This window comes from Talpa europaea, assembly GCF_964194135.1.
Source record: "Talpa europaea genome assembly, chromosome: 7".
Lineage (NCBI taxonomy): Eukaryota > Metazoa > Chordata > Mammalia > Eulipotyphla > Talpidae > Talpa > Talpa europaea.
In genome coordinates this window covers 2,793,012-3,073,401 of record NC_140074.1, presented here as the reverse complement: position 1 = coordinate 3,073,401, position 280,390 = coordinate 2,793,012, and the positions used below count along the sequence as shown (strand labels likewise).

Sequence of the window (280,390 nt, the reverse complement as noted above, 5' to 3'; positions counted from 1 at the left end):
CCGCGTGGTCCTGACGGAGACGGGGAATATGACAAGTTCAGGGGAGAAAGAAGCGGTAACCCTGTTAGCTGATCCAATCAGCGGGAGGGCTTCAGGCTGCCGTGAGCAGAGGGGACGATGAAGGGCTGGGGCACCATCCCCCACCCCCCGGCAGCTGCCCCCAATTCATCACACACAAGCTGCTGCCTCTCGAGGATGTGGGCGCCCCAGCCGGGCAGGCTATGCCGAGGGTAACCCTCAGATCCGGGGGTGGCAAAACCGTTTGGCCCCAGAACGCTTACAATGAAGAGCAGACACATTAAGGGAACTGAAACGATTATAGTCTGGGCTTCACCTCAACTGGCACAGGTTTGGGGGTACAGGTCCGCTGGTTTGGGCATTTCTGAGTTTTGGGAGTGTTTTGCTGATCGAGGACTAGCCTGACCTGTGATTCGAATTGAAGATACAAAGCTGAGCCTTTGCTTTACATGTGGGGTTCTGAGGCGCACCCGTGGGAGGTTTGTAAACAGAGCTGGGAGTCACCACATCTAGAATCCAGCGTGTTCAAGCCTCCAAAGATGGGCTTCGGTCTCTGGACGTGGGGCCTCGGGGGTGCTTAGGGGGCTGAGTGTGCAAAATTCATGCAGTTTTGGATGTTTAAAGGAGTTTCATGAACTTGTTCTGGAGCTGGGACCAAGCAGTCATCAAACGGTCCCTGAGAGATTGTGCACATGAGCTAAGTAGATCAATACACAAATAGAAATAGCCGCACAAGATGTGTAGACCGAACCCAGAAGCTCAGGAAAGGGGCGTAGTTGAACGTGTAACACCACGAACCCAACGTTGGCGTTTGAAATTGATTGATCTCTCCTTGGCACAGAAGCCACCCCGGGGCACCTTAATCTGTGTCCCCATCCAAACCATCCTCTTCTGCACCCCCAGCCCCACCCGCGTGTCACTGTGCCTTCCCAGGAGGTGAGCCCTGGAGGGGACCGGCTGGTCATGGCGAATGGCTAAGGTCTGGCCTTGGCAGGAAACACTTGGGTCTTCAGTGCAGGCTTTGGCCCACAGGTGTGTAGTGGGGAACTGACCCCCCCATTCCAGGGGGAAAATGCTCATTGAGCTCTGGCTTCATCAAGAAGCATCCACAGCAGGATGCAGAGATCAGCTCCGACAGTCGCCGTGGCAACCCATTTCACAGCCGCAGGAGCGGAGACGCTAGCTGGCAAGTGGCGGAGCTGGGAATTGATCCTGAGGAATCTGGCTGTAGAAACATTCCCCAGCACCCTGCTCCTCTTCCCCTGCACCCCCTGGCCCACCCACCACCTCCGATGTAGGCATCACGGTGCAGGACAGTCATCTGGGGTTCGGGCAGAGACCCCAACGCCTGGCTGTCCTGTCAACCGGGCAGCCCATGGCCAGTGTGGAAGCGGACATTCCCCGGACAGTCCTCGGACCAGGAGCGCGTGCGGCAGGGAGATCTGGCTGCCCTGGGGATGGGGAGACCGGGTGGGTGTGAGGGGGGACGGTGGGCCAGGTGGAGCAGGTGCGGTGGGAGTGTCTGGCTTTGGGCTTATCCTAGGAGCTGGGTGTGACCGTGGGTTTCGAGCCCGCCGTGGCCAGACTCCTCCTTGGAAGCCGTCTGTCCAGGGAGGACGGCGGGATGAGACAGGGAGAGTGATGGGGTGGGGGCCCCCTGGGGCCGGCCTCGTGGCCCCATCACAGAGCCAGGCGGGTGCGTGAGAGTCTCTTGGGAGGCGTGGATGGTGCGGAGGGGCCGGGGGAGGGACTGCACCTTGAGGAGGACATGGACGAGGGTCAGGCCGCCCTCCCTACTGGGGCCCCCACCCGAGGTGCTGCCACCAGCCGGGCGCGCGGGCGGCCCAGGGGACAGAGAAGCGCGGCCGCAGGGGTGGCTGCAGCAGACCTCAGCTGAGTCCCCAGCGCGGCCCGAGGTGCCCTCCCGGCGACCCGGGTGCTTAACTCCCCCCAGAGGAGCTGGGTAATTCGGTCTCTGTGTTTACTCCGCAGCGAGCGCCTCTGAATCTTTCATCTTGACTGCTGACAGTATCAAAATTCCCGTGGTAATTGGATCAGGTGCAGTATTTTCCACGAGGATATTAAATCAGGCCTTCTGCCCGCGTCCAGAACGATCCGTTTCGGAATATAAAGACGCAGGAGACGGCATTACCCAAGGTACTTTTCCTCCTTTAAACCCTCTCCTCCCATCTTAATCATGGCAGCTCTTTATTTGTTGTGAAATAAATTGGGTCGTCCTCCCCTCCCCCAGTTATTTGCCAAAGGAAAGGTTTTGAAGGTTGAAGTGAAGAGCAGGATGTGGGGGAGACAGGCAGGGTGTGGGGGAGACTTGCAGTGTGTGGGCCCGCAGAGCCAAGGCCTGCCCAGGGCGGCCCCACCTCCATGGCCCCAGGGCCCCAGCACAGTGGCCCAGCAGGCCACCCCACCTCTCCATCAGCCCCTGGGGGATGCCATGGGGAGGGGCGTTGGCACGCAGCCTGGATCGAAGCCCCCACTCAGCCAACCTTCCAGGTGGAACTTTTCAACCATTGATTAAACTGCAGGACAGAAGCTCATGGGCTCAGCAAGATGCGGGGCGCGCAGTGCCCGAGCTCCAAGATCCTCGCTGTAAAAGAAAAAGAGGGGAGAGTGTTAGGGTCCCTCAGAGGTCGGGATGGCTGTTGTTTGGAACAAGATGGGGCTGTGGTCGCCTGACCACGAGGGTGCACAGAGCCTCTGAAGCACAGCCTTGAAAATGCTTAAGTTTAGGTTTTATGGATTTCACATCCATTAAAAAAATGTGGCTCTGTCAAAAGTTGTGGTTCCTGCCACAGACTCAGCTCATGTGCCCCACTGATATCGACTGGGCCCCTGGCCTGTGCCAGGCACGGTTTAGGCCCCAGGGATGTGGCAGTGAATAGAGCAAAGGTACTGCCCTGTGAGCGCTGACATGGGCAGGGGAGGGGGTGGTGGTAAAAGGTATGGAGCAGTGAGGTCAGGGCCAGCGGCCTGAGAAGATGACTGGAGGAAGGGAGACCACCCAGGAAGAGACATCTCATGGTTTGAGAGGCAGCGTGGAGGAGGCAAGTATGAGGGAAGCCATAAGTAAGGAAGTGGTGGGGGACTGACCCTGCACAGTAGAGCCCATCAAGACCTCAACTTTCATGCTCAGCAAGCTGGGAGCTGTGGGAGTGTTTAAGTTAAAAGAGGGTCTTGAGCTGACAATAGGGCCTCTCTTACTGCTAGGTGTTGGGTGGTCTGCCAGCTATGGACTCCAGTGCAGTCAACTAGGTAAGAGTCAGTGGTAGAAATGCAAATCTGAACCACAAAGAGATCTCAGGCCACAACCACCAGAATGACTAAAATTAAAAACAGACAAAGCCAAGTGCTGACATACATCTGGAGCAACTGGAACTCTCCTACATTGCTGGGGGCATGCTTGGCAGTTTCTGGTAAAATGAAATATAGATCTACCCTATGACCTAACCATTGCACTTCCAGCTATATACCCAAGAGAAATGAGTGTTTATTTTCACAGAAGCACTGTCTTAAGAATATTTATAGCAGCTCTATCACAATAGACCAACATTACAAACAGCCCAATTGTCCATCCACAGGAGAACAGACGCACACACAGTAATACTAGACAGCAATGAAAAAAGAAGGAAATGACACAAACGATATGGATGCATTGCCTATACAATAATATCAAACAAGGAAACAGACACAAGGGAGTACCTATCCTATGACTGCATTGTTCTGAAGTTCTAGAACCTGCTGAGTGATCTATATAGTAAGAGAAGAGCAGGTCCCTTTGGAGAGGTGTAATGACGAGTAGGGAATATAATGGAAATTCCTGGTGGTGTTTTCACACGTGCAAGCACATAAAATTTATCAAGATATATATTTATTTGGGGCATTTTACTGAATATAAATTATACCTTGAGAAAAAAGACTGGGGGAGAGGGATGGGGTGGGGTGGCTCCTACCCCATGCTACTGTGATAGATGGGCAGCTGGGGGGTCAGAGGCCCTGGAGATGCTTTCTTCTCTCCCTGAACTCACTGCATCAGGGGGCCTGAGTACCCAGTAACACCTGCCACTCTTGCCCCTTCCTGTGCCCCCTGCCCCTTACATTGGGGTGGGGGTAGCTATGGAGTGAGCAGATGCTTGCCTCCACGGAGCCAGGTGGTTTGAGGAAGTGGTTATTTGTTTTCGGACCCAGCCTATTTGTCTGGTGGGGGAGGGGCTGGCAGCATGTATCTTGGGACCAGATTCCTGATTATAACTTCATAACTGGCGCTGGCTATTCAGGAGGCGCTGATATTTATGGAATAAATACGGTGCGATTTATGGCCGTATCTCCCTCTGATGTCCCATCTGATATGCAATTCAATTTCTTTTATTGTTTTTGGGCCCTTGCCATGGAGGAAAATGCATAAATAAATAAATATATGGGCAAATGGCAGCCGGCTGGCCGGGCCGGGGCTGTCAGCCCGCCGTCTCCAGTCCCATATTAGGCCCATCGATCATGCTTATGAAGCCAGAGCCTGTCCCCCAACTGGGATGGGGCGCAGGCGTGCCGGTCACTCCCGGTTACTTAGGGGCCTCTGTTGGCAGGCTGCCCTGCCTGCCCTCTACCTGCTACCGGGCTGGTGGGGTTCCCACTCAGGATCCCGGCCTATGCTGCTCTGCTGCGTGCTTGCAGGGACCGCAGAGGCCCAGCTCTTCTGTGGGTGGAGAACCCCGCAGCACGTGACATGCACCCCTTCCCGCGCTCCAGTGGGAGGTGTGGGCCCAGCACTGAGCCTCCTCTGGCTCTGGAGTCAGCCCACATCCTCAAGCTCCAGCATCAGCACCTCTGAACCCCACAGTCCTGGTAGGTCACCGTCCCGGAGCCTGAGAATGGGTGTGGGCAGCCTTTACCCCAGGGTTGCTTTGACAATGGGGGAGGCCTTGCACACAGTCAGGGTATAGGGCTGTGCCCCACATCTCATGTGGACACCCAGCACCCCATCATTTGGGAACCCTGCAGCACCCCCTCCCCGTGTCCCTAGGGTTTCTGGTTTGAAATCCTCCCACCCTTGGGTGCCCGCAGCCCAGTCTCCCAGTGCTGAGTGGTGCTGAGTCGTACCTGCCCCCGAGGACAACTGTTTGGGGCTCTTGCCACCCCCCCCCCACTTCCAGCTGCCCTTCTTCTGCCTGTTTCCATGGGGCTGCCCTCTGTACCCATCTGTTAGGGCTCCACAGGCCAGGGAGTCTACCCACCCAGCCCCAGCTCTTCTCACACTCACACCCCACACGGTACAACCACATACCACCCGTGGTACACACACCACACATCACATCATACACATTACACATGCCACACACACATATGACACACCACACATGGTACACATGCCACACACACCATACATACCTCCCCCCCACACACAAACACACACACACATCTGAATGGAAGGCTTCCAGCTCCCGGCAGCCTGAGACACAGCGGTTCAGGAAAGGTGACCTGGGAAGAACAGCTCCATTGTGGAGACAACTTCCCTGCTGGAGGGCAGGGCCTTAAGCTGACAAGCCAGGGGCTCGGGAAGGGGTGCAGTGGGGAGGGGTGCTCCAGCAGGGACCTGCTGGCTCAGGGCCCCCAGACACTGGCAGAGGGCATGCTAACAGGCGCGGCCGCTGTGTTCTCCCAAACGTGGTTTGTCCTGAAGCCTGGGGAGGTGAGGGAGGGCAGGGCAGGGGGGCTGCTGAGAGAATGGGGTTCAAATCCCCCTGCCCCCCCAGCATCATAACTTTTGGCTGAGTTGCTTTGCTTCCCCAGCCTCAGTTTCCCCATCTGTAGCCTGGGGCTACTGCCCCTCCCTAATAGCATGGCCCCCAGGTAGAATCTGGATGATTTCGTGGATCAGGTGGTCTGGGCTAGACCTGTCCCAAGGGGTGAGGATGAGGGGTCCGTCTTCCCAGGGTGCGGCCCAGGGGCCCTGTAATCCCCCAGCAGCCCCCTTGCTAGGCCACCTGTGGGGCTACACACGCGCGTGCACGCGCGCACACACACACACACACACACACCCCACCCTTCTTCCCCGTGCCCCGCGCAGCCCCGTGCCCTCCTGGGGGAGGCATGGAGCTGGCAGCCTCTCCATTTATTTTCTAGACTCTCCTGCCTTGGCCTTCAGCATCAGCCCCAGCAGGCGGCATAAATTTCCCGCAGCCAAGCAGAGCCCCATTAGCGCCGGCACCGGGAATGCTAATCGGCTCCCGAGGTCCCAGGCCAAGAATCCCTCCTTTCCCTGACATTTGTAAAGTTCACATTTTCAAAACAAAGCCACATGAAGGGCGAGGGGCACTCGTAGATCACTTCCCTACTTTGGGCTTTCCAGCTCCCGCCTGCCCTCGGCCACCTAGTTTAGACCCCATGGGGCATGTTGGGGCACAGCAGGGACTCTCAGGACTCTTGCCCTCAGGACTGATGATCTGACGGGAGTGAGGTGCCATGAAGTCAGGGGTGGGCATCAGGAGGACTTCTTGAGGTTGCATTGCCCTGAGTCCTGAGGTCTAGAGGAGGAGCTAAGGTAAGAAGAGGTAGAAGAGCATTTCAGGCAGAGGGACTGGCAGGTGCAAAGGTCCTGGGGTAGGAGACCTGGCATGTGTGGAGTCTGGGAGAGGCTGGCAATGAGGCCGGAGTCTTGGGGTCCTTGGAGTTGAAGCTGGAGGGGTCATCTGTCCCAAGGGCAAAGGTAGTCCCTGCTGGGTTGTGCCAGGACCATCAGGGGTCCAACTCAGGTTTGGGGTTTCCGGGCATGGTCTGTGCCGGGTGCTCACAGCACTGACTGAGAACCCCTGCGGTCCCTGGAGTGCAGCCTCCCCCGCCCTGGCTGGATTCCGCTGCTGGCTTGTAATTGCTGTGTCCTTGTCCTCTGCAGAAAGAGCTCGGAAACGAGATTCCTGCTCCAGGACAGCTTCCTGCAGTGGGGACCACTGGCGAGGACCAGTGTCGGCGTCAGGCTGGTCACTCTGCAGGGGACTCTGTGCCCACTTTTACTGCTTTGTGCCCCAAGATACTGCGTACCTAGCCCGTGCCCTTCTCTCTCCCCTCCCACCCCCAGCCAAGCCAGAGCCTATCGGGCCCACCTCACCCTCCCTGGTTCCCACAGAAGCTTCTAGAGCATTTCTGCTTCCAGGCCCACCCCGACATCCCATTCGCCCTGCAGCCACCAGGGAGGACTTTCCCAACCAAACACGCTCAGGTCTCACCTCTGCTGAAGCCTCCTAGCCCCCCTTGGCAGGCTGGGGGTGTCCCCGGCTTCTCAACAGGACATGCTTCCTTGCCTGGCCCTGTCTTGTCCCCTCGGGTTGCCCACCTCTGCCACCCGCCCTGCCTCCCCCCGCCCTGGCACTTCTGCCATGCTTCACACTTTAGTCTGTGAGCCTGTCATGCGCTGCCCCCATTCCTGGGGTGCCCCAGAGGGCAGGGCCCTTAAAGGAACGAAGGCCTGAGTGAGCGCGTGAATACAAGGAGAGCAGAGTGGAGAAGAGCTCAGGCTCGGGCCCAGGTGCGCTGGGGTTTGACCCTAGTCCTGCTGACTAGGGTGGTCTTGGGCAAGGGGCTGCCTGTGGCTGAGCCTCAGTTTCCCTGTCTGTTCTGCGGGGATAATTATAACAACACACACCCGTGCAGGGCACTCAGCCTGGCCCTGCCCCCAGGAAGCCTCTGTGACGGCCGCCTGGTCCTGGGCGAGAGGAGCAGGACGACCCCGGAGCACAGAGGGCTTGCAGCTGGCAGCAGGGTTCTGGGGCTTGGGGTCGCTGCTCCCTAAATTCCCTCTTCCTCGATTTCCCACATGGCACGGGCAGCCCTTCCCATCCTAGGGTGACATCCACCCCGACTGCCCGTCCTGCGATCCAGGTGGAGAAACTGAGGCACCCCAGGGGCTCAGGCCCACGCCAAGCATCAGGGGCAGGGCCCTGCAGCCCAGGCTTGGGGCTGCCCCTCCCTGGCGCTGGTGCCCCCGTGCTCCAACAGCTGTCAGGCCGGATCAGCAGGGCCCTGGCCTCATCTCCCCAGATTTAATTAACAGGCCTTTCATCTCTGTCCTGAAGGAATCTGCTCTCTTCTGTCTTCTTAATTAACGTTCATTACGCAAATCAGAGCAGCTTTCCGCCTCCTTTCTTTGCCTGGAAGGTTTAACCCTTGGTAGGTGGGCTGTGGGGAGAGTCTGCCACTTTCACTGGCAACCCCAAGCTGAAGGCCAGGCTTCTGCAGGGACCCCCTAGGACCCCAGTATAGGCGCAGGCCCCATCAGCCACAGCCCTTCCTCCCACACCGTCTCCAGGCAGCCCCCTAGGATTCCACCCCATCCATCTTCCTAAAGGAAACTGACATGGGCTCTGCTGCTCTGCCAGACCAGGCCCCCTAGGCAGCGGGTCCTCGGGCAATCCCCAAGGAGGCAAGGTCTGTGTGCCAGGTGTGGCCCCTCACCCCCTTGGGTGCCAGCTCCGCTGTGGCCAGGTGTCAGGCAGCAGTTAGGGGTTGGGTCTCACAGCTCTGAGGCCCTTTGCCCCCGGCTTCTGCCTTGCAAAGGCCTGGGTTTCTGGTCGTTTGTGCAGAGGGGCCCCGGCTGCAGGGCACACCCTCCTTCGCTGGGGTCCTGGAGGCTGCTCTGGGAGGTGACTCAGGGCCTGTCTGGGTGAGGGTTGGCAGCGTGCAGGCGCCTTGGCACCCAGGGTCACGGTGACGCAGCTCCCTGCGCTTGTTCGGTGCCTCTCGAGTCTTACAGAAATGTTTGTTGGCCCTCGTCACACAGATTTGGGGGGTTACCCTGAAACTCTGCCGGTGCATAGACACCCCCATGCCTAGGGGTCCACACTTTGGTTCCTGGGGTCTGGGGGCCCCAGCATCCCCCTGCCCCTATCCTGGGAGGACTTGATGGCAGGGATGGGAGAGACCTGATCACCTCCTGCTGTGACGGTGTCCTCCACAGACTGTCGCCTCTCTGGGCCTCAGTTTCCCCATTTATACTCCGTTTCCCCATTTATACAGCCAGTGCTAGCAACTTTATTCTGGTCCCAGCCTCCACGCAACCCCCCCAGACCCCTTCCACACACAAGGGCCACCGAGGTGTCCTCGGCCGCTAGAGGGCAAGATGGGCCAGTCCAGTAATGTGGCCAATGTCGCCACCTCGTGGTGGATCGTGGCTGGACTTGAACAGCTGGATTTGCAGGGTTTGGGGGAACTGGAAATGCAGGGGTGGGCGGGGAGGTAGGGGGGACTCCCCACCGAGGTTGCCAGCCCCAGGACAGTGCCAGCTCTTGCGGGCAGCAGCGGCCCGGTGGTCCCTATTTTCCATCATCATATCATCGCGCAGCCTCTCCAAGGGCCTGGAGGCGCGCCAGCTGCGGCCTTTTTTTTTTTAAGTTATGTAATTATTACTTTTAAAAATTGTGGTGAGACACTGTCCTTTCCTTAGGAGGCTGTGATGGTTAATTTTATGTGCCAACTTGGCTGGGCCAAGGTATCCAGATTGGTCAAACATTCGAGATGTATTCTGTAAAGGTTTTTTTTTTTTTAAGATGAGATTAGTATTCGTGGGGGTGGCCACATCCTCGCAGATGAAGACCTGTGTTTTTAAAAAGACTGCTCTCCCCAGGATAGGGAGGAATTCTCCAGCAGACGGCCTGTGCCCTGGGGCCACACTCTCCCCGCCCTCCAGCCTTCTGGGCCGCGCTGGGGCTCGCAGCCTGCACAGTGGCAGCCCCCCATTCCTTAAAATAAATCCCTGGCTTCTCTATATTTTCATGCATGTGCATCGATGCGGCCACGCATCCCTTAATACAGGGGCGCAGTCCGAAAAATGTGTCCCTGGCTGGTTTTGCGCGGGTGGAGCGGGCGGCCGCCGGCTGTGTGGCGCCCCCTGGCCACCGCCATCGGGCTTCTGCATGGGGCTGGGGTGTCTGAGGCCCATTGATCCCTCGCCCTCTCTGCAGGCGTAAATCCCTGTATGCATTATTAGCACCGCCAGCCAACCTGGAAACTTCTTTGGAGTATAATCCTCTCCTTCCTCAGCAGCCCGCCTCCTCCATCACGTCAGGCAGGACTTGGCTTTAGCTACTGGCATCTGGTCAAGAGGGGAGGGGCCGGCAGAGCCTGGGACCATCTTATGGGGCACCTGGTTCTGCCCTGGGGGGGTGGGGGTGAGCCCCCTTCTAGAGGAAGGGGGCGGGGCTCCTGCTGCATCCCTGGGGTGTAGGCCCCAGGGCAAAGGAGAGTCCAAGTTCTGGAGTGCGTCCGTGTGGACACTCACCCCAGACTCGGTCCCACGCCCCCTCTGGTGGCTGGCCCCCGACTTTGGTTGAGGACACTTTCCAAGGATGAGAAAGCAGTCTTCCGCGGAGTTCTGCTAATCTGGAGATTAGGTCTGGAGCTCATTTTCCGCTCAGTCTGCAGCCACAGGAACCAAGGCTGCTTTACCTGCTGCTAACGAGACTTTGGGGATTTCCAACTTCGCTTTGGAGGTTCCCTTCTCTCTTCAAAGCAGCTGTGGTGCTAACAAGAGCCACTGATTCCACCACCCCTGTCCGCACTATTCCCTGCCCTTGCACCCTGCGTGGAGGACCCCAGCCAGCCACACCCTTCAGCCTGCACCCCGCCAGGTCTGCCAAGGGCCTCAGCAGCCCGCTGTCACTGCAGAAGTCACCGGTGCTCCCCCTGGCTCCCCAGGGACCAGCCACCGGTGTCAGGGACAGTGGCGGTCAGAATCAGAGGCTCCCCAGGACTTCCCCAGACCCTCTGCTTCTGCCTTAGAGGTCTGAGTGCCTAATTGGGCTTAGTGGGTCCCTTACTTTCCCAAAAATATTAAATATTCCATTTTATTGGGGGAAGGGCAGACTGCAGAATTATTCTTTTTTTAGAAAAATTTATTTATTTATGCATACAAGAACTGGGGTGTAGGCCAGAGGGGTGGGGGGTGGTGAGAAGATTCACCAGAGACAGAGTGGGGAGCAGAGCAGGTAGATCTACTGAAATACACTGCTGAGGGGAGCAGCGGGGAGACAGGAGAGGTCTGCTGCGGTCTGTGGGTAGCTCCCTGGCCAGGGATGGGCCTCAGGCTGCAGTGGCTGGTGACAGCTTGATAGTGCTGAGACTTTAACCCCTGCGCCACCAGGGAGGCCCTGCAGAATTATTCTTAAAAGGGACAGCATTTCAGCTCTGCAAGATGAAAAGCGATGTGGATGTGGACAGTGGTGGCCACTAGCCCTGCAGGCCACTGAGCTCCGCTGACCTGTACACTTAAAGATCCTCAGATGGTGAATTGATGCTTTGCCTATCTTACCAGGTGAGAAAAAAAATATGTCTTTATAATATTGAAGATAAAATATATTGATTAAAAAAATGCCATATGAAAAAGTTTTCTTTGACCAAAAAGTGCATTTTCTCCTGATTTTAAAAAGAAATTAAACAATTTTCATGGGCGCCTAGAAGAACTAGGAACCTCAGTGGACCCTCTGCTCTGTTCCTTCTGTATCTTCTTTTTTTCTTTCTTTCTTTTATAGAGGCATGTTTTTTTTTTAAATTTTATTTGTTTGTTTGTTTGTTTTGTTTATACATGCACTGGGTAGAGTCAGAAGCGCGGGAGGGTGAGAGAATTCACCAGAGCCAGAGCGGGGAGCAGAGCAGGCAGAAGGACCGAAGGACACTGCTGAGGGGAGCAGCGGGCGGCAGGAGAGGTCTGCGCGCCATGTGGGACCCTCCTCCGGTGGCCGGGGAGCAGCCGGGGATCGAACCGGCGCCGCAGAGGCTGCGGGCAGCTTCGCAACCCAGCGCTCAACCGCTGCGCCACCAGGGGAGGCCCTGACCCTTCTGTATCTTGTGGACGATTTGGCCCTGGTGGGGTGCAGGGCCCCAAAAAGGAGATCTGGGTGGGGCACCAAGAGCCACCCACCTAGCCAGACAGCCAAGAAAACATGCATGAAGTCCCGGGGACACTCCAGAACCACTGGGCATGGCTTAACATTGGAGTATTAACGAGGGAAAAACCTATATATTTAAATATCTGGAATTCCAGAAATAGAGGTGTTGGTCTCTGCAGGGTTTGCAGCTGTCCATGAGCTCTGCGGCTTCCTTCATCGAGGTATCACGCGTGTTGGTTCAGCTCACGCTAGGTGTGCTGTCGTGACCTCGCTGGGACGAAGGGGGCCCCTCGGAAGCACCACCACTGTCACTGATTGTGCTCTGTCCCCTCCTCAGCCGTCTCATCAAAGCGCCTATGGATCCTAAGAGCCATTCAGTGGACTCTTCGGTTTTCTAGATGCACCTTCGGGTCAGGGTAAAGTATTCCTCGTTATACTCTGCATTTTTCTTGTCTTATCACACTCGCTAGAACTTCCAAGGTGCAGCACCGGGGTGATCCCCCGCGGACTCACGCCACCTGGATCTGTGCTGGGACGTGCTGTGCTAGCCCGGGGTCAGCTCAGCAGTCCTCTCCTGGACCACACTGTAACTACCTTCAGCTCGCCTGGCCAGTAACCGCGATCAATCCAGTTCCTCAAAGTGACTCCTCTCCCCTCATTTTGCGCTTTATCTTAATGGAAGTGCCAAAGCAGCTGAGCGAGTTGGCTCCTGCATTCCCTCGGGATTTCTGGAAGGGCCGCTGGATTCTGTCAAGCATCCCCTCGCGTCTGGCCCCAGAACCCGGCTTCCTGCTCTGGGTGCTGGTGTTCGTGGACGGCGCGTGGAGGGGCGCAGCTGCCGGGAGCGGGCCGGGAAGACGCTGCGGGGTGAGTCTGCGAGAACCGGGTATCCGGGGTCACCGAGAGCGGGTGGGGGGTCTTTGCTTCGAGAGCAGGAGCTCTTGACGCGTTAACAGAGGGGTGTGAGCGCGATTCTGCGCCCGCCCGGGCCTGCCTGGGGACCCTGATCCGGACCGGAACAGCAGGTGAAGACCCAGGTGTCCTTTGTCTCTCCGGACTGTGTCACTATCCATTTTACAGACGAACTGGGGTCCCTGCCCCGCCCCCCGCCCCCCCCGGGCCCCGCCTCCCGCCCCATCCGCAGACCCGCATTCCGCGCGCAGGGACGAGGCAGCGGGCGCCTCCGGAGCGGGCACTCCCGGGCACTCCCGGGCACGTCCAGCAGGTGGGGGCCCGCGCGCAGGGACGGAGCGGTCAGGGCGCTGCGGACCTTCCGTCCCTCCCCGCTCCGCCCTGCCCACCCCCGGTGGACCCGCCCGCCCGCCCGTGGCGAGAGGCGGGCCCTGGAGCCCGCGCGGAGCGCGCCCGGAGCCGCGGGCAGAAGCGGGGCGCACGCCGGGCGCGCAGCCGTCGGGGCCCGGGACATGGCGGGCGCGGCGCTCCGGCGGGGCCTGGAGCTGCGAGCGCTGCCCGCGCTGCTGCTGCTGCTCCCCGCGCTGCGGGCGCCGCGGGCGGCGGGCACCGGCATGGGCGCCTGCTACGACGGCGCGGGGCGCGCGCAGCGCTGCCTGCCCGAGTTCGAGAACGCGGCGTTCGGCCGGCGCGTGCAGGCCTCGCACACGTGCGGCGCCCCGCCCGAGGACTTCTGCCCGCACGTGGGCGCGCCGGGCGCGGGGGCGCAGTGCCAGCGCTGCGACGCCCAAGACCCCCGGCGCCACCACAACGCCTCCTACCTCACCGACTTCCACAGCCAGGACGAGAGCACCTGGTGGCAGAGCCCGTCCATGGCCTTCGGCGTGCAGTACCCCACCTCGGTCAACCTCACCCTCCGCCTGGGTAAGCGCCCGGCCTGGCCAGAGGCGGGAGCCCGCAGGCGCCCTGATGGCTGGGGGACCCGGAATGCAGGGGTGGGGCTCGGGGACGGGAAGGGGCCCCGCATAGCTGGAGGGTGCTCGGCTGCGGGCCACTGGGCAGGAGCACCGGGCAGCAGGGAGGTGCCCTGTAATGCTGGGCCACGGCGTGAGCTTTCTCCCCCCTAGGCAGGGGTTCCTGAGGGTGGGTCATCTGGTGGACTCCAGGGGCTCAGGGAACCCCTGAGGCCGTGGGCAGGCAAGGGTGTGCCCCAGGGTGGGAGCCAAGGCTGCATTCCCGGAGGGCTTAGCCTCTGAGAGGGCGGGCTGCTGGGCGGGTGGCTGGACCGGATGGCGGAGGCCCTGGGCGTGCCCAACCCCCCTGCACCTAAACCCATCCAAGGGCAGGGCCGGGCACCCTTAGGTCCCTGAGAATCAGGACCCAGCCCTTTACTCTCTGCCCCTCTGAGTCCTGCCATGCCTGCCTCTTTGCACCCCAGATGTGCCAGGCACAGGGCTCAGCATTTCTCTGTGACTCCACAGTCCTTACAGGGAGGGGTGTCCCCCCCAACATCCTTCCTTGTCAGTGGCTTCCCAATCTCCCCCAGCTTTGAAAACTCAAGAGAATTTTTATAACTCATTTTGGCTGCTGAGCCTGACCTGAGGCTATTTACAGACACTGTTTATCCTGCTCAGAGTGAATGTTCGTGCATTGTGCTGCTAAAATCTCATCTGAGCGATAAGCCTGCAGCCCCAGCCCAGCTGGGGTGTTATCGTCAGACCAGGTAGGACTTTCTAAACGGAGAAGCACAGGATGCCAGCACATCTGGAGCCCAACAACGTAGATAAGGGGTTATAGGACCATGTCCCCATTTTTCAGATGGAACATGGCAGCTCAGAGAACTTAAGCGTTTGGCCGGAAGCACATGCTGCGGGTGCCAGCCTGGGTGTGAGCCTCTGTGTCATCCAGGACCAGAGCCTGCAGTCCTTGCCGTGGCCCGCCCACCAGCGGGGTGGGCTGTCCCTCCCCCTGGGTGACAGCGCCTTGGAGAAGGCTGGCAAATGGTGATGCAGTGGGGGGGGGCGCACTGGGCCCTCAGCAGAGCAGACCCGCCCACTACGCCCCAGGAAGCTCAGTTCCTGGGCCTCGTCACCTTCACTCCGGGACCTTCTGTCAGGCAGGGTCTCTACCCAGGCGGGGACAGGAAACCAGGGGGAGGGAGGCTGGGGAAGCTGGCTGGCTGGGGCTGGCAGGACCCCAAGGCCACAGGAGAAGGAATCTGGGGTTGGGTGGGAGTTGTGGGGAGACTTGCTGCTTCATGACAGGGGGTGCCGGTCTGGCTGATGGGTTACATGTGTCGGTGGAACGCAGGCCAGGAGTTCAGCCCAGGCACAGGCTAGGTGGGAGGTGGTGGGGGAAGCACCCCAGGTTTGGTTTTGGGGGCAGTGCCCATTCACCCAGCGCTTGTTGTGGGGCCCTTGCTTCTGCTGGGTGGCCTCATTGGACCCTCGGTCAGCCTCACTCTCCATCTAGAACCTTCTGAAGCAGGGCAGTTTTCATCCCTCCAAAGCCAGGGAACGGGGGGCTCTGAGCTCCCCAGCCATGAGTGTGGCCTGAGACCACACACACACCCCCTGATGTGGCTCCCCCTGGCTCGGCGCCTTTCCACTAGGTGGTGGCACCACAAACACTGGAAGTGATTGTGCAGTGATTGAAGAGTGAATGAATGAATGAATGGATGGATGGATGGGTGGGTGGGTGGGTGGGTGAGTGGGTGGGTGGGTGGCGATGCCACTGCCGCCTCCATCATGTGCTTCCGGCCCAGCTCAGGGGTCTCTGGCCTGCTCTGGGGCAGACGTCGTGGGCCTTGGCCCCCGGTCAGGCACAGACCCCCCAGACAGTGTCGTCACCCCGCCGCAGCGCCCCACCCTGTGAGTGGGATAGGGGTTGCCCCCACCCAGGGTGTGCAGGTTCCTTGCTGGCACCGTCTCCCGTGTGACCCGAATCGCTCTGCAGCGGCCCAGGGCTGAGGCTCCCCTCGGGTGGACTCTGCCGCGGGGATTGTGAAATGCGGCTGCGGCTTCCGGACACCCTGACCCTGCTTACGCACCAGGGGCGCAGGGAACCGCACACCCTTGACCTGGCGCATTCTGGGATCCATGCAACTTTGGTTGGCTCCACGCTGAGCCTCGCATTGCACAAGAGCGGGGGCAGGAGAGGCCTCGGGGTGTTACGGTGTCCAGTGGTGCCAGACCTGCAGACGCAGTGGGCCAGGGAGCTTCTTGGTCCTCAGGCCACCTCTGCTGGCCCAGCCCCCTCTCCTGGACCCGGCTCCGCTTCTGTGGCAGGGATGACGGCTGGCGGTTCTGGCCTGGGATCTCCTGAGGGATGGGGTGAGGGGCAGGGCAAGGCAAGGCAGCGGTCAGCCTGGGAGGGAGGGCGCTGCTTTCCCAGCCCCCCGCAAGCTCGCAGACATCTGTTCCAAATCCCCGAGTCGCTAGGCCGAGCCTTCCTGTCTGGGATGAAAGGCAGTGGCAATCCAGCAGCTCCCAGCCCCCCTGAGGCCCAGGGGAGAGGTGGCCTGGTGGCGGGGGGGCTGGGGGAGCAGGTGGAGGGTCATCAGGGACGAGAGGCAATGACAGGGGTGTCCATGGGTTGAGTCCCACTGGGGGCACCCAACCTCGCAGTTTGTTCTTTTTTGGAGCAGGAGACAGGAGACCCTGAGGATGAAACCTCTTGCTCAGGGTCACCCGGCCAATAAAGGGGACCCTGGGGCCCTCCCCAAACTGCCCTTCGTGTGGGATGCCCAGTGTCCGGGTCAGGTCTGCTCACGCCTTGGCTCCTCGCCCAGGGAGGGGACCGTCCCTGCCTGCCTGGACAGTTTGGGGATTTTGAAATACTTCTAGAAGCACAGAAGGACCCCGAGTCCCTGAGAGGACAGTCTGAGCCTGCTGACCGGGGGGAGTTGCAGGCCCCAGCCTCACCCCTCCACTGCGCGTGCGCGCACACAAACACACACACACACACACACACGCGCGCGCGCGCGCGCACACGCGCACGCGGCCCGTCACACCACCACGGGTGTCGCACCAGATCCTGTCCCTCCCTCTTAAAACCCTCCGTGTCTTCCCTTCATTCCTCGAACTAAATGACGCCCCCTCCCACCACCCCACGTAGCGTGGCTCCTAGGGCACCCACCTCTGCCCCGTCACCCCGCTCCTGCCCCCCGGGCCTGCTCCTCGCCACGGCATCGCGGTGGCGCTGCTGTCCCTTTGGCTGAAGGGCGGTGGGCAGTGGCAGGAAACCCAGGGTCCTCCCACCAGGGACAGCACGCGGGGGACGTCCAGCCTGCCCTGGGACCCCGCGGGCTGGGCGGTAGAGTGGGGGCACGAGAAGACAGGAGGGCCTGGCCAGCCCGGGGAGGGGGCTGGATGTTGGGGGGCTCCTGCAGCCCCCGGGAGCCCCACGCCAGCTGGGACCCCGAGCTCCGGCTCCGCTGTGTCTTCCTGCTGAGTGGGCGGCTGTGTTTGCGTTGGCCGGGCGGGCGCTGGGGGCCAAGTCCTCCTTCCTTCTCCCTGGGGTTTCTGGTGGGAACGCCAGGCCCCCTGAGGGTCAGGGGTCAAGGCAGCAGCCCGGTGAGCCCCCACCCCAGCAGCCGCCCCGCACCACCCTGGGGCCCTGGACGCCTCACCCTTCTAGGGTTCCCAGGACCCACCCAGCAGAGGCAGGAGCAGGAAGTTGCAAATGCCATGAAGGATGCGGACAGTCCCCGGTCTCGGGGTCACCCCGCCTCCCCCACAGCAGCCCTCCACCAGCCTCCAGATGGCCCCACCCACCCCCACAGCAACCCCCAGTCTTCTGATGGCCCCACCCACCTCCACAGCAGCCTCCAGTCTCCCAATGGCCCTGTCCACCCCCACAGCAGCACTGCCCTCACAGGGCTAGGACAGACTGGCATCCAGTCTCTGCTCGTGCTGTGGCTGGTGCCATCACCACTGCCCACATGCTCTCATAAACCCAGCAACTGCGTGCCCACTGTGGGCTCCCGCTCAACTTAGAGGTGGCCCCCTCCCAGAGGCCACCCCTCCCGTCTCCCAGGATCTGGAGGGGGCCTGTCTGTGTTCTTTCGCCCCCTCCCCCGCCCCATGGTAGCCGCTGCAGCCCTGTGCCTACCGCTGCAGAGTTGCCTGGGAGAGAGCCTGTTTTGACAGCTGTACCCCGGCGCCCGCCGGCCCCCTCAGGTGCCTGGTGGAGGATGGTCGGGAGAGTGCGTGGGGAAGTAGCTAAGGTTTGCTTGTGTGTGTGCTGCGGGCCTGGGGCGCCCCTAAGGGCTTTGCAGGCGTATACTCACTAGGCCCGGCTAGTGTTATGTGCATTTGCAGATGGGGAAACTGAGGCACCACATCCCAGTCATTTGTCCAGTCGACCTGAGGGAGGTTCCATAGCTGCCCGAGGTCACAGAGCTAAGTGGTGGGGCTGGGCTGGGAGGCCCCGCACCTCCCGACTGCACGAGGGAGGAAGGGACGAGCCCGCGGAACACCCTGCAGCCTTCCGGAAACACCAGGCCCTACGCCGTGGCTTTCTCCTGGAACGGCGCTGGGATTCGAGGTGTGCTGCTCCCCTCACCAGTCCGCCGCCTGGGCCCAGACCTGGTGGCTCAGGCAGAGCAGCTTCACCCCGGGAGGCCCCGCATTGCTGGTGGTGTTGTTTGCGGCAGCCAAAGGCGGGAGCTGCCCTCTGATGAGCCAATAAGCAAAACATGATGGAAACACACAGCGGAAAACGATTCAGCCTTAGAGAGGAAGGCGCGTGGCCCCCGCATGGGGAGCCATGATGCTGGGCATAGGCAGTCCCGGGGGCCAGATGCCCGATGCTGTGTGTCTGAGCGACCTGGGGAGCCCCGTCTTGTGGAGCCCTAGAGGAGAATGGTGGTGTTGGGATGGGGAGCTGTCGTTAATGGGGAAGACAGAAAGTTCTGGAGAAAGTGGCGCTGCACAGCCATGAGAATGCGCTTCCTACAGTGAAGTGGACACGTCAAAATGGTCACGACGGCCACTTGACTGTCTACCTAAACACCAAAGCCGTGTCCTTCCCCTGCCCACCCCACCCGCCTCTCCACGCACCGAAGAAACCACAGTCTCCCCGCCTGCAGCATTCACCGGGCCACTAGCTCAATCTCCGGGTTACCTTCCAGTCCGGCCTCCCCCGCAGCCCTCAGCCGGCCCCTGATATCTTGCGGTGGTCCTGGGCGCCCCGCCACCTCCCTTTGCCAACTTAGTTTGTGTGCTTGAGGCACATCAGTCCAAACCGGGCCTCAGAACTGTTCCTAACACAAAGTCCTGGGCTGCACCCAACCAGACAAACCTGCTTGCTCCCCCGGGCTGGACAAGGAGCTCGACACTCTTGAGCCCTGTTTGGGGGTTAGATTCTTGGTCCAAAGACGAGGAAACAGCAATGGGCCAAGGCCTGACTCGCCGGGATCTCCTGGTGCCTGGCACTGTGGCCTTGAGGGGTGCCCAGCTCATCGCGAGGGCTTCCGGAGCCCCAACTGGCCTAGAGCTGGGTGGGAAAGGAAGGCAGGAACAGTCGGTGGGCCCGAACAGGGGCCTCTCTGTGACACCCCACCCTGCGGGCTGAGAGCAGCTCCCCCACCTGCTTGTAGTGCCCATGGCGGGCAGGGCAGCCTCCCCTGTGTGTTCCCAGCTCAAACCCCCCCACCTCCACCCCCTCCGGGCCTGCCCCTCCCCTGCCACTGTTCCCAGATGGCTCCAATTAAAGGGCTTTGTTTTGTTTCCATTTTCCCAAAATAAGCCTCTTAGTTCTGAACTCATTCTGCTTGGTCAGTCGGTGCCGGATGTGGGCCGGCTCGGTTGTGACACTCCTAGTGTCATTCCTGACGGCCTTTATGTCCCAGCTGGTCGGAGAGGACACAGCTTGGTATTCCTGGTGCCAACTTGGCGGCCTCTGCCATCTCCGTGGGACCAGCACCCGCTTCCTGGGCAGCCCCTTCTCTCCAGGCTCCACAGAGCCCTGAACGAGTGTAGCCAGGTTCAGGACAGGGGCTTTGGGGGCTCAGGAGCCGGCGGTTCTGTGGACACTGCTGTTTGCTGTGTGATGCTGGGCGCGTCCCCTTCTCGAGCCTGAGTCTCAGGTTCTTTGTAACACGAACAACCAGTGTGTAAAGTGCTTAGCAAGATGCCAGCACGTAGTAGGTGCTCAGTAAATGCTGACTGTTGTCAAACAGCCTCATTCATGGCTCCTGACTTGTATAGACACTTGTGACAGTGTCCACTGTGTTGTCAGACTTGGGTGTCTCAGGTCACTCACTGGATTATAAACTCCTGGAGGGTACAAATCATCTTTACTCGTCTTTACTTGCGCATTCAGCAGGCATTTATTGAGCAACTACTGTGTGCCGGAGTCTGTGCTCGTTTTAAGGATTTGCAACCCTGTTCCAAGGGGGTCACACACTAGTGGGAGAGGTGGTCAGGTCTTTACAGAACAGGACACGGGAGGCTCAGGAGGCTTGGGGACACCGAGACCCGGGCCCTCAGGATGAGTAGTCATCAGGCAGGAAGGTGGAGGGAGGGATGTTCCATTCCTGAACCTCATTGGCCCCTGGAACTTGCAAGGGTCTGGGCTGAGGCTGCAAATTTAATCCTTGCCGCTGTTTAGGAGATCTGGGGGCCGTTCCTTCCTTAGCTTCCAGGTTGCCTTCGGCAGAAACCTTTTCATCACAGAGCGGGGATTAAGTTGCTTTCTTAGCCCTTCTAATTAACTCTTATAACAAAAAGTCCCTGCCGCGTCTCTCTGATGTTCCTGTGTCTCCTCTCACCTCCCGCCTTGGCAAGGAAGAGGAAAAGCTGCCATGTCTCCTAGCGCGTGATGTTGCTCGTTTGCATGAAGTCCCAGTGACAGCCTTTTTCCGATCATGCTTCTAGCTGCCAGCTACCTTTTAAGTGGCTCCAAGCTCCCCTCCCGCGAGGTGTCTGGCTGCTAGATGTTTACGGAGTCTGGACGGGCGGACCCGCTGCGGCCTCCGCACAGCAGCCTTCCGTGAATGTGCATCTGGAGATGGTCCCTGCCCGCTTCCGAGGCCTGGAGCCTGCGCGGCACCGAGGCCGCCCCCGGGCCGCCCCCAGCCCCGATTCCATTTGCCACACATGCTTTCTTTTAAGAGACTTGGCATTACAGTGCCAAGCTGTGCTGCAGCGTAACTTTGAAAAACATCTTAAAACAGAACATGGCAAGGCGGTTGCTTTTCAATTTTTTTAAAAGAAAAATCTGTTTTCTCCAGTTTTTAAATTAGAACAAGCTTTGTGAGAGAACATTGGGGGAATATAGGCCCATCGAAAGGGGAAGGGAAGCCGCTGCCAGTCCTCGCCCTGGGGACAACCTGGCTCGTCCCCCCGCTGGATGCTTCTCTGTGTCTTCTTCGGGATTTTTCAGTCTAATCCGATCCTGCCTGTATCATCTCGCGTCTTTTGTTTTCACTCAGCTCTCGCACTGGAGCCTCCCTGGGTGCTACAGATGGATTGTCAGCTATTTGAATGGCTTTGATCATCGTGTGAATTTATGTCCTGAGTTTGTTGAACTTTTCCAGTTTTTTCCTTATTGTAAAAAAATGCCTGATGAATGTTTTCGTGCATCGGTTCCTTTTCTTGTTTGAATTCCCAGAAGGGGGGAGCTTTTACCAAGGGCCTGGGATATTTTTACGACTCTCCATCCATGTCGCCAAACTGCCCTCCCGAAGGGCTTATGTATTTCTTTCCCCAGACTTTCTTTTATTGTGGTATAAACCACATGCAACGTAAAATTGACCACCCTAACCACTGTTGAGTACACAGTGGGCCGTTATTAAGTATATTCGTGTCGTTGGGCGATCACCCCCGCTGCCCGTGCACAGAGCTTTCACATCTCCCCAAATGAAACTGTCCCCATTAAACACTAACTCCCCCTCCCCCCGTCCGGGTCCCCACCCTTCCACCGTCTCCATGAATGTGGCTGTTCTAGATGCCTCACGTAAGTGGAATCACACAGTACTTGTCTTTTTGTGACTGACTTACTCATTTTACACCATGTCTTCCAGGCGCGTCCACGTGGTGGTGTGTGTCAGAATTTCTTTCCTTTTTTAAGGCCGAGTACTATTGCACTGTGTCTATTCCACTGTGATGTTTCTTCATCCTCTGTTGATGGGCACTTGGGTTGCTTCCATCTCTTGGCTATTATAAACAAACCTGCTGTGAACACGAGCGTGCAAATCTCTCTTCCACACCCCGTTTTCAGTGCTTCAGGTTTGTGCCAGAAGTGGAACGGTTGGCTCATGTGGTCATTCTATTTCTTCATTTTCTCAGGAGTGGCCAACTTAGTTTCCATAGTGCATGCTCCATTTTGCATTCCCACAACCAGGGCCACAAGGGTTCCAATTTCTCTACATCCTCACCAACACTGGTTATTGTCTGCGTATAAAAATAGCCATCCCAACGAGCGTGGAGTCCAGCGTTTGATATATTTGTAAGAGCATTATGGAAATGTAATTTGCCATAGACTTTAGCCACTGGAAGTGTGCAGTTGAGTGTCTTTTTGTATATCCATGGAGTTGTACACCCATCACCACAGTCCATTTTTGAAGATTGTTCTCATCCCCATAAGAAATCCTGTACCCATTAGCAGCGATCCCCCAGTCTCCACTCCCACCCACTTCCCCGACAACACTAATCTACTTTGTCTCTATAGATTTGACTATTCAGAACTTCATAGAAATCGAATCATAAATATGTGATCTTTTGTGATTAGCTTCTTTCCTTTATCATAATGTCTTCAAGCTTCATCCACATGGCAGCTTGTATCAGTACTTCATTCCCTTTTTAACCATCACATAATATTCCATCATACAATCTGCCACATTTTATTTATTCATCAGTTGACAAACATGGGAGTCATTTCCACTCATGTCTCTTGGATTTCCTCCAAGGAGTACAATTATGGGGTCCTGTGGTAACTCTGCGTTCAGCCTTTTGAGGACCTGCCAGCCCGTTTTCCAGAGCAGCTGCACATTGTAATCCCCCACCCCCAGCCGAGGAGGAGGGTTCCGACTTCTCTACATCCTTGCCAGCGCTTGCTGTTTCCTGTCTTTTTTATTATATCCATCTTAGGGAGGGAAGCTGTATCGCCTGTGGTTTTGGCTCACATTCCCCTGGTGGCCATGATGCTGCTCCTCTTTCAAGCGCTCAGTGACCAGTCACCTCTCTTCTTTGGAATAATGTCTATTCAGATCTTTTGCCCATTTTTAAACTGGATTATTTGTCTTTTTTTATTGTTGACTTGTGAGATTCTCTGTGTAGTCTAGACACAAGTCCCTTATCAGATATATGGCTTGCAGATATTTTCTCTGATTTGATGGATTGAGGTTTCATTTTCTCAGTGGTGTCTTTGGAAGCACAGAAGCAGGTGGGGGCCCAAAGCTGGAAGACCCCCGTCACCTCAGCAGCATGTGAGAGGGGAGAGGGGCTTCCAAAGTAACAGGAATGACCAGTGACCCCAGAAATATGGCAGAGCAGGGTCCCCTGGCCCTGGTCACTGGGGGCTGTTAGTGAGGTGGCTTTGAAGGGTTCTCTTGAGTGGCGCGGGGTTAAGTTGGGAGATGAAGCTGTGGGTCCAGCAGATAAAGCTACTCTTAAGCAATCCAGATCGGAAAAAATGTTAGAAGTGGGAGGAATAGAAAGGCCCAGGGAAGTTGTGTTAGGAGTAGGGGTGCTTAGAGTAGGATGGCTGCAGACCCCAGGGGTATGGAGTCACTGGGAGGGCATGAGGCACTGGTGGGAGTGTCAGTTTCGTTGGGGTATAGCAAAAGAAATAACTTTCTAAGAGCAGAGTGTAGAGCAATAAGCGACATCCCACTGCTGGAGACACTGGAGCGCAGAGCAAGTGCTGCCGGCCAGTGCTGCCACTCAGGGTGGCAAGTGAGTGCTGCTGGTCAGTGCTACCGGTCAGGGTGCTAAGCTCAGGTTCCTGTGCAGGGAGGCACCTGGCCGGGCAAGGGCTGGCACATCCCGCAAGCCCCTGGCACCGTCACCTCCGTGCCGGGCAGGCATCACAGATGGGTGCTGCACCCCCGCCACTGCACACCAGACAGCCTCATCGATGCATCCCAGATGGTGGACGAGCCTCTGGGGCCGGGATCGCAGCCCCCCCACACCCCCCCCCGTCCCTTCTGTAACAAGGGTGCGTGTCTTCCCGCTGCAGGGAAAGCCTACGAGATCACCTACGTGAGGCTGAAGTTCCACACCAGCCGCCCCGAGAGCTTCGCCATCTACAAGCGCAGCCGCGAGGGCGGCCCGTGGGAGCCCTACCAGTACTACAGCGCCTCCTGCTGGAAGACCTACGGCAGGCCCGAGGGCCAGCACCTGCGGCCGGGGGATGACGAGCGCGTGGCCTTGTGCACCTCGGAGTTCAGTGACATCTCCCCGCTGAGCGGGGGCAACGTGGCCTTCTCCACCCTGGAGGGCCGGCCCAGCGCCTACAACTTCGAGGGGAGCCCTGTGCTTCAGGTCACAGGGGAGCGGGACTAGGGCGGGGTGGCTGGCTGTGGGCGGGACCCCAGGCAGGGGGACCACAAGGAACTAGTGTCAGGCTGCAGGGCTGCTACCCTGGCCACACGTGGGCCGCAGATCAGAGATCCAGGGTGGCCAGTGCGGCACTGGGCACGTGAAGGGGCTCGTTCCCGCTCCGCAGAGAGGGGTCCTGGGAGCTGGCCACCCTCATCCTTGCAGCAGGGAGAGCAGCGGGCCCGTGGCCAGCTCCACCCCCACACCCCTGCCCCGTGTGTCCCAGGGGGTCCCCTCAGGTTTGTGACCGTCATGGTCTCACATCCATGCATATCCACGCTCCGGAGTGGCAGTCACCACTGGCCCGTAGGCTGGGTACCCCGCCTACCGCTCCTGGGCACTGGACAGCCCCCTTGTCCACTTCACTGGGCACAACAGGCCTCTGCGGAGTAGAACCAGTGTCTCCCTCCCACGGCTTTCCAAGCGTCTCCCGAGCCTGTCTAGGGTAGGGAGGGGCCAGGCTTGGAAACCTGTTTGTTCCTGGGGGGCACTGTTGTCCAAAAAGCAATGTGCCCAGCACGGTGAGACGTGTCGTGTGCTGCCTGGGGGTCCCGGAGACCACCCGCAGGTTCAGCCATTCCCTAGGAGGACTCACCGAAGTCAGAAAAGCAGCTGTGCCCCCGGTGACGATCTAAGATGGTGAGAGGAGACGGGCGGGACCGGCAGGGGGGAGCGCATGGGGCAGGGTCCAGGGAGACCAGGCGCAGGCCCCAGCCGTTCTGTCCCAGGAGCCGTGCAGACGGCGCTGGGTGTCCCAGCAACCATGTGTAACCACACACACCACGCGTGCCAGCCAGCGAAGGTCCCTGCACTCGGAGTCCGGGGTTTGGATGGGAGGCCGGCCATGTAGACACAGCTGATGGCCCACATGGCTGGCTGTGGCCTCCAGTTCCTCCGTGCGGCCCAGGGTACCCCCCGCATTGTTACCGTAGACTCTCGGGTGGCTTGAGACCCCAGGTAGACAAAGATACTCTTGTCAAGCGGGACGTCTCCAGGCCTCAGACGTGGCGGGGGGAGGTGGGTGGCCAGACCCCTGTCTGGGCGAGGTTGACCCTTCACCCCCAGAATCACCTCTCCAGACACCCTGGCCCTGCTCAGCCCTTAAAAAATGTTCATGATTCTGCTGCTTCTCCACGGGCTCCAGGAGACCAGGCGGAGGCAACCAGGGTCACATGGAGACGGACAGGTGTCTGCACCTCGCCCTGGGGAGGCCTGAGCCGAGCCCTTAGGCAGTGGGGTGTCCTGACTTGTCTCTTAGTTCTGGACTTTGCTCCAGGTCAGAGAAGGACAAAGAGGCCGTGCTGCCTGGCCCTCGCTCCCCCTCTGGGAACGCGCATTTGCCCTTACATGACCTTGAAGGCATCGGGATTGCCCCTACCACTGGGGCTAAGAGACCAAATCCCTCCCCCCCGCCACAGTTCCCATCCGGTGCCTTAGATTGCCTTTGTGGACTGAGGGAGCAGGCGACAGGCTGCCAGAGACACGGGACTGTGGGCGGCGCCCTGATAGCCCCCCAGGCCCACCGTGTGGTGAAGGATCCCAAGGGCCAGTGACCGGTCAAGGCTTAGGAGTCAAGGTCAGATCAGCTCGAACCCAGCTCCGCACACACCAGCCGTGCAGCCTGCGGCACAAGTCTTATCCTCGCTGAGCCCCGGTCTCCCCATCTGTAAAATGGGGCCGTGACGGTGCCTGGCCGCAAGGTTACAGTGAGGATGGGAGCCAGACCCTCAGGCTCCGCAGCCGCCCCACCGGCCCGGACTTTGGCTGGTGGGGCTCTCCCGGCGGCGGCATGTTTTCTGGAGAAGGAATTGCAGGGTCTTGGGCTCTGATGTCCAAGTTCCCACCCTGGGTGCCAGCATCTCGCTCTGCGGGGACCCATGACAGCAGCATGGCCGGGCACTTGCTAGGAATGCAGAGTCCCAGGGCCCCGCCGCATTCTCACCAGGCCCCCCGAGTGCCGCTGACATTGGGAAGTGGTTTTGGGGGGACAGGGATCCACAGAAAGCTGAGTGCTGAGGTCCCAGAAAAGTTTCAGGCATCCCTGGGGCTCAGGGAGCAGCGCGGCGGCCGGCCCCGGCCCTGCTGGGCGAGCAGACACACCGCCAGGAGCTCATTTCTGTGCTGATGGGTCTGATTGCTAAAGCAGGGGCTCCTGGACTGAATTAAAATGCTGATTAAAATTCCGCCAGAGCCGCCCCTGATTATAACAGCAGGCAGATGGAAATGTCAGCCTTCACGTGGGCTCCCACCTCCCCACCGCTCTGCCAGGAGGAAGCTGCTCATTCCAAGAGCAGTGCCTCCCCGAGCCTGCGCTTGCCAGGCGGGGCCTGGGGGCTGGGTGCGCCCCAGCAACGCCCCAGCCCCTGCTCACGAGATGGGTGTCCCCCGGGTCAGGTGACTTATCCATGGAGCCTGTGAGAGGCCTGCGCCACGTCAGCCAGCCGAGCAGGGGAGGCCTCCCTCAGCTTCCTTCCACAGTTGGGGTGCAGGAGCTACTGGGAGAAGTCAGGTGGCTCCCCTGAGGGGCTGCTTGGCCCCTGCCCCAGCACCTTGACTCAGAGTATGTGCTCCACCCCACGTAGACACGGGGGTGGGGACATTGGTCCTCCTCCACGTGCCCCTGTGAGGTCACCACTCCCTCACTCCGCAGACGAGGCTCTAGGACACCGAGCACCATCCCCAGAGGGGCAAGGCCAGCGAGTGGCATGGCCCCGGGGTGGCATGGCCCCCAGTCTCCTTCCAAGCATTCTTAGAACTTGAGCCTAGTGTGTCCTGTGTCCTGGGAGCTCCCAGGGTGCCGGTTGCCCCCTCCAGCTTAGCAACCGGGAGCAAATACTCAGGGACATGCTGGCACAGCCCCCCTTTGTCTCCCCAGGAGTGGGTCACCAGCACCGAGCTCCTCGTCTCCCTAGACCGGCTCAACACGTTTGGGGATGACATCTTCAAGGACCCCAAGGTGCTGCAGTCCTACTACTACGCCGTGGCTGACTTCTCGGTGGGAGGCAGGTAGGCACAGGTGGGGCGGCAGGCCCAGGACCCTGGCACTACAGCAGGAGGGGTGCTGCCTCGGAGCCACTGATGGGTGCTGCTTCGGAGCGGTGGAGGCCACTTCAGAGGTGCTGGGTCCAGCATTCGAGGCTGTCACAGCCCAGCCGCGTCCCCCCTCCTAGCCTGACCCCGGCTGCGCTCCACCACACGGAGCTGCCCCCAATTCTGGGAGACCCTGGGCCTTTGCACCAGACAGTCCCTCTGCCTGGGAACACCTTTTGCGCCTCACAGGTGTGCTTATTCCCCCCACTGGGAATGGCACTTCAGTGTGCAGGGACGCCTGCGTGCCCTGCCACAGTCTGTGAGCTCCACGGCCAGACTGACCTTCCCTCAGCTGTGCCCTCCAAGTGTGACTGGTTCGTGGCGGCCGCAAGCAGGCGGGACTCAAGCTTTCAAAGCTTTCCGTCTTTTTCCTGCATTCAGGAGGTACAACCACAAGGCCGTCATCCCATGCCTTCTAGAACCTTCTGGTGCACTTGGGTGCCATCCGGCTTCACGGGGACCAAAACATTGTTAATAAGGCTTTGCGGCATCTCAGCACAGGACTGAGAGCTCTGCTGCTCCAGAGCCCCAGGGTCAAGGTCGAGGGGAGGTCGGAGGGAACAGGCTGCCGCCCCGCCCCTCTCGGGGGGGGGGGGGGGGAGGGCTGCACTGTGGCACCTCCCCCCCCCCCCCCCCCCCCAGTACGGCCCTGCATTCTTCTCTGGGTCGGTCAGTGCACCCTGTAGCTTGTCCATGAAAGGATTGCCCTTCTCCAGGAAGCAGGGCCACCCAGAAGGGAGGCAGAGGCCACGTTTTTCTCATCCCGACATCCCAGGCCTGTCTCACATGTGGCCCCTTGTCCTGGCGTGCGGGAGGCCTGCAGAACAGGGAGGCACCAGTGATGCCTTCCGAATAAAGGCGCATGGGTTTCCTTCCTGGGAGGCGAGGGGACGGCAGCTGCGTTCCCGCCCCGCCTCGTGGGTGGCACTCGGCAGCCAGGCGTATCTCCAAGGAGAGCAGGAGCGTACCCGGGGCGGGAGGCTGGGGCGGCCGTGCAGGGGGGTCAGAAGGCCCAGCCGAGGCCAGAGGGACGAGTGAGCACTCCGGGTGGAAGGGCCAGCTCGTGAGAGGGAAGGAGGACCTAGAAGGTCCAGGGTGGGAGGGGCGGGGCAGGTGTGTCCTGGGGGGCACAGGCGGAGCTGCTCCTCCTGCAGTCGTGGCGAAGCTGTGGCAGGATCTGGCTGAGGCAGTAACAGGAGGGGATTTTTAAAACACTCCCAGGTCCGAGTGGTGAAGGGTTGGAGGAGAGAGAAGATGCTAGATTGGGGGGGGATAGCAGCGGGGGGAGGCTGTGGTCCGAGAGCTATTCAGGGCAGAAAGCCGGCCCCGTGTGGGTGGAAAGCGAGGCCCTCATGACGCAGAGACTCTGGGCGGTGTCCAGGCAGGTGAAGACGTCGGGGAGGGAACACGGCCCCGCTGCCGGCACTCGGGTGTCTGCACCCTCTGGGGCAGGCTGGAACTTGGGGCAGTCTGGAGAATCCCTCCTTTTCTCCTCCCCTGACACCCCCACACTTGATTCAGGTCAAACCACCGGCATCTCCAAGGACGTGGGGTGGCGGCTGCTCCAGCGCCCGCTGTCAGGGGACGTCAATTTGGGCCAGAGAACATCTGGTCACAGCTGGCGGAGCGGGGCCACCCTCAGGCCGGCAGCTGGGTGGGGGCAGGTGGCCCAGCCCCCCGAGTCCCTCAACGGTGTACAGGAGTCCCCCTCCTTCCTGTGGGCTCCGAGGGCTGGCGGGGCGGGAGATGTCTGCTGCCCCTCCCCGGGGCACACAGACGGTCGCTTGCCCCCGCCTGCCTCACCCCTCCCAGAAGTGCTGGGGCATTGCCTGCCTGAGGAGCCTACCTGGGGGCGGTGCCCTGTGTCCCAAAGCAGAGAGCAGGTGGTGCTGGGGGCAGGGAACCACCTGGCTCCGTGGAGAAGTGGCGGGTGCTCAGGTAGGGGGTGGGGGCGAGCAGGGTTCTCTAGCTCTGCCACGTGGCGGCTGTCCCTCCATGGCCGGAGCCTCAGTTTCCCCATCTGTGAGGGGGGGATAGTTACGGTCTCTCCTGCTGCAGCTGTGAGGCTCTGAGAGTCCAGCGGGAAAGCGGGAGCTAGTGGCCGTGTTGGCTGGTGCTGGGCAGAGCTGGGCGCCACGGCGGGCCCTAACCGGCTCAGCCTGCCCCTCGGAGCCAGGGTGTGAGGCCTGCGTGGTCAGGCTCAGCCGAGCACGTGGGTGCATGCAGCACCCCTGTTCCTGCCTGATTCCGCCTGTCTCCACACCCCGGGGGGTTGGGTGGGGTGGACGCAGCCTGGGCTGCCCTTGAAAGAGGGGACTCGCTGAGAACTCAGGTGCCCCCTAGACAGAACCACAGGGGCCCTGCCTGGCTGCTCTCCTTCTCTCCCATGCCCCTATGAGCCCTGCCCCTGCCAGCCACCCACTACCCGCCACCCCCTGACTCCACCCCTCCCTCCTGGGTGCCTCGTGGCTCCTGCCAGGGGTGCCCCTCGGCAGAAGCCCCTGTGCGGCCTGGGGTGTCCTCTGTCTTAGCCCCATCATCGATTGAGAGGGACCTGCCGGCTCTGAGATGAAGCGGGTTTATCCTTGAACAGAATTTGGCCCTAGTGGGTGTTAGTGAAGCTCGGGTGGAGGGCAGGCCGCCCCGCCCCGCCCCGGGCCCCCCGCAGCTCCCCGCTCTCCCTTCCCAGGTGCAAGTGCAACGGGCACGCCAGCGAGTGCGGGCCGGACAGCACAGGCCGGCTGGGCTGCCGATGCCAGCACCACACCACGGGCTCCGACTGCGAGCGCTGCCTGCCCTTCTTCCAGGACCGGCCCTGGGCCCGGGGCACCGCCGAGGCCGCCAACGAGTGTCTGCGTGAGTGTCCGGTGCTGTGGGCCGAAGGCAGCCTGGCCGAGGCTCTTCCCAGGCCGAGGCTCTTCCCAAGCCCAGGCTCTTCCCGTGCGCCTGGCTGCCAAGGGGCCCTGAGCTCTCGCGCAGGGGATGAGGAGGAGCTGGAGGCTGAAATGTCTCCTCTCCCACCAGCAGCTCCCACAGACCGAGTCCACCCCAGTGAGGCGTCCTTGGTGGGAGGCCGAAAGCTCCCCCAGCTTGTTCTTTTGTATGAGCCGTTTCAACCGCAGCTGCTAATCAAAGCCAGGCCACTCCAGGCCCTCAGGTGCTGACCTGCCCCAGCCTCTCCCGCGGGTCCCGGGCAGCCCTCGATGCCCCAGCTCCCATGGGATGTGGCTTGAACCACAAAACCTCAGAAGCACGGGAGAGCACGGTGCCATCATGCCTTCTCCAGGGAGGGGGACCCGCTGCCTTCCTTCCGGGCCAGCCACCCAGCTTCCCCCTTGCCTGTGCCCCCTGTCTGCGCACGGCCCTCCAGCTTGCTTCTCCGTGTGCAGCTGGCTGATGCCGGGTCTGGCAGCTAGAGTTGTCCAGGGAGGGGACAGTCTGTTCCTGGGACGGGTGCTGTCTGACGGAGCTCTCTGGGGTACCACGGCCCTTGATGGATTCCAGCTGCCCTTGCTGGCCTGCCTCCACCGGGAAGTCCTCCTGGGTCAAGGAAGCTATGCTGGCTGGCTCACCCCCTCTGAGCTGGGGCTTTCACATCTCTGTCCTCCCAGTCTCCAGCCTAAAAGCCAAGCCTTCCTGCCATCCCCCAGCCCAGGCAGCCCCGAGCCCTGAATCCAGCCTTGTCCTCATCCCTCAACCTCATCTGTCATTCACACAGCAAAGACCATCCCCCAGCCCATCACTCTTCTCTGGGCAGCTGAGGCTCCCTCCTCCCGCTCTCCCGGCCTCCAGACCCTCTACCTGAAGCCTCAGGAATTTCCAAAGTGCACGAGGTTGCATCCATCCGCTCATAATCCCCCACGGCTCACCCTTGCTCCTGGTGACGTCACTGGTCACTGGTCACGACCTGGCCTCTCTGGATCAAGCTCCGCTGACCTCTTAACCTCACAGCTGCTCCATCCCACCTGCCGTCCTTCACGCACCCCTCCCTGCCTGTCACTCCACTCGCTGACTCCTGCAGGGGCCACTCCGGCCAGGTCATCCTCTGGGCCTCACCGCCAGCAGGGGGTGCCCCTCTCTGGACCCCCCCATTCCCTCACCTGGCCACCACCTTCCTGCTTGTCCTCATCTTCCCCTCAGTTGTGCCTTCTAAGAAAGCTGTAGGGGCCCCTCCTCTCGGCACCGAGTCCTCCCAGTTTCTGTCACAGCCCTCAGCCCTTGGGATCTCGCTTGCTGCACCTGCTCTCAGTGAAACAGTGGGTGACGTGCGTGGGGACTGGGCCGTCCTGTTTCTCCGTGAAGCGGTGGGTGACGTGCAGCTGTTCACAGCGTCCCTGGTGGGCTCGCCACAGGGTCCAGAGGGAGCCGACTGCTGGGAAATACATTGTTAGAATGAATTAGTGAGCAAATGAGGGGGGCTTGTGTTTTCCATGCATCTGAGCAGCCTCATGGTCACCGGGGACCAGAGTCACCAACTGTGATAGTTTGGAGGATTCACCAGCGATCCTGGCCTGTGCTGCTCTGCCACGTAGGCGGTGGTCAGTTGATCCCTCACCAGGCCCCTCGACATGCTGGTACCACGTACCTGGACATCCTGGCCTACCTAGGAAGGTCCTGTTTACGCCTGAATTTTGTTGACATAGTCCTGGTCCCCTTGCTCTGAAGAGGGCCCTGTTTGGGAAGATATTTGGTCTCTGTAGCCTTGATCAAGCTGGGCCCGAACTCCATGGCTGTCTGCTCACTCAGCACTCGCGGCTGGCTGGCACAAACTCCCCTCCTAGCATGTGCCGGTGCCATTCGTATCCCCTCCCCCCGCCCTCAGCCTGCAACTGCAGCGGCCACTCCGAGGAGTGCACGTTTGACCCGGAGCTCTTCCGAAGCACGGGGCACGGCGGGCGCTGCCTGCGCTGCCGCGACCACACAGCCGGGCCGCACTGCGAGCACTGCCAGGAGAACTTCTACCGCTGGGGCCCCCAGACTCGGTGCCAGCCCTGTGACTGCCACCCCGCAGGTGAGTGGGGCTGCCGCCCCAGCCGCCCGCCCTCGCCAGCTCCGGCCCTGGCTGCCCCGTGCCCTTCCTTCCCCAGGCTCCCTGCGCCTCCAGTGCGACGCCGCAGGCACCTGTGTCTGCAAGCCCACCGTCACGGGCTGGAAGTGCGACCGCTGCCTGCCCGGGTTCCACTCGCTCAGCGAGGGAGGCTGCAGGTGAGGGGGCGGGGCAGGGCAGCGGGCCGCGGCAGCTCTGGACTGCTGATGGGCAGCGGGAGGGACGGGGTGTCGGCTGGCCTCCTGTCCTCGCGCCCGCCTTTTCTTTTCCCCTCCACTCCTTTCACTCCTTTCTCTACTCAGCACTTTCTCATTCCGCACCTGCCCTGCCTCACCGCAGGCGGGGACTAGCGTCACCTCGTCACCGTCCCTGGAGAGGCGACAGGTGCAGACGGGCGGGTAGGAGGCCAGGTGCACGTGCTGCAGGGGCCCAGCCGTTCTCAGGGGTCAAGATGTGAGTTCTAGGGCCTCCCCGGTGGCGCAGCGGTTGAGCGCTGGGTTGCGAAGCTGCCCGCGGCCTCTATGGCGCTGGTTCGATCCCCGGCTGCTCCCCGGCCACCAGAGGAGGGTCCCCCATGGCGCGCAGACCTCTCCTGCCGCCCGCTGCTCCCCTCAGCAGTGTCCTTCGGTCCTTCTGCCTGCTCTGCTCCCAGCTCTGGCTCTGGTGAATTCTCTCACCCTCCCGCGCTTCTGACTGTACCCAGTGCTTGTATTAAAAAAAAAAACAAAACAAAACCCTTAAATAAATAAACAAATGATCTTTAAAAAAAAAAAGATGTGAGCTCTAGTGTGAGGACGGAGGAGCGAGGCTGCAGGGAGTGCTGGGAGGGCAGGCACGGGCAGAGCACCCCGGGGTGAGGTGAAGCCTGAGCAGGGAGTAGGAGGGTGTGCAGAGGAAGAGGACCCGGCGAGGCCTCAGAGCCCCCGGAGCAGGAAAGGGGTGAGGTCAGAGGTCAGGGCAGAGGCTGCAGAGGCGGAGCTGGGGGACATGGAGGCCTGCGCTAGGGCTTGACCATAGAGGCCAGAGCCCCCTGGAAAGCCACGTTAGTGGGACACGGTCACTAGGGAACGGAGGAGGAAGAGGGGCTGAAGGCCCCCCACTCCCTACTCTACTTTGGGCTCCTGCATGGGGGCGGGGGGCATGGTGGGTGCAGAGGTCGAGACTGATGAGGTGTTCACCAGACAGGGTCCGCAGGGTGTGCTGGGCTCTGCACCCCGGAACAGGCCTCTGGTATGTTTACCATCCCTTCATTGAGAAAACACACAATGACCCAAAATAAACAAAGCTCTTAGAAATTCAGAAGCACTTTCAAGTGAATATCACTTGGGTTAATTGCAACAGTCTCCTGGAAATGTGCCGGGAGTGTGGGGGGGTCTCAGATCTTTTACCAAACACTTGGGGGTTCTGAGCACGAAACTGGCCATTCGGCATAGGGAGCCCGGATGCTTCCCTAGGGTTTCTCTGGCCTCCGGGCCTCTGCACGCACCATGCCTCCTCCCCCAGCTCGTTCTGCTCTCCCCCAAACCCACCTCTCCCCAGCAGCTCTAAGCCAAGGAGCCGCCCCCGCCCCCCCGGGGCGTCTTCCCTTCTACCTGGCTGCTGGCCCCTTCCCAAGCACTTCCTTGGTGCCGCCACAGGCTCTTGTACACCCTCCCATGGCTTGTGTCCAAGTGCATGGGCTGTCCACCTCCTGGGCTGTAGGCTCCGTCGGGCAGGAGCTGTCTCGTCTGGCGGTGAATGAATGGTGGGTGGTGGCTGGATGCGTGGATGCGTGGGTGAGCGGTGGTGGCAGGATGCAAGGATGGAAAGATGGACGGAAGGAGGGACAGATGGGTGGTTGTACCAGTGGGTGGATGGATGGTGGATGAATGGACGGGAAGAGGGTGTGTGGATGGAGGGACGGATGATGGATGGACGGATGGATGGATGCATGGCGGGTGGTGCATGGGTGATGGAGGGGTGGATGGTGGATGATGCATGCACAGGTGAGTGGGCGGGGGGCGGGTGGGTCTGTGGATGGAAGGTTGGAGGGCTGAATACACGGGCGGGTGGGTGGGAGGGTGCGCAGGTGGAGGAATGGGTGGAGGGAGGACTGGATGCCTGGACAGGTGAGCTGGCGTGTGGGGAGATCACTATTTAGGTGAGCAGGTGGGCTGCTTCCTTGGCAAGGTGGGAAGAGTCAAGCCAGGTGTGGGCTTCTGAGTCAGGGGCCTGCCCTCGCAGCCCGGGGAACGGTGGAGAGTGCCCTCCGCGGAGGACGGGCTGTCCCGCTCTGCCTTGTCACCGGACATGTCTACCCTGTCCTGTCCCTTGGCAGACCCTGCACTTGCGATCCTGCTGGCAGTCTGGGCACCTGTGACCCCCGCAGTGGGCGCTGCCCCTGCAAAGAGAATGTGGAAGGCAGCCTGTGTGACCGGTGAGTGCACAGATCCGGGAGTGGACCCGCCTGGGGCTCTAAGTGTCACCGTGTGATTCCCTCACGTAGCCAGGCGGCGCTCAGAGGAGGCGGAAGTTCTTTGTTCATGCCAGTGGGCTTTACACCGGCGGCGGGCCCGGGGGGGGGGGGGGGGGGGGGGGGGGAGCGCTCTCCCCGAAGTCTGAGCCTCAGCAATGAGGCAACAGGGCATTTATTGTCTAAAGCGAGGGGTGCAGTCAGCTGGGAGGCATGAAGCCAGCGTGTGGCCTTGCGAGCATTTATCAGCTGTTGCCTGAAGCTTCCCGTCTCCAGGCTGTGCCCCACTTTCAGCTCATCAGCAGGGCAGCCTGACACTTTCCCCTGCCGCACCATCCTGTGTGGCCCCAGCTCTTGCGAGTCCTCGCTGGCTTGGCCTGGTGCTGAGAGAAGCTGACGTCAGCACTGTGTGACTGGCGTGGCCTTGACCTCACCTTGGCTGGCCCCTGGCTGCCCACCACCTCATCTATGCATGACCTGTGGGCTGTGGGGTCTGCTGGGTCTTCTTCCCCCAAGACTCCTCAAGTGGGGATGGCATGGGGTTGGGGCACCAGATCCCACCTGGGCTCTGCAGCTTTGTTCCTGAGCCTCACTCTGCCCATCCATGAAAGGGGAGGGTTTGGTGAACTGTGTACATGGAGCTGGCGGGGATCAGCCTAGGGACTGGATTCCTCCGTCCAGGCCAGCTCCAACAGATTCCCTCCCACCCCAGGCTGCAAACTGGAATCTGTGCTTTTAATATGTCTCTCCAGGACTTCTTGGAGAGATGACCCGTTCCAGGGCCGGGGCAGGGAAGTGCAACTTGAGCCGGCTCGTCCCACCAGAATGCTCAGAACTTCTTTTTATTTTTTTTAAAGATTTATTTATTTATGCATAAAAGAGCTGGGGTACAGGCCAGAGATGTGGGGGGTGAGAGGATTCACCAGAGACAGAGTGGGGAGCAGAACAGGCAGACTGACTGAAACACACTGTTGAGGGGAGCAGCGGGCAAGGCAAGAGAGGTCTGCCTCACCATGTGGGTAGCTCCCTGGCCGGCACGGGCTCAAACTCGTGCTGCAGAGGCTGTGGATTTCTTGGTAGTGTGGTGCTTAACCCCTTGCACCACCAGGGAGGCCTCAGAAGTTCTTAAAAACAAAAACAGACCAAACTAAACCCCCAAACCCCACATCAGGAGGGGGGGCCCTTTCAGAGGACACCAGAGCTGATCTGCGAGAGCTCCCAAAACCGGAACAGATTGAGGAGCAAAATAAATAATGATAGTATTAGATTATACCCAAGGAACAAAGTAAACACCCACAAGTCCCCGCCGGCATAAACAGATGAGTGAATAAATAAATACACGAGGAGGAGCGGACAGATCTTCCTCTCACGATTCCAAATGATAAATATAGGATCGAGGAAACCCACAGTCAGGGAGCCTCGCGGCGACCGTCAGCACAGGCACGAGGCATGGCGATCGCTGACATCTGCGGGGGGAGCTTTAAGGACAGAGGGGAAGGGCATAACCCCCAAGCATCCCCGAGGTGCTTCTCACTGACTGTTGGGTCCACCCTCTGCCCGGTTCTTTGACACGCCCCCTTCCAGGAGGCGGAGCCTCGTTCCCCTGCACTTGACTGTGGGCTGGACTAGCAGCTCCCTTCTGCTGATACACAGGCAAGTTTGCAGTGGGGAGACCTGGCAGGTCACCCCACGGTGAAGGTCAACATCCCCAGAGTGTCACATGGGTCTGGCTGCCCTGCTGAGCTGCCTGGCAGGGCCCATCACCTGTTTCTTTCCATCGTGAGAAACATCACCCCAGCCCAAACCAACAGCACCCTACAACATGCCCGCGCGCTCCTCCACAGAGGGTCCAAGGTCGTGAGAGACGAGGGGAGCCTGAGAACCTGTCACTGCTTGGGGGGGACGAGGACAGAGCTGATGCAGCACATGTCCCTTGGGACCCCACGCTCCCAGGAGTGGAAAGTGGTTGGGTGGGTGGGGGGAATCCTAGTAAAGCTGGAGCTTCTTAATCAGCTGTAACTAAGGTTAATTTCTTGGTGTTGACCCCCAAGCCTGGTTGTATGGATGGTGGCGGTGGGACAGGCAGGTGGGAGCCGCGGGAACTCTGTGCTATCGTTGCAACTCTTGCAAATCTGAGAAATGAAACTGAAGTGTCCCCGTGACACTGGACTCGCCGTGTGTGGCTGGGACCGTGACCGCAGCGCTCCAAGGCATGTCCTCACTCCCTTGCAGGTGTCGCCCGGGGACTTTTAACCTGCAGCCCCTCAACCCAGCCGGCTGCAGCAGCTGCTTCTGCTATGGCCATTCCAAGGTGTGCACAGCTGCTGCCCAGTTCCGGGTGCACCACATCCTTTCCAGCTTCCGCCAGGGTAAGCAGTGCCCCCAGGCCCCTTCAGGGTCTGCGCCCACCCGGGCAGGGCAGGGTGGAGAGATCCTGGAGAGATCCTGCAGGGTGGGGTGGGAGTTGAGCGAATCTCAGACCCACACAACCCACACAGTACAACATGCGCCCCCCCACGCCCATCATCACTCTCCAGTACCCACCTCACCCCTGGACCCCTCCCTGGGCCCTGCCTTTGTCCTCAGCCCCCAGCAGCAGCTTGGGGGGGGCTCAATACAAGTTGGGGGATGTCCTATCACTGGCGTAGTTCAGTGATGAGGATACTGGCCAAATCCACTGGCCTCCGTATATTGAGCACCTGCTGTACGCCAGGCTGCTACGCTCTCTTCAAGCACGGACCTCACCTATCCCTGGCAGGTGCTCTCGTTCCCATTTTACAGACGAGGCAACGCTCCCGTTTTAAAAAAAAAGTGGGTCACATGACTTGGTTGTTGGTACCTGGTTTGTGGGTGTCTGATTTTTGCTCCTAATCCTTCCCTCTGGGCCCGGGGTCCAGGGGTGCCTGGGTCCCTAACTCCAGGTGGCACAAGCGCCCCTTTGGAGCAGGAAAACCGCTGGCTGTGAACTCCCGGGAGCCGCAGCCCTGAGAGCAGGCCCGGGAGGGCGCCTCGGCCGGGAGCGGGGCTGGCTGGCGGGCGGGCGCCCTCTGCCGGGTGCGGCGGGCCCGCCGGTTGGGATCCGCGTCCCTGGACGCATTGAGGCCCTGGGCTTGGTGCTTCGGTCCCGCCTCTGGTTTTGTCTCCAAGCACCCTGGCCAGAGAGCTCAGGCTTTTGGGTCTCCGAACATTACTGAGGACCCCCAAGGGCGTTCGCTTGTCTGTCCCCTGGGTGGGCGTCCCCCGTGTTGGAGACTGCACGGGTCACTGGAGAGAGCCTGTGAATTCATCCAGGTGTATGGCCGTCGCAAGCCCATTGCATTCTCTCGTCGCCCGTGAAAATAACTTTTTTTAAAAGACAAGAAAATGCCCGAGCAGAGGGCTGCTGGGCTCTTCACTCCCGGGAGGGCCCGACGTCCAAGCCGGGTCATGCTTGTGCCCTCTGGCTCCGCCACTCAGTCTGCTCTGAGTTACGTCCTGTAGCTTCTGGAAAACTCCACCTCACGCTTGTGAGAGCGACAGGATGAAAACGCTAGTGGTGCTATCTACACCCCCCCACAACCCCCCCATGGGGTCTCGGGGATTTCCTGGGGGCCTGGACCAACCGGGAGAACCACCACTGGGCCCCCATTTTGCAGATGGGGAAGCAGCTTCAGAGGTTAAGGAACTTGCTTAGCTTCACACAGCCAGTGAGCGGCAGAATCTAGTCTAGAACTGGGGGCCCGGGTGTAAGGGCCAGAAACGGGCACAGTGCAGGTTTTCTGATCCCATGCAGACCGGGTAAAGGAGGAGTCAGAGTCCTCAGTAGTTTTGCAGGTTTTTTATTTGGGGTTCACCAGGCATATGGCAGGCAGGGGTGCTGGGGGGCCGGGAGGCTGGCAGTCCTCCCAGCCCCCAGCAAATCCTCACTCTATCTGGGCTCTCTGGCCTTCTCTGCTTCTGCTGCTGCTACTGCTGCTGGCGTCCCCGTGACGCCGCCCTTAAAAAGCACAGTCTTAGCTCAGCTGAATCCCATCTACCTATGCCCACACCCTATTCCAGGTGCCACCATCAGGCATGCATTCAGGACAAGGATCCATCATCTATCCTGATGGCGGAAGGGCAGAAAAGCCTGACATTTTCTTTACCCTACACCGGGCCTCGCCTGTCTGAGCCTTTCCCCTCTCCCCACCCCTCCTCCTCTCCCCTGGGGTTACCCTGGTGTTGGGTCTCCCCTATCACACAGCTGCCCCTGGGGTCACTTGCTCTGTGCCAGGCTGTGCCAGGGGCACCGCTGACGCCAGAGGGAGGGCGGCCGAGCTGGACCCTGGCTGGGTCACTTCCTACCCAGGTAGCCTCCCTGTGACGTGTGTGCCCAAGGATGATGAGGCCGGGTGATGAGGTCAAGGAGTCCCAGCGCCCCCTGCTGTGTCCTCATGTTGAATTCACAGACCCCTGAGTGCCCAGACACAAGGGCCCAAGCTTCCTAGCGTTACCTCCCATGGCGAGGATGCCGCCCTGGCTCGGGATCTGAGCTGCCCGGCTGTGGCCAGATAATAGCCACCACCAGCTGCCCTGTCTCTGCACCCCGATGTTCAGACCTCTGGGGGCTGCGGGCAGAGCCCGCCCTCCAGAGCCTCACAGTGTGTTCTGCTGTCCAGGAGCCGAGGGCTGGCGGGCCGGAAGCGTGGGCCCGGAGCAGCCAGCACGATGGAGCCCAGGTGGGCTCCTCCTGGGCCCAGAAGAGGAACTCACAGCGCCAGGTACCTGCCATAGATGCCTGCTATGGGGCCCCCAAAATGACCCCATTTGCTTTTGGGGGCACCTATGTGGATATTACTCAGTTCTTATGAAAATACTACCCAAAACACCTCAGTGTCTTTACTTTGCCCTGGGTCTGCACACACTCGCTCGCTCCCGAGCAGAGGGCAAAGGAAAGGGGGTGACCTCTCGTGACCTTGCCCGCCACGTCACGACCCTCAACCCGAGTGGTGGGCTGAGGCCCTGGCTGATGCGGTGACAAGGGGGATCCACTAGGATGTCTTGCCCCTCCTTGCGCCTCTGGTGCCAGCACCTACTCTCTGGTGCCCTGGGCCCCGCCTCAGCAGCCAGTGCCCTGCTGGTCCCAGACGGAGCCGCCTCACCTGGCATTCACCTGGATGCCTCCCTCGTCAGGGCACAGGAACCTGAGCTCCGGGGCATCGGGAACATTTTATGTGATGCCATGTATGGGACACCCAAGGTCAAGGATAAAGGCATGAAGAATGGGGAGACAGAGACTCAGAGCTTTAAGCCAGGCTGTGGGGCGTGTGCCGGGGGTGGTAGCCCCCCTCAGCATCTGCCGTGCAGGGAGTCTTTGATTTTCTCCGCTCTGTACTTTTCTCATTTGAGCATTTAATTGCCAATGAAGTGGAGATGGGCCTGTAAAGTGGAGCTAATGAAATGCAGCCGGTAAAAGCCTCTTGTCTCCTCTCCAGGGAAGTTCCTGGGAGACCAGCGGTTCAGCTATGGGCAGCCCCTCACGCTGACCTTCTGGGTCCCCCCCGAGGGCTCCCCACTCCCCGTGCAGCTGAGGCTGGAAGGGGCAGGCCTGGCCCTGAATCTGCGCCACTCCAGCCTCTCGGGACCCCAGGCCGCTGCGCAGCGCGGGGAGGTGCAGCTCCGGTTCCAGTAAGTGCCCTGCGAGGCGGTGGCAGGAGGCCCCCCGCGCCTGCCCGGCCTGACCCCCTCCCCCTGCCAGGTTGCAGGAGACCTCGGAGGACGCGGACCCGCCGCTGCCGCCCTTCCACTTCCAGAGGCTGCTCGCCAACCTCACCGCGCTGCGCATCCGCACAGGAGGCCCAAGCCCAAGCCCTCCGGGTCAGTCGTGCCAAGGGCCCGCCCCGGGAGCCAGCTGTGCACCCAGCACAGCCGGGTTGAGTCCTCACAGCAGGGAGGTCATTTTTCCCATTTCAGTCCCGGCCAGAGAGCTGGGGACACTTGCCTGAGGTCATGGAACCGGAGGAAGGGCAGGGGTGGTGGACGCTGAGGACAGAGGCAGGGGCTGGGCAGGCGAGGGGCCTGAGGGTCGGCAGCGCTAAGGGTCGGGGGTGTGGCCCTCGAGGGGCCTCCCCCGCGTGGTGGCCGGGGTGCGCCAGGATTCCCCCCAAACGGCTCCCCTGTTGGCCACCGCTGGTATTGCACCTAAGCCCCCCTAAACCTTGGAGGGGAGTGGGGAACCTCTATGGGGGTACCTCTCACCCTGTCATGTGGTGCCCTGCTCCTGGGCACCCCCTCTTCCCTTAATGTACTTTTTCCTGTAGGCTCCCCCATGACCAGCACCCCATATTTACATGTGCCCAACCGGGCATCCTCGCTGCCCACTTTTAGGACAGGCACTGGGTTTAGAAACCTCCTTCACTCCGTGGGACTAAATGCATGCACACGCTCCCCTCCTGGGCGCCGCTTTAAAAAGTCAGTGTAACGCCCCAGCTGTACCTACAGCGCAAATGAAAGGAAAGTGAGCGATGGTAAAAAGTCACCGGATCCTTCCAAACTGTCAGTGCTCCGGCCAGGCCGCCAGGGCAGGGCGCAGCGGGCAGCGCTCTTGGGGTTCAGGGGGAGGAGACCCTCGGGAGAGCTCAACCAGACAGAGCAGGGACGTGCGGACAGGTGTTGCTGGCGGGAGAGGGCCCCCGGGGGGCTGTCTTACCCTAAAGCTCTGGCCGCCCCTTGGGAGAGGCCCCGTGGCTCGCCTGTGCCCCTGCAGAGAGGCTGTGCCACCTACATCTGACACCCGTGCCCTCCGCCCTCTGGTTCTCCAGTTTTCCGTTGTTTCCTGGTTGTTTCTGTGGGCAGCTTGGTCTGCCCAGGGTGATTCTGCTCGCAGCCAAAGGCCCCCTTCCGTGTTCCTCCACCCCCACGTGCGCCCCCCACCCTGCCCTCCACCGCCATCCCTCCTTTAAGGTGTCCCAGGGCTGGGACACGAGCTTCAAACTCCCGGGCCTCTGTAGCCCCCGAGAGTGAATGTCTTTCCCTCAAGCTCCACCCCTGTTCTGAAAGCGCCCTGCTTCGCCTTTGCTCATTTGACTGCTTTTCAAAAAGTGACGGTGGCGCCCCACACACTGTCTACGTGCCAGGTGACCCCTTGCTTGTTGCTTCCACGTGCACACAGGGCTGGGGAGAGCCTCGTATCACTTCTCGCTCGCAGGGCAAGTGTGGCTGAGGGAGGTCCGGCTCGTGTCGGCTCAGCGGGGCCTTTCGCCCCCCGCCTCCTGGGTGGAGACCTGCTCGTGCCCCAAGGGGTATGAGGGCCAGTTCTGTGAATCCTGTGCCCCAGGATACAAGAGGGAGACCCCACTGGGGGGTTCCTATGCCAACTGTGTCCCCTGCACCTGTAACCAGCACGGCACCTGTGACCCCAACACAGGTGAGTCTTGCACACCCCCCCCGAAGGCCCCCTGGGCACATCCAGAACAGTGGGTCTAGTGTGGCGCAGGTCAGCGTGGCGCCAGTGTGAGCGGCCGCTGGGAACAATGTGCGTTTTGCACGCACAAGGGATGGTGCACGCTCCAGCGTGGAGTCCCGCCAACACCCCTGGAGCGCCCCAGCAGGTGCGGGGAGGCCTCGTGGCCGGTAGGTGGCAGAGCTGCTCCTCCACAGCCATGGCCGCTGTCCCTCCTGCTTGCAGAAATCCAGAGCGCGCACCCCTGCCTCTCCCCGCCAGGGGCTGCTGCTGGGTGCCGCTGGCCTGGGCTCAGCAGGTGGGAGGGTGGGCGCCCTGCCGTGAGCGCTCCCTGGGCAGGTGGGTCTCAGCTGCCACTGCTGACAAAGGACAGCGGCCCGGGGACCAGCAGACTGGGGGGTTGGGGGCACACACACCGACGGGGTCTTGCCTGGCCTGTGCCAGGGCAGGCATCACTTCCGGCCAGGTGAGGGCTCAGGGTCCTTCCAGCACTGCTCTCGCCAGCCCCCCAGGGGATGCGTCCTTGTGAGATGGGACCAGTTGTCCTTCCAACCCCTGGCCAGGCCTCACTCCTGCTCAGTCTGGGCAAACGGCAGGTGCCACCCAGGCTGGCTAGACGGACTGACAGGGGGTGTGTTCCCACCAGGGACTGCAGGAAAGCAGGATGGTGTGGCTGTTGCCGCCACACCTGCCTTGTGCCTACCTCCACCCCGGATTCCCTCCTCCCTGTAGGCCTCAGCCCCAGCTGGGTGCCCCCTGGGGCTCCCAGAAGTGGTTCACCCTCTTAACAAACCAGCCTTCTCACACAACCCCTGGCAGGGAGCCTCCCAGGAGCTGGCTCTGAGCGGCCTCCAAGCACCAGTGGCCTGGAAAGGGGTTTGCAAAATCCCCCATCATTAGAAACTGTCCTGTGACCGCAAGCAGCTCTGGGAACCCATGGCCCTGGGAACGGAAGCCTGTTAGCAAACTCGCCGTGGCCAGCATCCTGGGCCTGGGCCTGCCTTCCCATGTTCCTTAAGTTAAGAGCACACGGGGAAGGGAGAAAAGCAGCCGCTGAGGGCTCAGGGGTCCTCCGGGTCAGTTCCAGGCTTGGGAATGAGCGGCGACAGTGCAGCAGGATTCTGGTGGGTCGTGGAACTGGCAGAGGGCCTGGCTAGCCCATTCTGCAGGTGAGGACACTGGGATATGAGGGGTCACAGGGTCAGTCAGTGGTGGCCGAGAACCCAGGAGGACTCTCCAGCCCCAGGCTGTGTGGCCTCCACCTTGGGAGGGCCCCGGCCCCAGTACTGCCGGGGTGGGGTGCGCGCCATGGCCCTGACTGCACAGAAGCCTCTCCCTGGAGTCTGCGGGGCTCAGGAGGGGTCACCAGTGCCTGATTTGCTCCTCAGGGATCTGCCTGTGTGGCCACCACACCGAGGGCCCCTCCTGTGAGCGCTGCTCGCCAGGTTTCTATGGCAACGCCTTTGCAGGCCGCGCCGATGACTGCCAGCCCTGCCCGTGCCCTGGACAGTCGGCCTGCACGGTCATCCCGGAGAGCAGCGAGGTGGTGTGCACCCACTGCCCCCCGGGCCGGAGAGGTGAGTGGCCTGCGCTGGGTGGTCCTGGGCTTGGAGTTAGGTGGACTGAGGGGCCCCAGCTTAGGGGACAAGTCTGACCCCTGGGGACATGGGTCCCCTGGTACTGCAGCCAGGGCCTGGACTGCTGTGGGCTCCTGGCAGAACCTGGGCCAGTGAGCACAGCCAGGAGGACTTTAGAAAATCCCCATGTCCTGGCCCCACCCTCCGAGCCTGGCTGAGTGGCCGGAGACAGGCCAGGCATCTGTGTCCTTCACATGTGCCCCGCCTGGTTCTGACGCAGTGAGGTCAGAACCCCTGGTGCCGCCCCTTTCAGAGACGGTGCAGTCCTCCCACACAGAGGGCGCGCTCAGCTACCAGGCAGAGGGATGGCTTCATTTGCAGCCAAGTGGAAGGAATCCCAGGGGTTCTGTGCAGCGAAGTTAGCCAGAAAGACAAAGACAAATAGTGGGCGATGTCACATATGTGGGGGCCACGAGGAAACAGCCGCTGACCTGAGAAAGCAAAGGCTTCCCTGCCCAGGTGCTTGGTGCAGGCGTGGTCTTCGGTGCCCGCTCTGTGCCAGAGTGTGCCTCCCAGGCCGGGACCCTCCAAAGACCTCCTCGTCTGCTCCCTTTGCTGAGACTCCTGGCGAGCCTGGGGCTGGAAAGTGAGCAGGCCGCGCGGTTCAGGCCCAGGACGCAGGGTGGGAGCCCAGAGGGGGCTTGGACACCGCGGGAAGCAGGAGGTCAAGGGGTCGGGGGCCACAGCTGCGCAGGCACGAGGCAAGGCTGCAGGGGAGGGGCGAGGCTATGTGAGGAGAGGGAGAGACAGTGACATTGGGGTGGCCGTGATATGAGGGTGGAAGAGGCGGATGGTTGAGACCATGACTGCGAGGATACCATGAGGGTGACCTTGACGGTGGAGACGAAGGTGATGAGGATGGCATGATGCAGGTGATGGAGCGATGACCACGGCGATGATGGAGTCAGTGGAAGGTGATGACAGGTAACGATCAGGGTGACAGGAGACGGAGAGGTGGCGCCGACTCCGTGTCGAGGATGACGAGCATGAACGGGGTGACAGTCACTGCTGTTAGGGCTCACATGTGCCATGCGCTCTAAGTGCCTTGTGCAAATACCCCAACAAATCCTGACGGTCCTGTGAGGTCGCTGCACTGCTTTGCAGACGAGGGGCCTGCGTTCAGAGGTGCGGCGACTTGCATAAGACCCCACGGCCAGGTGACGCCAGCTGCACTGCGGCCCAGAGCCCGTGGTCAGCAGCACAAGGAGGGCCCTGGCTTCGCTGCACGTCCACCTTGCACGCGCTGCTCTCACGGCCCTCTCTTCTCCCCAGGGCGGCGCTGTGAGATCTGTGATGATGGCTTTTTTGGGGACCCCCTGGGGCTCTCTGGGGCCCCTCAGCTCTGCCAGAGGTGCCAGTGCAGTGGGAATGTGGACCCCAATGCCGTGGGCAACTGTGACCCCCTGTCTGGCCGCTGCCTGCGCTGCCTGCACAACACGACGGGCGACCACTGTGAGCGCTGTCAGGAAGGCTTCTACGGGGACGCCCTGGCCCCACGGCCTGCACACAAATGTTTGCGTGAGTCCCCATGTCCCGCGCCCACGGGCCGGCGCTAGGGGGCCCCTGCTCCCCCAGACTGATGCCCCTCTGGGAAGCTGTGCAGTGTAGGTTCCCCACCTTCCCTGTCTCCTGTCCAGACAGTGTAAGGCTTTCTCTTCTCCAGGGTCTCTTTCAGCCTTAGGGACTGAGCACGTCTCTGATTTTTTTTCTGCCTTGATTGTTTAGTTCTCATCTCATGCTCTGCAGTTGGCACCCACGGCTGTCCCAGAGGGCCACTGACCCTCATCCTGTCCCTCCTGCCCCTGGGCTTCCAGCCAGGCTGTGCGCCCTGCTGAGGTGCCCTCCAGCCCTCCGCCAACTGGGTAATCACTCAGTTCCCACCCCCTCAGAGCGCCATCTCAGGCATCAGCCATGGAAGGTTCCAGAAATCTTGCAGGAAAGAAGCACAGCATTTGCCCCCAAATTATCTGCTCCTGAGCCCTTTCCCACGCAGCACCTGTCAGCACTCTGCTGCCTGCCTCTTGTTTATGCAGCCCGGGAAAGCAGAGTCATGGGACCCAAAGCAGTGGGTGTGGGGTCCACCTCTGACCCCCTGAGGGGGCCTCTGCCCTTCCCAACAGCCTTTGAGGGCTCAGAGCAGGCTCAGAAGGTCCATCTGTCCTGGCTGTCTGGCCTAGGACCTAGAAAGTGGGGTGAGATGGGAGTTGGACCCTTGAGCCTTTTTTCAGAAACAGCTTAAGCGTCCAGGCTGGACGTGAGTCCCCTCCATGGGCTCCCATCATTTCTGCTTCTCCTGGGCCCCCAAAAGCTGAACACTTGATCCATGTGGTTCCCCAGACCCTTTCCTGCTCTCCTCCTCAGCCTGTAGCTGCAACCCAGAGGGCTCAGTCAGGGAGCAGAAACCTTGCGACCCAGGGACTGGCCAGTGCGCCTGCCTGCCTCACGTGACCGGACGGGACTGCAGCCGCTGCAGCCCCGGCTTCTATGACCTCCAGCCTGGGAGTGGCTGCCGGAGGTAGGTGGGGCAAGGCTGTCCCCTGGGTGTCTTGCCAGGAAGGAGGACGGTGTCAGGGGGCCTCCAGAGAGGGCATCATCCTGCTCACTGCCAGCAACACTGTCCTCACCAACAGGGAGGCAAAAGGAGAGTCCCAAGGGGGTCAGATCCCGGGCCCTGCCAGCCCAGGGTGCAGGCCAAGAGCAGCCCCGAGGGACCGCCGGGTAGCCAGCTTCATCTCTGATTCCCTTCTGTGACGTCGCCACTGGGTGACCTTTGGGCCACAGTGGCCAAGCAGGGTCAATGCCCAGTGCAACAAACATGTCTCTCCTGCCGGAACTGCAGAGCCTATAATATGCCACTTGCTTCGTGGCTTCCCAGACAGGGCTGTGGTCTCCAGCACGTGTTCCCATAGGCCTTGGGGGCAGGCCCTTTGCGAGTCTGCGCTTCCCGGGACGCAGCCAGGGGGCTGCCTGGCGAGCACGGAGGTGTGGAGATGGTGCCCGCTGCATGGCTGCCGGCAGAGACTGGGCTGGGCAGCCCCGAGCTTAGGCCAAGTTCCTGCCCTTATTGCAGCTGCAAGTGCCACCCGCTGGGCTCCCAGGAGGACCAGTGCCATCCCAAGACTGGGCAATGCCCCTGCCGCCCGGGCGTCGGGGGCCGGGCTTGTAACCGATGCCAGCAAGGCTTCTTCGGCTTCTCCATCAAGGGCTGCCGGGGTGAGGAAGAGCATCCTTCCCAAGCTGCCTGGAGTGGGGGGCTGAGGTTCTGGGCAGGAGGGCTGAAGGGAGGGTGGCCATGCCATGGGAGGGGCAGTGTCTGATGGAGATGTGGGGTGGAGGAGGCGAGGCGGCGTGGGAGTCCGGGGCCTGGAAGAAAGGTCAGGAATCCAGACTCTACTGCCTGGGCCCTCTTGGTGCCAGTCTGGACCTCAGTTTCCTTATTTGTGGGGTGGAATTGTGCTGCTGGTGCTTGGGTCTTGTCAGGCATGCTCTCTGTCATGTCCCCCGCCTTCCTCCATCTTGCAAGAACTCCTGGGAAGGCCCTGGGAATGTACTCGAGGCTTCCCAGCAGGGTCTGCAGCAGGCAGCTGTGAGAATGCGCACCGAGGGGAGAGGGCGGGGTGGGGGGCATGGGGCACCCGTGCAGTTGCCGCGGCCTGCAGCCTGCAGGTGCTCGCCGCTGGGTGCCGCCTCGGCCCAGTGCCACGAGAACAGCACGTGCGTGTGCAGGCCCGGCTTCGTGGGCTACAAGTGTGACCGCTGCCAGGACAACTTCTTCCTCACAGCGGACGGCACACAGTGCCAGGAGTGCCCATCCTGCTACGGTCTGGTGAAGGAGGAGGTGAGCCCAGCCTGCCAGGCCCGCCAGGCCCGCCCAGGCCCACTCCACCTCTGGCTCATTCCACGTTCCCAGTGAGCACCAGCTCTGCTGGGCTCTTGGAGCTGCCCCCTCACCCACAGCTCTCCAGCCTCCAGCCCACCAGCCACCTTTTCCCTGTGCCCACCCAGCCCCCTGGCCCATGCCAACCTGATTCATCCCTTCTGCCCTTCTCCAGCTCCTGAGTGGACAGGAGAAAAGTGGCTCTTGCCACGTGTCCTTCCTGACCATCCCAGCCAAGGGCTCATGTTTTCTCAAGTTTGGTGGGAGCGAGACCACAGATGGGGTCTCATTTGCCAGGAGAGTCAGGAGGGGGGCATGTGGCGGGCATGGTGTGGTGCAGGGGTCAGGGGCATGAGGTCTGCAGCTCCCCAGCCCCCAGCTCCATTAGCTACCATGAGTCTTCCCGACTCCATAGTGAAGGTTGTTCAGGCTGTAACCTCTTACCTGATACCAGCAAGCCACCTTTCAGAAAGATGGTAACACAGAGGGAAGGTGGTTGGACCCAATACTAGGTGCCACTCCCAACAGTGCCTGGACCAGCCGATGGCAGACCCCTTGCTATGTCTGCAGGAAAACCAGTGAATATTCACACCCAGGGGTGAATGGAGGCCAAGGTAGCCTTGTTCAGAACAGTTTGGCTTGCAAATGAGTCTTCAGAGTTTTTTGAAATGGATTTTGCCATCAAATAAGGAACAGAAAGCCATGTGGATTGTCAGAGCATTTCAAACTTCAGAATCAAGGAGGGGGTCTACAGCCCCTGCCCCATGGGGTGGTTATAAGATGGACCTTGCTGGTGGCAGTCATCTGGCTCTGGATCCTGGCACGTGCTCTATCCAGGCAGCTACTGTTGATGTGATTAAAGATGGGTGTTGGGAGATACTGCATAGCCCTCCTCAGCAAGCAAGGATGGGGGCACCTCCTCTGTGCCATGTCCTGGGAATAAAGCCAACGGACAGAAAGAAATCCTTCTGAGCTTCTTCCCCACACCCATGCCCTACCATCCCTGCACCCCATCCCTCAGCAGGACAGGGTGTGGTCAGCAAAATGCCACAGATCCCATAGGTGTGAGCTGGGAAGGGCGCAGCTGCATGTGAGATGACCGGGCGAGCAAGGCTCATTCTCAGAGGTCTGGCACGTCCTGAGCTTTGAGGCCCAGGGTAGAATTTGGAGTAGGACACCCTTGGGCAGGCCAGGCAGACTGCCAGCCTCACACACCCTTCTTCCCTGCCCCATCCAGACTGCCAAGCTGAAGGCCAGGCTAGCCCTGATGGAGGGATGGCTGGAGGGGTCCGACTGTGGCAGGCCCTGGGGACCTCTGGACATTCTGCAGGGAGAGGCCCCTCGGGGAGACATCTACCAAGGCCACCACCTGCTCCAAGGTAGAGTGGGAGAGAGAGCAGAAAGCAGGAGGCATGGGGAGGGCCCGCTGGCCAGACGCCTTCCATGTGGTCACAGGATGATTTGAGGACTCCGGGCTTGATCGCCCTAGGAGAAACATTTCTGGAAAAGCCCATCTGACCCCCTGACTGGGTGGGATCCTCCCATGGCGGGATCCTGCCCCCTCCCATGGACCTCCTTTAATGTCTTTTGTCCAGTTGTACTTGGGGCCTTTATTAATCCTGCTCTCTGACTATAGCATCTGCCCCCTGGCCCCAGCCCCACCCAGACTGTAAACTCATTTCTGCCCAAACCATAAACTCAGGGAGGACAGGGTGGTGCCACCAGGAATGGGCATGGCGCTGTCCCAGGTGCTGAACAGGTAATGTCCCCGCTGGCTTGATTGGAAGCCATTGTGCTCCCTCTGCCTTATCTCTGTCATAGACAAAAATGACTAAATAATAATGAGACTGTTACTGCAACCAGGGGAAATTTGGCCTGGCATGCTGGAATTTAAGCATCACCAGATGGGGATTGTTTTGTGGTGCTTCGTGTTCACAAGCACCTGCATTGCTTTAGCAGCCACACATTCCTTTGGCAGTGAGCCAGGCACTGGTCCACAAGACTCATCTCTAAATTGGGAGCTCCCAGTGTCCCAATCTGTGAAACGCCCATCCTGAGCGTGCTGTGAATCCCAGGGCTGACTGGTGCCGGGATCTCACCACTGCCCTGGATCAGGCATTGCTTGTTGAGACTCTGGAAGGCCTGAGTTCCTTTCAGTCCCTCATCTGTGGCTGACTTCCTGTGGGGGGTCCTGGGTCATGATTTGCCTTCTCTGGGCCTCAGCCTCTGCCTCTGTAAAATGGGGACTCTTCCTTTGCACCCGATGGGTGGCACTGGGGGCTAAGAGTTATGCTGAGCCAGGAAGAGTGGGGAGCACAGACGGAGGCCCCTGTGGGTGGGGCTTCCATGTGAAGCCTCCACTATTCTGTGACCCCCTGGACTGGGGGATTTCTGCAGGTACCCGGGAAGCCTATCTGGAGCAGATGACAGGCCTGGAGAGTGCTGTGAAATCTGCCCAGGAGCAGCTGCAGGCGCTGAGAAGGAGTGCCCGCTGTACTCATGCTGGAACAAAAACCTGCCTCCAGCTCGCTGACCTAGAGGCAGTGCTGGGGTCCTCCGAGGAGGAGATTCTGCATGCGGCCACTGTCCTCAAGTCTCTGGTACCCTGGGGACCCCCTGCCCCATCTTGAGCCTGGGCTCAGTGCTGCTGACCTGGGGCATGCCTCCCTGCTTTGGGGGAGGCTTGGTTTCCTTATCTGCAAAAATGGGGGCTGCACAGTGCTCCTCTGCTGATTCACTGAGGTAACACCTGTGCGGAGGCGGCATCCTCGGGGCAGACACCGAGTGCCCAGCCAGGGTAGGCGTCCTCACTGTTCATTCCGAGGGCCAGGAATCCACTCACCAGATGCTGATGCTGTTGCTAGTTCTCAACACTTATAAAATAGCTGGCACTGTCTAGTTTTACCCATAATTTAGCCAGACATGACTCTTACCCTCAGGGATGGACCCTCAGTGTCCCCCTTTTTTCTCTAAAGGTGATTGCCCAGGAAGGACCTGGCCAGCCCACCAACTGGAGCCATCTGGCCATGGAGGCCCGCTCCTTGGCTAGGAGGTGAGCCCCCAAACCCTGGGCACATGGTGAGGGCAGGCCCGCACAGCCAAGAAGGGATCCCAGCCCTTCTCCAGGGGCTTCCAAGGTCAGGGCCAGGCCACAGGTATCCCCACTCCAGAGTTAGAGTCAGGTGAGCACAGAGCTGCTTGGTGGGGGGGTGCAGTGGGGAGATGCCCCCACAGTGGAAGGAAATAGCATGGGCCCAGAGGCGCAGGGCCAGGGATTTGGGGAAGAGGGTGAATACAAAGCTTGGTGGACTAAAGGTATATAAGCCATCGTTGACTTAAAAACAAAGTCAGCTTGTAGTTCCTATCCAGACCAGTCATACATTTAAAGTGTATAATTCATGCCTCGCAGTCTAGCTGAGAGGAACAATCCGCCCACCCACCTTAGGGCATTTTCATCCATTTTCATCCAAACCAGCCCCTGCCTATTGCCTTCCACTCTCTAGGTCTCCTCGACCTCTCCTCCCCAAGCCCCTAATCTGCTTTCTGCCTCAGTCCTCTGGACGTTTCACATAAGCAACCTGACAAGGTGTGGCCTCCTAGCCTGGCTTATTTCACTTAGCATCGTATCTTTAAGCGCCACCCATGTTGTAGCATATACAGAACTTCGTTCTTATTACAACCAAATAATATTTCTCCTGTCATCCTTTGGTAGACACTTGGGCTGTTCCATCCACTGCCTTTAAGAAGCAGCTTAAGATCCTAAAAACACAGGAGCAGCGGCTGTTTCCACTTTAACTATACTCAAGGCCCATTAGACCCATTTTACAGATGAGAAAACTGACTCAGAGACATCAAGACTTGCTGAAGGACACACAGCTTGGTTCCACACCATGTCTGTCCTGACCACGGGGCTCCCCTGTTTTTATTAGGGTCACGCTAGGATGTATAGTTGGAGCTGAGATTTGATGTGCGCTGCAAGGTCCTGTTAATCGCTATGCCGGGACAACTGGCACCAACTGCACATAACAGGAATGGGGATGGGGACCCCCTTCCCATCAGTCTCCTTGTGTCAGGCAGAGGGAGAAGAGGAGCCGGGCCTCTTGGCTGACTCGTGCTTGGGGCAGCAAGACCCCGTGTGGCAGGGGCTGTGGGTGTGGCCCAGGCCTCCTGTGCAAGCCCTGGTGATGGTCACTGGGTATGTTCATGCAGCCACAGGGACACCGCTGCCAAGATCGAGGCCACGGCTCAGAGGGCCCTGCTTGCCTCCAACACCAGCTACGTGCTTCTCTGGAATGTGCTGCAGGGCAGAGCGGCGCTGGAGGCCCAGGGGGAGCTGGAGGACAGGTGAGCCTCCCATGTGTGGCCAGGAGCTTGGCTTGGCCTCCAGAAGCCTGCAGACCTGGCAGAGACTGTTGTTTCAGAAGCAGCTTCCTCCTCCTGAGTTCTGATGGTCTTTAGGGTGGGTCAGTAGATCTGGGGTCTTGTGCCTGCTCAGGGGTAAGTTGCAGGAACCCACCCATGTCTGAGCGTACAGCTTGGCCTTTCTCTGTTCCCAGCATCATTCCGCAGCCCCGCTCAGGTCCTCGCGCAGCTCCTTTGTCTCCCCCTTCCTTTGCAGCCTCTGCTTCTCTGCTGCAGCCGATGCCCTTCTAGCCCACTCCTTCCAAGGGTCAGCAGAGACCTAGGGCCTCAATGAGCCCCAGGCTGACTTCCTAGATGAGAGACTTGGATTGGTCCAGCTTGGGTCGCATGGCCAGTCTTGGGCCCATTGGCATGGCTGGGGTGCGGTCACCTGACCTATCGGGGGTTTTTTGAGAAGGGGGTAGGGAGGGAGGGAGCCGCACAGGGGTGTCCACCCCAGCGGTGCCCATGGTGGCAGGTTGTGGACAGCTGGACAGGACAGGGAGCGCTCTGTGTGGTTGGGCATAGCACCTGCCCAGGGTCACCCCAGGGCATCACTGAGCCCAGACTGGGACCTGGCCTCCGTCCTCTCCCTGAGACCAGGCTCTTTCCTCTTCACGATTCATCCAGAGGAGCCAAGCACTTGCAAAGCATGTGATTCTCGGGTGGAAACCAAGTGCCAGCCCTCGAGAGGCGCGCAGCTGAATTGAGCGGCTGGAAAGACAAGAATGCAGGCCCTTCCTGCCTCTCTGTTCATCTGAGAGCTGCGGGGCGGCGGCCAGTTCCCAAGGCCAGCTGCTGGGTGTGCGCCCTCAAGGACGGCTGCCCAGAGAGTAGAGAGGCTGCCCACATCGGGGCTCTGGCAGGGCCCGGCGGTGGGTGGACAGCCCTGTGCCCTGCTCCTGGCCCCACCTGGCTCTGCCTCCTCCTAGGTACCAGGAGATCCAGGCGGCCCAGAAGGTGCTGGCCACAGCCGTGGCAGAGGCGCTGCCAGCAGCTGAAAGTGCACTGGCCACCACGCAGCACACGGGCACAGACAACACCCTGCACCTGGCCTTGCGCACCACCCCTGCAGCACCGGTCAGCTGGGCCGACCCTGTCCTCTCCGAGTGGGTGGGGGCAGGGGAGAAGGGGGCAGCTGGGAAACCCCGGCCCAGGCTCCAGGCTGTCGTGGCTTATTTTTAACTCTATAGCGGTTAAATGAGACAGTCTGCTTCCGGCATGACAGAGCCCCTGCCTGGCACAGAGTCAGCACTCACCAGCCGTGGTTGATTCCACTAATGTGGCGGCCACGGCCTCTTCCCCAGCACGGGGGCATCGGCAGTGGCACCAGGCGCCCTGGGGTCAGGTCCTACACTACGGCTCCACCACCTTGGCCAAGGGCTGTCCCTTCCTGCCCCTCAATCACTTCTGTTGATGGAGCTCACCCATGAGGTCATTTCATGGGTGGTGCGCGAATAGTGCACAAGGTGGCCTCGAACTTGTCAACCTCCACTCACCACCTCTGGGTCCATCAGCTCCAGCTTCTCAGCAATCCTGAAATCTCAAATCTCACAAAATGAACTTGAAAAAAAAAAAAAGACCAAGCTTGCAGAAATGGGACTGAAGTTGACCGGATCCACTGACCCAGTTGTTCTCGTGGGGTGTCTGCCTCTCCCCACGTGTAAAGAGTTAACCTCAGGGGTAGCGGACTTGACCTTGTGTGCTGCCCTGGGTACAGCTCAGGGTATTAGGGAACGGGCAGTGCCTCACGGTCTAGAACATTCTGGACTCAGAAGAACATCAGTTGAGCCCCAAGGTTTCAGCTACGGGCTTATAGACCTGGGGCAGGAAATTCGGGTCAGGGAGGTTAGCTGCTCTGCCCAAGCCCAGGCATCCGGAAGAGGGAGGATGGAATCTGAGCCTCAGGTGACAGGTTGACAGCCCCGCCTGGCTTCTCTCTCGCCCGGCCCCTCTGCTTCCTGGTCCACACGCAGCCCTGTCCCCCCCCTCCCCCCGCGTCCTGCCCCTGGGCCCCTTACCAAGTAGAGGCTTGCCCCTCGGACCTCCCCTGCCTGAGCCCACCCTCTCCCAGCAGCCTCAGAAGTCTCAGGCCCAGAACCTGGACCAGAAGGCACAGGCCCTGGAGAAGACGGTTGCATCTAGAGAGCGCACAGTCACCGAGGCTGCCCGGGCCCTCCAGGCCACTGCCCAGGGCCTGCTGCACAAGACAGAGCCTCTCATGCAGGTTGGCGCTTGATCTTAGAAGGTGTCCGGCGAAGGTTGGGGCTGCAGGGGTTGCCTGGTCCAGGGCTGGCTGGAGAAAGTGAAGATTAGCGTAGTTCGTTCCGGCCCCCAAGGTCTCCCTCTAAACTCCAGAGAACCAGAGACCCTCCAGGGGTTCCCGCTCAGCCAGGGGATTCTGATTTCCTGGGGAGGAGGGAGGGAAGGTGAGACACTTGTGTGCTGAGATTCTAGTTCCCACCCACCAGCTGCAGCGCAGTGGCCTTCTGAACAGAGATGCCCATCCTTCCCTCTGCCGCTTGTGCTCCAGTCCCCCTGAGCTTTTAGAAACGGGGAGCTTCATGGAGAGATTCTCAGGATACCAAAAGATGCTGTCTCCCTGGAAGAGAGCATCGGTCGACAGTCTGACAAAACGTCAAGACCTCCGATATGTGGGCTGGTGTCCACCTGGCCTGCTTCTGGGCAGCTCACCTGCATGTCTCCTTCCCCCTCCAGCTGCACCGGGAGGCCAGAGCCGCCCTGACCTGGGCTTCCTCATCTGTCCAGGCTGCCACGGTCACCGTCACCGGAGCCAGGACCCTGCTGGCGGACCTGGAAGGTAGTGACCAAGCAGGATGTCTCACTAGTTGTTCTTCCCACCCACCCACCCCCCCCCGGAGAAGCCCAACGAGGTCACACGCAGGTCTCATGCATCTCGAACCTCCACTCACACCGTCCGCGGCCCTGGCATGGCTGGGCATCTGGCAGCGGCTGCCTGGCAGGCTCTCCAGCTGTGAGTCTGGCCCTCCTGACAGTTCTGTCCGGTGTGCAGGCCTAAAGCTGCAATTTCCTCGGCCGAAGGACCAGGCTGTGCTGAGGAGGAAGGCAGGCACCATCCAGGACAGGCTCCTGCCAGATGCAGAAAAGAAGACCAAGCAGGCAGAGAGGATGCTGGGAAACGCAGCCTCTTTCTCCTCCAGCACCAAGAAGAAGGGCAGGGAGGCCGAGCTGTTGGCCAAGGGCAGTGCCAAGGTTAGCACCACAGAGAAGATGGCGGCAGCAGCCCTGCCCTCGGGCGGGCCTTCTGTCACAAGCTGTTTCCCCTGCAGCGCCTCTGCTCCCCAAAACGGGGTAGACATCTGCACATCTGCTGAGGTCTTGGGGAGCCCAGGCTCCGTGCTCCAGAGCTCCGCATGGGTGACCCTGCTGAGTTCCAGGAAGTAGGCGTCACTGCTGTGCCGTGGGCCCGGCGAGCACCCTAAGGCCCAGTGACTTAAACCATGTAACCAGGACTCATCCCTAAGTCCGTTTGGCTTTGCCCGCTCAACTTCTAGGCCTCTCTTCTTAGTGGGGTCAAGTTCTAATTGCTGTGTCTCCCCAGTTCTCATTGGCTTTGTTGCTCAGGCCCCAAGTGAGCTACCTTTGTGACTGACAAGACAAGTAGGAGTCCCCGGGTTTGATTTCTGCTTCTGCCCATTGGGTTTTGCTAATTGCTCCTCTCTGGGACTCTGCTTCCCCATTTATAAAATAGCTCAGACTTCTCTGGGGAGAAATGAGTAGCATCACGCCATCCCCACTGCCAGGCGCCTGGCCAGCATCCAGTGCGTGTTTGTTGAGTGAATGGGTGAGTGAACGGAAGACCTGGTGCAGGAAGCGATGACTGCTTGGCATCATCACCTAAGTGTTCTTTCCCTCTGAACGAGGTCACACTGCTCACTTTCTTCTCCCTGTCCTTGCCCCCATCACAGCTCGCCAAGGCCCTGCTGAGGAAGGGGAAGTTGGAGCACCGCCGTGCCAGCCGGCTCTCCGGCCAGACGCAGACAACCCTCCGACGGGCCTCCCGGCAGGCGCTAACCTTGGAAACCCACAGGCAGGAGCTGGAGGAAGCCAAGCAGGTAGCCATGCCACGGCCCCGACCCCATGTCCTCCTGGTGCCCCAGAGCCAGCAGGGAGCGCTCAAGCTTCCTCCCCCTCCCCAGGTGGGTGCCAGGTTGAGCAAGACGGAGCTGCAGATCCAGGAATCCCGAGTCTCCCTGCAGAAGGACATCAAGGCCCTGTCGGAACTGCTGGCCAGGCTGGGTAAGGGACTGTGAGGCTGGCCCCAATTCCCTGGGCCTGGGGCTGCTCGGGGGTCCTCTTGTGAGGTCCAGTCCCAGGGAAGGCTCCCTCCTTGCCCTCATCTGCACAGCAACCTGTCCCAGCCTGGTGGACAATCACAGGCATCTGTAGCTGCCCCGGGCCCTGTGCCAGGCAGGCTGGCATCCAGAGCAAGTTTAATCTGTGCCTCCGGGACCTGCCAGTTGGGTGGGGGAGGAGGGAGATACAGACAGAGCCCTGGGCACCCAGGGGGCTGGTCAGCACTCCATGGGGGAGGGCTCAGAGGAGGAAAGAGAGAAGCAAGGGTGGCTTCAAGGGTACAGAGTCCCCTAGTCCCCCACTCTGCCCTCCCAGCCCCCACCACCCTGCTCCCCCAGCCCCCACCACCCTGCTTACTCAGCCCTCTCACCCTGCTCCCCCAGCCTCCAGCCCCTTACCTTGTTCCCCCAACCCCACCACCCTGCGCCCCCAACCCCCAGCACACCCACAATGTATAGAATTCTTGTTGTCACCTTTTGAGCCCAGGACTAAAATGCTACTAGTGCCATTTTGCCAACAAGGAAACTGAAGCACAAAGACTTAGGGATGCTCCCTGGTCCCCGGGCTCACAGGAGGGTCTAACTGATGCAGAATGCGGCTCGTAGCCCCCCGTCTAGAGCCGTGGCAAGGTCTCGGCCCTGGACACAGTGCCCAGGACAGAGCAAACACCTTGGCTGCTCACTCTGTGTGTGACCTGGGGATGCAGGAGTGAGTCTGGACCCGGCCACACATGCCTGGACCCGGCCTCACCCCCAAGAGCCCCAGCTGGACAAGTAGAGTGGGGGCTGTGCCCGATTCCGAATGTCCTCAGAGACCAGGCTGTCTGGACTTTCCTATGGATGGTGGGACTGCCAGAGGCTTTTGCTAGACGCAGGACCTGCCCAGGCAGCTGGGTTCAGCTCCCCTCTGCCTCATCCTGCCCCTGCTTACCCCCTGCGGCTGTCTACCCTCCAACCCGGTCTTCATTGCCCAGAAAATTTGGGGCCAAGGGGAGCCCTTGGGACCCAGTGGGGTCCTGTGGGATTAGAAGTCCTTTAGGATTTACTTGCTCATCCCACCACTCCCCCACCTGGCTACGGTCACCCTAATGACAAGGTGCCAGGGCCAGGTGGGGGAGGCAGCACGTGCGTTCCCTGTCACCATCACCACCACCAACTTCCAACGTGAGTCCCTCGCTCTACCCCCTCATCTCAAACTTGGGGAGGCTCAGAAAGCCCTTAGCCCCGAGAAACAGCTAATCCGTGCGAGGTCAGGACTAGTGCCCGCGTCCCGTCTTCCTCCCCAGCCCTCGTTCTGAATCCAGAGACACTTCCTTCCACACCGCGTCCTCCCACCCCACATCCCGAGACACAGGTGGCATCTGCAAATATGTGCTCTCAGGGGAACCCAGGCAGCGTGCGGGAGCCAGCAGGGATAGTGGGGAGCACCTGCATGCATAAGGCTTTGTCAAAGAGGAAAGGGGTTCCCCAAGACCCTCCTTTTAAACAATAGTAACGTCACCAGCAACAGTTGCTCAGTGTCACCAGGGGAACGTTCCGGCATCTGCACATGGCCGGGTGCCCAGACTGGCCCCTCACCCACCCCACCACCCTGCCCCTCGGCCCCCTGCTTCCCATGGCAGGCGGTAGGCAGTTGGAATCCTGAGGTTGGGCCTGGGAAGTGTCTCTGGGGAGGCCTGCGGGTACACACAAACTGTCTGTACCGCTCTGCAGGGTCACTGGACACCCATCAGGCCCCAGTACAGGCCCTGAATGAGACCCAGCAGGCGCTGGAGCAGCTGCGGCTGCGACTGAGCCCACCCGGGGCCCTGCAGGGGAAACTGAGGCTGCTGGAACAGGAGTCAGAGCAGCAGGAGCTGCAGATCCAGAGCTTCGAGAATGACCTCGCTGAGATCCGCGCGGACAAGCAGAACTTGGAAGCCATTCTGTACAGCCTACCCGAGAGCTGTGCCAGCTGGCAGTGACCCCCACTTAGCCCCCCATATGCCCACCCCACAAGGGCACCCTGAAAATACACCCACCAAAGCCTGCTGCTGCGGTGCCCCCCGAGTGAATAGCCACCTGCCTTCCGAGCCCCTGCCCGCAGCCCTCCCCGCTCCCCACTGCCCCTGCGCCCACGAGGACGTGCAGATGCAGTGCCGTCACATGCACACAAGCCTGGGGGCAGCGCCCACTCATCTACTCCCCCCTCCACTGTGCCCCCACCACCCGCTGGAGGCTCAGCTCAAACGCCCCAGGCAGTAACACTCCTGTGCTTGCTCCTGGAAGCAGGGCCTGGGCCGGCTTGGCACCTGGGGGGCTGGGAGGGGCCATCTGTGGAGTTCTGGGTCCAGTAAGAGTCTCCCAGTGCCCAGCTGCTTTTTGTCCCAAGGCAGCGCCACCGCCCCGCGCTGCGCCGCAGAAGAACCGGGCACCCCAAGGAGGGTTCTCAGCAGCGGGACCTGAGCCCTGGGACTCGTGGGACCACGGGCAGCCCCATTGGGCCAGGGCATGCCCCACGCCCCAGGGTGGCACAGGCCTCAAGGAGCACGTCAGTCTCAGGGCCTGGGCCTGGCAACATCCCCTGTCCTGGTCCGGGGCCTTCCAGCTGTGCACTGTCCACAGAGCCAGGCTTCAAGGGCCTGAGGGCCCTGGGCCGGGGACTCAGATGGGTGCCTGGGTCCCCTGGTTGACCTTTGACTGAATGACCAACCCGGATCTGCCCTGTGACCCTGAGGGAGGCCCAGCCTGGAGGCCTTTCTTGTCTGTCCTGTCTGGGGGCCCCTGTGACCTCTGCCCAGGATTCTCTGCATTTCCTCCTGGCGCTCCTCCCCTTTCTGGGCCTCTGCCTGCGGACAGCGGGGCCTTGGCACTGGGAGACCAGGAGCGGGTGGCGCTGCCCATGCTACGCACAGACCAATTCTGTTTACCGTGGAAATAAAGGTCCCATGGCTAGCTGGGTGATGTGCCTCTGGTCCTCCCGTGAGGGTTGGCAGTCAGGGACCCAGCTATAGGTGCAGACTCAGCACCCTGGTGTGTGGGTGCCCACATGGCATCCCTGAGATGTGCACACTCCCGCACCACTGCGCGGGTGGAGGAGCCCACAGGAGCTGAACCCCCTTTGTCGGTATCTCCCTGGGGGCCAGGGCTTTGCTGGGCTCCCACAGGCACCTGCTCTCCCCTCCCCCAGGGCACTTCATCAGGAAAGGTTGGGGGCTAGAGGCCCCCAGCTGACCTCAGGTTCAGCTTGGAGACACTGATGCAGAAAGCGGAACTCAAAATCAAGTGCCCAGCAGCACACAGGCCGTGGAGGGACCCCAGGAGGGCTACGGGCTGGGTGAGGACACGAAGGGGACATTCCAGGCAAGATGGTGGGCCATGGCGCAGGGGTTGCTGGGTAGGGCCTGGCCAGCACGGGGCAAAGGGGAGACCCAGGTCCCCAGGGTGGGACAGTGGAGTGCTCTGCCCCATCTGCAGGACTGGTTTAAGCAGAAAAGGGGAGTTCACTGGGAGGGTCTGCTGGAATGGGGGTGGGAAGCGCTGCCAAGCCTGGGGCTGAGCCTAAGGCCGCAGGACTGGGCTCCTCCCCCGTCTCCATTAGCTGCCACCTCTGCCATCTCCATGTGGCTTCGGTCTTCTCTATGGAGCGTCTTCGCTTCTCCTGCATTTGATGGACAAGGATGCCTCTCGCCCTAGCCCCTGCCACCCCCGGAGTTTACAGATCAAGAGGTCAAATGCTTGGCACAAACTGTAATCTGTCCTGATTCCAGCTTCCTGAAGAGACCCGCCCAGCTGGGGCCAGGTTCCCCACACACACCCTCCTGTTCAGAATATCGGGTCCCTGTGTCCAGGGCCATATAGCAAGAGGTGGGCTGTGACCCTCCATGCCTGCTGGGGCCCTTCAGAGCAGGGGGTGCACTCCCCTGGAGAGCCTGAAGACCCAGGGACCTCGAGGACCCGGGGAGTGACTTGGAGGAGGTCAGCAGCCCAGAGGGGTGGAGAACAGGCCTCTTCTCCATTCCACAGCCGCCTCCCTCAGGCCTGCCATGTGATGACTCAGCAGTCTGATCACGCCTGGGGTGAGCAGAGCATGCTCTGGTCCCAGAGGTGGGGCTGCGCAGGGTGGAATGTGGCAGCTGTTGAACATCTGTCTAACAATGCAGCCCAGCCACTGAGCAGTGAGCAGCAGTGGCCTCTACCTTGCAGAACAGCTGCCGGGCCAGCCAGCCTAACTAGCCAGGCCAGCGGGTCCTCGGGGCCCGGATTGGGACGTGCATCCTGAGGGCCCCTGCGAGTCAGCTCCTGTCCCTGGCCTCCAGGTAGAGCATTTCCCACCAACCTAGAGTCAAAACTCCTAACCCCGTCTCCTCTCCAGCTGTTATCATCAGGATGAGGTCACACGGCTTGACCAGATCCAGACCCTAGGGCAGATGGGCCCAGGAGAATCACCTAGAAGCAGACACTCGGCTCTGCTGGGGAGGGGGAGTTTGCCTCTGCAAAATCGTCCCAGAGTTAGCCCACCTTGGGCTGGCCCCTTCCGTCCAGTCCCTCCCTTGGGACTACCCGGTCATTTCCCTCCTCCTGTGGTAACCTGTGCCCCTGTGGGTCCCAGGATCCCAAACCTAAGGGTCAAGCTGAATGCAAGTGTGTGGGGCCCAGCCCCCAGGCCCAGACCCACGCTGAGTGTATGCCAGGCGTGGGTATTAGTAGTGACAGCCCCCACCTGTGCCTGTGGCCCCAGCACGAGTACTAGGAGTGCCACCTTGCGTCCCCAGACACGCCCTGATTTCGCCCTGATTTGGACCCAAGGCTTCATGGGCACAAGTCCAGGGTTCATGCACCCCATCCTTCCAAAGTTAGAGGTTGGCTCACACCCTGGTGGACTTGAATTTGAGGCTTCAGCTTCCTGACCTGGGAATGCCAGGTCCCCCTGGATAGAGTGACAATTAGATGACACAGCAACTGCAACCTGCGCTGGCCTGGCACAGCGCCTGGCCTCTGGCGGCCAAGGACCAGGGCTTGTCAACACACCAGCAATCCCCTAACTGCCTTAGGGCATCACCATGTCCCAGTGGACTTTATCATCCAGCCCCCGCCAACCCCCAAGAGAAAAAACAACCACCACAAGTTTTTCTGTTTTTCTCTGAAGACTGTAATAAAGGTTGGGGCCGCCCCCCTCTTTTCTAGAACTGCCGGCTGCCGGGGCGCCCGTCCTGGCCCCGGGCGCTCTCTCCCGCCCCAGCACCGCTTTGATCTTCGGGCCGCCCCGAGGGGCACGAGAACCGCGTTCCTTTCACTTTTGGGGAGCCCGCACCTCCGAGCCGGGAAGGGGACGCGCCGAGGTTCCGGGGGAGCGGGGAGCGGGGGGCTCGCGGCGGGCCCCAGCAGAAGCGCCGCGGGGCCGCGTCCCGCATAATAGCCGCTTTGATGCCCGCGGCGGGCGGCGGGCGGCGGGGCGGGCGCGGGGCGGGCGCGGGGCGGGCGCAGGGCGGGGGGTGTGTCCCGCGCCCGCGCTCCTCCCGCCGCCGTCCCGCCGCCACACGCCGCCCGAGCTCGGCCCCGGCGCCCGTCCCGCCCGCGTGTCCCGCCGCGCCCCGAAGTCCCGAGCCCGCAGGATCCCGGGGCTCGCCATGGCGGTCGCGCTCAGCAACAGGTTCCAAGGTAGGCGCCGCCGTCCGCGCGCTGTCCCGCGGGGGATGCCCGCGCCCCAGCCCCGCGCCCCGGCCCCGGCCCCAGCCCCGGCCCGCGCCCTGCCCCGCGCCCCCCCGCGCCCCCCGCGCCCCCGCGCCCCCCACCGCCCCCGCGCCCCCCGCCCCGCCCGCCACCTGCGCGCGCCGTGGAGGCGGGTTCCCGGGCGCGCGGGAAGCGGGCGCGGGCCGGGGGCATGAGGCCCGTTGAGACCCCGGCTTCCGGGGCCACCTCTTTGTCTCCCGCAGGGGGGAAGGCCTTCGGCTTGCTCAAGGCCCGGCAGGACCGGAGGCTGGCGGAGATCAACAGGGTAAGCGCGCGCCGCCCCCGCCCCGCAGCCTTCCCGGCCCGGGGCTCGCGTCTGCGCCCCCAAACTCCCACCTTCGTCTGCGAGGCTGTGCCTCAGCTTCCTCGCTTTCCTCGGGCTCCCCCTAATTTCCCTCCTCTTCCCCTGCCCCGGTGCTTCCACTCCAGGTAGGTCCCCCTGCTCCCCGCGGCCCCTCTGATCCGGAGTCTCGGGTTGCACGCTGTCCTCGGAGGCGAGGGAGGCTGGGCCCCCGGGGAGCTCTGACGCGCCCGGTCCCAGCGTGCCCCGAGCCCCGAGGCCGGCTTGGGACCTGGCACAGGAATTTGGAGCCTGAGGGACCCCCTGACCAGCAATCCCCGATTTTACGCAGAGGGAGGCCCGACAAGCGGGGTGGCTGGCCGTTGGGAGCACACCAAGCCCCACGGACCTGTTAGAGCCAAGGCCGGGGGCTTGGGGCCGGGCTCCCACATCAGTGCTCTCTTCACTGTCCAAGTGCTGACCGCCCCCACCCCCAGCCCCCACCCTTACCCTCAGCCCCTTTCACTCTAACTTTTAGGAAAGTTTCGCGTGGAGACTTGATGCTTTGGTGCTGGCCCTGGTGGATTTCTTTCAAGAAATCCTTCCAACTCTTGCCAGGCACACAATGGGGCTCCATAAGCCTTTGCTTAATGACCTTGTCGATTCTGGAAGATAAGGGACAGTGTCAGGGCCTGCCTGGGTTGGCCAGCGCTCAAAGGCAGCACAGCCAGCGGCTTTAGGGCTCTGCAAGACCCGGGCTCGGATCCGGGCTCCATCCTGTATCCGCCCTGCGGGCTAGAGCAAGAGCCTCTCCTCACGCGTCAAGGTCGTCTTGAGGGCTCAATGAGGGAGGCGCCGTGTGTGCTTGGCCCGCCGCCTGGCACCAGGGGAGACCCCGTGGATGGTGCTGGAATTACCTCATGAGGAAGGCTCCCAGGTTCCTTCCTGACAGCCGCAAAGGCATGCCCACAGACACAGGGGCGTTCTCTCTGCTGCCTTATGGGCAGTGGGCACCCGGGTATGAGCCCTGCTCAGAGCGCGCGCCAAGCTGGGGGTCTGCAGGGTCCCAGCAAAGGCTGTGTGGATGTGGGTCAGGGGCTGGGGCTCAGTTGGGGTGCCTTGGTTTTCTGCAACTGCCTAGACCCAGTCTGATTTCGTTCTGCTGGCTGGGGAATCCCAGGGAGGGTGTGGGGTCCCTCAGGGTATCAGCCCCCTGCCCCCTTCACCATCATTCTCACCCGGCCTCTGCTGCCATCTTGAACAGTCTGGACTTTCTGCTGGGGCTCTCGGGGGTCTAGGCTGCCGGCTCCCTCCCAGCTCCCTCTGCAGCCAGCCCACCCTCGGTCTTGGCTGTTCTTGCCCTCTGGACAGAAGCCTGGGGCCCTGATCTCATCCTTCTCCCTGGGCCACTCCGCAGGGCGGGCTCCAAGCTGCCTGCATCCACTCACAGCCTCAGGACCCCCGAGCCAGAGACAGCCAGTCGCAGGGCGGGTTGGCTGGAGTTGGACAGAGGAGCTAAGAGTGTGTGGGACTCTCCCTGCCAACCCCGCCCTTGGGGGAGCAGGTGGGGGAGAGAGGCTGCAGGATTGTTTTGGGAGGTGCACTGGCTTGGCGCAGAAAGAGGAGCAACTGTGGCTCTCAGGGCTGATTGGGCAGTGGCGGGGCTGGGGAGGGGACACAAGAAGAGGCCTCCTGACCAGCTAGGACCCACCCTGGTGCCCATTAGGGCAAGCACCCGGCTGAGGCCACGCACAGGCAGTGGCGGAGCTTCAGGCCTGGGTCCTATTCTGAGGCCCCGTGTGAGCCCGGGCTGCTGTGGTGCCCTGGGACCCTGGAATAAGGAGGCTTCAGGATCAAGCCAGAAACTTACCTGCTTCCCACCACAGCCGGTCAAGTTTAGTTACGAGTCTGGCTCTGACCTTGGGTTGTTGTGATTTTTTTGGGTGACACAATCTATGCAAAGCACCCAGAGCCGGCTGCTGTCTTGATTGTTCTCATTGGTTTGTTTGGGTCTGACAGCAGCTTGGGACAAGGCCTGAGGTACCCCTGGTCCATGTCGCTGCTCCGCTCGGCTCAGACCCTGTCATCTGGCAGAGCCTTGGTCTTCCCTGGCCTGGAATTGGGGAGATCCTTGCTCTGCTCAGCAGCCGGCAGTCGAGAGAGGCAGATGGAAGGGAAGTGGTGTACTTACTGACAGTACAGCTGCCGGTAGAGAGAAGCCGATGGAAGGGAAGCTCTTTGCAGACTGGGGAGTAGCTCTGTTGGCGGGTTCGGGTCTGTTTCCCCCTTGAGCAGGGCCAAAGCCGGCCATTGGGGAGGAGGCTGGTCCCCCGGGGTGGGTGGGTTCTGGAGAGAACATGCTCACAGACTGCCTGCCTTTGGGGTGTGGCTCTGGAGCAGGACTTTTGGGGGGCTGCACTGAGCAAGGGCTGAGCGGCCCTGTGGAGGCGGAAAGCCTTAAAGGACGGGGTTCCATGACTCGATATTGTGGGGTCACATGACCAACTGGGGTGCCCACAGTTAGGGCACAGACATGGGGGCAGGGGCAGCGCCTAGCCCAAGTAGCAGTTCTGGGGGTTTCTCCAAACCAACATTCCAGCCCCCTTCAGACCTTTCTCCTCCCCGGGCCAGCTTGCAGAGGGCAGCTGGGAGGCGCAGGCTTAGGTATTGTTATCATGAAGGATTCAGGAGTAAAAATAGGCTTGGGCCGACCTGGAGGTCTCAGTGGAGCTGTACAAAAATGTGGTTTTGAGGGTTTCACTTTAGCTTGTTCTCTCCTTTTCTTACCACTTGCCAGGCAGGCTCAGGTCGGCGACCATGGGCTGCTCGCCCTAACTCCGTGGGGAGGGCGCTTTGATTCCCATCTCCCAAAGAGTGAGGCCCAGCGGGGTGGAGCAGCAGCCTGTGTTTTGCTGCACTACCTGAGCTCCACCTGTCCTGACTCTCCAGGCTGGCTGGACTCTTCGCCAGTGCCCACCCTGCCCTGCCCTGCCAGGCCGTGAGGAAGTGAGCGTGTGTGTGTGTGTGTGTGTGTGCATGCACCACTGGAGCAGCACACACCTCCTACTCCCCCGCATAGCTGACATTCCCCCGATGGCACGGCTGGTGACCCCAGACCAGCCAGGCCTGGCTTTATATGGCAACAGGACAAATTCATCAGTTTCCCACGGGGACAGAGAGAAGTTTGGCTGGTGGGTGCCTCTTAAAGCCCCTGACCCATGCATGTGAGCAGGAGGAGTCTATATGAGGCAAGGGCTGCAGCTTGAGCCCAGAGGGCAGGATCTTGTTTTTTTTTTTAAAGATTTATTTATGCATACAAGAGCTGTGGTACAGGCCAGAGATTTGGGGGGGTGAGAGGATTCACCAGAGACAGAGTGGGGAACAGAACAGGCAGACGGACTGACATACACTGCTGAGGGGAGCAGCGGGTAAGACAGGAGAGGTCTGCTCGCCATGTGGGTTGCTCCCTGGCCGGCCGGGGATCAAACTGCAGAGCTTGCTAACTGCTTCATAGTGTGGTGCTTAAGCCATGGCCTTGGCCTGCACATCCTCTCCTGGGAGGAGCCCAGGAGCACTGGCGGAGACAGAGCTGCTGCGTCAAAAATCTGTAAACACCCTCGGGACAGGGATTACTAAGCCTCCCATTTTAGAGATAAGGAAATGGAGGCTCAGCCAGGTGAAGTCATCTGCCCAAGGTCACCCCACCAGGAAGTGGCAGAGCTGACTCCTGATGCTGCCCATGACTGCCCTGGCCCCTGTCCACCAGGTGGCCGTGGCTGCGCTGTGACACAGGCCTCCCTGGCTTATGTGGATAAGGATCTCTGGCTGTGGTCCTGCCCTCCCATCCCTCCAGGGTCAAATGAAAGGCACTGAGCATTCTCTGTAGCATTAAGGTGCCTGGTGACTAGTTCAGACCCCACGTGCTGGGCATGGCAAGCTGGGCATCCCTCTGCGCAGGGGCGATATGGTCCCCCACCCCCTCATGCAGACCTCTGAGACCTAACCCAGGCTCTACACAGGTGTGCTCTGTTCCTTTACCTGGCAGTGCCACTCTGTCCCTGCCCCAGTGACTGTGCCCAGCTGGCATCGCTGGACACCCGTCTCTCTTGCTCTTCCTTAATATATTATAAGGGAGATAGTGATAAGTGGCCACGTGAGCCTCGGAGGATTCAGTGTCCCTGCAGGCCCAGCCCATTGTGACCTTGGTGTGGCCGTGTCACAGGAAGCTGGAGATGGAATTTCTGTAGGGCTGGCTTCATTCGTGTGGTCTGCTTTTCTCCAGCTGCCCCATCTGTTGGCGAGGCTGTGGTGTCCGGATTGGCCCCAGCGCGGCAGTAGGGAATGCGAGCCCACTGTCGTTGTGAGTGCACATTATGGCCCCTGCTATGTGCCAGGCACCAGGCTGGCCATTTGTGACCTGGTCCTAGCCCTTGAAGAGCCCACGGACTGCATCAGAGGCCTCGCAGCTAGGCATGTTCCACCCAGTCCTTGGGGTTTTTGCCCAGGGCTTCAGCCGTCAGCCCCTTGGATGGCCTCCTAGATGGTGATATCTACCCGCCCCCAAATTCTGCTGCCGCTCACACATAAAGGGCCTGAGGGCCAGGAGCAAGCACCCGGAAGCACGTGCTGGAGGTATCAGCCTGGTGCCAGCAGGCAGGTGGCAGGGATCCAGGGGCTGGATCACCCACCTCTGATGCTTTTGGAAATAGTCCCAGCCGAACAGGCGCCCTTGGTCAGTGCATGGTGGTCCGGGGTGGGGGTCCTGACGTGCACCAGAGGTTGTAGCTGACCAAGGGGGGCAGCATTGAGAGCAGGTGTGGCTGTGGGCGCTGTCCCCTGGCTGTCCCCCGGGGCTGAGATGGGAGCACTTTGTCCCATGTGTATGGGTGGGTGTCCCTTTACCACCAGTTGGCCCAGCGGCCAAGGACAAGTTTGCACCCCCAGCAAGGTTCCCCAGGAGGACTTGGTGGCACAGCGTGGGACAGAGAGCTGTGTTGGTGTGGCTTCTCCGCACTTAGCTTCTTTAATCCTCACACTCACCCAGTGCGCAGTTTCGGTCATTATGATCCCATTTTACTGATGAAGAAACGGAGGACCAGAGGGGTCAAGCCAGTTGTCCAGAGTCACAGGGTTAGAAGGATCGGGGGCTGGGTGTGACAGCCGTTCAACCGTCCTCCCACCGCTCTGGGGACTCTGACCACTGTGGATTTAGGCAAGATCTTTCCCTCCTGGAGTCTCAGGTTCCCCAGCTGGTGACCACAGAGGCCAAACTGGAAGCCGTGAGGAGTCTGGCTGGATTCTGGATGTTTTCACAGTCTTCCTGGGCCTGGCCATGGGTGTGCTGGCCCTTGGCACTACCTCGGAGTGGGGGTGCTCCACTCAGGGTGTCCTGTCCCCACCCCAGTCTCCTGCAGACTTGCATTTCCTGCCTCTTTGCCAGGGTCTGGGCCACTGAGGCCTCCAATCTGCCCCTGGGAGCCCCAGGACCCGCTTCATCCCTCCCCCCATGGAGGCTCATTAGCAGTTTCTGCAGCCACAAAAACTAGTCTTTGGGGTCAGTGGGTTGGAGTGGGAAAGAGGCGGGAGGGTGAACTACCACCCACACAGACACCCCATCCTCCTAGGGGGGAGTACGGTGGCTCCTGCCCAGGGGCGAGCTTGCTCCCAGGACTGACTTTCTTTGCCCAGAAACCACTTTGTCCTCACTTGGAGCAGAGAGCTGGGGGTGGTAAGGGGAGGGAAACCTGGACGCGTTCAAATTTTGTGACCTTTGGGCCTCAGTTGTCCCATCTGTCCGATGAGGGTAACGATCCTGTCGAAACGGGAAGTCACAACCGGGTCCCTAATTTTTGTAGTAGTCAAGTGAAGCTCTGGCCGATGGATGAGCTGCTGGGGAGAGGTGGGGGTGGGGTGGGGGTGTGTGTGTTTGTGACAGTTGATTGATGGATGAAAAGGCCAGAAGATGACAGCACACAGCTGAGGTTATGTGCGCGAGCGCTGTGTCAAACGCTTTCCAAGTATTTGCTTCCGTACCGTAATCCTCAGGCCCGGGCTATGAAATGTGTTTAGCCTTCCTGCAGACAGGGCAGCCGAGGCACAAACGAAGTGGTTATCACACGGCTACTACGCAGATTCAAACCCAGGCTTTCCAGCCCCAGCCTGGCTCTTTTTGTTTCTTCTTTTGCTTTTCTTCTAAACCTTTCAAGGAGCTCCCACCCCCACATCCTCTGCCAGGAGACCTGGAGTCAGGGCAGCCAGGGGTCCTGGAGTCTGGAGCCCCCACACGTCTGTGCCTTGAGGCTGGACAAGGAGAGAGGGAAGGGTGCCCAAGACAGGATGCCAGGGGCTGTACCTGAGCTGCAACCAGGAATCCAAAGCTCACCAGCAGAGCTGCTGTGCCCAGTGCCCGCCGCCTGCCGCCCAGGCTTCCTGCCAAAGGCCTGGTCCACACAGCTGCCCTAAGCCTGGGTCCGCGAGGCTGCCTACTCAAACAGGAACTGGTCAGCTGCTTCCCCACCCCCGGTTGCTCAGAGGCTCAAGCATTTGTCATTTTTGGCTCTAAGGAGGAATGGAATTCTGACCTCCGGGTGCCCTCAGGGCTCTGTCACACATCCGTGCTCAACCACATAGTCCAGTGGTTAGAGTGGAGAAAGGCATTTTGGCTGATGACTGGCTTCTGGGTCATTCAGCAGGTGCTTCTTGAGCACCTACTATGTGCTGGGCACTGCTAGGGACTTGGCACCTGAGAGGGGATGAGTCAGTAAGCAGGTCCTCCTAGAACCAAGGGCCTGCCTCCACCCGGCCCAGCATCCTTCCAGCCTCCATCACTCCACTCCCCATCTCTGTGCAGGGCCGCTGCTGTGGAGTCAGACCCCAGCTCAGTCGCTCGCTGTGCTGCTTTGAGCAAGTGGCGTACCCTCTCCGAGTCCCAGTTCACTCATTCATTCTGCAAATTTGTTGAGCTTCTGGTCCACGGAGCTTGCATCCTAGCCGGGGGAGGCAGACAGTGGACGACGCCTGGGTAGCAATCCCACTGTGAATTGTCAGTTGTGTTAGGAGGTGATTGATCCTACGGGTTAAAAAGACGTTAAAGGCAGCTTGGAAGTGGAACTGGGGGCTGTGGCGGGCAGGGTAGAGCAATCTGGCCTCCCCAAGAAGGCGACGTTTGAGCAAAGGCTTGAAGGAAGTGAGGAAGACGTGGCCCCCAGGCAGGGGGCTCGGCTGGAGCAAAGGTCCCTAGGCAGGAGCAAACCGCGCGTGGGGGAGACATGGGAAGGAGGCCAGGGTGCTGAGGTCATTCTGTGGGGAGGTGTGGAGCACAAAACAGTGGGGAGACAAAATCTAGGGCTGCTGTGCCTGCGGAGAACCTGGTGGGTCGGGTCGGGCCGCGGCTGGGAGCTTGGAGCCTCCCCAGATCGCCCGCTGCGTTCTCGTCCTCGTGCTGTCACAGCCTGGTGGGTCTGGTTCGCCCTAGTGTGTGATTTGTCTCCAAGACCAGGGACTGTGTCCTGCCCCTGTGTCCCACCCCTGGGTTCTTGGGGCCACACAGTACAGACAGACTCTGGGCTGGGGCAGGATTCTGGCCAACCCCAGCTCTCTCTCCCATAAACTCACCTGTGCGTCTGTGTCTCCCCATGAGTGCTGTCCAGTTCGCGGCCATGTGAAGGGACGTGGGGGGGCGCTGTGCAGGGTGCTGAGTGGATCCCACTAAAACATCAAGCCTACAAGCTGCCTACTCTACCATATGGCCTTTTCTGAACTCCCAGACACTGTCAGTGGCCATTGTTTAGTCTTTATTTGGCAAAATAAAAACTTGGCAGCCCTCTCTTCACACACACACACACACACACACACACACACACACACACACACACACACCCCATTGATAATATTTTGGATCTGTTTCTGTATTAGCCCAAAGTCTGGAAGTCCCTCCCCTGGACAGAGGGGGTCTGTGGCCCTGGGAGGTGCCTGGTCTGCCCAGGGTCACAGACAAGAGGTAGTTGTCCTATTTTGGTCAGAGTGGGTGGGACGACCGTGGGAGAGCACTGTGAGTGGGGGGCCAAGCGTGGGGGCTCCTGGGCAGAGCCCACCAGACAGAGGGCCGCCTTCCAGGCTGCAGGAGCACCGTCCTGCCCCGGCTAAGTGGGGGAGGGCCATGCTGAACGCTTGGTAATGAGGTCCCCAAGTTGGCGGTGGCCGAGCCGGTTGGGCCCGGGGCTCCGGGGTGCCCTCCACGCAGCAGCAGCGGGACACGGCCATAGCGCCGGCTCCAAACCCACCCTGAGCTTCCGGCCTGGGGACAGTCCATGTTCTATTCAACGGCTCTGGTCCACGGGATCGCAGTAGCTGTGAGGATGTGTGGGCTGACCCAGTGCCTGCCAAAAGCAAGGGGCAATCAAAGCCCCCAACCTGGCAAGGGCGCCAGCAGGTCGGTGTCTCCTTGGTCACGGGCACCGAGTAACTCGCCGGAACTTGTATCCTGGGAGGGACACTATCCCGCCGCACAGCCAACACCCACCGCTGCTGAGAGCTGAGGACGAGCTCACGGGTCCTCCCATCCGGGGCCTGGCAGGTGGCACCGCGTGCCCTCACGTAGCTGAGCGGATTGGACCCACGCCCCAACCCCGGGGCTTTATAGCCATTCCGCTTCCGGTCACTCTATTCTACTTGAAGTGTTTGAGGCTTGTGACAGACAGGGAAGGGAGTGAGCCTGGGCCAGGCTGTGTGTGGGCACAGTCCTGGGCATCCTGCAGCAGGACAGGCGGCGGGAATCTAGGCATTGGGCGATAGACCTGGAGAGCAACTAATGTTCTTTTATAAACATGGACTTCCTGTCATTTTAAGATAAGAATGTTATCTTCCTCTCAGTCTCACCTGTTCCTTGATGCCCAGGAGTGTGGTTCTTCAGACATGGTTGAGTGAGCGAGTGAGAGAGAGAGAGAGAGAGCGCGCGTGGGTGCGTGAATGAGTGACTGAGAGGGAGTGAGAGAGAGAGAGTGTGAGTGAGCTGTGCCCGTGCACTCAGCTCTGTGATGAGAAGCAAGGTGCAGAGAAGGGGGGGTGTTTGGGGTGTTTGGGGTCTGGGCTAGGTGGACACCCCTTGCCCACCTGAAAACGGGGTCCGTGGTCACTCCAGGTCGCGGCAGGACAAGCAGGCCCTGGCGCCGTGCTTACGAAGGGTAGCTTTTTGCTTTAAAGCCAAACGAATGGCCGCCGCCTGCCTGTCTTTAAGGCAGTGTCAGGTTAAGGCTGCGGCTGTAAAGGAGACGGTGGAAGCATGGGTGGGGCGAGCCTCAGTTTCCCCATCTGTAAGGTGGGTGCCGTGAGGGTTGCTCTCAGCTGGAGGCTGTTGGTTGTGCCGCCCGCCCCCATCCCCACCCCCGCCCCAGTCTGGTTCTGAAAGGCCTGGAATCCCTTCAAGCATTGAGGGGGAGGGGCACCCTGTGTTACAGGTGAGGACTCGGGGGAGAGGATCATGTCCGCATGTCCCAATAGTTTCTGGCGGGAGCAGAGTCAGCCGCTGTTCGGGGCGCTGGCTAGACGCCAGCAGTCAAACTCACGCTCTTTGGAGCCTGGACGAGGGAGTTATGATAATTACCCCTCCTTGGCAGATAAACCTGAGAGATCCAGAGAGGAATTCACCCTCTCAAGTCACGCGCCTAAGACATTAACATGGGCCGCAGGCCTGTCTTGGGGCGCATGGCTTCATGGGGCCCAGAGCCGGGGTGCCCTGCGGGGAGGCCCGCTGAGCCCTGCACTGGTAATGGGGATTGTGCGGGTGTCCAGGCTTCCGAGCAGAGCCTCCTCCTCCCTCCCTCAGGGCCCGGCAGGTCTGCCTGAGGGCCAGCCCCACGCTGAGTTCCCGCCCTGTCAGGACAGGCCCAGCCAGCCGCCCAGATGGACAGGAGGCACCGGGCAAGTTCTGCCTGCTGGCCCCTGGCTCAGTGCTGTCCTCTCGCCTCTGTAGGAGTTCCTCTGTGACCAGAAATACAGCGATGAAGAGAACCTGCCGGAAAAACTTGTGGCCTTCAAAGGTAAGGCCTCACAAGCTGGCCCCCGAGACGGAGTGTTCCGCACTCCCCCACCCCACCGTGGCCAGGCTGCATCTGAAGACTTGCGTCCTCCTGAACTGTTCCCGGCAGGCTGCAAGACAGAGTGCCCGACCTGGGGCACAGGCCCTCCACCTGCCTCTGGCCATCTCCCCCCACACCCAGCCTGCAGGCCCTGGCCTGCCCCTCTCCCCTCCCCCTGCCAGGCCCAGGTTGGCTCCTGGCCGCCTGGCCCAGGCCCTCACTCCATGGCCCAGCACACAATCAGCTCTTTGTGGGGCCGGCCGCTCCCCCTCCGCGAGCAGCGTCTCAGGAGCCCCTGTGGAGAATGGACGTTTGTGTCCCCACAGCAGGGCAGGGGGCAGAGTTTCTGCCCATTGAATCCCGCTGCACGGGATGAAAAGGAAACAGGGCCCGCATCCGAGCTGGGAGGGGGCGCATAAAGGTCCCTCTGTTCTGGGCCTGGCACTTGGTTCCCAGCCAGCGGCTGCAGGGAGAGGAGCCGGGCGCCCAGCAGCAGGGCGGGCCCACCTTTCCTGCCGAGACCGTACAGGGTGCAAACCCTGGGCGTGCTGGAGGACCACCGGGAGGCCCCGAGCCCACATCCCCCTACCCCACAGCCCTGACAAGGTGGGCATCCTACGGGCTCCGAGACAGAATCTGCCAAGTGCCTCTCTACTGCCATCGGCTACACTGTCCTTGCGCAGGAGTGAGGGTTAAGGCTTTGTGGAGCCGTGACCTGGAGGGAAGCACATGAAAACCTGGGGCTCCCCAACCATCCCGATGCAGCCAGGAGGAAGAACTTTCCTTATTGTTGAAGAAACTCAGGCCAGCGAGGTAGACTGATTTGCCTGAGGTCACAGCTCACCTGTGACAGACGTGGGGCTTGACCCTGCACTGGCCTCCCTCCAAAGCCGCTGCTCTCAACCACTACACAGCGGTGCTTTTGACATTAAACAGGAAAAGGAAAGAAAGGAACTAGAACAAAGATACTGCCATCCCTGGCCTATCACCCCACCCAGCCGCCCAGAGGGGAGCAAAGCTGAGGGATGCCTTCCCTTCCTGGGCTCGGGCTGCCAAGTGGCGGCAGTGGACAGAACAGACCTAGGGCCTGTGCCTTTGTCCAGATGCCCAGCTCACCCTTGATGTCCCCTCCCTCCCCACTGGAGGGTCTCGGGACACCCTGGCAGCTGTCCCTAGTTGAGGTTTAGGGGAGGGTCCGTGATCAAAGGCAGGAACACAGGCCTTTCTCCTGGGAGAACGGCCCCCCAAAGTTTCAGAACCACATGGATTCCTTAAACCAGCACTTCCCACACCCGGCTGCCTATGCAAACACCTGGGACACTGCAAGCACAGCTATTCCTGCCCCCAGCCCACAAATCCCGAGCTCCAGGGCTGGGAATGGATTCCAGTTACCTGTGACTTTGCAGCCCGCCTGCACCAGTGCGGACCCCGGAGAAGGCAGCTGCCATCCTGTGTGGAGGGTCAGCCTAGCCCCCAAGTTCCCCTCCCCCGTGACTGTGGGCCAGGGCACAAACAGGGGGAGATGGATAGGACTTGTGGGGTGAGGAGGGTGGTGGGGTCTCCCGAGGACCTGATGAGTTGTCCTCTGGGGCTACCCTGCTTCCAAGCTCATGCCAGTTTTTGCTTGGATTCCCAGAGAAGTACATGGAGTTTGACCTGAACAATGAAGGCGAAATTGGTGAGTGAGGCCTGGGGTGGCTGGGCAGGGTGGAGGGGGTGCGAGTCCCACGGCGTGGGGGCAGGGGAGGTGCTCTCACAGTGTGAACAGGTGCACGACTCTCCCCATAAACCCAGCCAGCTGAGCAGCCCTGGCTCTTCTGCCGCTGCCCGGGACCCACCACCCCCAAACTCTCCCACTTCTTCCCACCTCGCCACCTCCCTGCCCGCCCCGGACTTGGGTCAGGGGGCCGTGCTGAGATGCTCAGGCTGCACCAAGGTAGACAGTCAACACCATGGCCCGGGCTGGGTGCCGCCTCTGTCCCCAACCGGCCCTTCCCTGCGGGCTGTCCTGCAGTGTCAAGGTGCCTTCGTGTGCAGAGGCCGCCCTCCCACCGTCCCTCGCCGTCCTGTTGTCCAGGCATGTATGTTCAAGACCACAGCTTGCCCTTCCCCAGGAACGCCAGGACGTGGTCAAGGTGACTTTAATTGTCTCCATTTTAAAAATTAGGAAACTGAGGCCCAGAAAGGTGAACCGACTTCCAGGGGCACTCGGTCGGGGTGGCAGGCCTGTTGTCCAGCTTCCCCCTCCTCTGCTCACCCTGAGTGGCTACGGTCATCCCCAGCTTTTCTGCTCCTCCTCCATCCCCTTGTCCTAATTTCTTTTGAATATTTTGACCATTGCTTTCCTCTTTTGAAATTATTTTTGCATTATCAAATTAATGCATTTCATCATAAAGCATTTAGCAAAGCACAAAGACAAGAATCTCACAGCGCACCTTCCAGAAATAACTGTTCGAACTTGATGTATCGTTGGCGCCTCTACTCTGTTCAGATCATGAACGCTGTTTTATAGCATTTTATTTGTTTGTTTGTTTTTAAAGATTTATTTAGTTATGCATACAAGAACTGGGGCACAGACCAGAAGTGGGGGTGGTGTTGAGAGGATTCACCAGAGACACACTGGGGAGCAGAACAGGCAGATCCACTGAAATCCACTGCTGAGGGGAGCAGCAGGGAGACGGGAGAGGTCTGCTGCGCCCTGTTGGTCAGCTCCCTGGCTGGGGATCAAACTCATGCTGCAGTGGCTGCAGACAGCTTCCTAGTGCTGCGTCTTAACCCCTTGTGCCACCAGGGAGGCCCTTTATAGCATTTTAGAACCTCCTTTTGTGAATATGTAACTTAACACTGGGAGTATTTTGAGATGATTAACTTCTCTTTTGAATGTAACCGGTGGCAGCTCCGTGCCCACTTGGGAATGGACCGTGACTTCCCCCTCCAGCCCCTTCGCACCGCCATCTAGACAGCTTCCAGGTGTGACATTATTGATGATCCCGTGAAGAGTGCCTTTGTCCACATCGCTATTTCTTTAGAGTAAATCTCAGGAATCAGACAGTCTGGGTCAAAGGCTTCTGAGGCGACTTGCCAAATTGCCTTCCAGAAAGGTCTTGCCAATTTCGCGTCTGGCCAGCAGCGAGAGGAAGACCTTTCACTTCTTCCTGCAGAGCGCTGTCCTGCTTTCTTTGAAATGCTCTGGACTTCCTGGCACCAAGGGGTCTGGCACCAGCCCTGCCTCTCCGGTGAGCTGGTGCAGCTCCCCTGGCTACCCTTCTTGCTACCCCTTGCTGACCCATTGTCCGCTGAATAATCTGAAAGAAACTGCCTCAGGTCTCTGGAGCCTGAGGTCAGAGGCAGCACCTCGTGGGGTTGAAATGATTTTTCGGGTGCTTCCCTTGTTTTTCTTGACCTCTGTTCTTTTGTCGGTACTCCTGCTGCCCAGGATATTTTTGGTGCCATCCCCCTCCTGGTGAGGTGGCGCCCTGGGATGGCAGGAGGGAGAGGTAGGCGAGGAAAAGCCGCAGCCGTGCCCGGAGAGGGACTCGATGCCTATCTCAGGCTGACTCTGTGCCCCTGCCTTGGTGGCAGTGACTTCTGGGGGAGCAGGAGCAGTCAGGGAGCAGCCCCCAGACCTCGGGGAGCAGCAAAGATCTTAGCGAGAGTCCAGAGCAGCGGCTGTTCCTAAGCACCTGCCTTGGGCCTCTTCCTCCAAAGGACCCCATCAGGGCCTCCCTGGTGGTGCAAGGGGTTAAGTCTCAGCACTATGAAGCTATTGCTAGCTACTGCGGCCTGAGTTCCATCCCCGGTCAGGGAGCTACCCACATGGTGTGGCAGACCTCTCCCATCTCCCCACTGCTCCCCTCAGCAGTGGATTTCAATGGATCTGCCTGTTCTGTTCCCCACTCTGTCTCTGGTGAGTCCTCTCACTCCCCGCAGCTCTGGCCTGTACCCTAGTTCTTGTATGCATAAATAAATAAATCTTAAAAAAAAAAAAAAAACAACAGCAAAGGACCCCGTCAACCCTTGTCACCACTGGTGGGAGCAGGGTTCAGAGAGGTTGAGTAGTTTGCCCCAGGCCCTACAGCCAGGAATAGCAGAGCTGGATTCCAACACACATCTGTCCCATCACTAGCGGCCCACGTCCCTAACCTAGTCCACGGCCTCCAAAGAGAGCAGGATGGGCTGATGGGCTCCACCTCTCTGGCAGCGGAAGCCTGTTAACTGCAGTCCCAAGGAGGGGCTGCTTCTGGGCCTGGGTTTCGGGGAAGCCTGGTGGCGGCGCTCTCACCCAGCATCCTGTCTCCACCACATGGGCTTGCTTTTCCTCTGGCAGACCTGATGTCGCTAAAGAGGATGATGGAGAAGCTCGGAGTCCCCAAGACCCACCTGGAGATGAAGAAGATGATCTCCGAGGTGACAGGCGGTGTCAGCGACACCATCTCCTACCGGGACTTTGTGAACATGATGCTGGGGAAGCGCTCGGCTGTGCTCAAGCTGTGAGTAGCTCGCCCTCATGGGGCCACCGTGCGGAGACCCCTGGTTTGGACACCTCGGCCCTCCCCAGCCAGTAGGAAACATGTGTGACTCACTGGGCCAGGTTCTTTTTTTTTTTCCTCCAAAAATTTATATATTTATACATAAAAGAGCTGGGGTACAGGCCAGAGGTGTGGGAGGGTGAGAGGATTCACCAGAGACAGAGCGGGAAGCAGAACAGGCAGAAGGACCGAAATACACTGCTGAGGGGAGCAGCAGGCGAGACAGGAGAGGTCTGCTGCACCATGTGAGTTGCTCCCTGGCCGGCCAGGAATCGTACCCGCTCTGCAGAGGCTGCAGACAGCTTCACAGCGCTGCGCTCAACCCGCTGCACCACTGGGGAGGTCCTAGACTGTCTCCCTTTGGATGGGATTTAAAGCCAGCGGAGCGGGCAGAGCCCAGCGGGCTGTGAGCATGTGGGCAACCTGCTGCAGATGGCATGTCAAGCATCGGTGGCTTCAAGGTCTTGCTGGAATCCTCCAGCTGGGAAATAGTAGGCCTGGAATTTCCATCCAGGCCCTCTAGAGGCTTCACGCTGAGACCCTGTCCTCTACCCTCAGACTTAACAGCAGTGGATGGGGAGGTTTTTGAAGATGAGAAGGGATTTTAAGCAGAGCTGTGGCCTAGGCTGCTTGCTGAGGGTAGACCCATGGCCTAGGAGTCACATCTGGAGTCTCGGCCTGCTGGGGGGCCCTGAGGGGTCACACAGCCAGTGTGCCTCAGCTTTGTCCTCTGTCATCATGGGTTTCTGAGAAGACTCTTCTGGAGAATGACCCTGTGGGCATTCTGCAGCGACCCCGCAGGTGTGAGGGCTGGGATAGGTTTCCCTGTGTGGCAGAAGGGGTCCTAATTCTGTTATATATTTTTTTTCCTCCGTATCCAAACCAGAGTCATGATGTTTGAAGGAAAAGCCAAGGAGAGCAGCCCCAAGCCGGTTGGGCCCCCTCCTGAGAGAGACATTGCCAGCCTGCCCTGAGCAGACCTGCCCCAGCTGCCCTGCCCTCCCTGCCTCCCCCCCACTCTCCCACCGTGATTTGTCTTGTTTCATTTGGTCGTTGTATTTGTGTTTTCACTGGGCAGAATTAATGATCTCTTTGCAAAGCACAAATTATCTGCCTTCAAGGTCCCTGGGGCCCCTTCCTTTCTTCTCCCCTCTTCTCCCTGTCTGCGCAGAAGGGCTGACACCAAAGCAGAACACTGGAGGGCATAGGGCGGGCAGGAAGACTGGAAGCTGTGTTTCCAGCTTGGAGCTTACACTGTGCGTTTTCAAGGAGGACTCTGGGTTAAGTCCAGGCTGAGCAGCCTGGCCCTGGTGGAGACCTTGAGCCACTTTCATTTGACCCTGGAGTAAGAGGAACAGGGCTGCAGAGCCCCACTGGGGTGTCCTTGGGCAGCTCTAATTCCAGTGCTCTGGGGTGGCCCAGGATGTGGCCATGGGACGCTACACTGCCTCCAGCTGATCCCCACAGGCCATGCTTCTCATCCTTGGTGAGATGATAGGAGGGAAGGATGGGGGCTTGGCCATTTCAGCCTTTCAAGAAGGTTCCAGAAGGAATCCTCTAGCCTCCCCCCCTCCCCAGCCATACCTTCCTAGGCAGCTCAGACAGGGTGCAGATGATGGGTACAGCCCCCCTATTCCTTGCTGGGGCAGCAAAAGGCTACAGAACTAGACAGGAAGCCAGGGACCTTGGGGTTGGGGTCTGCTCAGCCAAGGAGGAAGCTGAGGGTAACAGGACAGGAGCAAGAGGAATAAGATGCTCATGGCCAAGAGCACCACTGCTGAGCCAGGAGCTGAGAAAAGGGACTAGAATGACAACCCCTGTCTGCTGGAAATGACCATTCTCCCCCACTTGCTCCCCACCTTATACACCATTCATTCATGCATTCACTCAGTCACCCAACAGATATTTATTGACCACCTATTATAAGCTTTAAGTCTTCTCCTCACCCCACTTTGTCCTGATCATGTTGTGTCTCTCTTCCTTACTCACCTCTGCATTTCCAAATCACCCAGAACCTTGAGCTTGGAGACTGGATTGGGGTCATCTTGGTCCTTTTATGGACTCATGGGGTTTTAGAGCCCTGACCTCCTGGAGGCTAGCTGGACCAGTCCTCTCATTTCACAGGTGGTCTCCTGGGATTAAGTGTCTTCCCCAAGGTCAGGGTTGATCTGCAGATGGGAGAGTCTGGACCAGAGCCCAGGAATCCTAATGCCCTGCCTGCTCCTGTCTTACTAGGCTGCCTCCTTCAACAGCCAAGGGATGTGGTCAGAAGGGATCATCTCCTAGGTCAATACAAGGGGACGGGCCGGGGGCCAAGTCTTGCCCTGCAAGTCTGCAGGACCCACGCCTCCCTCTGTAGTTCTACCTTCCCCACGTCTTCTTGACCAAGTCACTTCTCAGAACTCACACAGGAGGACGACCCACTGGATCCAATCGAGGCTGAGCAGGGAGCCAGCCTTGGCCCCATCTGTGTGCTGGAGCCCTTCCTGTGCCAGATCAGAACTTTGATGCATCCACCCATTTAATATATTTATAACACGCCCGCTGTGGGCCAGGAGCCGAGAACACAGTGGTGAAATGGACAGTCTTTAGGAATTCAGAGTCTAGGATGGAATCAGATCCAGACAAGTGAGATGATCATGAGAGAAGGGGGATACGGAGTGATGACACTGTCATCCTGTCATCCTGGGGGGGCTTAGCTGAGCCCAGGGTTGAGTAAGTCACAAACTTTAAGTGATAGGTTTCAGAGCTGTTAGAGGCTAGAGCCAGCGGGGGACTCCCCAAGGCTCCTCAGTGCCCCACAATCACAGGTGCCGGACAGCATTTGAGGGAGTGAAGCATGTAGGAGGTGGGGAAATGGCCAGGTTGGGTTAACCTGCTGGTCTCCAGTTCAGGAGCAAGTTAATTTGGCCATGACTGGCTGATTTTCAGCCTAAGGAGCTACTTCAAATGCACAGGCCTAGTTGAAGTTTAAACTCCAGCAAAACATTCCGTCCTGTAAATATAAAATCTCACCACCACCCTTGCCTTTTGTTTCCCCAAGATCTTTAGATGAGCTACTGCCTGTCCCCACCCCTTCCCACTGCATCGCCTCTCTGGGACAGAGACCTCTGAGCAAGGTCAGCCTTCCTTGACAGCCTGCCACAGCCAGAGTGCCCTGTCTCTCACTCAGGGACATCAGAGCCAACGTGATTTCAAAGGGGTTCAGTTTATTGGACAGCAGGAAGCAGCCTCAAAGGAGGAGAGCAGGCGGGTATGTCCTCAGCTTCTGGAAAGGGCAGGAAGGAGTTCTCTCATTGGATGGGGGTGTCCTGGGAAGCCCCACCAGTTCCTTTACCATTTCTTGGAACTCAACCCCTGGAGGAAGGGGGCGGTCTCAAGAGTGGTCCTTGGAAAGGTGGGGATAGGGGAGGATTCTGCAAGTTTTTCAGGTTTCAGCTATTGGCTGGAGCATTCTCTCAGCTAAGACCTCATCTTAAAACTTCAGCTGCCTTTTTTCTAAAAGACCAAATTTAATTAATGTAACAAGCAACTCAGGGGCAGCCAACTATGGCTTTGTCCCTCTGACTCAAGAGCAAGAAGTCTGTCCAGCAAGTTCAGCTGGATGAAGTGTGTGTGTGTGCAAGTGTGCATATGAGTGTGTGTGATGCAGGGTGTCACCTGTACAGATGAAATAAAACAGACAAACTTACAATGTCTTGGGTGGTGTACTTTGGGAACAGTTCCCGAATGGGGCAACTTCAGAAGAGCAAGCATATATAGCAGCGGTCTGAATGTGACCTGTGTGCTGGACCCTGCTACTCACTGAACTCTATGGACTCCTTAGAACTCCATGAGACAGGTTCGGTGATGTCATGCTTGTTTTTTAAATGAGAAGCAAGCTTGGAGCAGATAAGCAATTTGCTGCCAACCAATTATTCGGAGAATATGTAACCTCCCCCCTCCTCACTCCCCCACCTCACCCAGACGCCAAATCAAGTATCTCTTTCAGAGCATCTATTGCATGCATCCACTAGCAGAATGTCCAGCTAGGACTGTGTCATCGTCGTCCATCAGCAAAGCCAGACCAGAGGAATTCTAAACCCCACTCCACTTTTGGGCCAAGGGGCACAGGGGATTTTCTTAACATCTGGTTAGGGGGGGAAAAGGCTGTCCTAAAGCTAATTCCATACAGGCTTTGCGGACTCCACCCCCACCCCAGGCCAAAGCCAAAGACGCTGGGAACTCCACATCCCATCCCCACCCAAGGGAAGGTGGCTGGGACCTGAGGGTGGGGTTCAGCAGCCAGGTGGGTATAAAGCCAGGCACATGGGCTTTGGAGGGGTCCCCCATTTTGGCTCCCCGCCAGCTCCCAGCATCGCGCCAGCTCTGAGAGTGCCTTTGGGTTTCCAGGTCGGTGGATCGGGTAGGACCCATGAAAGACTTTTATTTCCCTATTTTCTCCCTGAGTTGTACATTTTCCTTATTTCCTTTTCCCTTGTAAATAAACCTTTTATTAACCTTTTGTGTGTGTCTGTAGTAGAGTATTCGTAAGTCCCTTTTAAGCGCGCGGGTGAGGACCCACAGCCAGGCACCCTGTTCAATATCGGGGCTGCTCTATAACAATCTCAGAGCTTCAGTCACCTCAATTAAACGGCAATAACAGCCCCTGGCGAGCAGGATGTCAGGAAGAGTAAATACAGTGGAAGTGTCTTGGCGCAGTTTCCAGGCTACGTTCCGGGAACGATTATCTCGTGCATAGCCAAGAGTTGGCCTCCGGTGCCCGCAGACTCCCTTTCAGGGCTGGGCTCAGGCGGAAGAGGGGGTGTCCCGCGGCGAGGGCGCCCCACTCCGTCTAAGCCGCTTTCCCTGCCCACGCCCCCTCCAAACTCTCTCTCAAGGGCTGCCCCCTGGAATGCGTTAAGTTCCTCACGTCTCTGAATAGGGAGCTATTAACAACCGCCCACGGCAGCGGCTTCCTTTGCAGCCGGTGGGGAACAAAGAGGGGGCAACGCCGGGGCGGGCCCGCCCACGACCGAGGCCAACGCGCACCCCCCGGTTCCAACTGCGAACGTGGGCGTGGTTCCGGGATGCGCCAGTGCGCAAGCGCGGCCTCGGGACCACGCCCCCACTAGACCCGAATGGACCAATGAAAGGCGGCGGCCGGGGTAGCGCGCGACAACAGCGGTCCCTCAGCCTCCCCGGAACCCAGCGAGGAAGGAGGCGAGTGACGTCACAGGACGCGCCGGAAATGCGGCATTCGCGGCGCGCCGTTTGTGCGGAGGGAAGGAAGTTGGCCTTGGAGCGGCCTGGGCTGTGCGGGGCAGGCCACGGGCGGCGGCGGCGCCTGCTTCGACCAGCTGAGGGCGGCGCGATGGGAGACGAGATGGATGCCATGATCCCTGAGCGGGAGATGAAGGTCAGAGACTGGCCGGGGCCTCCTCCCTTCCTTAGTCGCGGCGTTGCTTGGAGCGCGCTGAGCGGCGAGGCGCGGGCGCCGGCTGCCCCGCCTCCCGCCGGGACAGTTTGCCGCGCTGTGGTTCTCACTGCGCGGCGGGCGCCGCCGGGAGCGCTGTCCCCGGCTCTGTTGGCCTCGCGCGGCCCACCCGAGTGACCCCCGCTGCTCCGCGGGGTGGTCGTGCTACAGGGCAGGGAGAGGGGCAGCCCAAACCCCGCAAGCCTGCCTATTCTAAATGGGTTCTGCCATACGCCGCATCAATACAAAACATGAGACTTTAATGGGAAGGAACTTCAATGCAACTAGGAAACAAGACAGGAAAGGCAGAGAATCTAGTTTCTAAATCAAGCACCCAAAGTGACCCGTCCCCTCGTGGGTAAAACTCCATCCAAATGGGATTGGCCCAGAGCTAGGCCCCAAAGCCAGCCACAAGTCTAAGGCATCTTCCAGTGGGGACCCACAGAAAAGGGTTACAAACAACCAGACAAGCCCCGAAGGAAAAGAGCAAAATCAACATCAAGATAAAAGCTGCCATGGTCACCTCCCCACGGGTCTCACCCACATCTCTGTCACCCCGTCCACGACCAAAAGACAAGCGCAGTTTCTTCACGTGTCTCTAGGCTCCATGCGCCTCCTCCAGGTCTCCTGGCTCCATCCTGCTTCCTTCCTTCCTAAGTCTCCTCTGCAGCCTCTTCTCTCTGCTCAGCTCCACCCTCCTTTTGGGTGGGGCAGGGAACCTGGAACCTCCCCCTTTCCTGGGGACCACCCTGTTATAGTTGGAGAAGTGGAGCGTACAGTCTGGGCACCATCGCAGCAACCTGTGAAATAGTTGTTCACATGGGGGCTCGGAAAGTAACTTCCCAGAGTCACATGTAACAAGGGTTTTTGATTTTTTCCCCCTCCCCTTTAAGGTCCTCTTTCTCTTTCATGTTACTATTAAGACTTGCCAAACGAGGGGCCAGGGTTCACCTGTCCCTACTGAGCCTTTAGTTAGCTGGAAAGGGAGGACACAGAAAGTCACCCTGGAGGAGGAAATTAAAGAGGGCAGTGGTGATTGTTCTGGCAGGATGGAGGTCCAGAGAACAAGCTGCTTTTAAACCAAAACTGAAAGGGAGGAAGTTGCAGGAAGATTGTGGGCATTTGAACAGCAGATAGATTACCTGAGTGCATTTAGGGAGTAGTAATCCATACCATATTAGTGATTCTTTGTTTCTTCTTGGAAATTGCTGGGTTTAGCCACCCACGTGTGTCATAATCCTTAGAGATGATGGGCCTGACAAAAAAAAGATTTTGGAATCACAGACTCAGAGGATGATAGTCTCCATTTGAATTACTGATTGAGACAGAAAAGAAGCCCTCCTATGCCTGTTTCATGCCTGTGACCAACATTACACCCTGTGACCAAGATTTCGATAGCGTATCGGGTTACCTAGAGGAGAATTACAGAAAAACAATGGAAATGTTTCTGTCTTTATATGGAGCCATAGTAAGCTCTCACCTGGAAAGCTGTGAATTTCTGGTGACCATACTCATTTGGAACTGAGTACTAACGAATACTAAGTATTCAGAATACTTAATGAGTATTTATGTTAATCTTTTATTTTTATTCATTTATTTTTTTTGTGGGACCCTCGCTGGTGGCCGGGGATCAAACTGGCGCTGCAGAGGCTGTGGGCAGCCTCGCAACCCAGTGCTCAACCACTGCGCCACCAGGGGAGGCCCCCATTTCTGTTAATCTTTTAGACAATATGCCTTAAACATTGACTAAAAGGAAAAGAGTATGTGGGGTGTGTTAGGGATCCTGTATGAAACACCATTACAATCTAGTATGCAAATGAAGACTGAGAAAGACTGTCTTTGATTTTTGCCCTTTTGGAACTTATGCAAAAGTGGATTCACATTCCTTTTCACCAGAACCTTGACTTTAAAGATTTGTTTTGAATTGAAGGAAAAAAGTAAATTATTGTACAATTTAACACTGTGGTTGGTAAACCTGTGGAACTCTTGTGTTATATGAGGTAAATAGCCTTTGAAAGCCTATAAATCTATTGTTTTAAGACTAAGCGAGTCAGGGCCTCCCTTGTGGCACAGGCAGTTGAGCGCAGCGCTGTGGAACTGTCCGCAGACTCTGCAGTGCTGGTTCAGTCCTCACTGGCCGAGGAGCAATCCACATGGCGTGGCATACCTCTCCTGTCTTGCCCTCTGCCCGCCTCAGCAGTGTATTTCATCAGTCTGCCTGTTCTGCTTTCCGCTCTGTCTCTGGTGAGTCCTTTCACCCTCCCACACATCTGGCCCGTACCCTGGTTATTGTATAAATAAAATAAAGAAAAAAAAAAAAGGCTAAGTGAGTCAGGCATTCATATGAGATCAGGGAAGCTCCCAAGCCAAAGAGGTTTAAAGGCCTTGAGGTGTTAATCCTAGAAATGGAAAGAAATGATGTCTGGGCTTCGGTGGGGCTGTGGGCAGCATACTTGTCAGAGGGAAGCTGGGTGTTGTGAGAGGCTGCAGAGGTGAGCAGATTAAGGCCTACTTGGCCTTGTAGCCTGGTAAAGGTTTTTGCATTTGTGGTTTATTGATGTCTTCATAGCATCAAGTTCTGTTTAAAGATTTGAAATCGATAGTTCCTTGCCCTTTTCTTTGATGGAGTCTTATTTAGCATTCATTGCAAGTCAGCCAGTTTGGGCATTTGATGATTTTCTGTGTTCATTTCAATATTTACTTATGTGTTGAATGCTGCTGGAAGTCTGAACTCACAGTGTAGTTGAGTGACTATGAACAATGTTGAAAGGCAGTTCGTTAAGCTCTTCTCTAGGTCATGAGATAATTAAAAGTAGGACAAGATTATGAGAAATAAAATAAATTCATTATTCATAAGCTAGGAATTCAGAAAAGGAAAAGATCATTCTGAGCTTGATTAGTCAAGGAAAGCTTTGCGAAGAAGCATTTTTCATTTATTCAGCAAGTATTAATAAGTGCTGTGCCAGGCACCACAGAACACACAGGAAACTTAAAGACAACTTAGCCTCCTAGTGCTTTGCTTTGGGGGGAGCATATATATTTGTTGTACTGTGATTCTGTTGGAATATGGCAGATGTGATAGAACTTACTGTTTTCCTTGCATTGACCTTGTTTTGTTCCCTTACAACAGGATTTTCAGTTTAGAGCACTGAAGAAAGTGAGAATCTTTGACTCTCCTGAAGAACTGCCCAAGGAACGCTCCAGTCTGCTTGCCGTGTCTAACAAGTATGGTCTGGTCTTTGCTGGTGGAGCCAGTGGGTTGCAAGTTTTTCCTACTAAAAATCTTCTTATTCAGAATAAACCCGGAGACGATCCCAATAAGATAGGTAAGGTGCCTATCTTTTTTTAGTGTTTTTATAGTTGATAGAGTTCAAAGATTTATGGTGCATTTATGTTGGTAGGGAGAGGCGTGGAGTGGAGTGCTAATGTTGTGTTTTCTCCTAAGAAATCGTTCTAATATTAAACTCAAAACTGTTGTTAGTCTGAAGGGTGATCCCTATAGGACCTTCCAGGAAGAGCGCTGGAATCCTTTCTAGGTATTTTCTTTGCTTCTTCGTATTTCTTTTGCAGTGAGTTGTTACTCTGAGCTCAGAGAACAGCAGAATTTACCACTGTGCCATGCTTTTATTTTGCCCACTTGGACTTGGGTTCTGCCTCTGGAGAAGGGTTTTGTTACAAGCTTTAGTTGGTGCAACAGTGTCATCCAAATAAGCGACGTTATATACTCTTTGGAGCATTGTTGCAAAAATGTAGTTATAGGCTACTGTTTTCAAAAGGAACAGCAGTCACAGTTTCCCCAGGTCATATGAAGAAGAGTCCCTGGGATACTTAGTGCATCATTATAGACTTCTATGCTTGATTAGTTACCGAGGGATGTGTGTGTATCTTTATTTACTTTTTAAAGATTTATTTTTATTTATTTATGCAAAAAAGAACTGGGGTGTAGGCCAGAGTTGTGGGGGTGAGGGGGGTTGAGAGGATTCACCAGAAACAGTGGAGAGCAGAACAGGCAGGTCTACTAAAATACACTGCTGAGGGGAGCAGCAGGGAGACAGGAGAGGTCTGCGGTGCCATGTGGGTTGCTCCCTGGCCAGGGATCAAATTCAGGTTGCATCTGTGATAGCACTGAGACTTAGCTCCTAGGCCACCAGGGGGAGGCCCGGATGTTTATTTAGATGCAAAATGGTTTTATGTTCTGGATAAAGGGGTTGTGGCTCATTTTCTGCTTTATCTTTTTTCATTTTCTGTAGTTGATAAAGTGCAAAGCTTGTTAGTCCCTATGAAATTCCCCATACATCACCTGGCCCTGAGCTGTGATAACCTAACCCTGTCTGCGTGCATGATGTCCAGCGAATATGGTTCCATTATCGCTTTCTTTGATGTCCGCACATTTTCAAACGAGGTAAGCTCTTGGCAATTGAGTGTTGACATGGAAACTGAAGGAGATTTCCTCGTTTTGAATCACAACCTTGAAGTTCTTGGTTGACTTTAGAAGTCTTTTTCTAGACCTTTGAGATAGAAGGGACTTGAAGAAATTATCTCATAATGCCACCTAAGGTGTTATCCCTTATTTACACATGAGGCAGAGTCAAGAGAGCCTTGGGTGATGTGTCCATCAGTGTCAGAATTCCTCTGACCTGGGCTATGGCCTCCTCGTGCTGTGTCATATATTTCAAGCATTTTAGTAACCATGATAACCAGCAGTATTGAGTATTGGTACTGACTGGGTGCCAGCCCTGTGCTGTGCTTTACCCGTCTGTCCTTGCTCATGGCAGCTGGATCCTCATAGTAGAGTTTACTGTCCTCCTTTTGTGGCTAGCGAGATGGGCCCCAAGAGTAAGTTAGTGCCCAGGGGCCCAGCACTGTTAAGCAGAGCCAGGACTTCATTTTAGCCTCTGCTCCTAGTTGGCCGGCCCCGCACCCATGGATTCCACCCCGCGGTGCTGCGGGAACTGATAACACCTTCACAGCGTGTTGAATTGTCTGTAGCCAGTCCTTGGTTGGGTAGAGCTAAATTTTTTTTCATGGTTATGGAGAAAAGTGAATTGCAAGTTGAGAAAACGTGCATATTCAATAATTTTCTTAGACTGTTAAATGTCTCCCTCTGTTATTAATTTATTAATTTGTTTTTGCTTCTGGGCATTTGTTTTAAAAGGCTAAACAGCAGAAACGCCCATTTGCCTATCATAAGCTTTTGAAAGATGCAGGAGGCATGGTGATTGATATGAAGTGGAACCCCACTGTCCCCTCCATGGTGGCGGTGTGTCTGGCCGATGGCAGCATCGCTGTCCTGCAAGTCACAGAAACAGTGAAAGTGTGTGCAACTCTTCCTTCCACAGTAGCAGTGACGTCTGGTGGGTAATAAAGGCCTCACTCTATGACATACAGTAATGGTAATCTAGTTAAAAATTAATTTTTGGAAATGAAAATGAGTGGGCTTTTTGCTGTATTTGTTGTTGCTTGGTAGAAGTGGAGCAAGCATTCTCTATTTCCACGGTTTGTGTCCTTGAAGCCAAATCATCCACGTGATTTGACTATGCTTAGGTTTTCTGGAGAAAGAAATATTTTGGTACAGCTGGTTTAGAACTTTTTTCTTTTTTTTAAGATGTATTTATTTATGCATATAAGAGCTGGGGTACAGGCCAGAGATGAGGGGGGTGAGAGGATTCACCAGGGACAGAGTGGGGAACAGAACAGGTGGACTGACTGAAATACACTGCTGAGGGGAGCAGCGGGCGAGATAGGAGAGGTCTGCTGCGCCATGTGGGTTGCTCCCTGGCCGGCCGGGGATCGAACTCGTGCTGCAGAGGCTGCAGATAGCTTCATAATGCGGTGCTTAACCCCTTGCACCACCACCGAGACCCCTGGTTTAGAACTGTTTTTGAGAACAGTGCTTTCTAGATCGGAACGGATGTTCCTCTGCAAGTCAATTGTACCCGAGGGGGAAGCATTAGAAATGAGTAGCAAGAATAATTTCTTGATATTTGAAAACCTAATTTATTCCCGTCTTACCTCAGATGATAGTTTTCTGTTCTTTCCAGCATTTTGGGCAATATGCCATTGAAAAAGCATTTTTAATTGTCAATTTAGTATCCTAATGATAAATCATAATTGACTTGTAGCAGCCAAATGATTTTTCTTTGTTTTACTTTCCCAAGTAAGCATGATCTTACATTGTCCGTGACAACAAGAAGTGGTGCTTGCGTAACTCTCTTATGACAGACCTCATGGGTTTGCTCCAGTTTTAATGGGTAGCCTTTCTTCTTTGTGCAGTGTGCTGGAGCCCCAAAGGAAAGCAGCTGGCAGTGGGGAAACAGAATGGAACTGTGGTCCAGTATCTGCCTGTAAGTCTTGCCTTGGACTTCAGAATGTTCCTTGCTGAAGTTAAACACTGTTGTGGGGGTGATTTGCCAATGTCTGTGTGTTTTTTCTCTTGAGATGCAGTGTATGCTTTTTGCACAAATTCATCAGTACCCAAAGAAAGAGCGGAACTTTTCCCTTCAATCCCATAGTCATCCTCTCAGAGGATGACTGCATTCTGTTTAGTGGTAGCTTTCCAGACCTTTCTGAATGCTGATACCAATAAATGTTTCCCCCACTGTGTCAGAGTAGAGTGTTCCTGTTGGTATAATTTGGTAGGTTGATTTCTGGGACTGGGAGTGTTATTACCACTGACTAATATGGAAAACTTTTTGCACGTTCTCATATCCCCCAAATAGTCTACCAAATCCTACCTGCCAGAAACGTGCCACTTTCAGGTGCTGGTGAAACCTGTAGTCCGTGTGTGGGTGCATTACTTTCATTTTGCTTTTTAAATAAAATGTAGTCAAACTTTGCACACCCAACTTTATATTCTCAACCCATTCCGTGAGATAGAGCTTAAGGGATAGGAGTGGGAGTAGTGCTACTATAACATGAACTCCTCTGAAGCCCTGGCTGCCCTCCCTGAGTCCTCTTAAAGGGGAGTTTCTCTAACTGTAGGCAGCAGAACAAAGGGCCCTCCTGTTGTTACATGTCTGCCCTCACCCTCTCCCTGTGGTGCTCCCGAGAGATTACTCACCGTACCCCTCAACATAAATCGGCAGAGCCCGAATGTGCAGAGGCCACCACCGACAGGGCTGGGGTGTGTCGTCATGTGTCCCTCTGTGAGACACTGTTCTCGGGGTGCAGGGTGGTGCTGTGTGGCCATGGCTTCAGGTTAAGGTTTAGTTTCTAATTTGTTATTAGAAAAAGTTGTTATTTGTAAAAACTTATGTGAAATTTGATTTATTCTCTTTTAGAGCATTAGCCTATCAAAAAATAATACAGTGGGTTTAGTTTTACTGGCTTGCCGTTTGTCTTTATGAAAAACAAGAACACGGTCGTCTTTCGGGATCTTTCTCCCGGCTTGTTACATGCGGAGCTGCCTCATTCTTCTGAATGGTGGCCCAGTGTCCTGTGTGTGGGTGGTAATGCGCTGACCCGGTCAGTGGCGTTGCTGCTGCCAGGGCTGTTGTGCTGGGCATCCTCCCTACCTACGTCCAGACACCGTGTGAGGTGACTTCTGTGGGGTCCAGTCCTCTAAGTGGGCAACCACTCTTGTCTGTGTGCACTCTCCTCGTTGGGGAGATCAGACACAGGTGGCTTTCAGGGGGAACGTAAATGAATCTGACCGAGTTTTGTTCATTTGGGAATTGTTTCACCTGACACTAATTTTCCAAATCTCTTTCAGACTTTGCAGGAAAAAAAAGTCATTCCTTGCCCACCATTTTATGAGTCAGATCATCCTGTCAGAGGTAACGTAACGCATTTGCTTTTCTTCCTGGGCTGATCTCCAAAGAGGTGTGCTCTGTATAGAAGTTTCAGACCATGTGATGTGCTCCTTGGCTACGCAGGGGCGTGTTGGTACCTCCTGTGTGACACTCCTGTCATCTCAGCTCAGTGCAATAACCGTGATCACTGGAGGACACCTGCCTCTCCTGCTGAATGACACTAGATGGATCCTGATTTTTTGTTTAGAATTCTTTATCACTGTAGCTTTATCACTTTATCCATTGTATCATGGGATATAATCCATGAGAAAAATACCACTTTGGGATGAATTGGACTTCTCGAGCCTGTGCTGTAGTCAGTCAGTGGAATTGGGCCCTTAGTAAAGCCGTGGTCTGTCCTGAGCGTAGCGTGCGGTGGTGCAGCAGCGTCTGCCGGTGGGGTGTGACATTTACAACTCACAGGGTCTGTTCCAGACGGAAGATGCTTTACCGGGGCCTGTGTTTTTCAGTTCTGGATGTGCTGTGGATCGGCACCTACGTCTTCACCATCGTGTACGCCGCCGCGGACGGCACCCTGGAAACGTCTCCGGATGTGGTCATGGCCCTGCTCCCGGTACGTGCAGGAGCGAGTGCTTGTTCTTGAGAATCACGCCAGGCTCCTGCTGAGCACTGAGTATGCCAAACACTGCGTGATTGTTCAAAAGGGTGAATTATATGTTCAGCAAAGAATTTACTGTGATAAAAGCGGAGGCTTTTAGGCTTCAGTTTCCTTTCTGTGGTCATGCGGCAGCTCCCGGGAGAGACCAGCGCTGCACGGAGGGCCCGGGCCTGTGTCAAAGCTGATTCTCGCTCTCACAGGGAGACTGAATCTTGAGAGATAGTAACCTTTATTTTTACAATAGCTTGGAAGTATCTTGGCTTTTTCAGTTAGTTAGTTATTCATTGGGTACTAGTTGTAGGCCTGTGATGTGCCAGGCACTGTTTTAAAGCTGAAAATACAGCAGTGACGACAGCAGCAGCCTCGGCTTCTGTGGCACATGGATCGCACACCCACTGGGTGTGCCGAAATAAGTATGTGCAGCACCAGGCGTGCTGAGGGTGATGGGAGAATCTGGGGCAGGGCAAGGGATGGAGGAAAAGTGGGGTGCTGCTCAATAGATGAGATGGTCAAAAGGACTGAGGAGGAGCCACTGGGGCAGAGAAGGGAATGAGTGGGGAGTGATCCGTTCGGAGAGGGGGGCAGTAATAATGAGATACACAGGTCACCACCAAATGCCAGTGGTGTTAAAAAGAACAAGAGTTAGAGCGTAAACCGCAGATCAGTATACGCTTTAAAAGCCCAAGAAGAACATGTGAAAACACCTGTTAGCTGAAAGACCTAAAATCCCACAAAACATCAATTTAAATAACTTTTTTAAATACTTGTAGAGGGCCTCCCTGGGGGCCTACGGGTTAAGTCTCAGTGCTGTCACCAGGTGGCCTGAGTTTGATCCCCAGCCAGGGAGCTGACCCACATAGCACAGCAGACCTCGCCTGTCTTTCCGCTGCTTTCCTCAGCGGTGTGTTTCAGTCAATCCACCTGTGTTGCTCCCCACTTTGTTGCTGGTGAATCCTCTCACACACACACTCTGGCCTGCACCCCAGTTCTTCTATGCAAAAGTACATAAATCTTTTTTTTTTTTTTTTAATTGTATTCAGTTCTGCCATTCTCAAATAACTGTTGATGTTTTGGGATATAAATTTGAATTTCTAGATTTTTATAATATATAACTGTCTAACTATATAGCATAGGGTTTGTGCTAGTCTTGTTTTGTGACCTTGTTCTATTTAGTAGTAAATTGAACGTCTTTTTCTATGTCAGTAAATCTGTAAATCTGATCTGCTTTGGACAGATCAGCAGTTTATTTAGCTCGTCCTCGGCTGTTGATGCCCGCATTGTTCGTTTTCCCTGTTTTAAGGAATGTTGTGATACATACTTTTATGTGCACTTGGTGTGATTCTGTTTATTTTTTAGGATAAAAACCTAGAAATGAAATTGCTAGACCAGGAGGCATCCGCTTTTTTGGATAAGCCTTGAAAACGCTGCCAAAGTTATTTTTAAGAAATGCTGTACCAGTTTATACGCCTACCACCAGTGGGGCCACCAGCTGCCAACTCGTGTCACTGTGCAGTGGCTTTAACATTTGCCAGGCTGATGTGTGACAGATGTGCCTTGTTAAATATCGCTTTGGGTTTCTCTTGAGCTGCCTTATTTCAAGGTACTGAGATTTTTTTATTCCCAGGGATAACACTGGCGTGAGCATTTATTAGCTACACGTGTTCGATGTACTGGGCTAGAAGCGTTATGGGTGTCGTTTGGCATCATGCTTAAAAAAGCTTTGAAGTAAGCATAGTAGGTCTGAATTCTAACAACAGTAAGTTGAATAGACTGTCAGAGAAGTCCAGTGGCCATCTGTGCTCACCCACCGCCGGAAAGTGCCTGGCAGGCGCACCCACCTGTCAGCGTGCCCAAGCCCGCCCCATCAGCACTGCCTCTCTGGCCTGTCTCTGCATTGGGGCACAGGTTTTGACTGAATTTTTCCATAAAACTTAATTGGTTTTGTCTTTTAAGAACCTTAACTGCGTAGGTTTAAAGAAAAAAAAATCACACATCATGTTCTTTTTTCCTCATTCTGCTCATTATAGAAAAAAGAAGACAAGCACCGGGAGATGTTTGTGAACTTCATGGAGCCCTGCTACAGCAGCTGCAGTGAGCGGCAGCACCACTACTACCTCCGCTATGTCGAGGAATGGTGAGCCGGCCCCCGGGGGTCCTGCCTGCCTCTCGCCCAGCCCTCGGCCTCTGCGTTCCCATTTTGAAGTTCTTTTTCCGTAAGGAAGGAAAATAGTCTGGCAATGCCCTGAACACATCCTCAGTGCATGCTGGATGATACCCCATGCCCATTCCCCTTCCTGAATAATGTAGATCCAGTACATTGTCATCTTTCAAATTCGTTTTCTTAATAACCCCAGTGATGATTTAATGAAAATACTGATATTTAAGGAATATGTTAAAAGTTTCCTTCAACCACCTGAAGCAAAGCTTCTGTTCCTCTGGCTGGGTACTCTCTTTCCAGGGGCTGTGCTTACTGGGAATTCTGGCTTGATTCTCTTATGTCATTTCTTTGTCTTAAGTAGGTGGGTAGCCATTCTCGACATCTAAAATCTTCCTTTTTCAACTATATGGAACACCTTACCTCCCTCCTTGACCTTGTGAGGAAATCCTCTCAGACATGGTGTTGCAGGTGTTGCAGTTGCAGTCAGAACTGTCATCCTTTGCATCTGATGGTGTTCTGGTTTTATTTTTTGAAGGGACTTAGTGCTGGCCGCATCTGCAGCTTCGACAGAAGTTAGTATCCTTGCTCGGCAGAGTGACCAGGTAAACCTCTCTCTTTTGTGGCTTCTGTGGGATACTTTTCTGAGAAAGACTTTAGAAAGGAGTAAACTGTGTGGCTGTTGCTGCAGTCACATACCTCTTAACGAGTTTCTGGATGAGAGCAGAGCATAAGTGGCAGAGAGCATAGAGCCAAATGGTTTCAGTCTTGCCTTGCAAAAACATGTCAGGTTGAGCAGTCAATAAGAATCCCTCCTGTTCTCTGAGGGCCCATCGTGAGGTCATAGGCCAGAGCTCAGCCGTCTGTTGCTGCTCTTAAGTTGATTTCAGTAGCAGTGCCCTAATACCCTAAATAATTTATGGATAAGATTAAAGTCAGATAGTACAAAAGGGTCTAGAAATGAAAATTTCCAGGGGGCCTCCCTGGTGGCACAAGGGGTTAAGTCTCAGCACTGTGAAGCTGTTGGCAGCCACTGCAGCACAAATTTGATCCCCAGCCAGGGAGCTGCCCACATGGTGCAGCAGACCTCTCCTGTCTCGCCCGCTGCTCCCCTCAGCAGTGTATTTCAGTCAGTCTGCCTGTTCTGTTCCCCACTCTGTCTCTGGTGAATCCTTTCACCTCCCCCACACCTCTGGCTCACACCCCAGTTCTTATATGCATAAATACATAAATCTTTAAAAAAAAAACTGAAACAGTCACCCCTGCCAGCCTGACCTTACGCAGTCCTGTTCTATAGAAGGGACTGTTTTTAACTTGTAAGCTTGTAACAGTTCCCTTTTTCTCCCTAGATGATAATCTGCTTTACCATTACTTGCTGATTATTAAATTTAGGCCCTAAGGACCATTATGGCAGGTGAGGATTCAGCTCACACAGGGCCTTTAGATCCCCTCCTTCCTCTCATGGATTGTAGCGCTGTTTACTGTCTTCGCTGTTATCTTTGTAACTTTAACAATTTTTATTTCTCATGGTTTCACTATGTCCAGTATCTCCATTTTCCACTTTTTGAGAGGATTTTCTTGGTACCCCCATCTGTGCCTCAGCCCCCCTTCCAGCTATTGTCTCTGTCTTGTCTTTTACAAAATCAAAGTTGATGGTATTTATATTCTGTTCTCTAGTGACTGCCGGGGTCTTTGTTTTGTCATTAGATTGGTTTCAAAGTTGAAATCAGTTTCGGTTCCATACTAAAGAACAGCCGAGCCACAGAGTAAGGCCACTGCCCTTCCTCAGCAGCGATCAGCTGTCCTGTCACTTCCTGAGCACCGTTCCCTTTAACTCATCCTGCCCAGTTTTGGCAACACTGAAAGTTACACAAAGTGTTAGTGATTTTTAAGTCAGGAATCAGTTGTTGGAAGGAGCAGAGTCCAGTCAAGCAGACTTAAGCAAAGGGAGAGTTTGTTAGACTTAGTGGTTTTCTCAGGGTATCCAGGGACAGGCTGGATGACCAGTATATTGGGAACTGACACCAGTTATGGGGAAAGACAAGACTCCAGTCCCCCCCATCTCTTTGGGAGAGTGAGCACAGGACATTGGCCAACTTACATGCCACCCTGTCAGGAGCGCGGTAGAGACAGCAGAGCCCTGGCCCCAGCCCCAGGTGCAGGGATGGGTGTCACTGGATCTGCCTGCCGTGTTCAGGAGCTGCCTCGCTGCGTGAGGGCACTGAGGGTGCTCGCTGTCTGAGTGTGTACTCACAGCAGGGGCTTGGTTGGCCTAGAAACGAACCCCTCACTCGCCAGGGTACTCATGGATTTGAGGTCGTCATCCCAGATGTCAGAGTCTCAGCCAGCACGTAGCTCTACTCCAGGAGCGTTGTCTTTCCTTCTCCTGTTTGAATAGCACTAGGATGACGCAATGCAGCACTCTAACCTCCGTGGCATTTTCTTCTTTTTCCAGATTAATTGGGAGTCTTGGCTACTAGAGGATTCTAGTCGAGCTGAGCTGCCTGTGACAGACAAGAACGATGATTCCTTGCCCATGGGTGTGGCCATTGATTACACTAACCAAGTGGAGATCACCATCAGTAAGTTGCGGCGTGGTCTCCTCACGGCGGCGCTGACACGTGCGCCCTCTTCTGCGTTGCAGGGCTGTCTGCTCTGCCGGGTGCTTTTAGCTTCTGGTAGCACATTTCCACTTGAAGGGTGATTAAGTTATTGTGATGATACTAATCTACACTGAGTGGCTGCACATTGATGCGACTCAAGCCAGACCCAGTGCGTGCGTGCGTGCGTGCGTGCGTGCATGCGTGTGTGTGTGTGTCTCTCTCTCCACGGCAGAGGGTGACTGAGGTGCAGAGCGTCAGCTTGCATAGCTTCGTTTCTTGCCCCTTGCATTCCCCAGGGACCTCCTAAGGAAACAGCCCCCTGACCTGATACTGCATAGCAGCACGTGTTTTGAAGGCAGGGGTAGACAGCAAAGTCCTTGTCAGGCTTAGTGTGTGCTGCCGCTTAGGTGCAGCCAGGGCCCCTCAGGTGTAAGAGTGGCGAAGATTTGTCCTTACAGTTTGGAAAGGCGTCTCCCCCTGTCACATGCCTTGTCCTCCTCCTGGCCAGGTGGTTTGGTCTTACCAGCTCATTTTCTCTCATTCTCTTGTAGTCTTCACTGACAAATGCTTCTGATTCAACTGGGCATGATTATAAAGTAGTCTGTCTGACCTTTCTGTGTCCTACTGTGGGTTTTCCCAGGAGCCTAGTCTGTCACCAAGTCATGTACTTCCATGAGATTCTTCTTGGGTCAGGGAAAGCAGGACTTGCCTCCTGAACATCAGGCCACTGCAGGACAGCTGGCGGCCCTGCGCCTGCAACACAGTGTGACTGCTGATGTGTGCTCTCTTCAGAGAGCTATCGCCCCAGAGGCTGTTCGGATCCGGATGGAGCAAACAGACCTGGGCCTTAAATGTCTTCCTAGGGTAGCCTGTCCCTCCTGGGCCCGGGCACCTCCATTGCTGGTCTCTTTTACCACTTTTGTTTTCTGTGGTTAACAGGCGATGAGAAGACCCTCCCTCCTGCTCCAGTTCTCATGTTACTGTCAACAGACGGGGTGCTATGTCCGTTTTACATGATCAACCAAAACCCAGGGGTTAGGTCCCTCATCAGGACGCCAGAGCGGCTCTCGTTAGAAGGAGAGCGGCAGCCCAAGTCACCAGGTACGGTACTCCCACCCCGGCACCCCGGCTCTCTAGGGCACGCCCAAGGGGAATGGGGTGTCTTGATCCAGCCAGTCAGTCTTACTGAGGCCAAGACTCCCCTTTCCCTGACACACGCACCAGCTCCCTCACCCACGCTTCCTTCCCCAGCCATGACCGTTACGTGGTCTGAATCCCAAAGACACGGTAAATGTCTTGGATCGGTTCAGGTTGGGGTTGGTGAGTAAAGGGTCGTACAGCTGATCCTTGAGCAGCGCAGGGCTTGGGGCGCTGACCTGCAGGGTGAAATTCTGCTTATAGCTCGGGCAGCTCCTGTGTCCAGATTCCGCAGCTGACACCGCAGCTGGGAGAATCCATGGCTGCAGCACCCATGGAGGAGAAAGCCTCCGGAGTTCAAACCCGTGTTGTCCACGGGTCAGCTGTGTGGTCGGGCAGTGACGTGAGACAGTGGAGTGTGACGTGACTGACTGTAGACTGTTCCCTTTTTTTTTTTTTTTTTTAAATATCCAAAAGGCAGATTTATTGGAAAAGGGAGAGAAGAATAAAGGATACTCACATAGACACAAGCAGGCAGAAAGGGCTGCCCCAAAAGAGACAGGTTTGCTGAGAGAGAGGAGAGCGGCCTCTGCTGAGGGAGGTCGGTGAAGAAAAGCCCCAGCAGGGTACAGTCAGGGCAGGCAGGAAGCTGCTGCCCCGCAGAGGGAGAGGGTTGGCGAAAAGAAATACTCACATAGGCACGGGTGAGCAGAAGGCCCGCTGCCTGTTTCCTTTTTTATGGGGAAAACTGTATCTGTAGATACATACTTAAAAGATGGGTGTTGAAATCTAGCAGGAGGTCAGGAACATGGGGACTTTATTTCTTTTTTGTTTAATTTCAATTCTCATTAGGTTTTGATTTTTCCTACTTTTTAAAGACAATAAGTAATACGTTTATTGGCGAAAATTGAAAAAACACCAGAACAGGTATTCATTCATCAAGCAGCAGCCACCATTATCATTCGGGGTCCTTCCTGTTCTTCATGCTGATGTAGCGTCAGAATTTCCAGTGATGACACACCACTTGCGCAGAGGAAGTAAAAAACATTTTAGAGGGTCATGACTTTATTATTTGGAATGTCACGGATAGCCCTGGTTCTGTGAGAGTATAATGCTGTTTTTCTCTTGTAATATGGATTAAAAAGTGGCTGGTGTAGCCTAATCCACATCTAAGAAAAAGTATGCTGGCCCCTTGTGATGTAAAGCCTCGGTCACTCCCGAGGGCTGTTCTTCTCGGCAGTGCATGGGGAGCAAGCTGCTGTGCCGGGGCCTGCCGGCTGGTGACGCAACCCCAGCTAATTGCCAGGTGACGACACACGGGGCCTGGGCTGTGGTGCGGGGCCACCTCTTACCACGGTACATGTGCACTGAGAACTCTGTCCTCTGCTTACCTGAGCGTGGATGCCCTGAACTACCTCCACCCAGCTGCCCGGCACAGGCAGGGCCCCAATTTTACTGGTGGTCTTTTGTGGAGAGACACCCCCCCACCCTTCGCTGCTTCCCCTCCCAGTTCAGATAAGCGAAGGGTGGGGGTTGGAAGGTATAGGCGGTGGAGGGGGTGAGTGTCCCGCCAGCTTAGCCTGCAGCTCCGGGGGGGCCGGCTTGGATGCTCAGAACACAGCCTGGAGTTCTCGGGTGTTTAGTTTCCTTTTCAGTGGGAAAGACCTTTCAGCTCTGGCTTAAGCCTCCCTGTGGTCTACCCGATGTGCTTGGGACGAGTGACCTCCATGTGCTGCGGGTCTGAAGGAGCTAGCTGCTGTGGCACTGTCGTGTGCGAGCCGGAGACGGTTGCTCCCACAGGAGGGGCCATTCGGTGGGGCCTTAGTTTTCAGGACTGTCCTAAGCATTGCACCACTCCAGGCCTTGCGAGGATAAACTGTCATCTCAGGCAACTCAGAAGAGCCAGGACCCTAATGGGCAGCTGTGCTGCCTTCTTGTTTAGTTACTTAAGTGAGGGAGTTAACATGTATGCTTCAGAGGACGTTTGGAGTTAACATTTATAGACAGCTTGAAAAATAGGAACATTTGTAAACCTGCCTTCTAGTGTTTTTCATAACATACTTCATCATTGGACTCATTTTATATAATTTATATGAGGTTTTTAGTTTAAATTGTAAGCATTTTCCATGTTCTTACATTATCTTCCTGATTCATTTAAAAGGGTGAATGTTGGGTATTTTAATAAATGTTTTTACTATTTGGGTTATATTAAATCTTTTGTTTTTTAGATTATTCTCATAGACTTGATTGTTATAAATAGCATAACCAATTTTATTTTTTTGTGACTTGAGATGTAAGCTTAAATGTTTTCTGAAAACATAAACTATGTACATAATTCTGATAAAAAGTTTCAGGCTCATTTTATTCTTCTAAACATAGGGGACTATACATTTTAAAATCTTGATAATTTAGACAACATTAAAAATGTCTCATTTCAACTTGCATTTATTTTGATTAGTGAGATTGGATAGTGTGAATTTTATTTTATTTTTTTTTAATTTTGGGTTCTGTATTTATTTTAAAGATTATTTATACAAGTGCTGGGTACAGTCAGAAGCGTGGGAGGGTGAGAGAATTCACCAGAGCCAGAGCGGGGAGCAGAACAGGCAGAGTGACGAAGTACACTGCTGAGGGGAGCAGCGGGCGGCAGGAGAGGTCTGCGCGCCATGTGGGATCCTCGTACGGCAGCGGGGGATCGAACCGGCGCTGCAGAGGCTGCAGGCAGCTTTGCAGCCCAGCGCTCAACCACTGCGCCACCGGGGAGGCCCAGTGTGAATTTTATTAATGTGACTTAGGTCTTCAGCTTATATCCGTTAAGAGTCTTGAAAATTTTCGGGCCTCCCCGGTGGCGCAGCGGTTGAGCGCTGGGTTGAGAAGCTGCCCGCGGCCTCTGGAGGTGGGTCCCACATGGCGCGCAGACCTCTCCTGCCGCCCACTGCACCCCTCAGCAGTGTACTTCGGTCCTTCTGCCTGCTCTGCTCCCCGCTCTGGCTCTGGTGAATTCTCTCACCCTCCCGCACTTCTGACTGTACCCAGTGCTTGTATAAATAAATTAAATAAATAAATAAAAATAAATAAATCTTTAAAAAAAGAGTCTTGAAAATTTTCCATCTCAATTTATGTGAGCTTTAAAACGAGGTTATTAATTTTTATTACTGATTATTACTAACAATGAATGATAATGTAATTGCCATAACATTGTCGTTAGTAATATAATAAATATTTGGAAATACCAAAACGTGTCATTTGCCACAGAATATTTACTAGTATCATGGGGTGCTAATATGGAATTAATGCAGAATATGACTTTAATCATAACTTTTTTTTAATATAGTCAAATTTTAGTCTTTTCGATTTATTTTTTTTTTTGGTCACTTCTAAATGTATCGAGTTGCTAGATTGTCAGATACTTGATACATTCAGTGGCATTGGAGACTTCTACTGTAAGTGACACAACTTACAAGGAAACCGATGTGACCACAGTCTAAATGATGTAAACACAAGTTCCTACAGCTTATTTCTGACCATAAGAACATCATGAAACTTCTAAATAAAGACCCCAGACACTTTTAGTATTACACAGTAATTTCCATTCATTCATTTATTCAGTTACCAAACTGCTTATTCCGATTCAGGGTCAGGGTGGCTGGAGTCTCTTGGCAGCTCAGGGTACAAGGTGGGGCCCAGTCTAGCACTGGACAGGACGCCCGTCTAGGACAGGGCGTGTCGCGCTCACACCAACTCTTTCAGACTGGGGCAGTTTGACACACCAGTGAACCCCATGTGAACTTTCTGGAGGGGGCGGTGTCTCTGTAGTCTTGGAGAAAGCCACTCCATGGACAGTGGGCCAGGCTTGTTTGTTTTTCCTCCTCAGCATTACAATTTTAAGTGAAAGGACATTATTCAGGGATCTGTTGAATTTTACTTTTGCTTTTTTATTTTCATGAGGTATGTGAATACATGCTTTTCCATTTGTGTTTATCTTTAATTGATCTGGACTCGCTTCTTTGGTGGCTGTTAGTGAGGTAGAAGTGTGAATTAAATTTTTTTCCTGACTGAGAACGAAATGTTGCTGAAGGACTTGTTTGCATTGTAACCCCAAGAGGTATATTTTTCTATATATTCGACACATGCCCCTGAAGTCCTCTTAGTCTGATGTTCCCATTTCCGTTCTCCTTCAGAGTGTCATACCCTGTGACCTGCTCACACGAAGTCTGATCAGCTCAGTTTCCTTTGTAATTCTTTGCTCCTTGAGGAGGACCATCACTTTTGGTTCCACAGGCCCCTTCCCACTTGCTTTCCGTTACAGTGCTGACATCTTCCTCTCCCCCTTTTTCCACTGCAGGAAGTACCCCCACCACCCCCCCTTCTCAGGCCCCGCAGAAACTCGATGCTCCAGCAGCTGCAGCTCCGGTCTCCGGCCCAGCGTCACTGTCCGCGGCGCCCACCCCCGCCTTCTTGCCCTCTCTTGGCACCTCCACTGCGTTCTTTGGTTCTGCATCCTTGAAGTCATCCGTCACCGGGGACGCTACTCCGTATTCCAGTGGCTCTGACAGTTCAAAAGCAGCCCTGGGCTCCAGCGCAGCCACCTTCTCTTTCACTCCTCCTCCTCAAGCCTCGCTGGCCCCCACCCCCACGGCCTCTCCCATGGTGCCATCGACTCCTTCCATCTCCTTTGGACCGTCGGGCTTTAAGCCTGCCCTAGAAAGCACGCCGATGCCGAGTGTGTCTGCTCCGAGCATAGGGATGAAGCCCTCCTTCCCACCCTCAGGCCCTATGGTCAAGGTCAACCTCAGCGAAAAGTAAGTACCACTCAGAGGTTTGATTCTCCTGTTGAATGGGCAGAAGGGAATGCTCGTTACTCACAGCAAGCAGCGTTGTCGCTGCTGAGTCCACTGTTTCCCACTTCCCAAAGGAAGCTTGCGGATGGTAGCCATTTGAATTATGTAGACAACACTTGCATTTCATCGGTGGATAGAATCCAGGAGGGTTCGTTAGGATTTTATTTATTTATTTACTTATTTTAAAAGAAACCATTTCTTTTTTTTTTTTTTTTTTTAAGATTTTATTTATTTATGCAAGCACTGGGTATAGTCAGAAGCACGGGAGGGTGAAAGAATTCACCAGAGCCAGAATGGGAAACAGAACAGGCAGAGTGACGAAGTACACTGCTGAGGGGAGCAGCGGGCGCGGCAGGAGAGGTCTGCGCGCCATGTGGGACCCTCACCTGGCGGCCTGGGATCGAACCAGCGCTGCAGAAGCTGCGGGCAGCTTCGCAGCCCAGTGCTCAACTGCTGCACTACCAGGGTTGGGGGGGCCAGGATTTTTTTTTTTTAACGGTTAGAAGTATGTAGTTGAATATTTCTTTTGTTTTTTCAGCTTGCAGGTGTGGGCGGTATTTCTCATCTTAAAAAATGAAACAGTACACACACGTGCTGTGAGGGAAATGAATCTGCCCTCTTTCCCCTGTGTCTACCCCTCACTCTCCAAGCCTTTTCCCACAGCCACCAGAGTCATTTTGTGAAACAGAAATGCCTCCCCTGGCTCCCGTATTCGATGCGCCTCAAATACGTCTGAACTCTCCAGATGACGTTCCATAGCCCTCCGTGCCTGCTCCCACCAGTTCACTCGTGTCTTGCTTTTACTTCTGCCTGTTGTTGCCTCCACTAAAACGTGAGCTTTGGGGGGAAGTGACCCTTATACCTGTCACCTTTCCCAGGTTACCCCCCTCATCTGTGCCATCTCCTGTGGTCGTGGAGGTAGTCCTGGCTGTTGCCACCACCTGTCGTCACTGTTAGCAGCCAGCACTCAGCCCTTCCTGCCCACAAGCGGCTGATATCCGTTTTGGGGTCTGTGCTGTTGGTTCTTCAGCCAGTCGTTTAATGGCAGGCTCTGAGGTCATTGGCGGTGTTCTGCTCTTAGGGGAAACTTTACCTTCCTACTGGACGGGAACGAGTTCTCGGTGGTTCCCTTGACAAGAGAGGACTGAACCTGCCAAGTGTAATTGAGTCTCACTTTTTTTCCCTCAGTTTTTTCCCATCTTGATAGGAAATGAGTATTTACGTCACGATAAGCTTAGCTTCATTTGATGGTAACTCCTTATTGGATCTTTTCATTGCATCTTTCTTAAATAAGCAGGCAGTGAGGTAAGTAGCGCCTTACAGCTGTCACCTTTGATGCAGAAGAGCTGAACAGTGACGTCTCATGAGGCAACGAGAAAGACAACAGGTCCGTGGCCTTGCTGTTACTGGTGTGACGACATCACAGGCTATTCTGACGCTTCTGCGCTGCCCTTCTTTCAGGTTCACTTCCATGGCCACCACGGCCCCTGTTAGCAGCTCGCAGAGTGCCCCCTCCACACTGCTGTTCTCTGCCTCCAAGCCAGCCTCTGCGTCCCTCAGCCACCCTGCGGTGCTCTCCTCCTCGTTGGGTTCCATGTCATCAAAGTCCTCGGCCTCTCCCTTGGCATCAGGTATGCTTTGCCACCAACTTCTTCAGAGCCTAGACGTGAATTCTCAGTATTTTTCGAAGTTTAGGATCCTCACCGGCATAGCTGGACTGCATTTTTTATTGCTTCCTGTATCTCGTGCTGACATGCAGATTTTCATAATCTGAATCAGAAGACTCCCAGTGGCCTCGGAGCCACCCTGCTTGTCTCTCTGACCTTGCTGCTTGAGCTGGGTGTTCTCGGTGATGCTCGCAAAGTGTCTGTTGTAGGGCAGCTTGCACACACGACAGTCAGTGACAGAGCAACTTTTGCAGCTGCATAAAAGAGAATGCGCCTGCAGTGGTTATCCTCACGATCAGCCCTACTGTTCAAAAGCGTATTAAAGACCATGAGTAGAATTTGTCATTAAGCCCAGTGGAAATGAAATGCATGATAGAAATCCATGAGCAAATGTACCTAGTTTATCTTTTTCCTTTCAAGCCCAAGAAAGGTTGCCCTTCACTGAGATTCGGTACTTGCTAATGTTTTTCATTGTTGGCTTTATCTCTTGTTTTTGTATGTTTTTTTCTTGAGTTAATTGCAGACATGAAACCCTTGCCTCCTAACTACTGTAGTGTGTAACTCCTAAAACCAAGGACACAAAACACATTATCAGAGTCAGGAAATCTAACAGCGTCGAATTTACTGCCCATCTATGCACACTTGTCCAAAATCACCTTCCTTCTTCATGGCTCCCTCCCCAACCCAGAGCCAGCCAGGGCGCGTAGTCTTCCCACTCTGTCCCAGGAGTCTCAGCCTCAAATAGTTGCTCATTCTCTGTCTTTCACAGCGCTGACGCTTGTGAGGAACTCAGGCCAGTGGTTTTGTCCCTGAGTTGGGGTCTGATTGCTTCCTCGTGATGAGATTCAGGTGAAGTGTTTTGGACCATAAGGCCACATAGGAGGCACGCACCACAGCACGTGGTTGTCAGGTGGCCGTAGCAGGTCTATCTCAGTTGAAGTTGGTGATTTTCACAAACACCAGCAGTGATACCTGACCAGCTGTATTTGGGTAAGCACCCGTGTGTGTCAAATACGCTTCGTTTAGTAAATATTGAGCAAGCATCAAGCTGTGAAGGACTGCCTTGTAGATTTACTAAAGTCTGGATCTTATTCTGGATCTTTTCATCAGATTCTGAAAAGCATCTGTGACCAAAAGTTGAGGAGTATTGCCTTAATTCTCACGTTTTATGCTTGGGAGAGACAACTTGAACCCTAATGCACGTAGGCTCTCTCCCTCGCCACTGCTCACCAGCCAGAGGCCCTACACGTGTTGCTGTTATTTAGTTCTTCAATCTTAGATTAAAGCCCTTGTCTAAGTCTTAGATTATTACATCACAGCCTAGCTGCATGCTGGATCTACCAGGAAAACCACTCCCTGATGATTTAATCAGGATCTCATAAGGTGAGATGAGGGTGTGAGCTTTTGGGTTTTCTTTTTTTAGAAGCTCTCCACCTTAGAAGTGCCCTCTACCTTAGAAGTTCCCTACTAATTCTAATGCACCACAGGATGAGACTCGTCCTGGAGGCTTCTAGTAAGGTCCTCAAGCCCCTGCAAGGTGATGCTGTTTATTATTTTCAACTTGTGGTTTTAAACTTTGTTCCTATTCCCAGAGGTACCTCAGGAACCTCTGTGGGGAGTAAGGATGGGCCAAAGGGCTAGTCTCGGGCCTCCCTGGTGGGCTAGGGGTTAGTCTCAGTGCTCTCACTGCAACGGCCTGAATTCGATCCCCGGCCATGAGCTACCCACATGGCACAGCTGACCTCTCCTGTCTCCCTGCTGCTCCCCTCAGCAGTGTGTTTCAGTAGATCTGCCTGTTCTGCTCCCCACTCTGTCTCTGGTGAACCTTCTCACCCCCCCGCACCTCTGGTCTGGACCCCAGATCTTGTATGCATAAATTAATCTTTAAAACACAAAGGGTTAGTCTCACAAATACCTGCACACAAGTACACATGCCTGTTATCAGAGAACTCCTGTGTTATCTGCTTTGTGAAATGTTAGCATATGCTCTTAGTCATCTTGAGCAGAGGCTGACCCTGTGACCACGCCCTTGTTAATGTCACTGGAGGTGCCCAGAGACAGTCGAGATGTCTCAGACTGGAGGACGGACAGCTGTGATGGGCCTGAATGCTGTCTGACTGACTTTTTATTCCAGCAGGGCCATCTGCGCAGGGCAGTCCAATTCCAGCATCCTTGGTGGCCCAGAAATCCCCCAGGATCACTCCTCCGGTGGCAAAGGCAGTCTCCCCCCAGGTGTGTGAACCCCCTTACAGTACTTATACTCATCAGCCTCCCGCCCAAGCAGAAGTCACACCTCCTAGGTTGTATTCAGGCTCTGAGGAGCAACTCCACACGGGTGGGCCGAGCATGTGTCGTGTGCGTGTGTGCACGAGTCAGGCTTGTGTTTTCTGTGGGGCTGAGCCTGCCCAGGCTGTGCTGTTCAGCTTCTTGTATCTTCTTCATGTCAGAGAAGCTGTAGCATCTGATTGTGTTTCTCTCCTTCCCATAGTAACCAAGACATCGATCCAGTGTCCTGTTTCCTCTGCCTTTCATACCATCTCAGTTTTATTTTATGTGCTTAATGTTGTATTGACATTTACTGCATACAGGAAAAGAGTATGCGTGTGGTGTGCGTATACATGCAGTGAGTGGTCACCATCTGAACACACCTTGGCATACCCACATCAAGAAATAACGTTATCAGGACCCCCGAATTCTCACATGCTTTGCTTTCATATGATTGTGTGACCACTGGAATGTCATCTTCTCTGCAGTGGCTGACATTTTTGTCCGCCTTCCTGTTGGGCTGTCTCTTTTACTGTTACAAGAGACAGTTCCTTGCTGGACACATGCACATGGTGCTGAGACTACATTTTCTTCGTGGCTGCTTTTTTATTAGTTTTTATTAAATGTATTTATTTATATACTTTACGTTATTACTCATTTTTATATAATATTTTCTTCATGTCTTCTTTCAATGAGTGCAAGTTCTTCATTTCAATATAGCTCAGTATGTCAGGTTTTCTGTAAGGTGCTTTTTGTGTTTTGTTTTGGGTATCCTTTTCTGTTATAAGGCCAAAAGCTATTCTTTGTTTTTCTAAAAGCGTTATTATTTTACTTTTCATATTTAGCTCCACAGTCAGTTATCTGTTTAGTTTTATAGTTGACCTTAAGGAGAATTTGTCAGTTTCCCAATTGACACTCCCAGCACCCCCACGTGGGGTGCTCCGTAAATGCTTAGTTAATAGGGGCCTCCCTGGTGGCGCAAGGGTTAAGACGCAACCTGTAAGCTATCTGCAGCCACTGCAGCATGAGTTCGATTCCCAGCCTGCCAGGGAGCAACCCACATGGCACAGCTGCTCCCCTTAGCAGTGTGTTTCAGTAGATCTGCCTGTTCTGTTCCCCGCTCTGTCTCTGGTGAATCCTCTCACCCCCCGCACCTCTGGCCTGTACCCCAGCTCTTGTATGCATAAAGAAATAAATCTTTAAAAAAAAAAAAATGCTTAGCTTGCAGGCCTACATTTGGACATTATGCATGACTCATGGTATTTGTTAAGTATCTGCCATTTTAAAGAATGCTTAAATAGTCAAAAATCTGTTTATACGTAATTGCTGTAGCTCTCAAATAATTTAGGAAATGCGCCAAATTACAGTGTCTCTAAAGCAGAATTCTTGGTTTCTGTCCTACCAGAACATGTTGCTTTTTTAGTGTTCTGATCTCACTAAGTAGCACCAATCAGTTGTTTGCTCAAACCCCAAACCCAGAGCCATCCTGGGGTCTTCTCTTTAATGACACCTTCTCCCATCCAGACTAACTGGTCTGAGCCCTGCTGGGATGTGCCAGTTTTTTTGTTTTTGTTTTGTTTTGTTTTGTTTGTTTTTGTTTTTGTTTTTTTGTTTTTTGTGGGACCCTCGCCAGCGGCCGGGGAACGAACCGGCGCTGCGGAGGCTGTGGGCAGCCTCGCAGCCCAGCGCTCAACCGCTGCACCACCAGGGGAGGCTCTGGGGTATGTTTAGATCCTTGTCTCTGTCTCCTCTGCTATCAACCTGTATCATTTCTTACCTAGTCTCCTTATTAGTCTCGCTGTTTCTGCTCCTACCTCCCACGTCATGTGTTCTAGTTAGCAGCAAGAAGGATATTTTAAAGTCAAAGAATAGTTTGAACTCTTGTAAAACCTGTGGTGGCTTTCCCGTGCTTGTAAGAAGCCCTAGCCTCCTTGGTGTAGCCTTGCATGACCTGCCCTGCCTTGCCCAGCTGCCTTCCTGACCTCACTTGAACCACATTTATTTTATGTAATGGCGCCAGCGTCTTTCCTGCCTCATTCTTTTTCTTTTCTTTTTTGACTTAAAATTCTTTACACTTGGGCCTCCCCGGTGGCGCAGCGTTTGAGCGCTGGGTTGCGAAGCTGCCCGCGGCCTCTGGGCGCCGGTTCGATCCCCGGCTGCTCCCCGGCCACCGGAGGAGGGTCCCACATGGCGCGCAGACCTCTCCTGCCGCCCGCTGCTCCCTCAGCAGTGTCCTTCGGTCCTTCTGCCTGCTCTGCTCCCCGCTCTGGCTCTGGTGAATTCTCTCACCCTCCCGCGCTTCTGACTGTACCCAGTGCTTGTATAAACAAAGAATGAACAAATAAATAAATAAATAAATAAATAAATAAATAAATAAATAAAAACATGCTAAAAAAAAAAAAATTCTTTACACTTGTACTTCCCACTACCTGGAACGTCCTTCTAGAACTTTTCATAGCTTTCTCCTTTACTCGAGGTCTCGGTTCAGTGGTGACCATCACTGAGGGCGTCCTGTGCCATCTCATCTCAAGCAGTGCTCCTTTTTATTCTCTGTATGATCCTGCCACTCTTTCACTATCCGTCCTGTCTCAGTAAGTTCCATGAGAGCAGGGATCCCATCTGGCAGGTCCACTCGAGCACCGCTCTCTGGAACGTGCCTCACGTGGTGTGGGGGCGTGGTAAGCATGGCTTAGAAGAGCGAAAGCTAGAGCCTTGACAGGACCGCTGCCGTGGCAGGCACAGAATGACTACTTCAGGCGCTGAAAATCAGGGCAGGGGTGCAGTTGAGATGTTTGCCTTCTACTTCAGGTGAAATCACTTCAGCCTCCTGTCACAGAAAAGCAGGGACAACAGTGGAAGGAGTCAGATCCAGTGATAACCGGCATTGGGGAGGAGGTAAGTTTGTTCTGCAGATTTTTTCCAGAAGTTGCTCTGGAGACTTGAATGTTTCTGAGTGCCGGCTCCTGGGTCGCTACGTTGTTCGGCCTTGAACCCAGGTGTCCCAGAAGTCTGTACTGAGTGTGCTGCTGACACTGCCACTATGCCGGTCATGCTGAATCTCCTCCTTTGTGCCTTACAGATCGCTCACTTCGAGAAGGAACTGTCCGAGTTGAAAACCCAGACTTCCCAAGCCCACTTCTGGGTGGGCACACCTGAGGACATGAAGCTGCTGCGCATGGAGTCGGACGGCTTGCGCTCCTTCCTCTCGCAAATTAAGGAGACCACGGAGGTCTGTGTGTGGTGGGGTCTTCTGAGGGTGGGCCCTAAAGGACTTTCTCGTCATCCTCCATGGGAGTGGGTGCCTCATCTCCTCAGGCACCACTCGTGTCCCTTGCTGCAGGTGGATACTTCCCCAGCAGTGTGTGCCTCAGCCCTGGCTGACCGTCAGGGTCTGGCAGATTAATCCTGCTACTCTGCCTCAGGTTTCTGTGTGGAGGGAGTAAGAATACATCTACCCTGCTGACACACACGTGACACACGCACATGAAGATTTATTGTGATTGTTAATTTAGTTTAGGTATATTTTTTTTCTTACAGAGTGTTTTTAGGTTATAATATGGTTTTTTCCTTTTTTTTTTTTAAAGATTTATTTATTTTTGCATGTAAGAGCTGGGGTGCAGGCCAGAGACGTGGGGGGTGAGAGGATTCACCAGAGACAGAGTGGGAAACAGAACAGGCTCAAACACACTGCTGAGGGGAGCAGCAGGCGAGACAGGAGAGGTCTGCTTTGCCATGTGGGTAGCTCCCTGGCCGGCCAGGGATCAAGCTCATGCTGAAGAGGCTGGGGATTGCTTCATAGTGCTATGCTTAACCCCTTGCGCCACCAGGGAGCCCCAGTAAAATGGTTTTTTAAAGCAGAATGGCTGAAAGCCTACACAGCATAAAAGTTGTTGACATTATTTGCGGTGTTACTGTTATTACTGCTGTTACTACTTGCTGTGGACCAGACGCTGCACTGAACACACTGCGCTTCATCTGGATTATCTCATGGAAGCTTTGTGAGTGGGTGGGTGGCTTAGGCTTTAACTGAGGCTTGGTGGGGTGAAGGGATTTGCCCCAAACCGCCCAGTTACTAGTGATAGTGCCAGTCTCCCAGTCCAGACCGACTCTAGCACCTGCCTTAAGTGGCCTGTCGAATGGGGAGTTGGGATAGTACCAGGCATTGTCTTCAGGCAGTGAGGTTATAGGTACTGTTTATACTTTCCTCGCCTAATATGGGTAAGACAATAATGAGCAGTAGCGCCGTTTTTTGCAAGCTGCGAGATTTCTTTTCACACGACCATTAGCATACTTGGCTGTTCGTTCTGGATACTGGAGGGACTCCACCTTCCTTGATTCAGACAAGCAGGCTTGCTTCTTAGAAATACCGCTCTTTGTACCAGTACATCCTTGTGCCTTTTCAGTCTCTCCACGGAGATATAAGCACCCTGAAGACAACTTTACTTGAGGGCTTTGCTGGTGTGGAGGAAGCCAGAGAACAAAATGAGAGAAACTGTGACTCTGCGTACCTGCATTTGCTCTACAAGCGTCCTCTGGACCCCAAGAGTGAGGCCCAGCTCCAGGTAGGAGAACCCAGCCAGCGTGCTGCCTCGGCAGACTCCTCCCTGGCTCCTCCTCCTGGGGCAGCATCTCCATGGCTGCCCTGTGAAGCCGTTCATCTCCTGTGAATAAGTGACACACCGTCCGTAAACCAACTGTGACAAAGATGTCACACTTTCCCACTCATGTTTTTGGATTAAGCTGAAAATAGGATTCTTCATTGAATCCTAAACTTGGTAGAGAATAAATGTGCTGTTGAGGAAGATAATGTATTTCTACACCAAATCATGACTAATAACAGTAGTTGATTACTCATCGCATCCCAAGCCCCCTGCTAGGTGTTTTTGTACATTATTTCTGGTCTTCAAAACCAGTCTCCACGTGACGGGCGTTAGCGCTCCCCTGTGAGGTGACAGCACTGAGCCTCGGTGGCGGAGGAGCCTTCTGATAGCACCGGGAGTGGAAATTCCCCCTGCTGGGCCCTCTCCTGATTGCTGTGCTTTAGCAGAGTCACTTTTCTCATTAAATCTTAATTATTTTTATTGTTTTCAGTTTTCAATTCAAAGTTGTAGCATAAGCTTTAGGGGCTCATCTCCCACCTGCTCCCCTTGGCCCAGGAACCTGTGAGGAGGGCCACGCAGCTGGCGGCGCTTACCTTCCTCACCAGGGATGTGCCGTCTGTGGTGATGAATCCTTCTTGCCTCAGGGAACTTGAGGCTATAGACTCTCCTGTTTCCTTACCTGCCTATCCTCCTGCTAACAGGAGAATGAAAGAAGTGGCCTCTCTTCCCAGGAAAGCTGGGAGCTGCGCCGAACCCTGCAGCTCTGGGGGTGTTTGCCCTGTGTCCTGCTGTGGAGGCTGCCCCGCAGGAGCACTGCCAACCTGCTGTGCCCACCGGGCCGCGCTCTCCTGACGAGCCTTCCCGTCTTGTGTTTGAAGTGTGCAACTCTTGGGGGACACTTTGCCCGTGCAGGAGATCGTTTTCTTTTTTCTTTTTTTTTTTTTAAAGATTCATTCATTCATTCATTCATTCATTCATTCATTTATTTATTTATTTATTTATTTATGCACGCACTGGGTATAGTCAGAAGTGCGGGAGGGTGAGAGAATTCACCAGAGCCAGAGCGGGGAGCAGAGCAGGCAGAAGGACCGAAGCACACTGCTGAGGGGAGCAGCGGGCGGCAGGAGAGGTCTGCGCACCATGTGGGACCCTCGCCAGCGGCCAGGGATCAAACCAGTGCTACAGGCAGCTTCGCAGCCCAGCGCTCACCCGCTGTGCCACCAAGGGAGGCCCGATCATTTTCTTTTTTGACAGTGCTAAGTAGATGATAATAGTTGGCATTTGTTGGGTATATGCCATGTACAAAAGATAGATGAGGAAACAGATTCTGGAGCTACCCAGGTCTCCCCGCTCATCAAAGCTGGACCTGAAAGTCTGGCTGCAGAGCCTGCTGGGCTCTTGACTGCTGTGCTGGGTGCAGTCCTGCTGGAAGTAGCCAGGGCAAGATGGTGCATAATAACAGTGGGGGCTGTGTTGCCAGGGACCAGATGAGCTCAGCTACAGAAAAGAACACTATGTGATGGGCTGGGGGGAGCAGTTGGTGGCAGCGTTGGGCACATGTGCAGAAGAAACATCCCCGGCACACAGCTAGGAATACATGTGAGGCTCGGCGTGTGGAGCTACTGAGTGTCACATGGGAATTTACATTTGATGCCCAGGTTACTGCAGCCTCCTGCAGCCAGCTGGCTCTCTAAATGGTGTTTCTCTTTGTTGGTTGAGGGGCTGTGTCCTTATCCAAGAATAATTTTGAAAATACAGGTAAACTTCATAAGATGTGTGTGCAGATGTAAAGAGCTTTTCCCGGCGGGTAGCACATGGTGTTCATGGGCACACACCTGTGGGATGCTGCCTCTCTAATTGTTGAGAGTCAGGTTGCAGAGCCCTGAATGCCCACACCGGCCCAGAATCTAAAGAAAGTTATTGCAGGTCTAAAATGAGTCAATGGCTAAGAATTTTAGTACTGTAAACTCAGTTGCTAGTGCTGATACTATTCTTTGCTTTTGAGAAGAAATTTGTTTTTCTCAACTAGTGAGCTGACTCGTGTTCTCTGCTGTGAATGAGAGAGGTTCAGAATTATTCTCAGCACTGCCTCTTGGGCCGTTCTGTCTGTCCCGCAGGGGTGGGAGAGCTGAATCTTCCACTAGGGTGGTGGGAGATCCTAGGCCATGCCCAGATGCTTCACGGAGGCTGAAAAGTGAGAACCAGGCCAGACCATTTGCTCCCAGGGACTCTAGGCCCACACGCCCTTTCTGGTGCCCTTTTCTCGGCGCTTCCCCTCGGTCACACCACTGGGGGGCTGAGCTTCTGGTTTTCATTTTAATTTTAATGTTCTGAGTCATTTGCCTTTTCCATTTTTTTCTTGTAGGAAATTCGGCGCCTTCATCAATATGTGAAATTTGCTGTCCAGGATGTGAATGATGTTCTGGACTTGGAGTGGGATCGGCATCTGGAGCAAAAGAAAAAGCAAAAGTGAGTGGTCTCCCGTCCTCCTCGGGCAGAGTGGATTGTGCTGTAATTTGATTCAGAAATGATTTGGGAGCATTTAGAAAATCCTTACAAATGTACAATCTCTTTGATCCAGTTGTTCTCATTCTAGAATTCTCTAGGACTAACAGTGCTAATAACAATTTATGTACTTTATGGTCATGAAAAATTCGGTTTAACTTAATTAGCCAAGTTAGTCACTCAATAAATCTGTCACATTTTTTACCCAATATAGGAGACTGCAACTACTGAAAAGCATGTTGTCAAAAAATGAAATATATTTTCTATATTGTATGGAATATGCAATTATAACTACTCCATGTGAAGTGTGAAATATGATAAGGGTAAGAAAAAATCATAATGGATGATCTCAATGCAAAAGTCTAAACATGGAAGAGAGGCTGGAAATAAATCTGTCAAAATATTTGTGAGATGGGATGAAGATAGGTTTTTCCCTTATTTTCTGTGTATTCCAAATTTTCTTCTTGGAGAGACATTTCTAGTTAGTGTGAAAATGCAAAAATTGAGAGAAGTGAGAGCAAAGGGGGAACCTTTGAACCTTTGTCCTAGTCTTCTACCACTGGCCGTTTGTTAGAGCGCCATGTAGTTTCCGGAAGGAACAGAGTGCTGTACTTGCGGAGAGCAGTAAAGTGCCCATAGGAAACTCAAAAAGCAAATTAGCCATGAGAACACTAGATTCTGACACACCTGTGTTTGGCGTGACTAGCCCAAAGCAGAAACCAGCCGAGAGATGATCTGCTAACTTGTTGACAGAGCTGTGGATCACAGAACGCTGAAGTGGGGCAACTGGGTGTGATGTCAGGGGCAGGGCTGGGAGGTGCTTAAACTTCACTAAGCAAAATTTGTTACAGCGTGCGGTGCCTTGGAGAAAGGCTTTGTGTCTGAGCCCAGGAGCTGCATCTCAGGTTGTGGATCCTCCTGACGCTGGTCGGGGAGGACCCTGGGATCTGTGGTGTTGGTTCCCAGAAAGTTGGACCCACTGGAGAGTCCACAGCCTTGGGCCCACCCTCAGCCTCCTGGGGAGGTCGGCTGGAGCTGGCAGCGTGAACTCTGCTCTGCCTGGCGGTAGAATCCTCTTTGTTGACTGATTGATAAGTTGGCTTTTTAACAAGTGTGTGATGCTGACAGAAGCCGGACTTTCTTCTCCTTTATGACAACTCCCAGGAGTCACTACCTAACAGGCTTTTTATTCAAGCCCCCTTTCTGCAGAGTTCAAGTTCTCACATCCACATTGTTGACTGGCGTTTCACCGCTTCAGGCCCTTCCCAGATTTCTACCCTGTGCCTTTGTGGCGCAGCTGGCCTGTGTGTCCACGGCTGCGTGCTCCCCTTCAGCTTCAGTAGGTTTTCACCCCCCTTTCTGTTCTAATAATTGCTTCACTCTTGTCACTAGTGGTTCTCCATTTTATCCCTTTCACTGTTAAATAGTTGATTTTTTCCCTCCTGGTGGGAGGTGTCTTTCCTCTGACCATTCGTGTTTACTTCTTCACACCTCATCAACACAGGCGCCTGCTTGTGCCAGAGCGGGAGACGCTGTTCAACACCCTGGCCAACAATCGCGAGATCATCAACCAGCAGAGGAAGAGGCTGAACCACCTGGTGGACAGTCTCCAGCAGCTCCGCCTCTACAAGCAGACATCCCCGTGGAGCCTGTCCTCGGGCTCGCCTGCCCCTAGCTCCACGCACAGGTGTGTGGGCTGAAGGGTGTGAGGAGATGGGATGCAGGGCCTAGGGGGTCAGATGGGGCTTAAAGTTCCTCTGCTATCTGCCACCTGTGAGGTCCTGGTCTGGCTGCTTTGCCCCCGGACTGGCTCTAACTGCTGCCTCATGGGCGACTGAAGAGGGAGGCCTGGAAAGCACCGGGTCAAGAGCCGATGAAGCAAGTTTAGGTTGACTTACTGTCTTAAAGCTCAGTTTGGTCATTTTGCTTGAGTGTGGTGGCCCTCAGCCTAGCCGTTAGTTTGCCCCTGAAGTTAGCAAGTTGGGTTTGTGTTTCCCTTGTGGGCTGAATGTGTAGATTTTAACCAGTGTTGCGTGTGGCAGGATGGGATGTCATGTTAGGGTCATTGCCTTGCCTTTTGGACTGATGACATTGATTGGGGGGATACACTCATCTCCTCTGCTTGTCTTTAGAAGGCTAGTACTCCCCACTGCCCGCACCCCGTCCCACCCCCTCAGATTCTTAGGTAGTGATTGGTTGGTTTGTAACACTCTTCTGTTTCAGTTTTGATAGTGACCTTGAAAGCCTGCGCAATGCTTTGTTGAAAACCACCATAGACTCTCATGCCAAACCCTTGCCCAAAGTACCAGGTAAGTCAGTTCTGAGTCGCTTTGTTCTCTTCTGTCTACTGACTTCAAAAGAACCGAATCGTAAGCATTTATGGGCTCACGTATTTCTTGCAGCTAAACTGTCCCCCGTGAAACAGGCACAGCTGAGAAACTTCTTGGCCAAGAGGAAGACCCCACCAGTGAGATCCACTGCTCCAGGTAAAAGGAACAGGCCCTGCATTTTTTACCCCAAACCCATACCTAGGTTGGGGGTGGGATTGGGCTTTTATTTCCTAATAGGTGATAGAGACAGTGTCCCCAGACTGTAGTCTGAGTTTTGGAGTAAAAAGTAGCTCATGCGTATTTGATGAGGCAGCTCGTGGTAGCTGTTTGGGGGTTCCCCTGTGTCTTCTGCAGACCTTAGCTCATGTGATAGGCTTCCCAAGGGTTCAGGGATGGCTGAGCACTCCAGAGACCCTCCCCTCTGCCTGGCTGGAGTGGCTTTCCTTTTCCGACTTGTGTGGGGTTTTGGGTAAGACTGCATGTGGGGAAAGCCTCCTTAAGAAAGTAGAAAGCATTACTGACGAGGCAGTGGGGACTAAACGTACTCGCTGGAAAGAGTCACGTAACTGCTGAAAAGAATTTTTGTGATTAAATTGTCTAGCTAATTACCCGAAATTTCTTCTTTGAAATACTTGCTCTTCATAACTTCACAACTAACCTGGCTTTGCTTTAATGCCCACATATGCTTTTTTCTTTGAAATTCTGTTCTGAGTTTAACTGTTTTTTTATGCCAACAACCAGAATACCTTTTGGTAATTAAAATAGCACAAGGAAATTTAATAGTCTTACTATGCTGCAATTTGTTGGTTTTTCTATAATTATTTAAGATAAAGAAGTTAAAGAGGTAAACAATATTTGTAATCCAGTGAATTTTTAACTAGCATTTTTCCTTATCTAAAGAATATGTTCTCTTGGTCGATAATGAGAAAAATATGGAAAAGTATAAGAACAAATAAAAAATCACTACCGTTCTTCAATTCGGATACAACATCATGGCATCTTATCTTGCAAAACCGTGAACAGCCTCGGGCAGCAAGTGCCTAGAACAGAAACGTTCATCTGTGTCCCCTTCGGCAAAATTGAGAACCAGAACTTGTGGCCCCCATCTCCCTGCGCCCCTCTTGGGCAGCCCCAATTTTCCTGCTCCCCAAAGACACTACTGCCTGGGCATAGAAGGTGGTAGCATTTGCTTTTATTAATTTGCTTTTTTTCTTTTGACATTATTAATTTCTACTTATCATTTTAAAAATTTCAAATTCCCAGTTGTAAGAATAACACCGTGAGCATCCCCTTGCCCGTGACCCGGGACTCCAGCAGTGTCTGCACGGCCTCTCCCCACATGAGTACTTGGGATGGTTATTTTTGATAAATTACTTGAAGATAAGCTGCGGGCAGGACCTGTGTCGTCTCAGAACAAGGACCTTCTCCTACACAACCACGATGGGGTGATCTGTTCAGGAAATTAGCACTGATGGTATTCTGTTAGCCAGCCTGCTGTCCGCTCTCAGAGTCTGCCAGCTGCCTGCCCCCTAACGTGTTGCTCAGTCACTATTTAAAACCTGGGTTCTAACCCAGGACTGTCCATTGCATCAACACTCTCTGCTTGTCTAGAGTTCTACTACTTAAACTTCTCAAATGCTGTCATTTGGTTTGGGCTGGTTTGGAGCCTCCGCAGACTGTGTTAGTTCATTCATTCAGTCTCTAGGGTGTCTCTTGTTCCACATCAGCCTTGTAGGAGTCATCCTTACTGCATGCGGCTGTTCCCTGTCTTGTTGCTTTGTGAACGCGCTCCCTGTGCGCATCCAGTCTCCTCTTGGTGGACATCAGCTGTGTAGCTGTAGTAGAATAGGACGTTCTGAACATTGGCGTGCACAGCGCTCACGGAGTACCTGTGCTCCTTCCGTCTGTTCACACAGCCCGGAGTGGGCTTTTCAGCTCACGCTCTGCCCACACACCAGCTTCAGTGGGCTCTGGCATCTAGTGTTGTGTGTCTTCATGCGTTTACCACGACGTGTGACTATTCCACAGTGTCACACCCTTGCCAGGCTTGACCTTGCCAGTCTCTCCTTTTAACTATTCTGGTGTGACCTTTTTATATGTTTGCTAATCATTTAAATCTTTTTTTTTTTTTTAATGAAGTATCTGATTAAATCTTTTGCTCTACTGGGTAATCTGTTTTATTGATTTGTAAGTTTTAATGAATTCTGGATACCAGCCTTATGTTGGCTATAGGCGTTACAGATACTTGGTTGCCTTTTAACCCCGTAATGATACAGGCTTGTCTGCAGTGCTCTGTGTTCTGTTTAAGTCTCTTGGTGACAAGCATGTGCGTGTCTTTATTGTCTAGGAATGATAAGGTTTATCTTGCAAATTTAGATCTCTTTATCTGGACACATGATCTTAGCCAAGAGGCCGAGAAGTGATAGGGCTCTTTATCTGGAATTAATTTTTTAAAAACCATTTCATGTAGCATGATTTAAATATAAAATTCATCTGTTGTAAGTGTACAGTTTGGTGATTTTTGGTAAATGTATAGAATCGTGTAACCGTTACCACAGTCCACTTTCAGAACATTCCGTCCCTCCTAGTTCCCTCGCATTGGCTTGTAACCGCTCCCTCTGTCCCAGCCAAGGCTCCTCCATGTTCCTTCTCTGTGGAGCTGCCGTTTTAGGAATTGCTTGTTCACGGACTCACGTTGTCTTCACCTTGGCTCCCCACCCTTAGTCTGTGGTGCCCCATGCTGCGTCCCCTGTTTCAGCAGGTCCTTTCGTTGACGGTGTTTCCATTGCATGGATGTGCCCTGGTTTGTTTGTGCTGTCAACAGAGTGCCCCAAAAATCTGGAATCAATTTTTATGTATGATATGAAAGTATAGCTTGTATCGTGTGTTGTATTTAGACATCTGATTTTCCCAACTCTTCATTGAAAAAGACTCTTCCTGCTAGGCAGCCACTCTTACGATAAATCAGTTATCCTTATACCTGTGGGTCTCCTGGCCTCGTACACTGATCAGTAAACATTACTGGCACACCACCCTAATTAGTGCTAACATAGTCTTAGCACTGCTCTTTGCCAGCCCCTGAGGCTGTGTGGCCAGGGTGATAGCCTATTCAAATGAATGGAAATCAATAAAGGTAAAAATTCAGCTACCCGGTACTGTTAGCTTGTTAGATCTCTGGTGCCTGCTCGGCAGATGTGACGGGTGGCTGCTGGAATGGGAGGCAGGGAGACAGGGAGCATTTCATCACTACAGAGAGTTCTACAGTATGAAGCAGGGGTTCCAAGCTTTTCCTTAGAAGGCAGAGTAAGTATTTCATCCTTGCGGCTCCTGTTACTTTCTTCGAACCTCAGCTCTGCCCTCGTACGGGGACAGTAGCCACAGACAGGATGTAAATGAATGGGCACGTCTGTCTTTCAGTGACGTTTTATTTCTAAAAGCAGATGGCCGACCGACGGTGGTTACGGTTTGCTGACCCATGAGGTAGATAGAATGTTTGGCTCTGCTTGGTGCTGTCCATTTCCATGTTAATATTAGAGTTGTCTTGTTAAATCCCACCTCCCTCGACCCACAGAGGAAAGTGGGCATTTTGAGGGGTGTGGAGGTGAGCCTCTAGCTGGCTTTTGTGCTGCGCTGATCCCCACGCCCCTCGCACGGTCACTCGGGTCTTTGCCTTCCTTGATGTTTCCTGCCTGCAGGCCGAGCCTGCCTTCTGTTGGACATCTGCCTAAGAGTTAAGAGAGCACGCCTCGTGCACTTAGAATGGTGGGCTTTTCTTTAATTTTTTTTTTTTTGAATGCAGTGTTGTTGTTGTTTTTTTTTTTTAAGATTTATTTATTTATTTGTTTGTTTCGTTTAATTATACAAGCACTGGGTACAGTCAGAAGCGCGGGAAGGTGAGAGAATTCACCAGAGCCAGAGCAGGGAGCAGAGCAGGCAGAAGGACCGAAGGACACAGCTGAGGGGAGCAGCAGGTGGCAGGAGAGGTCTGCGGCCATGTGGGACCCTCCTCCAGTGGCCGGGGAGCAGCCGGGGATCGAACCGGCACTGCAGAGGCTGCGGGCAGCTTCGCAACCCAGTGCGCAACCTCTGCGCCACTGGGGAGGCCCCTTTTCTTTAATTTTATGTTTTATTTTCTGTCAGATGCGGGGCCTTAGACGCCATCAGACCGTCAGATTATTTGGAGCATTGGCTTTGTATGCGGCTACCTGCCTCCCTGCACTTCTGTGTTCGGGTGTCTGGTTCTTTCTTGGGCTTTGTACGGAACTATTTTTAGTATTTTTCGTGTGGAAACATTTACATCCTTCATGGATAAAAGTGCTTTCATTTCTCCTTTTTCATTCCTTTTATTTGTTTTTCATACTTTATTTCACTGGCCTGGCCCTGCAGTGCAGAGGCCAGTGAATGACCAGTGGGCTCCTTGCCTGGATCTCAAAGGAAAACTCTGCGATGGCCCATAAGCTCAGCGCTTTGCCGCACCTGCGGAGATGACCGCGCGTTCTCTATTTTCTCCCTGTTGATGCAGCTCGCTCCCTTTCCTTGTGACATCACATTTAAGCAGAATGAGATTCTTTGGGTTCCAGAGGGGTAGTCGAGCATTCTGATGCCTTCCTGGTGCCAGGGAGCCGATTGCTGGTCACAACAGGGAGCGGCACGTGCCAGCTGAGACTGCAGTGCCCGGGGAGAGTGGGCCATCAAGCGCCTGGCCCTGCGAGCAGGCACGACTGTTGCATCTGCAGCTGGCGGTCTTCCTCCCAGGGCCAATGTGTGGTCGGGAAGGGAAGGAGGGAAACTGGGACTCGTCCCTTGGGGCTGCATTGTCCCTTCAGCTTCTCTAGCCAGCTCTCGAGGGCGACGCATCTGAGTCCTCTTTTATCGCTTTAGAAATGAAATTTTAGAGAAACTATTGAGAGCAGCGTGGCCCAGGAGACTGCAGGCTTGTGATTGTTTTCCAGGATGCTGTCATGACCTCTCACAGACTTAGTGGTTTAAATCACCTTCTGTTTACGATCGCACAGTAGTATGTGTGGGTCACAGATCCAGGCCCGGAGCGGCTCTGGGGGAGGTTCCACTTCTCAGCTCACCCATTTCTCGCAGCTGTGGCACTCGGGTCCTTGTCTCCCTCACTGTGCTCTCCAGCCCCTCTTCTGTGAGCCGCTGCTAACGCCCGACCCTGCTGTACTGCCCCTCTCTGCCTTCTTTGAGCCTGGACGGCCTCCAAGAGTTCGCCTGTAGAATCTAGGATAATCTCCCTATTTTAAGGTGAACTGGCAAGAAACCCAAATTATGCCTGCAAAAATTCCTTTTGCCATCTGATGCAGCTATCACAACATAACCCGGGCATGGGCCCAGGGCGCAGAGGGTTAGAATTCTGCCTGCACAGGGTCCAGCTCTAACAGAACAGTGCTGGTGAGAAGGGGGTCTCTCAGTCAGATACACCTGCATTGAATTCTGCCTCTGCCATTCCCAGCCTCATGACCTTGCACAGATAACCTTTTTTTTTTTCAAAGATTGATTTATTTATGCATACAAGAACTGGGGTACAGGCCAGAGGTGTGGGGGATGAGAGGATTCACCAGAGACAGAGTGGGAAACAGAACAGGCAGATTGACTGAAATACACTGCTGAGGGGAACAGCAGGCGACTCAGGAGAGGTCTTCTGCACCATGTGGGTAGCTCCCTGGCCGGGGATCCAACTCATGCTGCAGTGGCTGTGGACAGCTTCATAGGTTGTCTCTTAATCCCTTGTGCCACCAGGGAGGCCCTGCACAGAAAACCTTTCTAAGCATCAACCATGCATGAGATACAGCAATTTCTAACTCATGGTATAAGTGTGAGGATTAAGTGGGCTGAGGTCCACAGATGCCTAGGGCAGCACGGGGCTCCAGGTAAATTCTCAATAAATGTTCGCTGCAGCTCACTGGTGCTGCTGTGCCCACAGATGGAATTCCTAAGTGGCCCACTTGCATCCTTCATCCAAACTCCCACATGGTACCTGTCAGTGGAACCTTCTGTGGTAGTAGAGATGTCCCGTGTGCTGGCTAATGTGGGAGCCACCTGTGGCTATTTGAAATAGCATTTGAAATATGACTGGCACCACTGAAGTGTTGAAGTTTTCTAGTCTTTACATTATTTGAATTTAATAACTGCACTTGGCTCTTGGCCACCCAGTTGAGGAGCCCAGCATGTCCCACTGGTTCGGTCATAGTCTATTATGTTGCAGTTACATCATGAGAGAGGAAATCTCGCAGTGATGTGCCACAGGACAAATGATCTGGAAATACTAGCAGTGTTTTTCAGTAACTCGAGGGGAAAGGGCTGCTGTCGTGCTTGATTTTTACTTTTGTGGCACACACGCAGTCACATGCATGCTGGAGCTCATGGTGGGAAGTAACACAGGTGAAGCTTTACGCATCTGTGGTTTGTAGGAGGAAAAGTAACCAGGGAAGGTCACTGAATTTCATTAGATTTATCTGGACGTGTCTGCGACACTCAGGATGGAGGGCGTGGCGGCTTGTCCAGGTTGCACCCTGCCTGTTCTCGGAGCCATCGCTGGCAAGCGAGGGCAGCGGCAGGACTTCATCTGCTCAGGAGCATGTCTGTTACTCTCCTGACGTTGCTGCTCTGCCTGTGAGAACTGGTGCAGGCCCGGGTCTTCTGCCTTTCACTCTGGTGCTTCGTTTCGGCTCTCACGTCTTACTTTTTTTTCGACAGTCACAACATTCCCCCGCTCCCCGGCTCAGCTGCCGACAGCCCTGCTCGAGCACAGACCCCGCCCCAGCTCTCTTTGCTCCCACTTGGTGGCCGCCGCTCCCACGTAAAATAAAAAGTAGTCACGTCACTTTACAAATGAGATGTTTCTCGGTCGACAGTGACAGTTCACTTTCGGGCTGGCCTGGCATTGTCTAATTGTCTTTTGTCGTGGGCTTTGTAGCCAGCCTGTCTCGGTCCGCCTTCCTGTCTCAGAGATACTACGAAGACTTGGATGAAGTCAGCTCAACCTCATCCATTTCCCAGTCTCTGGAGAACGAAGACGCGCGCCCAGCCTATAAAGACGACGATGCTGCGACCCAGGCCCCTCGCCATACCCCCGTGACTCGCACATCTTCCGTCTTCACTAAATCTCCTGGTGTGATGGGAGATTTGCGTAAGTAAAGAACCAGATGGAAAGTTATCTTTTCACCTGCTAGGTCTGTAACTAATGAGGGAGCTGTAACTGGGTTTTATACTACCATACCAGTCAGTCATTGGGTCCAGCCCTTTTCTGCTAATATTCCAGGAAACCAGAAGGCTGATTCAAAACAGGGGTGTTCCCCTGGAAAGTGACTGGCAGGATATTGTGAAGAGACTCTACAGGGTCCATACTATCACTGCTGGACCAGCTTCTGTTTATCTACACAGGTCTCAGGAGTGAAAGGACAGGGCTATTTTCCTGTTCAAGCAACATTCACAGTCATGCCCTTCAAATTCTGGCTCTTTCAGCCCACTGCTTGTAGCCATGTTCTGTCTGAAAGCTCACCAGCTATCATGCAGCTTGTGGGACTTGGCTCACTGCCGGGACCTGCGTGCTGATACCTGCTATCCAAGGTGTTGGGGCTCCGGCAGGGCACTCTCGCTGTGGTGCCGGTCCTGGAATCGAGAGGTTCTTGGAGAGGAGAGCAGGCAGCTGACAGATGTTGGCATGAAAGTCACATTGATACTGGGCGATAAGGGTACTAAAACTGGCCAAGGACAGTACCCAAAGAGTTTACTGGTCACTGTTAGGTTTTCCATCCGTACACACAATTGCAAGACCAGTCAGGTTCAGGGAACAACAATAATAAAATTTATTTAAAAAACAGGGGAAAACAAAGAATCACTGAGGCCCCAAGTGGCCGGTTATCTCACCCCAAGTGGTGTCCATGTTTTGAAGTCCTAAACTGGAGACATCTAATATGGCGTCTTCCCGCCAGTGGGGGCCTGGAGCCCCTGGCAGCCAGACAGTAGTCTGGGATCCAACTCACAACGACAGCAAAAGACGCAACAGGAGATGCTCAGCGGAGCTGCTGAGATGTGCCAGCTCAGTCAGACAAGCAGCACAAAACAGCAGCTGCAGCAGCCGAACGGCCCAACAAGCAGCCACGCTCACGCCACTCAGGGAGGTGCCCAGCTCTGGGTCTTTGCCTTCCCCTCCGGCTGTAACAGCAGCAAAGCCGGGGACGGTCTTAGTCGCTTGGCTACCTGCAAAGCCTCAACTTTTCTCCTCTGAAGTTGGCTGCTGGAAGCCTCTCCACGTCCTTCGGAGGCCCGCACAGCCTTCTGGAAGATGGGCGTGGTGGGGGCTGGGATGGCTGATCCTGTGGGCTGCTCTGCAAGTCCCCTTATATTTCCTATCTGAGTCTCCACCCACGGATTCTTTTTGTCCGGGCGTGTTTCAGCTGGGCTAGTCCTCGACACCTGCATCCCCCTCCAGGGGGCGACCCTGTAACAGCCTTTGGCTTCAGCCCTGGGTACGTGTTGAAAATGCACTATTATATAGATGCAAAGATCGGATGGAATGACTGATCCCGGGGCCTGCTTCTGCAGCCCTTTGTGTTTCCTATCTCACCCCCACTCATCTTTTTTGTCTGGGTATATTTCTGGGGCTATTCATCCTCACCCGCTTCTCCCCCTCCAGGGGGCACCACCTGTAGTAGCCTTTGGCTTCAGCCCTTGTTACAGGCTCATCTCAGTGTCAAGAAGCAATTGGGTGAAGTGTTTCAGCCGTAGAGGCGGCAGGCAGGCACGTTGCTCGGGGCCAGCCTGTTGCGTGCTGGGCCTTCCTGTGCTAACACAGGTATTTAGTGTTAACATTTTCTCTTACCTGATATGGAGTATGTACCATTTTAACTTGTCTGTGTCCCACTCTCTCACTTAATCTTTCTCTTTCCATCAGTATCTACATCTACTAGCAAGATCACTCCTCAGGGGGCTGATAGCACAATGCTTGCAACAAAAACCGTGAAACACAGCGCCCCTGGTCCTTCCCACCCCATCTCAGCTCCCCAAGCGGCCGGTGCAGCGGCACTGAGACGGCAGAAGGCCAGTCAGGTGCCAGGTAAGAGCTGTGGCCGCACACCTGCGGGGACTGCTGCCCACTGAGCCTGGCCCCACAGGAGGTGCCAGGAGACACTGCTGCCTTCCAAAGAGAAAACTGGTGTGGTAGTGCCCTCCCTGTCTTGGGGAGAGTTCCAAGAAGGCAGAGACGAGGCCTGAAACCTTGGTGTTTAAGAGGAGTCTGAGATCTGCCACATTCAGTTAAGTGGGAAATCAGTGGTTTTAGATGAAGCTGTTAGTCCTTGCTTTTGGCAATGCTCCCTTCATTTTTAATTTCTTAAGTCTGCTTACAGCGCCCTCCAAGGGAGGCAGGCAGCAGTGGTTTGCTGCTGTTTGTCAAACAGGATGTGCCAGAAAACAAGACAAGCCTCAAATGAATGAACCTTTGCGGTTAGAGCCCCACTAATGTGAAAATTGTCTTGATCTCATTTTGGGGGGGCACAGCCACCCCAGGAGGTAGATCTGGACATGCGTGTTGGCTTTTTAGCAGTGTTGGGCCCATTGTGGTACAGTTTGCCCATTGCCAGGTGGTACGAGCCGGGCCCCAGCCCTTGTCCTCCCCCTGGCTGCACAGTGCCTCAGGCTGCAGTTCAGCCTTGGCAGAGGATGTCCACCAGCTCATCAGTGTTTACATTTTGTCAGTGGTTTGTGGCTGTCCAGAATTCTCTACATGCACATTTCTAGGTAGTTGGCCTCAAGTACATCGGTTGTCACCAGTTTATAATTTGTACAAACAAGTGGTTCTCAACCAAAGGTTAGTTTGACCCTCCCCCCAAAAATGGTTGGCAGTGTTGCTGGCATTTACCATAGCGCCCAGGAGCGCTGCAAACAACTGAAGTTGCAGAGGGCGCCCCACAACAGGGGATTACTCATCCGCAACGTGGCAACAGTGCCCAGGTTAAGAAACTGCTGTGAATCAGATATTCTTGTTTGGGCTGAATATGGTTATTTTTTTAGTTTCATCACTGCTTAGAACACATATCAGGTTAGACTTTTTTTTTTGGAAGACTAAAAAGGCATGGTGGTTTGATGTACATAAAAAAGAATTACCATTATTCAACAGTAAAGGTTTCTAAGAAAAATTCAAATATTAAAACCCTTTGTAAGGCATCTGAAATAGATATGAAACGGCATAAACAAGGTGACACTTTCAGGTACCTTTGAACCTTCTGGGAAAAGGAAAGAATTCTGTGATGTTTTCTTTCAATAGTACGTGGACCAAGCAGAATCTTGGCATTATGCTGAATAGGCCTGAAATCAAGCTGAGAGACTCCATTATTTATAAACTTAAAATCTGCCAGCACTTAGGATTATTCCACTCTCAGCAGGAGGTGGCGTGACTGCCATTCTCATTTTGGAAGCAAAAATTTCTAAGGTGTATGCACCTTTGAATGTGAAAGATTAGATATGTGCGGTCGTAGCGAAGCGTCGCTGGAGGCGGCTCTGAGGGAGGGAAGAAACAGCTGCCCAGACCCGCCCCTACCTGGGTCGCAGTCTCTGTCAGAGACGAGAGACCTGAGAGCTTGGCTCAGGCCTTAGTTTGTTGCTCGTGTCAGCTAGTCTTCTGGGTCACAGCTCTCAGTTACAGAGCACCAGACAGCGGCGTGAAAGCAGACACGCCCAAGGTAGGGCGGCGAGGAATCGGTCCCTCTTGCCATTCCTCCCTTCAGGACCGCTCGGCCCCTTCCCCGCTCTCATCCCAGCCCGTTTTCTTTGTGTCCATCTTACCAGGCCTGCTCGCCACTAGAGAAGAGATAGTACCGTAGACACCTTTGTGTTCTCATCACCCACCACGGACTCTGACCCTTAAAAGCCCTTGCAAAGGAGTGGTTGACTGGAGGGAGGGCAGGGGGACGGAAGGACTCCCCCGCCTGTCTGTTCGCCCACCTATCTCTTTGCTCTTTCCAAGACGTGCCAAGCAAGTAGCTGCTATCTCAGCTCTGCTCCACAAAAGCTGGCCGGGACGTTCTTTTTCCCTCCACTGGTACATTTGATTAAATGGCACAGAGCTTGACTCCACAATCTTTACTAGCAGAGGAGGCCAGGTGCCCCGGGGAGCACAGCGCTGCAGACTCACTGAGGAGATTCCATTACATAAGGCCGCATTCTGCTGGAGCGTGGGCCCCGATTATTCGTTTGTATATGTCTGGGTCTTTGATCCTACTGCAGTTAATATGTGTCTCTCTCTCCCCTATTCATATAGCTACGAGTACTTCCAACGTTAACTCACCTTGGAAGCCTGGCTCTGAATTGCTAAACTTGCAGGAATGTAAGGATAAGCAGACCACCTCCTCTGCAGCCATGGGGTATGTTACTCCTCCGCGTGTTTGTCTGACTCTTCCTGGAACAGCAATGAACTGCCTGCGGGAGCAGCAGGGCTGCCGGCCCGGGTCACCCTCCTGTGGAGCCTCCTTCACCTGAGGTTTTTAAGAGCAGTGGATAACTAATTTGGGGAGCACGTTGGGCTCTTGGAGGATCTTCGTCCTTCGCTTGCCAGTAACAGCTGCCTTAGCCGCCCCTGAGCCTGTCTTGGTGACCTGCCCTGCGCTGGCCATCTGCTGGTCTCTGCAGTACACACGAGGGCTGTTACGTCAGGCAGAACCTTTTTCGCCTTCTTTTTTAATGCTCTGGAACTCTCAGGGTTCCAGAGTTGATGTTTTGCTCTAGGGCAGACGACTGATTGGGAAGATGCAGTGATGACCTTGAGCTTGACAGTCTCGTGGTGGGGAGGCCTCTCTTCTTTCCTTCAGGCATTTCTCTTCTTTCAAGTCTTTTGCCTTTCGTGTGAAAAGGCAGCCTTTGAAGAGGCAGCAGCTCTGTTTGGAGACTTCCAGCTTCTCTCCCCGCTGGATTGGCCAGCGGGGTCATTCCTGCCAGAGCTCACTTTCCTTTAGTCTGAATCTGTGTAGAATTCAAGGCGCTGACCCCTTCCCACCCTGGGCTGCACACTTTATAGACAGACCATTCCCGGGCCCTGTCACTCAGTGTACTTGGTTCCAAGCTCACGCTAGTCCAGCCCAGCCTCCCTGGTAACCTGGGGAAGAGCTGAGGGACATTCCTCAGCAGGAATGCATGTAGGGAAGGTGAGGATCAGTGTCATTCAGGATGTTAGTGTCTGGAGCCCATGATCCGTCCACAGCTGGCAGTGCAGCCGCAGGCCCGTGGTTTCCTGCATCATGCCCATGCTGCTACCCCCAGGACTGGTCTGCCCGCTGTCTGCTTTGGTTTTTCCTAGCGGCCTGCCTTCAGCACTCTGCTGCCCTTCTCTTTTTTTCTGCATTGATCCATTTATCAACGCTGCCTGTTCCTGGTATGGTTTTAGTTATCTCAGGGCCATGCTACCACTCCCCTGCAACCAAAAAAAGCCTTTGCCTCTCTCTCATAGTGACCTTGAAGCTTTGCTGTGCTGTTTAGACCAAGATGGCATTTGTCAAGTGGTTGTAAGTGTTTCAAAGGAAAAGGCTCTGTGGTTTTAGAGTCAGACTCGTGGTCAGATTCCTAGCGTAAGGAAGGCAAAGAGAAGCCACTGAAAGGCGGGATGTTTCCTAAGACAGGAACCCCTGGTGTAATGGTGAAGGAAATGCAGGCTAGTGTTTCTGAGCTCCTTTGGGAATGAACGCTGTGCAAGAGCACCCCTTGGAAATGGCCCGGTGCCCTTTCTCAGCCTTGCTCCCCGATGGGTCCATCTGCTGGTCTCTGACCGCACCTCGTCAAGGGGCAAGTCTGCACCTGCTTTTCTTCCGATTGAAGGGAAATGGACATAAGAGAGAGGAATCTCGAAGACACTTTCCTCCTGTCTCCACAGAATTAGACTGTGCTGCAGTTACATGACTTGCTTGCCCAGCACGGTGCCTGGAGCTTCATTACTTTTTTTTTTTTTTTTTTAAGATTTATTTAATTTATTTATTTATACAAGTGCTGGGTACAGTCAGAAGTATGGGAGGGTGAGAGAATTCACCAGAGCCAGAGCGGGGAGCAGAGCAGGCAGAAGGACCAAAGTACACTGCTGAGGGGAGCAGCGGGCGGCAGGAGAGGTCTGCGCGCCATGTGGGACCCTCCTCTGGTGGCCGGAGAGCAGCCGGGGATCGAACCGGCGCTGCAGAGGCCGCGGGCAGCTTCGCAGCCCAGCGCTCAACCGCTGCGCCACCGGGGAGGCCCGCTTTATTACTTTTTAACCATCATTTATTGAGTAATAGGGAAACTCTAAGCGTCATTGACAAATGGAAATTGGTGTCTGCCGTCTTCCCCCGCCCCCAGTAGAAAAATTGAGAGGGGAGTATGTTCTTTACGAAATGGCTTGCTCTCAGCTTCTGTTAGCAGTAGTTTCCTGAGTGTATTTTCTTTTGTTCTGAGTTATTTTCCCGAGTGGCATCCAACAGATTTATCACTGGGTCAGCTTACATATTTCGGCTGTTCGCACCTTCTGTTCGTTGGTTTCACCCATTGTATTAAGTAAGTGTCCTGTTCTGAGGAGGGGGTTTATCAGGAGCAGCCCTTACTGGGGCACTTCCCGCGCAGTGCAGCACTCAACCACCCTGCTCCCAGGGCCGCTGCTGCGAACCCCGCCTCAAGTGTTAGGGCTACACTGGAGAGTATCTGACTCCCTTCATCCCCTCTCTCTTTTTTTTTTTCAAGATTTATTTATTTATACAAGAATTTGGGTACAGGTCAGAGGCACGGGATGGTGAGAGAATTCACCAGAGACAGAGCAGGGAGCAGAACAGCCAGACCGAAAGCACTGCTGAGGGGAGCAGCGGGCATGACAGGAGAGGTCTGCCACGCCATGTGGGTATCTCCCTGGCTGGCCGGAAGTCAAACCCATGCTCAGAAGCTGCAGACAGCTTCATAGTGCTGCGCTCAACCCACTGTGCCACCGGGGAGGCCTCATCCCTGCCCTTATGGAGGACATCTGCCAAGCTTATCATGACGTGAGCAACTGCTTGGTTACATCGTAGTTAAGCTTCAGGAGGAAATACAGAGGACGCGCTCTATGAGGTTGACTGATCAAGTCTGGGGCTAAGGAGGAGGTGGGTCAGGAACGGGGGTTTCAGCTGAAGGTTGAACGATGACTAGAAATTGCCGGCTAAGGTTTGGGACTGGGGTGCACAATGTGTGGAAGCCAGGCCTGGGCAAGGCAGAGCACATTTGAGGTGAAGTGGAGGGAAGGCCTGTGTGGCTGAGACCTACCTGGTCATCAAGGGAGGGTAGGCACTAGCTTGATTTCCAGATGAGGTGGGATTTCCAGTTGGTTTGTTTACAAAACACACCAGACCATCATTGCTTCGGGGAATGTTGGTGTGCATGCACGCATTCATTCATCCTTTCAACCAGTACTTAGTGAGCTTTTTGGGTTTTTTTGTACTCGGCAGCAGAAGTTTAATTTTTGTTGCCAATAATACAGTGCTTGGTGTTTCCATTAACAACAAGCCGCTGCAGAGAGATCAGTTGTATTAAATTTTAATGTATCAGGATCATGTTCTCTAAACTGCCTGCAGGCTTCTGTGGCCTCCTTTAGTAAAGTTCCTCGCTAGCTTCCCTGCGGTTGTGTGGAGGTGGTGTCCATCCATCAGAAGATGGTTCTTTATCAAGAAGTCCTTCTTCCTGAACTCAGGCGACAGAAGGAAGCTCAGCGGTCTCATCTGCATGGGCGCCCCAGGCCACTGTCGTGGGCTCTGTCTCTGGAGTCATTGAAGAGCGTGCTGCTTCTCCAGGGCTCCGCTTGTCCTCAGGGCTCACAGACACAATCTCCTCTAGGAATTTTTTCAAGGTTGATCCTGATTCAAAGCGCATCTTGTCTTCATGGGCAGCAGCACTAATCGGTCCATTTGTTCCACAGGCATTGCCAATTGCCACAGGAAGTGATGACATAACACCCTGTCCCTGAAGTTTTATTTCCTTCCTCTTTCATTTTGCATATGTCATGCTTTTCCATAATAGGGAAGAGAAGCAACCTTGCCCTGACTGGTCCTGGTAGCAGGCTAAGGAGTTCAGATCAGTTCGTGTACATCAGCCAGCTGCCACTTAGGAGCAGACCTAACTGAGAAGCTGGTAGGTGACCTCGGGACTGGCCTCCATGGCAGCCAGTGCTGGCCCTCATAGCCGCGCCTGTCCCTCTCCAGCTGTGATGGTCACCGCACCGCTGCTTCCGTACTAACTGAGCAGCATCTTGCTGACAGTGCCCACGCCGCTGTTGGTGCAGGGGTGCAGCCGTTAGCAAAACAGACCTAGAGAATCTCCTTCCTGGTCATGGAGAGACCATCAGTGACATAAATAGGTAGAATATGTAGCACTTAAGATGGTGATGGTGCGGCGGAGAAAATTTAAGTGGGGGAATTGTGTCAGGACTATTGTCTGGTTTGCAATTTTAAATATGCGTCAGGGGGCGCCTCCGACACACACTTAGTGACTAAAATAGCTCAGAAATACCAAATCCTGTTTCTTTCACCATTAAACTGGATTTCCCTGACTCAGTTAATGGCCTGCTGTTCAGTGACTTGACACTTGACGTTAACAACAAAAAGGTCAGAATGCAGGTTGCCTGTATCCTAAGGAAGGAAGAGCCATGGTGGACCTTTGGTGGAGTGTGTCAAGCAGGTTTCAGAGAGGTGCAGGTGGGTCTTGGTGGCTGGAGTGACAAGGAGACCTCGGGAGCAGGCCCAGGGCGCATGAGGTGTGTGATGTCCAGCCAGGCGCCACCAGGACCCAAGTGCCCAGCCAGTCGATATTCTTAAGCAGTTAAGTAACCTAATCTGTTGATTTTTCTGTTGTTTTTTTAACTTTAGCAGTTTTTTTTTTTTTTATTGAGGCATAATTTACATGCAATGAAACCCATCTTTTGTGTGTGTGTAAAATTCTGTCATTTTTGATAAACACAAATAGTCGTGTATGTTTAGCTAGATGCAGCCGATTCTTGTTTCAGAACAGATTCAGGTCTGGAATCTGCTGGGCTCCCGAGTATCCTCTTTGGTGAATTATCAGTTGGTATGTGCTGCCCATGTATCGGATGTATCGGGTTGCTTGTGTTTTTTTATCGTTAAATTGTTTGGTTGTTTATATATCTTAGATAACTTCTTGTCAGTGTTTAAATATTTTCTCCCATTCAGTAGGGTGTCTTTTTAATCTACTTATATCATACATGGAGTTTGAGAGTAGCCCCTGCTGTTATCCTTTAAATGTGTTCGTAGAGGGCTTCCCTGGTGGCGCATGGGTTGAGCACAGCGCTTTGAAGCTGTGCGCAGCCTCTGTAGCATGGATTCGATTCCCAGCCGGCCAGGGAGATTCCCACATGGCGTGGCAGACCTCTCCTGTCGCTCCCGCTGCTCCCCTCAGCAATGCTTTCTCGGTCCATCTGCCTGTTCTGCTCCCCACTGTCTCTGGTGAATCCTCTCACCCTCCCCACCTTGGGCCCATACCCCAGCTCTTGTATAAAAATAAGTAAATCTTTTAAAAAAAAAATTGGAAAAAAAAATGTGTGTAGAACTTGCATTGATTCACTTGCTTTTGTTAATGGTAATTTTTGTCCTCTTTTTCCTGCTCAGTCTGGCTAGAGTTTTATTCTTCAAAGAACCAGCTTTTGATTTTGTGGCTTATTTTTCTGTTCTTTTCCCCCTTGATCTTTGTTTCATTTTTCCCTTTGCTTTGGGTTTTGTTTACTCTTTCTACCTTAGGGTGGAGGCTAATATCGTTGATTTGCCATCTTTTCTAACACAGGCATTTGGTATTATAAATCTCCCTAGGAAATGCTTTGACTGCATCATACAGATTTTCAATAAATTGTATTTTCATTCAGTTCAAAATACTTTAAACTTATTCTTTGGTTTCATTATCTACCTGTGGGTTATTTAAAAGTGTGTTATTTCAAAGTAATTTGACATTTTCTAGATGCCATCGTGTCACTGATTTTTTGTTTCACCCCATTGTGATTGGAGAAGTGCTTTGTACACCTTGAATTCTTTAGATTTATTGAGACTTTATGGGGCGGGATCAGCAGATAGTAAACAAACATTTTAGGCTCACAGACCTATTTGTCTCTGCCTTGCCTCTGCTGTGTGGCCTGAATGCGGTTGTGGGCAGTGGGGGCTGAGAGGCAGGGCCTCGTCGCCGCGCGGCTGCTCACTGGAGCAGGCAGTTGCCCGGGCCCGTAGCTGCCAGCCTCGGACCTAGAATATAGTGCCCTGGTAAAGTTCCTTGTGCACGTCAGAAGAACTCGTATTCTGCTCTCGTTGCTTAGAGTCCCGTAGAAGTCAAGTAAGGCAGCTGATGGTCTTGTTCAGGCCATCTGTATTCTTTTCTTCCCCAATAGTTACAATAGATACTTAAAGTAGTATGTACACAGCCCAGATGAGTTCTGGATTGTACATTTCAGGCTTAACCAACTTCATGAAAGTACTTTGAGGACAGCTGCATCCACAGATTTCCACTATGGGATTGTTTTTTGCCTGTGCTGTTTTCTCTTTTTCTCGAATAACCTCCTCCAGGTAAGATCCAAGGTAGAGCTGGTCCTCCTCGCCTTTTGTCCACTGCTTTTTAGGCAAGATCTGCTGCCTGGTGTCAGGTCCCGTGCTCTCAGTGCGAACCTTCCATGGTAGAAAGTTTTCAGGAAGTCTTTCTGTGGCTTCTTTTGCCTTATCATCCTCATGTGCTGGAGCTTCGCTTTTACCCAGTGGTCGGGCCCCGCAGCTGGTCACTCCATTCCCAGTGCCCCGCAGCCTCCAGCTTGACACTGCAACTGCTCCTGCTCACCCTGTGCGCCCCGAGCCTTTGTGTTCCTGATGACTTGTGTCTGCTGGTTCTCCCAGTGATTGAGAATCGTGTTAGTGCTTTCTGCTAGAGTTGTGAATTTGTTTATCTTCCTTGTAGTTCTGTCAGTTTTCTGCTTCCTGTGTTTTGGTATTGTGTTATTAGTTGCTGAAGTGTTTAGGATTGTTATTTTCATGAAATGACCCAGCTAGCATTATAGAGAGGGGCCCGCTTTGTCCCCCGGTCGGGGGAATTGCTCTGAGACCTATTTCCCTGACATCAGTGTAGCCACTCCAGCATGCTTGGTTTAGCACCAGCGTTGTAGGGTGGGGTTTTCCCACTCTCACTTTGCACTTATTTCGAGTCTCTATGTTTAATATAGACTTCTTGCGGGCAATAGGTAGTTGGGTCTTTGCTTTTTTAATCCAAACTGACAAGGCATTATTTTAATTGGTGTGCTTAAGTTATTTACGTTTTTTTTTAAAGATTTATTTATTTATTTGTTTGTTTGTTTGTTTATTTATTTATTTATGCAGGCACTGGGTACAGTCAGAAGCACGGGAGGGTGAGAGGATTCACCAGAGACAGAGCAGGGAACAGAACAGGCAAACTGATGAAATACACTGCTGAGGGGAGCAGCGGGCGCAGCAGGAGAGGTCTGCGTGCCATGTGGGACCCTCGCCAGTGGCCGGGAATAGAACCGGCGCTACAGAGGCTGTGGGCAGCTCCGCAGCCCTGCGCTCAACCGCTGCACCACCAGGGGAGGCCCTTAGGTTATTTACATTTAATGTGATTTTTAACATTTGGATTTTAGTCTACCATATTGCTGATTTTTTCCTATTCTTTTGTTCCATTTTTCTCTTTTTCTACCTTATTTTGGGTTCTTTTTATGATTCTGTTTTGTTGATTAATTAGCTGTAACTGTTAAGTAATCGAGTTAGAGTTTACAGTGTAAGAATCTTGTAACAGTGTCTTGTAACAGTGTTATTCAATTTCTTCCCTCCCCACCCCAGATATACATTTCACCTCTACTTATGTAGTAAACTCTATGATATGTTGCTACAAATTGTTAATTATCTTGGTTTCTTCATTTAGTCCATCTGGTATGATTTTCTTTCTTCCTGAAGGACCTCCTTTAACATTTCTTGAGTTGTAGATCTGAATTCTGTCAGCTTTTGTGTGCCTGCCAAGTCTTTATTTCACCTTTGAAAGAGATTTTCCCTGAGTAAAGAAGTCTAAGTTAACATTTTTTTTCTTTCACTTAGATGTTATTCTATTTTTAAAAAATAGCTAGAGTCAAGACTAGAACTTTAAAAATGTTCACCTCCTTTTTTTCTTTTTACAAACGTTCATTGTAGACTTTGTAAAAAACAGATCGTTTAGAAGAACAGAATAAGTCACCTTTATTCCCACCACAGATGCTCAGTTACCATTTACATGTTTATACATCTTTATTCTATGAAAATTCATTTTTTAAATAAAATTTCGATACATGCTGCTCAGTAACCTCCTTTCTCAGCTTAATCATGAACCTTAGTTGGTATCATCTTTCTGTGACATTAAAAACTCCTAATGATTCTATTTTCACATTTGCAATAGGCCTTCTCCAAGCTCTAAGGCAGGTTCAGCTCATAACTTTTAAGTCATTTGGTGACTGGATTTCACGCAGGGATGGCCATTTGACTCAGCGGGTGCTGGGATGACACCTTGGACAGCACTTGCCCTTCAGATGCAGTTTACCTGTAAGGGCAACACTTGACCGTTAGAGTCTCCACGATGGACAGAAAAACTCTGCGAAATGAATGGGTAGCTTAGGGCCCAGTATCCGCTATTATTTTCCTTTTCCTGTCCTCGTTGATTTGTCCCTTCAGTTGTTCTTGACAAGTTGGCCTTTCTTCATACTCGCCTCATCTTTCAATTGTTGTCCAAAAAATTGTTTATTAAATAGTTAACTTAAGTGCTTCCACGGTTTAGGTTTATTCTGCATATATGAATAAATGAAATGACACTTGTGGCAATGATTAAGAGTTACCAAAATAAAGCATAATCAAACCCCTTGTTTTTTTAAGCTCTTTAAAATGTTGACATGGGGACGAGAACAGGTAGCTTGGGCGGCTCAGTAGTGACATCTGCAGTATGAATATTTGCCTTATTAACCTTCATTCAGGTTTAATGGATCACTAAGAAAAGGCTTCACCGACCTTTTAATGTTCACCATCTTTAACAGTGTGCGTTGTGACCGCGGGGCTCACGCTCCCTGGAGCTCGTGCGCGTGACCGCCCGTGGCTGCAGGGAGGTGGCGGAGGCAGAGGGAGCTCTTCTCTGCTCAGGGCTCACGTGCAACAGGCTCGTCGTGACCTTGTCATGTTTACAACATTTCATGTTTTCACCACGGTTGTTGATTATCTTCTCTCGGCATCGTCTGGGTCCCAGAGAATCAGTGAACTTAGATTCTGTTAGAATTGTTTTTCTCCAAGAACCTAATTTTACGCTCTTCATGACCCGTGTCACTTTGTCCCTCATTTCTAAAGCAGAGTGCAGACGTCCCTGGTCACCCACTGCTGTGTGAATTACTGCTGTCGCCAGCAGTAATGAATGCCTCTTGGGACTGCTCAGTGCCACTCTCTGCTTAGGGGCCTTTTGGTTCTGTTCACAGTTGTAGAATAGAGCATGTCAGATGGATTTTGCTGCAAAGTAGCATGTAGTCATCCAAAATGCAGTAATTCCAAATTGTGACTTTTCCATCTTCTCTTGGCTGTTGCTAGCTGCTGATTTTCCTTTTTCAGTGCTACGTCTTTGAACGTGTTTCTGTAGTAGTAGACTTTTTTGTTTGCTCTCTTGGATCGTGGTGGGGCCCAATTAGTCGCTTGGTGTGTTACCCGAGACGCACTGCGCAGCGTCTCTCTGCAGGGCTGTCACGTGGCCTGGTGTGCGGGTACTGTGAGTCCCAATTTTGTGTGTCTGGGGAATTAGCATACCTAAGAGATTTACCACATTATCACAGATAAATAGAGCAATAATGTATACTCCGTCTACTTCATGCACAATTTAATTTACTGTCATGTCATAACTAAACTTTGGGTGTAAAAAATGTTATAAAATTGAACACACTACTTCTTTTATTTCTAGCTTCATTTTTGTTTGTCTTGGAGAAAGCAGAAAAGATTTTCATTTCCCTTGTGACTCTCAACAGCTCAAACCCTCTCTCCCCAAGCCTCCTGTGACTGCCCAAGGAACTCACTCACACATTCTTTTTCTCTGCTGGAGGCTGAGTCAGGGAGTGGAAGGTGCTCTGCCTTTGTGTCTGCCGGAGGCAAGGTTGCGTTTCTGCAGAGAGATGCACATGTGTAGTTTCTGCCTTCGGAACAAAAAGCAGGGGGATTTTGTTTTTGTTAAATATAAGCCTCTCACAGTCTGATAGAGTTTATTTGGGGAGGTTCTTTGGTTATTCCAGCAGAGGATCTTGATGTGCATGTAAAATTATTAAATTTTGGGTGATTTTCTTCCATGAGGCATGGGCTTAATTTTGTCTTTCTTTCTCTAAGCTAATTTTTTGATGGAAAAATACTTATCCTCCCCGAGTTGGGTTGCGGGGGTTGGTGATGGGTTCTGAAAAATACAACCAGATCTCTACTATGTGGCAGCAGATCTGACGTGTTCTGTAGGTCCTGTGGGCATTTGCTCAGACTTGGAAAAGAGAATCAGGATCCCCTAACATGGTCGGGGGCTGTGAAGTTTTTTAAGTCACGGCTTTAACTTTAATTCCAGAGACCAAATTTCATTTAGAAAATTTATTAATCAGAAAAAGATCAGATACGTTTGCCTAGGGGCCCAGATAGCGACATCCTGGTCCAGACTGCTGTCATTTGCTATCCAGAGTTGTCTCCAGGGGGAATGTGCGTTTCCACCCAGGCATGCCTTGAGTGTATGTTTTGTGTTTCCAGTTCCCCAGGGCTGTCCTCTGCAACCAGAACGACTCACACAGGGTTGACCACAATGACTGCCAACCAGCCTAAGCAGGTAACTAACTTAGTGACTTTGGCTTTATCGATGTGCACTGTCTTTGTCTTTTTAACTGAAAACAGTACTGTTTAAGTACTGACTTTGTTTAAATGGATAGTAAGTCTAAAAAAGAACTGTGGCTCTTTCCCCGCAACTTATGCCAATCTTGACAGAGTCAGATGTAGGACCCAACACTGTCTTCGTAGCCATCAGACTGCCTCCATTTGGCAACCGTGGGTCCCTTGTCTGCTGCCTGAGGTCTGTGCGAGGTGTTTGGGTTTGCAGTTGTTACTCTCGTTTAGCCATCGTTTAGCCATCGTCGCTGTTAATCCATTAACAGCCGTTAGCAGCAGGCAGGACGGGTGTTTAGACGTGTGTCACTAGTGAAGGATCTGAGGCTCAGGTGACCAGTACAGGCTCCCACAAGTGTGAGTGGTGTGGCCAGGCTGGGGTGCGGGGCTCCGCCTCCCCGGCGGCAGCCGCGTCCCTGCCCGTCCCTGCCCTTGCAGCGTCTGTGCCGCTGGGGCAGGGGCAGGGGGTGGGAGGTGTCCCGGTGGTCCCGGTGTGCTTTCTCCTGTTGACTGAGGCTGCACACCTGCTCGCTTTGTCATGTCTGCTGTAAGGCTTTTGCCTGACACACACTGTCTCTTATAAAAATAGGCTATATCGTAAACTGGTAGACAATCCAGAAGAAAAGCAGAGAACACCGGAAGGCAACCAAAGCTCTCTCTCAGGCTCACTCAGAAAACCTGGCGTCTCGGCTGCTCACATGTCTTCTGAGTGGTTTTAGATTGAACATCAGAACTTGCCTGTAGGGAGTGAGTTCTCAAACGTGATTCTCTGTCCCTTAGTTTGCCATGACTTACAATGGCATTTAAGCATTTGGCATGTGGTCATTCTCTTGGAGGTTCCCGTGTTCAGCATGAAGGACATGTGAGGTGTGAGTCACGACAGTAAGAGCCCAGGGATGTTGCGTGGCAGTGGGTGAGGCTGATGGCTTTGCGCTTTAGTTTTATTGTAAGTGTATTGAGAGCAGGAACCCATTTCATTCCTGCCCTGCCACTCATCTACCAAGTGTCCTGGTGCCTCTACTCTGCCAGCCCTGTGCTGGCACTGAGAAAATAGCCGCTGCCCAGCAGCCGCAGCGCTGTGGCCATGGCCCTCACACATTGCGACTATTTTCATCCTCCATTGACTGAAATTGAAATGTTTTTAATCAAAATAAAAGTGGTTATGCTTGCTTATTTTACATTATCATTTTACATGTTCTTTTATTCCAAAGGGTGGCTAGTGGTTTGGCATAAACGTTTTGCTTGTGTTCTGTTATAGGGATCGCCCACAGGTTCCCTGAAGCAACCTGGACCTCCAGCAGCATCCGGTCAGTTGTCACCTGGTGATAAAACTTCAGGTCAGTTTGCACTTTATTTTGGTGAAAGTGATGCCTTCAGTAGGGTTCACTGTGGATCACAGAGGAGTTGACAGGACTTCAAGTGGAGACCACCTTGGAAAAGGCAGCGGCGAATGAAGAACTTGGCGATGAGTAAGGCGTCCCACAGCTCTGTGGACTTCTGGAAATGGGGAACATGCTTTCTCTAAAGTAGAGCCACAATGTTGTCTTCACTTTTCTGGCTGGCGGGTCAAAGTTTAGGGAAGAGAACATTGAATTCTCATCTGCTAAATGGAAGGAAAATTCTCTTGGTTCACAAGGACAATTTAAAAGCTGGTAAAACACAGAAAAAGTGATCTGTTATAAGATCTCAGAGTAATAACATCAATATGAAGAGATTTTCTTGCCTCGCATACTTTCCAAAACTCAACAGAGGTGTAATTATTCTCATAAGTATGTTTCCTTAGGTGCTTTTACCAGAGTCCGCACTGTCCACACCATCTTAGAGCAGGATACTCTTATGTATAACCAAGTTTTGATGGGGAGATCTTCCTTAGCACCCCCTTTTGTGGACTCCTTTTTAGCATGTAGCCCACTTATTTGATGTGTGCTGCTTTCTGCTGAGGTTTGCCTCAGTTGTGCGAACTGCCAGGCTGTGTGCTCTCTGCACTTAGCTCCAGCTTTTAACTTGACTCACGCTGTCTGGGGGGATCACCAAGCACATTTTGCTAGAGAATCTGAGCTCACAAGCTGCGGCCTGCTTTCCACACTTCACTCCATTCTGACTTTTCCTATGGTCAGACACTCTGATTGGACACTGGATTGCTTCTTCAGTAAATAATTCCTCGCACCAGATTCTTTATCGCGTTTAGCCAGATGTCTAGGATTGGGAGTGATGCAGAACTGCAGTGCTTCTCCTGTCGGGAGGCAGAGGAGGCACATGGTACTTCTTGACTGGGACCTAAAGCTTTAGGTTAGAAGTAAAACCTTAGTGGACTTGTCAAAACTTTGACTCTTTTATTATTATTTTTTTTTTTAAGATTTTTTATTTTTATTTATACAAGAACTGCCGGGGTACAGGCCAGATGTGCGGGAGGGTGAGAGGATTCACCAGAGACAGTGCGGGGAACAGACTGACGAAACACATTGCTGAGGGGAGCAGCGAGCGAGACAGGAGAGGTCTGCTCGCCACGCGGGTTGCTCTGAGGCCAGCAGGGACCAAACCAGCACCACAGAGGCTGTGACAGCTTCACAGCACTGCGCTCAACCGCCTGCGCCACCAGGGAAGCCCTCATTTATTATTGAAGTGAAGTATCTTTTTCTGTTTCTTACTAGTGTTTCAGACAATGATTTGGAAAATCATATCCTGACTTCTTTCAAGGACTACATTGGAGAGTGTCTTGTTCCTGAAGTTAAGGACCATAGAAATTTGAGGAACTTGGCTTCGTGTGTATCTTTTGCAGTTAGGGTGACTTGCAAAGAAACTTCTGAGATTCACCTTTCAGTGATGGTCTGTAATGTTCTCTTTCACTGCCAGGGGTTTCTGATTTCACTTGCTGGATAGTCCAAAAAAAGGACTTTTTTTGGGAGTCAGGATCTTTTAAAAAAGCATTTCTTTTATTTATTTATTTTATTTTTTTTTAAATTTTACTTATACAAGAACTGGGGTACAGGCCAGATGCATGGGAGGGTGAGAGGATTCACCAGAGCCAGAGCAGGGAACAGAACAGGCAGACTGACTGAAACACACTGCTGAGGGGAGCAGCGGGCGATACAGGAGAGGTCTGCTCACCACGCAGGTTGCTCCGAGGCCGGTGGGGATCAAACCGGCACCACAGAGGCTGCGGACAGCTTCACAGCGCTGCACTCAACCGCCTGCGCCACCAGTTAAAAAAGCATTTCTTAAATCTCTCCCTCTGAAATAGTTTTTTAATTAATTAATTGCCGCGGACCAGCACAGCAGTAGATGATGAGGCCACCTCAGGGTTGAGAGAAGCGTGCAGGGTGGTCAGGGCGTTGGTGAAAGAAATGACAAACAGACACACTTCAAGAGTGAAAATCTGAGTGTAATTTTCTTTGAGTTTGTGACCAGTATATATATGTTTTCCAAAAGCACAGGGACAGTGAATATCAATGAAATCAGCTTGCTCATGGGCTCAGTCTATCACCATCAGGGAGGTGATCTACATAACAAACAATGACCATTATAGAAGAAAGAAGGAAGTTTAGAAAGACAAGTAAGGGATTAAAGTTTGTAGTTCTAGAAAGAGGGGATAAGATTTTTAGCATTCTTGTAGTGGTTCCTGGTGGTCCTTATCTTTTGATAAGCTTCTGTCTTTTCAGGGAACTTCCGCTGTACTTCCTCTGCTTCAGGGTGTTAAGCTGTTCTCCCCCTGCGCAATGGTTGCCCAGCCGGACCTAGGGACAGTTAACCCTAAAGGTCACTGCAGGGGGAGGTGCAGCAATTAATAGTACAAATACCTTTATTATTCTAATTATAAAATTATTGCATCTTCTCAAAGTCTGTGGTCCAGGGATCTCCATTGGGCAAAGTAAAAACTGTCCTGTAGATCCATACCCCAGACATGGCAGCCCTTAGCCACTTGGTGTGTGTCTCTTGTGGTTGCTTTGTTGTTTCTAAACAGAAATAGGCGTGTCCTGTATATGTAATGGCTTGTAACCTGTTTCCGTTCTCCTAACACCTCCGCCCTTATAGCAAATAGGATCTGGCTGATCTTTCCAGGCCCGGTACAGTTGTACCTCCCACATCTGAGTGAGGGCCCCAGATTTCATTATGTGGCTGCACCCTGTCAAGTGTGGCCAGTACTCTGCTGGTGTTTCAGCTTCCAGCCTTTCAGAGTACACACAAGGATACGCAGTGTACACACTACACTGCATCAGAGTAGTTTTCAAAATAATTTTACTAATATTTACACCCTAGTCATTTATTTTTTTTAAAGTTTTTTTTTTTTTAAAGATTGATTTATGTTGGGGCCTCCCCGGTGGTGCAGCGGTAGAGCGCTGGGTTGCGAAGCTGCCCGCAGCCTCTGCGGCCGGTTCAATCCCCGGCTGCTCCCCAGCCACCGGAAGAGGGTCCCACATGGCGCGCAGACCTCTCCTGCTGCCCGCTGCTCCCCTCAGCAGTGTACTTCGGTCCTTCTGCCTGCTCTGCTCCCCGCTCTGGCTCTGGTGAATTCTCTCACCCTCCCGCGCTTCTGACTGTACCCAGTGCTTGTATAAACAAAACAAACAAACAAACAAACAAACAAATAAAACATGCCTCTATTTAAAAAAAAAAAGATTGATTTATGCATACAAGAACTGGGGTACAGGCCATAGGTGTGGGGGTGGTGAGAGGACTCACCAGAGACAGGTGGGGAACAGAACTGGCAGAATGACTGAAATACACTGCTGAGGGGAACAGCGGGCGAGTTAAGAGAGGTCTGCTGCGCCATGTGGCTATCTTCCTGGCTGGGTTGCATCTTATCCCCTTGAGCCACCAGGGAGGCCCCTACATCCTACTCATTTAAAGGGAAGGTACTTTTATTGTTTGGTATGGTTTGGGCTTATTAAATGTCATTTTCCCGTTCCTCTTCCTTTCAAAGGTAAAACAGGAGGGGAAAGAGTGAATAGAACAGCCCAAATTGTTAGTAGTTACAATGAAATTGAGCATAGGGCAGTGATGCATTACTGCTGACATTGTGTGTCTATCACAGCAATTCTGTATTGCCTCTGTAATTTAAAAAGACAAAAAAGAAAGCTATCATTTGTTAACTACAAACCATGCACATATGGATAATACAGAAATGTAGGGAGAAAGCAAGTAGCCAGCCATGAAGTCGCTAATCAAGTATCTAGGATAAGAACCTACTTCTTGGGCTTTCTTCAGTATATATCGCTTCTCAATAATTTTAAGTCTGCTTTTCAAGCTTTAAGTTTAAATGGCACTGGAGTTATTGGGATGTCTTTTCTGGAAAGGAGAGAGTTGCAGGCCTTGGTTTGGAGTGGGTCCTGACACAGACCCGGCGGACACTGGGAGGCCCAGGCCTGTGCCACCTCTCTTGGTCGCTGCCTTCTTGAGACGCACCTGAGACCACAGACTAAAGCTGCAGCTCTCCCCGTACTGCAGTCGGTGCAGCAGATCATCACGAACGGAGCAGTGATTCTAGCAGAGTATTTGATAGTGTTCTTATTTTCTTGCATGATTGCAGGGCTGGGGACCACCAAGACAGAAGTGGCTGTGACTGTCTGCTGTTGGGCAGCTCAGCAAGACTTTCCCATTTTCTCCATCAGGGTCAATAATGAACCTCAATTTGTGGCAGATCGCCAAGGGCCTTGCAGCTAACTCCCAGGTCGTCAGTAGGTCTGTTTCTGTGGCTACTCCCTAGACCTGTGCTAGAGTTCTCCCTGCCACAGATAGCACAGCCCCAGCCTGCTTTGCTGTCAGTCTGTCTCCCACGTGTCAGTGCGTGCCTGTTTATTTTTAAGCATAAACCTCATTTTCGTTGGAAAGTGGGTCTGTGTCATGGTCTGTGGCTCCTGTAGAGTCTCACACTGAGGTCTTTTCAGCCCAGATGTGACGTCTGGGGGCTAGGTGTGACGTTTGGGTTGGCTGTGCTGCACTGACAGGGCAAATACTAAACTTCTGAGAGAAGGGACAGAAAGTCAGCAGCCATTTGAACATTTGAGGTTATAGATGTGGGGAAACATGTTGCCGGTTCCTTTCTTAAAAAGCGGCGATGGCTGTCCTTGTCAAGTTGAGTCAGTTACAAGATGGACGCGTCCTCCACCCCTCACTCGGGGGACCACTGAGCAGTCTTGCAGGCACAGGCCTTTTCTCTGTGCTACAAGCGCTCGCGCTAGAAGCTCCGGCAGTGGCCAGAGCACACCCTCCTGGTGGAGTCAGCTCCTGGCAACGTGATAAGCACGAGCAAGGAGGCCCCGGAGGGCTGTGCTTCTGTTCCCTTAGCAAATCCGCACCCGCGGAGTGTGTTAACCGCACTCTCTTCCCTGATGTTTCTCAAGTGTCCTTCAGTCTGACATAATAAGAGAAAAGAGGGTGTTAGAATTCGAGGGTGAAATGATGTATTCTTTTTACCTTGATTGTAAGTCCCTGAGTTTTATACTTCCCAAAGGCGGTTTGTAGCAAATTTGAAAGAGTAGGTCAGCGCTGGGAGTTCTTGCATCTTTTACAAATATGAGTAATTCATTTTTACCTCTGTGAACCAGTACCTTCACCCCATTTTTTTTTTTCAAAAACAAGCTGATAGGTTTGGTTCAGAGGGTCAGTAACTTATCTCTATAGCAGATAAAATTTCTTCAAGGTTGAGAAAAGAAAGGGTTCTGTTTTGAATATGATGAAACGCTTAGACCTCATCTAAGATGGTCATTGTCCACTCCACAAAGGTAGTGATGGGCAAGAAAATCTAAATTCTTGCATTTCTTACTGTACTTGATATACTTGGTCCTTATATTTTAAAACTGCACAGTTTTAGACTTGCTGTTTGACCTTATGTCACTGTGAACTGGCTGTGCTGGCTCACACACGCTGAATTTTCTGTGGTGTCTTTACTCAGTGTCAAGGAAAGTGTACAGGAGAGGAGATGGTGAAAGAGTCAAGAGTCTTTGAACCACTTTTATTTTTTAAGATTAATTTATTTATACAAGAACCAGGGTATAGGCTACATGTGCGGGAGGGTGAGAGGATTCACCAGAGACAGAGTGGGGAACAGAACAGGCAGACCAACTAAAATACACTGCTGAGGGGAGCAGTGGGCGAGACAGGAGAGGTCTGCCACGCCATGTGGATTGCTGCACGGCCAGCAGGGACTGAACCGGCACTGTAGAGGCTGCGGAGAGCTTCACAGCGCGGCGCTCAACCACCTGCGCCACCAGGGAGGCCCTGAACCACATTTTTTAGCTAAGAACTAAGTCCTGTAGCAGGGACAGTGGCTCCAGCTTTGTGTTTGCCTTTCCCTCCCCCAGCGTCGTGGTGCTCTCCTGACAAGCTCTGGCCTGGGGGTGGATCATGAGAGGTTCCGGGGAGCCCTACCTCCCCCACTAGTCGTTTCCATGTACGTGGCCCGTGTATTCCAACCCAACCCCAGAAGCGTGGGTACTCCACTCATTCCCCCAGGCCTTGCCAGCTGCTCCTCGCTTCTTTGTGTGGAGACCTTGGAGCTGCTGGACTGCTTCCGAGAGAGGGCGCTTACTTTGCTGTTGGCTGTCATCCGGTCGTGCATTCCCCAGAGCAGACTGTATGCGTGCGTCAGGGAGTGTTGTAGTGAGTGCTACACTGTGCCTTCCGTTTGTCTTTTGACTGTCTTCTTCCACCCCAGGACTGGCTTTAATTTGGGGATGAATGCGCCAGCGCTGACTTCTGATTTCACTGCCACACAAGGTACGGGCTCTGCCCGGCACGGCTTTACCGTGTGTCCCCTCACCCGGCGCAGGTTCTGCTGCGCAGACGCGCTGGTGTTTCACTTGCCACTGGGCGTTGCTGACATGTCCGCAGTAAGGGGTGCTGGTGTGAGTAATAATGTGCCGGGGTTAGACACCGATGGCGGGACATCTGCTGGTTCATGGTCAGCATCAAGGAAATGCCCTGTTTCTGGAAATGCAGGGCTGTGAATGTTAACATGTGAGTTAGAATTTCTTTCCCATTCTTTTCATCTGTAATTTTAAATTTCATCAGTTTGTAGGGAAAGAGTGAGCACAATCTCGTGGATTTTCCAGTATTTCCAACTGAAAAGTTTTGGTGGTTTTTGTTTTGGTTTTTTTTGATGGTTACGTGGTTTCTGTAATGTAGATGTACCTTAGCCAGCCATTCACCAACTGGACATTTAAGTTATTTTCAAGTTTTGCCTATAACGAGTAACACATTGACCGTCTTTCATGTATTCATCCAGCATTTTTTTTTTTTTTTATATCTACTCAGAGCCACACAGCTAGCAAGTGGCCAAGTTCTGCTTTGTTTTGTTTTTTGTTTTTTTTTTAGATAATAAATTTTATTGTTATATTCCCCATACAATTGCAGCCCCCCCATTCTGACCCCAATCCCTCCCCTCCCGCCCCCGCCCCCCTAAAAGTGTCTCTGGTTCATAGTTTTTTGTTGATTTTGATTTTCACTTTCTTATAGTTATTCATTTTCTTGGTCCCTTATTTAAGTTTTCTAGATTCCTGCTATGAGTGAGACCATCCGGTATTTTTCTTTTTCTTTTTGGCTTATTTCGCTGAGCATGATCCCTTCCAGCGCCATCCATGTTGCTGCAAATTGCATGTGTTTATCTTTTTTGAATGCTGAGTAATATTCCATGGTATATATGTACCACATCTTCTTGATCCAGTCATCTATTTTTGGGCATTTGGGCTGTTTCCAAAGCTTAGCTATTGTCAACAGTGCTGCTATAAACATAGGGGTGCAGGTGCTCTTTGGAATTGATGTTTCTGTATCCTTTGGGTAAATACCTAGGAGTGGAATTGCTGGATCCTATGGAAGCTCTATGTTTAGTAGGTCCAGAAATCTCCACACAGCTTTCCACAGTGGTTGGACCAGTTTGCACTCCCACCAACAGTGCAGAAGAGTTCCTTTTTCTCCACACCCTCGCCAACATTTGTTGTTGCTAGTTTTTTTAATATGTGCCATTCTCACTGGTGTGAGATGGAATCTCATGGTAGTTTTGATTTGCATTTCCCTGATGACAAGTGATGTTGAACATTTTTTCATATGCCTGTTGGCCATTTGCATTTCCTCTTCAGAGAAGTTTCTTTTTAGCTCTTCTGCCCATTTTTTGACTGGATTATTTTCTTTGTTGTTGTTGAGTCTCATCAGCTCTTTGCAGATTTTTGTGATCAGTCCTTTATCATTAGTGTTGGGTGCAAAAATGTTCTCCCAGTTGGTGGGGTTTCTCTTTGTTTTTGTTATTGTCTCTTTTGCTGTGCAGAAGCTCTTTAATTTGATGTAGTCCCAGCTGTTGATCTTTGCCTTCACTATCACTGCTTTGGGTGATGTGTCTGTAAAGATGTCTTTGATGTGCAAATCACGTAGTGTTTTGCCTATATTTCCTTCTATATATTTTATGGTTTCAGGTCTTATGTCTAGTTCTTTAATCCATTTTGAGTTGATTTTTGTGTATGGTGTGAGGTAGTGGTCAAGCTTCATTCTTTTGCATGTAGCGACCCAGTTTTCCCAGCACCATTTATTGAACAAACTTTCTTTGCTCCAATGCATAGTCTTTGCTCCTTTGTCAAAGATTAGTTGACCATAAATCTGTGGGTTTATTTCTCATCCAGCATATTTTTTGAGTGCTTTCTATGTGCCAACCCAAGTGGTAGAAGTTTTTTAATTTTAAAAAAGTATATTGTACAGTCTCCTAGAGGGAGATAAGAGTGCTTAGGGCCATGCAGACTCCCCAGACCAACTCTGTGTGTGGCTCTCAGCAGGCTGTTGATTTCATTCTTTCTAGAACAGTGACTCTTAAACTCTTTCTTAAACCTCCAACCACTGGGATGTGTCAGGATATTCTTGAGGACCACCTTCTCAGTCACACTAAAAGAAAAACACTCAGTGATACAGAAAGATTGAAGGTAGGGGGATTGATTGTCCAGAGTTCCAAATAACTTAAACAATAAAATGAATCAGCAATTTTAATAGAAGAATAGACAACAATTCAATATCACAAGCAACTCGGCACAACTGAGACTGGCCAGTGCTGACCAAGGTTACAGTGAAGTCCTCCTGGAAATTGTGAGCAGCAGTAGGGTTGTGGCCGGGCCCCCAGGTGTCCAATCACCAGCGGACTTGTGGACATCACTGAGCACCGTGGCAGGCCAGCGTTCCTTAGATGCCGCTTCTAGAGCCCCTTATTTACTGGCTGCTTATTGCTTCGCGGGCCTTTACCTGCCACTCACCCTTCTGACCACTCTGAGATAGATATGGTATGATTAGCTCTGTTCCCTGAATGGGAGCTTGAGGCCCAGAAAGACATAGTCCCTTTTCCAAAGTAACACAGCAGCAAATGGCCGGGTGCCCGGCCCACTTGAGCCCATGTCTTGACTACGAAGCCACATTAGCTCCATAAAGCCATTTCCTGAGGAGAGCACACAGAGGTGGCCCTTAACTGTGTGTAATAATGTACAAAAGTGGTGCTTTATTTGCCCATAAACACCAAAGGAAGAACTTCCATTTGGGCTCGGGAGGGAGAGATCCCCTCAGCTGGCGCTGTGCCAGGAATGGTACAGAGAAAGGCCCACACAGGCGACTTCCAGGGAGAACCCTTTCTCCTTTGGGATAATAATGTTGATTTCACGTTTTCTAGGTAAATATTTGTTGTGATTTAATGGTCGTGAAAAAAAAAATGTTCCTTTTCAGCTGAGTATGATGGCTCAGCGATGTGCCCATAGAGAAGCATCCATCCCACCCTTCTCAGGGAAAGCGCACCACTGCAGGCTCGCCCTGACTGTCCCTGACTGTCGAGGGAGGAGACACCCTTGTGCTCAAATCTAAGTCATTCGAGGGGCGAGAGGTCATATTTTGCCAAATCCAACCCATTTTCTAATTTCTTTCTTGCTAGGGGTGACGCCCCCCACCAAAGAGACAAGCCAGTTGGAGACCTTCGTTTCATTTGCCGGAGGTTTCCACGAGATCACCCCTGAGAGCTCGCCTCCCACAGGAGTCACACTGCCCCACACCACTGGCCCGGCTGCCGCTTCCTCGGGGGAGTCCACCCCATCGAGCAGCAGGCAGGGGCCGGCCCCCGAAACGATTCTCTCCACCTTCGTGAACAAGCTGGAGATCCCGCCGTCCAAGTTCGGGGATTTTCTGTCTCCAAGTTCTCCATCTGGAGAGACTCTGGGAAGCTTCTCAGGACTGCGAGTGGGCCAGGCAGATGACTTTGCAAAACCAGTCAGCAAGGCGCCATCCCCCAGCCTGACCAGTGCACAGCCAGCCAAGACTACGCCAGCGCCCGCGGGCTTCAGCTTTGCTGGCCCTCCGGTGTCAGGGAAGCCCCCGGAGCCTCCTGTGACCTCCTTTACTAGTGCCGCCACCACAGCAGCCCCGGCCACGGCCGCCAGCACTAGCAGCGCCCCCACAGGTATCTTTAGCAGTCTGCCCTTCGGCAGCACAGGCTCCTCCGGGGGTATCAGCTTTGGCACTGGTAGCAAGACAAGTTTCTCCTTCGGAAGCCAGCAGACAAGTAGCGCAGCTCCCCCGTCGGCCCCACCTTCCACGACCACTGCCACCCTGCTTCCTAGCACCTTCCCCACGTTGTCATTTGGAAGCCTTTTGAGTTCAGCTTCACCATCCACGCAGCCTGTGTCCTCTGGTAAAAGTTCAGAGGAGGCCGCTGCCGCGGCGTCAGCTTTACCTGAGAAGTCGGGTGACAGTGAAGTCTCAGCACCAACAGCCTCCCCCGGGCAGCAGCAGTCTGCCCAACTACCCCAGGCTCCTCTGCCAACTCCTGACCCTATTAAAAAAGAACCTGCTCTTGCCCAGCCTGCAGCCAGCACCCCCAGCACGGCAGCCTCCACCCCCAGTCTCGCCACACCATTTGTAGAGGCCAGTCCCGCCGCCACTGGGATCCCTGATGTCAGGACGGAGTTGGCATCTCCAGCTTCCCCCCTTTCAGTGCCAGCGCCAGCTGCTGTCACCACTAGCACAGCCCCCAGTACCACCCCAGCGGCCACAGAAACACCCAACTCCACCACCACCACCTCCAGTGCCATTTCCAGCCTTGCTCCAAGCCCCGCTGCTGAGACGGTGGTGTTTGGGACCGTCACCTCTGGCTCTTCTGTCTTCACTCAGCCCCCTGCTGCCAGTTCCAGCTCTGCGTTCAGCCAGCTCACCAGCAGCACGACCACTGCCCCCTCGGCCACTTCCTTGTTCGGACAGGTGGCGGCCAGCACCGCCCCGAGCCTGTTTGGGCAGCAGACAGGCAGCGTAGCCACCACAGCTGCTGCCCCGCCGCAGGTCAGCAGCTCGGGGTTTGGCAGTCCAGCCTTTGGCACCTCAGCCACAGGCGTCTTCGGACAGACCACCTTCGGCCAGGCTCCAGCCTTTGGGCAATCGACCAGCACCCCGGCAAGCGGCTTCTCCTTCAGTCAGCCTGGGTTCAGCTCTGTGCCCACCTTTGGTCAGTCCGTCTCTTCCACCCCCACGTCAACCAGTGGGAACGTCTTTGGTGCCTCTTCCAGCACCAGCAGCTCCAGCTCCTTCTCTTTCGGACCGTCTTCTGCCAACACAGGAGGGGGGCTGTTTGGCCAGAGCAACCCTCCTGCTTTTGGCCAGAGCCCCAGCTTTGGCCAGGCGGGCTCTGTCTTTGGCAGCACCTCAGCCACCAGCACCACGGCATCATCCTCTGGGTTTAGCTTCTGTCAAGCTTCAGGTAAGACCTAAGGAAGGTCGGCGCTTGGTTCACCTCTGTGCTTCTGAAACATTGGTGGCACATCTGCATTGCTTCTGTAATGGGGAGACACGGGAAAGGCTTGGGAAGCCCAGAGGGGCTGGGAGACCGTGTGGGCTCAGGGGCTTCGGCCAGGGCACTGCTTCTCAGCGGGCCCCAAAGTGCCCATTTCATGGGGATGGAAGCCTCTAGGTCAAGGCCACGGCACATAGTGAATGACTCATGAATCACAATTTTAAAGTTTGGAAGGCAGTTTAGAGATCAATGATATCCAAAACCGTCGCCCTGAGGTGAGCTACCTGACGTCACACAGTGACCTTGTCCTCGCTCACTGCCTGTCTTCAGCGTACACTTCCTCTGTCACCGCCTTGCTGGCTAGGAGGGCCGACACTAACATTTAAAAAGATTGTTTTTCTCCCCATCTTGAATTTTTTAAAAGCTTTAAATGTTCTACTTTTGGAAGAGAAACAGTCCTTCACTATTGCAATAGCAGGGGCCTTTACCCTTAAAAGTTCGCAGAGAGAGCAGTCCGAAAGGGTAAGTTTTACTCTGATGCTTACCTTATGAAAGGCATCTCTTCAGCAGCTGGGCTTTGGGAAAAAACAAGGATGGATGATTCCTTGGTAGGCAGGACTGCCAGTAATCTTCTGTTAATTTACTGCTTCCGTGATGATTTGTATGAAAATGGTTTGTAATTTACTAGGAAGGAACTCTTTCCCTTCCTGTCAATAAACGGTCGGCCCCCGCAGCCTGTCACCCCGTCCTGTACGAGCACACGTGGTAGGGCTGCTCGGCCCCTGGCTGCGGCCTGCTCGCACAGTGGAGGGTAGTGACTCGCTGTAGAGGTGGGCGGTTCAGAGGCCTTATGAGACACACAGGAGAACAGATGTAGTGCACCCTTGATTTGCAGCCACACGTGACCGCCCCTCTTCCCAAGTGTCATCAGACTGTGTCAGCATGAGTCAGGACCTCTAAAGACTCTGTCCCCAGTGTGTAACTCTGTGGAAAGGCACCTGAGCAGGCTGCTCCAGCCTGGAGAGGGATCGAGACTTGGTCCAGCTCAGCTGCCGACATCGGTGAGGGGCTGAGTACAGAGCTCCTGCCAGCTCGCCCAGTCTAGGGTCCTTGATACAGAGTTCTGCCTGGGGCCCCAGGCCCAGTTCCGCCCAGCACCTCATTCCACCTGGAAGAAGGGTAACCCCATTGACAGAATCTACTATTTGAGATTTTAAAAAGCCAGGGGTTGGGAATCCTTGTGCTGCTAAGTCCATCCTTGGAAAGGCTCCTTCTCCTTGCCAGCTGGGGCTCTGGCCTGAAGCTTGTGCTTCTTACCAGTCCTGCCCTCCAGGGATTTGGAAGGAGTCGCAATTCAGTCCTTGGGACTTTGCACCATTATCATATGTTAGCAAAGGGAAAGGCCCCTGTTTTTACCCAGCACTTTCTCTGCCTTTGTTCACGAGTTGATAATATTGTGGAGCTCCTTAGCACATCTGAATCCCACCTTTGGAATCCACTTTGATGTTGTAAAAGCTAGACTCTTGCTCCCTGTTTTTATTTTGCAGGTTTCGGGTCTAGTAATACTGGTTCGTTGTTTGGTCAAGCAGCTGGTACTGGAGGAACAGTCTTTGGCCAGGTAGGAGTGTGTGTGTGTGTGTATGTGTTGGCGGGGGCCAGGGCGGCGGCGCCAGCTTACCTTGTTCCCATGGGGCCAATCAGATGGTGCCGTGTGCATCCCCAGCTGCAGCCACGTAAGTCTACCTGCCTTGTCTCCCTCGGGAGCAGAACTCTTAGCCTCTGATCAGAGAAGTCACCACGGTTTTGTTCTCTTGACAGTCCTCCAGGAAAGCCCTGTAAAAGTTCATGGCCTGAGAACGCTAGTTTTCTGCCTGCTCTGTTAGGCCAGAGCTAAACCTCATGAGCTAAACCTGTTCCTCAGCTTTATTTGATTTTTTTTAAGGATTTATTTATTTATGCACACAAGAACTGGGGTGTTTAGGCCAGAGATGTGGGGAATGAGAGGATTCACCAGAGACAGTGGGGAGCAGAACAGGTGGATCTACTGAAATACACTGCTGAGCAGTGGGTGTGTCAGGAGAAGTCTACGGCGCCATGTGGGTAGCTCCCTGGCCAGGAATCGAACTTGTGCTGCAGTGGCTGCCAGTAACTTCATAGTGCTGAGACTTAACCCCTTGCGCCACCAGGGAGGCTCTGATTTTTTTTTTTTTTAAGGTCTTTGTGTTAAGAATGGTTTATACTTTTTTTTTTTTTTTTTTTATAGAGGCATGTTTTATTTATTTATTTATTTGTTTGGTTTTTTTGTTTATACATGCACTGGGTACAGTCAGAAGCACGGGAGGGTGAGAGAATTCACCAGAGCCAGAGCGGGGAGCAGAACAGGCAGAAGGACGGAAGTACACTGCTGAGGGGAGCAGCGGGTGGCAGGAGAGGTCTGCGCGCCATGTGGGACCCTCCTCCAGTGGCCGGGGAGCAGCCGGGGATCGAACCGGCACCGCAGAGGCCGCGGGCAGCTTCGCAACCCAGCGCTCAACCGCTGCGCCACCGGGGAGGCCCGGTTTATACATTTTTTAAAAGATTTTTTTTAAAAAAAAGAATATGCAGCAGAAACCACATATAGCCCCTGGGCTAAGATGTACGTAGTCCCGGGACTCCTTTTGGTGACTGAGCCACTGTAGGCCATATAGCTGGCCGCTTCCTTGTGCTGGGCATGGTTTCAAGGGTCATCATTAGTACTTCTGTGAGGAAGGTGTTGTTACCCCTTTTGACAGACAAGAACACTGAGGGCCCAGGGAGGCTAAATTTCCTGTGGCACCGCATGCAGCTGCTCTTAGGCCCAGGCGTGAGGCGCCCTCCTGGAGAAATGTACTGTGACATGCTGGAAACGAGTGTGATTTTGAAGGTGGAGCTGGTGTGGGTCTGGTAGTTGATAAAGTGGTAGACATTTCATGTTATTCACATTTTCAGTAGATTTTCCTTTTCCTTTGAAGATGGGCTCTGCATAGCCCATGATCCTTGAGAGAGAAATGACATTTCCAATTCCAGTGTCTGGTAATGACAGATCAGGTCATTCAAACCAAGTTTCCCACAGAAAACAACAAAAAAATACTAGGCAGGAAAAAACCTGTATTTTGAAGCATTGCTAAGCTAAGGAGGCATTTCACCAAGGCAGGTTTACGGGAAAGTGAGAGCCTGTAGAAGGACTTGGAGCAGAAGCCAGGCTTGCCCTGAGAGCATTTACTGATCTGAGAGAGTTTGAATTTTCTGTTTAATAACCACAAGAGCATAGGGATGCACACAAACTGGGAGTCTAACCCCAGTGAGGAGTGACTCACCCCCAATTCCTGCCCACGGACCGTGTCCCGACACCTCGGTTAGGCCCGAGGGCAACAAAGGCGCTGGGGATGCGAGGCAATGGGCAGCTGCGAACATGTGCAGAGGCTTCCTAGCCTCCAAGACAAGCTGTTTGACATCTTTAAAGGAAATAAAAGACAAATATCAAAATACCATTAAAAAATAAGAAACTATAAGTTCACAGCTTTGGGCTTCCCCTGGTGGTACAGCGGTTGAGTGCTGGGCTGCGAGGCTGCCTGCAGCCTCTGCAGCGCCAGTTCATTCCCCAGCTGCCGGCGAGGGTCCCACACACACACACAAAAAAAGAAGTTCACAGCTTTGAAAAAGAATCAAATAGGACTTCGGGAAATACATGTTAATTACAAATTAAAATTCATCCGATTAGACCCAGCTGAAAAGAACAGTAATGTCCTAGAATGTAGGCCAGAGAGTAAATATTTTCGTTTCTGCACAGCTACTCAACTGTGGCACAGAAGCAACCGTAGACAATACATCAATGAATGAGCACGGCTCCCTTCCATTAAAGCTTTATTTGCAGAAACAGACAGACTTGACTTGGCCCAGGGACTAGGCCCTTGAACAGGAAGGTAGGCCAGACCATTGTCCCTGGGATGCACGGTGGGGAACCAAGGAAATACAAAGGAGCAAACACCTTCAAAGTGAGTACCTACGTGCATTTAATCAGAAGAAGGGGAGGGAGAGTGAGAATGTTGAGAGAAAAGAATGTGTGTGACACCGTGACGAGAAAACACAGAATTTTCTGAAAACAGCAACCTATGGATCAAACTCCAGCATGGCAGGTGGCAGCATGTGTGAAAAGGATTGAGTCCAAGACCTCCCATAGTGACACTGCAGACCTACAGAGGATTATGAGACATTAAAAACATCCATCCAGGGGAAAAAAACAGGTTACACCTTCAAAGGCGCAGTCGTTGGACTGACAGCTGACTTTTCAGTAGAGACGATGAAAGACAGTCTCTCTGCCTATGAATTTGTACACCCAGTGAAAAATATACCTGAAAAATGAAGTGAGGGCCTCCCTGGTGGCGCAGCAGGTTGAGCACAATGTTGGTAAGCTGTCTGCAGCCTCTGCAGCACGGTTTCGATTCCCGGCCAGCCAGGGAGATTCCCACATGGCGAGGCAGACCTCTCCTGTCACGCCCACTGCTCCCCTCAGCAGTGTCTTCCGTCTCTCTGCCTGTCCTGCTCCCCACTCTGTCTCTGGTGAATCCTCTCACCCTTCCATGCCTCTGGCCTGTACCCCAGCTCTTGTATGAAAATAAATAAATCTTTAAAAAAAAAAAAAAAGGAATGAAGTGAAATCAAGATATTTTTCAGCTGAACAAGTACTGAGAAAATATCTCAGAGACCTGAAGGAAATTGTAAAAATTATTCTTAAAGCAGAAGAAAAATTTGATCTCACTAAAATTATGGCTTAATTTTGGGGTAAAACAAGCCATGAAATAGGGAAGGTTACCTGAACTACCAACCGGAGTAATTGTGTTCAGAATATATAAACCATACAAATGAAGGAAAAAGACAATGCTCCCCCCCTACCACCACCACCGAAATGGCTAAAATGGAAAGGACAACAAGGTATCAGGATTGGTGCGGTAGTGGAGCGACTGGAAACTAGGTCACTTTTTTTTTTTTAATGTCTGAAAACACTATTAGTAATTTTTATGGAAAATTTTTTGAGCATTCCCAGATCCCAGAATAACCAAATCATACCAAATATTTCTACTTCTGATACCCAGGGAAACTTGTAGTAAAAAAATCATACTTGGGTGTCAGTATTAGGTGGTACTGTGTGACAAATTAACCCCAAACCTAGTAGCATGTGTATGTGTATCGCTGTGAATACGTTTATACATTGCAGCTACTTATTTATGAGGTATGGATTTCGTAGGCCATAAACTCCTACTGGCACAGTGGAGACTGAGTGGTGATGAGTGTCAAAGCTGGAAGAGTGGAAGGCTAGAGGCTTGCTCATGTGTCTGATGATGGCTGAGACCTTCACTGGCACTGTTGGCTAAAACACCTACATGTGGTTTGTGGCCTGGGCTTCCTCGCAACGTGGTGGCTGGATTCCAAGCAGGAATGTTCCAGAAAAGCGTGGGAACCAAACAGTGGCTATGTTATGATCTATCCTCACGACTCCCAGAGCATTGTTTATGCTGCATCCTCTTGTTCAAGGCAGACTGCCCCCCGGGGCCAAGGGGAGGGGAATAGGGGCCACCTTTTGCTCTAAAAGAGCATGTAAGTCTAGAATATTGCTGTGTCCATATTTGGAAAATAAATCTGTTGCAGTGTCACAGTGGGACTGTCAGAGTGGCGGGAAGCCTGCAGTATTAACTCCAGTGGGGGAGCTGCTCAGAGGTGACTGTGATGGCACATTAGCATCTGGGGGAAATATTGGGTCTGGGCTAGAGGCCTTGCTCAAGATTGAGAAAATTGACTGGCTAGAGAAGATGCCAGAAGAAGCTGTTGGCAATAATGGGAGCAAACAAGTTCAGATGACCAAGAAGCACATGGAAGGAAGGTTATCGGCATAGAACATCAGGAGAAAGGAAGTGACAGCCATAATGCGGTGCTGCCCCGTGCAAGATACTGTCATCTAAATACCAAAAAGAATAAGAAGTATTGACAAGGATTTGGAAAAATTAGAACCCTCTTCAGTGCTGGTTTGAACCTAAAATGCTACGGGAAAGTTTGGTGGTTGCTCAGAAAGCTACACGTGGGATTATCAGGCGACCCAGGCCGCCCCCGTAGGTGCACTCCCTGAGGGACTGCGTGCAAGGACCTGGACCTGCTCTTGTTCACCAGCTTCACTGTGGCATTATCCAAAGTGACCCAAAGGGGGAAACAACCCAGGTGACCATCAGCAGGTGACCAGGTAAACAAAACTCGGTCCGTATGCACAGTGGACTGAGAGAGAGGAGATGAAGGCAGAACCAAAGAGCAGAAAAGGCTGCGCAGTCTCACCTCCTGTGCCTGCAAAGGGATGCTGAGCCCAGCCTGAAGCACGGGTCAGACGCTCACCTAACCCCAAGCAGAGATGGCGCTGGGCTAGCCAGGTGCGTCCACTCTCAACACAGCTCTGTGCTTAGTGAAATCTGAATAATTGCCTCCTCACTTCAGCATAGAGCTAAAGAGCGGCCTCTTTGTAGGAAGAACCTTAGTCTTCAGACAACACGCCACGCTGTTCTATAGAAAGTTGGAAAAAAATCATGAAACCTAGGAAGAAGCCAAAATAAAAGGGAGCTACCTTAATCATATTTTGGAAATCAGCAGAAAACAACCGATAGGTGATCCAGATATTGAAACCAACAGGCAGAGACTCTAAAATGACTGCTGTGCTCAAGGTTTTGTAGAAGAGTGAAATAATAGGTGAATAAAGAATCTCAGTAGAAAATGAAAAAAAAAATTTAAAAAGTCTTGAATCTGTTTCTGAAATTTAAATCTAATGTCAGAAGTTTAAAACGATTAGAGAAATTATAACAGTGAATGCTGCATGCAGAACAGTGTACTTGAAGATGTGTCAGTGGAAAAGGCCTAAAATCAAGCTTGGCGAGACTGGAAACGCTTTTCCAGGGCCGAGCCAACCAGACGCGTGACACGCAGCTCCAGTCAACACAGGGGCTGGGGCTGGGCTGCTTCCCAGCCTGACTGAGGATCTGGGGGGTCTGGTTACAGGAGAGGCTGTAGGCCTGGAGGGAGAGAACAGATCTGCAGGGCCCAGGCTGAGTCTCTGCTTGACTTTGTTAGTATTGGGATCAAGTCCGGTTCACACATGCAGACTGGTTGATAGGCCTTACCTGTCTGTCATCTCCCTGCCCTGTCTCTCTATTTCCCTCATTATTCAGCTGTTGAAGAAGCAGGTGACTTGTCCTGCAGTGTTTCCGATGGCCTGGTTGCTGGCTCCATTCTCCTGGAACAGCTTCCAAGTGCACTGTTCCTCTGGCCACTGTTACCTTCTGGGAAATATCTGGAGTTTTGATGAAACTGATTTGGGGGGCAATATTATAAGGCTGGATCTTGAGCAGTTACTCTATTTAATGATAAGAAAGAATTACTGTTTAGTTTTTTAGACATGGTAGTGGTATTGTGGTGATGGTTTATGTTTTAGGGATTCATACTGGAAAATCAGTTGTTCAAGTAATAAGGTGTTTTTGCTTATACAATAAAGATGAGGAGGAGTAAATGAGGCACAGATAAAACTCAGTTGACTGTGAGTTCATTGTTAAAGCTGGGAGGTGGCAATTCATACTACTCTTCCGTGTAATACCTTGGCACTTTTCAATTTTTCCATAACTTGAAGTTTTAAAGACTTACAATTGCAATTTTAATGACTGAGGTCCTCACCCTTTCCTGAGGGTGACAGTTCAGCGACGTGTGCTTGTCACCTGTTGTCTTCGTTCCATAGGTGTCTGTTCTTTATCAGGTCACATTCTTTAAATTAGGTTGAACCCTCTGAAATTGCCATTTTATGTTGAACAAAAACGTCCAAATATTGGCAGTCTCTGTGTCTCAGCCTGAGGCAGGAACGTCAGCCACACGGCGGCCCACAATGGACGCCTGCCTCAGTGGTCCTGTCCGCCTTCCCTGCAGAGGGACCTGCGGGTTGTCAGAGCCCATGCTTTTATGATTGGATTGGACTCCAGTGGTTATAGTTATTGGGTGCTAGTGTTTTTAAAGAAGTTTAAGGAAAAATTAAAGGGGAAAGATCTAGTGACTGGCAGATTCATTAAGTCTGTCGCCCTTGAGTAAAACTTGTTTGTTGTGTTCATGGCACAAAGGCCGGTATCACTGTACCAAGCAAAGGGGAGGGCGACAGAAAATGATGCCAGGGATGGACAGGGCAAGTCGTGGGGGCCTTGGAGGACTGGTAAACAGGAGTAAAATGGTAGACTGCCATTTCATTTTTTTAACTTTATGAGCGTCTGTTTCCTGAGTGAGTCTTGTGTTGACTCCACAAGGGCCGTCTCCGCCAGTCTTTCCCACCACAGCTTCTTGCACCTGGGCCACGGCCTGGCCCCAGGTTGTATATGTACATACATCAGACGCTTCACGCCGCTGCAGTGAACACTCTTCGGCCGCTGCCACACCTCCATTGCCGTGGAAGCGACATCGGGGATACACGCGGCCCCGGCAGAAGGCTGGGGGCTCAGACGGGGGCTGTGCACCTTCAGAGCAGGCACACACTGGGGGTGTTTCAGGCTGTGGGGATTACATGGTTTCTTTAAAGTGCTTAGAGAAGGGCCTTGTCCCTGGAAAGAGAGAAATCATCGGTCCTCCCTGTTGTTGCTGTTAAGATTGCTGACCTGCAGCCATACGTGGGCACGTTTCAGACACTGTTGTAAAGTGCAGCACGGTCCTTAGCTCTTCTAATTCACTCACTACTTGAGGTGGGTTGTTTATTATCCCCATTTTACAGAAGAGGGATCTGTGCACAACAACCCATTTCTAAAAGCCCCCTTTATCCTGCATGACAGCAGGGAGATAGCGCACTGACCTAATGTTGGCCGCCCCTGGGGACTGGCATGGTACTCCCAAAGGCATTGGTGTCCCAACAGTGTGTGCTGCCTGATCCAGCTGAGTCAGCGCACCCCCACGTCACAGCAGCCTGTGAGCACAAGATTTGCAGACTTGGCCAGAACTCAGCTGTGGTCATCATCTCGACAATGGAGCTAATGGAAGCTTGTTTCTGTGCTGCTGGGAAAGTCAGGATGATGTGAAAGTGCACACGCTGGAAGACAAGATGCGGGGATCACTGATTGTCGGTGCTGATGACTTCCCCCAGATACTAGAGGAATCAGCACGAGTGGTGCCTAATAATAGCATAGAAATATCTTTTTTTTTTTTAAGATTTATTTATTTTTATACAAGAGCTGGGGTACAGGCCAGAGGCGCGGGAGGGTGAGAGGATTCACCAGAGACAGAGCGGGGAGCAGGACAGGCAGACAACAGAAATAACACTGCTGAGGGGAGCAGCGGGCGCAACAGGAGAGGTCTTCGCGCTATGTGGGATTCTCCTTGGCTGGCCAGGAATCGAACCCGCACTGCAGAGGCTGCGGATAGCTTCACAGTGCGGCGCTTAACCCGCTGTGCCAACGGGGAGGCCCTAGCATAGAAATATCTTCAAGCTTTTCCATTTGGGGAGAGGGGGGCGCTAAAGGGATGGTTTTCCTGCCCCTGGGTCGTGTTGTGCAGAGACCGTGGGGAACAGGCGTGCACACGTGTGACCCTCCCACCGCCGGAGGTCAGCGTGGACGAGCCTGAGAGCCTCTGGTCTGTAGGAAGCCCCTGCACAGAGTCCAGCTTGTCGTGTAGTTGCTAGGGCATCCGTACCAGAGCTGATCAGAGTTCTCTTGCTTTTTCCATTCATACCAGCGGCGAGGGCCTCCTTCCCCCCGGGCGTGGCCTGCCTTTTCCATGACCTCTCAGCCTGTCTCGCTTCCTGCCCCTTTGTTTTGCAGCAGTCGTCGTCCTCCAGCGGGAGCGTGTTTGGATCTGGAAACACTGGGAGAGGGGGCGGTTTCTTCAGCGGCCTTGGAGGGAAACCCAGCCAGGATGCCGCCAACAAAAACCCATTCAGCTCGGCCAGCGGGGGCTTCGGATCGACCGCCACCCCAAGTAAGTTGAGGAGTCTTCCCGGTCCCTCGGTTCCCTAATGCCACGCCCACCATCCTTGTGTTCATAAGCCTTCAGTGACGGAGGCAGAAAGAAAAGCCCTAAGAAGGCCCATTTGAAATGTCTACCCCAAAGCGGTGAGGTCTGTTTCAATTCTGTTTATTTTTGGATTTTTTAATGAGAAGCCCTATATAATCGTGAAGAGACATGGGCGCTGCAGGAAGCGGATCTGTGTATCCGCAAGCTCCCGCTCTGTTTCTCAGCACTGAAATGAATGCGGGCAGACAGGCATAAATGAGAGCCGCAGACAGGCGTTGGGGGCGGGGGGGTGTTGCTTGGAGAAGCAGCATCTGGATTTTCGTTGGCATAGCACTGTCTCCGAATTTGCTTTAAAATTACAGTGGCTGTGGCGAAATGACACCCGAAAGTTGAAGCCTTCGGTATTTCTCATCTACATTTTTGTCTAATTTTCATCTAAAGCTGTCTCTGCTGGCACTTTCTTCTTTGACTAATTTTGAAAATTCTTTGTTGATCTGTGTATTCATGGTTGGAAATGAAAGAAATTTGTTTGTTGAAATCTTTAAAAAAAAAAAATACCCTGCTGCTGCTGGAGGCCAAGGTGGGAAGTTGGGAGCCTGTCATCCCCGTCTTAGCCTCTCCCTTCATTTGCTCTACCGGAAGCTTCTCTTTGTTGTGCTGCCTGGGCTCCATGAATCCAGAGCTAGCGTTCTTCAGACCTGACAGTCATGCCCGCAATATTGAGACTCAAGGAGTTAAAAGCAAAACTATCCCTGGTCTCCTGGATTCGCAAATCAGTTATTTTGATGTTACTATCTGTCCAGGGATATATAAGGAAAGACTACAGTCATACCTTTTGACTTGTGAAATTGCATAATGACAAATTTTTGTTCTTGAGCTTTCCGTCTGTAAGGAGGAATTTAGAATCCTAGAACGAAGGGTTCTTAAAAATTGAGTCTAGTAATTTTCCAAAACTGGTTTTGCAGATGAACTCTTACGCAGAATCCTGCTATGTGAAACAGATAAAAATAGGCTTACGCTGAAGCAGAGATTAAGAACCAGGGAAGCACACCTGGTGATTTCTCCATCTTTTTTACTGAATTTCTGGGCTCCAGAATACTTTGAAAACATGAATACGCTTTGAAAATGTGCCCCCTGTGTGGCACTCCCAGTTTGCAGTGAGGAAGCACACCCAAGTGACTTGGTTGGTTATTTATTTGGTGTCAAGTCAGAAAGTGGCAGGTCTGGAACTCAGCTGGATCACACACACCAAACACAGCATCTGGCACAGAATAGGCACCTGACAATTCCTCATTAGGAGTGTGGGCTTATCCTCAGCAAGGTTGTCGTCTCAGATTGTGTTACGCAGGCGTCTCATATCCTCTCCAGCTGTCACTCTTCCTGGCTGATTGATCTCTAAAGCCATGGCGCTCAGCTCTCAAAGAGTTGCCTTCTCTCGACAGTGGGCCGCAGCTGGTTCGCATCAGCTTGCGAGAACGGGCTCACACCTCACCCTGGCTCCTTGCTCTGTGACACCGTCTTGGGGAGCATGACTCAGCTGTGTGATGGGAGTCTTTTTTTTTTTGGTGGGACCCTCACCAGCGACCGGGGAATGAACCGGCGCTGCAGAGCCTACGGGCAGCCTCGCAACCCAGCAGTCAACCGCTGCGCCACCAGGGGAGGCCCTGTGGTGGGAGTCTTCACACCAGGGAAATTGGACAGCACTACAAATGAGGACCCCTCCCCCCCAACGCCGGCATCTTTTGTTTTCTGGCTCACCATTGCACTGATCCTTCAGTTTCTAACCCTAACCCTAGCCCTGACTTGTTGGTCTTAAGCTCCTAGTGTTGGCCACTATAAACTAGCAATTTACTTTTATGCCTAAGGCAAGTGCATTTGAAAGGGTACAGGAGAGACTGAATTTTGTTTTTAAAATCTAAATGTATGATTTGATAGCGGAAGGGACGGGAGCCTTTGTAGCCGCAGAACCAAGTGCAGGATACAAGGAAAGAACAGTGGAGAGGAGGGGCTGGAAGCCCTCAGGAAGGCTTTGTCATGGAGCTCAGAGCGCTTTCCCAGAACCCCTGGGGACAGCCTCTCTCCTGGGCGGCCGCGGCATGCTATGCTTTGGAGCACGGCATGCCATCTGCGTGGACCACGCTCCTGCCTCTCTCCAGCCACTTGGTTCCTTCCTGCTGCATTTCTCTTCCCTCTTCGTCCCGGCCTGTGTGCTCCCCTCTGTCGTAGTAACCAGACCCCCGCCCCTGCTGCTGTCCTCTGCTGTGGCCTGGAGATCCGCGCCACATCAAGGGTTTTCCCTGTCAGAGCCCTATGGCAGCTGCTGCCGGCTGTCAGTGAGGCCCACACCCACTCGTTAGGCTGGAATTCAGGCTTTCCATGAGCTGGCCCCATTTTCCTGACTTTGCCTCAGTTCCCCCAGCGTACACTCTCTTCCTCAGCCAGTTGCTCGCTGTCCCGCACACCCTCGCTTCTCCCGCTCTCAGTGCCAGGGCTCACACTGCTTTCTTTGAGGTGGGTATGCAGCCTGGCCGAAGGGTCACATGGGCCCACAGCCTCTCTCCCTGTGTATTCCTGCGGCCTGTGTGTTCGGTCCCTTCACTTGACATCAAGCAGAAAGGAACAGACCTCTGCTGAGCACCTGCTCTGTGCGGCTGCACAGTGGCTGTGAGTTGGTCACTTCTTACAGTGGCACCATTTTACCATTAGGGAAACAGAGAAATGTGGAGACTTGCAGAGGTCACCCAGGCATGAAGTGGTGCAGCTGGGGTTTAAACCTGGCATGTTTCTGAGCTCAGCCCAACCACATTGCCTCCTTCAAGCCTCCTGGCCTTGCAGAGTAACCTCTTCAGACGTGTCATCACGCATGCTCCCTTGCAGAGGGATTTCTGAACACAGACTGAGCAACCAGCAGCTCCCTTTGTGACAATTAGGCCTCAGGCTGCCTGGTCCTCAAGCCGCCCTCAGCCTGAGGAGTAATCGGAACTTGACAGTGACTAAGAAAGACGAGCAGAGCACACTCCTGCTTGGACTCGGTGTGTCCTGGGTCCAGAAGCTCACGCCTTGTAAATGTTTCACCTCTACTTCCCAGACTCTGCCAGCACGCACTCTTAGCCCTGGGGTCCTCTCGAATCCAGCACCTCGAGCTACCACCTGTAAGGGACTGACTGCCTGCCTCCTCCAGCCTTGTCCTGTGGACTCTGGTTAGAACAACCGATATGAGCACAATCTCTGTTCAGGGACCTGAAAGCCTTATCTGTGTGACGATGACAAAGCCACTCGGTGCGGATGTGTTGGCTCCGTTTATTCTGTGGCTGTTCTTTAGGAAAGCGTCCTGGACAGGAGCTCCTTGAAACCCTCCTTGGCTGGGCAGACCTCCTGTTAGTGAGTCTGACCCTGCAGGCCAGCAGGCCCTGCTCACAGGAGTACTTAGACCCCGCATAACTTACTGTGACGTGGTACAGGCCGTGATGCTGGGTTACCCCAGTGCTGTTGCCAAGGCGAAGACAGACGGTGCCCCTGCGGTGCTAGTAGAGTAGAAACCCAGGGCGGGGGCCAGGCTCACCTGTCCTCGTCACCCCAGAGTGGAGGTCAACAGCAACTCTGCAGAGACGACTCTATCCCAATAAAGAGGCATCTTCTACAGTGAAACGTCACCCCAACAACCAAGATGCCCGCTTATCTACCATGTTTTCAAGAGCTGCAGTCTGTTGTTTCACAGCCATCAGGAGAGAGATCGAGAGTCATTCATGACCGTGAAGTGGAGAGGAGACACGGTTTCTGCCACTTGGTTTTGTGGCAACAACTCAGTGTGCCGAGCTCCCTTTGTGACTGCCAGGGACTGAGATGACACCCAGGGCGGCTTCCCACTGTGATCTTTGCAAAGAGGATTGGGTTTTCTCCTCAGACCTGTTCTGGGTTGTGATCCTGAACAGGCCCGGGGATGGCAAGAGGAAGAGCAGAGAAAGGAAAGGAGAGGGCTGTTTCTGAGGCCAGAGGGTCTGCATCCATGGCCCTGCCCCGCCTTGGCAGCGCCTGCCTGCTCACGTGAGGGTCAGCACCTGCCCAGCACCCCCATTTGCTGGTGCTCTGGGCCAGGCCAGTGCAGAGCCAGGCTTGCTCCCTGCCGTGAGCAAGAGCCTTCGAGAGTGAGGAGTAAAAAGCCCAAAGGCCTCTGGACGTCCTCTGGTCCTCAGGAGTCTGCATCTCCCAGCACTGTCCCAGGAAGGCGTTTCACCTGCATTTCGAATTTCTCCAGGAGTTGTGGCCCTGCTCTTGCACTTGAGCGTGTTTGCTACCTAGAATGTTGCATTGTGAGCACTCTGGAAAAAATCGCACTTCTCTCTCCTTGCAGTTCCAAGTGAAAGGAGTGGCTGAGAAGTGTTTTCCATCTCCAGGGTCCAGTGTCTTGCTATTGAAGAAATCAGACGTAACCTCCAGCTCACTCCCTGGGGGAAGCTCAGACCGCTCCCCAAGTTGTGTGCTCCCCTGGAGTGAGCCGGCAGGCGGCACCCTCCATGTTGACCACCCCGCTGTCCGCGCCAAGCTCCCCAACTGGCCTCTGGTCTCAGGTGGCCGGTGCCTAGAAATGTGAGTGGATCTTGTGCTGAGATAAAGCTTCTCGCTTCCTGGATTGCTGCGCCTGGAAACACCGATGCCGTGAGGCCCAGCCTGGGCGGTTGGCAGCAGCTAAGAGAGCCCTCGGGAGGGGCCGCCTCTCCGGGGCGCTGGGAGCCAGTCCCCCCCCCCCTCCTCCTCGTCGCCCTCGCCATGCGCCCAGGCACGTGTGCACTCGGGACATGGTCGGCTCCCGCCACCCAGCCAGGGCCCCCCATTTCAGCCTCCTACTTATGCCTGTGTCTTTGGGTGTCGTCCCATTTCAGGATAGCTCCTTCCTGCCTCTGGTGGGTGCAAACCATTTCAGCGTAGCGCCCATCCAGGCCCCCTCCGCCTCCTCCCCACAGAGAGGTTCAGTAGTGGTCTCTGACGTGTGCACCGCTGTGTCACCCTGGTGTGCTCTGGTTATTCACACGCTGCCTGGCGGGCTTCTTGTAACAACAAAAACGTTTCTCCCGGGGCCTCCCCTCAGACAGGGCCTCTGCCAGGAACTGGTTTTCCCTCATTCACGTCATCAGAGGGTCGAGCACAGCTCCCTGAAGCTGTCCGCAGCCTCTGCAGCACGGGTTCAATCCTGGCCAGCCGGGGAGATCCCCACATGGTGGGCAGACCTCTCCTGTTAGGCCCGCTGCTCCCCTCAGCAGTGCTTTCAGTCTGTCTGCTTATTCTGTTCCCTACTCTGTCTCTGGTGAATCCTCACTCCCCACACCACTGGCCTGTACCTCAGTTCTTGTATGCATAAATAAAGAAATTTTAAAAAAAGAACTGTTTTGCCCAACTTGGGTCTTACTGGTCTCCTTTTTTTCCTTTAGTTCTTACAGGGGATTGAGTGTGAAATTGAGGGAGTGACCCGCTTAGGTGAGCATCTGGAGGTCAGGGGCTTCATTGAGCCTCTTAGAAAGACGAAACCACTGCAGACCTTGCGGGGCTTACGTTTCTCAGACCTGCCAGCTCCCGACAGGTGAGGGGCAGGAGCTGCGTCCTCCCTGGTTCTCCTCTGCCCTTGGAGCAGGCGAGGCACAGCAGGCACGCCCGGCCTGGCCACGCGAGCAGAGCGCCAGAAGCTCTCACTAGGTTGGGATCTGCTCGCTTTTCTCTAGTGAGACAAAGCATGAAGTGGCTACTCGTGAGGAGCTGGGGACCATCTGGGATGAGGCGGCAGTCCTGGCCTGGCCCTCTCGTGGCTGATGGGCCCGGTACCTGAGGAAGGCAGAGGTGTGTTTGCAGAGGAGCCCCCCTTGGGGCCTGTGGCTGCCTTTCTTCTGTGCCTGGCGTATTTTGCCAGGAAAGCCTCAGTCTTGGTGCCAAAATGACTAAAAACTTGACAACAAGAGGCACGGGAGTCAGACAACGTGCATTTTTCTACAGCTTGGCTCCCCTGGGTCCTAGACTCCTGTCACCCCTCCTCCCAGACACCATGCTGGGCTTCTCCCCCCGCTGTTCTAAGAGGGGGAGAAAGCCAGCCTCCTCACACACGTTCTTCTTCCCTTCAGATACCTCCAACCTGTTCGGAAACAGTGGGGCCAAGACGTTCGGTGGATTTGCCAGCTCATCCTTTGGCGAGCAGAAGCCGGCCGGCACCTTCAGCTCTGGAGGAGGGAGTGTGGCGTCCCAAGGTTTTGGGTTTTCCACTCCCAACAAGACAGGTACTGCTGTGCTGACGGCGCTGCTTGTCTGCACGTGCACCTGCGTGCACCTCAAGGCCTGGGGGGCTCCCGGGGGTTCTGGAGACATAGTATTGGAGTGTGGTTGAGGTGCCGCCCCCATTTACTTGTGTGTTTATTGAGCCTCTCTGTTCCCAGTGCTGCTCTGGGTTTCCAGAACCATGGTTTTTACACTAGAACTTCGTGTCTTCTTAGGAAAGAAAACGCTGTGATTATTTAGCACAGGCAGAACAGCCAAGGGAGCATGTGAGACAGTGACCGCCAGGTCCTACGCAGAAAGCTCCCGCGTCAGGCTGGCCTGGGCACCCCTCGTCTGTGCTGGGCCAGGACGGCACACTCTTTACCTCTCGCGCCTGTCCCCTTGACCTCGTTCCCAAATCATCACTTTGTTTTACCTTTCGTTGAGTGCACATGCATCAACACGTTACTGTCATATGTTCACACAAGCATGCAGCTCAGTCAGCTTCCACAGTCGAATACAGCCAGTCCTTGCTTAATGTCGCCGTAGGCCGTGGACGCCGCGCCGAGCAGTTTCCCTGCACCTTAATTGTTATGAACGAGGCAAACCCTTAACGCGTATTTCCAGTCGCAAAACACTCCCCAACTTCTGAGTGAAGACTCAAAACACGTTTCGTGTTGAACCCTAAGTTTTATTCATCCGTTTTCTAACCCACTCATTCCACTTCAGGGTCTCAGGGGGCAAGGGCCTATTCTGGCGGCTCTGGGAAACCTGCCCTGGGCAGGATGCCCATCCGTCACCAGGTGTGCACACACACGCACATACATGTGAGCACACGCGCACACACGCACGCTTTGGCTTGGACAGTGAGACGTACCAGAGCCTCTCAGACAGGGCCTCTGCCGGAAACTGGTTTTCCCTCATCCACATCATCAGACGTCGTGGGCGCAGCCCCCTCGTGGAGGCGGAGCGTCCTCCCCCAGCGTCCTCCCCTTCTCAGCCCGTCGGGGTCACTGTGGGCAGCCGCTCACACTTAAGCTGGAGGAGTTAAAGAACATACTTCCTTTCTAATATTCAACCCCTCCTCGCTTGCGTCTGGGTCTGTGCTGGGTCTGCTTCTGCCCCGCTGAGCGGAAGAGTGTCTGGAGAGATTTGCGGCAGGGCCAGAGGGGAAGGGTGCTTGCTGAGAAAGCACCCCCGGTGGGTGAGCAGGCAGGAGACTTCTCCCTCCTGTGTGGGAGAGGCTTGAAATCGATACGAGTCCCAGAAGGACCCTACCTGAGCCCCAACTGCAGAGGTGACTGCTCAGCACCGCCCCAGGTGAGCTGTGAAACCCACCTCAAGACCCTAAATGGCTGTGGTTTGCTGATGCCGGGCACCGCCCCTCAGGCCTGCATGTGGGGCTGGTCTTTGGTTGCTGGTCTCGGTGCTCAATCCAGGCGGGACGTCGCTGCCCCCTTCCACCCACCGCTCACCAGGTGACGGTTCAGGTTGGGGGGCCGCGAGGGTATCTGCCCTGGCCGTCATGGCAGATAGTACGCAACTCGGAAGCGTTCGTTTGTGTCATCGAGACTTTATTTAAGGAATGTGATTGTTTGACTCGTGTATTTCTTATGTGTTGTTCCTTATCCCGGGCTCATACCCAATTAACTGGAGACTCTGACCCTTGCATTTTTTTAATCATAGAGAAAATATATCCTCCCACACTCCAGAATATTTTTCCCATTTGATTACTTGCCCCATGAGGCCACCTAGGTTGGAGGTGCTAACCCATACAGCTTCCTTTCAAACCCCTGGCGTGCATTATGCACCCAGAGGCCAGGGTGCAGGCGGAGGGATGGCTGCTGTCCCGGGCACTTCTGGGACTGCGCACCATGCTCAGGACGCCTCCGTCCTCGCGAGGCCCTCCCCTGGAGAGCAGGAGGCTGGCGCTTTGGGTGAAGGTCACCTTCCTGCCTGGTGGCCAGGCACCCAGCCATCAGGATGACCCCTTTTTGCTTTGAGAGAGATTTTTAGGCTGATGGTTTGGATGAGTCTTTGAAAAGCCCTGTCTGTGTCACCCACTCTGCTTTAGAAAATAATGCTGCCGCTGGAGATTTGAGAAGAGGACAGAAGATGGGGCCCCTGGAGATGATCTTGTTGCCCTGTCCTGTGGGTTCACCCCGCTGCTCCATGATGGGAGCTGTTGGGTCTTGTGGGGTGGAGGGAGGCAGCAGGGAGGCAGACCCCATCCGCCTCGTCACCCCCACACATGCACCATGTCCTTAGTCCCTCGCCTGTGACGCCAGGGACCCCGGGTTACTGGGGAGAGTAAAGCAACCTGTTCACAGCACCTAGCACCAAACCCGGCACGTGTCCTCGGGGGGCGGACGCTGTTAGCGTTGACTGCCAGTACACTTCTGTTTCTCTTGAAGGAGAAAATCATGAAAATGGGGCACCTAATAAAGTCAAACCCCGCCTCACATCCACAGCCTGCCTGTCTGGGCTGTGCCCTATCGTGGGGGCACGCGCATGTGTGCGTGTGACTGCCTCCCCTGTCCACTTGACTTTTTGTCATTGTGACTTCTCAGTTTTCACTCACCTTCCACCAAGAAGCCCGAGGCACTAGATACAGGCCTGTGTGTCTAGGAAGAGCGTGTAACGAGATCAGTGACCATCTTCAATAATTCACCGCGAGAGTTTTAGCACTTTTTTTCCGCCTGTTAGATTTGCAACCCAGCAGTCTCCGTTATCACGGCTTGGAATTTCACTCAAGGTTTTAAAACCCAGAATGTTAGCACAAACACGTGCCCTGGTAGAAAGTGACTTCTGAGCTCTGTGACCACTGGCGATGGCGGACAAGCGGGTTGAGTCGGGAAATAGATTACTCAGCTAAGAGCACTCGTATTTGCTGTCAGAAATACACATCTTCAGGCCCACTTCCGGCACCGCTCTTCCATTCTGCCCCACGCTCGTGCAGTGTCTCTGCTCAGAGCTGAGGGTGAGCTGAGCAGGCCCTGGGTCTCAGGACCCCCAGCAGAAGCAGAGGAAGTGCCCAGGGGCGAGCGCCCTACCCCCTGGGCAGCCGGCACACCTGCCCCTGCTGCCGCCGCACGTGTATCCACCAGCTGCATGCGTGGGCCTTGCAGGGGTGCCTTGGACTCCTCACCACAGATACTGCATCACGCTTACACAGCAGCCTTCCTCCAGAGGAGAAGTTTGTGTGCTTTCTTCTTGAGGAGCTCTTCCTGACTGCAGAGAGAATGCATCTCTCAAAAATCCTCCCGTGCAGAGGGAGAGAGACCGGCGAAAGATGGGAGAGCCAGGGCTTTAAATAAATAAAAAGCGCTGGCTGCCCGCCAGAACCTGCATCTCTTGCCAGCTCCACTGTAGCCCAGTTCACAGATTCTCCCCCAGAGGGGAGTTTGAACCTCTAATTTTATAATGTGGGTGTCCACCAGGCTCGAAGCTATGCCTGTGTTGTGAGAAACAGGAGGCGGGATCGGAGCCTCGAGAATACCTTCTCCATGGGGCTCTGAAGTGGTGCGGGGGGCTGGGAAGGGACCCGAACCGCCAGCTTGGTTCCTGCGGGGGGCATCTGATTTTGCCAGCCATGGAGCTGACAAGCCCCACTTGCTCCTGGGAGGGACTGGGGATCTCAAAGACAAAGGTCTGCTGGGTGCCCTGCACCACGGAGCTCTCCAGCGTGGACCCCAGGCCCTCGGCCAGTCATGGTGGGTGGGGGCGATTTGGTGTCTTGTTCTGGTTTTGTTTTAATTATTATTTTGCTAACAGAAGAGGTATAACCCTTTGTTACAGTTCTTTGCATTTGAATTTCTAACATATTTTCCCTTTTTTTTTTTTCTTTTTTGATTTCATGTCTGCTGCTCACTGTCCTCTCTGTGTGTCCTTTCTTTCTCCCCGTTTGTTTGCCTCTGTTTTGCTCAGGTGGCTTCGGTGCTGCTCCAGTGTTTGGCAGCCCTCCTACTTTTGGGGGATCCCCTGGGTTTGGAGGGGTGCCAGCATTCGGTTCAGCCCCGGCCTTTACAAGCCCTCTGGGCTCGACGGGAGGCAAAGTGTTCGGAGAGGGTACTGCGGCCGCCAGCGCAGGAGGATTCGGGTAAGCCCCCGGGATTCAGGACATCCACGGCCAGGCCGGCCAGCAGCACTGGGCCCAGGCTCTCGCACTAAAGAGAAAGTCCTTCCACTTTCCTGCCTTGACTCGACTAAGGGCCCCTACCCTGAAATCAGCAAATACGCCAGAAATCAGCTCCCCAATACCTGCCCTGTCTGGGGAGACTCAGGTCTTCGAGGGCAGGATTGTGGAATGTGTGGGCGGACAGAGCCCGTTGCTGCCCGTCACGCGGAGTGTGCAGGGGAGCCACAGAGAGAAGGAGCCCTGCCTGGCGCCTTCACGGCCAGCACTGGCTCTCGGGGGGATTGTGCGGGAGACCCTCTGTCCTCAAGCCAGCAACTCCCTGTGTCCCGTGCTCCGCTCTGGGCCCCAGAGTAGTGTTCTGCCCAGCACAGCCTAGCTGGAAAATGCCATAAGAGGGGCTTGCTCTCAGCCCCAGAAATTCAGTCTGGTTGCCAGAATCTCAGGGTGAAAGCCTTCCCCATGTCCCGTGAAGTCTCTGTGGCAGTGACTCCAAAGCCTCGCGCTCAGAGCAGGTGGCGGGTCTGGAGTCGGCATCTTGACCTATTGCCCTCAGCACTGGGCTCGGGACACGTGAAACTGAAGACCCGGGAGCTGGGGGGCATTTGGGGGTTGCTTAGGAGCTGGGGATGAAGCTTGGTGAGGTGCCGGTGACTGGGTCTTGAGAGCAAGCTGAAGTCTGCTCTCACTCAGCCTCTCACCGCCATGGAAGGTACTGGCGAGTTATGTTGCTTCCTGGGTTCCACGTAGAGACTGCTGGGTCTCCTCCGCTCCCCCCAGGAAAACTTAAAGTCAAGGAAAACGTTTTAAAGGAGAGGAAAACGTTTTAAATGTGGGCCCCACTTAAACCCACATTCCTACCAAGTTCTCACAGACTGGAGTCTCCGGCAGGGAGGGTGGGCGTGTTGGTGGCAGGTTCTTGGTTAACTGGACTCTTGAGCTTCTGTTGGAAATCAGCCGTTTCTTTCTCAGTAGAAAAGTGTTAGATCCCGCTGGGGGCTCTTGCACGCAGACCCGCACTGACTGGGACTCCCACTGGGTAGAAGGGGGCCGACAAGCACCAGCTCGGCCGTGAAAACTCTGGAAGTGCCTCTTCTCGCCCTGAGGCCATGAGGCCGGGCCCGGCCCTGTGGCATCTAGGGCTTCCCCACCACCTGTTGCTCAGGAGGGGCCCGAGCAGGACCAGTCGGGACCCTTGGGGAAGCCCAGTGAGCAGGACACCTTCGCTTGTGGCACAGTAAATGGCCCAAGCCCCGGGGAGGAGCGAACAGAGAAGTGCGGGGCACGGGTTGTAAATGAGAACTGCTTTTTAAAAGCTGGCGTGAGGTGGAAGAATGAGTAGAGACAGAGCAGGAAGTGCAGCGCCGCTCGCTCTCCGGCGTGTCCAGGCAGGGCGTGAAGCCAGCACGCTGGCCACTGGGCTTTCCTGTTGCGTTAGTGGCACGTTCTTTTTCTCCCAAAACCGAGGTGCGGGTTGCTCTGGCCTCAAGCCTGTCCTCTGTAAGAGGCTGCTGGTTTATGCCCCCTTGTCCCCCTACGAGGTCTGGGAGGGGCGGGGGAGCCCCGCTGAGGGCCCGATTCTCCCCGGAACCAGGTTTGGGAGCAGCAGCAGCACCACCTCCTTCGGCACCCTCGCCAGTCAGAACGCGCCAACCTTTGGATCGCTGTCCCAGCAGACCTCAGCCTTCGGGACGCAGAGCGGGGGATTCTCTGGCTTCGGCTCTGGAGGAGGAGGTAGGTGCCGGCCTTCCCCACACAGTCCCTTCCACCTTCTCCTCCATAAACGCCTCCCCACGGGAAACAAGGGGTTCTTACCTGTCTACTCAGCTCGGCATTTTGAAAACCAAAAGTGGCTGAAAAACAAAATGTTCTTTGTAGGTTTTAATTAGACTCGTAACGTTGTGCCACTTCCCAAATAAGGAAATGACTGACTTGATTTTTCTCATGAGACTTGAGGAGCCAAATAATTAGGGGCTCCTTGCTAGACCTTGGCTGAACAGTCCAAGCCAGCAGACTCGAGAAAGGTGTCTCTGGTGGCCTAACACGCTGCCGCCTCAGGTAGGAGGATGGCGTGGTCTGGCTGTGTCCTGGCAGCTGGGCTAAGGCAGAGTCAGGTTCCATCTAGCTTTACAACTGAAGGAACACAGCTTCCACCCTGCCGCCTTGCCCGCAGCCCCCTCGGTGAGCCCTGCGCCGAGCTCTGGCCTCAAGAGGAGGCAGCCAAGGGGGCAGGGTGGAGACAAGCTGCCAAGAGCCCTGGAAAGGCAAGTGGACCGTTCAGGCCACAGAGGAGGGTCTCCCTGCCTTGTCCTGGGGGTCTGAGTGCCCCGGAGGGAGTTCAGGGTCGAGCCACTCCCTCGGGGCTGCAGACGTGGGCGCCAGGGGTGCTTGGGAGAGACCCGCTGCAGTCCAGCTTTGTTGTCCCTGCCTGTGTGTGCTCTGACTTACCCCTCTTTTGTCCTTTTCAGGATTCAGTTTTGGCTCCTCCAGTTCGTAAGTATCAGTCTGGTTTTGTTTTGTTTTTTTAAAGATTTATTTCTGCATACAAGAGCTGGGGTACAGGCCAGAGATGCGGAGTGGGAGAGGATTCCCCAGAGACAGAGTGGGGAGCAGAACAGGCAGACTGACTAAAATACACTGCTAAGGGGAGCAGTGGGCGAGACAGGAGAGGTCCGCTGCGCCATGTGGGTCGCTCCCTGGCCGGCCAGGGGGTCAAACTCATGCTGCAGAGGCTGCGGATAGCTTCATAGTGCATTGCTTAACCCCTTGCACCATCAGGGAGGCCCCCCGTCTTGGTTTCTGAGGCATTGAATGGGGCTGGGAGGAGACGTTGTGCCAGCTGCTCATTTTTTTGTACACTTCGTATTCACCTTCCCTGTTCTGATAGCTCCTGGAAGCACGGGGGTCCAGCAGCAGTTTGGGGCTTTGTGGGCAGGAGGGCAGGGCCTGACCTGCTACAGGCCTGGTCTGGGGGAGGGAAATGTGCCTCTGCCACAAAGACTGGAGGTAGACCGAGGCTCCTGTCCCTTCCATTCCTTGAGTATCTCCGGGCCTACCCCCAAGTCTTAGCTGTGACCTCCCTCTGTGCTTCTGTGTGGACTTGGACGACGCTGAAGTTCAGTCATGAACTTGGGGTGCAGCCAGCTGACCGGCTTCTCGGTGCTTTCTTGCAGGTCTGTCCAGGGCTTCGGCGGCTGGAGAAGCTGAGCGGGTGGCGGTGCGCCTCGCCCCTGCGGCCGCTGCATTCCCCGCGGCAGCTCTCAGGACGACATGCTCCCGCAGCGCCCCAGAGAGGAGCTGCAGATGCTCCGTGCTGCCAGTGTGTGGTTTCACGCTTTGTGTCGGGCGGCGTCCCCCTCCCTGCTATTAAACTCTGGTCTGTTCTGCACGGCACGTGTGCAGGTGGTTCCAGGTCCCCGCCAAGCAGGTATCCTCGCCTCAGGCGCTGAGCAGCTCGCTCTGCCTTACCTGTGCAGCCCCAGGGCGTCGGCCCAGGCTGCGGGCCCAGACCACGTCTGCCTCGCCTCTGCGGCCTGGTCCGCCGCAGGGCAGGTGCTGGCACCCAGCCTTTCGAGGCCACGGCTCGGTGTCTTCTCCCTGTGTCCTTCCGCTGTGAGCTGTCAGGACCCTCGAGTGTGCGTGTAGGCTTGGGTGAAGGTTAAGAAACTCACGAAGGCAGCAGCTAAGGCTTGGAAAAGGCAGCGCCACCCTCACATGTTGTCTGGGAGGTGCGGGGAGACACAGAGCCCCCGTGACCTGGCACCCCACCCCCACCCCACCCCACCCCCGCTCTGCTCCAGAGAGTGGCCGGACAGTGGGTCTCTGGCAGCGACGGGACCATGATAAGCATGCCTGGCCCACACTCTCGCGGGGCTGCCCAGGCTGGGCTGAGGATTCGCTGCTGCCACCCGGGACCATCGGGGTGATTGGGGGGCGAGCACAGCTCCAGGCTTCTCACCCTGCCTTCTCTTCCGGGCCGTGTCTGCCTTCCTAGGCCTGTGGTCCTAGACATTGGCCTGGCAGCTCAGCAATGGCCTGCATCAAAGTGGGGCTTGGCATTTGACCTCAGACGCCATGTGCCAGGGCATGGTCACCAGCGGGGCGAGCTGAGGGGACAGCTGTGTAGAGTTTGACATATTGAAGGGTGTATTTGAAAGTGTTTTAATAAAAGTTTTCCATGTGATGTCATTTTTCTGTTACAGCCCGGGTGCTGGGGAAGGTGGACCCCAGGGCTACCCGAGCCGCCCACTTCCTGCTCTGCAGGTCCCGGCTCTGCTGGCGTGCGGACTCTCAAGCCCTGGCCCCGCAGGTTCTGACTCAGTAGGCTGAGGTGGGCCTGGCTGCCCTGCGGGCACCGAGTGCAGAGCTGTCACTTCTTCATCAGAAGCAGGCTGGTAGTGAGAGCTGCGGGGCTCAGCCTCACGCAGGGTGTGACCTGTGGTGCCCGGGGTGCTCTGGCTGGTCAACGTCTGTCCCTGTTTCCACCCCCTACAGCGCCTGCCCCTTTTGAAAGCTTGGGCTTTAAAATGGCGTGTGCTCTGTTTGGTCCTCACGGAACTGAGGAGCTTGTCTGCACCTGTTCTCATGTGAGGGCCCTCAGCTGTGGCGTAGAGGACAGTCCCCAAGGCACCCACCCACCCAGACCCGGGCATGCCTCCCACGCGTGCTCGGCCTGGTTGGTGCCCAGCCTGGTTGGTGCCCACGGCCCATCTCCTCGCGACAGGAGCTGGGGTTCCATGGGAGGACTGCAGGCAGGGGCTCGTGTTGGAGGCCGCGGTGTGACTAGGTGACAGGAGCTGGCTGCTGCCTGGCTCTGCTGCCTGCAAGCCACCTCCTGCCCTTGTTTCCCCCTAGACGCTCCTCTTTATAAATAGAAGCTGGTTTGGCCTAAACCCTTGACCTGAATCCTCTGTTACCCCTGCCTGGAGGCGGCGGAAGCATGTGACTCCATATCAGCGGTGCAGCCAGATAGCACCGCCGCTCACAGGAATGCGTTGCTGCCGCGGGGCCCCTTTCTGGTCCTTTTTTGGGCTCAGTCACTCTAGTGGGGGGCAGGGGTCATCTCAGCACAGCCCGCATCGCCCCTGAAACCCAAGCTCCCAGGATGCCGGGCTGGGAGTGCACCCTGGCTCCAGCCTGCCCTGGGGAAGGCAGCAGGGGGAGCCTCTCCAGAGTGGGATGGGCCGAGAGCTGAGGCAAGGGGCTGGTGTCCAGGGGGAGAGCCCCAAAGCCTGGCCAGGCCCAGGAGGGGCCCATGCCAGCCCAGGCAGAGGAGGTGGGCACACGAGCAGTCTAGCTGGCATCTCCGTTTGTGTCGCCAGGACAGACGGGGGTGGGGGTGGTAGCGTGGTGAGCACAGTTGTGTTTTGTGTGGCTTTTCCGGACAGGAATGTGTATGTCCATGACCGGTGCTTCGGAGGGCGTCACGGTGACAGGCCACAAGTCAGGTTTCCCACGGCCAGGAAGCACCCAAGTGACAAAGTGGGCACTGGTGTAGCCCCCAGCCCGTCGCTGTGGCTGCAGAGCCCTCCCGCCCCAGAGTCTGCAGTCCCCGTGCTGACTGCCCTCCCGGCGCCCCTCCTGGCTCTGGCGCGCGGCACAGCTGTTCCTGGCAGCCTCCAGGGTGGTTTCTAGGTCAGGTTCCAGCTGTAGGAAAGGGCCTGGACATGCCGCCCCAACTGTGACCGGAACGGGCCTTTGGCCTGTTGGTGTCGAGAGGGCTTGTCCCTCAGGGGCCGCTGGGCCTTCGCCCCCGGCTGGCAGTGCGGCGTGGAGGTGGAGCCTGCGCACCTAAAGCTCCTCCCAGGGGCGGTTCGGGCGTGGGGGGGGGGCGGGGGGGGACCCCACCTGCCGGCTCCCTAAGCAAACCCAACCTCCTTAACAAAACTAACTTTAATTTGTGATTTTCACTTAATGCGTTTTGGTTTGGTTCTCAGTTTTAATTTGTGATTCGCAGAGCTGGGCTGGGCCCTCGAATCCCTGGTTATGTCCAACCTGGACAGTGATTCCACAGCAGGGCCTGGGACCGCGTGGGAGGACTGTAGGGCTCTCCCTCCGGGCGGCACCTCAAAGGGCCAGTTCCCGGGCCTGCCCACTGCCCGGTCGTCCAGGGGAGGGGCTTTCTGAAACTGCCCCGGGGCTCGGAGTGTAATTGCGGCTGCTCTTTGGAAGTGTGCTCCGAGGTGTAGAGACACAGGGGGCTCTCGCTGCCCCCTCGAAATCTGATCCGATGCCTGCCTCTGCCTCACCCTCTCTGGGCGGCTCCCTCCTGCTGTCCGGCTCGCCATCTTGCCCCCGGTGGCAGCGGGGCCAGAGGAGGAGCTCACGGTGCTGCTAAGCACTTGCCCTCCGCTCGCAGGGCCTCCTGGGCGTCCCCTGTGGGGGGCAGCCGGGGCTCCCGACCACCTTGCCCTTCGTCTCCCCCCTTCCCTCTTCCTCCCCGCCTGACTGTGCCCATCACATGTGGGCAGAAGCTGTTGGCCTGAGGTGGTCACTCCCAAACTTCTGCTGTCTTCACTGTGCTTCCTGGGGACAGGCCTGATCCTGCCCGGTGCACACGGCTTGGGGAGAGAATGGACAGAGCAAAATTCAGCAGATTTTGCGCCTTTAACATGCAAATGTGCTTTGTGAATCGATGAGATGAGAGCTCTGTCTTTTCCCAAGTCCTGTAGACCCGGGATCTCTGCGCTGGGAGCCAGATTCCTCAGCAGCCGCGGGAAGTGCCTCACGGTGTGGCGGGCAGAAGCATGGCTTCCTTCCCGCAGGCTGTGCCGCCCCTGGCCCAGGCTCGGGCCCAGGCCCTCATGCCCAGGTGTTGCCTGTCCCGAGCAGGTGTCTCCTCACCCCCACCCCAAGCGTTTCACCGACACGGTCAGCCCAGGAGCAGATGCAGCCCATCTGCAGAGGAGGACGTGAGGCCGAGGGAGGGAGTGATCTGCCCGGTCTCCAGCCCAGACCCCGGGCTGGGCCCTGCGCTCTGCGAGGTGCGGGCAGCCACCATGGGCTCTCACGGGTTTTCTCTCTGATCCTCACTCGTTTGAAAGGCAGTGCCCACCTGCTCATGCCAGGAATGCTGCCCAGCCCCTGACCATGCGCCGCCTGCCCTGTCTCATGGGACCCAGTAGGCCCTGGGCATAGGCCCCGGCAAAAGTCTGCCAAGTGGGGTGACCTCCCCTGCCTGATGGCCCCAGCCTTGTCCGTGGTGACCTCTGTCTAAACTGTGTTGCAAGGGGAGAAGGGGACAGGCCACCCTGTTTGGCCCCCGCGGGGGCACCACCCGCAGGTGCTGACTGGCTGGCTGAGGAAGATGACAAGGCCCTGGAGGAAGCAGCTGGCCCTCCCTGCAGCTGTCTAATCCCCTCCTTCCTCGGGCTCAGGCTCGGCCTGGAGCCTCTGCAGAGCCCAAGGGTCAAGCCACAGACTCCCCTGAGGCGGCAGCAGCTCCATTGTTTTGCCCTCTCCACTTATAAATAGAACCCCGGCCATTCCGCAGCCCTGGCCGGAGATTCTCTGCGTGGTTTGGGGCCCTGAATGGCCAGCTGCAGAGAGCCCCCGCGGCCCCCTGCCACGAATGCAATCCGCTCTCCAGCACCCCACCTTCTCTGCCGCCCAGCTGGTCCTGGCGGTGAGGACAGAAGCCATTCGCTACCTACCTGGGCTTGTTTTGCCCCAGGCTGTGTGCTCTGCTTCCTCCCGCCGCACCAGCCCCCTCCTGCTCGCCCTCCCCTTACTCTCAAGTCCCCGCTGCACTAGCTGCTCCTCAAATGCCCCGTTTCACTGCTTCCCACCTCAGCCCCTTCCATCCATCTGTCCGTTCAGATACGTAACTACGCCACAGGCGCACGCACACGCAAGTATGCACGGACACGCGTAGCTCCCCGCCCGGGGATCCCTCTGTCTCATCCCCCAGCGCTCAGTGTAAATGCTCCTGCCCCAGCTCCTGCGGCCCCCGCCTGCCCAGAGCCTGCTCGGGGGCCACCGCGCTCCTGGTCCCTGGCCCACTGCTCTGCTGTGCGGAGGCAGACGCCACAGTTGAGCCTGATGTTCTTCATTTGAGTCCTCTACTCTGTCCCATGCTGTCCCCAAACGGTCAGCTCCTTGGAGGCAGGGCTGTTCAGCCTTGTCTGTCCTCAGCCCCTGGCAATGCCAAGACAGCAGGAGTCAGGGCTGTCAGGTAAATGCCACCCAGAGCGACTTCCTGGAAAGAAGTCAGGTCTTGCAGGTAGCAAGGGTGTCAGGGCAGGGCCGCTGCTGGCCCCTCAAGGCCCCTGGCTGGCCCCTGGAGCCAGCTGATCTCAGCCGAGCCACCCACCAGGCCAGGGTGGAGCCAGGCTCTGCAGTGCTCTCCGCCGGGGTGAGTGGAGCCCCCATCCTGCCCAGTGTCCTCATTGTCCCAGAAGGTGCCTGCTTGGGACTGGCGCAGCTGACCGTGGCCCCAGGGATGAAGAGCAGAGACCTGGGCTTTCCTCTGAGGTCCACCTCATGTCACCTGGCCCGGCAGGTATGCGTGGCATGTGGGACAGGGCCTGGCAGGGTTGCTGGGCATCTTGCAGGTGTCCAGCAGACAGACCTGGTGCCCCCACCCCAGGCACATGTCCCCCAGGTTTTCTTCCTCTCCAGGGCTCATCAGGGGCTCATTTCAGGACACAACTGGCATTAAAGACCCCTGGCTCCTGGGTCCTCCTCAGCCTCATCTGATACTAGGGGTGCAGGGCTAGCCCCAAGGAGACCACCTGCATACCTTGGGGTCCCCAGTTGCCATCCCTGCAGGGAAAGCAGCCAGCTTCGTGGCTCGCACCCTCCCTAGTCTTACCCCCAAAGTGCCCCTGCAGAGTGGAGGAGCAGGGCAGGCAGGCGCTGCGTTTCTGTCACCGGCCTCGCTGACGGGCTTTGTGGGGTGGTGGAGCAGCTGGTCACCGGCCAACACTCAGAACAACTACGGTTCTTGAGTCTCGGATATTTGCTTTTAAAATTCCCTTTCATTCTGTGTTTTAGGGAGCACAGTTTTGCCTCTATGATGTACGGTCTTTGTGGGGGTTGGAGGTACAGCTGGCCCTGAGGAGTCACCTCTGGGGTGGCAGCGGCTGCTCCAAGCCGGCTCCACACCCAGCCTCTTGCCCTTCAGGCTGCAGGCAGCTGGCCTGGCTGAGTGCTGGCCCGGCCTTCACGGTCCTCTCGTGCCGTTCAAAGAAACGGGAACAGCGACCCTGAGACAGCCAGGCCGAGCCATGCCCGAGCTGCTGTGTGGTTGCTGTGTGGCTCGGATGGCCTGGGGGCAGTGTCCAGAAGCCTGCGGCCTGCTGTCCTGTCTGCCTGCCCGGGGTGCCCAGGCGCTTTCTCATGGGCGGGTTCCATCCAGGCCCTGATCACCCAGGCCCTTCTCTCGGCAGCGTGTAGCGGGTCCTAAGATGTGTTTCCGGGGAGGCGCCCCTTCTGTGGCCCTGGCACACAGCTAAGCCGGCCGCGTGTGAGTCAAGCCTAGCTCGGGGGGCTGAAAGTGGGCTTGTTCCATGCCCCCCTTGAAGACAGAAGGGAATTGAGACCCAAAAGGGGGAGAAAGTCACTCCATCCAGCAAGTAGTTTATTGATGAAGATCATGGGTGTGGCCGAGCTCAAGTGTGACCGTGCCTGAGTGACTCCAGGAACGCATTTAATCTCTCTGAGCCCGTCATCACTGCGAGGAGAGCACCTTCCTCCAGCCTCACTGAGGAGGTGAGGTACCGTCCACAGGCTGTAGTTTGTCCTGAGTGTCGTCCTGCGAAGGGCCCGTGGATTTGCAGAGGGAAGTCTGGTCTGGGACACGGAACCCTTAGATTTCCTTCCCACGCAGGAAGCGTGCCCCCTGTGCTGGAGGAGCTGCTGGGCCGTGCCCACACGCGGAGCAGGCACCTAAATCCATGCTGAGATGCGAGGCTGTTGCGCGACGTGGGCCGCGTCTGCCGCGTGGGCGCGTGTGCAGAGGGCGGGTGCTTGCCATGGCGGAAGGGCCACGTCCCCCGCAGGCGGCGTGTAGCCGTGAGCTGGTCATGGTTTAGTTGCCGCTGTGGATGCGCTGACGGGCTGTAGAATCACTCGTTTTCCTCCTTGGTGGGTCACTGGGGTCTTGTGAATTGCTGCCATAACACCTTGTGTCAGTCAGTCGACGCCGCTAATTCATGGTTATTTCTCAGCTACAGACATGGCATTGGGGAACTTTAAAATCTGCGTGTTGAGGAAGCTGGAGGACAGGTCGACGGTGTTAACAGAGGTGTGGAAATGGCGCAAAGGCCTGCAAGGGCGGGCGTGAGAACGTCCCGGCCGGGCTGACGACGCGGGACTGCCGCGGCTGAGTGAGCTGGACACATGGCAACAGAAGTGGCCCCAAAATGAACCACGCCAGTAGAGCAGACTGAGAAAGATTGCAACAGAGCATCCAAAACTGCGGGGCAACTTCAAGCAGCCTCATGTATGCGCAGCAAGGGCTTCCGAAAAATGAGGCAAAGTGAGGGAACGAGATGACGTGGTAACTGCCTGAGTAATTATAAAGATTTGGGGGCTACTTCCTGTCTCTTTAAAAGAGAACTCTTTCAGCAAATGTGTTTTAATTGCACGATGAACTTTATTCATGTAGGGAAAACGTATGACGACAATAACAGAAAGACGGGGAGAGAAGAAACCCACATCTGCTCCGGTGTGACGTCCACGCGCTGCCCCTGAGCTGTGGCGCGCCAGCACGTGGAGACAAGCTCTGGCAGGTGAAAGACGTACATGTACCCCCCAAAGCAATCACCACTCTAATACAGCGCTTAGAGCTCATTAACCAGCATAGAGGGTATCATGAAAACGAATCCAAAGAAGACGGGGCACAAAAGAGGAGCAAAGGACAGGGGAGAAAAATAGATCAAACAATAAGACGGCTGATGGGAGCCCAGCCATACCAACAGGTACTTTCAATGTCAGGGATCCAACAGCCTAGTTAAGATGCCAGTTTTGTTAGACTGGATAAAAATGCAAAATCCAATTACATGCTGCCTGTAAGAAACAAACTTAAAAGACACAGGTAGGTTTAAGAAGAAAAGGAGGGAAGGAAATAAATACACCAGCATAAATTTTTCTGAAAAGCCGGAGTCCTTCTCTCTGTATCAGATAAAAGTCGATTTCAGAGCAAAGACAATTGTTGGGAATAGGCACCGTCATTTCACAATGTGACAGCTGAAGAGGACAGGCATCCCAAAGGAGTGTGCGCTTACTAAGTTTTAAAGTACGTGAACCAAAACCATTAGAATTTCAAGGAGAAATAAATTCACAGCGAGAGCCAGGTTGCAACGATTCTCAGTCATTGACAGAACAAGAAAACAGGAAGTGAGTAAGTCCACAGAAGATCTGTACACTGCGAAGCAGCTCGCACCTAGCTGACGTTTCTAGACCCTACACCGCATAGCAGAAGACTGTGTGTTCTTTCCGAAGGCACACTGTTACCAAGACAAGTCATCTTCTGATTCATAAAAAGTCTCAATAAATGTAAAAGCAATCAAGTCATATAAAATGTGTACTCCAGCCACATGGATTTAAATTAGAAGTAACAGAAAAATTAGAAAAATCCCCAAATATATGGAAGCTGACCCCTTTCTAACAACTATGGTTCAAAGTAAAAACCGAAAAGGAAATTCAAAAATATTTTTAACTGAATGTAAACATACCAGATCACAGTTTGTGGTGCGAAGGCAGTACTTAGAGGAAAGTTTATACACTAAAGGCCTTAGCTAGAAAGCTAGGTAAGAAACTAGAAAAAGAAAAGTAAATGAAATCTGAGATCAGCGGAAGGAAGGAAATAATAAAGAGCAGAGCAGAAATGAATAAAATAGAAAATAAGACATAAAGGAGAAAATCAATAAAACCAAAAACTGGGTCTCTGAGAAGAGCCATTAAACTGATGAACTTCTAGCCAGACCGATTAAGGGGGGAAAAAAAGATAGCGACACTAATAGCCAGTGTCAGGAATTGAGAAAGAGACGTCACCACAGATCAGTCAGATATTAAAAGCCAACCAGTGAATTTTCTGAATATCTTTATGCCCATAAATTCAACAACTAGATGAAATAAATTCCTTGAAAAATGCAAGCTAGCATAGCTCATGCAGGAGGAGACAAAATGAAGCCTTTGTAGCTGTTAAAGAAATTGAGTCTATCATCCAAACTTCCCCATACAGAAAATTTCAGACCCAGGTGGCTTCTCTGGTGAGCTCTACCAAATAGTCCGGGAAGACTAATTACTGATTATACATGAACTTTTCAAGAAAATTAAAGGGGCTACTTCCCAATTCATTCTATGAGGGAAGCAGCCCTCTGACATGACATCCTATAAAGGTACATAAGAATGAAAACTACAACAGATACCACTTTTCAAGATAGATGTAAGCAATCCTGACAAAATTTTAGCTGTCAAATCTAAAAATATGTTCAACATAAAAGGGCTAGTGCGTAATGACAAGCTTGGTTGGTTCCAGCAATTCAGGATTGGTTTAACATTTGAAAATCAACAAGTTACTGAGCAGAAGATCATCTCAGTAAGGGCAGAAACAGCATTTGGGACAATCCCTCTCCATTCCCGATTAAAAGAAAATCACAAATATAAATAGAATGGAACTTGTTCAACCTGATGAAAGACATCTAGGAAAAGCCTCATGTTAGCACCATACATGGTGGGGAAAGGATGCTTTTACACCAGATCGGGAACTAAGCAAAAAAGTCCATCCCCAAGACTTACACTCAACATCGGGCAGGGAAATCCAGCCAGTGCACTAAGTCAGCGACAAGAAATACAAGACATCGAGTGAAAGGAAAAAGTAAAAAAAGCTTTATTCACACAGAACATGATTATGTGGAAAGTCCTATGACATCTATTTTAAAAACGTCTGTGAAGTAGTAAGTGGCTTTAGAAAGGTTACGGGATATAAGCTCAATATACATGGGCCTCCCCGGTGGCGCAGCAGTTGAGCGCTGGGTTGCGAAGCTGCCCGCAGCCTCTGAAGCGCCGGTTCGATCCCCGGCTGCTCCCCGGCCACCAGAGGAGGGTCCTGCATGGCGCGCAGACCTCTCCTGCCACCCGCTGCTCCCCTCAGCAGTGTACTTCGTCAGTCTGCCTGCTCTGCTCCCCGCTCTGACTCTGGTGAATTCTCTCACCCTCCTGTGCTCCTGACTGTACCCAGCGTTTGTATCAATCAATCAATCAATCAGTCTTTAAAAAAATAAATAAGCTCAATATACAAAAATCAATTGTATTTCCACATACTAACAATGAATAATCATAAATTGGAATATTAAAAGCCAACACCGTTTACAATAGCATCAAATATATAAATTTCTTAGGTGTGAATTGGACCCAAAATTTTCAAGACCTGTGCACTGGAAACTTCAAGATATTGCTGACTAAAATTAAAGAACACCTAAATTAATGGAGAAATAAACACTCCTAAATCAGAAGACTTGATACTATTAAGATGTCAGTTCTCTCCACGATCAATAGATTCAGTGCGATCCCACAAAGATTCCAGCAGGCATGGGGAAGGGGTCTGATTCTAAAATTCAGTTGGAAATGGAAAGAACAACCTTAAAAACCAAAGTAGGAGGACTTAAGCCATTTTACGTCAGACTCATTATAAAACTATGGTATTCAAGACAGTGTGATATTGGTGTCAAGGTAATTAGGCCAATTGTATAGAATAGAAAGTCCAGAAATAGACTCACACATGTATGATTAATTGATTTTTTGACAAAGGTGAAGTGGAAATTCAGTTGAGAAAGAACAGTTTTCACACATGGTGCTGGGCAATTATATATCCATGCATGGGAGGAAAACACTGAGTTCTCACCTTGCACCCCTACGCAGAAATTGACTCAAAATGGACCAAAGACTCAATGGTAAGACATAAAATGCTTCAAAGAAAAAACATAGAGCAAAAGTTTCTTGCCATTAGAATTTACAAGTATTTCTTGGATGTGACCCCAAGTCACAGACAATAAAAGAAAAACAGACAAATTAGACATCAAGACAATTTTTAATTTTGGCACATCAAAAGATATCAAGAGTGAAAACCCACAGATGCGAGAAAATGTTTGCAAATCTGGACTAATGTCAGGATATATAGAGAACTCTTAAAATTGAACAAAAAAGCAACCTGTTTCAAAAATGAACACGGGAATACATATTTCTCCACAGATGATGTGCAAACAGCATATGAAAATATGCTCAACTGGGCCTCCCCGGTGGTGCAAGGGGTTAAGCGCCGCACTGTGAAGCAATCCACAGCCTCTGCAGCACAAGTTCGATCCCTGGTCAGCCAGGGAGCAACACCCATGGCGCGGCAGACCTCTCCTGTCTCGCCCGCTGCTCCCCTCAGCAGTGTGTTTCAGTCAATCCGTCTGTTCTGTTCCCCACTCTGTCTCTGGTGAATCCTCTCACCCCCTGCACCTCTGGCCTGTACCCCCATTCTTGTATGAAAAAAAAATTGGAAAAAAAAAAGTTAGCATCTCTGCTCAGATGAGAAGACCAGACACAGGCCAAGTCACCTGACTCCAGGACACGGGGAGGGCTCAAAAACCCAATCCGAAAACAGACAACCCAGTTTTCAAATGGGCAGGAGATTTGAACAGTCACTTCGCCAGAAAAGACACACAGATGGCAGACGGGCACAGGGACAGGTGCCGGGCAGCGCCTGCCAGAGAAATGCACACTAAGCCGTGGTGGCCCCACCACGACGTCACGGCCTGTCTGACCCGAGGACTGACCACGGCCGGCGTTTCCAAGCCCTTGGCTCCCGGTGCTCTTACATGGCACCGTTGGAACGTGGAACGGCTCAGCTGCTTTGGGAAACAGTTGGTTCATTTCTTACAAAGTGAAACGTGCACAACTGGTGATCCAGCCATCCACGCCTAGGAGTTGGCCCAGGAGGACACATGTCCACCCCAAGACTCCAGAGACGTGCTTGGGGCAATGTTGTTTGTGATAACCCAAAGCAGAAAACAACCCGCGTGCCCGTGAGCTGGTGCCCAGATAAACAAAGCGCGCCTGTCCGTAGAATGGGGTGCAGCGCAGACCAAAGAGAGGCGAACTGTTGCTCAACACACCGGCCCGGAGGACCCAGATGGTGTCAGAGAAGCCAAGCACAGTCGAGTACACGCTGCAGCCCCACATAGTTAAGATTCTACAAACCGGCCGTTGTGGCAGAGAGCACTTGGGGCTGGGATGGGGCGGTGGCAGCGGAGATGGGGCTGACAGTGTGTGTGTCGGGGTGGTGATGGCGGTCACAGTGCGTGTGCCGTTGTTTATCAAATCGACTTTGCATCTTATAGGTCAGTGACACCCAAACAAGCTGATTTCAGAATGTCTGACAGCACTACCTCCTCTTAAAAGGAGACATTCTAACGGGACCTGTCGGGGCCCAGGTGACGGCCAGGTGTGTGTGGAATCACCGTGCAACCCCAGGTGAGCCTGTTTCTCCTGCCTGCCACCAAGCAGCCATCTGCCTGGGACTTGGTCACAAAAAGGGGAAGGTGGGGTGAAGCCGGCACCCAAAGGGACTATGCAGGATGCGGCTTTCTGGATGCTCCATCCAGCCAAGAAGGAAGTGGACCCCCCCCCCACCTCCCAGGGAAGGAAGAGGGGTGGTTGGCGTGTGGGAGGCATTTCTGCACTTCCTGGCCGTGAACCGTGGGTTCTGCCAAGCCCACCCCTGCTGCTCGCACCGCTAGCTCCACGGCGGGCGTTGGCGTCTCCTGCGCGCGTCACCACGGAGGGAGATGGCAGAACCCGGGCTCGGTGCGTCTGGGGCTGCTGCGCCGGGTGGCCTCCCGCGCTGGCCTCGCAGGAGTCGGCAGCTGTTTACGGGGAAATCTCTCTGCCTCACTCCTGACAACCTGCTGAGCACGTAACCGCTCGAGCTGCCGCGCCAGGCCGGTGCCTGGCACTAGACCGCGCCACTGCCAGGCTGACTCCCCGGGGCCCCGCAGGAGGCACCAGGGAGCACATTTTCCATGGCTGACAGCAGGTCTGCAGCCAGGAGCAAGTGACGGCTGACCAGGGCCACAGCCCATGCTGGGGCGTGTCCGGGAAGCCCCGGGTGACACCTGCCCACGCCTGGGCCTCAAAGTCACCCCGCGTCCAGGCTCCCTGAGGCCTGTCAGACACCCCCCCACTCCCGCCTTCTTTGTGCACAGAAGTGACTCTGCTCCTGGAAAATGGCGCCGTCCAGATAAGTGAGTTTTCCTGATGAGGAAGATTTACCTCCTTACTCACTTGGAATTTTCTTATTTCAACCAGCGGGGAGGTCACCTGAGTGGGCCCCACGTGACTCCCCGCGTGGCTCAGTTCCCCGGGGGTCAGTTCCTGGGTGAGTCACCGGGAGCAGCGCAACGGGGCTGTACTCAGGGAGCCCTGGGTAGCCGGACCCGTGGCCGCGGGCTGAGATGCCCAGCACAGTGAGCCCCCAACAGAAAAACCCCGTGGCCGTGTGCCAGCCCATCACAGAGAGGCCTAGACCCTAGGAGGCCACTTACCCAAAGGACCTGGTCTGCCAACCAGACACAGGACTCTGGGGTGGGGGTATAGCGGCAGGGGCCGGGCTGGGGGGGCAGCTGCCTCAGGGACAGTTCCCGGGATGGAGGGCAGTGCTGGCTGCCCAACAGTGTGGATGGGCTTCATGCCCAGGACTGTCCCTTACAAATGGCTAAGGTGCTCATTTTTGTGTACAGTGAATAACAAACAGACCATCCCTACCCTCGACTGAGCTGATGACCCGGCCAGGGTGGGCGAGCCAGGGTGACCAGTGGTGGTGCCAGCGCCCTCACCACAGGCGGCATGGCAGCCTGGACGGTGCCAGCATGGTGATGGGGAACATTCACCCCTAAGCACTTGGCGGCTCGGGGCCGAGGCGTGCAGAGAGGCAGGAGCTGGCTGCAGGGAACGATGTGGCGGCCTCTCCCTGGCCTGCCAGTCCTCAGCAGGGATGGGACAGGCAACCCAGGTGCCCCCAGGCCCCTAGCACAGGTGGCCTTGGGGGGGGCAGAGATGAGCTGGTGATTTTCACCTGCTTCTTCTCAGCTGGAACTGGGGTGGAAAAGAAAACAAGCCGATGCCCACAGGTCATTCTCAGCTAATGCCCTGGGGATGACTGCCTGCCAGGGGCTGAGAGCCCTGCATGCTGCCCACGGAGTCCTCCATGGTGCCCCAGGCACCCCTGCAGATGAGGAAACTGAGGCTCGGGGTGTGGCAGTGCTGAAGGTTCAAACATCCGGGGTTCCTACTATGCTTGGGGGCTCTGTCCAGGCACCTGCTGCCCACTGGCCTCTGCAGGCCCAATGCAGTGCTGCCCCCACGCCCAAGGAAACCAAGGTCCCCTGCACCACCACCCAGCCAGCGAGGGCCACACTCACCATGGCCTTCTCCCACCCCATGGCCAGCCAATGGGGAGAAACAGGAAATGTGTCCATCCCCCAAGTGTCCACGGAGAGGCCACCTCCTCAGGGAAGCCTCCAGACCCGGCTGGCCCCAGGAGGGCCCCCCTCACTGGGCTCTGCACACTCACTGGCCCAGTGGTTCCTCTTGACAATTCCCCATGTCCCCATGACTGGACACTCAGAACTGCCGCCCCTACACACACACACACACACACACACACACACACACACACACACAGAGCAGAGAGCCTGGGCACAGGCACACTTGTCAGGAGGAAGTGAACCCTGACCGTCTCCTGGTCCAGAGCGGGGCCGCCCAAGACAGCAGCCGCTGGTCCTCAGGGCTGGGGCGCGGAGTGCGGGGGACGGCTAAGTGGAACAGGGTTTCTTTTGGAGATGAAGAAAACACCAGGATTGACCGAGGCCGTGGCGGCAGAGACCCTATTGGGCACCGCAGCCCGTGCACGTGGGAGGAGGGAGTGGTGGGGTACCCCTGTGGGCGGGCAAGGCTGAGAAACGTGGGGTGCAGTCTGCCTGGCTGCCCGGCACTCGTGTGCATGAGGGGAAGTTGGCCCTGACGTCCGCCTGGGGCACGACTTCTGCCTCTTGGAAGAGAGAGGCCGAGGGGTCCCACTCGCTGCAAGCCGACCTGCGGCCATCGCCGCACCCACTGGGCCTGGGGGTGGGGGTGCGCCTGGGCTGCAGGCTTGGCACCGCGAGGACATGGGGTGGGGCCCCGGCCGACCTCACTCAGCCAGGCCAGGGCCGCCAGGAATAGACAGAAACGTGCCCCGGCGGCTGCGGACGCCCGGCCGCCTCCTCCATCTGTCTGAGCAAAAAGTGAGGAGGACCCAGGGCCCAGCCCCCACCAGAGCTGCGCTGGGGCGTGGAGAGCCCACAGTCTCCGCGCGTCTGCAGGGAGCACGGGAGGGCCCTGCCGGGGGCTGGGCTGGCCCTGGCTAGACCCCGCGTCTGTCCCGTGGCTTCGCCTCCCTGGGCACGGGCACAGGCGAGCTCGTCTGCTCGGATGCGTGTTCTTGACTTAATAATCTGCGGCCGGCGCCAGCGGACTGTGCCCCGCGCTTGCCCGGGGCCTCCCGCGCTGCGGCCGCTAAGGGCCGCCCCGGCCCCCTGGTAGGATCGGGTGTGGCAGGCGGAGGTGGCCTGGGAACAGCATTGGCACCGCCGGGTCGCAGGAAGGCTGCCCGGTGCCGGCCCAGCCCTGCACGGCTCAGCCCGAGACGCTTTGCCTGTCCCGGCTCTTTCTGGGGCTCAGTTTCCTCATCTGGAAGAGGAAGAGGAAGACGGGGCGGAGCTCAGGCCTCCACACTGTGAGGAAGCAGGGCAGGGCATGTGCTCCGGTGCGGGGGGGGGGGGGGGGGGGGTTCTGAACGTGTGTGTCCCCCAAACTGCCCAGCCCAGCTCCAGCCGGGCGGGAAGGTCTCTGTGGGGCCAGCAGGCGGGACACACCATGGCAGGAGATGGTGAAGGAGCCGTGACCGCGCCGGCTCTGGGCCTGCGGGCACCCCAGCCATCGCCTCTGCGGTCCCCAACAGCGCCTCCTCCGGCCGGGCGGGGCTCCCTCTGAGGCCGAGGGGCCCAGGCTCCAGCCAGTCTGTGTCCAGCGCAGAGGCCGGCCCCCAGGCCTAGACGTGCACAAAGGCGCCGGCACTTCTCCCGGGCATCTCGGACAGCGGGGCGGCCCCGCGGCCCCTGGGAGGGACCTGCGACAGCCGGCGGAGTCTGGTGTCTGTGTCTCATCCGTCTGGGCTTCTAAATTTAACCGGCTATCAGCCCGGGAGGCTGGAGGGCTTCCATGGTGACTGAATGCCACTTGGAAGCCACTTGACTCCTAACCGCTTCCCTGCACCTTCCCCGACCCAACAGGGCCGCCGGCCCCCTGCCCGCCGCAGGCAGAGGGAGGAGCCGGGTGCCAGGGTGACCTGGCTCAGCTTTCACCTGCTGAGGTGACGTTGGCGTCACCTGCACCCCAGTTCTGTACACACACGCACCCCACACCTATATGCACCGCGCACCCCCTGCAGAGACACCACACCCGGCCCTTCACGGCCATGCTGCGGGGCACATGCACCCCCAGCAGCCCCGGGCAGACGGCGCCAGGGCGCCTGTTATGCAATTTCCTGCCTTGGGGCTGCACCCGGGATTCAGGATGCAGAAGCTGTTGGGTTGCTGCAACGTGGAAACCCCAACCCCCAGGGGCCAGAGAGAAGGGCCCCTCGTCCTGCACAGGCCCGGAGGCCGCCCCCGCGTCCCCCGAGGGGCTGCCTGCACACACTTCCTGCGGGGAAGGCGTTTCCTGCCGGAGCCTGGGGCGTGGGGGCTGGGCGTGCCCGCCTCCAGAGCCAGGGCTGGGGTGGCTTCCAACCCCCGCAGCCCCTCCGTTTCCTCATCCGTGAAAGGGGGTCCCGGTGGCGAGGATGCCTGAGTGGTCACCCAGAAACCACGCAGAGGCGTGCGCTCCCACCATGTGGGCGAGGCGGCGGCCTCTCGGGAACCCCACTGTCCATCTAAGTGAGGGGGACCGAGGGGCTCAAGCCCACACCGACCGCTGAGTGTGCGCTCTGCCTCGGGGTCTCCCGGCCCCGCCCGCCCTGAAGGCACCCCCTTCACACTGACCCCACATGGTCGGGTGGGCCCCGGGGCCACGGCCTAGAGGATGCCCTGGGGGGACCCGGTGAAGAGGGCGCTGGGGTTGTGGAGGAGGCCCCTCTAAACGCAGGGCCCCCGGCCCCACAGGCTTCTGAAAGAGCCGGGCCACCCCAAGTCCCAGGGCCGCTGCCACACAGGCCGGGCAAGGCCTGGCGCAGAACCCCCACCCTGGCCTCCTCCCCACCCCAAGTCCCAAGTGTGTCCCCCGTGGCCAGGACGCAGCCCGGTGAACCACCACTTCGCACACACCCAGAGCCTGGCCAGGCCTACTTTAAAATTATACTTTATTTGTGAATATTTGTGGTGATGTTTTAAAAAAAACATTTTACATTTCATCAAGAGTCTTGTGCCTCCTGTAAGTGCATTGGCTGGTTTTCACAGTACTCTCCACGACCACGGGCGGCGCTTATTGCTGGAGCCGTGCCCACGCGGGATGGGACACCGAGGGACGGGGGCCGCCAGGTCTGGGCACCTGACTCGAGGGCGGGGTCAAGGGACCAGGCCCAAGCTAAGCCGAGCAGCCCTGGCCGCACCGCAGCCTCTCCAGGGTCTTCGGGAAGGCGGGAGGGGGCTCAGGGAGCTGGCGGGGATGGGGCATGCAGCAGGCTGGGGCTCCCCTCCAGGGGCACAGTGCCAGGCCCCTGCCTGGAAGGTGCTCATCCTCTGGACACCAGGGTCGGGGGCTCTTGGCCCCAAAGCAGCCCAGGCCATCCTCCGTGCCCACTCCCGACCCCCACCCAGGGCCCGTTCCCCCATTTAGTGCAGTAAAGACCTGAGTGCAGAGAAGAGCGCCTCCTCTTTCGCTCTGCTAGGAAGCGGGGTCCTGTAAACAGCAGGGCCCTCCCCAGCCCCTCCTGGCCTCTCTGGGTGGCGGCCTCCAGGCACACACAAAGGGGAGCGCAGCATCCGGGGCGCAGGTCCTGAGCCTGGCAGGGGGTTCCCCCAGCACCAGGGGCTGCTCCCGGCCCTGCTGGTTCCAGGGCGGCCGCATGCATGCGCGGCAGGAGCGGGGTTCGGGAGATGGACAGGACGTGAAGCACCCCTTGATAGACATCGCGTGGATGAAGGAGCAGAGCAAGGCAGGGCCCCGCCTCCGGCTGTGGCTAGGACCCCTGTACAGTAAGTGGCTCAACTGCAGCAAAATGGATTATTTTTCTTATCCGACAGTTTTCTGTGCTTGGTTATTCTTAGTCTGTGGGCCCAGTGATGTGGCTGTGGGCTCGGCAAGCTCAGAGGAAGGTGGCTTGAGCAGGGGTTTCCCCTGAGCTCCCCGGAGCAGCTTCAAGGCAGACGTGGCTGAGAAAGCTCCGCCTCGACCAGGCCCAAGTCCGAGGGCGCCGGCCCCGGACCACCCCCGGTGGCTCCGATGCCTCTCACCGCGGATCCCCTTCAGCCCTCAGCCCCGGCCTGGTTTACTTCTGAGGATAAGCAGCATGGGGAGGCCGAGAGGGGCTGCCCACTGCCCCCCAGCCTTTCCAGATCCAGGAATGCCTAGCCCGGGTGCTCTCCACAGCGCCCCCACCCCGGCGCCTCCTGCCCTCCCTCGGGGCATGGGGAGAGCAGCACAGGCCCTTCTTACCTTTGAACCAAAACTGGGTCAAGGTGGCCCGCCCTCCAGGCGCTTGGGACCAGTGTGGGTGCAAAAGGGAAAGCTGCAAGCTTAGAGATGGTGCCGGCAGACTCGACCCTTGGCCAGGGGGTGCTGAGGACTGAGATGGCAAAAGCTCCCTGCACTCGACCTGTCACCCAGGACCTTCCCTCTCCTCCTAGACCCGCCCGAGGCAAGTTAAGGCTGCCCAGGAGGAGAGAGGAGAGTCCCCAGCAGAGCCAGCCTCGCTCACAGCCCTCCTCACAGGTGTGGGGCCTGGGGGGCGCCCTGTCAGGCAGAGTCTGGCTGTGGTTTCACCTCTGCTGAAATGAAAGCGTGAGCTGCTGGTTTCAGGTCTGTGCCCCTGTTCCCTGCCAGGACACCGGGGTGGGGTGGGGGGGAGACTTGGGCCTCTGTTCCGGGTCCCAGCACCCCCACCTCTAGCAGAAGAGTCCGGTAGAAAAGAGATCCTGCTTTCTTTGTTTCGAGTGGGTTGGGGGTTTTTTTTTTTCCCTTTAAATTCAGCTTAAGGCAAAAGTTTGGCAAAGCAAGTCTACATAAGGCCACGTGAGGGAGGCCGAGGGGAGCTGCCACCGGGCGACGCTGGCACAACGCAACTCGCCACCGGCTGGGCCGCCTGCAAAATCAGCTCCCCTCCCGCCCCTGAGCCTCAGACGGAGGCGTTAAAAGGAGGAAAAAAAAAAAACTGAAAAAGCAGTTGTCTGGGGATTCTGTTGCAAGAGAGTGGCTGGAATCGCGAGGAGACCACGGGTGGCGCTGGAGGGCACGGCGGGCGCCTGTCCCGGCCCCAGGGGGCAGGTGCGGGGCTGGGGGAGGCTTCGCACAGTGAGATCCGCCCGCTGCCCCGGGCAGAGCCAGAGCGGCGGGGTTGCTGAATGACGGAGAGCGGGTTGCTTGGGGCGCGTTATTATTGGAGCCCGCCCCACGGTGCCCGCGCGTCACCGGCGCTTGGGCGGGATCACCACCAGCGGCGGCCCGTGCTTGGGCCGCCACATGAGGACCTGAGCGTCGTTGGCGTTGGGCTTGACCAGGGCGCTGGCCGGGATCGGCTCGTTCTTGCTCAGGATCTTGGGCTGGTCCTGGGCGATGGGCTCCCGCAGCCGGGCGCGCTGGCCCAGGGGCCGGCTGGGGTTGACCTCGATGCTGAGCTGCATGCGCCAGTGCAGCGTCTGCAGGATGATCATGTCGTTGGTCGAGGTGTTGGTGGCCACCAGCCACGTGGTGAAGCTCTGGTCCCGGTAGATGTTGGTCAGCTTGGCCACGTTGCTCTCGCTCACGGGCACGGCCCACGTGACGCTGGGGTAGAAGTTGTCGTTCATGCTGATGACGAACCTGGAGTCCCTCCTGGTGGGCCCCACGATGGTGCACGTCTCGGTGGTGTTGCCGTACCAGGGGTAGTTCACCCCGTCCGAGTCGCTGATGGCCTCGATCTTGCCCTCCTGGAGGTCCGGGAGCTCCCAGCTGGACCTGCGGGCGGAAGGGGCGGTTACTCCTCGGCCCCCCGCGGGGCTTCCTTGTGCTCCCCTCGGTCCGTGGCTTAGCTCCCGGGGGGCCGCAGTGTACAGGCATCCAGCACCGTGTCCGTGACCAGGGGCGCCCCCAGCCACAGCTGGAGCCTTGCGTCATTTCGAGCTGTCCCCAGCTGGAAGGGCCAGCCCTCTCCTCAGCCCCCGACGCCGTCTCAGAGGGGGCCGGATCCCCGCTGGGCTTCGGGAAGCCCTAAGCTGCCCATGCCCTTGAGGGAGGGCCACTGGGAGGGGCTGGGTGGTCGACAGTAATGGGGCGTCCTGATGCGCGCTGTGCCTGACCCCCACAGCAGCCCTGTGACCGCAGGGCAGAGCCTGGGCTACGAGCAGCAGGAATGGGTGGAGGACTCCCCAGGCCACCAGCACCCCGGTGGGCCTGTGGGGGTCGAGGGTCAGCCCTCCCCCAAGCAGCGGTGGGTTTCTTTCCCTTGCCCCCGGGGCCGATGGCAGGCCCTGGAGCCCAGCTGCGCGGTCAGCACATCAGGAAGGGTTCTCGGCCCCTCCGGGGACCAGCACGTTACTGGGGCGAACACAGCCCTCCGTGGGCGTCAGTGTTCTCACCTGTGAAAGGGGGGTGATCCGGCCTCTCCCGCCCAGCACTGGGGCCCCCAGAGCTCAGCTCAGGCCCTGGCTCCTCCCCCTGCACCCAGGCTGCCGCCAGCCCCAGGGGACACCCCAGGAGGCTGAGATGCCCTTCCCGGCCTCTGCCCAGCCCCCTTCTTTCTGCCGGCGCCGGCCTAGAACAGGAAGTCGGGCAGCCAGAACCGCACCTGCCTTTGCAGCAGCAGAACCGAGAAAACCTAAGCAGCCTCATCCCAGCCCCAGGGCCAGCTGCGCTCTGGCCCCGAGCCTGAGCTCCCGCCTGCCGGAGGCCAGAGGTCTCAGGCTGCCCGGGGTGGGAGCAGGTGTCCAGGCCGGCCAGAGCCTAGGCTGGCGTGAGATCCTGGCCAGCACTCGCTGAACCCCAGACTCCTCACACACATCCCAGCCCACCGGAAGGCCGGGGCAGGAAAGAGCCAGCCAGGCAGGGCACGGGGCAAATGCTGCCAGTCGGTGCCTGTCAGGGGCTCTGCCTTCACCGCTGTTGGAGCCCTCGCCCTGCCCCGCTGTGATGGGGACGCGCCGTCTCACCGATGGGGACACGGCAGTATTTGGGGCGCCCACCCGGTAGAGACCCGTCGACAGTCCTGTCCGTCCAACCTCCAGGGTCGCCCCCCGGGAGAGGGCCCGTGTCCTGAGGGGCGTGCTCCCCACCACGAGGGCAGGGGCCACCCAGAGCCAGGGCAGGGTAGGAGAACGGGGCCGCCCGCACGGCGGAACAGCACTCGGCCTTGGAACAGGAGGCCCTGACGGCCCGCGGCCCGGAGGAACCCGGACGTGGCGCTGAGTGAGCAGCCGGACACAGAGGATCCACTCGTGTGAGACACGTGGCGGCTCAGGGGCCGGGGAGGGGCTGAGTGAGGGGTACAGAGTCCGGAGTGGGGTGCACGACAGTGTGAATGGGCTGACAAAGGCGAAAGGGATCCGTTTCCGTGCTTTCCCGCCGCCGCCGCCAGCCCCGCGGCAGCAACGCTGTTCAACGTCGCAGAGCAGCGCCGGGGCCGCTTCCGAGCCGCCAGCAGGAGCGCGGGGGTCACCAGGCTGCACGCGCCCGCCGGCGCCCCCCGCCTCGCCCCCGCCTCCAGCTAAAGGCCCATCAGTCCCGGAGACCCGAGGCCCTGCCACCCCCACCTTGCACAGCAGCAGGGGGTGGGGTGCTGGGGCTTGCGGGGCGCCGGTGGTTCCCACGCACGGGCCAGGCTTCCTGGGTGAGTGTCGGAAGCCTGGAGCTTTGCCCCTGGCCGTGCCCGCTGCCTGCCAACGCCCACGCGGCCTCCCCGGAGGCTCCGCCTACCCACACGCGTGTTTTTAAAGGCAGAGCTCGGGTGAGGAACCTGGACGTCACCTTGGCCCCTTTCACTTCCAAAGAGCTGGCCGAGCCGCAGTGACCCGCGCTCAGCCTCTGGCCCCAGGCTCAGGGCTCTTGCTCCTGGCTCGGCCCCGGAGCCCCCGGCCCGGTCCCTGGCAGGACAGCCCTCCCAGCGGGCGGGTGTCGCTCAGAGTCAGGGCGTGTGCTCTCGGAGGGGCAGCTCGAGTCTTCCCCTCACGGAGGGGAGCGTGGGGAGACCCCGCCCCCGGGACGCAGGAGAGCTCAGGCCTGAAGCTGGACCTCAGAGTGCCTCCTGCCCCCCGAATCACTCCCAGCACCACTGATCCTGCTGCCGTCCCGGCAGACATCCCCACAGTGAGTGCAGAGCCCGCTGGTGTTCGCAGGGCGCCTGTCACGCGCATGCCCCAAGGGCACAAGGGAGCCGCCCACGAGGCCAGTGCTCCCGCGTGCCACCCGATCCTCACCCCGCGGCTTCCTGGCACACGCACACGGTGACTCAATACCTTGTCCCCAGACAGACCCCAGGCCCGAGAGGGCAGGGGCGGGACCTCCAGGATTTGCCCTGAGCCGGGCCGCGCACCCAACACAGGTGTGCAGAGTTTCGGGCGGCCTCGCGGGCTCCGCCGTGAACTTCCCCACCTGGAGCCGCGCTGAGGGGCCACGGCCCGCACGGGCAGGCTCCGCTGCTCACCTGCGCCCACCCGGGGACGAGCCGGCGGCCCCCGCACAAGCACCCAGGAGTAGGCCCGCGGCACGTTTGTGGGGACCCGACTCGGGGTCCGCCCCGGGAAGGGCCAGGACCCACAGACCGAGCAAGACCTACCACCGGCCTGCAGCCGCCTCCCCCACTACTCAGACGCGTGTGCCCCGAGCAGCGTCCCGGACGGTGAGTCTGCGGGGGCACGGCTGGGGCACGGCTGGGGCCGGGCGGGGTGGGGTCTGCGCCGCGGGCACCCGCGGGGCCAGGGAGGGGGCGCCTGCATCTCAAGGTCCAGCCACCAGGCAGGAGCCGCCGGGGCTGGGCCTCTGGGTGGACGGTGGAGGCGCGGGTGTGCGCCGAGCGGAGACGGGGTGCGGGGGCAGCCCTGGCCCTGCTGCTTCAGGTCCGAGCCGGACAGGGAGGTGAGCCGGGCCGACTCCCCTGCACCCCCGTGAGGCCCCACCTGTCTCCCGAGGGTGCCCGAGTCCCAGGGCGCTGCGACGCGGGGTCCCTGGGCACGGAGTTTGCGTTCCAGACCCCGGGGCCGGACCCGCCCGGCGCCCCTGGTCTCAGCAGCGTTCCCGAACTTCTAGTCTCTCCATGTTGGTGCTGCCGCCGCCTCCTGGATTCTGAGTCACTCGGTTTTTTCCTGAAAATCACTTCTTAAAATCAGCTAAATCTAATCTTTCCTGAGAAGCACCTTGGATCGAACCAGTTGGAAATGCAGAGCGCGCGTGGCTACGTGGGGGGCTCGCGTGCGTCACACGGGCCCAAAGGCCCTTACGGATTCTCACGCCCGGGCTCCGGTTTTCAAGGTTTTACAGTTTTGCGCAACTTGCCAAAAGCGCCCATCGCCCAGCTCCGCCACCCCGAGACCCCGGCGCCCGCCCGCGCTGCTCTGGGGCCCCAGGCGGCCCCTGTGTTCCAGGAGGGTCTCGGCCCTGCTCACAAAGCCCCGGGGGGCTGGGGGTGCCGTCGGCACAGACGGGGACCCCACTCCCCTGAGCCCCACTCCTCTCCGCCCGCCTCCCCCGCCAGGCAGGGCCCGGGTCCGAGGCTGAATTGAGCACAGAAGATGCGCTTCGTGTTTTGTTTCGCTCTGGTTTTGAGGCAGGCCCCAGAGACGGGTATGAAGTCAAAACCGAAAGCCACCTCCGGCCGCCCCGCCCACAGCAGGCTGCTCCCCGCGCCATGCTGTGATAAACATCCTTCCAGACCTTTCTCTGCGAGACACACGCCCTACGCTTTCATTTTTACTGTTTTCTTTTGAGCCAAACCGGGTTCCTACCCTACAGATATGACATCTCTTCCAAGAAATGCCAGGGTGCGAGGGCCCCGCGGGGACACCTGCCCGGCTGGGTCTCACCCCCAAGGCCCCAATGCCCTCCTGGCCCCGATGGGCTTCTCTCCCAAGCCCAGCACTGTCCGTTCATGCTGGGGGGCCTGCGGCAGGCCAGGCTGCCTGGGCGCAGGGGTCTGTAAGCCTCCCTCTAGACACGGAACAATCTAGAAGCTCAACAATGAAGGGTGTGTGTCTGTGAAACACCGAGAGCCAGTCACACTCCCCCCCCAACGCTGCCTAGGCTGCCCTGCGCCTCAGGGGAAACTCTTCCCCTCGCCCCAGGCCCAGGCCTGAGTGATACAAAGCGGCAGGTGGGTCTTGGGCTGGGATGTCCCTCTGGTCCAGGCGGCGCCTTCTCCACAGCCACGGCCACCGCCAGCTTCGGCTCTCGCCGCTTGCAAAGTGAGGTCGGCAGAGACGGCTGGGCCAGCGGGTCCAGGGGCTCGCGCTGGGCTGCTGTCCCTCCCCCCATTTCCTCCCACCCCAAAGCCTGGAAACAGGGACTTCCCTCTCCCACCCAAGCCGCCTCGCCCCTGCCAGGGCCCGCAGATGGGGGAGGCCGCCTTCCGGGCTGCAGAGGAAGCTCCGTCCTCAATTGTTCTGTGAGAGCCTGAGGCGCAGGAAGAGGCCACATGGTCACAGGCCATTCCTCTGCCCGTCCAGCCTGCTGGGCTGTCATGCCCCGGGGCCAAGCAACTTCAGGTCTCAGAGGCTGTGTCCTTCTTATAAAATGGGGACCTCGTAGGGCCTCCCTGGTGGTGCAAGGGGTTAGGACACAACCTATGAAGCTGTCCGCAGCCTCTGCAGCACGAGTTCGATCCCCAGCCAGGGAGCTACCCACATGGCACAGCAGACCTCTCCTGTCTCCCCGCTGCTCCCCTCAGCAGTGTGTTTCCGTCAGTCTGCCTGTTCTGTTCCCCGCTCTGTCTCTGGTGAGTCCTCTCACCCCCCACATCTCTGGCCTGCACCCACCCCACCCCAGTTCCCGTATGCAAAAATAAATAAATCTTTTAAAAAATAAATGAAATGGGGACCTCGTGAGGCTAGCACCTGCCCTGGCATGAGGCCTCTGGCCCATGCAGAGGTCACAGCCCCAGCAGAGGGGGCTGGGGGCCGCCGCCAAACACAGCCAGACACCCCCAGACCCTCTTCTGGAGCTGCGCTCTCCTTTCATCCCCACATCAGACCCTGAGCCAGAAACTGGCCTTGGCCCAGTCATGGGCCAGCCTCCCAGGGCTCCGGAAGGGCCGACCAGGGCCACGCGAAGCGTCTCCCACACAGGCGAGAAACTGCCTCGGCACTCGAGCGGCTGAGCCAGCTGACAGGTGGCGGCTGAGGAACCGCGGAGGAGGGGCTGTGGGGGCAGATGTCGCCAGTCTGGGGGGTGGCTCTGAAAGTAATGTAGGTTGGCCCCGAAACCAGATAGAGCCTCCCCAGCTGGCAGGGAGGGCGCGCGTCTCCTGGTTCCCCCTACAGAGCGGGCATGGCCCGGAGGCCTGTTCCCCCTGCGCTTCGAGTACTTCAAACCCAGAATGTCATTCTAAACACTCCCTGGATTAGAGTCATTTCTCCCGTGAATAAGGGATAATGCTTGGGGCTTTCACGGGTTTGGGTTAAGTATCTGGGATTAATACTTTGAAGACAAGCCCATCTGTGGGGAACAGGAAACTTCCCGACCCCTGCTACCGGCTGGCCCCACCCAGGGCCACTGAAGTGGGGGGGTTTCGTTTTCATGATTCAGATTTTCTGGGTGTAGCCCAGTGGTTCTGAACCTGGGTGACATCGCCTCCCTCCCTGGGGACATGCCCACGTCTGGAAACATCTGGGTTATCACAACGGGGGCCCAGGGGGCACAGGCACCCGGGGGTGGGGAGACCGGGGACGCTGGCCGCAGCAACAGACCCAACAGCCCGCGATGCCGGGTCGGGGCCCCGCGGGGCCTCCTGCAGCCTCCGACCCGCCCCCCAGCACAGCACACCTCACGCTTTCCACTCTCGGGACTTCAAAATAGGGAGTTGCAACACGGGCGGCGCGGGGAGGGCGGCTGGTGGGATCTTGCCAGCGCATCTAGATGCTTCCGTTCACATTTGAGAAGGAGCAAAAGTGGCGCCTTCCTGAATGATGACCCTTCTCCTGCCCAGAGCGCACCCGGACACCAGAGAGCCCTGCCCTGGCGGGAGGCCTGCCTCTCCGTGACTCAGTTTCCTCACACACACTGTGGACCGACAGTGAGGCCAGCAGCGCCACAGCCACAGGCCCGGGGACCTCTGCGAGGTGACTTGCCAGGGTGCCCGGGCCCTTGAACACCCGCTCCCCACTGCCCGCACGGGCAGCCGCCACGTCCGCCCTCTCTCGGGGCTGGTCCCATCCCAGGGGGGCCCTGGGACCAAGGAGAGGGGACCCCAAGACAGAGAGCTCTGCTCTGAAAGCCAGCGGGGCCCCAGAGGCGGGGCGGGATCACACAGCAAACACCAACCAGTCCCGACTCCGCGCCTGAGATCCGGCGAAGCCGGGAAGTGAGCCCCGGGAAAGCGGAAGAGCCAAGAGCCGGGTGGGGAACATCAAGACAGGAGGAGCCTGCAGCTGCCCCAACTCTGGCTTCAGCCTCGATTCTCATCACCACGGAGCCCACAGCTCCCTCCCCGCCAGCAGTGCAGGGCCGGAGGCAGCGATGGCACAGCCCGTGACTGCCACCCGCCCCGTAAGCCTCAGGCCCAGTTTGCAGGTGGGGAACCGAGGGGCCCTGCGGCCAAGCTGACCCCTGGGGAAGGGCCTGCGGTCCGGCTGCGCCCGGGCTTCCCCTCACTGGCACCCGCTCACAGAGGAAAAGTCACCTCAGGGCTCCCGCCCCAGGCTGGCCCCCAGCACAGCGCCCGGGACCTGCTGCCACCACAGGGCACAGGCAGGGCCCCGGGCACAGATGGGGAAGCTGAGGCCCGGCCGGGCGCAGGAGCTCCCCTGCCAGCACCATCCCTCCCTCCAGGCTCAGCCCCTCTGCCCTCCCGCCTCCCCCAGGGCAGGGAAGCGGCTGAGCTGTCTCAGGAAAGCCTCCCCTTCGGCCCAGCTGTCCCAGCTGCCTTGGAGGCTTCTGGGCTCACGGCTTCCCAGGAAAGATCCACCCCAAATATCTAAGAATCAGGTTTCCCTTCTCGGAATGGAAAGTCGGCCCCCGCCCGGATTAATAGCTGCTTTTGAGAGCCAGAGCTTGGGGGTTGAAATCAGGTAGATCCAGGGGAGCCCCGGTGAGTGTCTAGACGCATCCCACATGCACCTCTTTGGGGTGATCAGGGTTACCCCATTTTAAGTTGTCCCTGCCTTCCTCCTGTTTCCCTCCCAGCTCCGGGGTCGCTAAGGGAGGAACCGCCCCAGCCATCCCCTTTCAGGGCCCTTGATGTCAGCGAAAAGCTCTGAGTCCGGGGACGCCCCTCTGTGCCCCGCCTGCTGGGACACGGGGGAGAGGCCCGGACAGCAGCGTCCACGAGGGCCCACCCAGCTCCCCCAGAAGGTCCCGTCCACAATGACCGGCTCCGACCTAGGGCCCAAGCACCCTCCCTCCCACCGACGGCCGCTTCCTTCACAGCGGGGACGGCTGTCCCGGGAACAGGCCGGGGAAACGGGTCCAGGCTCGCAGGCTGCGAGCTCCATTTTCCCCGGGAACGCCCTGGAGACCGGCCGGAGAGTGAGGCCAGCCGGCTCCTCTCCACGGTGGGCCCCGCCGACACCTTCTGGGTGCTGAGGTCTGACGTCCCCACCGTGGACGGGAAACTCCACTGAGAAACAAACGGGTTTCAGCAACTGGCCGTCCCCTCAGACACCCGGGGCTGGGAAGGGCCCCCGGGCCCTGCTGCGTGTTAGAAACCGCCTGAGAGACGAGTGCGGGCCTGACACAAAGCGCGGGTCACGGAGCTCCAGGCCTCCCCGGCCCTGCTCCTTCCTGGAGTGGCGGCCACGTGTGCCAGGAGCCGGGCCCCCGCAGAGGGGCAGCTCTCTGGGGACCGGGCCACACGCTGGCTCTGCCCAAGAGGCACCTGGCGGCAGGTCCCTCTGCTTTCTCAGCACCTTGCAGGGAAGGACATGGGAACCCCAGGGGCTCTAGGCCACGACCCCAATCGGAAGCAACAGGCAAGTCCCCCAGGGGCTCACCTGGCCAGGAAGGGCACAGAGACCAGGTTCACGCGCCCCGAAAGCTTCCCTCTGGCCCTGCCGAGGCCCCTCCCTGTGCCTCCCGCCTCGCCCCAGCAGCCCCCGAGCTCGCCCCAGGGGTACTCACATGCCCTGCTCCCCGTACTGGTTGTAGAACTCCATGTGGCTGCACGCCTGGATCCAGCCCACTATCCAGGTCTCCTTCTTGGGGATGGGCGGCATGACCACCTGGGCCGAGGCACGGAAGTGGGGTGTCCGGTAGCGGAGCACCACGCTGGAGGACTCGTCGATGCTGGTGGGGATGGGGTCGATGGAGGCTTTCACGTCGACCACGGTGATGCCTTCCCGGAAGACTCTGGCTTTGCCCCCGATGCTCTGGATGCAGCCCATGGCACAGAGGAGCGCCCTGATCTCCAGGGAAGGCCAGCAGTCCCAGAGGAAACTGGGCATTGAAAGGATGGAGGCCGCGGGACCCAGCGCAGACAGCACGGCCTCGGCCTCGGCCTCGCGGCGGGAGGGGTGTCCAGGGACAGACTCACTGGGGGGGGGGGGTTTGCATATCACGACCTCGGGCCTGTTTATAAATAAGGACTTTGCTGCATTTCAGAGGCCCTCGGCTCTCTCGTCTTCTGCTAGCAGTGGGCAAAAACCACCGATATTCTTTGGGTTAAAAAAAGAAAAGTTCGGAGGTTAATGGGTAACCATGTCGCGGAGACATCAGCCCTTTCCGTGCCTCACCCGCGGGAACGCAGCTCCCGGACGTCCCCGAGGTCCTCGGCGCCCGCGGCCGCATGCAGAGGGGGGTCGGCCCCCCGCGCGCCCCCGCGGCCGGCCCCGCACCGCCGGCGAGTCCCGGGCGGCGCGGTCTCCGGGCGCCCCGGGGGCGAGCGCCGACCCGCGGCTTCCCGGGGGCGGCCCGAGGCGGGTGCCGGTGCCGTCGGCGCGCGGGGCGGGCGCGGGTCCCTCGCCGCCGAGCCCTGCGGGAGGGGGACGCGGCGTCAGGGCCCGCTCGGAGTTGGGGCGAACTTCGCTGCGGGGCGCGGGCGTGTGCGCGGGGCGCGGGGCGCGGGGCGCGGGGCGCGGGGCGCGGGGCGCGGGGCGCGGGGCGCGGGGCGCGGGGCGCGGGCTGGCGCTGGCGGCGCCGGGCTGGGCGGTCTCCCCGGAGCGCGCCCCCCGCCGCCCGTCACGGGGCCGCTCGCCGCGCACAGCGAATAATCGCGCCGTGACATCCCCGCTGACAGCGCGGGGGGCGGGGGCGCCGCGGGGACGGGCCGGCCGGGTCCGCGCCCCCCGCCCCGCCCGGCGCCCGGGTCCGCGCCCCCCGCCCCGCCGGGGCGCAGCGCCTCCCCGCAGGTCGGGCGCTCGGGCGCGCGCCCCGGGCCCGCCCGCGCCTCGCCGGCCCCCCGCGGCCGGGTCCCGCGGCCGGGGCGCGTGGGGCGCGGGGCACCCCGGCGTGCGCGCCCCGCCCCGCGGCGCCGCCGACTCACCTGCCCGCGGGCCGCTCCGCGCGCGCCCCGACCCCGCCGCGGGCGCGTCCTCGGGGCGCCCCCGCCCGTCCCGGGCAGGGTCCTGGGGCTCCGCGGGGTCCGGGCCGGCCTGCGCCCCCGGCGCCCACCTCCTCCTCGCTCGGGCGGCGGGGGGCGGCGCGGGGCTCTCGCGCCCCCGGCCCGCGCGCCCCTTTATTTCACGATCATCGCGAGCCGCGGCCGCCGCTCAGCCCGCGCCGCCGCCTCTGCGGCAGCATCGCAAAGGCAACCGGGTCAAACTTTGCAGAAACTCGGCCCCGCGCGCCCGCAGCCGCGGCCCGAGCGCAGCGCGCGCAGCTCCGCGCCCCTCGCGCCCCGGGGTGCAGGTCCGCAGGCGGCGGGCGGGGGGGCGGGGGGGCGGGGGGCGCCTCCTCCTGCCGCCCGCCCCGCTGGCCACCCGCGCTCGCGGCGCAGCCCGCCCTCCCCGGCGCGCGCCCCCCGCCCCCCGGCCCCCCTCCCCTCCCTCCCTCCCCCTCCCCCTTCCTCCCCGCCCCGCCCCGCCCCCGCCCCGCCCCGCCCCGCCCCCTCTGCGGCCGCGGGGGGCCCCGGCGCACGACACTTCCTCTCCGCGCGGGGACGCCGGGAGCTGTAGTCCGGCTCCCGCCGGGCCCGGGGTCCGCGCCTCCCGCCCGCGCGCCCGGCTCCCCGCCGGGGGTCGCGCCGCCCCGGACTCCTGCCGCTGGAGACGGCCAGGGCTTCTGGGGGTTCCAGGGCTGGGCAGCTTGGGGGCCGGGACAGAAGTGGGGGCGAAGGGCCCCTGTCTCGCCCCCCCTGTCTTGGGCCTCTTGGCCCCAGACGCACGGCCGGGCCGGCGGGCCTGTGGGCAGGTCCACGCGCGCTGGGCAGCCCCTGCGGGGCGTCTGCTGAGCGCCCTTCACCCGGGGGCCCTGACGCGGGGGGCCTGGAGCGCGCCCCAGGCCCACCCCGGCAGGTGCCCCTGCTGGGACCGCAGGCCTGAGGCGGAGGTGCCCTTGGAGGTGCCCAGGGCGGCAGCTGGACAGCGGCCGGGGAGCCGGGACCCTCTCGAAGCAGCTGCTTGCCCCGGCCCCACCCCCACCCCCACCTCGCAACTCCCCACCACCCCCCCGGGAAAGGCCAAGGGGTTTATGGCATCAGAAAACCTGGCGGCCAGGCCAGAAGACTTGCCTCCCCACGACTGACTTCCAGGGGCGCCCAAGGCTGAGCGCTGGGCTAGTGGTTGGGGCCACTTCCCAGCCAGAGCCCCCTGCGCGCCAGTGGGGACGGGGATTGGAGGGGCCTCTGGCGCTTTGAGGTGACCCGCAGACCAAGCGATTCATCTCATAGCAGCCCCAGCGCAGGCAGGGGAGGTGCTGCTGCCTCTTCCCAGCCACATTCTGCCCTCGCCGGGCCCACAGCCGTGGACACCCGCCGGCCGGCGAAGCCCCAGCCTTTCCCGCGCAGCACTAAATCCTGCTGAGACCAGGGCGGGGGGCTGAGCCGGTGCCTCAGGGGCCCCGTGACCTGCTCACAGCCTCAAACCCCAGCCCAGCCAGCACGGAGGCCCCATGTCAGTGTCCATATCTGGCCTCCTAACCCACCGCGGTCTCTCAGCGGCACCCCAGAAACAGTCTGTCCCTCCAGGATCCATTACAGCTTCCAAGCCTCTGTCACCAGATCACGGCTCTGCTAGTCAGTGTATCTATATAGGGGAGATTAACTTTGGGGTGTCCTCACCTTCCAACCCCTGTGGCCCCCAGAGCCTGGAGCAGAGGAGACCCTACTGGCCAGGGTGCCCCCTGAGGGCAGGGCCGTGGGCCCCGTGAACATGTGCGGAGCCGCACAGCTTCCTCCTCGGCGGTGTCCCACCAGTGGTGCGGGGTGCCGGCGGGCGCGGCCTCCTCCCTCAGCCACCAACCTGTCACGTCGTCACAGGGCAGTGCTGTCTGGGCCGGTGTGAGGCTCGGTTCTGCGGCCCAGGGGGCCTCTGTGGGCCTGTTCGCCAGGGTGGCTCCCCCAGGGCTGGGCCTGAGTCAGAGGCCTGAACCGGCATCCCCTGACCCCGCACCCCACGGGGCCTCCTAGGTCCTGGCTGCTGCTCAGGCTCTCCGGCCCCTCTGGCTGCGGCCTCCCCACGCAGCCCTGCTCCCTGCTCAGCATTCCTGGGGTTCTGTGGGCGTTGGGCACAGACCCCCGCTGTCTCAGCCCCTGGCAAGGCCACGATGCATCCGCACAGGACAGGAGGGGACATCTGAGCTGCCCGACCTCACCAGTACGCTCACGCCGCCCTCGGACCCCTGCGCTGGCCCTGCCCTGCCCCAGAGCGACGCCGCTGCTGCGAGTCGCCAGTGCGTGGGAGAGGGAGGGCTCAGGGCCCCACCCAGAGAGGGCGTCAGTGGGAGGACAAGGCCCCTCCAATCCAGGAGCGACCAGGGAGGTGGTGGAAACCCAAAGTCACGCAGCAAATCAGAGGTGGGAACAACGGGCCTGGCCCAGATGGCTTTAACACGCAGCCCAAACCTGCGGGGAGCCCCCCGAGGGCTGCAGCAAGAACCCGTGCAGCCTCACCCCACTGAGCACCCGCTGAGGGGGGCCCCCGCATGGGTCACCTCCACGGCTGTCCCCAGCGGCCTGCCCGCCGGGGCCGTCGCCCGCGCCAGAGATGCGGACACTGAGAACTTGTCAGGGGAGGTGGGGGTGGAGCCAGGACCCCGGCTCTGAGCCCTGGAGGTGGGGTGATGGGGGTGCGGTCGGGCTCTCCCCAGTGTCCCCTGCAGCTGTGGGGTGTCATCGCCAGTGGCGGGCAGAGGGAGTCTCAAGGCTTCTCTCCCTCCTGGACCTACTTGCGCCCCGGGGCCGCTGCCGGTCCTCCCTCCCGGAGCTCTCGGCGCCCAGGGGTGCCGCTCTCCGGAGGGAAAGGCATTTCACGGGAGGAACAGCCCTTGTTCCGCAGACGGAAATGTGAACGCGGAATCCGTTGCCCGGGAGACCGGGTTCTCTCCTTAACTGTGTGGGGCCGGAGCGGGAGCCACCGGCGAGGCTGGGGGCAGAAGCCCAGGCCGGGGCGCAGGGCTTGGAGAGGCGAGTCCGGGGACCCAGCGGCAGGGCTCACCCGGCTTCGCTGCTGCTCCTCGGCCCGCAGGAACCCCCGAGCAGGCCCAGGGCCTAGAGGCCTGGCCCTGCGGCCCCGGGTGCAAGGACCCCACGCCCAGCGCGGCCCTCGGAGGCGGCTCTGAGAGGACCCGGGTCTTCTGGCCCCGCTCAGTGAAGATGTGGCTCGTGGGAGGCAAGGGCGGGGCCAAAACCCTTCTGTCTGGGGGGACGCGATCTCGGTGCCCCAGCTCCGGCCCGAGCAGGAGCCCCTCCGTGCGTGGCAGGCTGGGCACGCGGCAGCCGGTCCCCCCACGGCTCGCGCCGTCTCCCCCGGAATGGCCTGGGCGCCTGCCTGGGCTGGGCTCTGGGGCCGGCGTCGTGGGAGCAGAGCCGGGCCACGCCAGGCCACGCTGCACGGGTCCCCTGGCGCCAGCGCGGGCCAGAGAGACGCCCGGGCGCCCTCAGCAATGCCGGACGAGGTGTTCGTTAGCGTAAATAATCAACAGGCTCCCGGCCCTGCCGCCGGTGCTGCGCCATGGACGGCCGCGAATCTGGGCGGTTGGGAGGAAGTTCCCACGTGTCCCGCCTCAGCCAGAGCGGCCCGCGGGGTGCGCCCGGTGGGGCGTGGGGGGGGGGGCGTGCCGGCTCCGCGCGGGAGGGAACGTGTGTGATGTGGGGTGTCGGTGTGAGCCTGGGCGTCTGTGTGGGGACACATGGGCGAGCGGGGCGCGGGGCGTGAGGGAGGTGTGATGGAGTGTGTCGTGGGAGTGAGCACAGCAGGGGTGGGCGTGGAGGAGTGTGTGTACTGCAGGGCGAGGTGTGTGCACGTGTGAGCGCCCGTGTGCCCGTGTGTGCGCACAGAAGGCGTCTGAGTGTGTGCGGGGCTGCATGGGGCATGACCGAGTGAGCGTGGGGTGCAGTGTGTGTGCGTGGGGGGGCACCGCGCGGGGGCTGGCGGGTGTGCCTGCGCGCGGGTGTTATCTCTGGGCTGGCTGGGGGCGGCTTTTAGGTTCTGGCCGGGTGGAGACTCCTTGGCCTCAGGAGGGCAGGTGGAGGCCGGTGGGGGCCGGTGAGGGCTGCTCTGCTGCCTGGCAGGCTTGAGCGGGTGCTGTGGGGGGCGCAGGGCGGGATGCCTCCGGGCACCAGCTCCTCTCTGCCCCTCTGGGCGGCTTCTCCCCGACTTGGAGGCTTCTGGACCCCGGCTGGCGGAACCAGGACGGCCTCTTGAGCGCACCTTGGTCTGGTGTCCCAGAGCCGGAGCCGAGCCAGGGGCCGCAGGTCAGGCAGCGGGCAGAGTGGCCGCCCCCCACCCCCATCCCCACCCCACCGCCTCCTCGTGCACCCAGCACCTTCCGGGGAGAGCACCCCCCCCCACAGGCCGCGCCCCTCAGCGCCCCGCTGGCGGCCAGGAGGGAGGCGGCCCAGGCAGTCGGGCGGCACTGGGAGTTCTCCAAGGTGCTAAAATAAACCCCGCGAAGGATCAGGTTTCCCGACCGACCGAAATAACCCGGGAGCGGCCTTGGAAACACGAACCGAGAAAGCGGAGCCGGGGCGGGGGCAGCGAGGAAAAGGCTTTGCACAGGGCTCCCTCCCTCTCCTGGCGGGCACCCCGCCCTGATGCGCCCCCCCCTCCAGGCTTTGAGTCTCCCCAGAGAGCTACACGCCCCTCCCCTCCCTTCTGGGGTCATCCCCCCAAGGAGCTGGGGGACTGTGTAGCCTTCAGACCAGCACCCACCCGCCCACAGGGGGTTATGGCCAGGGGCTGCGCAGCCCCTGCTGGCCGCCGCGAGTCTCCGCTGCAAACACGCGTGTGTCCCAGAGACCGGGCGAGGGCCCCCGAGGGGGTGACCAAACCCCTGGCCTCTGAGCTCAGGTTCTCGCTCCGGTGATGGGGACGTGACTGAGCAGAGCCCAGAGCAGGGTTAAGTCGCGTTCAGGACACAGGCTCCGTGGACTCGGCGGTGAGCCTCGGGCATGGAAGACCGCGAATGTGTCTGCACTGTGCAAACTGCTCTAGGCCTCCACACGGCCTAGGGCCTCTCCCGCCTCCGTCAGGCGGGCCATGCGTCCACGTGCTCATGGCCGGAGGTCAGGCTCGCCCCGAGTTGGCATCCTGGTCAGGCTGGGCCCCTCTCTCAGCCTGGGCGGTGCAGACATGAAGGAACAGGGCCCGCGGGGGCAGGGTGACGGCCTGGAGGCCAGGCGGCCTGCAGGGGTGGGCCATCAAGGGGCCATCTTTGTGACCCCCACTGCCCCTGGCATGGGTCTGGCACACAGTTTATTTTATTTGTGAACAAAAGAACTAGAGTGTAGGCCAGAGGTGCAGGGGGTGAGCGGACTCACCAGAAATCCACTGCCGAGGGGAGCAGCAGGGAGACAGGAGGGGTCTGCTGTGCTCTGTGGGTCAGCTCCCTGGCCAGGGATCAAATTCAGGCCACCAGGGAGGCCCCCAGTGACAGTTTAGACCTCAGGACATGTTTGATGAATAAGCCCATGAATGAGCAAGGGACAGACAAGGCCGAGCAGCAGGGATGAAGGGTGTTACGCTTGGCCGAGAAGACGCCCAGGGCTCCCAGTTCAGGGCCCAGCCAGCCACAAGCCTGCTCTGGCTGACCAGCTACGTACCCTCACGGGCGATGTGACCACTGCGGTCTGCCGCTCCCACTCGCCCACGTGGGACACGGGTGCCAGGACTACCCTGCAGGCTGAACACCCACGATCCCGTCACACCCCAGGCCTGGGCACTGCAGCAGGTGCTCGGGTTGGCCCGTCAGGCTCCTGGGGATGCAGCTGAGCACCCCGTTTTACTTGGCACCTGCCACACTGCCATGTATTTACGATCTGCATTTGGCACCGTGGGGTGTGTAGGCGGACGCCAGGCCAGAACAGTTTTGAAGAGTCATAAAGTGGAAACCGTCTACATGTGCAGTAATAAGGGCTGGCTCACGGCAGCAAGGGCCCAGCACATGGGTGACAAGCAGCCATGGGGAGATGATGGGTTGTCATGGAAACACGGCCAGTTTTATTTTAAGGGAAAATGGTAGGTTTTTCTTTAAAGGGCATATAATGTGATGCTATTTTTTAAATGCATATTTGTGAGTGTATATGCATGTATGTGCGATGCACCAATCCAGAGCGTGTGCTTGTTGTAAAATGCGTGTTGGAAATGAGACAAGTGAAAAATCCCTTTATGACATCACAGTGTTAACAGCGCTGGTCTCCAGGTGGTAGAATTATACCTGCGGCCTCTGTATTTATTGGATTTATTGCAGTAAACATGGGACACCTTGATAGTATAAAAAAATACAATTATACTGTTTATTTATAAACTGGCTGATAACTTCACTGATGTGTGTCGGTCCCCTCAGGTGGCCGCAGGAAGAGATTAATGAAAGCATGGGCTCAATGAATGAACCCTAAGACTGAGAAGAGTGGCCTGCGGCAGATGCACCTGCTTTGCGAGTGACTGACAGTGTGAACAGGGGCCCCACCTTACAGAGGAGAGGAGCAAGTGAGCCCCTCACCCCATTCCCCCTGTGGGGGAAACAGGCCAGGAGGGAGGGCTGGCAGGTCTGGCCTGAGGCCCCTCAGCTGACGATGGCTGAGCCAGGGATTGAGCCCAGGGCTCTGCCACTCCAGAGCCCACACTTTCTCCACTGCTGGGCCGGAACCCAATCAGGCTCCCTGGCCCTCCCCAGTGCGGAGCCCATTGTGGTTCTCAGCTTGCTGGCAGCCCAGGGCAGATCAAGATGCTGACACAAGGCTCTGGGTATTAATAGCCCCTCTCTGGAACGGGTCACTCTGCCCTCCTGGGGTCAGCCCCGGCCGTGAGCCCCAGTCGGGAAGAACAAGTGAGCACAACCAAGTCCCCATAGTCTGAGGGGTCTCGGCCCAGAAGTCCTCCGGCCCCACCCCAGGGAACACTTGGGGGTTGGCCTGCCCTGTTTGGGATTCCACCTAAAAGACGTCATCTCTTTGAGCCGCAACTTCCTTATCTTTAAAGGGGATGAAACCATGGTGACGTCACGGGTGTCATTGACGTCACAGGTGTCATTGCTTACGTGATGTCATTGAGCTAAAGCACACAGAGAGCTCAGCATGCGGTCCAGGACCCGGTGGGGGTCGGCCTGGCTCATGGGGTCTGCGCTCCCTTCCTGGGCGTGTCGAGTCCATGACAGGATAGCACCTATGGTCATGGGCTGGACACTGGCCTGGAAATAGTAAGAGCTCAGTAAAGTGGGACTCATAAAAGTAATATTTGAAAATTCTCCCTATTTCTTGAACCAGAAAAAGGTAAGCAAATCAGTGATCAGGAAGACCACCGTGCCCAGCTGCAGGTCAGCCTGAGGCTGTGCGGCTCGAGATCAGCCAAGAGCGTCTGCAGAGCAGCTGAGGCTGAGCCCTGCCCCTGAGAGGCTGGAGCGAGGCATCTGGGACACCCTCCCCGTGACTGCACGGGCTGATGGAACACTCTGGAAGGGGAGGAGGAGGAATGCCAGGACTCTGCAGGGACCCAGGATGAAGGGATCCTGGAGTCTGCTATGGGCTGGGGTCCCGAGCAGAGGGGTGGGTCCTGCTGGGGGAACACCCGGAAGGCAGACGAGATGGCGCCTCACTCCTTAGGCAGGGTCAGTCCCTAACCCATAGGCCTGAAGACTCAGCACTCGGCGGCGCTGCTCCGTGTTTCACAGACACTATCCATGACCTCGTGCGGCCCTTGGCACACAACACTATTATTCCCGTGTTACGGGAGGAAAACCCAGGGCCACAGAGACCACATGACTTGATCCCACTTCCACAGGGGGGCGGTGGAGCCCTGGGTCGCCCCTGCATTTTATGATTTGAGCCCATGGGCTGGCACCCTGTGGGCAGAGAGGCTCACCCCCAACCCAGGCAGCTCCCTGCCCTTGGGAGGCGTTGGCCCTGCTCCCTGGGGCTGTGGGTGGGCCTGCCCAGGCCCCAGGACTGGAAGGGGAGTCGCGGTCCTGCCCACCTCCAGGCTGTCAGGAGACCCGGGAGCTCACTCCTCACTCGTGTTCTCGCTAAGTCAGCAGCTTCCCTTGAGCTTGGGCTGTAGAGACGTGGGGTCCCCATAGTCAGCCAGGTAGGCGCCTCAAGCCCCAAATCTTCGACGGGGCCCACCTGGTCTGCCCTGTTGGGATGTGCAGCTTCTCATGCCCCCTTTGTTCACGCTCTGGCCAGGTGGGCCTCCCAGAGCTGTCCCCAGCCCAGCGCTCCCCCCACCCGTCCTTTCTGCAGGAAGCCCCCGAGACTCCCGGACAGACCCAGAGGCCTGAGTCTATGATCCTGCCACAGGCCCGCACACACGAGCACTCATTTACACGTGTCATTTGCTTCATCGCCGCTGAACGGTGAGCTGCCGGGCACGGGGACAGTCGTGACCCTCTCCGCAGCATGCCCAGCCCCCAGCTCGGTGCCAGGGGCTGGGCAACTATTTATGGGTTTCCCAAAGCATCGCGTTGCTCATCCAAACCCGGCAGTGCAGGCAAGCGCCAGAGGGCAGATCCGTCCCCTCCCGCTGAGGAGGTGAGACCTGGGAGCATCAGCGATGGGCTGTGCTGCCCTGCAGCCCCTTCAAGACTGAGCAACAACCAAAGACACAGGCCGGCTGCCAGCTTCTTCTTCACAGGACACAGGTGCTGTCCCCGCCGGGGGCAACTGGGCTGCTTCCGGGGGATCCAGGCAGGAGCTTTCAGGGACGGTCCGCACTCCATCTGGGGCTTGGGGGGGCCAGGGACCCGGTCCGAGCCGCCCAGGCCAGCGGTGGGGGTCGGCCTGGCTCATGGGGTCTGGTCTGCTCGGGGAAGCTGGGAGAAGCAGGGGTGCTTCCAGGACCCGCATCCGGACCTCGGCCCGGGCGCAGGCAATGCCAGAGCGGCAGCAGGACTACATTTCCCAGAGTGCCCCAGCCCAGGCCGAGAGCCATTGGGAGATTTAAATAGCCCAGGCCCAGGCAGCCCGGCCGCAGCTGTGTGCGCGGCGGCTCCCGGGTGGCTCCATTGGCGCTGGCCCCGCACCGGTGGGCTCGATTGGCTGCCCAGCTGGCACTGACGTCCGCGCCTGGGGGCAGCCGGAGGTGAAACAGCCATGTGCGAGCCTCCTGTCTATATTTAACAGCTGCTGCGGAGCGGGCAGGGCAGCAGGGCAGGGCAGCAGGGCAGGGCAGCAGGGCAGCTCTTGTCTTCGGGAGGAGGCCCCTGCCGCCGGCTGGCACCAGCCTGGCTTCCTGAGCGTCACCATGCCGGCCTCCCAGAGCCGGGCCCGGGCCCGCAACAACGTCCTCAACCGAGCCGAGTTCCTGTCCCTGAGCCAGCCCCCCAAGGGGGTGCCTGAGGCCCGCAGCTCGGGCAGGAAGGCTTCAGGCCCCTCGGTGCAGCCCCCCGCCCCTGGCGACGGGCCCCGGGAGCGGGAGCGGCGCCAGTCTCAGCAGCTGCCCGAAGAGGACTGCATGCAGCTGAACCCCTCCTTCAAGGGCATCGCCTTCAACTCCCTGCTGGCCATTGACATCTGCATGTCCAAGCGGCTGGGGGTGTGCGCCGGCCGAGCCGCGTCCTGGGCCAGCGCCCGCTCCATGGTCAAGCTCATCGGCATCACAGGCCACGGCATCCCCTGGATCGGGGGCACCATCCTCTGCCTGGTGAAGAGCAGCACGCTGGCCGGCCAGGAGGTGCTCATGAACCTGCTGCTGGGTGAGTGAGCCGCGTCCGCCAGCTCCCCAGCCAGGAGGGAGCCCGCCCCACCCCTCCCGGCCGCCACCAGCCCTGAAAACCCACTGGCATGATCTCAGGAGGCTGACAGGAAGGGTGCCCTCGAAACAGGCAAACCTCCAGCTTGAGGGGGACAGGGCCGGGACTGTGAGGATGAGGGTCCCCTGCAGAGTGGGGCCCTGGGAACCAGGGGAAGGGCCTGCTCTCGGCAGAGTGCTCCATTGCCCCAGGGGCAGCTGGAAGGGAAGTGAGGGCTGGTGGTGACCACTTTGAGGGGGAGAGTTGGTGTGTAGTGGGGGTCCTGAAGAAGAGTCACCCCCATATGACCCCCAGGCCACAGCGTGGGCCCTTGATTTTTAGGCTGTTTGCAAACAACACTTAGTTCAGGGACCCTGCATGCTGCCTGGGACTCCACAGGGCCTGGGGTTCTGGGGATCCAGCCTGGGGCTTCCACCCACTCACAGACTCGTGGAGTCCTACGGCCTTTCAGTGAGTACTGCCTTTGCCGGGCCCACGTGCAAGGCAGCCCCCCTCCACCCGGGAGGGGGCCCCCAGCACCTCCCACCCCGACGGTGCTCGGGGCACCTCTGCTTCCCTCCATGCTGGGCCCACATCCACCCCGCGCCCTTCTCAGCCCGGCCACCACCTTGGGTGCCAGTGAGCAGGGTCTCAGGCATAGCAAACACCCACAGGAGTCTCAGGTCGAAAGAGGTGCAGGTCGCACCCCTGAGATCCACCGTCCAGGGGAATTCATGATAAAACACGGAGCTCTCAGCGTCACAGCCGCTCTGTGGGCCTGGGGAGTGTTGGTGGCCAGAAGCTCCCGGCAGGGGCGCTGGGGCCGACGCCACCCCTTTCTCCGTTACGACTTACTGCACTGCGTGTACGTTATCCGACAGCATCCCGCGTGGCTGGGCGCCTGGGAAGCTGGGGCTGCCCGTAGAGCCAAGGCCGAGGGCCTCCTGGGCGGGCCTGGCGCATTCATGGACTTGGGCGGGAGGTGCCAGGCTGGGGCTTCTGGGGCAGAGCCGCTCAGTGCCTCCCGAGGCTCTAGGTACCTGGGCAGGGGGCTGGGGTGCCAGTGTCAGCGGCCAGGGCAGGGGACCCGCCTCCCTCTCAGCCCGGCTCCCTGAAGCCCCAGCCACCTCCCTTCCTGGTGCCTGGCTTGAAGGCAGGGAGGCCACCTCTGTACCTGGCCCAGTGCCCTCTGTGCAGGCTCCGCATGGGTCACAGCCTCACTCCAGCCCGCCATGGCCCACGAGGGTGGCACCGAGGCACAGGGCCCCGGGGTGCAGGACCGGGGCCTCTCCTGCTTGTGTCCCTGAGCCTCCGGCGCCGTCCAGCGACCCGCTGCTGGGCAGAGGGGGCGAGGCCAGCACGTTCTCTCGCCAGCAGAGAGGCAGTCATTGCAAAGTTTTTAAAAGCCTTGCTTCTTGGGCCTCCCCGGTGGCGCAGCGGTTGAGCGCTGGGTTGCGAAACTGCGCACGGCCTCTGCGGCGCCGGTTCGATCCCCGGCTGCTCCCCGGCCACCGGAGGAGGGTCCCACATGGCGCGCAGCCCTCTCCTGCCGCCCGCTGCTCCCCTCAGCAGTGTACTTCGGTCCTTCTGCCTGCTCTGCTCCCCGCTCTGGCTCTGGTGAATTCTCTCACCCTCCCGCGCTTCTGACTGTACCCAGTGCTTGTATAAACAAAACAAACAAACCAGCAAACAAATAAATAAAGCATGCCTCTATTAAAAAAAAAAAAAAAAAGAAAAAAAAAAAAAAAAAAAAAAAAAATAAAAGCCTTGCTTCTTGAGCGCCATCGCGTCCCCAGCGCCATGCCGTGCATCGCCTGCGTTTCCCGATTCAAAAATCTTTGTAATGAACTTAAAGGTAAATGTGAATAGGGCCGCTTTGCGCAGGCGCTGACGCAGGCTCAGCCGGGAGGCCCCTTCGAGGCCCCTACGCACGCGTCTGGGAATGAGCCCTGGTCCCCCACCCACACACCCACAAAGGAGCCTCTGGCACGTTCTCTCCCTGGGGCGAGCAGGTCACCTGCCCAGCAGTGTGTCTGGAGGCCTGGGCTAGGGGCGGGGGGTGGAGTCTTTCAGTACTTGAGATGGGCTTTTTCGGGGTCCTGCCTGGCCCCCACTTACTCCCTCAAGCAGTGGAGTCAGTCCCCATCCCTCGGGCTGTTTCCTACTCTGTACATGCGCCTGCAGGCAGCAGTGGGGGTTCAAGGTAAAGCAGGGGGCACTGTGGCACCCTGAGGGGCCCTGAACTCCGGCGCTTGGCCCGAGAGGGGCTCCCTACTCAGCTGCCCCCAGAACCTGCCGCCCAGTCCCCTTCAGCTAACACCAGAAGGGGTGTCACCTGCAGACACCAGGGTTTACTGGGGGACTTTGGACACACGACTGTGCCTCTGTGAGTCTTACTCTCCTGCTCTGTCAAGTGGGTTGTTGGCCCCGGTGCCAGCCAGCGCCATCACCACCACTGCCCGCCCGCGGCCCCCGGCTGGGGGATCCCAAAAGGTACCGATGCCCGGTGCCCAGGCCCCTGCTTTCCCCACGCCCGGCCTGTCCTGAGGGGACACATCCTCCTCCTGTTGCCGCCACCGGGGCTGCCTGTAACATGCGCTTATGAGGCTTTCCTGACGATGAAGCTGCACCTTCCTTTTTCTGTGATTTTTTGGCAGTAAAGTATACATAACGTAGAATTTGCCATTAAGTCCATTCACCACCCTCCTCTCCAGAATGTTTTTCATCTTACAGAATGAGCCCATCCCCCTTCACCTCTCGCTCCCCAGCCTCCCATCACTCCCCACCCCTCCCCCACCCTTGGCCACACTGCTCTCCTCTCTGCCCCGAGTTTGTCCTCTGTGGGTACCTCTCACAGGTGGAATTGTGCAGGGTTTGTCCTCTCGTGGCCTGTCTCGGGGTAATATCCTCCAGGGCCATCCGTGTGGCCGCAGGTGTCAGCACGTCCTTTTCAGGGCTGAGTAATATTCCACAGTGTGGCCGGACCTCACCTGCCAATGCAAATTGTGTGGCTGAACTGAGGTGTCCACACATCTGTCTGAGACCCTGTTTTCAATTCTCATGAGTTCAGACCCAGAAGTGGGATCCGCGCCCCCACACCCTCCCGTGACTTTCTGTGTGTGGTTTTGGGAGCGTGTGTCATTGCCGTCCTAGAGGCGTGAGGTCGTGTGCCGTCGTGTTTCCCTGCAGACGAGTACTTCCCTTCGACACTCTCACGGCAAGGCAACGTTCAAACACTGCAAAGTTGGGCCTTGAGAACGAGAGCCCCGCCCCAGAGATACCCCCTCCAGAGGCCCCGGGCCTCTCGCCGTTCCCCGGCACTTCCTTCCACACCGTGTTGCTCAATGACCTGTGATGATGTGGCCCGGCTTGGCCTCCTGCCCCCCCGCCGGAGGGACCTGCTGGGCACGAGCCTCCCATTTGTCATGTGTCTCATCCCCCCCAAATTCCATCACACCCAGCATGAGGGGTTCAGAAATCGGAGCCGGCTTCCTCAGCCCACAGCACCGCGCCCCAGACTCTCCATGTAAGCTGGCCACCCTGCCCTCCGGCCCCTGCGCCCCAGGACAGCTTAGGTGACCCCACACCAGTTCAAATGGTCTGGCCCTAAGTGATGGATATTCAGGCCAATCCCAAACACTCCCGCCGGGGACAACACCCCTGTCCCCTTCCCCAGCTCCTCACCTCCTCGGTGGGGCTCAGCGCTGTGGTCGGCCCCTGGCGTCCTTCTGCTGCCCCCGAACAGGTGACCCCACCACACCCCGTGTATCATCCTGGCCCCTCCCTTGGTCCAACGGGAGACATGAAAAAAGGAGGTGCCGTCAGGCAGGCTGGTGGGCGTGGCCCCCCTCCAGCCACCCCAGAAGAGCCGGGGCTCCCGGAGTGAACAAGGTGCTGTCCCACTTGCCTACCACAGTTCTGATTTCCTGGTGCCCCCAAGTCTTCCGAGCTGGGAGAGGCGGCCTTAGCATGCTGCAAAGGAGAAAGTAGCCGCTGCAAAGTGACGGACTCACTCGGACTCCCCAGGCCAGGGGAGGTGGGCACAGGCAAGGAACTCGTGAGACCCCCCAGGAGCTGAGGGCCGCTCTGGCGGAGGCAGGGGCTGCCCTGGTCAGGAGAGAGGCCTGCAGGCACCCCTGCACGCACACCCCTGCATGCACACACACCTGCATACACACCCCTGCGCATGCACACCCCTACATGCACACACCCCTGCATGCACACACCTACATACACACACCTGCACGCACACCCCTGCATGCACACACACCTGCATACACACCCCTGCATGCGCACACACCTGCATACACACACACCTGCATGCACACCGCTGCATGCACACACACCTGCATACACACACCTGTACGCACACCCCTGCATGCACACACACCTGCATACACACCCCTGCATGCGCACACACCTGCATACACACACCTGCACGCACACCCCTGCATGCGCACACACCTGCATGCAAACACCAACATGCACACTCTTGCACACACACACACCTGCATACATACATATCTGCACACACACACCTACATGCACACCCCTGCATGCACACACCCCTGCATGCACACCTACATGCACGTACACCCCTGCATGCACACACCTGCATACACACAGCCCTGCCTACACACACCCCTGCATACATGCATGCGTGCACACACACACACACAGAACTCCCGAAGACAGAGACTGGAGACCTACTGCCCCCTTGGAATGTCCCTTCTGCCCCACCTCTGGGCTCACCACATGCCTCCCCACAGTTGTATCCTTCTGGAAAGCTGCACTGGGGCTTAGAATAGCTGTGTGTGTGCATGGGCACACACGTGCGTGTGCTAAAGCACATATGAAAGGTGTTGGCTCAGCTCTAAGTGTCCTGCCGAGTGGTGTTAAGTCCGTTCACGTTGCTGCTCCACCAGCACCAGTTGCAGTTCCTGGACGTTGGCATCTTCCTCAGACTGATAACTCTCGCCTCTTCCCTCCTCGCAGCTGTCCCCAGTTACCTCGAATCCACTTTCTGTGACTTTGCTAGTCCGGGGACCTCATAAAAATGGAGTCACGTACTATCTGTCCTTTTGTAAAAATAACTCAAAGTGTGCGCAAGTAACGGGGGTTTGCGGTGCGAAAAATAGTCAAAGGCAGGACAACCGAAAGACAATAAAAATCACCCGCCACCCTCCCTCCCAGCACGAAGCACCTACGGCTCAGACTTTGCTCTCTGCTTAGAAACGCATTATTTACATCTGGCCAGGAGAGGCTCCCACTGGTCCTCCTGCAGGGGCCAGGGCTGGGGCCTCCTGGGAGCAGGCCTCGGAATGTGGTATTTCCTGAAAGGGGACATCGGGAGTCCCCACCCCCAGGGGAGGGGGCTGAGGGGGGAGGGAGAGGGCTGGGGTCCAGTGACCCTTTCTAGGGTGCTTGCTGCACCAGGTCTTCAGAACAGCCTCCAGGGTGACCCCCATTTTATGAGGGTGGGGGAGATGGGGGACACTCTAAGGGCTGGACATGCTAAGGTTGGCCAGTTGTTACAGGACAGGGAGCGGGCAGCCCTGTAACACAATTACAAGGTGCGACCTTGAAGCCCGTGTGGTGTCTGATTCTGGGGCCCAGGTGGAGCCAGCGCCCCAGGGAGCTGTCCCTGTCATACAGCAAGTTGGGGGGAGGGTCTCTGGAGTTTGGCCGCCCTCCAGAGCCTGGCCAGAGCACTCTCTGCCCAGTGCATCTTCCCCTGGGCCTGCCCCCTCCCTCGGAGCCCGGCAGGGAATGTAGGTCAGGGAGAGGATGGGCCTTGTGACCAGAGTGTGCAGAGCCTCGAGCAATGGCGCGTTCACGTCTATTCCTGGGCCCCGGGTGACCTGCAGAATCCCAGAGCCACAGGGCCCCACTGCAGGCTGCGGGCGGGGGAGGGCGGGGCAGCACGAGGGGCGTTTGGGGGCGCCCTGCCGGACAGCTGCCCCCCCTGCCGCCTCTGCCTCTCCAGGCTCAACCCCGATGGCTACAGACACAAATCAATAAAAACAGAACTATTTTTAAAAATAAAACTCGGGGGCCTCCCCGGTGGCGCAGCGGTTGAGCGCTGGGTTGCGAAGCCAGGCGAGGGTCCTACATGGCACGCAGGCCTCTCTGGCCGCCCCACTGCTCCCCTCAGCAGTGTACTCTGGTCCTTCTGCCTGCTCTGCTCCCCGCTCTGGCTCTGGTGAAGTCTCTCACCCTCCCGCGCTTCTGACTGTGCCCAGTGCATGTATAAATAAATAAATAAATCTTTAAAAAAAAATAAAATAAAACTCGGGCAGCTCAGTGCTCTCTTCCATGCAGAGAACAAGAGCTACAGGAAAGCTCCCCAGGCCGGACACCCCCCACCCCAGACCTCATGCCCAGGGCAATGAATGAACCACGGATGGGTTGGCCCCGTGGTCCCCAAGGGGCAGGAGACGGGGACAGCTCCACCTGGAGACACAGGGCCAGGCAGAAGCAGCACGGCTCTAGCAGGCCCAGATGCAGGGGAATGGGCGGCCTCGGAGCCTCCCTGGGGGGCCAGGGAGGGCCCCCCTCCCCACCAACTGCACCCACACAGATGCCACTTTCCTCTGCTTCCTGTGCTGCGTCCGCGTGTGCTTGCGCTGGGAAAGTGCTTCCCTGATGAAATGTGAAGGCCCAGCTCAGCCCAGTGGGTCCTGTGATGCCCCCAAGGGGGATTGTGCCCCAGGGGAGGGCGAGGCACCAGCCCCACCGCCTTCAGAGGGAGGTCCAGAGCCGGGTGGGCAAGTCAGAAAGCCCTGTCCCGCCCTCTGCCCCTTCCAAGCAGTTCCCTTTGGCACCGATGCCCTCCAGGGCAGGTGGGCAGGGCAGGCAGATTTCAGCCAGAAAGAATGAGCTTGAATCTCCCGGGTCCACATGAGGCCCTGCCCTCAGCCGCCCCAACACCCAGCCCGGAGCCACTGCCCCTGGTCCAACACAGGCGCCTGCCGGGCCCCCAGAAAAAGAACCCCTTTGTCCACACACCTGCTGGAGGCCTCCCGGCCTCTGGGGCCTGCAGCTGCTTTCCTGGGCCAGACCAGGAGGGACTCAGGAAAGACCCCAGCAGCGGGGCCGCCGGCCATGCCCTGGCTGTGCTCAAAGTGTCACAGGCCCCTGCTAGCTGGTCTGACCCTGCGGTGGCCTGGGGGACAAGAGAGGGGCCCCGGGCTCGGACAGGGGAAGGGCTTGTTCTTAGTGATGGGGGGGCTGGGCCTTGAATCCCACCTTTGACTCTAGAACCTGTGACTGCCCCTCCCTGGGTGGAGACAGCCTGAGGCCCAGGTAAGGGGGGGTGGGGGGCTTCACTCAGCCTGCCCACCCCTCCCCCCTTCCCTTGGGCAGCACCTCAGGGGTCAGAGGCAGCCCCCCACCGGCTCAGGGGTTCTCCCCCTGGGATGGTGACCTCCCACAGGTTCCAGCAGGCTTCCCAGCCCAGCCTGGCCTGCGCTGGCCACCTCCCTCCCTGCTAGCACCTCCTGGGAGACATGGGCTCCCGACCAGTTGCCATGGAAATAACTGGGGGGGGAGCTGGGGACATCCTGCCTCCCTCTGTCTCCTCCCCTTCCGGCTGGGCTGGGTGTGTCAGCCAGCCCTGTGGCTCTTGACCCGGACCAGGAGTTCAAATCCCCAACTGAGGGAGCAGACTGCGCGCTGAGGACAGAAGTTCCGTATGTACTAAACGGGGAGCTGGTATCCATCGGGAGCCCCCTGCACACGCATGTGCAGGGCCGCGTGTGCCACCTGGGGGTGGCGCCATGTGTGCATGAGAGTGTGCAGCTGCTGTTGAGGCTGCCCGTGGGCAGAGAGGAGTTCCAGCCCGGTGGCCCCTGGCTTCCGTTTGCACGTTCTCTGCAGCGAGCACCTGTGGTGTCGCCTCCCCCAAGTGTCTGTTTAAGTCTGAACCAGGGCAGTTGCGGGCCCAGCGCCTGGATGGCCACTCTAGGTTGCTAGGGGCGCTCCCAGGGCATTTGTCCTTGGTGGTGGTCACCCACTCTTCTCCGGTGCTTCCCGTGTGCTGGGCATGTGGGGGGGCAGTTTGCTGGGATTTGCCCACTTTAATGTGTGTCCCGGGGGCCCTCTGGTCCATACCCTGAAATGGCCAGTCACCCCTCCCAGAAGTCGGGGTCCAGCGCTCATCTTACAGGCAAGAAAAGTTAGGGGGCTTGTCCAGAATTGCACTGCCCCATGGACCCCTTGGTTGCATCTGGGTAGTGGTCTTGGAGGGGAACTGTGGGGTGCTGGGAATGCACCGTTTGGGGCCTGACCTGTCTGGGATCAGGGAAGGCCTCCCTGAAGAAGGGACATTTAATCTGAAGGACAAGGAAGAATAAGTCAGTAAGGGGAAAAGGCAGATCATTCCAGAAAGGAGCACATGATATGAATGCCTCAAGCGCTGAGGCATCATCTTGTCCTCTGTACAATGGGAATGATGCGGTTTGGCTGTTGTGGAAAACAGCTCGGCAATCCCTCCCAAAGGTACATAAAACTAAAAATGACCCAGTAATTCTGCTCTGAAATTTGTTCTCAGAAGTGAAAACAGCACTCAGCAAGTCACTGCACAGGAGTGCACGGTTGTCCACAGTAGCCAAAAGGTGCCAACCACCCAAACACCCATCAGTGGATGAACAAATGGTGATTATAGGCACATGGTGGAGTACTACACGGTCATGAAAAAGGAATGACGTCCTGACACATTCTCAAAAATTTTACATCAATCAAGTCAGACCCAAAGGTCACTTTTTATATGATTTCCTTTATACAAAATGTTCAGAAGAGGCAGATCCATAGAGAAAGAGTAGATAAGTGGTTGTCAGGGGCTGGGGACCAGCACTGACAGCTTGGCGGGTATGGGGCTTACTTTTGGGGTGATGAGAATGATTTGGAAGTGGATAGAGGAATGACTGCACAACATTGTAATGGCACTAATTGCCGCTGAATCGTACACTTAAAAATGGTTAATTATGGGGGGTCTCCCTGGCGTTGTAGGGCTTAAGTCTCAGCACTGTCACCACTGCAGCCTGAGTTTGATCCCCAGCCAGGAAGCTAACCCACATATGGTGCAGCAGACCTCTGCTGTCTCAGCTCCCCTGAGCAGGGTATTTCAGTAAATCCAACTGTTCTGCTCCCCACTCTGTCTCTGATGAATCCTCTTGCCACCCCCACACCACTGACCAACACCCCAGTTATTCTACGCAAAATAAATAAATAAATAATTTTTTAAATGGTTAATTGCATGTGACATGAATTTCACCTCAACTTAGAACAAAACAGGGAGAGTGAGGTCCTAGCCTCAGGGCTGGTGGGGACTTCAGGAAAGTCTCACTTGTCAGGCCCTCTGAGGTGCCCACAGTGTCCCTGGGTGCCCCGATCACCCACTCTCTCAGTTGGCACCTTTACTGAAGGCCTCCCGCCGTGAGCAAGTGGGGTGCTGGCCCCCATGCAGTGCACATAGAGTGGGAGAAGAGACGAGAGAAATGCACAGGGAATGTCTAGTGACGGGAGGTGCCGTGAAGGGAGACCGAGCGGGCAGAGGTGGCAGAGGCGGCGGGCGTGTCTACGTGGTCAGGAGGAAGTGAGCGTGTGATCAGGTGCCTACCCCAGGCAAGGGCGTGCCAGGCGGAACAGCACGGGCAAAGGCCCTGTGGCAGGAGCGAGCCTGCAGTGGGGGTGCCGGGGGTGGGTGGGGGAGGTGCCTGGCAGCATTGACGATCCCCGGCCCCTCTCTCCTGCCACAGCCCTGCTCCTGGACATCATGACAGTGGCCGGAGTGCAGAAGCTCATCAAGCGGCGCGGCCCGTTCGAGACGAGCCCCAGCGTCCTGGACTACCTCACCATGGACATCTACGCCTTCCCGGCCGGGCATGCCAGCCGCGCGGCCATGGTGTCCAAGTTCTTCCTCAGCCACCTGGTGCTGGCGGTGCCCTTGCGCGTCCTGCTGGTGCTCTGGGCCTTCTGCGTGGGCCTGTCGCGCGTGATGATCGGGCGGCACCACATCACCGATGTCATCTCCGGCTTCATCATCGGCTACTTCCAGTTCCGCCTGGTGGAGCTGGTCTGGATGTCCTCGAACACCTGCCAGATGCTCATCTCCGCCTGGTGAGCTGCCGGCCCGAGGTTCTGGGGCCAGGGCGGCCAGAGAGGGGCCGGGAGGCGCTGGGGCCGGCCGGGGAAGAGGGGTGAAGCCGGCAGCCCCAACTCATCTTCCCTACCTTGGCCAGAGGCCGCTGAACTCAGGTCAGCCTGCCCCAGGGACCGGTGCGTCCGGGGGTGCTGGGGGCCCTGCTCCTCGGCCCAGTCTCCGAGTGTCCTGTCCAGGCGGGCCGGCCCAGCCGTGGGGACAGCCCTGCTTAGCTTCCGCTCTGGAGGAAACAGGCAAGAACCAGGATGGCGGGAGGGCGGAGGCTTGCTCGTCCTCTCGCCGTCATGACTGCTGAGTTCTTGGCTGTGCCCGTCACGCCACCGCACGACGCCTGGCAAGATCCCGCCAACCACCGCCCCGCGCAGGTGCCCTTGCCGTCGCGGCCACCGAGCGCTCCGGGCAGCTCTCCAGAGGGTGCCGCCGCCGCCGGCCACCAGCCCACCGGGGCGCCAGGAGGAAAGGGCCCGTGGTCAAGTAGCCAAGGGAGCTGCTGCAGGCCCTGCGCCCACGGGACATGCCCGAGGGTCGGGGCTGCCCTGAAGGCTCTGGCAAGTCCTGTGAGAAAGGAAAGCCGCCTCTGAACCTGAACTTACTTGACCCCAGAACCCTTCTCACAGGGGTTCAGCTGTAGCGACCCCCCTCAAGGTCGTGTCTGGGAGCTGCAACCCCGAGCCCAAGGCCGGAGGCGTGAGCTGGCCTCTCCCAGCGCCCGGCCCTGCAGCCGGGGAGGCCGGTGTCCGAGCCACGGCCCGGGAGGCCCACGCACGGCCCACGGCCTCGGTGCCGCTTTGGCCCCCAGGGGCCGGACTCCGTGTGACCTAATAGGTCGTGTCCAAGTCAGCTGCTGTGGACGTGCATTTCATGCGACAATACAGATGACGTGCAAACCCGCCTGGCCTGCGTGTTTTTGCCCCGTGTGACACAAGCCTCCGGGCAGGAGAGTCCCTGCCAGCGTGGGCAGTGGCTTCTCCAGGCCCAGCGACAAGTGGGGGCAGAGGGCGCTAACGTCCCCGCTGGCTCCCGGCCCCGTGGTCTGGGCCCCCCACGCTGCTCTGGCCGGGGCCTGGGCCCGCACCTTCCGGGAAGCCCCCCGGGGAGGCCACGGAGCACCCCCTGGGGGCTGAGGCCCTGTCTCCCCACAGCCTCAGGATGCTCCCCCTCACTACTCTTCCCGACCCCCAGGAGCAGGCAGGTGACCGGGCAGACACAGGAGCCTGGGGGCGGCGTAGATTGGGGTGCTGCGTGGAGAACTGGGGAAGCGGGGAGGGGGAGCGGCCCCAGGAAGTGGACTTCTATGCCCGCAGGGCCTCGGTGAGCCAGAGGAGACAGGGCTGAGGGCCGGGAGCCGCACCCACTGCGGACAAGCAGGAACCCCAGTGCCTGGTAAGTTTGAGGCTGAGGATGGAGGTTCCCCAAGGGAGCACCCCTCGTACCCCACAGTAGCCCTGACTCTGTCTAGGGTGCCCCTTGCAGAGAAGAGAAAAACAAGATCCAGGCGGGAAGGGACTTGCCAGAGCTGGCACAGCCAGTCTGCCTGCTGGGTCCCAGGCCCTGTCAGCTCCCCGCTGGGCCTTTGCAGGACCCAGACCCCAGGAGGGGAGTCCCAGGAACAGCCGGGGCTGTCATGTCACACCCCACAACCCAGTGGCTTAAAGCAACAGGAACGTAATTCCCCACGTGGTTCTGCGAGCCAGAAGGCTCGGGCCAAGCTCTCCCAGGGTCTTCCTGCCCTGGGACTCTGGGGAGCAGCCTTCCTCTCCCCTCCCAGCCTCGGGGGCGGCCCCCCCTCTGCCTTCCCTCCTGTGTCCACACACAGCTCCGCACTGCGCCGCGCCCGCCCAGCCCCAAAGACCCTGTTTGTGAACACAGGCAGCTTGTGGGCACAGGGAGTCAGGGACACCCAGCCGCACACACAGGCCCCTGGAGGAGGAAAACAACTTCCTCTGGCAGACGTCCCCCTGGGACAGGGCCGGGAGGACAGCCGGTCCCTCCAATGGGCGGTCCCCTGGCCGCAGAGCTTCCTCAGGCCCAGACTGCTACCTCCCCTCCTGCAGCAGAAAGTCGGGGGTCCTCAGTGGCCTCCCCACTCCGGCCGAGGCCCCTGCAGTGGGGAGCCAAGGGCCCCACCCAACCTCCCCCAGCCCTGGCTTCCCTCCTGAGCCGCCGGTGTGCCTCAGCCTCCTGGATCTGGACACCTCCACCCCATCTTTGCACAAAGAATCTTGGGTCGTCGTCGGCCTGGCCAGGCCACTAAGTTTAAAATCTCCAACTTCCAACCTTGACTCTTGGCTGCTTCTGGAACCTTTAAATTACACTCTGCACCTCCCCACGAGGGGCTGAGCAGAAGAGTGAGGGTCTTCTTTGCCCTCGGGCCCGTCCCCCAGACCCGTCACCCGCTGTGAACGGGCTCCAGCTTCCAGCTCGGCTGGGACAGGCTGCAGCCCTCCATGGCCCACGTCCCCAGGAAGGAGCCGGTCCCCAGGGCTGTGCTTCTGCAGGGCGTGTGGGGAGAGCTCTGAGGTCTTCAGGAGGAGGACGGGTTCCCAAGAGAGCAGGATCCTTGGCAGACCCCCTCCACTTAGGGGGGCGGTAGAATCCTGAGTGTCTTGAACTGTGAAGAAGAGAGGGCCCTAGGAGGCACCCCCCAACCCTGCAGTGTCAGTGCCCTGGGGGTGAGCCCAGGGAGGGAGAAAAGGGATGATGGAGGGGAAGGGGAAGGGAGAGAAAGGGAAGGGGAGGGAGGGGCGGGGAGGGAGGGGAGGGGAGGGAGCAGGAGAGGGAGGGGGAGAGAGGCTGTGAGCCTTCAGGAAGCGCCACCCTGCACATTCCTGGAGAGGCGGGTGGGGAGGTGGGTGGGGAGGTGGGTGGGGAGGTGGGTGAGGAGGTGGGTGACAGCTGTCCCAGAGGCCCAGAGGCCCAGGGCCAGGTGTGCGCATGCGTTCAGAGCTGGCTGTGCTCACAGCCAAGAGCTGCCCCCCTTTCCTGGTGAACTCTAACGACTGGGGTTCACGGTGAGCCTGTGCTGCATACCCGGCTGAGCCCCAAGTGGTCAAGACTCCCCCCCTTTCTAAAGAACACAGGGGCGCAGCAAGATTTTGTTAAGGATTTTTATAATTCTTTTCATGAGACACTTCTGTGGCCTGCGGGGGATTGTCCTGTGTCTCCTGCAGTTGTGGGGCGCCGCTGGCCACTGGCTGCTTCTCTTTGAAGATTTGTGGGGGATTGGGGCCTGGGCTGAGGGGATCCCCGGACCTTGCCCTCCACGGTGTGTCTATTTGGCCTCCTTAAAGTTCCCATTTGTCAGCATAAAGAGCAAGAAGTTGGGGCTCTGCAGCCCCCTGTGACTATTATCTAGTGATGGTGCTGGGGTGGGAGCCTTTTTCTCAAGAACAACCATCATGGGTGTTGTAGGCTGAATTGTACCCCCCAGATTTATATGTTGAGGTCCTGACCCCCAGACCTCAGCTTTGACTAGAAGACAGGTCATCTAAAGAGGGAATTAAGTCAAAATGGGTCAGCAGTGGCCCTAATCCAGCAGGACAGCTGTCCTCCCGAGCAGAGGAGAGGGGAACAGACACAGGGAGACAACGGCGTCCAAGCCCAGGGGCCCTCCACCTCGGACTTCCAGCCTCCGGCACCGCTAGAAAATTCTTCCTGTTGTTTAAACCTCCCGGAGTCGTGCCCTGTGTTGGCGGCCCGGGACAGTGGGGCCTCTCAGCCCAGCCATCTCAAGGGAGATTGGGACAGGTGAGTTTGGGGGGCTGGTCTGTGTCTGGAGGTGTGGGAAGAGCATGGGGCAGGGGACCCACCTGCAGGGGCAGCCCCCCCTCACCATCACAGAGGTCAGAGCGAAGTCCCTGTGCCCCCAGCCTCTTCCCTGCCTGAGGAAAACTCCAAAAAGGGCAGGGGGAGGGGCAGCAGGAGCCAGAAAAAGGAACGAATGCTCAGATCAGCCACATCTGGCTCCAGGAGAAAGGGAACATCTGGCCATGTCTCTGGCCCACGGCGTTTACGTAGCCCACGTGTGAGTACATGGCCACGTGCCACCTGGCGCCCCACCACCCACTGTGCTGGGGTCCCTAGGTAGGAGAGCTGGCATGGGTCAGGCTCAGAGAGCAGTCCAGTGCCCCCCAGAGCTCACGCACATGGGTGCACCGGCACATGTATATGCACAATGCATGCACAGGCACACACAAGCACACATGCATGCATGCACACAAAGCCTCCCCTGGTGGCCTCCGTTTTCTTGCATGTAAGAAGCCTCTGAGCACCCTCCCAGCTTCCCCATTCTGTGACCTGCACCAATGTAGACACTCCCACGTGTAACATTCCACGTGCTTTGTGTACAAGCACAGACGTAAACCAGGAAACTTGCGTGCGCACCCGCCCACAGACACAGGGACACCCACCTCGACACACTCACACATGCACATGCCACACTCGCCTTCGGGCGCCACACGTCCCACCTGCATGTATGCACGACTGGTCTTGCACACTCATGTGTTCTCTTGCACATATTTGCATGGATCTGACTTGCCAGACATAACCAGTAAAATATGGAATGCAATATTTGGAACAGACTTAAAGTAAAATCTATTATTTTATCTGAAAAGGAAGTTTCCCTGGGGGCCAGTATTTCACCTGGTGCCCCTTGTGTGTACACACGTCTGTACGTGCATGCGTGCACACAGACAAGCTCCCGAAGCCAGGGTCCCCAGGCCCAGCCCAGGACATGCCGCTGCCCCGGGAGTATTCCCAGGACTTTCTCTCCGTCTGATAAGTGGACCGCAGCTGCACGCCGGCCTCGGCAGGCCGGGCCCCCAGTTGGAGGGATCATGGCCTGGCCCGGGCCTGGGCTTGCTGGTGGGAAAGGGACGGGCTTCCAGGGAGCTCAGGGTCTGCAGGGACCCTGAGAAAGCTCCTCCCGCCAACAGCCCAGCTGTGCAGTCTGGCAGCAGTGGGTCCCTGGGAACCCCACCCAAAGGCACGGCCTGGAGGAGGATGTCCAGGCAGGGTCAGAGATGCAACCCCAGCCCCAAGAGGCCCCGCTTGGCCTCTTCTCCATCCGGTGCGGCTTTTGCTGGCAGGACCTGAGTCAAGACAACGGCCTCCCAAAATCCTGATTCTTCAGGTTGAATCCCTCAGCTGGGGCTTGTATGAGACAGGTGAGCGGGGTGGGAGGACAGCGTGTGCAGAGGGAGGGTCCCCAGGAGAGAAGGCCCAGATCTGGCCCCAGGTGACCTGGGCCCCTCCCCCTAAGAGAGGAATTCTGGGCCAGCAGCTTGTCTGATGGGTCTCCTGAGAGCCATGATAAGAACAGGGTGAATTTCTTCAAGGAAGCATCTATTTTCCTGATCACCATGTTTTTAGTTACATAAGAATGCATTTTCTCTGTTAAAAAGTTAGCGCAGACAGGAAACCCACAAACATTTTTTTGGTTCTTCTTTTCAGATTCTTCTCAACGCGTTCATAAAAATAGAGATGCATTGGGCCTCCTCAGGCTGTTACTTCTATGAGCTGAGCTCGAACCCTGGCCAGAATGGTTCAGCAGACCCACATGGCGCAGCAGACCTCTCCTGTCTCCCTGCTGCTCCCCTCAGCAGTGGATTTCAGTCAATAGCCTCTTCTGCTCCCCACTCTGTCTCTGGTGAATCCTCTGGCCTACACCCCAGTTCTTCCATGCAGAAAAGAAAAAAATAGAGCTGTGTTTTGCCAAAGCAAGTAGGCGCATTGTTTTTTCATTTCCTAACACAGTGCAAACAGCTTCCCACATCAATAGCATCACTAACAAAGCAGCCGCGGCCTCCCCTGTGAGAACAACCTCCGAAGACCCCGGGGTGGAAGAACCGTCCCCTTCCGTCCTTACGTCCTTACGTTGCTTGCAGTTTGTTTTTACCGCAGGTGAAATCCATTTAACACACAATTAACCAATTTAAAGTGAACAGCTCACTGCAGTTCAGGCACAGGGTCGTGCAGCCACCCCCTCTGCCCTGTTCCAAACACGCTCATGCCCCCGGAATAACCCTCCGTGCCAACCGAGCGACAGCCCCTCCCTGCGGCACCCGGGAGCCCCTCGCCAGCTCTCTGCCCCGTGGGCTCCGCCTATTCTGGACAGGCCACGTGAAGGGGGCTCATGACATGTTGTTTCTTCCACCTGCAGCTTCCAATTAACCCCACGTGTTCAAGGTTCCCTTGACGGCGCGAGGGTCAGAGTGTCATTCCTCTTGGCGGCTGAGTACACACTCCGTCGCCTGGATGCGCCAGGGTGGCTCCATCGTGGGTGAGTGTTTGGGTGGTTGGCACCTCCTGGCTGCTGTGACAAGGCTCCTGTCACTCAGCAGGCGGCACCTGCCGAGTGCTGTCTCCAGGGCCTCTGGGTGCTAAGCTCAGAGCGGAATTGCTGGGCTACGTGGCAGCTCTGTGTGTGCCTTTGGGAGAAAGGGCCAAACTGTTTTCCACAGCAGCTGCACCCTTTTCCGCCCCCACCCGCGGGTCCCCCACCTGCCTGCCCGTGTCGTCTCTGTTCTCCTGTCGCGACCCTCTGAGGTGAGCGGAAGTCACTCCCAGCGTCTCCATAGTCACAGGAAGGCGGTCACAGCCCTGTCAGTCTTGTTTTGTTGTGTCTTCCTGGCAGGGGAGTTGTGAGAGCCGGGCGTGTGTGAGAGTGCACCTTTCTTTAAAGGTTTTTGGTCAATATTACTGGCCACAGAGGGGCTGAGCCCACCCAGCCTTTCTCTAGCTGGAGAAGGAAATAGAAGTTTTTTGCCTTTGTGATTGCAAAAAGCCTATTCCCTTGTTTTACTCTTTGCCTCTTTCAACTACTGCGAAGAAGGCAAAAGCTGTGCCCCCCCATTCCTATGTTGAAGTACGAACCCCCCAATTATGTCACTGTTTCCATATGGGCCTTTCAAGCTGTGATTGAGTTTAAATGAGGTCCTTAGGGCCGTAGACCCACCCTGACTGGCATTCTGGGGGAGGGAGCCAGTGAGGCCACCCGGGAGGCCCGGGAGAGGCTTCAGGGAACACCAGCCTGCCCCGCCTCTGGACCTGCAGCCCCTGGAGCTGTGAGAAAGTAAAATGCCTGCTGTTTCAGCCTCCCTGTCTGGGCGTTGGGGATGGCGCCCCAGCCAGCTGTAGGGTAAGGTCAAAAGCATCAGGCTTTTCTGCCCTCCCGCCATTAGGATGGATGATGGATCCCTGCGGTCCTGAATGCAGGCCTGATGGCGGCACCTGGAGTGGGGTGTGGGCATGCGTAAGTGGGTGCACCTGAGAAACTGGGTTTATAAGGCGGTGTTGTGGGGAAGCCAGTAGAAGCAGAGACCACCAGAGAACGCCGGAGGGCCCAGACAGAGCGAAGACTTGCTGCCTGCCCCCTGCCTGCTGTGTACCTCCTAAACCCCAATAAAAGCCTGCGAAAGCCCCTGGGGGCTCCAGGACTCCTCCTCCTTTACCCAGGTCTGCTGCATCAGAAAACCTGCTCCGTGCCCTTCCCGCTGCCACGCCAGCTCACACAGAGGGGAAGCATCTCAAACTCTTTGACCATTTGGGTTTGTTGACCCGAGCTGTGGACCAGCTGCCCCTCCCTGGTGGGGGAGCCCAGGTGAGCCCAGGGAGCTCAGAGGCCCGCAGCAGAGCAGGTCAGCAGCCTGCGAGATGCGTCAAGGCCCCTGAAGCTGGGGCTCCCTCAACAGAGAAGGGGTCAGAGCAGGGCTTTCCAGTGGCTGAAAAACTAGGAAGCTCAGGTGGCCCCAGAGGGGTTTGGATATCATTGACTGGGGTGGGGTTCTTGAGAGGGCGATGTTTTTCCCCAAGTGCCGCAGGAGATTCCAATCCAGTCACAGCTGAGAACCACCAACCCGGTGAGCTCCAGGCTCCACCCCGCCCCCCCACCTGGATCCCCACCGGATCCACCACCCAGGCAGGTCCCAAAGGGGGGCCGGGCCCGGGATACCTGCGCCTGCCATCCCCACTGTGGAGGAGGAGGAGGGAGGGCTCGGCCCGGAAAACGGCTTGTGTTTCATTCCGCCATGTTTCCTCCCACAGGTAAACCCAAAGGCAGCTTTGGGGTCAGCGCAGCACCCACTCCCCTTTGGGCAAGTCACCTGAGCCTCAGAGTTGCCACCTCTAACAGGGGAGGAGGGTGGCCTGGAGGAGCAGCTGTGCGCAGGATTCAGGTGGGTGAGCGGCAGACTTGGGATGGGGGGCGTGAACTTCAACCAGGATGGGGCTCGCAGGAGACTAGGCTCCCCTCCAAGCCCCAAGTCTCCTCCCTGGAAACCAAGTGACCCCTGCCCCGGATTCCGAGTCTGGGTTTTCCTGGACAAGCCAGACCAGGATGGCCTCCGCGGGTAAGAGCCCTCCGGATACTCTGCAGCTGACCCACCAAACCCCGCAAGCTGGCACCGCTGTCCTGACCCGCCGGCTCACAGAGGGAGAGCCCAGAGCCCCGGGGTGACTGAGCTGCATCTCAGAGCCCCAGAGCTGGATTCATCCCAATCGTTGGTTCATAATCATGCTCGTGATTGACATGTGCTGCTCTTTGGGGTTGCTCATATTTATCAAAAAAGTATTTATTTTAATGAAAGAATGAACACGTGCGCAACCACCCATGAAGTCAATAGGTAGGACGCTGGCAGGACATATTTTTATGTGGCCTTCCTCAAATCTGGATTTTGTGCTGATGACTCCCTTGCTTAAAAAAAAAAAAAAAAAATGGGGGCCTCCCCGGTGGCACAGCGGTTGAGCGCTGGGTTGCGAAGCTGCCGAAGCCTCTGCGACGCTGGTTCGATCCCCGGCTGCTCCCGGCCACCGGAGGAGGGTCCCACATGGTGCGCAGACCTCTCCTGCCACCCGCTGCTCCCCTCAGCAGTGCACTTTATCACTCTGCCTGTTCTGCTCCCCACTCTGGCTCTGCTGCTCCCCGCTCTGGCTCTGGTGAATTCTCTCACCCTCCCGCGCTTCTGACTGTACCCAGTGCTTGTATAAACAAAAAACAAACAAACAAATAAATAAATAAATAAAACATGCCTCTATTAAAAAATAAAATAAAAAAAATTTAAAAAAAACAATGGAATGATACATACCTGAAGTTTATATGTTACAAAGCAAGGTTACCTCGATTTAAAAAATAATGGTATCACTTATAAATATGCTTGAACAATGTGTTTCAGATGTGGTTGCTTTGCACTCTGTAAAGACAGCGTCATTCCATGTCAGGATAACAGGAGTCCTCAGTGTTGTTACATGTAACTCTAGTTCATTCCATTTTCAGGGCTGTGTAATGTTCAAGTGTGTGAATAAGCCACTATTTCTCCATTCTCTTTTCGATGGGCATTACGGTTGTAGCCAGATTTTTTTTTTTTTTAGAGGCATGTTTTTATTTATTTGTTTGTTTGTTTTGTTTATACATGCACTGGGTACAGTCAGAAGCGCGGGAGGGTGAGAGAATTCACCGGAGCCAGAGCGGGGAGCAGAACAGGCAGAAGGACCGAAGGACACTGCTGAGGGGAGCAGCGGGAGGCAGGAGAGGTCTGCGCACCATGTGGGACCCTCCTCCGGTGGCCGGGGAGCAGCCAGGGACCGAACTGGTGCCGCGGAGGCTGCGGGCAGCTTCGCAACCCAGCGCTCAACTGCTGCGCCACCGGGGAGGCCCTGTAGCCAGCTTTTTGATGTCATTATTACTACTATTCCTGATATTCTTGTGCACATCCCCAAGTGAAACAAGAGGTCAAGGCTACTTGAACATGAAGCTGTTGGGTCAAAAGTTATGGACTAATCAACATCATAAGAAATTGCTAACCCAGGGCTTCCCCTGCTGGCGCAGCAGTTGAGCGCTGGGCTGTGAAGCTGCCCGCAGCCTCTGCAGTGCCAGTTCGATCCCCAGCAGCTGGCGGGGGTCCCACATGGCACTCAGACCTCTCCTGCCACGCCCGCTGCTCCCCTCAGCAGTGTGTTTCATCAGTCTGCCTGTTCTGTTCCCTGCTCTGGCTCCGGTGAATTCTCTCACCCTCCTGCGCTTCTGACTGTACCCAGTGCTTGTATAAATAAATAACCTTTAAAAGAAGAAAGAAATTGCTAACCCATACTCCAAAATGACTGGCCAATTTATACTCACGCCAGCAGCTCATCAGAGATCTGCTGAATCTCTGTTCTTGCCAGCACTTGGTATTGTCAGACTCCCTGCTTTTCCCATTGAACAAGTGTGACTGATGCCTTGATGGGTGGTGATGAGGTTTCCCTGAGTCTCAGTGAGGTTCATGGCCATTGACCACCTGTGTTTCCCACCAGTGAAATGCCCCTCATGTCTTGTGACTACTTTTGCTTTTTCCTTTTCTTATTGATTTCTAAGTGTTTTTTATATATGCTGGATACTAAACCTTTGCCAGTTGTAAGGATTAAAAATAGCCACCCCAGTTTAGCAGCTTGTCATTTTACATTGTTTTGTCTCCTGATGAAGAGAAATTCCTAATTTTACTATGATTTATATGATTTTATTATTTCATGCTTAGTGCTTTTTTTTTTCATCCTAACAAATCCTTTCATACCATAAGTTTAGAAAGAAACTTGTGTGTATCTTCTATAAAATTTTTAAAGTCTACTTTTGACATTTAAGTCCTTAATCCATCTGGAGTCTATTTTTATGTATATTATGAAATAGGACTCCACTTCCCTTTCCCTCTCATATGAATAACCACCTTTTCTGGCTCAAGTCAATGAACAGACCCTCCTTTTCTTACTAACCTACCGCACCACCTTGATATGTCAAAGTTTCCTACATACGAAGATTCATTTCTGGGCTCTTGGTTCTGTTTCAATGATTAATTTATTGCTGTTTTAATCCCATAGCATCATAAGTCCTGACATCAAAACAGGGACATTCCCCTCTGTATCTTCTCCTGGAGGTTCATAGTTCTTTGCTCTCTCATATAAATTTTAGAATCACTGGGCCTCCCCGGTGGCGCAGCGGTTGAGCACTGGGTTGCGAAGCTGCCCGCGGCCTCTGCGGCGCCGGTTCGATCCCCGGCTGCTCCCCGGCCACCGGAGGAGGGTCCCACATGGCGCGCAGACCTCTCCTGCCGCCCGCTGCTCCCCTCAGCAGTGTCCTTCGGTCCTTCTGCCTGCTCTGCTCCTCGCTCTGGCTCTGGTGAATTCTCTCACCCTCCCGCGCTTCTGACTGTACCCAGTGCATGTATAAACAAAACAAACAAACAGACCAGCAAACAAATAAATAAAGCATGCCTCTATACAAAAAAAAAAAAAAAAAAACTTTGAAAAAAAAATATTAAAAAAAATAATAATAAATTTTAGAATCACTGATCAAGTTCCATAAAACTTTCATTAGGACTTCGAAATTGCATCAAGGGCTTTCCTGGTGGCACAAGGGGTTGAGCACAGAGCTGTGAGGCTGTCTGCAGCCTCTGCAGCATGAGTTCGATCCCCTGTTGGCCAGGGAGCTACCCACATGACGCAGCAGACCTCTCCTGTCTCCCCGCTGCTCCCCTCAGCAGTGTATTTCAGTAGATCTGCCTGTTCTGCTCCCCACTTTGTCTCTGGTGAAAACAAATCCCACCCACACACACACACACCGCGCCCCCCCTCCCCGCTCCCCAGCTCTTGTATGCATAAATAAATAAATCTTTAAAATATAAACAAACTAGCCCCTCCTGAGCACTGGGCAGCTCACAGCTCTCTGTGGGTCCCAAGCACCTCACAGGGGCAGGTGTCTGCTGGGTTCCCCTAGGGTTGGCGAGAGTCCCCAGCAGTTTGCCTCCTCCTCCCCCCACCCCAGCCTGCTGTGCTTTTAAGGTTCTCCTGTCTCCTCCAGATTCCCTGCTCCCGCCTTGCAGCACCAGGCTCAGGGGCATGTAGCACCGGCCGAGCCAGCCCCCCTTCGGGTCTGCTGCCACCTCTGACTTTGGCACTGACTCTGACCTTGGCACCAGTTGGAACACAGCCCACAGGGTTTGGGCAAAGTTAAGTGGAGCCAAGCAGGATGGGGCAGACTCAGCTCTGACCCAAGGCCGCCATGGGCCCCACCGTGGCCAGCACACACCTTCCTGGCAGCTTCCTCCACTGGGGCTGGCGTGCCAAGACCTCTGGGATGATGAGACGCCTTTCTTGCCAATACAAGATGGAAACTTGACATTTCCTTGAGGGATCCTCTTCCTACCTCGCACACATTTTGATAGGCAATACTTTTTGTTTATTTCAGTTCTACATATTTTCATGTTTTCCTTTTGTTGCTGCTTTTATCCCTGAGACAAGTTGTCACAGTTCTTTGAAGGTGTGGGGCCAATGAGAGGTGATTCTTGGGGAGGGATAGGCTGGGCTCAAGCCCCCTCAAACCCAGTTTCTCTATCCATACCTTGCTCCTGCAGTGCTGGAAACACTGTGGGCATCCCAGGTGGTAGGGGATGCCGCATGGAGAGTCCAGCAGAGCAGCTGCCTGCTTTCCACCAAGCCCCCACTCAGCATGCGTCACCCCCGTCACCCCGTCCAGTGAGGTCAGACCATCCAGGATCTGTCCTCTTGGCCAGACTTCCTCATCATTAATGAGAAGGGGTGGGGCAGGTGCAGGGGGGCTCTGCAGCCTGCAGCCAGCCACAGGAAAGAGGAGGCTTGGAAACCCTCCTCCAGCCTCAGGCTCACCCCCGTACTCTGACTCCTGGGCTTGCAGAGAAGCAGCTGTGCCCGCGCCAACCCACAGGGAGGGCACCTCCTGTGCTGGCGGAGGCCCTGCCCCACCCCGGTGTTGCCCAGCTCCAGAGGAAACCGGCACAAACACCACTGCCTGCCTGTGGAGATAACCCCCTTCCTGCCCCTCGCCCCTTCCCCACTGCAGAGGGGCAGAGGGCGGGAAGTGCAGCTTTATCTCCCCCTCCTGTGAGGAGAGGCCTCTAGACTAGAATGTGTCACCTGATAAGGGGGTCTGTGGGGGCGGCTGCCTGTCCTGTGTCCTTTGAGAGGCTTGGGCTGAGAGATAAGGGCTGGGGGGGGGGCTTCAAAGCCCAAGCTCCCAGGACCAGCCGTGGGCTATCTGCGGAAGGGCTGGGGGCCTCGGGATCCCCCCCACCCGCCCATGCATCCAGTGTAGGAAATACAAGCTTGGTGGTTCCGGGGGTGGGGAGCGGATGAGACCTGAAAAGAGGAATTGGCTGGGGATGAACTTCTCTCCCAGCTCTTAGCTCAGTAAATGCCCCCGAGCAATGCAGAGGAAGGGCCCCAGATCATTGGAGTTCAGGATGGAGGTTACAGGAAAGGGCTGCGCTGGGCCAGACCTGGCTGCTCCCTTAGTGGCAGGTGACTGCCTGTGGGCCTGTTTCCTCATCTGTGAAATGGGGAGAGTGGACTCTTGTGAGGATTCAAGGTGATGATGTGTGTCTCTCACTCCCAGGCTAGGAACTGGTGCTCTGGAAATCCCCAGTAAATAGTTTGCAAAATATGTCAGGGGAAGCTGCAGGCAGGGGTCCAGGGTCTCCGGAGCAGCAGGGAGGGTGCTGCCAGCATGTGCAGGGGTGCAGAGGACTATGAGCCAGGCCTCTCCTAGGCCTCTCATCTTCAGCTGCATCTTGGCCCCTGCAGTCCAGTCCCCTCTGCCCCCATGGCTGCCTCCATGTGGACCTTCACCCACACCCCCTCCCAAGTCCAGCTGCCCTTCCCTCAGCCAGTGGCCAGCCCCTGGGACCAGAGTCCCTGGCACCTAATTCCAAGTGCCTGGACAGCTACCAGGGCCAGCTTCTGTCTGGCACCCTGCCAAGCCCTATCAGCTGTGGCTGTTGGCTGGGCCCTTGTGGGCCGATGGGACTAAGACCAGACACTGCTCCCCCTTGAGCGGCTCCCAATGTGGAGGACCAGTGGGGCACACAGTGTTTTCTAGAAGGCGTGCTTTCGCGTCTCAGCCCCTCCTGTGTGCCAGGCCAGGCAGGATCCCCCTCCTTACAGTCCTGATGAGGTTCCACCTCCACCTCACACTCAGGTAGAGTGACTTCCCCTGAAGGCACCCAGCCACTCACTGCGGGCGGGCGGAAGTGGGCAGTGCAGGTGTGAGAGAGAGGGCCCAGGGAGTCAGGACTCTTCCTGCCCAGCTTGGCCTCCGAGTCTTGTGACACTGAAAACCAAGAGCCCCCTGACTCAGCAGGATATTAATAGGCCTGGCCGGCTCCCAGGGGCCGCTCTGCCAGGGCTAGAGCACAAGCGTCCCAGCCCTGTGGCCTGCGCCCTCCCCTGCATGTCCATGGCTGGTCCTGCAATTCCTTCCCCAGACCCCCTTCTGTACCCTAAACGTAGCCTCTCCCAGCAATAATTCATACTGGGGAGACCCTGCTCTACTGCTGTGCCGGCCTGGGTGAGTCTGTAGCGCTGAGCTAAAGGGAACCATCTAGAAGGGAACCAGGTGGGGGCGTGGGGTCATGTGACCACACTTGAGGCCTGTGGGGCCAGAGCTGAGTTCAAGTTATGTCTCTCCCACTTCTAACTTGGTGACTGGGGAGCAATCGTTTAACAAGGCTGAGCCTCGGTTTCTCAATCTGTCAAGAGGGGGTCCTGACTGCTGCTAGCCCCGGATGTGCTGTGGGAGCCAGAGGAGGCCGGTGTCACAAAGCTGGCAGCTGGGGCTCACCTGCGCTCACCTTCAGGCCCAGCTCCCGGCCGGCAGGTTTCTGTCCCACAGTGCCCTCTCGTGGCGGAAGTAGTGATCGCAGGGGCTCCTTATATATTATATACATAAGACAGAATTGTATTAAAGCACAGGATAACAAATATTAATAAGCTAATAATAACTAAGTCATTGAATCAGGGTTTTGAGGAGCAGGCCCAGAGTCTGGGGACCCTGGCCAGGCTCTCTCTCTCAGTTCTTCGGAAAAGAGAGAATTCAATGTTGAGACCAAAGTTACAGAAAAGCAAGAGGTTTATTGATAAGAGGAAGGACAGGAAAGTTCTCCGAGTGGAGTGGGGTCCTGAGTGGGTCACCACTGAGGTGGCGAGAAGTGGGTACTTACATGGGTCTAGTGGCAAGGAGTTGGGGTTTGGCCGTTGGGTAGCGCCACATGGTGTCTCTTGCTGATTAGCTGATCCCGAGGGGTCTCCTAGGCTAGAGTTCCACCGAGTTTGTGGGGTTCTCCCAGGCCTACCTGAAACTAGCTTTGGTCCATCGCTTTAGCCTTGGGTTATAGTGTCTGTGCTCTGAACTCTCCAGTGAGATGCTAAGTGGACCTCGGGCACCTGGGCTTGGTGGGGGGAAGGGGAGGCCCTCCTTGTTCCAGCCAATTATTTCTCAATCAGGCTGAAAAATGGACTTAGGGGCTTGGGGCACCCTCTTCCTAATTGACTATCTAAACCCATTTCCTAACTTCCTCTTTTACCATGAAGGTTAACTATATCCAAGATCCTCTGGTTTTGGGGGGGCCTCCCTAAAAAAAATCCTCTGGCTTTGTTACTGTATTTTTTAAAAAATTTATGTATACAAGAGCTGGGTACAGGCCAGAGGTATGGGGGGGTGAGAGGACTCACCAGAGACAGAGTGGGGAACAGAACAGGTGGATCTACTGAAATACACTGCTCAGGGGAGCAGCGGGGAGACGGAAGAGCTCTGCTGCGCCATGTGGTTCAGCTCCCTGGCTGAGAATTGAACTCGTGCTGCAGTGACTGCTGATAGCTTCAGAGTGCTGCGTCTTAACCCCTGCACCACCAGGGAGGCCCCTTGTTACTGTTTTTTTAAGCTTGTTATTGAAGACACAAAAACTTTAAAATGTTTTTCTAAAGGGTTCACTTTGAGGGCCTCCCCAGTGGCGCAGCGGTTGAGCGCTGGGTTGCGAAGCTGCCCGCAGCCTCCGCGGCACTGGTTCGGTCCCCGGCTGCTCCCCGGCCACCGGAGGAGGGTCCCACATGGCGCGCAGACCTCTCCTGCCGCCCGCTGCTCCCCTCAGCAGTGTACTTTGTCACTCTGCCTGCTCTGCTCCCCGCTCTGGCTCTGGTGAATTCTCTCACCCTCCCGTGCTTCTGACTGTACCCAGTGCTTGTATAAACAAAACAAATAAATAAATAAATAAAAACATGCCTCTTTAAAAAAAAATTACATAAAGAGTTCACTTTGATTTCTGGAATAATTTGAATTCATTTTAAAAATAGTGTTTTGAAAAGGCTATATTCACAGATTGTGTTTGCAACTTCTTATCTATGACCTGGTTGGGATGGATAGAATTCATGTATTAAAAATCCCCACGTTAGATGATGTTTCTCATTCGCTACCAACAACCTATTTATTGGACCCATTCTGAAGAAGCCAGTATTGATATTTTAATTTCTCCTAATGAAATAACCTAAAACAAGCCATGGTATAAAACAAGCCATGGTCACCACTTCCTTTGCCACCGCAAGTCCCGTGTGCCATCTTGGGAGGCGGGGGAGTGTAACATGAGTCAAGGTAGATCTGTGCTCCGCTGCCTAGATGCAAACCCTAGCTATGGCACTTCTAGTGGGGCTTCGCTTCTCTAACCCTGGACGTCCCCATTTCTAGAGTGGGGGTAAAAGTAGAACATGCCCAGCTCTCCTGCCCACATATGACTGTGCAGGTGCCTCACTTTTTTCTCCTTTTCGCAATAAACCTGTGCTTTTACATTGCGGGGTTGGGGGAGGATGCACATGCTTCATACTAAATAGCAGTAGCTTTATGCCCGTCGGTGTAAAGCACCTGCTTCAGCCCAGGATTGAAACTGAGCGCGCCTATTTGCGCAGGGTCCTTACTGCTGTTGTCAGCATGCGCGCCCCCTGCTGGTTTTGAAGAACACAATGAACTTTTTATTTATCAGCTCTGATTACTCGACCTAAGTGAAAATTCAAGGTCATTTTTTTTGGGCAGTCCTATAGGGATAGGTTAATCTCATGTGTTTTTATCTCCCTACATAATGTTAATGATCTGGGACATTCTTTTTTTTTATATTTATTTATTTATTTATACAAGAACCAGGGTACAGACCAGAGGTGTGGGAGGGTGAAAGGATTCACCAGAGCCAAAGTGGGGAACAGAACAGGCAGACTGACGAAACAAACTGCTGAGGGAAGCAGCGGGCGCGGCAGGAGAGGTCTGAGCGCCATGTGGGACCCCCACCGGCAGCCGGGGATCGAACTGGAACTGCAGAGACTAGACTACGGGCAGCTTTGCAGCCCAGTGCTCAACCGCTGCACCACCGGGGAGGCCCGATGTGGGACATTCTTAATGACCTGATTGGAAATAATTTGAAGACAACTCTAAGGCAGAAGGTAGTTGTGGTATTTCTATTTTGCAGGGTGACCTGGAGGTGCATCTGCCTGTTTCCACGGGTCTCTTGGGGATACTACCATGAGGTGACAGTCTTTTTTTTTTTTTAATTTTTAAAACAAGATTTATTTATTTATATATACAAGAGCTGGGGTACAGGCCAGAGGCAGGGAGGGTGAGAGGATTCACCAGAGGCATAGTGGAAAACAGAACAAACAGACTGACGAAATACACTCCTGAGGGGAGCAGCGGGTGAGACAGGAGAGGTCTGCCTCGCCATGTGGGATTCTCGCCGGCTGGCCGGGATCAAACCCGTGCTGCAGAGACTGTGGACAGCTTCACAGTTGAGGCTGCCCTCAACCGCCTGCGCCACCAGGGGAGGCCCTCATGAGGTGACAGTCTTGATGGACCTCATCTTTGAGTATTACGATGTTCTCTCCATGGTATGGAACCCTTATGGTATGGAACCAACCCAGGGTGCCCTGCTGGCAGGGATTTTACTTAAGGAAAGTCAGCTTTGGTTTATTAAATATAATCAGGGGCCTCCCCTGGTGGCACAGTGGTTGAGCACTGGGTTGCGAGGCTGTCTGCAGCCTCTGCAGCGCCAGTTCGATCCCCGGCCACCGGCGAGGGTCCCACAAAAAATAAATAAATAAATAAATAAATAAATAAAATCAGGCGGCATTATAACTAGGCTCTCCCACGATGCTTTCTGTGGCTTGATCTCTGACGACTGGACCTGCCACACGGTTGCTGATCTTGAACTGCCCGTCTTTATCACACTGGCAAGTGCTCTCCGAGTCACAGAACTGCCAAGCAGCCCGCAGAACAGCTTCTCAGTGGGGCTGGTGGCTCCGGACCCTCAGGCATCTCAGATGACTCGTCCCGATCCAGAAAAATGTGGCTTATTGTCGCGATGGGTTTCTTAAGTCTTCGATTTACCGTCTTCAGCGACTTCATGGCTGTGTCTGCAGACAAGCGCACTCCCGCCGAAGACCTTCCCCTAGGCCGGGGGACAGCGCGTTGGCCCCGCAGGTCGCCGGCGCCAGCCTCGACAAGCTGCGCTGACATTCCCGCGTCCCCGGCTCCCCCGGCCTCGGCCGGGCCTCAGGTGCCTCGCGCGGCGGGCCGCGAGGTGTCGCGATCGGCTTTTGATTCGTTTCTGGCAGTTCCGCGGCTCCAGCCAGCGCGGCCCAGGCCTCCCCGCAGACGCCCCGGCCCGGCCCGCTCCTCCAACCCCCGGGCCGGCCGCGTCCGCGCCGGGTGGGAGCCGACGCCCGGGCCCTCGCGGGAGGTCTCCGCGGGCTCGCGGCACCGGGGACCCTGCTCCGGTCCTCTCTCAGGCCCCGCCGGGGCCGGCGCGGGCGCTTCCGCACAACTCCCCGAGGCCGTGGACCCCAGTCCCGGGCCGCCCATCGCGCCCCGGGGCCCGCGTCCAGCTCGGCGCTGCCCCCCGGTAGGACCCGGAAGCAACACCGGCCGGTGGCAAACCGGCTCCTCCGGTCTCAGCCTAATTGACGTAACGGTTTGGCAAACGCCTGCCGCACTTCACCCAATCCAAGCCGGCGATCGGGAGAGGGGCGGTGGCTTCAACCAATCAGATCTCTCCGACCGGCCGCTCGCCCACTCGTAGGGTGAAGTAGCCAATGGCGCTTCCAGAAGGAGCCAGGAAGGCGGGGCGAGGGGGCGTGACCACAGGGTGCCGCCTTCCGCGGCGTCTGCGGCGCCGGGCATGCGCGGGGACGTAGGGCGTGTAGGGCGGAGGCGGCGCCTGCGCAGGACGTGCGACCCGCGTTCGCTTTTTCGCGTGACGTCATCAAGCCGCTGTCCACGGCCGCGGCTGGCCAGGGAAGAGCGGAACCTACCGCGCTGACCACTGTGCGGGCGCTCCAGGGCCCCCTGTGGTATTTCTGCCAGGGGAAAACGCGGGGTTAGATGTCGCCGCTGCTCGGGCGCCGCCTGCAGGCGGGCAGCCGGGGGCGAGGGCGCCAAGGCCCGTCCGCGGCGCTTCCCCTTTGTCGGCGACGCCTCCTGTTCCCTCTCGCGCCCGCTGGCCCTGCAAGTGGGCTCCCGAGGGCGCCCGCGCTTCCCTTCCCGGGCCCCACCCTGCCGTGACCCCCTTTGTTGTCTGCAGAGGCGGAGCGGGGTGCAGGTGTGTGAGCCTCTGGGGACACGCCGCCTACCAGGCAAGTGACCTCAGGCAAGTCCCTCCATCTCTGTGAAATTCTCTCATCTTCATTTTTTTTTTTTAGAGATTTATTTATTTACGCATACAAGAGCTGGGGTACAGGCCAGAGATGCAGGGGGTAAGAGGATTCACCAGAGACAGAGTGGGGAGCAGAACAGGCAGATCTACTGAAATACACTGCTGAGGGGAGCAGCGGGGAGTCAGGAAAGGTCTGCCGTGCCATGTGGGTAGCTCCCTGACTGGCCGGGGATCGAACTCGTGCTTCAGAGGCTGCGGACTGCTTCATAGTGCTGTGCGTAAACCTTTACACCATCAGGGAGGCCCAATTTTCTCATCTTTAGAATAAGGACATTGAGGGGCCTACCACTGCTGTGGCCTGAGTTCAATCCCCTGCCAGGGAGCTACCCACAGGGCGCAGCAGACCTCGCCTGTCTCCCGCTGCTCCCCTCAGCAGTGTATTTCAGTAGATCTGCCTGTTCTGCTCCCGGCTCTGTCTCTGGTGAATCCTCTCACACACACACACCTCTGGCCTGTACCCCAATTCTTGTATGCATAGATAAATAAAGTATGGGCATCGACAGTATCTTTCCACAGCATTTTTGTGAGGATCCAGTGAGTTCACAGCCAGTGAGAACACTGCCAAACTCCTAATCCACAATGACACAGAGAGGGCAGGTGAAGTCTCAGAGCAGGTGGTGCCATCCAGTGTTACCTGTCCTTACTTCTCTTCAACAACAGCCTTTGGGGTGGAAACTACTTCGTTCCACATTGATTCTCCAAGCATGAGCCTTTTACCTCATAAAATGTACTTAAACTTTGTACTTAAACTTTTCCTCCTTTGTAAATGAAAGCAGGTGTAAAGATATTATGACAATGCACATATAACTTATTTAGCAGGTGCGTGACATTGAGTAGATGCCCAGTAAAAGATGTGACACAGACTGATCTGTGTCTAGCACTTCCCACCTCCTGTTCCTGCAGGCGCACCCCAAGACTACAATTCCCAGGCGCCCCTGCAATTAGGTGGGGCTTAGCCTCTGTGTTCTGGGCAGTAGATGCTGCTGGCGACAGTGTGCTCACTCCAACCCTGCCTTCCTCTGTTTCCTCATCTGCACAGCTGGAAGCTGTAGTGGAACCAGAACACAGAGGCTGAATCCCTGCAGCACGATTTGGAACAGAGCAGCTCACCCAGGAAAACCCACTTGGGAGAGAAAGAAGCACAAACTGGGCTGTGATCCTCCCCTGAAAGGCTGCCACTGTTTGCACAGCCATTAGCCAAACAAATACATCATCGTTGCTATTATTGTTGTATCATTGTTACTTATTCTTTAATCCCTAGACACTTCTGGCTTAGCTGGCACAAGATTGTTGAGAGTGTGCTATTTTGTGGTGGTATTTTTAATGTATACACACAACCCCATGACAAGATTGTAAGCCCCCCTTTAAGCTATTTATTTATTTTAGATTTTATTTTATTTATGTATACAAGAGCTGGGGCACAGGCCAGAGATGTGTGTGTGGGGGAAACGATTAACCAGAGACAGAATGGGGAACAGAACAGGCAGATTGACCAAAGTACACTACTGAGAGAAGCAGCGGGCAAGTCAGGAGAGGTCTGCTGCACCATGTGGTAGCTCCCTGACTGGCCAGGGATCAACTTGTGCTGCAGAGGCTGCGGATTGCTTCATAGGTTGCATCTTAACCCCTTGCGCCACCAGAGAAGCCCCTGTTTATTTATTTTTTTAAAGATTTATTTATACATATAAGAACTGGGATACAGGCCAGAGGTGCGGCGGGGTATGTGTGTGAGAGGATTCACCAGAGACAGAGTGGGGAGCAGAACAGGCAGAGTGACTGAAATATACTGCTGAGGGGAGCAGCGGGAGACAGAAGACGTCTGCTGCGCCATGTGGGCAGCTCCCTGGCTAGGGCTCAAACTCGTGCAGCAGAGGCTGCAGATAGCTTCACAGTGCTGTGTTTACCCCCTTGTGCCACCAGGGAGGCCCTCATTCACTCACTGATTTAGCAAGTAGCATTAAGCTCCTATTTTATGCTAGGGACTGTGTGAGGCTCAGGGATCTAACAATGAACAATTCCCTGGAAAGCATCATCTCTGTCCAAAGGACCTTGCTGTCCAACAGGCAAGGAAGATAAGCAACTATCTGCGGTATAAAACACAGACCCATGAGCTCTGTGAGTGTGGTATCTGTCTCATAAGCTACAGCACCCTGGTCCTCGTGTGGGACAAGCTATGGAGGTGAGCAGACTGGTGAATGGCAGTCTGGAGGTGGACACCAATACAAAGGGCTTTTCAAGGAGGTGATGATTCACCCAGACAAAGGAGGTTGGGTAGGGCTGGGGCAGTTCATTCCAGATAGAGGGAAACAGCAGACACCAAGTCTGTGCGTAAGCTGTGACTCTGGAAAGTGGGGAGGTGAGAATGGAGTCTGGAGAGGTCAGTAGGAGCCAGAAAATTTTCCAGAATGTCAGAGTTTGACCTTGAGTCATTGACGAAGTCCTGGAGTACAAGACAGACAGCTGGTACTTCACAGGTTAATAGCTTCACTGAGAAGAAGAGAAAAACCACAGGAGTGACTCAGCGCAGCCTCTCCGGGCCAGGGCAGGGATGAGCACCTGGGAAAAGTCGCCACTTGCCCCTGTGGAAGAACATTTGCAGGTGTGGCCTCTGACCTGTGGGGACACAGCTCTGGAAGCCCAACGGCCTCATTAATCCTGCTACATTCTAGATTCCACACCTGGGCCCCACTGGCATGTCGTCCCCTCAGCTGCTGTTTCTGTCTGGTCCTCTGCTCAAACGACCAAAATCTATACACTGGCCGCAGTCGCCGTCTTAATCACTCTTTAGACCAGCCTTGCAATTCGCTGTTAACCCACTGGCCCACTGGCCCAGAACATGTCTTCATTCAGTTTGTTGGCTGCGAGGAAAACAAGAGCTTCGTGCAGGCAGCTTAATTCCTTGAACTTTGTTACAAAATGCCCTTGATTTTCTTTTAGTTATTTTCCTGTTTTTGACTTGACTTAACCATGGGCCAAAGATTCTACCACGAAATGCATTCAGTGTGGCACAGAATGGGAGCACAAGCTTCCAAGTCAGAACTGGTTTGAGTCCTGACTCCGGTCATCACTAGCTGTCTGGGCTAGTTATCCATTCTAAATCTCACTTTTCTCAGCTGTAAAATGGGGTTGCTATTGAAATATCTGCAAGACTCAGTGAACCAGTATTTTTCAAATCACCACTGCAAGTTCCAAAGTCATGTATGAGTAAAGGATCCATCCAACCTGAAAGAAAGCCTGATGATGGACATTTAGGATAATAGAGGAAGAAAACTCAATCTCTCATTTTAGATTCACTATTGCCATTAAGTAAACAAAACATGTCAGGTTTTGGTGAGCTAGGAAATTAATATCCACTATTATCTGAAAAGGCTTTTGCGGGATCCAAGAGCGTGGTTGCTATAGTCTCTGCTGTCTTCATTTACTTCAGCCAAGGCAACAGAACAGATCCAATTCAGAAGCCTCCTGGAGAATGCCTGTTTTCTATTAAGACAGTAGAGACGGAGGGCCTCCCTGGTGGTGCAGGTGGTTGAGTGCAGCGCTGTGAAGCTGTCTGCAGCCTCTGCAGTGCCGATTCTATCCTGGCCGGCCTCGGAGCAACCCACATGGTGCGGCAGACCTCTCCTGTCTCGCCCGCTGCTCCCCTCAGCAGTGTGTTTCGTCAGTCTGCCTGTTCTGTTCCCCGCTCTGTCTCTGGTGAATCCTCTCACCCTCCCACGAATCTGGCCTGTACCCCGGTTCTTGTGTGAAATAAAGAAATAAATCTTAAAAAAAAAGATTTATTTATGCATACAAGAACTAGGGTACAGGCCAGAGGTGTGGGGGGGTGTCGGGGATTCACCAGAGACAGAGTGGGGAACAGAACAGGCAGGTCTACTGAAATCCACTGCGGAGGGGAGCAGCGGGCGAGACAGGAGAGGTCTGCTGCACCATGTGGGTAGCTCCCTGGCTGGCTGGGGATCAAACTCGTGATGCAGAGGCTGCGGACAGCTTCACAGTGCTGTGCTTAACCCCTTGCGCCACCAGGGAGGCCCTACCATAATGTTTTTGAAGGGCCATACATGCTGTAGCATATAACGGAACTTCATTCCTTTTCATGATGGAATAATACTTTGCGATGTATTCATCACATTTTTTATCCACTCATTGGATGATGGGCATTTAGGTGTTGCCATCTTTAGGCTATTGTGCATAGTACAGAATAATGCGTCTCTATTTTGGTTGGAACATTTATTTTCAATTCTTTTAGGTATATATACCGAGGAGTGAAATGGCTGGGTCTTAGGGGAATTCTAATTCTTCCAAGGAGCCCTAAGCTATTTCCCACAGCAGCTCCCTTCTAACTTCCCAACTGCAGTGTTTGCACATTCTCAGTCTCCCGTGTCCTGGCCAACACTTGGTATTCGCCTGTGTCAAACTGAGTGCCATTCAGTAGGAATGAAGTCATATCTCGTTGTGCTTCAAATTTGCATTTCCGATTCGCATCTTTTCACACTCTTGTTGGCCATTTTTGCCTCCTCTTGGGAGAAATGTCCGTTCAAGTCCTTGACCCACTGTGTCCTTGCTCTGCTTGTCTTCATGTGGTGCTGAGTGGTGAGAACTCTCTGTGAGCTCTGGAGGTTGATCCTTATCAGATTTGTGGTTGGCAAATACTTTTCCCCTTCTGTAAACTATCCTCCCCCTTTGTTGATGTCAAGTTAGATTTTGAGACCTGTTACTTCACCAATACCTACACATCTGAGATACTAACCATAAGAGGTAGGACCTAATTGCTAGATTCTCCTGCCAATGACCATCGTTCATGCTCCCCCCACTACTGTGTCAGCTCCATTAGCTGGATGGTGTTCCAGGTTCCGTGTTGCCAAAGATTCTACAGTTCCCACAGGAAAGGAAGACCATGATTTGGGGTTCACCATGGGCACAGAAAGGGACTGGGTAAGATGGTCCTTGTCATTCTGTGTTATTTGGCAGCTTCTGTGGACAGCCAGCCCTTTCTTTTCCTTCTCTAAACTCCACCTTCAATAACGTCTTGCTGCTTTTTCTCAGCTGAAGTTACCAAGTTTTTTTTTTTTTTTAATTTATTTATTTATGCATATGAGAACTGGGGTACAAGCCAGGGTATGGGGTGGGGGTGAGAGGATTCACCAGAGACAGAGTGGGGAACAGAACAGGCAGATCTACTGAAATACACTGCTGAAGGGAGCAGCAGGGAGACGGGAGAGGTCTGCTGCGCCATGTGGCTAGCTCCCTGCCGGGGGATTGAACTCGTGCTGCAGAGGCTGCAGAGAACTTCACAGTGCTGTGCTTGTTAACCTTGTGCCACGAGGTAGGCCATGAAGTCACTAAGTTTTAAATCTTACCTTCACTCTCCTTTTATTCCCCAGTGCTGGCTCCTGCCTCTCTTGGTCTCTTGATGGAACATGGAGTAAGAACAGGTGTGATGTGAAGAGGAGGCGCCTACACTCCCTGCCCTGGATGCCCTTTGTCATTGAGGCCTAGAGGAGACTTTGCTTTCAGCCATATGTGCGCGTGTGCATGTGTCAGGTGCTGAGATTTAGAGCTGCCAGCCCTGGTGTCAGCACCAAGGTCTAGGCTGCCTGTTCAGGCCCAAGTGTTATATTTTTAGCTCAAGTCTCCTCTCCCTACTGGAATGCACATTCCCTGGGAGGGGGGTCACATTTCCATGGCCCCCAGCCAGTCAGTAGCCCCCTCCCAATGCCCAGACATGCCTTCTGTACCAAGAAGGTGCCTTCCATCTCTCCAGCGAGAATCACTTTCTCCCTGCACCATTGTCCTTCCCCCTCCAGTTCAGGTGAATGCATTTTCTGGACTGCAATAGGGACAGGCGCTCTCCAGTTAGCACCATCACACTTCAGAGAACAGGTGCAGAGGGCATGAGAGCAGGCCAGTCCAGGAATCCCGGAACAGATATCACTCCACGCACGCCCGGATCACATTGCAAGTTAGCAGCGGGCATGTCACCTGCTGTCCTTCTGTGGTTCTGGGCAGGAAGAAGCACTAGGCCAATTGAGAAGCAGGACCAGTGATTCAGACTCATCTCAGCAGCTCATTCTGGAGGGAGGAAGAGCCTGATAATCAATTGATTATTGCTTTAGTGTTTTTTTTTTTTTTTTAAAGATTTATTTACACAAGCACTGGGTACAGTCAGAAGCGCGGGAGGGTGAGAGAATTCACCAGAGCCAGAGCGGGGAGCAGAGCAGGCAGAAGGAGCGAAGTACACTGCTGAGGGGAGCAGCGGGCAGCAGGAGGGGTCTGCGCGCCATGTGGGACCCTCCTCTGGTGGCCGGGGAGCAGCCGGGGATTGAACCAGCGCTGCAGAGGCTGCAGGCAGCTTCGCAACCCAGCGCTCAACTGCTGCGCCACTGGGGAGGCCCTTTAGTGTTTTTTTTTTTTTTAAAGATTTATTTATTTATGCATATAAGAGCTGGGGTACAGGCCAGAGATGCAGGGGGTGAAAGGATTCACCAGAGACAGAGTGGGGAACAGAACAGGCAGACTGACTGAAATATACTGCTGAGGGGAGCAATGGGAAGACAGGAGAGGTCTGCTGCGCCATGTGGGTTGCTCCCTGGCAGGCCAGGGATCGAACTTTCGTGCTGCAGAGGCTGTGGATTGCTTCATATTGCAGTGCTTTAACCCCTTGCACCAACAGGGAGGCCCTGTTTCTTTCTTTCTTTTTTTTTTAAAGATTTATTTTATTTATGCATAGAAGAACTGGGGTATAGGCCAGAGGTGTGGGGGGAAGAGGGGGTGAGAAGATTTACCAGAGACAGAGTGGGGAGCAGAACAGTCGGATCTACTGAAATACACTGCTGAGGGGAGCAACAAGGGAGACAGCAGAGGTCTGCTGAGCCATGTGGGTTGTTCCTGGCCAGCGTGGGGGGGGGAGGTTGGGGTTGGGGGAAGCGGGGAAAGGCTGTGGATAGCTTCACAGTGCTGTGCTTAACCCCTTGGGCCAGCAGGTAGGCCCCCCTGAGACATTTCTTGAAGGAAGAGATTAGGGCACTATGAGTGACCCTATCAACATCTGGTGGAACTGAAGCACCTTCCAGAAACCCTCCAGTAACACATTGTCAGTATTTATTATGGGTGAGAAAACAACATTATAGTTTGTCATTCTGTTAAGGCACTAAGTTTTGGGGCTGTTTGTTACCCGGCAATTGATGACCGAGAAGGGGCGCGCAGATGCGTCTGAGACTAAAAAGAATACTGGAACTCGGCAACCTGTGCCGAGTGTGTGCCGGATGTCAGCTTGTGTGATGGCCGAGGTTCATAAGCTCACTCCGTTTTCACACCCAATTTTCAGAGTCTCAGGGAAGTGCAAGTCACTTGCCTAAAGACACAGGACAGGTGCCACTCTTATTCTGGCTTAGTTCGAGCATCAGGAGAGATTTCTCCACCTAAAGCAGAGTCTCCTAATATTTAAAGGGAAAAAAAAAATCACAAAAACAAAATAAACTCTTGCCCTGGGTTCACACCAACTCTCCCAGTTCTTGGTCCACTCATTCTTTGCCTTTCCCTCATCCATCAAGTGAGAGCAGGAACGGTCCCCCAAGTATTACATGATCTTTTAGCAGCGCGCCTGGGCCAGAAAAGGGGCTCAGGAAACAGTGCATGTCCTTGATGCTGCTGCAGGCCCACAGAATTGCAGAAAGGAAAGGATTTCCTGTACTCTGGAAGAGATTTGGATGCAGCTTGAGGAACGCAGGGGCCCAGCAGCTCTGGCTGTCCCCAGAGGCTGTCCCTCCCCTGCCAGGCCCCCCAGGGGAGCAGAGTGCTGGGTGACTCCCCCCTCCCCCTTCCTCCAGTCTTCCAGAGCCTTCTAGGGCCTCCAAGCCTTTCATCTTCTTTTATCAGATAACAAAAAAGGTGACTTCCTGATTCTCACCGGAGTCCCGGAGTTCCTTATCTCCCTGCCAACAAAGTTAAGGGTCAGACACTCGCTCCTCCCTTCTGCAAACCCGGCCACCACTCCTTTGGCACCTGTTGTGTGCCAGCCACTGTGCGGGCGCTCGCCCTGCCCCCCCAGTCAGGCTCCAGGGGGTTTACTTTCCTCCCAGGTCTGGCTGTGTGTCCTGGGCAAGTGACTTCGCCTCCATTTTCTCACCTGCACATGGGAATAGAGATCTCGTGCCTCGGGGCTGGGATCTGAGGAGGCAAATCGCTCCAAGTCATCTCGTACAGGGCCGGTGTTGGGGCGCACAGGAAAAGGCCCGGAGGGCCTGGCGGGATTCGTTGCATTCCAGCTCCTCTCCCCCTCTTTTTTCCTTTGCTTTGTCAGATTTTTTTCCCTGTTGGCCGGAGCAGAAGCGAGGACCCTCCCTAGCTCTTTCGACCTCAGCCCGCAGAGGTAAGGGGGGGCCCTGAGCGCTTTCCCCCAGACCTGGTTTTGCGTTTCACACAAATCACCGACGCTCGCGGGGCCCGGTTTATTATTTTTCGTTTTAGGAAACAGAGTGAAGAGTCTGCCTGGTGCAACAACCTCGCGTCTGATGAATTAACAATGCATTATTTGTTTCCTTCCGTGCATAGGTTACATACATATTTTAACAAAATCCGGCCTCCCGGCGCGTCGGGGGGCGCTGCAGCTCCGAGGGGGGCGGGGCGGACACCCAGGCTCGCCCCCCGCCCCCCCTTGCAGCCCTGGGCGCCCCGGGCCCCCTCGATCCCAGCCCCCCTCTTCCGGACCCGTCTCCTCGGTTCTCGCCCCCACACCCCTCCCCGGGCCGCCTCCCCGCTCCGGCCCCCCAACTCAGGGACTCCTCCCCCTTCCCGCCCCCCACTCCGGAGCCCCCCGTCCCCCGGCCCCTCCCTCGGCGCTCCCGCCCCCCTTCCCGGCCTTTTCCCCGTCCGGCCCCCCCAGCCCGTCTCGCCTCGCCGTCCCCGACACCCCACCTCCCGCCCCTCCGGGGGCCTTCCCCGAGGCCCGTGCTCCCCTCCCCCGCTCGCAGGGCGCTCCCGGCCGGGCCTGCCCCTCCCCCGGCGGCCCCCGCCTCCCCCGGCGCCCCCGGCCTCCCCCGGCGCCCCCCGTCTCCCCCGGCGCCCCCCGTCTCCCCCGGCGCGCCGGCCTCGGCGGGGGCGGGGGCGGGGGCGGGGGCGGGGGGGCGGGGCGCGCTCCCGGGGCGGCGCGGCAGGGGGCGCTGCGCGGGCCGGCGGGCGGGGAGGCGGCCGGAGGAGGCGGGGGCGGCGCGGGGGGCGGGGAGCCGCGCGAGCGGGAGGCGGCGGCAGACGGGCTCGGAGGCTCCAGCGAGCGAGCAGCGCCTGCGAGCCGGGAGGGAGGGAGCGAGCGAGCCGCCGCGCCATCCGCCGCCATCCGCCGCGCCCGCGCCCGCCCGCCCGCCCGCCCGCGCCCGCCGCCATCGCCCGGCCCGTCGCGCCCGCGGAGCCAGACCAGGTGGGCCGGGGCCGGGGCCGGGCCGGGCCGGGCCGGGCCGGGCCGGGCGCGGGCGGGGGCGGCGGGCGCTAAGATGGAGGCGCCGGGGCGGCGCGGCCCGGCTTTGTCTGGCGGCCTCTGACTGACCGCGCGGCCCGGCCCGGCCCGGCCTTTGTCGCGCGCGCCCGCGCCGCCGCCGTTGGGCCCGGGCCGGGGTCGGGGCGGGGCGGGGCGCGGCGGGGGCCGGGGCCGGGCGGCCTGGGGGCGGCGGGCCCGCTCGCCATTGTTGTGGCGGCGCCGCGCGGCCTGGGCCCGGCGGGCGGGCGGCTCCCCTCCCCTCCCCTCCCCTCCCCTCCCCGCCCCTCCCCTCCCCGCCCCTCCCCCCTTCCCCTCCCCTCCCCCGCCCCTCCCCCGCCGCCGCCCCGGCCCCCCAGCCGCCCCCTCAGCCGCCCCCGGTCGCGGCGCCGCGGCCGCGCGGGGCTCTGGACCTGCCGGGCCGGGCCGGCCGCCCCCACCCCGGCCTCCTGCGACCCGGGGGGGCGGGGCGGGCGCGCGGGGCCGTTCCGGGGGGCCGGCTGGGCGGGCGCCCCCGAGCGCCCCGAAGTTGCGGCCGGGCGCCCGCGAGGGGACGCGGGTCCCGGGGGTGGTTTGGGCGGCGCGGGGCGCTCGCGGGCCGCGGCGCTTCAGCATAAACAGGATGTCGCCGCCCGGGGCCGCCAGATGGGGTTTCTCCTCCTCGGTGACCCCGCGGGTGAGCGGCCCCCGGAGCGGGCCCCGGGGGGCGCGTCCGCCGGCGGAACCGGGGTGCGGCGTGGGGGTTCCCTTCGCCGGGCTGCTCTGGCCGACGCCGGGAGGCCCGGCCCCCCAGGCCCGGGGGGGGGCGAGCTGGACGGGAGGGGCGCGGGGGGCTGGGGCGGCCCCCCCGCGTGTCGTCCTCCAAATGGCCGCCGGCGAGAAACCTGGGGGGCCTCTGCCCCGCGGAAGGGCTGAGTGGACGCCCCGGAGGCCGCCCCCCCCCCCCGCGCGTGTGCGTTCCGGGGGTTCACTCGTTCCCAGCCGCCGGCGCTCGTGACCCCCCCCGCGGAGGGTGTCTGTGGACCCGGCTGGAGCCCCGCGAGCCCCGTCGGCGCGGCGGTGGGAGGCCCAGGCTTTGGGGTGCAGATTCTGCTGCTGCCTGGGGCGTTTGTGGGGCCATGGCTCCCCCACCTCCCAGGCTCGGGGGGATGGTGAGGGGCGCCTGGCGCCCCGGGGCTCCCCGTGGCTGCTGCTCCTCAGGCTGCTGCGGTGACGCCCGGAGCCCCGGGTGCCAGTCAGCCACTGTGGGGCCGCCCCAGCCCGGCGCTGCCACAGGTGCCCGCCCGACCCGCGGTCCCGGGCCGCTCAGCCGCCGCCGGGAGGCAGGATGGGCGAGGGGAGCTCTCGGGCCCCCCGCCGAGTAGCCCTGGCTTGGCCTCAGCGGGCCTCTGCCCTTGGGGGGGGGGGGGTGCCCGCCCCTTGGAGGCTGCGCCGGGGTGGAAGAGACGGGAATCCAAGCAACAAGGAGCCTCAGGGAGCGCGGCCTTTTGAGGGCAACTCTTCCCGTTGGGAATGGCAGATAATTATTTGGGGAGCCTCCTGCTTGTTGGGGCAAGTGCGTGTTCCTTGGAGCCTGACGAGCTGGCTTCGGGCCTCATTAGGTTGCCTTACGCAAGGCCCTGGGCCTCGGCGCCCGCATCTGTAAAATGGGAGTAATTATGCCCCGCTCTGGGTGCTGGGGGGGCCCCTGGGAGCCTCACATCAGAGTCACAGCAAAGCGCTCCCCCCTTAGGAGGGTGATGAAAATGTGTGTTGTTTTTGTTGTCCAGGGATGTTTCTGCTTTCTTGCTCCTCACTCCGGCCTTTTGCTTTCCCTCTCCTGGTTGCTGACAGTGTAACATCTCCCCCCTCAGGCTCTGTTCCCAGTGGGGTTCCCTCTTCCCTGCCTGGACGCACCAGCGCCCGGGCTCAGCCAAACCTGGTGTCTGCTGTTCGCTGGCGGCCACGGAAGGACTGAGGCTAGTGAAAGGGCCGCCGAGGCCTGGGTCTCCTCTGGGCCAAACCTGCCCCTTGTTTGCATCGGGCCGGGCCCGCGCTGCTTGGGCAGAAGTGGTTCCGCGGTCGGGGGGCGGGGGGGGATTAGTTTGGGCTGCCCTGGCGTTTCCCACAGCCATCGTGCTTTGGTTTGGTTGTTTGAAACCTCCTTGGACCCTCACCCAGGTGGTCTCCTGGCTGCGGGACTGGACTTCTCAGCGGGGCGGTGTTGCCTTGCAGTTCCCACTGCTTCCTGCGCATCCTTCTGCTCCCCTCCCGGCCTGGGCCTGGCTGACCCTGGGCTGTGGGCTGGGTAGTGAGGGGAGGAGACGGAGCAGCCGTGGGCTCCGTGCCTGAGTAACCCTGGGTTCCCTCAGCTGCTCGCCCAGCCAAGGGGCCTTGTCTCCACCCCGGTGGGCACCCAGTTTTCCCAACCATTTCTTTCACCTCCAAATGGATAAAAAGAAAGGCCTGGGGGGAGGGAGCGCCAGGGAGCCTCGGGAGAGTGGAATTTCAGGAATGGCGAGTCGGAACCCATTCCAGCTCCCTGGAATTGCCCGGGGGTTTTTGTGTTTGGCCTTTCTGTCTGCGTTCACCATCCCCCACGCCTTTAAAATTTCAGTTCTTTTTTCTTCGTGGATTATTTTTATTGTACTTTCAAGTTTTTTTCCTTGCACCGAGTACTGACTCACGGTGCTAGTGGCCGCGCGCCGGTCATGTCTCATGATGCCACCGTTGAGAAGGAGCAGGTCTGGTGGTTTCTGTTTCAAACCAGAATAGACCAAGGGGGCCCGTCCATGTCTTTCTAAATTTGATAATGAGGCTTCTCCACTGCTCCGCGTGCAGATCGTGTTCAGATGAAATTGTGGCAGAGCTCTGTTGGGCTTTGTGCTCAGAATCGCAGACTTTAGTCAGGGCTGGCTGACTGTCTTCTTTGAAATTGCAGTTCTGTTTCTTTTTCAAGATGCTCCCTGAAACTTGTATAGCCTTAGGAAGCTTGGGCCTTATTTTTGAGGGGATGAAGAAATAAAGGGTCTACCTGTTGTGCTGGAGATGAGAGAGGGGAGTGATGGTGACTTTCTGGGGAAATAAAGCTGCTCATGACGAGCTCGTAGGGTTAGAAGGTGCCTTCTGAACCAGCCACCTCCCCTGGGAGCAAGAGGCCTGCCTCTTGCTGTGGGGGTAGTAGCACTGGGCTGTGGCACGAGGGGTCTGCCTGGCAGGAGGCTTACTTACCTTAGAGCCGGAAGCCAGGCTGAGCATTGCTCTTCGCTGACTTGTTGCTGACTTGTTGCTTTTGTGGCTTGAGCTGAGCTGCACAAAGCTGTGCCTGCTCCAGGAGGTGTCCGGGGCATCTGCTGTTGCCAGGCCTTATACAGGGCATTTTTAGTGTTTCTCCCGTTCATAAAAGTAACATCTTCACCAAAAAATTAGAGAATACTGAAAAGAATAAAGATGACGGTAAGAAAAGGTCACACCCCTCTCACTACACCATCCAGAGGTGACACGGTAAAGACTAGTGTGTTTTTCCAAATTGCAGCAATACCTTATGCCTGTGTGTATGTTACAGTTAACTTTCTCCTTTCATGTTACACTATATCCCTAAGTTATTGAAAATATGACTTTCAAACTATTGCTGTTATACGGATGGACCCAGGATCTCTCTGTGATCATGACTGGAACTTTATGTGATCATTTTCCATTTCCCTTCTCTGAGGCTGTGCATGGAGGTGTCGCTGCTTCGCTGGTGGTTTCCCAGCAGAACTGTGTTTGGGTCAGAAAGCAGGGTCTCTCTTCCTTTGGCACCCGATGAGTTTTCTCCCTCAGCCTTTGCCACTTTCCATTCCAGCCTCGTGCCCAGGGCAGCTTCCTTCATGGGCCACTAAGTTCTGGATGTCTCAGTCTTGGCTGAGCCCTTTGGCAAGTGGGGCTGGGAGTGGGGGGGGAGAGGCATCTTTGCTCCATTTACTGGTGAGTCTAGACAAGTGTCTTGATTTAAACATTTTGTTGGGGCCTCCCTGATGGCGTAGGGGTTAAGTCTCAGGCTGTCACCAGTATGGCCTGAGTTTGATTCCTGGCCAGGGAGCTACCCACATGGCGCAGCAGACCTCTCCTGTCTCCCCGCTGCTCCCCTCAGCAGTGTATTTCAGTCATTCTGCCTGTTCTGCTCCCCACTCTGTCTCTGGTCTAGACTCCAGATCTTCTGTGCAAAAATAAACACTGTCCTGGGGACACCCCACTTGTGAGCCTCAGGTGCTTATGTTCTAGTGGGGAGAAGGTGGCGGCCTTAAAGAGTCTTTGGGACTCTCAGCCTAAATTTGTCATCAGCCCTGGGGGCTCTTGGCTCCCTAATGCCTTTCTTTTTTTCTTTCTTTTTTTTTTTTTTTTTCTCAAAGGAAGGGAAAATTTATTGCACCCCAGACGGACCTCATGGACCTGAGATGGGGGTCAGTGGAGCCGCCCCTAATGCTTTTCTTTATGGCACTTTTCCACAACTTAAGGATAGTTTTTTAGACAATTATATTTTACTGTGGTAATATGTATTTAGATTTCACCATTTGAACCATTTTTAAAAGGAATTATTCCTTTAAGATTTTTATTTTTGCATAGAAGAGCTGGGGTGTAGGCCAGAAGTGCTGGGTGGTGGGGAGTGAGAGGATCACCAGAGACAAAGTGGGGAGCAGACCAGGTAGATCTACTGAAATCCACTGCTAGATCACAGGGCTAGTGTAGGATGAGCACGGGGTTCCGGTAACCCTGTGTAAGAGGCCTAGGGAGCTCAGTGGTTAGGGAGGGCCTTCTGGGAAATGTTAGCAGTCTTGAATATGCACATTTTTTTAAAGATTTATTTGTTTATGCATACAACAGCTGGGGTACAGGCCAGAGATGCAGGGTGGGGGGGATTCACCAGAGACAGAGCGGAGAACAGAACAGGCAGACTGACTGAAACACACTGCTGAGGGGAGCAGCGGGCGAGATAGGAGAGGTCTGCTGCACCATGTGGGTTGCTCCCCGGCTGACTGGGCTGGGGCTGGAACTCGTGCTGCAGAGCCTGTGGATTGCTTCATAGTGCAGTGCTTAACCCCTTGCACCACCAGGGAGGCCCTGAATATGCACACCTTGAAAATAGTATGCGGAGCCCTGAAATATTAAAAATGTGTTTCTAAGTTGACATGAATGGGCCACAGAGGAGAGTTTGTTTGCGGGAGAGCGGTTGTGCATGTGCTCTCGTGACCCCTCATGGGGCTGGACGGGTCAGAGGTCCTGGGCAGGTGGAAACTTGCCCCGAAGCATAATGTGGAAGACAGTCTTTCTAATTGAAAATTATTTAGCAAGGTGACCTACTGATTGTGAAAAGAAAAACCTGAGAGCTCTTCATTTCCTCCAGCTTCCCAGGTGGTAACCACTGTTGACAGTTGTGTGTGTTTATCCTCTGAGTGCACACATCCATGTGACCCCTTGTGGCTAGGTTTTTAGGGGGAAAAAGGGATCATGCTATTTTCTTAAACTGCAAATTGCATTGTAAAATACGTCATGAGTATTTTTCCATGTTAGTCTACACAAATCTACCACATTTTTAATGCGTTAAAAATAAGTTTAGGAAGATACACAAGTGTGTGAAGAAGAAAACAAAAATAGCTCTTAATCCCATGGCCCCGGTATTCCCAGTAGACTTAAATAAGAACCTGGAAAATCAAAGCTCTGTTGAAGGGCAGGAGCTCTTCCCCAGCCTCTCTGAAAGGAAACCACTACCAGAAGTTTCTTGTGATCCTTTCCAGAAAAAGACTGTGCACATCGTACACACACACCCACACCCCTACTCTTGTTAAAGCACGATGCCCTGTCACCAAGCAAACCTCGAGGCCCGCCTCGCCTGGGTTACAGCACCTGCTTAAGCCACTGCAGAGGCTACTTTGTAGGTATTCCTGATTGTAGCCACTTTTTATTGGGTATTTGGGATATTTCTAATTTCTGGATATCGCACAGGTTGGGTAAAATTCTGCCAGGTTTCTCTTTAACAACATAATTTGTATGTACTTGTATGTTTCTGTACCGCCAACTCTTCCAGTTGAGTGGCACTTTGGTAAGAAGTCTGCTAAACTCCTCTTCAACAAGCTTTGTGTAAATTTAGATGCAGCAGCATATAGTATTCTGAACGGTGGCCTTTTGTAAAGGAATAACCTTTTGGGGTCACTACAAGGTGATTGTTTCCCAAATCTGTGCAGTCCTTGTGGGAGGCCGGCTATAGTATGAAAGGCTCGTGGGGTTTGCTAGGTGGGACTGTCATCTCAGCAGTGCTGGATGGGCCTCCCGTTACGTGACAGCCCGCGTGGGGACCAGAGGGGTTGTAGAGAGGCCCAGCCAGCCAGGTCTGAGTTGGATTTTCAGCATCAACTAAAATGATGCTGAAACCTTAGCACAGAGGCTTCTGTGCAGGCTTTGTACAGTAGATTCTGGCAGAGGCAATTCAGAGGCCTTCCTTTGGAGTTCTCACTGGGCCCCTCTGGAGGCTCATATTTCATAGCCCTTGGGGGTTTTGTTACTCTTTCTTGCTGTGGAACTTATTTGGGGCTCAGGTCTGGTTGCACCTCCTGACAGAGGCCCCTGTGCAGATCTGCCCAGGCCCCTACCCAGCCACTTGACCTCCAGGCCCTCTGGTTACCGCAGGAGAGCGGGTGCCCTGAGTGCCTTCAGAAGGGAAGGCTGGATTGGGCTGGCTTGTGCTCTGGCCCTTGGGCCCTTGCTGGTGCTGTTGGCTGGTGCTCTTAGCCTGAACCTAGAGAGGCTTCACCCCAGGGGTTCGGGTTGCCTTGCCTTCTCTGTTCCTGCTCCTTTTCTGGTAGAGTAGCGTGTCCCCCCCCCCCCCCCCCCCCCCGGCTTTGAGGTCAACACCTTCAAATCCAGGTTCTACCACTTTGGACTTGGGTGACCTGGGCCAGTGATTCATTTTTGGGACTCTGTTCTCTTTGCAAAATGTGATAGTAACACCTTTCTTTCTAGACTTGGGGGGAGGACTCAGTGGGTCATATACTGAAGTGTTTATAAAGGTACCTGGCACAGGGCAAGCAGGCTCTCAATAAACAGTAGCTATTAATGGATCCTGGCTTCAGCCTTCGCTCAGGGGCTGGGGGGTTGGAGTCAGTAGGTTTATACACTTGGGACTAGTTTGTTTACTAGATGTTGGTGTTTCTAATTGTGTGCTAAGCTCTGATCTACTTGCCGAAGATTTAGACCCAAATCAAAGAGCCCCTGCCTTTGCCTGCCAGAGCTCAGACACTTCACTAAGGTCCTTCCTGTGGGACTATCCCTCCCTCTCTCCAAGGGAAGTACCACCTAGCAGCAACGTAGAAGCTGCCTGCCACCCTGTGCTTGTGCTGGGTCTGTTCTGGGAGAGTTCTGGGCGCGCGTCTCTGGAGGAATAGAGAGAGGTATGTTCACGGGTGCAAGGTGACCTGAAACAAAGCTCCTTTGCTTTACCTCTTTGAGCTTCTGGCTCATTCTCTGCAGTGGGGCATAGACCCTGCCTCTTAGTATTGTGGTGAGAACTGTGAGACATTTAGCACTGTGCAGGCAACCTCATCAACCCAGAAACCTTGTCATTCTCTTGCTGGTCTACCTGGACCTTAAAAACAATGTAACGATTACAGGGCCTCCCTGGTGGCAAGGGGTTAAGATGCAACCTATGAGGCTGAAGCTCTCCGCAGCCACTGTAGCACCAGTTCGTTCCAGGGCTAGGGAGCTACCCACATGGCGCAGCAGACCTCCTGTCTCGCCCACTGCTCCCCTCAGCAGTGGATTTCAGTGGCTCTGCCTGTTCTGTTCCCCGCTCTGTCTCTGGTGAATCCTCTAGGTGTTTCTGATGACACCCACCCCCGCACCTTGGCCTGTACCCCAGTTCTTATATGCATAAATAATAAATTAAAAAAATCCATATCAATTACAGTAATCAGACTGGGGCCAGAAGTGCAGGAAGAAAAAGAAACCTCCTGGAATTCCTTCCTGAACGCCACACGAGTGCTGTCTTGAAAATGGTTCTGTTTTCCAGCAGATGGGAACGGGAACCCTGAGGAACTGTCAGCACGCGGAAGGTGTGGCTGTAAATAGGCATTTTATTTTATAGACAGCTCCCCAGCTTTATCCCCTGACTTTTTTTTTTTTTTATTTTTTATTATTTTTTTTTAATTTTTTTCTAGAGGCATGTCTTATTTATTTATCTATTTGTTTGTTTGTTTGGTTTATACATGCACTGGGTACAGTCAGAAGCCGGGAGGGTGAGAGAATTCACCAGAGCCAGAGCAGGGAGCAGAGCAGGCAGAAGGACCGAAGCACACTGCTGAGGGGAGCAGCGGGCGGCAGGAGAGGTCTGCGCGCCATGTGGGACCCTCCTCCGGTGGCCGGGAAGCAGCCGGGGATTGAACTGGTGCCGCAGAGGCCACGGGCAGCTTCGCAACCCAGCGCTCAACCGCTGCGCCACCGGGGAGGCCCTATCCCCTGACTTTTTTCCTGTCTTTTTAGGAAAGAAAAGACCCCTGTGATTCTTTGCCCACCTGGGACCGTGCCTAACAGTGCATCCTGAGGGGCCACTGGTCAAGAATGGGTTCTGTTGTCTAGTGCTGCTCTCTGGAGACCTGGGAACTATTTTGGTGTTGACACAGGAGTTTTGGGGGGAGGGTGCTGTGATGTGAATTTGTTAGGGCAAAGAGGCTGCACAGTCCGGGGTGGCTTTGCAGTTGGGTCCGGGTTCTGTTAGCGTGGGCGAGGTCTTTGCGGCGCGGTGGTGTTACAAACAGTGAGTGAAGTTAGTGTCTTTGCAGTGAGAACAACAGTGCCTCTTTCTCCCTGCTGAAGTGACAGGTTGGTGTTCCTTGCAGGCCTCTTGGGGACATGTAGCCTTTTTTGGGGAGGGGGGAGTTTCCCTTCTGGTTCTTTTTTTTTTTTTTTTTAAAGATTTATTTATTTTATTTATACAAGCACTGGGTACAGTCAGAAGCGCGGGAGGGTGAGAGAATTCACCAGAGCCAGAGCGGGGAGCAGAGCAGGCAGAAGGACCGAAGGACACTGCTGAGGGGAGCAGCGGGCGGCAGGAGAGGTCTGCGCGCCATGTGGGACCCTCCTGCAGTGGCCGGGAGCAGCCGGGGATCGAACCGGCGCTGCAGAGGCCGCGGGCAGCTTCGCAACCCAGAGCTCAACCGCTGCGCCACTGGGGAGGCCCTCCCTTCTGGTTCTTGAGACCAGGCCCTGCCTGATGGGTGGTCCGTGAGCGACCGCCCTCATGATGGGAGCCTGCGGCCTCTGGGCTCGGAGAAGAAAACAGCATGTGGGTCTGGGGGTGTGTTCCTTTTGAATGTTTAGACCAGCTCACCCCTTTTAGTGTCCCCCATTCTCCCGGTATCTTGTTTATTTTCACCAAAGAGCAAAGGGATAAGGTGGGAGGAGCCCAGCAAACACCCTACTTGTTGAAGGAGGCTCAGCACTGGGGGGTCTGAAAGGGGCGTGCAGAGTCGCCTTGGCCTGTTCCTCCCCAGGGCCTCCATCTGCACCACCCCAGCTGGTGACCCGGGTCCTCCGGGCAGCCGCAATGACTGTTTGGCTAGCCACCGCCTGCCTCTCCTCAGCTGAGGGAGCCTTTGCCTGTGGCCTAGTGCCAGTTGCCCTGGAGTCTCTTCCCACCTGCGGAGGCACCCGTGCTGCAGCTTTTCTGCCTTGTCCAGGGTAAGAGTGGGGACCACCATAGGAGGAGGACAGCAGGAGGAAGGTGGACTGTTTGGTGTGTGTGGGAGGACGGGGGAGGCAGAGTTCAGTGGGGCGCATGGTGCTTGCGGGCCCCAGAAGCCCATGTGACAAACCCACAGGCCTGACCTCATCTCCTACCTCTCCCTCTTACTTTTAAGAGCTTTGGACGACACAAACTACAAATGTGCTTCCTAGAGCTGGCAGGTGAGGCAGGAAGACTGGCCCCAGGGTGTAAGGGTATAAGTCTTGGGGTGTGGCCGCGGCATAATTCATCACGCGGAGACGCCTGTAGGACAGTGGGTGGGCGGCGAGATGCTGTGTCGGAAGGTCAGCGTGCATTTTCCGGGAAAGGTGAGCACGGTGTATTCAGAGAAGAGAGCAAGTTGTAGCACAGTATTCTAACTCCCCACATTTGTAGGATAAAACTCGAAGACCACAAACCACTGTTAAGCTGAGAAGATGCAGAGAATCTACCTCCCGCGTAAGGTACTGGTGGTTGCCTGTTGAGTTGGATTGACTTTTTTGCACACTTCACTATCATTTGAATTTTTTAAAAAAAGATTTATTTTTATTTATGCATGCAAGAACTGGGGTATAGGCCAGAGCTGTGGGGGACTCACCAGAGACAGAGCGGGGAACAGAACAGGCAGACAGACTGAAATACACTGCTCAGGGGAGCAGCGGGAAGACAGGAGAGGTCTGCTGCGCCTTGTGGGTAGCTCCCTGACTGGGGATGGAACTCGGCCTGTAGTGGCTGGAGACAGCTTGACGAGAGCTGAGACTTTAAACCCTGCACCACCAGGGAGGCCCTCATTTGAACTTGTTGCACTGAATGTATATAAGTAACATCATTAGTTAAAAAGGTAACTGATGACAAAGCTGGCTCATGGAAGTTTTTCAGACAGACATGCCTGTTTTGGGGGGAGTGGTTGCCTGCAGGCTGGTATAGTGTGTTGTTTCTTTCCTGGCCAGGTCACTCAGACTCCTTCATTGGCCTGGACCCTTCCCAGACACCACCCTAGTTTCTGTGCTGGGGCCTCCTGCTTTCTGTGACCCCAAGGATTCATCCAGTCCTCAATCCTGTCGCTGTTTACGTGTCAGCTGTCCTCAGAAATGGCCTTGATCTGGTTAGAAGGAACAATCCAATACAAATGCCGTGTCCAATTTCTGTTCCCTACTAAATCAGATTTTACAGTACAGAACACAGATTTTGGTGGCATTTGCAAAGCACTTCTCACTTGCTTATTTACTATTATTTCGAGATGGAGAAGGGAGGAAAAACTGAAATAGGGCTGTGTCCTATATCATTATTTCACTTATTAGATCCTTGTAAATTTTGACCTTGGGGAGGGGGGTGTATGGCTGGCACATCTGTTCAGCTGCCTCTCCCCAGCTGTACATTGATACTGTCATTTTTTCCTTGTTAAGTTGACTGCATATCTAGAAGTGGGGGAGGCCAGTACCTGCAGACTGCAGGTGGACTACTGGCCAGAGTCCTGTGCCGGCTTCAGCCCAGGTGTGTGTAAGTAGGTGAGGCGTGCCCATGAGTAGCCCATGCAGGCTGGGCTGTGACTTGGGGACACTCAGGGTAGACCCAGGGGTGAGGGCCCACTATCAGTAAAGAGTTCCTGATGCAGTGTCCACTCAGATTCCACCTCCCCCCACAGCCAGACTGGCACTGCTAGTGCACCACGACCCCAGGAGACCTCAGGAGTATGGGCAGAGCCCCAGATGCTATGGGCATTGTATCTTGGGCCTCTGGGGCCCTTGGCCAGCCCTGGGGCCATCCTCTGGGGCTCATGGCCTGGCCCTCATAAACAGCTCACACTACCAGAGCTGGCCTGGATATCTGATCCACTGACCTAGGTTCAGGTTCAGACTCTGCCACCCCTTACCTAGCTCCCTGACAGTGACCTCGGACCAGCCAGCTGGCCTCTCTGGGCTTTGGCTCTTGTCTATGAAATGAGGGTGGAAGTACCATCTCTTAGCGTTTATCTATTTTATTTCTTGTTTCAAAGAACTAATTTTTAATTCGGCCTTACTCACATGTATTCAGTTCATTAAATTGCTTTTTGGCTCTTCATTGTTCAGCTCTCCCTTGTAATCAATTGTTTCTTTTCTCCTGACTTACACTGAATGCTTAATTTAATTTCATTCTGTCCTATTAGGAATTTAAAGCTTTAGATTATTGAATTTTCTCTGAATACAAGTTTGTCTTTGTTCTAAATGTTTTGATATGTAGTGTTTTCTTTACTTGTGCAGTTTTCTAGGTAGTCTGCAGCTATGGTTTTGCATTTCCCTTTAAGTCAAAAGTTTTTTTAATAGTTTCAAATCTCCCAGTTGAATGGGTTATTGTTACTTGAATTGTGTCTTGTTTTATTGCACTGCATTTCAAATATTTTTGCTTGTCAGAGTCTGGGATTTTCCTGAAAGTATCATGTATAATCATTTCTTGCGCATGGGTGCTGATCTCCTTTTTCAGATCACCTATTATCTCTGTTTTGAGGGGGCACAATCTACCAAAGGGTAGTGATGCTTGTTTTTTCCCAGTGTTTCCTACTTATAATAATTTTAAATTTTATTTAAAATTTTTAAAAAGATTTATTTATTCATTTATGCATAGAAGAACTGGGGTATAGGCCAGAGGTGTGTGTGTGTGGGGGGAGGGTGAGAGGATTCACCAGAGACAGAGTGGGGAATAGAACAGGCAGATTTACTGAAATACACTGAGGGGAGCAGCAGGGAGACAGGAGAGGTGTGCTGCGCTGTTTGGGTTAGCTCCCTGGTTGGGGATCGAACTCATATCGTGATGGTTGGGGATAGCTTGATAGCATTGATACTTTAATCCCCACACCATCAGGGAGGCCCAGTTTTTCATTTTATTTTATTTTATTTTTTTAAAAAGATTTATTTATACAAATACTGCGTACAGTCAGAAGCGCGGGAGGGCAAGAGAATTCACCAGAGCGGGGAGCAGAGCAGGCAGAAGGACCGAAGGACACTGCTGAGGGGAGCAGCAGGCGGCAGGAGAGGTCTGCGTGCCACGTGGGACCCTCCTCTGGTGGCCGGGGAGCAGCCGGGGATCGAACCGGCGCTGTAGAGGCTGCGGGCAGCTTTGCAACCCAGCACTCAACCGCTGCGCCACCGGGGAGGCCCCAGTTTTTCATTTTAAAGTTATACCATGTTGGGCCTCCCCGGTGGCACAGTTGTTGAGCGCTGGGTTACAAGGCTGCCCGCAGCCTCTGCAGCGCCGGTTCGATCGCCGTCCACAGGGCAAGGGTCCCACATGGCACACAGACCTCTCCTGCCGCCCGCTGCTCCCCTCAGCAGTGTACCTCGGTCCTTCTGCCTGCTCTGCTCCCCGCTCTGGCTCTGGTGAATTCTCTCACCCTCCTGTGCTTCTGATTGTACCCAGTGCTTGTATAAATAAATAAATTAAATCTAAAAAAAAAATGAAATTATACCATGTCTATAGATGCCCACCGATCATGTTTTAATGATGGATTTCCCCGAGTCTTATGAAATAACTCTTTTGTTCTTTTTTTCTTTTGATTGAAATTTTCCCCCTTACATTGTTCATTTTTGTCCAATATTTGATTTCTCCCCTCAAGTGTAGTCCCCATAAATCTCCCACCACCATGTCACCCGTGAACTGTCATCATGGTCCCTTGAGCTCTTCCCTCCCCCTCCTCTGCTTTTTGCCGCAAATCTATACTTTGCCTGCAAGTTTTGTCTTTTTATTTTTATTATTTTAAAGCTTTTTAAAAGATTTATTTATGCATACAAGAGCTGGGGTCCAGGCCAGAGATGCGGTGGGTGAGAGGATCCACCAGAAACAGAGTGGGGAACAGAACAGGCAGGTCGACTGAAATACACTGCTGAGGGGAGCAGCCGGTGAGACAGGAGAGGTCTGCTGTGCCATGTGGGTTGCTCCCTGGCCAGCTGGGGATCGAACTCATGCTACCGAGGCTGCGGATCGCTTCTTAGTGCGGTGCTTAGCCCCTTGTGCCACCAGGGAGGTCCTGTCTTTTTTTTTTTTTTTTTTTTTTTGACCCTTTTATCAGTTTCCCTATATTCCTCTTAAAAGTGAAACCATCCAATATTTTTCTTTTTCTTTTCTTTTTTCTTTTTTTTAAATTTTATAGAGGTATGTTTATTTGTTTGTTTGTTTGTTTGTTTATACAAGCACTGGGTACAGTCAGAAGCGCGGGAGGGTGAGAGAATTCACCAGAGCCAGAGCGGGGAGCAGAGCAGGCAGAAGGACCGAAGTGCACTGCTGAGGGGAGCAGCGGGCGGCAGGAGAGGTCTGTGTGCTATGTGGGACCCTCCTCCGGTGGCCGGGGAGCAGCCGGGGATCGAACCGGCGCCGCAGAGGCTGCGGGCAGGTTCGCAACCCAGCGCTCAACCGCTGCGCCACCGGGGAGGCCCTCTTTTCTTTTTTTTAAAAGGTTTATTTATTCATGCATACAAGAACCGGGGTACAGGTCAGATGTGTGGGAGGGTGAGAGGATTCACCAAAGACAGAGTGGGGAGCAGAACTGGCAGATCGACTGAAATATACTGCTCAGGGGAGACAGGAGAGGTCTGCCATGCCCTGTGGGTATCTCCCCAGCCAGCCGGAATTGAACCCACGCTACAGAGGCTGCAGGGCTGCGGACAACTTTACAGCGCTGTGCTCAACTGCCTGCGCCACCAGGGAGGCCCAGTATTTTTCTTTTTCCTCCTGACTAATTTCACAGAAGATAATCCCTTTTAACTCCATCCATGTTGTGAATGGCATGAGTTTGTCTTTTTGCTGAATAGTATTCCACTGTGTATATATACCTCATTTTCTTGATCCATTCATCTGTTTTTGATCATTTAGGTTGTTTCCATAGCTTAGCTATTGTAAATAGTGCTGCAGTAAACATAGGAGTGCAGGTTTCCTTTCAAATTAAGTATCTTTGTGTCCTTTGGGTAGATTCCTAGGAGGGGAATCGCTGGGTCATATAGAAGATCCATTTTTAGTAATTAGAGGAGCCTCCACACAGCTTTCCATAGTGGTTAGACCAGTGTGCATGCCCACCAGCAGTGTAAGATGGCTCTGTTTTCTCTGCACCCTCGTCAGCATTTGGTGTTGCCATTCTCACCCTTGTGAGGTGGTATCTCACTCTGGTTTTGATTTGCATTTCCCTGATTATAAGGATGTTGAACATTTTTTCGTATGCCTGTTGGTCATTTGCATTTTCTCTTTGGAGAGGTGTCCTTTCGGGTTCTTCTGCCTAATTTTTTTTTTTAAAGATTTATTTATTTATTTATACAAGCACTGGGTACAGTCAGAAGTGTGGGAGGATGAGAGAATTCACCAGAGCCAGAGTGGGGAACGGAACAGGCTGACTGACGAAATATACTGCTGAGGGGAGCAGTGGGCGCGGCAGGAGAGATCTGCGTGCCATGTGGGACCCTCGCTGGCGGCTGGGGATCGAACTGGCACTGCAGAGGCTGCGGGCAGCTTCACAGCCCAGTGCTCAACTGCTGCGCCACCAGGGGAGGGCCCTGCCTAATTTTTGATAATCAGTCCCTTTTGGTTGTATGGAATACAAATATTTCCCCCTAATTTGTGGGTTGTCTCTTCATTTTGAACAACTCTTTCTTGTATGTGGCTTCTTCAGCGTTATGTTTCTCGAGTTTTATCCATGTGGTTATCTGTGAGTTTATTCATTCTTCTTGCCAAATAGTGTTCTGTTATGTGAGTGTAACTTTTATTCATTCTAGTGGTGTTTTCAAAGCGCCTCTTTTCTGGGGAGGGTGCCAGTCGGCCCGCCCACCAGCCGAGTGTGAGAGTCAAGGACGTCAGTTCTCCTAAGTTGAGCCTAGATTCCATCTAATTCCAATAAAAGTCCCAACGGGCCTTTTTCCTACTATTTTGTTTAGAAATTGAAATTGATTCTAAAATTCTTTTTAAAGATTTATATGAGAGCTGGAGTACAGGTCAGAGGCACAGGAGGGTGAGGGGATTCACCAGAGACAGAATGGGGAACAGAACAGGCAGAAGGACTGAAGACACTGATGAGGGGAGCAGTGGGCGAGGCAGGAGAGGTCTGCCTCGCCATGTGGGTTTCTCCTTGGCTAGCCGGGAATCGAATCCGCGCTGCAGAGGCTGCGGACAGCTTCACAGCGCAGCGCTCAACCTGCTGCACCACCGGGGAGGCCCTGATTCTGAAATTTATATGAGAATGCAAAGGACCGAGACTGATCAAAGCATTAGTTTTATAAAGATTTATTTACTTATGCATACAAGAACTGGGGTACAGGCCAGAGGTGTGGGAGGTGAGAGGACTCACCAGAGACAGAGTGGGGAGCAGAACTGGCGGATCTACTGAAATAGACTATTGAGGGGAGCAGCTGGGAGACAGGAGAGGTCTGCTGCGCCATGTGGGTAGCTCCCTGGCCAGGGATGGAACTCGTGCTGCAGTAGCTGCCAGTAACTTGATAGCTCTCTCTTTAACTCTTGCGCCACCAGGGAGGCCCGCCCTGTGTCTTGTACTTTTTACAGATGCTATAATAACATGCAGCAGGTGTGACACTCTAATTGTCCAGCTACACTGACTGGCTAATCTGTCGGGTCCACTCTCGCCGGCATGGTTGCCCTGCCCTCATCGAGGCGGGTTGCTCTGCAGCACATCTGTGGTCCAGGCTTCCTTTGGGTGTCATTCTGGGACCTGCCCTGGTGCCTCTGTATGGGTCCCCTTGTTTCGTAGATCTGGTTTGTGCACCACCGGGGTGACTGGAGCGTCCAGTGATAGTTACCTACTGTCTTCAACAATAAGGACATTTATTGACTCAAGTAAGTGGATGCCCGAAGGCCACTTCCACAGCGGCTGGCTCCTTGGTGCCACCATGTCAGGGAGGAACCAGGTGTCTTCTTTGGGTGGGTCCCCATTAGTGGAATTGGTTTCTCTTAGACCTGGCGTGCCCCCTCAGGCACATGCTTGGGCTTCTTGGGAAAGGACCAGAACACTTACAGAGGAGGGAGGAGGGAAGCCTCACGGCTGTGGTGGCGGGAATTCCACGCGGCGTCCTTTGCCTCAGCTGCCTCCGGTGTTACTCCCACGGCCTCCTGAGGAAGTGGGAGGCTTGAGTCCTTTGTGAGTCAGTCTGGACGTCTGTCCCCACACTTGGTCAGCTGCGTATTGGATTCTGGGGTGACGCCAGGAGGGGGCGATGCTGGTGAGAGGTGCTCTTTCTGGTGGTCCCTCTCCGGGGCCTTTCAGATGCTCCTGTCCATGTGCCTAGACCTACGTCCCCAGAGGCCCTGTTGTGCTTGTGCGCCTCCCGCCTCGTTACCCTGGCACCCGCTGGGCCCTGGCGACCCTGGGTGCCTCAGCGCTAGGAACGTCTCTTTTTTTTTTAAGGGTTTATTTATTTATTTTTAATTTATTTATACATGCACTGGGTACAGTCAGAAGCGCGGGAGGGTGAGAGAATTCACCAGAGCCAGAGCGGGGAGCAGAGCAGGCAGAAGGACCGAAGGACACTGCTGAGGGGAGCAGCGGGCGGCAGGAGAGGTCTGCGCGCCATGTGGGACCCTCCTCCGGTGGCCGGGGAGCAGCCGGGGATCGAACCGGCGCTGCAGAGGCTGCAGGCAGCTTCTCAACCCAGTGCTCAACCCCTGCGCCACCGGGGAGGCCCAGGAACGTCTCCTGTATTTCTTTTTTTTTTTTGGACAATTTCTTCCCCCCTTTTTTTCCTGTTTCTGCAACACCTCGTTGAATGTGGATTCACTGAGGTTTTTTTGGGCGGGAGGATGCTGGCGCTCATCTCGTTATTTTCTCTGAGGTCTCTTTGACTTTATCTTCCATCTCTTGTAAAATTTAAAAACTCCAAAAGTTTTTATTAGAGTAGTTTGGGTTTACAGAGAAGCTGGAGTTCCTGCGTCCCTGCTGCAGTCTCCTCTGGTGGAAACATCTTGTATTAAGTGGTTGGGGTGTCAGGGCTAACTCACTGCGCGCGCGTGCGCTGTTGCTGACTGACGTCTGCTTGGGTTTCCTTGCTTTCTCCCTAACGCCCTTTCTCTGCCGAGGCCGCCGCATCACGCTCGGCCTTTAGGTCCCTTGGCTCCTCCTGGCTGTGGCATCACCAGGCCTGGTCTCTGACCAGACGGGTTCCAGGACTGGGCAGACGCTTAGTAGCTTTTCCCCCAGCTGGGTTTTGTCTTACCCTGAGGTCATAGGGTTTTAGTTGTCGTATGTTTAATTCTGCCTAGAACTTTGTCTTGTTCTCTGTCACTCAAGAAAAAAATCCCATTTTTGTTTGGGGCTGGGGGGGGGATGTAAATTTTCTGAGTCTGTTAATTTTGCATTGCCTCTGTTGACCCCTGGTCTGTTTCCTCTCCTTGGTTGTCTCTTTATTTAGCCTCCACCTTCCATGAAGAAGTTTCTCTGTGTGGTTTGTCTGCGCCCTGGGCGCCCACAGCTGGTGGGAAACAGGTGGGTAGGTCAGTGGGCGTTCTTCCAGCAAAGGGGGCTGGTGGGCGTTAGATTGGCCTTGGCCTGGTCTTATTCCTGGATACTAAGGTCTGAGTCTGTGGTTTTCAAGCAGAGACTCCGCCTTCGCCTGGGGGTGTGTGGGGATGTTTGCCACCTCCCTGGGAGGGCGAGGCCAAGGGGCCAGGAGGCCCAATATTTATTCCTGGGGCTCCCGCTTTGCTTCTCTTAGCACACACCCCCTCTGCCCCGCCCCCGCCCCGCCCCAGTCTAGCTGTCTCTTGAATTACCCCCAGAGCAGGGATGGGGGGAGGTGCCCTGGGCCTTTCAGCCAGGCTGCCCGCTTGGACTCCGCCCCCAGCTCAGATGTGCTGTGAGGAGGGGAGCCTCCCCCTGGCGCCTTGTCTGTGGGATCCTTCAAGCTACTAAATATATTACCATCACGTCTGTTATTTTCTGCCCGAACTGTCCATCGTTTGGGTTCTCTTTAGTGTTTGCTTTCATTTGAGGGGGTTTGGGAAGGCTTAAAGCTGGTGTCGTCCTGCTGTGCTTAGCCAGGCACACTAACCGGTGTTTCTGTGAACTGAAGGGGATTGACCAGGGCCCTTTCTGGGGTGTGTGCGTGCTTGTGGGAAAGCACAGTTGACCTCGTGAACGTTTGTGTTCCAGTGAGCGTGTGTGCTTGTCATTGCACCTCCGCTGCTGTCCTCACGCGCCGCCGCAGGTGTCTCTGCCAGCTCTTATGGGAGGACTGTCGTCCTGGTGGCCGTGGCATCTGGGGGTCGGGGGTGGCCTTGGGCTCACCTGTCTTCTGCTGCCACTTCACCGCATGCGCGAGCTCGGACACTGCCCCCTGCTCATGGGAGGGACGGGAGGATGGTGGCGGTGATTGTGCCTGTGCCGCCGAGTGACCCCTGCTCCTGCAGTCGGCCTTCTCGGGTGGGTCTTCTGTCCGGGTTGTTCAGGAGAGGAGAGCAGGACCCTCCTGTTGGGGGCTTGCCCAGGGCCCGCCTTCCCGCAGCCCTGCCTGTCTCCGCAGTGCTGCCGGCAGTGCCAGGACTGCTTTCTTCTGGGCCCCAGAAAGGCTCTTCCTGCTAGAGGCAGGCCGCTGGATGCATCCTCCTTGCTCTGGTGCCAGAGTCCAGCCTGAGACAGGTGACCTCATTCCTGCGGGAGAGCGGGGTGTAAGCGGCGGGGCAGCAGGCTCCCCCTGTCTGCATACCTCTTTGAGCTTTCCTGGAAATTATAGTCACAGTTTTTTTAAACCGCACACCTGTTTAAATTTTGTAAACAGTGTTTTGTGATTTTTATGGGCCAACCATGGACCTAGGGGCAGAGGCAGGCCAGCAGGTGACCGTGCTGGTCAAGCCTTCATTAAAATATGGATAGAGGGCCTCCCATGGTGGCGCAGGTGGTTGAAGGCAGTGCTGTGAAGCTGTCCGCAGCCTCTGCAGCGCTGGTTGCTGGTTCGATCCTGGCCGGCAAGGGTCCCACACGGCACAGCAGACCTCTCCTGTCGCGCCCGCTGCTCCCCTCAGCAGGGTATTTTGTCAGTCTGCCTGTTCTGCTCCCTGCTCTGGCTCTGGTGAATCCTTTCATCCTCTCGCGCCTCTGGCCTGTACCCTTGTTCTTGTATAAATAAATCAATCTTTTTTTTTTTAATAGAGGCATGCTTTATTTATTTGTTTGCTGGTTTGTTTGTTTTGTTTATACAAGCACTGGGTACAGTCAGAAGCGCAGGAGGGTGAGAGAATTCACCAGAGCCAGAGCAGGGAGCAGAGCAGGCAGAAGGACCGAAGGACACTGCTGAGGGGAGCAGTGGGCGGCAGGAGAGGTCTGCGCGCCATGTGGGACCCTCCTCTGGTGGCCGGGGAGCAGCCGGGGATCGAACGGGTGCCGCAGAGGCCGCGGGCAGCTTCGCAACCCAGCGCTCAACCGCTGCGCCACCGGGGAGGCCCAAATAAATCAACCTTTAAAAATATAAATATAAATAAAATAAAATATGGATAGACCCTGCCTGTGGGGTATGGGGCAGGACCCCAAACCTAGAGCAGTGTGGTGGTTAAAAGCTGAGTGTTTATCTCATGTTTATCTCAGAAGGGTTTTCTGAGAATGAAAGTGCATCTGTCTCCTGAGAATTAATTAAAGGGTCTGCCAGCCTATCCTAAACGTTGGCCCTGGTGGGTTTTTTTTTTTTTTTTTTTTTAAAGATTTATTTATACAAGCACTGGGTACAGTCAGAAGCGCGAGAGGATGAGAGAATTCACCAGAGCGGGAAACAGAACAGGCAGACTGATGATACACTGCTAAGGGGAGCAGCGGGCAGCAGGAGAGGTCTGCGCGCCATGTGGGACCCTCACCCGGCGGCCAGGGATCGAACTGGTGCTGCGGAGGCTGTGGGCAGCTTTGCAACCCAGCGCTCAACTGCTGTGCCACTGGGGAGGCGCTGCCCTGGTGATTTTGAATGCCTGTTCTCTGCAGCAAGGCTCCTAAAGAACGGACAGAGTGTGTTGTGTGGGGGGCACTGGTGGCAGGGTGAGAGGGTCCAAGGTGGGGACTGGCCTCCTCTGGAGGGAGGAGGGGTCTGGCTGACCTCTTAGGCTCCCTGGGGGGCTGAGCAGCAAAGAGGGGACCTGAGCTGCTGTTGGAAGAGGGCACCTGAGCTGCTGTTCGCCGGGAAGCTTCCACAGTCAGTGGACCCCGGCCTCTGTGTTGTGTTTCTTAGATTCATTCCTGACCACAGGGCTAGTTGGCGAGGTGGGTAGCAGTGTGTTTCTCTTTACTTAATCCTTGAGGAAACAGGACTAACTTCACAGCCAGTGTGGCATGGGGGTACAGAAGCAAACCCCATGTTTTAGAGAGATGAGATGGGCAGGGATGGGGTGGGATCTGTGGTGGGAGTGGGAGGCAACTGGGTGGCCAGTGCGTTGGGTGAGAGGGATGCGATGGGCGGGGTCTGAGCAGGTGCTCGGGACCTGGTTCGGTTCTGCCAGAAAGGGCTGTAGCTCTCCAGATGGGCCGGCTCCTGACAGCTAGGTAACGGAGGTAACGGAGGAATGGGGGTGCTCTTCCTCTCGAAAGCCACCCCTGCTTTTCTGGGGGTGTGGGGCTCCTGTGGAACGAGCTGGTAGAGGGTAGCCATGTGGCTGCAGAGGGAGGGGGAGAGAGCTGCAGGGGCACCTGTACAGCCAGCTGGGCCCCCCTGCCTGTCCTGCCAGCAGAGCCTGAAACCCTTTTTGCAGAGCTGGCCTTACAGCTGGACCTTCCCCCCCACACCTACCTGCTGCTCCCTGCGGATGGGTCTGCCAACTATAGCCCAGTTCTGGCACCCCTGCTGCCCCTGTAAACAAAGTTTGATGGGAAGCAGCTCTGCCCCTTTAAGTGCTGAGACCAACTGCTTGGCCCTCCACAGACGGAGCCCCTGAGTCTCCACTGTCGCCACGCCTACCCCCCCCCCCCCCAGCGGCTAGGTGTCTGGCTCACTCAGTGGGTAGCGATGGCCAAGAATTTCAAGTAGGTGGCTCGGGCCGCCCTTAGGTTCAAGTTCTATTTTGCAGACTTGGCATGCTGAAGAAGTTCGGACTGGATTTAGCTCGCGTCTGAATTTTGAGGTGATGCTCTGACTTGGTGACTGAGACGTCCCGGGCTTGCCTTCTGGTGGTCGCGCCCTTCCTGGCCTGCGCGGTCGTTTCCTGATGAGCTTACCCAGCCTGCTATCCGTTGCCATTCCTGTCGCGTCGTACTTTTTGGGGTTTGTGCATTCTTTGTCTGCAGAAGTGCCCCACCTCGCCTTCTCCCCACGCCCCCCCCCGCACCTGAACTCCTGGTTTCAGCAGAGCTGGGCTGGCCATGGGGTGAAGTCTCCCAGTGTCCTGAGGGCTGGGCAGATGTTCTAACCAAATGTCACTGGGATCGGGGGACCCGTGGAGAATATAGCAGCTGGGCTTGCCTCAGATGTGAATGCAGTGTTTGGTGGCATAAATAAAATGAGCACTTGTTTCTGAAGACAGTGTCCAGTGCCACCTCTTGTGCACCTGGCCGGAGGCAGCCATGGGGCCTGGGTGGACACCCTCAGAACCAGTGTGTGTCTTGCCTGTCCACGTTCACCTTCCCATAGGTGAGGCCGCAGCGGCATGGAGCGGGCCCTCTGGGCTCCCAGCCTGGCTGCCACTCTTGGTGGCCTTGTGACGTTGGACCTTTCTCTGCGGGCTGATGGCGGAGTGTCTTCCGGGAGGCTGCCATGAGGCGCGAGAATGCACAGGGGATGCCTGGTCTCCGGAGAGCCACTGGGCCCCCCTCCATGTGTCACTGTGGGTTCCTTGGTGCGAGAGCGACGGGCTGTCCCAGGCCCCTGGCCAGACAGGCGTCTGACACTGGTTGGCAACCAGGTGTGGAGTGAAATAAATCCTGTTACCCACAAATGGCTTTTGATAAGATGGAGTCCCTGAGACTCTCCCTCTGGTGGGTGATAGCAGGCTGTCTCGGTACCTGTCTGACAGGTGGGACTGCTGTCTGGGGAGGCGGGGCTTGGGTATAAGGTGCCTTTGTTGGCAGTTTCTTCTGGTGGTTTGTTCCAGCAAAGCCTGGGCTTCTCTGAGTGTTTCTGTAGGTAACTTGCCAAGATACGCAGACCTGGTTCCTCTGAAGCGTCCTTTTCTTTGTTCCCTGAAGCTGTCTTGTCTGTCCTCCTGCGGATTTTAGGCCTTTTTCTCTCTGCCTGATGGCAGTGTTTCTTTCGGGTCAGCCATTTTTGAAATGCCCTGGGGTCCTGTGGCCATGCGTGCCTCGGGAAAGGAGGGGACCCTGAGTGAGGGTGGGGCGCAGACAGGCACCTTGGCTTGCATTTGTGTCACAGGTGATAGTGACGTGCCAAAGTAGACTTTGTTTGGAGGAAAAGACAAAAATGAATTACCTCACCTACACAAAGGAGAGAAAGCAGCGTGGAAGCCGTGGCTAGTAGCCAGCTTGGGGGACCTGTGCCCACCTGCTGGAGCTGGTGTGTCCCACGGGCCCGGGCCCGAGTCAGGCCTAGTGAGCGCGGGGACCCACCGGGAAGGTGTGCTCTGCCGGCTGCTGACTCACACCCAGATGTCTGCCGTGTGTCTCCGCCGTCCGGCCAGGCTGGCGGGCGAGTGTGAGCCCATGCGGCTGTCGCGTGTTGAGGAGTAGAAGCTCGGCAGATGCTTGGACACTGGCTAAACCCCGGCGACCGGTCAGTGCTCCTGGCGGATGTCTGTGGGAACCAGCTGGCAGGCGAGTGGCCGGAAACTATGGGGTTGGGCCGCCCAGTTCTGGTGCCGCTTTCATGGGAGAGGCAGACAATCTGAGGAAACCCCGGCGATGGGTTTGCGTCCAGGAAAAGCCGGCTTCTCCTGAGACTCTCGGCGCTGTGCCCGTCGCTGAAGGCCAGGCAGTGGCTAGCTCACGCACCGCCTCAGTGAACGTGTGGGGGCTGACTGGTTTGCTGGCCCTGCTGCATAGGGAAGCCCCCACCCCCATCAGCGCAGTTTAACTGTGGGGTGTTATAGTGAGCACGTACCCGGCCCCTGCCCCCACAGGTGCTGTTTCCATAGCAGTGGTGACTCAGGTGCTTTGCCTGCCGGCACCCGGGCTTATTTGGAATACAGCATCCAGTCCCCTGTGTGTGCTGAGGGCCAGCTGCTCTGACAGGAAATCATTTGTAGTCCCATGGCTATGGGTAGTAACATCGATGTGTGGGAACTGCAAGGTCCTGTCTTGGCCCCTCATTCTGTAGCTGGGGATGCTGAGATCTCCAGAGGCCAGTAATGTGCCCAGCAAGGCAGAACTTGACGGAGGGGGGATGTGTGTGTGCAGAAAACTGCACGGACAGGTCTAGTGCAGGGTTAGTCTGGGGTGTACGCCCGTCCCACACTGGTCTCAGGGCGGAAGGCGTGTCCCCACACAGTGCAGGTGCAGTGGCTCTGGCTGACTGTTGAATGTATGGGAGGGCACGGTTCAACATTTGCAGACAGTAGTAGTCGTTGGCCATGATTCTCAGTTCCCAGGGTTTGGGGACCAAGTTTACTTTTGCCCAGGGCTCCCCTCTGCCAGTGGGGGTGTGGTCCCTTCAGAGGCCAGCGAGTCTCCCACCTGGAGCGCTGTGTCCACTCTGTCCTCAGCCATGGGCCTGGCCAGTGCAGAATGAAAGGAAGCTTTTGTATCAGTGACCTGGCGGAAGTTGGGCTGATGGGTTCTTAAGAAGACGTTATACCGGTATCTATGGGAACGAGAATTTTCTGATCGTGACTAGGAATTAGCACTTTTTATTTTTATTTTATGTATTATTTATTTATTTTTAAAGATTGATTTATTTAGGCATGCAATAGCTGCCCACGCCATCGGGGCAACCCTCCCAGCTTGAGGTCCTTGATTTAATCCTAGCCACAAAACCCCTTTTGCCATGAGAGGTGATGTTCACAGGCCCTGGGACCCAGGACGACGTCATTTCTTGCTCAGGCTGTCACATTGCACAGTCCCTACATGTCCCTCTTGCTGTCGTTCATGGGATTGTCCCCTTTTGGTGGGTAACAAGCATGTGTTCTGTCCCCTCTGCCTGGGCCCTTCTTTTGATGATCCCTACTCAGACCACTGGTTGAGCTTTGAGGTCTATTTGGGGGTGCCCAGGCTGGGCCAGGTCTGACTGTACCACCTTTTTCTTTTTCTTTTTTTTTTTAAAGATTTATTTATTCATGCATGCAAGAACTGGGGTGTAGGCCAGAGGTATGGGGGCCAGGGGAGGTGAGAGGATTCACCAGAGATAGAGTTGGGAGCTGCTCTACTGAAATACACTGCTGAGGTGAGCAGCGGGAGAGGCAGGAGAGGTCTGCTGCGCTGTGTGGGTCACGTCCAAAGAGAAAACATCTGCTGAGGCCTGAGCAGGGCTCCCTCAGAGAGCAACACAGAGTCCGGCGCCCACACACCCCCACGAGGAGACTCTCAGGGAAGACAACCAATTATTTAAAAATTTATTCTCTTACATCACCTCCCTGGCCAAGGATCGAACTCCTGCTGCAGTGGCTGCTGATAGCTTCATAGTGCTGAGACTGGACCCCGTATACCATCAGGGAGGCCCAAGAAGGTGCTTGTTTTAGACCTAGGTTTAGCAGACTTTCTCTACATGTGTCCCCCAATTTCCTTTTTTTTATGCAAACATGTGTGTGTATTCATACACTACATATTATGTATAAAGAAGATCATTCTTAGCTTGTGGTCTTTACAAAAACATAGTTCAGGGTCCTGTGTTTGCTGACTAAATGGTAAGCGCTGAGACAGCCGTCACCACATTGTGGCAACCTCCAGGACTTTTAGTAAAGGATGAAAGATTTATTTATTTATTTATTAATAGAGGCATGTTTTTATTTATTTATTTGTTTGTTTGTTTTGTTTATACAAGCACTGGGTACAGTCAGAAGCGCGGGAGGGTGAGAGAATTCACCAGAGCCAGAGCGGGGAGCAGAGCAGGCAGAAGGACCGAAGTACACTGCTGAGGGGAGCAGCGGGCGGCAGGAGAGGTCTGCGCGCCATGTGGGACCCTCCTCTGGTGGCCGGGGAGCAGCCGGGGATCGAACCGGCGCTGCAGAGGCCACGGGCAGCTTCGCAGTCCAGCGCTCAACCGCTGCGCCACCGGGGAGGCCCAAGGATGAAAGATTTATATGAGCTGAAGAGAAACCAGAGTATATCAAGGACTTAAATTTGTGTGAGGGGGTGGGGCTGGGGGTGGGGGTGTGTTCTGTGTTCCTACTGAAAGGATGTCTTTTCATTTTGGTTTGATTTGGTAGAAATGTTTAAAATTAGATTTAAGATACCTAATCTTAACACGGAATTGTAAGTTGGTTTAGATTTGAGAACCTGTTCAGTGCTGGTCTTCCTGATGCAGATAGGCCCGGTCCTTATTTGGACTCACAGTCCAGGTGGAAGGAAGCTGTCACAGTCATGCCTTTGCAGGGTTGGACAGACGAACTCCCCAAGCAGCCTTGGCAGGAGGTTGAAGATAAAGGGTGTGTGGTGGGGCCCTCGGGTGCTCTGGGCCCCTTTGCTGTCCCTGATCCCTGCTGCCTTGCCTCGGGCGGCGTCTGCCCCCTTCCGGGGGCCCTTGGGAGCCTTGAGCACTTGTGGGCGTGTCTGCTGTTCAGTTCTTCAACCCGCTAGTGTGGGGTCTGGGAGGGAGGGAGGGGGTTCGTGTCCAGCCAGCGTGGCTGACATGCTGTGGGGAAGAAAGCAGCAGTCCCTGGAGGGGGGCAGCCGCTCTCATGCGCCCTCGCCATCCCGCTCTGAGTCAGACTGTGGGCTTCTGTGCCTGCGCGGGCCTGTGACGGCAGGTGTGGGCCATCAGTCAGGGCCCAGCAGTGACCGAGAGGGTGGGGCTAAGGCCCGTTTTGTGTAAGAGCAGCCTTGGTTGACCACCTTCCTGCTGCCACTTGGTCGCACGAGGGGTAAGCATCTCCCATCTGACATTTTTTGGGCTCAGTTTACTGCTTGTCTTTCGGGTCTTGGATCACGGTATACAGAATTTCATCTTAAAATACCACTGGGGGTGCAGAATACTGCCCCAGTATCCCTTCTGGCCTGCGTGGCTCTGGAGTGGGGTGGGGTGGCAGCCTGGCTGCTGCAGCGTCTGTCAAGAGCCTGGTATTTGTGAATGTTTTCATAGTCACCTCCGTTTTGCCGCTCAGGACATCCTGACCGCACGCCAGAATCTGTGCTCTAGCTTTTTTTTTTTTCCATACATGATTCCGTGGGATGTAATGTCATTATACAAGTTTCTTTTTTCACGATCAAGCTTAGAACGCGCAGCCATGGTGGGGGTGAAGCACGGGTGCCGGCTGACTCTTTGGGTCCTTTGTCGGTGTTTGAGTGAACGAAGGGCAGGGTCCGTGACAACAGCACTGATAGACGGGTAGCCGCCTGCAGAAAATTAAAATTGGTTGTCTTGCCTGCAGGCCGACCGTAGACTTGAAGCCAACAGGAAAGGAGGGGCGGGGAGAAGGATCCAAGGAGGGGAGGGAAGAGCACAAGGGACTAGGAGGCTCAGGGTGCTGTGGGGGGGCCTGTGGGGACCACACCCGAGTGGAGAACAGCGATGTAAGAGAATACATGTCAGAGTAATGGGTTGTCTCCCCTGAGAGTCTCTCCTCGTGGGGGTGGGGGGCGGCGCCGGCTCCCGGCTCCGTGCTGCTCTCCGGGAGAGCCCTGCTCGGGCCTCAGCAGATGTTTTCTCGCTGGTGGTGGTTTATTTTGCAAAGCGCGCACTCCGGGTTGTCCTCGTATGACTTGCCTTTGCTGCCTTCCCTTCGCTTTGATTTTGTTTGTCCTCGCGATGAGCAGCCTCCTGGTGTAGACGTCTCCTCCCTTCGTCGGCCCGTCCTCTTTGGGTGTTCCATGCATGGTCCGGGCTGTCAGAGCGGGGGCCCTTTGTCTCCCCTCTCCCCGCGCTGTCCCTGGCCTGGAGTTACTCTAGTGCAAGGCCAGTGGGAGTTCTCACCAGCGGGCGGCTGGGGCTGCACTGGCTCTTGTGCTCTCGGGGTGCAGGTGTCTTTTTGAATGAATGTTTTTGAGTCCTTTGCGTAGATACCTTGGAGTGGAATTGCTGGATCCTATGGAAGTTCCATTTTTAGTAGTTTGAGGAACCGCTGCACAGCTTCCCATGGTGGTTGGGCCAGTCTGCACTCCCACCAGCGCCATAGGTTCTTTCCAGATCTTTTGGGGGATTGACACCCGCTCCTCCGTCCCTGATGGCCCTTTGGCCCTCTCTCTCCCCGCTCTTCACACGCTGTTTATTGTCTGCTGGTGCTTGAGTTTTACTTTGTCAAACTGTCTGCATAGAACTGGCCCATATTTTTGTCATTTTGATTTGCTTTATTTCACATAACTCCCTCACATTTCCTCCACTTGCCACGTCCCTGTGGCTGAGAAGTGTCCCACCCCGTGGTAGGCCGTGTGTCCCAGCTGCTGTAAACAGCGTTGCAGTAAACAGAGCAGCGCATCGTTTCTGAGCTGGTGATGTCACAGTCTTTGGGTGGATGAGGGGATTGCTGGGTTGTGGGTATTTCTACTTTTAAGTTTTTTTTTTTTAAGAATTATTCCTTTATTGTTAAGATTTTTTATTTTATTTTTTTATGCATACAAGAGCTGGGGTGCAGGCCAGAGGTGCAGGGCGGCCAGAGGATTC

At 55.9% G+C, this 280,390-nt stretch overlaps 5 protein-coding genes across 5 annotated transcripts; 4 read left to right on the top strand and 1 right to left on the bottom strand.

Moving 5' to 3' along the window:
- Positions 1-13,330: 13,330 nt before the first annotated feature.
- On the top strand, positions 13,331-58,589 carry LAMC3 (laminin subunit gamma 3; the record flags this gene model as incomplete). Its single annotated transcript, XM_084236298.1, has 28 exons — positions 13,331-13,742; positions 24,003-24,307; positions 27,240-27,370; positions 30,144-30,310; positions 32,277-32,465; positions 32,542-32,659; positions 34,819-34,917; positions 37,186-37,322; positions 39,591-39,692; positions 40,407-40,599; positions 40,670-40,788; positions 42,119-42,337; positions 43,762-43,950; positions 45,283-45,528; positions 46,372-46,525; positions 47,081-47,223; positions 47,670-47,848; positions 49,125-49,266; positions 50,285-50,487; positions 50,863-50,939; positions 52,097-52,231; positions 53,221-53,368; positions 54,366-54,515; positions 55,007-55,109; positions 55,323-55,522; positions 56,239-56,385; positions 56,470-56,569; positions 58,339-58,589. The coding sequence occupies 28 exons, from the start codon at positions 13,331-13,333 to the stop codon at positions 58,587-58,589; spliced, it is 4,758 nt and encodes a 1,585-aa protein (XP_084092424.1).
- Positions 58,590-62,234: 3,645 nt separating this feature from the next.
- AIF1L (allograft inflammatory factor 1 like) lies at positions 62,235-78,400 on the top strand (the record flags this gene model as incomplete). Its single annotated transcript, XM_084237453.1, has 6 exons — positions 62,235-62,265; positions 62,541-62,602; positions 72,588-72,654; positions 74,330-74,371; positions 77,021-77,183; positions 78,109-78,400. 6 exons carry the CDS (start codon positions 62,235-62,237, stop codon positions 78,194-78,196), a joined length of 453 nt encoding a protein of 150 aa, XP_084093579.1. The 3' UTR covers positions 78,197-78,400.
- A 4,175-nt stretch (positions 78,401-82,575) lies between these two features.
- NUP214 (nucleoporin 214) lies at positions 82,576-173,412 on the top strand (the record flags this gene model as incomplete). Its single annotated transcript, XM_084236297.1, has 32 exons — positions 82,576-82,620; positions 85,808-86,003; positions 86,928-87,079; positions 87,833-88,031; positions 88,951-89,021; positions 90,389-90,452; positions 90,938-91,041; positions 93,114-93,220; positions 93,780-93,846; positions 95,697-95,823; positions 96,784-96,945; positions 101,327-101,783; positions 103,284-103,453; positions 105,627-105,721; positions 108,563-108,649; positions 108,834-108,983; positions 110,158-110,316; positions 112,721-112,824; positions 114,365-114,547; positions 115,084-115,169; positions 115,263-115,346; positions 122,122-122,334; positions 124,102-124,256; positions 138,333-138,411; positions 147,963-149,774; positions 151,355-151,425; positions 159,641-159,797; positions 165,941-166,093; positions 169,998-170,169; positions 171,800-171,939; positions 172,674-172,698; positions 173,379-173,412. The coding sequence occupies 32 exons, from the start codon at positions 82,576-82,578 to the stop codon at positions 173,410-173,412; spliced, it is 5,880 nt and encodes a 1,959-aa protein (XP_084092423.1).
- A 19,387-nt stretch (positions 173,413-192,799) lies between these two features.
- On the bottom strand, positions 192,800-202,007 carry FAM78A (family with sequence similarity 78 member A; the record flags this gene model as incomplete). The annotated part of the gene is made up of 2 exons (XM_084238267.1): positions 192,800-193,383; positions 201,685-202,007. The coding sequence occupies 2 exons, from the start codon at positions 202,005-202,007 to the stop codon at positions 192,855-192,857; spliced, it is 852 nt and encodes a 283-aa protein (XP_084094393.1). The 3' UTR covers positions 192,800-192,854.
- Positions 202,008-212,226: 10,219 nt separating this feature from the next.
- On the top strand, positions 212,227-223,003 carry PLPP7 (phospholipid phosphatase 7 (inactive); the record flags this gene model as incomplete). The annotated part of the gene is made up of 2 exons (XM_084238125.1): positions 212,227-212,844; positions 222,639-223,003. Exons 1-2 carry the CDS (start codon positions 212,394-212,396, stop codon positions 223,001-223,003), a joined length of 816 nt encoding a protein of 271 aa, XP_084094251.1. The 5' UTR covers positions 212,227-212,393.
- Positions 223,004-280,390: the final 57,387 nt, after the last annotated feature.